The sequence below is a fragment of the Tasmannia lanceolata genome, unplaced genomic scaffold, assembly GCF_043159265.1.
Source record: "Tasmannia lanceolata isolate RefF3 unplaced genomic scaffold, GAP_Taslan_0.1 ptg000008l, whole genome shotgun sequence".
In the NCBI taxonomy this organism is placed as follows: Eukaryota; Viridiplantae; Streptophyta; class Magnoliopsida; order Canellales; family Winteraceae; genus Tasmannia; species Tasmannia lanceolata.
In genome coordinates, this window is record NW_027518685.1 from 24,373,456 (window position 1) to 24,655,000 (window position 281,545).

General features: G+C 39.2%; 20 protein-coding genes, 2 non-coding genes and 2 pseudogenes across 39 annotated transcripts; 13 read left to right on the forward strand and 11 right to left on the reverse strand.

The window, feature by feature from the left end:
* The first annotated feature begins 4,113 nt into the window (after positions 1–4,113).
* LOC143884920 (lon protease homolog 2, peroxisomal-like) lies at positions 4,114–22,492 on the forward strand. The gene is made up of 17 exons (XM_077388779.1): positions 4,114–4,356; positions 5,391–5,497; positions 5,593–5,701; positions 6,077–6,246; positions 7,675–7,766; positions 8,241–8,420; positions 8,567–8,650; positions 9,641–9,768; positions 10,109–10,310; positions 10,415–10,621; positions 11,649–11,779; positions 14,259–14,472; positions 19,920–20,222; positions 20,358–20,552; positions 21,035–21,280; positions 21,548–21,649; positions 22,003–22,492. The coding sequence occupies exons 1-17, from the start codon at positions 4,250–4,252 to the stop codon at positions 22,084–22,086; spliced, it is 2,661 nt and encodes an 886-aa protein (XP_077244894.1). The 5' UTR covers positions 4,114–4,249; the 3' UTR covers positions 22,087–22,492.
* Positions 22,493–23,631: 1,139 nt separating this feature from the next.
* Positions 23,632–33,240, reverse strand: FSD2 (Fe superoxide dismutase 2). 5 transcript variants are annotated; one of them, XM_077388781.1, is made up of 9 exons: positions 33,081–33,240; positions 30,240–30,314; positions 29,888–30,076; positions 29,118–29,289; positions 28,877–28,995; positions 24,417–24,443; positions 24,271–24,294; positions 23,933–24,178; positions 23,632–23,775 (listed from the first exon to the last, which is right to left on the reverse strand). In XM_077388781.1, exons 1-8 carry the CDS (start codon positions 33,132–33,134, stop codon positions 23,969–23,971), a joined length of 870 nt encoding a protein of 289 aa, XP_077244896.1. In that variant the 5' UTR covers positions 33,135–33,240; the 3' UTR covers positions 23,632–23,775; positions 23,933–23,968. The 5 variants fall into 5 exon arrangements, with proteins under 5 accessions (XP_077244896.1, XP_077244895.1, XP_077244897.1 ...); XM_077388780.1 differs by having other exon boundaries at positions 23,632–24,178; XM_077388782.1 differs by lacking the exon at positions 24,271–24,294 and having other exon boundaries at positions 23,632–24,178.
* Positions 33,241–33,581: 341 nt separating this feature from the next.
* Positions 33,582–33,654, forward strand: TRNAA-AGC (transfer RNA alanine (anticodon AGC)). Its single transcript has one exon. It is a non-coding gene; the product is annotated as a tRNA-Ala (tRNA).
* Positions 33,655–34,244: 590 nt separating this feature from the next.
* On the forward strand, positions 34,245–36,729 carry LOC143883466 (DEAD-box ATP-dependent RNA helicase 42-like; annotated as a pseudogene).
* Positions 36,730–43,267: 6,538 nt separating this feature from the next.
* LOC143884923 (regulator of nonsense transcripts 1 homolog) lies at positions 43,268–76,994 on the reverse strand. The gene is made up of 29 exons (XM_077388785.1): positions 76,288–76,994; positions 72,402–72,653; positions 72,116–72,286; positions 71,888–71,938; positions 71,580–71,672; positions 71,343–71,438; positions 71,042–71,092; positions 70,830–70,948; positions 69,560–69,668; positions 67,708–67,830; positions 67,493–67,564; positions 65,956–66,027; positions 65,212–65,278; positions 64,020–64,162; positions 63,853–63,924; positions 63,600–63,728; positions 58,270–58,425; positions 57,809–57,922; positions 57,597–57,695; positions 57,435–57,512; positions 56,658–56,792; positions 56,105–56,179; positions 54,268–54,385; positions 51,434–51,810; positions 51,289–51,351; positions 51,133–51,204; positions 44,431–44,562; positions 44,200–44,319; positions 43,268–44,120 (listed from the first exon to the last, which is right to left on the reverse strand). Exons 1-29 carry the CDS (start codon positions 76,771–76,773, stop codon positions 43,998–44,000), a joined length of 3,768 nt encoding a protein of 1,255 aa, XP_077244900.1. The 5' UTR covers positions 76,774–76,994; the 3' UTR covers positions 43,268–43,997.
* Positions 76,995–78,015: 1,021 nt separating this feature from the next.
* On the forward strand, positions 78,016–78,453 carry LOC143882824 (putative invertase inhibitor). The gene has a single exon (XM_077386228.1). The coding sequence runs from the start codon at positions 78,016–78,018 to the stop codon at positions 78,451–78,453; it is 438 nt and encodes a 145-aa protein (XP_077242343.1).
* A 4,430-nt stretch (positions 78,454–82,883) lies between these two features.
* LOC143884924 (putative invertase inhibitor) lies at positions 82,884–84,274 on the forward strand. The gene is made up of 2 exons (XM_077388786.1): positions 82,884–83,637; positions 84,006–84,274. Exons 1-2 carry the CDS (start codon positions 83,230–83,232, stop codon positions 84,147–84,149), a joined length of 552 nt encoding a protein of 183 aa, XP_077244901.1. The 5' UTR covers positions 82,884–83,229; the 3' UTR covers positions 84,150–84,274.
* Positions 84,275–85,494: 1,220 nt separating this feature from the next.
* LOC143884925 (vesicle transport protein GOT1-like) lies at positions 85,495–96,208 on the reverse strand. Of its 2 annotated transcripts, XM_077388788.1 has the most exons (8): positions 96,042–96,207; positions 95,827–95,893; positions 93,638–93,718; positions 86,772–86,863; positions 86,583–86,663; positions 86,400–86,497; positions 86,239–86,320; positions 85,495–85,796 (listed from the first exon to the last, which is right to left on the reverse strand). In XM_077388788.1, exons 3-8 carry the CDS (start codon positions 93,666–93,668, stop codon positions 85,758–85,760), a joined length of 423 nt encoding a protein of 140 aa, XP_077244903.1. In that variant the 5' UTR covers positions 93,669–93,718; positions 95,827–95,893; positions 96,042–96,207; the 3' UTR covers positions 85,495–85,757. The 2 variants fall into 2 exon arrangements, with proteins under 2 accessions (XP_077244903.1, XP_077244904.1); XM_077388789.1 differs by lacking the exon at positions 95,827–95,893 and having other exon boundaries at positions 96,042–96,208.
* LOC143885630 (U1 spliceosomal RNA) lies at positions 87,172–87,337 on the reverse strand. Its single transcript, XR_013253517.1, has one exon. It is a non-coding gene; the product is annotated as a U1 spliceosomal RNA (small nuclear RNA).
* Positions 96,209–97,323: 1,115 nt separating the features above from the next.
* LOC143884926 (ras-related protein RABH1b) lies at positions 97,324–106,917 on the forward strand. The gene is made up of 6 exons (XM_077388790.1): positions 97,324–97,554; positions 101,433–101,503; positions 102,804–102,892; positions 103,754–103,865; positions 105,457–105,547; positions 106,233–106,917. Exons 1-6 carry the CDS (start codon positions 97,438–97,440, stop codon positions 106,377–106,379), a joined length of 627 nt encoding a protein of 208 aa, XP_077244905.1. The 5' UTR covers positions 97,324–97,437; the 3' UTR covers positions 106,380–106,917.
* Positions 106,918–107,941: 1,024 nt separating this feature from the next.
* LOC143883467 (putative purine permease 11) lies at positions 107,942–111,344 on the forward strand. The gene is made up of 2 exons (XM_077386817.1): positions 107,942–108,190; positions 109,719–111,344. The coding sequence occupies exons 1-2, from the start codon at positions 108,154–108,156 to the stop codon at positions 110,825–110,827; spliced, it is 1,146 nt and encodes a 381-aa protein (XP_077242932.1). The 5' UTR covers positions 107,942–108,153; the 3' UTR covers positions 110,828–111,344.
* A 2,421-nt stretch (positions 111,345–113,765) lies between these two features.
* LOC143882825 (putative purine permease 11 pseudogene) lies at positions 113,766–115,832 on the forward strand (annotated as a pseudogene).
* A 4,251-nt stretch (positions 115,833–120,083) lies between these two features.
* On the reverse strand, positions 120,084–127,257 carry LOC143884927 (uncharacterized). The gene is made up of 6 exons (XM_077388791.1): positions 127,088–127,257; positions 126,424–126,770; positions 125,610–125,749; positions 121,409–121,558; positions 121,238–121,297; positions 120,084–120,665 (listed from the first exon to the last, which is right to left on the reverse strand). Exons 2-6 carry the CDS (start codon positions 126,590–126,592, stop codon positions 120,489–120,491), a joined length of 696 nt encoding a protein of 231 aa, XP_077244906.1. The 5' UTR covers positions 126,593–126,770; positions 127,088–127,257; the 3' UTR covers positions 120,084–120,488.
* A 6,411-nt stretch (positions 127,258–133,668) lies between these two features.
* LOC143882826 (uncharacterized) lies at positions 133,669–159,171 on the reverse strand. The gene is made up of 2 exons (XM_077386230.1): positions 159,082–159,171; positions 133,669–134,523 (listed from the first exon to the last, which is right to left on the reverse strand). Exons 1-2 carry the CDS (start codon positions 159,169–159,171, stop codon positions 133,669–133,671), a joined length of 945 nt encoding a protein of 314 aa, XP_077242345.1.
* A 28,452-nt stretch (positions 159,172–187,623) lies between these two features.
* On the reverse strand, positions 187,624–196,114 carry LOC143883468 (Haloacid dehalogenase-like hydrolase (HAD) superfamily protein). Of its 2 annotated transcripts, none has more exons than XM_077386819.1 (5): positions 195,886–196,114; positions 188,742–188,859; positions 188,472–188,626; positions 188,118–188,379; positions 187,624–188,021 (listed from the first exon to the last, which is right to left on the reverse strand). In XM_077386819.1, the coding sequence occupies exons 1-5, from the start codon at positions 195,909–195,911 to the stop codon at positions 187,830–187,832; spliced, it is 753 nt and encodes a 250-aa protein (XP_077242934.1). In that variant the 5' UTR covers positions 195,912–196,114; the 3' UTR covers positions 187,624–187,829. The 2 variants fall into 2 exon arrangements, with proteins under 2 accessions (XP_077242934.1, XP_077242935.1); XM_077386820.1 differs by having other exon boundaries at positions 188,742–188,853; positions 195,886–196,111.
* Positions 196,115–204,445: 8,331 nt separating this feature from the next.
* Positions 204,446–207,065, reverse strand: LOC143883469 (uncharacterized). Of its 2 annotated transcripts, none has more exons than XM_077386821.1 (5): positions 206,634–207,065; positions 205,949–206,485; positions 205,588–205,664; positions 205,146–205,202; positions 204,446–204,758 (listed from the first exon to the last, which is right to left on the reverse strand). In XM_077386821.1, exons 2-4 carry the CDS (start codon positions 206,444–206,446, stop codon positions 205,199–205,201), a joined length of 579 nt encoding a protein of 192 aa, XP_077242936.1. In that variant the 5' UTR covers positions 206,447–206,485; positions 206,634–207,065; the 3' UTR covers positions 204,446–204,758; positions 205,146–205,198. The 2 variants fall into 2 exon arrangements, with proteins under 2 accessions (XP_077242936.1, XP_077242937.1); XM_077386822.1 differs by having other exon boundaries at positions 205,945–206,485.
* A 1,060-nt stretch (positions 207,066–208,125) lies between these two features.
* LOC143882827 (uncharacterized protein At2g29880-like) lies at positions 208,126–208,739 on the forward strand. Its single transcript, XM_077386231.1, has 2 exons — positions 208,126–208,209; positions 208,296–208,739. The coding sequence occupies exons 1-2, from the start codon at positions 208,126–208,128 to the stop codon at positions 208,737–208,739; spliced, it is 528 nt and encodes a 175-aa protein (XP_077242346.1).
* Positions 208,740–211,863: 3,124 nt separating this feature from the next.
* LOC143883470 (expansin-like B1) lies at positions 211,864–214,467 on the forward strand. The gene is made up of 5 exons (XM_077386823.1): positions 211,864–212,071; positions 212,247–212,353; positions 212,495–212,676; positions 213,490–213,622; positions 214,109–214,467. The coding sequence occupies exons 1-5, from the start codon at positions 211,927–211,929 to the stop codon at positions 214,313–214,315; spliced, it is 774 nt and encodes a 257-aa protein (XP_077242938.1). The 5' UTR covers positions 211,864–211,926; the 3' UTR covers positions 214,316–214,467.
* A 4,890-nt stretch (positions 214,468–219,357) lies between these two features.
* LOC143883471 (expansin-like B1) lies at positions 219,358–222,980 on the forward strand. The gene is made up of 5 exons (XM_077386824.1): positions 219,358–219,880; positions 219,970–220,076; positions 220,204–220,385; positions 221,525–221,657; positions 222,618–222,980. The coding sequence occupies exons 1-5, from the start codon at positions 219,736–219,738 to the stop codon at positions 222,822–222,824; spliced, it is 774 nt and encodes a 257-aa protein (XP_077242939.1). The 5' UTR covers positions 219,358–219,735; the 3' UTR covers positions 222,825–222,980.
* A 2,754-nt stretch (positions 222,981–225,734) lies between these two features.
* On the forward strand, positions 225,735–245,484 carry PDE318 (P-loop containing nucleoside triphosphate hydrolases superfamily protein). 8 transcript variants are annotated; one of them, XM_077388795.1, is made up of 17 exons: positions 225,762–225,908; positions 226,365–226,554; positions 226,634–226,925; positions 227,113–227,349; positions 227,750–227,883; positions 234,796–234,916; positions 235,041–235,105; positions 235,231–235,344; positions 235,736–235,810; positions 236,405–236,443; positions 236,621–236,692; positions 238,122–238,235; positions 241,309–241,380; positions 241,525–241,561; positions 242,392–242,504; positions 244,171–244,362; positions 244,934–245,484. In XM_077388795.1, exons 6-17 carry the CDS (start codon positions 234,847–234,849, stop codon positions 245,009–245,011), a joined length of 1,041 nt encoding a protein of 346 aa, XP_077244910.1. In that variant the 5' UTR covers positions 225,762–225,908; positions 226,365–226,554; positions 226,634–226,925; positions 227,113–227,349; positions 227,750–227,883; positions 234,796–234,846; the 3' UTR covers positions 245,012–245,484. The 8 variants fall into 8 exon arrangements, with proteins under 8 accessions (XP_077244907.1, XP_077244911.1, XP_077244910.1 ...); XM_077388797.1 differs by having other exon boundaries at positions 227,113–227,228; XM_077388793.1 differs by having other exon boundaries at positions 227,113–227,883.
* Positions 245,485–245,848: 364 nt separating this feature from the next.
* Positions 245,849–249,531, reverse strand: LOC143884930 (pentatricopeptide (PPR) repeat-containing protein). Its single transcript, XM_077388800.1, has one exon. The coding sequence runs from the start codon at positions 249,080–249,082 to the stop codon at positions 246,854–246,856; it is 2,229 nt and encodes a 742-aa protein (XP_077244915.1). The 5' UTR covers positions 249,083–249,531; the 3' UTR covers positions 245,849–246,853.
* A 937-nt stretch (positions 249,532–250,468) lies between these two features.
* Positions 250,469–259,316, forward strand: LOC143884931 (UMP-CMP kinase 3-like). Of its 4 annotated transcripts, none has more exons than XM_077388805.1 (10): positions 250,469–250,490; positions 251,796–251,860; positions 252,597–252,674; positions 253,127–253,181; positions 256,158–256,275; positions 256,648–256,804; positions 256,987–257,067; positions 257,170–257,277; positions 257,477–257,548; positions 259,064–259,316. In XM_077388805.1, exons 3-10 carry the CDS (start codon positions 252,630–252,632, stop codon positions 259,079–259,081), a joined length of 654 nt encoding a protein of 217 aa, XP_077244920.1. In that variant the 5' UTR covers positions 250,469–250,490; positions 251,796–251,860; positions 252,597–252,629; the 3' UTR covers positions 259,082–259,316. The 4 variants fall into 4 exon arrangements, with proteins under 4 accessions (XP_077244920.1, XP_077244919.1, XP_077244918.1 ...); XM_077388804.1 differs by having other exon boundaries at positions 250,470–250,490; positions 251,793–251,860; XM_077388803.1 differs by lacking the exon at positions 250,469–250,490 and adding an exon at positions 250,525–250,612.
* Positions 259,317–260,501: 1,185 nt separating this feature from the next.
* On the reverse strand, positions 260,502–263,581 carry LOC143883472 (Ribosomal L18p/L5e family protein). The gene is made up of 2 exons (XM_077386825.1): positions 263,283–263,581; positions 260,502–261,052 (listed from the first exon to the last, which is right to left on the reverse strand). The coding sequence occupies exons 1-2, from the start codon at positions 263,442–263,444 to the stop codon at positions 260,657–260,659; spliced, it is 558 nt and encodes a 185-aa protein (XP_077242940.1). The 5' UTR covers positions 263,445–263,581; the 3' UTR covers positions 260,502–260,656.
* A 1,565-nt stretch (positions 263,582–265,146) lies between these two features.
* LOC143884932 (eukaryotic translation initiation factor 3 subunit B-like) lies at positions 265,147–277,563 on the reverse strand. Its single transcript, XM_077388806.1, has 11 exons — positions 277,349–277,563; positions 276,578–276,818; positions 276,009–276,155; positions 272,003–272,131; positions 268,048–268,176; positions 267,874–267,957; positions 267,662–267,786; positions 267,371–267,566; positions 266,755–267,287; positions 266,571–266,679; positions 265,147–265,680 (listed from the first exon to the last, which is right to left on the reverse strand). The coding sequence occupies exons 1-11, from the start codon at positions 277,468–277,470 to the stop codon at positions 265,336–265,338; spliced, it is 2,160 nt and encodes a 719-aa protein (XP_077244921.1). The 5' UTR covers positions 277,471–277,563; the 3' UTR covers positions 265,147–265,335.
* Between the last annotated feature and the right edge of the window lie 3,982 nt (positions 277,564–281,545).

A 281,545-nucleotide genomic window follows, 5' to 3' on the forward strand; every position in this document is an offset into this window, starting at 1 on the left:
ACATTTGAAGGATGATGTTTCTTGGGACTATGTCGAGGGGAGGAAGACATTGTTATCGGTTTCCCGCCGAATTAAATTTGATGAATTTCAAAGTGCAATCTAAAGAATAATTGGTATAACAGAAAGGAATGTTTTACTATCGATCAAATGTCGATACGTTGTTGATCCATATATAATCACTTTAATCAACATTAATGATGATGGTGTTCTTCAAACAATGTTGAGGATTTTTGACAGAGACATGTTCAATTCTGTGATGATATACATAACGAAAACCATAAGTGAGAACGGTATTAATTCATTGAATTCGTCAATGCTTCCCCCAAATAATATTTGTATTAGTAGAACCTCTATTAATCCTAACATTCCATCTACTTCGATTCCGCTCCAAGAACGTGCACGCGAACGGAAAAATATCAAACTTCGCTCGCATTTTAAAGTGGACTTGCAAAAAGACTACGCAAGTGAAGAGATCCTTGATACTAGTATAGGAGGTGGTCCAGTAGAACCCAGCAGAAGGTATTTTTGATATTTGGTAATATTTTAAGACTTCCATAGTTCAAATTATGAATTAATTATATGGATTGAGGCTGATTATATATTTTCGAACTATACAGGTCTCGATTTGACTTAAATGAAACATTGGCAAGTGGTTTGCATGCTAACCATGTTACCGGAGGTATAGATGAGTTACAAAATATTGGAGATCAACGCAGCATAAGGTATTTTTGTTCTTTGGTAATCTTTCAAGACTTCCATAGTTCAAATTATGAATTAATCATATGAATTGAGGCTAATTATATATTTCCTAACTATACAGGTCTCGATTTGACTTAAATGAAACATTGGCAAGTGGTTTGCATGCTAACCATGTTACCGGAGGTATATATGAGTTACAAAATATTGGAGATCATGAAGTGGACGTCAATAATGTTTTTTGAAAATGATTTATGTGTAAGGGGTTTAGATTATGAAGAAGAAAGAAATGATGATAATGATGATGATGATGATGATGATGATGAGGAGGAGGAGGAGGAGGAGAAAGTAGAGGACGAGGATGATCATCATGAAAACATCGTTGTTAGTCCAACCAGTCCAACCACTCAGCCTATCAACGGAGGCTTTCCTATCAGAGGGGTACTCCTATCAGAAGTCGTACTCAATTGGTTCTGAGTGACGGTAGTGGGCCAATGGAAGTATATGGTATGTTTGTTGGAGCCCAAGAGATAGAAACTGATACATTAAAATTTGACCAGTTAACAGTTGGGGCAATATTTTATGACTTTAGACACTTCAAGAAGGTTGTTTGAGAATATGTTATTCGATAGAGATTCATCTTTAAGAAGGCAAAGTCATCACGCACAAAGTATTCCGTTCGATGCAAGGAAGATGGTTGTAAATGATGTATAACGGGTGTGAATCATATGACTTTTGTGGTAGTGAAGTCGTTTGTTGCGGACCATACGTGTACAACTAACATAAGGGGCAATGATCACCCTCTCGTTACAGCAGCTTGGGTAGCTAAGACATGTTTACATTTATTTGCTCACCTAGAGGACGCCCGTCCGTAAAGTCCCTTGAAACTACAGATTCCGCCGATTTGATAACTCGAACGTGTAGTTGTCGTGCCTTCCAAATATATGGACCTTCGTGCGGACATGCAATCGCGGCCATTAACATCATAGAATTCGACCCGTACGATTACTGCGATGAATGTTTTGATACAGAGAGGTATCGGGATACATCCTCTGAGGTTTTACACGCAACACTAGATCGGACACAGTAGCATGAAAGTTCCAAACCGTTGATGACAATATTTTCACCGCTTGCGAAGCGACCGCCTGGAAGGCCACGTACGAGAAGAACGGATCGCGAGCTGAAAGGTGGATTACATTATAAGTGCACCCGATGCCGGCAACTTTGTCACAATAGAAGAAGTTACAAATAACCTCCAGTCGTCGGACCGAACCTCGACGAAACTGCTACTGGACCTTCTACACCAATACTCACGAGCTCGGGCGTACATTGTCAAGCTCCCTTCTTTGCGTAAGGAAGTGGGTTTTTTTGAGGAGAAGTTGTATATGATTTTTTTTATGTACTCATATACTCTTATGATTTTTTTTGTTATTTTGTAAATAGTGGCTGTATTCAGATACACTTATAATTTTTTTAGAGTAGAAGTCACCCTATTTTTGAAACAGTAACGGATCGATTGCTGAGTTATTATAGTGGGTTCCACAGTTTGGCATAAGTCGGCCTGATATGGTCAAGTAATAATAGAGGTCCCCTCCATCCCTGATAATTTCTAAATTTTCATATGTGATACTCCCATTTCATCTCTTGGTCGCCCCATTTTCATACGTGATACTCCCATTTTCCTTGACCTGGTAACCCCTTCCAGGCCCAACAGACATGAACCGAAAATATTCCGAGTATGATAACCTCATTTCATCTCTTGGTCACCCAATTTTCATATGTGATATCCCCATTTTCCTTGACATGGTAACCCCTTACAGGCCCAACAGATAAGAACTAAAAATTTTCAGGTGTGATACTCCAATTTCATCTCTTGGTCACCCTATTTTCATATGTGATACTCCCATTTTCCTTGACCTGGTAACCGCTTCCAGGCCCAATAGATATGAACTGAAAATTTTCTAGGTGTGATAACCCATATCTCTTGGTCATCCCATTTTCATATGTGATACCCCTATTTTTCTTGACCTGGTAATCCCTTTCAGGCCCAACAGACATGAACCAAACATTTTTCAGGAGTGATAACTCCATTTTATCTATTGGTCACCCCATTTTCATATGTGATACCCCCATTTTCCTTGACCTGGTTACCCCTTCCACGTAAAAGAGGGTTGTAAGCCTGTAATGTTTTTAAAATAAACAGAACTGCTTGAGGGGTATTTAGGCAAAAAAAACATGTCAGAAAAAGTAAAATGGACCCATTTCACAAATTTGGAATGTGGGGTACCGTTTCACTATTTCCACTATTTTTGGACTCTTTTGACCAAATTTCCATTCTTAGAAGATATTTCCTAGAACTTAATAAGGAATAGCTAGAAAGCCAATTTTATATCAAAGGGTCAAGATTGTTCCTTTCTCTTGCCTGTGGACATGACATCCCATATGATCTCATGGTAGTCTATGAGATCAACACTCTAGATCAAATTCACATGTGTTATATGTCCAATGACTATAGGATGATGAGACTGGCACCATCTTCACGAATGTAACTAGTAGTGCTACTCATGCCCTATCACATAAAGACCCAACTCTCTCCCCATGCCCTAACCCATAAAGATCGCACAAAATCCAAAAAATAATAAAAAATAGAAATCTAACATTATGAAGAACCGAAGAAGGGTTGGGTTGAGAATGAGATTCTTCTAACACAGTTAATGAAAAATTAAGTAAAGAAGACAGTGCTTGCAACCTTACTAGAAGTTATATATTTTTTGCACCCATGCTAATGTATGGATGTAAAACAATGGCCCCACCCCCATCAAAACACGAGGTGTAAGTTGGCACCCCAACCAATGTTTGACTTGTGGGAAGACTTTGGGACCCACCCCATCAAAATATGGCAGGCTCTACCTGATGCATGAGTTTGATTGAAGTTGGCGGGACCCACGCTATCAAAAGACAGTGCAAAATGGTGGGCCCCACCCTATATAAGGATTTGGACGGATATGGTGGGCCACTCATGAATGTAAAACGTTGAAGTTGGGTAAAGATGGTGGGGCCTTTCTATATCAAAACGTGAGGTGTAAAACAGAGAAGATTTTATCTCATCTTCAATAGAACCATACAAGAGAAGGAATATAACCATGCTTAAGGGGTGTCAAAACTAAAAGCTGATGTAATAAACAGAAGGCACGTGGCATTCGTGACTCAAATCTCTGACGATCATCTGACCAGTCATATCTATCCATGTGGCATTAACTACTCCGGGCCCACATCCAGCCGACATGGCAAGATTAACTCAACAACCCCCACAATCGGACGGTCGAGAAAGCGCACGAGAAAAAAAAAAAAAACTTCTAGAAAGTGAGAAGGAAAAGGGCAAAAAAGAAAGAAAGAAGTCGCGTATATTTCTGACCCGTTAAAATTATAATATCCAGAACAGGGCAAATGATGTGAGCAGCTGAAATTCCGCTTTATAACTTTTCCTTTACAGTGAAAATCAAATCCCTCTTCCTTTGTTTCTCTTGTAAAAAAAATTCGAGAGATTTCAGATATGGCTGAGACTTTGGATTTGCCGAGTCGATTGGCGATTCTTCCTTTTAGGAACAAAGTTCTTTTGCCCGGAGCTATTATTCGGATTCGGTGCACTTCTCCGAGCAGGTTTAATTTTTTTCCTTCTTCTTCTTGTGTTTGGGATTTTGTTTTCTGATTATTTTTTCAGCTGGTAGGGTTTCTAGAACCCTAGAAAAAGGTTGAATTTTCAGATTCTGTTTTTTTTTTTTTTTTTTTTTCTGTTTGTTTTGTTTTGTTTTGTTTTTCGTTTGGATGTCTGTTTGTACGGATTAGTTTTGATGAGTAAACCCTAGTTTTTTCTGAGTTTTTTTTTATTTGATTGGGGTTATTCTTCTGGAATTTCTGCAATTTTGTTGGAATATCAGTAAAGCTATGTTGAATTTTGTCGTCATGTGAAAATCGGATTCGGTGCACTTCTCTGAGCAGGTATACTTTTTTTTTTGGGGTGTGTTTAGGAATTCGTTTTTTTTATTTTCTTTTCAGCTGGTAGGGTTTCTAGAACCCTAGAAAAAGCTTGAATTTTCAGGTTCTAGTTTTTTTTTTTTCAGCTTGTTTTGTTCGTTTTCTTGGTTGTTTTTCGTTTGAATCTTGTATGTCTGTTTGTACGGAATGATTTTGATGAGTAAACCCTAGGTTTTTCTGAGTTTTTTTATTTGACTGGTGTGATTCTTCTGGAATTCCTGCAATTTTGTTGGAAAATCAGTAAAGCGATGTTGAATTTTGTGATGATGTGAAAATTGTTCTGTCTTTAATTAATCCTTCCGAGGTTGTGGAAATTGGTGCACTTTTTGAACGGTAAAATGAGCTAAAAATCTTCGGATCTTTTTATTGTTTTCATTCGCTCTCCTTTAATTGTTTGAATTGTGGTTGAATTGCATTCTGTCCTACGGGCCAATTGCATAGAATCTCTCTCTCTTTTCTTCCTCCCCTCTCCTTTAATTTTTTGAATTTTAGATGAATTACATTCCATGCTATCGGCGAATTGGGTAAACTCTCTCTATCCTTATATCTCCTTTAATTGTTTGAATTTTTGTTGAATTACATTCTATACTATCGCGTATTGGGTATACTCTCTCTCTCTCTCTCTCTCTAATTATTGTTTAAAATTGAAATACATGTAGTGTGAAATTGGTAGAGCAAGAGCTCTGGCAGAGGGAAGAGAAAGGATTGATTGGTGTCCTTCCTGTTCGTGATGCCGAGACGTCTGTCTGTCCAGTATTATCTCCAGGTGATCTGAGTATGATTCTTATTAAATGTTTCTGATTAGATTTTAATTGACTATTGAATGCATGATCAAATGAAATGAATTATCTATTTCTGAAGGTGTGGCAAATGATTCTGGGGAGCAAAGTTCAAAAATTCCATTTTCTGCTTCCGATTCTCACAAGCAGGATACCAAGAATCAACCAGAACTAATTCATTGGCATACCAGGTCCATTTCATTTCTGTGATCTCTCAATGTTTTTTCTTTCACTTTTCTTATATTGGGAACAACTGAACAAACATTTAAGAAAACAGAAAGATAAGGGAGATACAAGTGTAGGAATTGGTTTGTAGTCGAAGTCCTTGAGATCATCCCAAAACTAACCAGAAAATGGTGAGAGGGAGAGAACATTTATGAGGCTATTTGTAGATTTGTTTCTAGAACACAATAGAAATTCGGTTGTGGAACTGGAAAGCAGACAGATGCTAGTGATATATTTGTAGGCTATGACAAACATGGTCGTTAAATTGCCCCTTAATAGTTTTTTTAACCCTGAAAGGAATGCGGCCCGGGTAATTGATTGCATTTGGTTCTCAATTTCAGGGGGGTTGCTGCTAGGGCTTTACATCTCTCAAGAGGTGTGGAGAAACCAAGTGGTAGGGTCACATACACGGTTGTCCTTGAAGGATTGTGCAGGTTCAGTGTTCAGGAACTTAGTGCAAGAGGAACATATTACACTGCACGTATCTCACGTCTTGACATGACGAAGACTGGTAAGTTGTTTTCTACAACTTATCACTTTTTAATTGTTTCAATTGTTTTCATAGCCATCTCTAGAAGTTATGTTGGCTTGAAAATCTGATATTCTCCAATTTGAATTTTTTTCATTCTTTAAAGTTTTGAGGACTCCCAATATTGTTTGTTTTATTGTTCCATTTTACAGTGGTCTGTGATTTGTTTTTGCACGTGAAGGGAAAGTTGCTATAAAATAATATTTAAATCTTCATGGAGGTCTTCCAACACTTAGATTCTTGTCCTTGTTTATACAATGTAATGGTCTAGTTCCACTGTAATTCACTAATATAGCGATAAAGGTTGTTTGTTTGTGCGCGCGCGCGCACACACACACACTAGATTCGGCCCTCCTCCTTTTCTCCTCCTTATCTGTTTTCTCCTGATTCTTTGTTACCCTCACCTCCAAACCCTTTTGGCTTAGAAAATGGTAACCTCCAACCCACTTCTCCTTCCTGAATCTTATCAACAAAATGTACAAATAGGATACCAGTAAAAAAAATGTACAAATAGGATTTGATTTTATGCAGGGATGAAGTAGAATGGGAAAAGGAAGAGCAAGAGGCGATGCAAAGATGAGAGAGGCAGAGTGGGAATAAATGATCTATGCATGGCGGAAAACCTAAAGGAAGTTGCCTGCATTGAGTGCTTTATATCTGACTTGGGATTCCGAGAGTGGGTACTGAGTCAGTAGACAAAAAATACCTTGATGGTGACGTATGTCCTTCAATCTTGATCTTCTCGATCTCACTTCTTAAGGCTCTGTACCAGGACAAATCTCTCTTGAATTTTGTAGATCATAATGATAGTGAAAAGGTAGAAGAGACAATTCATGGAGTCAAAATTCAGAATTTCCCATTCAATAATAATAATAATAATAAAATACAGGTTACAACTGATATTTGTATGGGTGCCCTATCATGAATTTTGACCAGTTCTAACATGCAAATGCACCGAAATAAGAACCGCATACATGTACTGCTAAAACTTGAACAGAGATGCAAAGGGGTTTATATTCTGCTTCATGTAGTGTGTATTACTTTATTTTGTCATAAAACCATGAAGACCCCCTAGCACACCAAAAATTGAAATAGGTGGATCAACACAAATTTAGGGTTTCATGCTGGAAAGAATGTGTGTAAGTCCACCCATTGAGTACCTTCAAATCTCTGTGCTCCAATCTAGTGCCTGATGTATGCAAGTAAATTATTAGATTTGAGTTGTCCCAACTTGTTCAGTTTAAAAGTTGGTGAACTATTTTGGATAAGTATCTAATCATGTGGAAAATATTTTCAGCTATCCATCCTAAATTTCTAGTTATACTTTCAGTGACTTGGAGGACTTTGAGATCTTGCATTACCTTCAACTGTCAAAATGCTGAGCTACTTTCTCATTTTTTGTTTAATTAGAGATGGAGCAAGCAGAACAAGACCCGGATATTATAGCATTGTCTCGCCAGTTTAAAGCTACTTCCATGGAGCTGATCTCTGTTCTTGAGCAGGTAAAGGATTTGATTTTGAGATATATTTATGAATACCGTAATATTTTTTTTTTCTTTCCTTTGAAAGGCCAATTAAGTGAAAAAATGATTTAACTACCATTATGGTATAATGAAAACTTAATGCAGTAAAAGAAGACACTAATAGAGTAGCACTATGTGCTGGCTGTATTGATGTATCATATTGTGTTGGCTCTGCAACTTGTTCATGTTGTTGGAATGAGCTCGTATTGCTTCTACTCATTCCTCAACTTAGCTTCCATTTTTTTGGTGTTTGTTTTACTGACTGTCTATTGTCTAGCTATGTTACTCCTTTATGATGCCTGCTCATTATAAAGTGCGATCTATAAGATTGTTTTATGCATGTTTTATCGGATCATTTACGATTGTTTTATGCATGTTTTATCGGATCATTTACATTTTCATTTTTCATCTGTCCGATGCATCTCACTTTGAATTTTCCATTTCTGGTGACAGAAACAGAAAACAGTTGGTAGGACGAAAGTCCTTCTTGAGACGGTTCCTGTGCACAGATTGGCTGATATATTTGTTGCTAGCTTTGAAATAAGCTTTGAGGAACAGCTGGCAATGTTAGATTCAGTTGATTTAAAAGTAAGGCTTTCGAAAGCTACCGAGTTAGTTGACCGGCATTTGCAGGTAAAAATTGTATAAAAGTCAACTGTCCATAGTAGTTTAGTCTCATTTTGTAATTTCAATGCAATCATCTCACTCCTTTTGTGTTCTGGATTCTTTGTTATTATAGATAGATAGGCCATGTGCTTAATGTAAATTTTCTGTAACAGTCCATTCGTGTAGCAGAAAAGATAACTCAAAAGGTTGAGGGGCAGTTATCAAAATCTCAGAAAGAATTTCTTCTGCGTCAACAGGTTTGTTTCCTCACACAGCTTACTGGGTATACCTTTTTCTCTGTGGCCATATATGTAATTAGGCAAAGGATTGAGCAGATATTGTTGGTTGCAGCCTTGTTAGCCTGGCAGCTATGAAATAAAATTCACAAATGTTGTTTCTTTTTTAACAATTAAAAACTCTATTGAAAGAGCCATTCAAAAAATGAAAAAAGAAAAAAAAACTCTATAAAGTAAAAGGATACATAACTTACAAAAGGGGTAGAACTTTTCCAACAGCTAACCCAGCTTCACATCACCATCTCTGGCTAGAGTCGGCTATCCAATTTGCCTCTCTTAAAATGTGCTAAGAAGACAATGAAAACTTCTACTCAACTATCGATTCTCGGAAATAATATGGGTGATTCAGGCTTGGGCTATATGATTTAGCTCAATCACTGGCATTTGAGGAAGTAAATCAAAATGAGATCCATAGCCTCGTCAGGAGTCCTCATACCATCTTTAGTACTAATCAAGCAAAAGAAGACTGTCATCACTTTTCTTCTCTCATTTCTAACAAATCCCTCACTCACATACACCCACACTGGTGGACCCAGATTACCAGAAGAGATACCACTGAAATTGAACTTCGAAGAGTCGGACAGCAAGGAAACCCGTCTCTGCATATATTGCATATATTTATAGAGCTCTATCCATTCTGGCTTCTTATGCATGACATTGATTAATGTCTCTAACTGAAGTTACTTCAAACATAACTTAAATAAACATATATGTTTCAGCGGAATGTGTAATTGATACTGAGATATATTTTCAGGAGGATATACTTGTATTATCCGGCTTCTCATGCATGATATTGATTTTTGAATGTTGTCTTCCACTTGTCCATCTTATCTTCATTGTGAGAAACATCTATTGAAAAACATATGTATACGCTGCCAGTATGTTTGGTTTTTATTTTACCTGAATTTGGGATCTTGTATGAAACTTTCGTTTATTCACATGACGTTTCAGATGAGAGCTATAAAAGAGGAGCTTGGTGACAATGATGATGATGAGGATGATGTGGTTGCCTTGGAAAGAAAGATGCAAAGTGCAGGAATGCCTCCAAATATCTGGAAGCACGCACAGAGAGAATTACGGTATGCTAGGTTACTAGCTCAGAAGAAACTATTACCTACAGGTTGTAGGTAATAGTTTGTAGTTTGAAAATGATATACAGGTTGTAGTTTGAAAAGTGGAGGACAAGGACAAAAATGAACATAACAACAAGAATCTTATTATTATATGCAAAAACTGGGGATTCTTGGTACAAAAAATGTGGTTGGTTGTTACATGTTTGCTGTGTTGAATTGGTGAATTGATTCAGTTACTAATGAGAACTTAAGTTTCAACATCAATTCATCAAGAAACTATGTAAAATTCATAATTTCAAACTTCTGAAGTTTCTCATAGTTCCTTACACGAAGTCTTTATCCTTAGGCGACTGAGAAAAATGCAACCACAGCAACCAGGATATAGTAGTTCTCGTGTATACCTGGAACTTCTTGCAGATCTCCCTTGGCAGAAGGCCAGTGAAGAACGTGAGCTGGATCTGAGGGCTGCTAAGGAGCGTCTTGACGCTGATCACTATGGTTTAGTTAAAGTTAAACAGCGGATTATTGAATATTTAGCTGTTCGCAAGGTTGACTGTCTATCCTACTCTTATATATCCATTTAACCCACCGTTTGGTACGGCTGAACCTTGCACTAATGCATTGCTGCTTAATTCATTCTATTGATGTGCAGCTTAAACCAGATGCCAGAGGTCCGGTGCTGTGCTTCGTCGGCCCACCAGGTGTTGGAAAGACATCTTTGGCATCATCTATTGCTGCCGCCTTGGACAGAAAGTTTGTACGGATTTCTCTTGGTGGTGTCAAGGATGAGGCTGATATTAGAGGGCATCGAAGAACATACATCGGAAGCATGCCAGGACGTCTTATTGAAGGGTTAAAGGTTTGTATTGGATTTGTACATATACACTTCTACTGATTTTATGTTACCCTGGTAAATAGTTTATGTAAATATTCCTCAATTTTGTTACAGATTCGACTTCATTATTATGGTGTATTTTTTTATATTACCTACATTTCCCCTCTAGATAATAGTCATTTCTTTAGCTCATCGCCTGCCATCCAGTAAAGGGTTTTTCTCAGCTTTAAATTGTGCATTGGTAACTGGTAGTACATTTCCCCTCTAGCAGTATTCTGCTCTAGCTACTGTTATATATTTTCTTCTGCATCAGAAATCAGCTTCAACTTTTCAACTGATTTATTTTGTTAGTTGTTGATTCTTTTATGACACCATAATGTCTTTTCTGCCGAAGTATTTATTCACTGTTTTAGTATAAAATAATAAATAACGTCTTCTCCAACAGCTTAAGCTTTTGGAGTAACTGGTTGTTTCACAGTGGTCAACCCAAAAGTGGGGCCACATGTGCCACGTGTAGACCAAAAGTGGCCCTTCCCCGATGCTTCCCTTCGGCGCTTCCCGCTTCCGACCATTCCGGGAGCCTTCGCTTCCCACTTCGCACTTCGCTTCCCGCTCTGATAACCTTAATTCACATTCCCCATCCCGATCATTCGCCTTACAGTGTTGACCCTTGATATTTAATAACTCCTTTGTAGCCTTTTACATACCTTTCCATTTTCAGGAGTTACACCCTTAATTTCACTAGCAATTTCTTTTCTTAGCAGGCCCCATATGAAAGAAACCATAACAGTGTGTGCCAATTCTTTTGCATAGAACATACATAAGGGACTGATATCTGCACAACCATGTTTTGATGATGGGACGATTCACCTTGTTTACACTTCTCTAATGGGATGTTGAGAACTTTTTGTGAATTGTAATAGCTTTTGACCACAGGTTAAAAAAGTGCAACACAAGGTGATTCTTCCTATTATCAAAACATGGTCGCGTGGGGCCCGTGTTTTCCTTTTGGAGAAGACTAAGTTGTACCTTTTCCTGTTTCTAATTGCAGAGAGTTGCTGTGTGCAATCCAGTTATGCTTCTAGATGAGGTTGACAAGACTGGTTCAGATGTTCGTGGAGATCCAGCTTCTGCACTACTGGAGGTTCTAGACCCAGAGCAGAACAAAGCATTCAATGATCAGTATCCAATTTTCTTGTTAATGCATTGTGTAAAAAATTTGTGGAAACTTGTTTATATTGTCACCTCTGCTTTTCTGACTGCAAAGGGGCTGTTGTACTTCACATGGGAAGGATTCAACGGATTTGATTGCCACGTACACTGCAGTTGGCTGTCCCATGTGATGAAAAGGGGCGCATTTATCATTTCCCTAATTAGAGTGTGGCATTTAATAGTTTTTCTTACTGGCGGCTTATACTACATCTTCTGTTTAGTTACACTTTCCCAAAGTTGTTAACCAGCTTCTCTTTGGAATAAATTCAATAACTAATTAACCATTCCCACTGACAAGATCATATGAAAATAATTAACCATTCCCACTGACAAGATCATATGAAAGCTGGGTTATTTAAGTATTGGTTTCTTCTTAAACATGTTGCAATTATTATTGAATGCTATTTTGGCAGTGTTTAAGAACTCATTCTCAAGTGAGTCAAAGGAGTTTTTCACTCCATAGGGCCTAAAAGAGTTGACTCAAGGCGAGTCAAGGATTCCATGGATTTTTTTAAACAGTGTATTTGGCTACTATTTTATGGTCAATAATGTGCTTAATGCCTGAAGCAATCGACCTATGCAAGATGAGCTTTTGATAATTGTAAATTTTTTTTCGTAAATTTTGGTTGAGCCTGTCATTGACTACCTGGTTTTTCATAACTTGTGGAAGGTTATGACATGCAAAAATTTCAGTTTTTGTGGCACTTGTATAAAGTTCTATTTGCTTTGCTCAGAACACTCCTCATCCAGCTAAACATTAAATAATCCCACATTTGGTCTTAATATTTCTCTTGTTTTGCTTTTCTACATCTACCTATTGCTAACATAACCCATCTCAATTCTGTCCTCCTTTCCCTTATTTTCTACATCTTTCTTAACTCTTGAGTCTCTAAAAAAAAGCCCTCTGTTTTTTCTATTCGTTTCTCCACTTTGACATTTTTAGGTAATTTCAATGAGTCAGCCAAATTTCAATGAGAGAGAGAGAGAGAGAGAGAGAGAGAGAGAGAGAGAGAGAGAGAGAGGTTCTTGGCACACCTATTATTCATGCATAAACTTATCTTTTGTGCATTTTAGCATGAGAGATGATTTGTTTTGTTCAGAATTTGTACGATGTCATTTTACTTAATTTCTGGTTTTCCATTTGAAAGAAGTTGCGCCAGTCCTTGATCTGGCTTGATGTTTTGGACTGTAACAAATTCTAGATGATTAGCCAACACATGAAGCATTCTTACTGCCGACTCACAGATGGACGATGACTGTTTTCCTATTACACTCTAGAGGTCCACTTTTTCTCTATCCTTGTCATTACTCAAGGTTTTGAATTTTTTGTCATGTTCGGAATTTTTTTAAGACCATAGCTGCTTTTCATAAGAGGGCGAGCCTTGGCGCAACGGTAAGGTTGCTCCATTGTGACCTGGTAGTCATGGGTTTGAGTCACGGAAACAGCCTCTCTGCAAAGCAGGAGTAAGGCTGCGTACATCTAGCCCTCTCCAAAACCCGCAATGGCGGGAGCCTCGTGCACTGGGCCGCTCTTTTAGCTGCTTTTCATGATCAGAGTATGATTTGGCCTACACTTTGAATTTATTGCCGACACACATGTCGTGTCGTGTTCAACAAGACACCCGTGTCCACACGTGTTGACACTCCTTTAGACACTTTTAAGTGTACCGCTAGAAGTGCCAGTGACTTTATATGTATGTAAATGTATGAATGTGACACTATTTCTAGATTTTAAGGGTTGCCACATTAGAAACCTCATATCCGTGTCGAAACTCGGCACACGAATCCGTGTCCATAAATCATGATTATATATTTATATGTACTTTCTATTTTAGGCGTGTCCCCGTTTCTAAATTTTGGGAGTTTGTTGTGTCTGACACTTCGTGTTCGTGTCGACATGCGACACTCGTGTCCGTGTCCACAAAACATATGATCAGACACTTCCTGTGGTACAGTTTTATAGCTGTTGGGTGTAATACATTCCTTTAGTGTACTTAAATGGATATTGGTTGGGATGCTTAACCTATGTCTGTGTGCTTAATAATATTTTTTCATCCTGGCTTCACTCTCAATTGATTTTGAATTGAAAATCTCCAACAAAATGCCTATCATTCAGGTTTGTATTTTCAATCCGGATGCTACTTATTCATACTTCATATCTGTGGGTTAAGGCCGGTGAAGTAAATCTGCATCTCTTGATAGTTTAATACCGTATCTAGCTCAAGCATCCAAGCTAGTTCCTAAATTCTATATGATTATTTGTCAGAACTATATTTCATAACTTTTGTTTTCATGATAATGGGATGGTATGGCGATAATTCACAATGTTGATGAGAGAAGCAACCTTGGAAAACTATTATCTTATAACAATCTTGTTATTGGACTTTTTTCTTGAATGGCATTATTGGACTTGTAACATCATGTGGATTCCTTAATTAAAGATAACTAGCTATTTGAATGTTCCATTCGACCTTTCAAAGGTGATTTTTGTCGCAACTGCAAACAAGATCCAACCTATTCCTCCACCACTTTTGGATCGAATGGAAGTTATTGAGCTGCCTGGATATACGCCTGAAGAAAAGCTAAAAATAGCCATGCGACATTTAATACCGCGAGTTTTGGACCAACATGGGTTGACCTCTGAGTTCCTTCAAATTCCGGAGGTAGTGGACTTATCTTGCACTATTCTTCTCTTAATTAACTTTATTTTTCTGTTTATGATTTTCTAGATATATGCTAGCATAGCCTACTTGGCAAAATATTGCTTCAGTTCCAATACCTTGATTTTATGCTCTGGCAATGCTTGTTATCAACTTTCTATTTAAATCTGGTGGACAAGGATCCATTTTGTCTCTGTAAAATTAGGAGAAGATTTCACTAATTCTTGGATGATTTACAATAGAGCTCAAGGTGTGCTTATATTGAGCACATACATGATAAACACAGAAAGAGATCAAGTAGACTATGGAAAGAGATAATGATGGAATATTCTAATCTAATCTACTTACTAATTAAATCTAGCTGCCTATTCTAGTGGGTTGCCTCATTAACCAACTTGCCTAATCTCCCACAAGAAGATCTAACGGTGAGATCTACACCTAATCCAACAGTGGATCTCGCATATTCTAACATGCCCCCTTCAAACGTATATGGATTGAAAATCGATATACGTTTGATTACAATAAAAATCCCCAAAAAGAAATAGAAAAATTTGTAAATTTTGATTCACACAGCCACGATTGATGTACATTTGATGTATGTTGCCGATATTGCCGAAGATGATTGTCGCATGTTGTTGAAAAATGTGCCACATGAAAGATGAGCCGCGAAGAGCTTCAATGAAGTGGATTTGACTCAAGCATGAATGAGCGAGTCATATTTAGGCCGATTTTTAATACCGAACCTTTTGGAAATGGGTCACTATGGACCGATGCCGGAATGGGCAAGAAAAGAGTCACTATGTACCGATGCCGGAATGGGCAAGAAATGGGTCCCTATCGACCAATGTCGGAATGGGCAAGAAATAGGCCAAGATGGACCAATGCCAGAATGGGCAACAAAGATGAGGAAAAAAAACACAAAGAGATGGGCATCAATTAGCGGCAAAAACAATGAAGCAAATATCGGCAAAAAAAATGGACAGGGCATTAAAAAGAGGGTGGGGCTAGATCTAAGAAAACATGGGTAGAAATTCAACTAGGAATTATAAAGGAAGAGACGGAGGCTAGACTTATGGTTTGACAAAGTGGAGCTATTAAGAGAGAGCGGAAGAAGGCGAAGAGATTTGGGCCGGGCGGACGGCTACATCGGCCGTCCGCCGGAGGAAGACAATACTCTCTGTTGTGCTCAGGATAGACGATCGTTATGCTCTGATACCATGTAAAATTACCAACTTCTCCAATAGCTTAAGCTGTTGGAGAAAGGCGTTATTTATCTTTTATACTTTAACACTACCCCACACTTGTGGCCCACTTGGCAAACACGTGGCATATGTGGTCCCACTTTGGGCCGACCATCGCATATGGATTTTTGCTACCCGGGAGGTTTGAACTCGAGGCCTTTGGCTTTGATACCATGTAAAATTAGGAGAAGATTTCACTAATTCTTGGATGATTTACAATAGAGCTCAAGGTGTGCTTATATTGAGCACATACATGATAAACATAGAAAGAGATCAAGCAGGACTATGGAAAGAGATAATGATGGAATATTCTAATCTAATCTACATACTAATTAAATCTAGCTGCCTATTCTAGTGGGTTGCCTCATTAACCAACTTGCCTAATCTCCCACAAGAAGATCTAACGGTGAGATCTACACCTAATCCAACAGTGGGTCTCACATATTCTAACAGTCTCTTTGAACATTTTATGTAGTTTTCTACACATCAAACAATGGTTCCTTCCTACACTTCTTCAGTGATCTAGTCAACATGTATTAAATGATTCCTGTCTTGTTGGTGCCAAGTGATGGGAATGAAAATGGAGCAAATCCCGTTTAACATATCATGGTTGGGAGTTAGAGCTTAGAGACATCTAGGAAGAATTCATCCTATCAAGACAGCTGCGAATATTGTCATATTGTCAGGCTAAAGATTGATGCAAACACAACATATTGTCATTTTTTTCCTGGGTGTTAATTGCAACCATTTAAAATTGTAAGAAACATAAACAGCTATATATAAGATAGACAGAGTGTTTAGGCAATTTTGCAAAAACCCATTTCGCAGCCCCTCTTTTTCACAGGAAAAATGCTATCTCTCTCTCTCTCTCTATATATATATATATATATATATATATATATATAGAGAGAGAGAGAGAGAGAGAGAGAGAGAGAGAGAGAGAGAAAACGGTTCCTACACATATGTGTAGAGAGTTCTCTACACACTAGCTTAAAATACAGTGGGGGCCCACATTGATTGGGTGATCCAAGCCATCCATTTTAAAGGCCCTCACATAGATAGGGTGTCTACAAAAAATCAGATCCATACGATCATCCCAACTCTACGATTTGTGGAGGTAAAATGGATGTCTTTAAACCTTCACAAATTAGTCCATTTTTTGCCTCCACAATTCGAATGGTTAGGATGATCCTATGGATCTGATTTTTTGTGGACACCCTATCTATGTAAGGGCCTTAAAAATTAATGGTTTGGATCACCCAAATAATGTGGCCCCCACTGTATTTTAAGCTAGTGTGTAGCTAACTTATCTACACATATGTGTAGGAACCGTATTCTCATATATATATATATATATATATATATATATATATATATATATATATACACACACACACACACACACACACACACACTCACACACACATACATTTTAACATATATATATATATATATAATTATATATAATTATATATAAAATTATATTTGCAGTCCCCTCTTCGGCCATTCCACCCCCATTTTTGTCTCATCGCTCTAAGACTAGCCAATGTGCGCACCCCCCCCACCCCCCCACCCCCCCCCCCCCCAAAAAAAAAAAAAGAAAAGAAAAAAAAACAACAACACACACCACACCACCACATGGGCGCGCTTGCACTCACTCTTTCTCTCAAGCTTGCTCTGTTTGATGGTCGTTGATGTGTTCCTTGGGCACTCCGAGGTGAAAAAATCATAGAACGAGGCAATGAAGAGGAGTTAGGGAGACAAGCTATTGCAAAGAAATAGTAGTGGAGAAGGGTTCAAGAAAAGAGATTCAGGAAAAGGTGGTTAGAGTTTTAACTGATGTATGCACTATGATAGCCGGTTTTAGAGAAATAAGAGTATAAGACACAGAGAAGGGGTGTATGGCTAAATGGGGGTGGAAATATCAATTCGTATGTAATCATCTGAGTGGCTGCTCTCATGCAACACCAGCCGCGAAATGCCTTGATGTGAAAGTCCCTAGCAAATCCTTATATATATATATATATATATATATATGGGGTTGATGTTTCTAGTCCGTCCGCCAAGAACTCAGTGTGGGCCCACAGTTTTTGTGTGATCCGAAGCATTCATTTAATAGGCCCTGACATGGATAGGGTGTGCCCAAAAAATCAGCTCCATAGGATCATCCCAACCCTACGATTTGTGGAGGTTAAAATGGATGGGTATAAAACTTCACTAATTTGCCCAATTTTTAGCTCCACAAATCGAAGGGTTAAGATGGTCCTATGGAACTGATTTTTTGGGCACACCCTATCTATGTCAGGGCCTATCAAATGAATGCTTTGGATCATCCAAACATTGTGGGCCCACTGTGTTTTGGGTCGGCGGACTAGAGAAGGTTCTCTAGTCGGCCGACTAGAGACACTTTTCTCTCTCTCTCTCTCTCTCTCTCTCTCTCTATATATATATATATATATATATATATATATATATATATATATATATATATAGCAGGATGGGGGTTTCACTGTTCACGCTGACGTGGACAGTCCCCCCATCCTGCATTAGATCTATGTGGCACTTAATGCAAACAACCCTTTTCGCAAGACATGATTCGTATCTTGGTATTACTTCACGTCATTTCCAAAACGCAAACACTGAAGCCGTATCTTTGTAGGACTTCTATCGTTTCCGGAACGCAAACAAACTAAAGTCGTATTCCCTCCCAACCCTAATCAATAAAAACCAATTCATTGTCTTCTCACCTTCTTCCTCCACCACCGTTAACATCAAAATCGTTACCCACTCTCTCTCTCTCTCATGTCTTCTATGTTATTTTATCGAGTTCTCTGAACCCGGCGATAGCAAGCGAGAAAATCAAAGATGACGGAGGATTTTGGTTCATGGGTTAGATGTGTCAGATTTTCTTACCCGACGCCCGTGGAAGATGGTAGAAGATCATCCAGCACCATCCCTATCTCCTAAAGAAGCCCGTGAATGCAGATGCTAACAATTCTGTAGTGGAAACCATGGGACTTACTACAGAGGTGAAGTCTTGAGAACGAAAATTAATAATTTCGGAAACGGTTGGAGATGCTAGAGTCAAAGACGTGTGCAGCGGAGGAGATGTGGGTTCTCTTGCTGGAGTGGAGATGCCAAGTGTTGGTGGTCGACTATGGCTGCGAAAGGGCTACTGAGGATGCGTCCAGAAGTCTTTCCGAGGGGAAGCAAGTGATAAGTTTCTTCCGATCGGTTGAATTCCAGCTATCAAGTTTTTTGAGAAACAAAGCCCTGTTAAGAAATCTCTCAAATTTCATGGCGATGAGGACTTCTCCTTTCCCCAAACATGTTTTTTTATGTTATACCCATTACCTTATAAGACTTCTGACTTTCGTTGCGTGTCAACAGTAACACTAGAGCAAAATTTCGGTTGTTGTTTGCATGTTAGAAGTAACACCCATGAAAAAAAGAGGCTACTGTTCAAATCAAAAGTAACACTAATCCTGTCTTTTATTATTTAAATAGTTGTCAAAAGGGGATTACAGTTCCCAAATCTCTCACATGCCGATTAAAACAGAAGAGATATCGGTGGCCAAAAGATATTTAGGGCAATAATAAATTCGCACCCCTGTAGGATAATTCGCACCCCTTAAAGGAGGGTTGTATGTTGCAGACTTTGACACTTTTTAACGTCAATTCACATTAAAGGGGTGCAAATTATCCTAGAGGGGGTGCGAATTTATCGTTGCCTGGTATTTATAGGGAAATGATAAATGCGCTCCTTTTCATCACGAGGGACACCCAACGATTGAAGATGGGCTGATGTACTTCATGTCGATAGGATTCAAACCATGGTGTTAATGCAGCTTTTTATTAGTCATTTATATTTTTTTTATTGCCATGTGCATCCACGGCAATAAAAAATGAAATGTCTAAGAAATAGAAAATGTGCACATTACTGTATCTTGAGTTTCATGAAATGTCTATGCACCTAGTGTTTTCATTAACCCATGGAACTCCTACTCTAGCAATGTAATCGCTAATATGTTTTTTCATATAGGTCTTTGCTTTCACTTTTCTTAGTTTGTTTGCTACTTTTGTTTTGGATTTCCCGTTGGCTTGCTGGAGATTGCTTTACTAACTACACTGCCCAATTTATGTTTATAATATTTTCATGACATGTGATCCTCAAATTTTTTTTCTTGACGATGGCTGTCGTTATGGTAGGCTATGGTGAAACTTGTGATTCAGAGATATACTAGAGAAGCTGGTGTACGAAATTTGGAAAGAAACTTAGCAGCCCTGGCTCGTGCATCTGCAGTCAAAGTTGCTGAGCAAGAATATTCAGTTCCACTCACCAAAGATGTGCACCCAATGGCAGAATCCCTGCTAGATACCAGACTTGCTGATGGTGGTGAAGTTGAAATGGAAGTTATTCCAATGGGAGTTAACAGTCATGAAATATCAACTTCTTTCAGGAGTTCCTCGGCCTTGGTCGTAGATGAAGCTATGCTGGAAAAGGTTCTAGGGGTAAGTCACGTTGGCCTTGTTAGTCATGAGACCCCTTTCATGAATTTCTATCTTTATTCCTTTGAGTCATGTCCATTTTTTTCATTTTTAATAGGCTGAACTAGTCTGATTGTACACTTTTGATATGGAATGCAGCCGCCTAGGTTTGATGATGGTGAAACTGCAGAACGAGTATCAAGTCCTGGGGTAGCAATTGGGCTTGTGTGGACATCCTTTGGTGGAGAGGTTCAGTTTGTCGAAGCTACAGAAATGGTTGGAAAAGGTGATTTGCATCTTACGGGGCAACTTGGTGATGTTATTAAAGAATCGGCACAGATAGCACTGACATGGGTAATGTTCTCTCTTCATACTTTCTTAGGTCATGAATCATAGGTGCCAACCTATGTGGGTTTAGAACTTTAGATGGCAGACGTGTTCCCGATGCATCATATCTTTCCAGGACAAACATCATATACATAGTGGCTAGAGTGGGCAGCAAGTGTGAGAAGCGATGCGGGAAGCATACTCTTAATTAAGAGGAAACATGTAGGAAGCATCTGGGAAGTGCGCTTCCCCTAAATTTGGGAAGTGAGAAGAACTGAGCTTCCCATCCAACTAGGAAGTTAAACTTGCATGCTAATTCATGACCAAACGATATATATTCCAGTTAAGAGGTTGACATAAACGTCACTTCTAGAAGAATTGACTAGACATCTGGAGAAATCAAGTTTACCTTTTGAGATTCTTTAGCCGGGATTTGTAGTTATGCACTGAAAGTTATTCATTCAAATATGTCATGATCATCTCACTTTAAATATTCTCTAATTTGTCAGGTAAGAGCAAGATCAGCAGATCTCAAGTTGTTGACCTCTGGGGAAATCAATTTGTTGGAGGGTCGGGATATTCACATACATTTTCCTGCAGGTGCTGTACCTAAGGACGGACCATCAGCAGGAGTAACTCTAGTAACATCATTAGTTTCTCTATTTAGTCAACGAAAAGTTCGAGGAGATACGGCAATGACTGGAGAAATGACATTGAGAGGACTAGTTTTACCTGTTGGTGGTGTCAAGGACAAGGTTTGTCTCTCATTTCTTATATTTCTATGGGTAAACTTTTGAAAACATAATTGTGCTAAAGCAGCTCATTTTTCTTCCTCACTTTATCCTTCCATATAAAAAACACTTCTAATGTACACAATTATATATTATGCTCAAAACAATTTTATCATCAACCATCAAGCATCTGGCCTTCCAGCATAGCAGACTGCTTATGCCATCTTATGATTTTGTTTTAATGTAAATTGGAGGATGGAATTTTTTAGTGTTATGTATTTGAATCTGCAGATACTAGCAGCACATCGTTATGGTATCAAAAGAGTCATCCTTCCTGAGAGGAACTTAAAAGACTTAGTTGAAGTGCCATCAGCTGTACTTGCTGGCATGGAGGTATGTAGTATATTTTGAATAGGTATGAAATGCACACATACATGTATGTATACATACATATATACATGCGTACATATTCACAGGTGGGCGTATTCTGGGTCGAGCTTGGAAATGTTTCATCGGTTGAGTGCACTTTTACCTGTTGAGGTTGAGTGCACTTTTACCTGTTGAGCTCTCTGTGTTTGGGAATATGTTGTGAATGGACAAAATGCTGTTCTATTTACTCACATGCATGCCATTTCACTGTTAGGATGACCTAGTATCAAATGCAATTATCTTCCGACGATGTCTAGATTGTTTGAACTTTGAATTCCAGAAACCTTCTCACTTTCCCAATGTACTTAAAAAAACAGGTATTGCTTGCTAAGAGAATGGAAGACGTTTTGGAACAAGCTTTCGAAGGAGGATGCCCGTGGAGACAGCAATCGAGGTTGTAATGGAAATTCATGTTTAATTCCAATATGAGCAGTGGTGATGGAACAATCATTCTGTTATCAGCATCACCTCCATTGAAGCCTTTCAGTGTATATAAGGTGATCAGTTTCTGGTCGGCAACCATTTTTTATTATCCAAGGCTCAAATTCGTTTCACTGGAAAATCCATGGAAACAACTAATGAGGAGCTCTAATCCAGCCAGAAAGAATGTCATCCTTGGTCATCCCTGTCTTCAATTAATCTTTTCTCAATAATATTGGTATGTATGAGATTTGTGTACATGCCCTGTGTAATATAAACAGGAATCAGTGGCTTTCTCAGTCTATTAAAGCAACTAAATAGGTGTAATATTTATTAGAGCATTTTGATCCTTGTACCTACATCAGTAAGCTTGTATGCTTTTTATCTTGTGTTTTTCTTTCAATCGTCTTTTACAGGTCAACTGCCAGTAAGGGCAAAAACCTGTACTGTGCTATCAGTTGCCATTCATGCATTTCAGAGTAATCTCTCTTAATTTTTTATTTTTTTTCCCACGCGCTTTTGTCTGGGCAGGTGGGCGGATCACCCGTTGGAATTCAACAGAGTATCAAGTGTCAGATACCATTTGAGAGAGAGAGAGAGAGAGAGTTGAATCCAACAGAGAGTATCGAGTGTCAGATTCGGCAAACCTCAAAAAAAATAAAAATTTGTTAAATATTTTAATCAATTTTTTATTTTTTAATATTTATACATATGAAAATGGTTATAACAACAAATAATATATTAAAACTTTTAATAGTTTAAGTAAATATAATGTTTTATTTTCACATAAAAAGCTTATTATTAGGATGGATAAAACTCAAAATGTGGGTATTCATAAAGTTGTGATAGTAGCATGGTTTGAAATTTCGGTTTCGCACAGACAAAAACGAGAAATCAAATAACAAATAAATAAAGACGGATGAGCCAACTTGATATTTTGGCTTCGGTAAAGACAAGAAATGTTGATTTTTTGGGCCGAAATTTTGGCCAAAATTACAGTAAGTTGGGCTGAAATGTGGGAAAGGAATAAAAAATTAATATTTTTTTCGAATTTCTCCGAAATCAACGTTTCGGTTTCGGTCTTAACCGAAATTTCGGATTTCAGACGAAATTTAAAACCATGGAGAGTAGTATTCAACAATTAGAAAAAATAAAAGCACGATCAACAAGGCACTTTCCTAAGAAATCCCCGCCTTAGGCATTTGCAGGCCTTGATCGCGTAGCAAGGATCATACATTTGCCACGGGATTGACATTTTTTTCCAGCCTTGTGGTCACCCACCAGACAAATACGGCAAAACCAACGGTGTAGATTATCAAATAATGGGTCCCGCAATAATATGGTAATGGGACAGAATGTTGCTCCATTTCACTGAGGCCAAGCATTGTATGAAATTACTCTTTTTTCTAATATTTCCTTGAATTAATGAGTTGTACACTCAACATTCTAAACCATACTGAATTCTCTGCTTGCTTAAATAGTCACATTTCATCTGTCACCGAAATTCTTTCTACCAAAAAGAGCTCTTGCCATTAAAAAGTTTCAGATCAACCTTACCACTCTGAATGAAAGCAATACACAGTTCATTTATACTGACCTCAGATGCCTCTGAGGTCATAAAATTACTAGTTTTACAGGGTCATATGGTAATGTTACAAGATACACATCGCCTGCACAAAGATCTCATGGTTAGCACCTGCAGATACAGTTTCCCCAAATCTCACATTCTAAAACCCAGAAACTTGGATTGGATTAGGAGGGTAAACAAAACTTGAACGAAAATGGCAAAAATGGTAGAGAACTCTCCGTCGACCCCATTGCACTAACCTCGATTTACACTCTATTATGTGATCAGATAGACCCTCACTCAACCTCCGACTCATCAATATCGCTATCCAAGTACATCTCCACTGCTTTATCGTCTCCCGTTTCTTCCTCATCTTCCTTTCTTTTCATCTCATCTTCTCTTGCCCTCTCAGCTGCTCGAGCCCTTGCCATTTCGAGTCTAGAGCTAACTACTTCCCATGAGACAAGGTTATCCATGAAGGTTGACACGTAATCAGCTCTCTGGTTCTGCATGAAAGAAGAACAATTCGTTAAATGTCGATGACTTTTTGTAAGGAAGCTAACTACCTGTGTGTCATACGGCAATCAGTGAAACTCACCTCGTAGTCAAGGTAGTATGCATGCTGTGTAGCCAAATGAAATTTAAGACTGACATTAGTTATCAATTGGTAACCATTGCTGCAATATTTTCTGTAAATTTCATAAAATGAAGAATGCTTGACTGGTCAGAGAGAAGAATAAATACCTCCCAAACGTCCAAAGTGAGAAGTGGCTGCAACAGTTCAACAATTGTAGATGAGCTTTCTCTGAATGATATGATATAAGCAAGTAAATAAGTCCATATGAACATAAGAGCGAAGAAAAAAAAAATCTTTTTTTTCCTTCACAACAGACCCATGACATCTATTAATCATATAAGCATCATTCACGGAGTTCAATGGAAGTTCGAAATATCTATCTATTGTAAAATATTGATGTGGATGGGGGGAAGAATGGGATTGTAATGGTCCTAGTTCGGGGTGCGGATCAAGGATTTGGAAATCTGTTTGTAGCTCTCGTTCTCTCTTTCTACTGTTTGTGCGATTTAAGGTTGGAACGGGAGATCTTGTCAGATTTTGGGTTGATCTGTGGGCTGGGGATAGATTACTTAAGGGTGCTTACACGGACCTCTTCCGGCTTGCGGTTGACCCTCATGCGCGTATTTGCAACTACTTAATTAGGGACGAAGGCACCAGAATCCAATTCTGGGACATCCGCCTCCAGCGTGAATTGAAAGACGATGAGATTGGAAGCTTGGAATCTCTTCCTAACATGTTATTTGACAGGTATTTATCCGTGTCTTTTCCCGACGAATGGATTTGGTCTCCTGATTCTCAAGGGGGTTTCTTTGTTCGTTCCTTTTTCCGTCAATTGAATGGGTCTGCTGAACTGGCTTCTCCCCAATCCCGTATTTGGTGTAAAATTCCCACGCCCCTAATTTCGGTCTTTGCCTGGACGGTGGGTCATATGTGTCTAAACACTTGTGATCGACTCGAACGTCGGGGAATGTATCTTGCTAGCTGGTGCGTGATGTGCCATTCCAGCGAGGAATCCTTGAACCATCTATTTGTCACTTGTTCGTTTGCGCACCGGATTTGGATGGCCATGTTTAAGGCGTTCGGTTTTGATTGGGTACTGCAGGACAACATCTCTAAGATTTTATTAAACTGGAAAGGCGCCTTTGACGGGTGTTTGGGCCAATCTATGTGGAGGGCTTTTCCTTTCTCAGTTATATGGCACCTATGGGCTGAACACAATCATCGTATTTTTCAGAATAAGAGCAAATCTCCGATGCATTTACTCCTGAATATCTGCATCTCATTAATTTCTTGGTGCCGCACTAAAGCAGGTATCCCATACTCTATGGAGATGACTTTGCGCCATTGGGGTACGGTCGCATCCGAAAGAAGGAAGGCCAATTGTATCTTACCTAGATGGGAGCCTCCTCCCGAGGGTTGGTATAAACTGAATTTGGATGGCAGTTCGTTCGGGAACCCGGGAAGAGCAGGTATTGGAGGGATTATCAGAAATTCCTATGGAAACTCGGTCATGTCATATTCTGGTCTGTGTGGCCTTTGCGATGCAAACGAAGCGGAGGCTCGGCCTCTGTTGTTTGGCCTGAAATGGCTTATCCAAAATTATGTGGGGCCTATTATTATCGAAGGTGACTCCAGCAATGCGGTTGCATGGGCTACTGGGCGCTCATCAGGTCCGTGGCATCTGCAGAGTGTTCTTGATGAGAGCCGTGACCTCATAAGGGAGTTCAATCCTCGATTCGAGGATAGGCGGAGATCGGCTAATGACTTGGCAGATTCTTTAGCCAAGGAGGGTGTTAATCTCCCTGCAGCTCGGGCCCTTTCTTCTTTTATAGGGGTGTAATTTTCTTTTTTTGGGGACCTCTTGTCCCCTGTTTGTACATATCTTCTTATTAATAAATTTTGGTTACCTTTCAAAACAAAAACAAACAAAAAATCATCATGCAATGCATATTGGCTGGATCAACACACTTTTCAATACTGTAATTAGGAAAAGATATAGGAAAGACCACTATATTTTACAAGCTCATACCATGGAAGAAAGGTTATCTCTTATTTTTGGGTTGGAGAAGGAAACAAAATACAACACCTTTTACCAATCCGCATCGGCCATCTTATATATGTACTGTGAATAACACTAGAGAACGGTTTGCTCCGAATGAAGCAAATGAAAGATAAAAGGAATGTGGAAAAGCAGAACGAGCAGCCCCGGCATGGACTAAGCTTCGAGGTGCATTTTCAAAAGGAAGGACGAGGAATGACCAGTTTTCAAAAGAGAAAAAAATAGAAAAAAAGAGAACAGTGGAAGGTTGGAAGCACTTAGGAATGGTTTGGACAAAAAAAGATTTGGAAAAATTATATTTTCTAGCAATTGTGAATATCGTATGTTGGATTTTCAACAGCAATTTTAAGTCCAAACGGTCAAAAGTTAAATGAACAAAATGGGATTGAACATAGAAGGATGGACATTATGGAGTCGTGAGATTGATAGCACACCTTGGAAAGAATCATTTTGACGGACGTTCAGTTTTTAAAATTAGACAAATGGGAACACCTAAGAAGGATTAGGATTAAAATATAATTAGAAAATGTATTGAAAATTTACAGTTTCTAGTGATATAAAGCATATAATGTTGGCTTTTCAATAATATTTATCTCCACATGGAAATTACAAATGCGCAAAATAATCAATGGAAGGGAGGGCACAATGACAGCACTGTAGCACAGTCTGGGAGAGAACTTGCAGTTCCATAGAAGAGGCAAGAGCAAAATAAGTAGCAACTATGGTAGGAGAGATTATGGTTGCAAAGGTTCTAGTAATCTACACAGCAGAAACTTACAAATGAACAAAATGATTGACAGAAGTGTGCATTTTCAATCATGAAATATGAAGGATGGAATCATGATATCAGTAAGCACACTCTGGGAGCGAGATTGGAGATCGAAGTAGAAAGCAAGAGAGAAAAAAGTAGTGAGGTCATGGAGCCCTAGCAAGTAGAAAAAATACTCCGCAGGGTATGGCAAGATTCAACATGGGTATTGAGTGGAAAACTTGCCATACCTCGAAAAACAGGATGCATAAATTTGCAATATACTTTAATTAATTTTAATATGAAATATTGCTGTTAGGGTGCATATAACGCTAAACCTATGGCTATAGTAAATGTAAATTCAAGTTATGATTGATTTAGAGGAGTAATGAAAAATGATCCAAAGTGTGGCACCAGAATACAATGGAGTGAACTAGCAACATACTAACGAGGGATGGATCAACTTCACCTCACCCATGATTCAATTCAAATGCAAACCCATCCTACACTTTTGTAATGATCCTATTCCTAAACCAAATAGGAAAATAATAACATATTAGATGTCATTTATTCGGTCAGAAAGGTGGTGTTAACTATTAAGGAACACTTGTTCTGAATTTGTGCAGGATAGTGATGCAGCCTAGGATGGAATCTATATCAAGAGTCATTCAATAGCTCTAGATACGGAAAAAAAAAAAAAAAAAACTAAACTCAAGTCTGTAAACAAACCAGAAGATAAAAACTGCCAAAGAAAAATTGATATAAAATGGCGTAGCCGGAAACGCAAAGCACGAGTCGAGGTTGATCAACCTTCATTCTTTAGTAAGTAACGATAAGTCATGTTGTTGGTCCAAACCCAAGATTTAATGTCACTTGAATGGTCAGTTCCCACACCACCCAAATACGTTTCTTGAAACATCTACTCATATGGGAAGAAAATCAGGAGATTATGATTAATCATGAATATCTGTTGATCCAGATGAGACAACTCAGTCAACTGACCAGTTCAACCCTGTTACAATATGCATTAGCTTAAACTCTTGAGCTACCCATTGTGTATGATGTTTCAACAGCATAGTCCGTAGTCTGCACTAGTCTTAGACAGGAATTCTGTTGTCTAAAGAAAGGAAACTGATCAGTTATAAGTATCTAAGTTTAAAGCCTGTTCAGTCATTTGGGGACTTGATTCAAAATGAAGCTAGTTTTCAAAGCCCAATAACCCAGAACTGAGATTCACATGAGGCCCTAACTTCTCAGTTCAAACACCCTTGGCAAGCTGCGACTGAAAGGTAACTATTTACTAAATGAACTCAGTAAAATATACCTGTTCATATGTATACGTTACAAACTTCTGCAGCAATTTCACCCATATAATTACAGAAAGCCTGTACTTTTGAAACAGTCTCTATGATAACTATTTTCCACATTTCTGTGTGTTTGTAAGAGGCATATGTTGTGATGTTTCACTATTAATTGTTGCAACACCACGCTTCCCATGTTCAGGGCTAATAAACAGAATTCATAAAGAAGTTCTAATCAAGCCTCAACTAGGATTAAAGTTGTTTTTTTAAGCAACCTAGGATAAAAGAAATTGAACAACAAATTGATTGTGCAATCCAAGGTCATGAATATGATCCCATTTAAAAAAAAAGGTCATGAATATGATAAACAGTGAACGACAGGACAAACATGCAACAGCACACATAGAATGAATGTGAAGCTTATGAAATATATACGAGTGAAAGATGAGCAAATATTCCATTTTATTCATAAGATGTGTATCCAGAATTGAAGAAGAATGTGGAGAACGATATACTCACCGAGTAATCCCAAACCAGGGGATTCACTGCATTGGGGCTCCTCACCACTACCAATTTGTTGTCCTTTTCTGATGGGCGAGGATTCACAGCATTTCCCACATCAAGTCTATTTGCCTTAACTGGAGTAAAGCAAAACAAAATTAAGTCTGTTTCTACTGTGGAAATTGAAGTTTAACAAATGGGACACATGAAAAGAGCCCGTCACTAAGAAGAAACTTTAGAAGACAATGACTTCACTCACACACAAGCCAAGTCCAACCAGAACCAAACTGTGTAGTTGCAGTTAACTTGAACTCTCTCAAGAATGCCTCATACGAACCAAAATCTCTATCAATCAATTGTAGAAGATCACCAGATGGCCTTCCTCCTCCGCCTGGTTTCATGGACTGCCAGAAAAAATCATGATTCCAGATCTGCAAATGACCAAAAGATGAAAGTTATCCACTTGCAATATGGAGTAAACAAGGAATACCAACTAAAGAAGCATTGCAGGAATCTAATTATGGATCAATTCAGACCATTGAATGGTCTGATACATCCCAAATCAACCTAATCAATTGATTCAGCAGATGTTTGGCAGACTTACTAATTTATCCAAACCCCAACAATTTGATTATTTTTGGAAGGCAAACATAGCAATGTGAAATGCAGAGCATACCTATGGCCATCATCACTTTCTCTGGAAGAACCCATGTAAACCAAATGATCTTAATGGGCATCTTTAGATTCTAGGACCAGGGGGCATAAATTTATTCAATAAATGTAATACGGATATGTTGAAAAACTTCATAGAAATTGAAAATGCCCATAAAGCCATGCCTATAATTTTCCTTTTTCCTTATATTCTTGATTTTGTCCATGTAGGAGTTCTCCAGGAAACTCCACTAGGATTAATGACTCGTCCAAGTGAAAATTCTAGACAAGACTTACTTAAAAGTTCCTTTTCCAAAAAAAAAAAAAAGACTTATTTAAAAGTTTATGTAGGAAAGAAAATTGTTAGGCCCATTCTACCTGTGCAGCGTTGTTGAAAGCTGGAAGAGTATCCCCCTTGTTGTATGAAGTGATTATAATATCTTCTATTTCCATTCCATCCAACTCAGTTCCTACTATCTGCCTGTTTAGATTCTCCACATAACCTCTGTGGTGCTTTCCCCAATGATATTCTAGTGTTTGACGGCTCATATGTGGCTCCAAAGAATTCTGTGTTTGATGGCACACTGAGATTTTAGAGGAACTAAGAAAAATAAATCACCCATTAATTCAGGAATTCGATAGACATAGTACATATGTTACCCACGAATTTTGCAATTATAGGCTCATCAAGCATTTTGCAATTATAGGCTCATCAAGCATAAGATCTTACCAACGGGTATGGAGGTGGCTTCAACTCAAACTGTGCAGTAATAAAACTGTGACGTTTCCTCTGCGAACATTTCCTCTGCAACATAAATAATCGAATGGAGTAAATACTTAAAAAAACCAAGAAAGAGGAATGAACTGTATACTCAACTCAACTCAACAAAGCCTTTTTCCCAAACTAGTTGGGGTTGGCTAAATGAATCCTTTGGAAAAATTTCATTAAGAAGGTAAAAGGAATCTATGCGACTCTAATCCTAGCTCCAGTTGGGTTCGTCTATGTGGATCATTTTCTTCCATTCTATCCTATCCAAGGTCATGCTCTCTGTTATGTTCCTAGCTATCAAGTCTTTCCTCACTGTTTCTACCCAAGTTGTTTTCAGTCTGCCCCTACCTCTTTTTACTCCATCAACTTGGCACGAGTCGCCTCTTCTCACTGGAGCATCCAAAGGCCTACGTTGGATATGTCTAAACCACCTTTTTACGAATGTCTCCATTTGTAATTCTATCTAACCTTGTGTGGCCGCACATCCATCTAAGCATTCACATCTCCTCTACACTCATCTTATGCACATGCTGCTTCTTGGTGGCCCAACATTCTGAGTCATACAGCATGGCTAAGGGTGCAACTCGGTCGGGTCGGGTTCGGGTTGGCCTCAACCTGAACCCGACCTGACTCGAGTTCCAACCCGACCCGACCCCACCCAACCCGAGATTTTAAGCTTATAAAATATAAAAAATATTAAAAATGTCGGGTTGTCCAAGCCCTCAACCCAAACCCGACCCGAACTCAACCCGGGTTGAGAAAACTCAACCCGACCTCGACCCCGACCCGAACTCAACCCAACCCGACTCTTTCCCAGGTTGAACCCGACGGGTTCGGGTTGAGCCCGCCCAAGTTGCACCCCTAAGCATGGCTGGCCTCACAGCTGTCTTATGAAATGGAAGGAACTGTATCATTCGAAAAAAATGAAGTCACCTAAATATGAAAATGGGCAACCAGCTTCAGATTACACATTACAAACCAGTTCACACAAGGATTAAGACTCGGAAACCAGATACATATGACACTCTAAAAGTCGATATGTATCAACCCGTATCATCTGAAACAAGCATTGGGTTTGACAATCAATCCATCTATTGAAAGAACAATCAAATCATTAAACAAAACATACTCATTTTTTTTTGTATAGTCTGACTGAGAAGCTTGTGCACATCAGGCACTAGGAGTCAGTATCGAACAATATTAAATACTTGGGTTCCTACTTCTTAGTAAAGAGGATAAAACTTCCCCTTCGGCCCTGTTTGGATTGCAAGAAAAACATTTCTGACGGATTTCTTTTTCTTGGAAATTTATTTCTTCCCATAATTTATGGGGAAAGGATATGATTATAGTTAATTTAGAGGAATATCATCATAAATTAAAGGTCCCTCCAAATTAAAATTGAATAGGATTGTTTCAAGTTATCCTTTTTTCGTGGGTAAGGAAGTAGTAAATTAAAGGTCCCTCCAAATTAAAATTGAATAGGGTTGGTTCAAGTTATCATTTTTTCGTGGGTAAGAAAGTACTAAGGGGCTGTTTGGATACGAGGATTTTAGAATCCGAGATTTCTTCAAAATTGTAGCTAAGAGACAAGAGAAGAAGCGGACCAGCCGTCGTTTTTGACTTCTCACCCTTCTTCCCGTCAGCAAGAGAGTAGCATATCCTCCTATATTTTTGGGTTTTAGAAATCTTAGGATGCAAGAGAGTTTTAAAACCTGAATTTCTCACTTAAAATCCAAGAAACACTGTCAAGACAGCATACAACAGCTTGATCATGAACCCTCTTTTACACTCTTTTCAAACTAAAAACCTGGATTCTAAAATCCGTGTATCTAAACGGCCCCTAAGTTTTAAAAATATGTTTAACTTTTCCAGAAAATTTCTGCAATCCAAACAGAGCCTTAGTTCAGAGTTCAAACAGGAAACATTTCACAACAAGGTTTGGCTACCACATCTCGTCCTCCAGATACGAGGTACTATCGGCACAAGTATCCTAAACAAAAATAAATAAATAAATAAATAAATAAGAGAACCCATGAGGTGCACTCTGAAAACTCATATAAATAGGAAGCAAAATCAGTGCAGGAGCAGAAGTGAAGAGAGAGGGAAAAAAAGGAAGGCCATTTAGTCCCTGTTTGGATTGCAGGAATTGTCGGGAAAAGTTCGGAAAGAAAATTATTTCTAAAATTTCGTACTTTTTTACACACAAAAAAGATAACTTGAACCAGTTTTATTCAATTTTTAGTTATGAGGGACCTTTAATTTATGATGGTATCCCTCTAAATTAATCAAAATCATATCATTTCCCTCCAAATTATGGCAAGAAAAAAAATTCCCAAGAATTTTTTTTTCAGTCAAATGTTTTTCTTGCAATCCAAACAGGGCCTTAGGGTCTGACAATTCCATGAATTGAAAGATTCTGAAGTGGGAATGGCAGCTAAAGAGTAAAGATACATGAAACTGTAGTCTAAAAATATCAACTCCTTTTGGGGATTCTTTACTGTAGTCTACACAAATTACTCTTTTGGGGGATTCTATGTTTTAGTTCAAGTAGAAAGCGTAGACGGATTCATCATCAACAAAAAAATGTCTTCTCTAATGCTTCATCTATATATGGCTAGTTCTGGTAGTTCTTGGGCATTATGATTGCTTGGTTCTCTGATGGGTATTGTGTTAATGGAGCAAAAATTGGGTTTTGGGTATTGGGTTTTGAGTAATCAAAGAAGTGAAGTTGATTCTAGCTCTAATCATCTTCTTATTGTGAAAAAAAAAAAAATGGAATTCAATACAGAGAGAGAAACAGACCTCAGATTTTCTCCATTGCAGGCAAGGTGAAAAGGCAGCAGCTATTGCATGCATCTTTTTTCTTTACTGTTTTGCTTGTGCAGACTGCAGAGAGAGTGAGAGAGAGAGAGAGTGTGTGTGTGTGTGTGTGTGAGAAAAAGAGCTAAAAATCATTGTTTTTATCTTTTCTTGGCAAAACCCTACAAAATAACACGTGACACGAGCGGGCTCAATGGCCATGAGATCACCTTGATCGGATGATCTAACCGTCAATCCTGCAGGAAATGTTTGCCAATTTTGAGGATAAATGGAGATTGTTTCACCCCTGCCACAACCAAGGGCATCCTTGTGAAATCAGCTTTTCACTTTTTTGTGAAGGGTTGGGATTTAAAATTGTGTTTTTAGTAAGACTAATCTCAACCCTTCAAAATATAGGTGTAATGTTGATTTTTCGGTGATTAGGTACAGCCATGAATGGATTTAAATTCCAAATTTAAATCTTTGCTATGGCTCAACATCAAAGGGGATGTAGCTCAGATGGTAGAGCGCTCGCTTAGCATGCGAGAGGTACGGGGATCGATACCCCGCATCTCCATTTATAAAAAAATTTAATTTTTTTTCATAGGCAAATGATATTTCCACCCCATTCTGTTCTCCTTTCCTGAAAAGTCGGAAATACAATCACTTTTTAATGAAAAAACAAGCAAAAGACTTCCATTATGATCCATTTTATAGAGAGTGTGAGCCGGTTTAGTCCATTATTTTTTTCAAAAAGGATTTAATAGGGATTGGGTAATATAATGAAGGGTATAATGGGTAATTTAAATTAACATTAAATTAGTTTAAGGAAAGAGAGATTTACGGGAGAGCGGTTTGTAAGTTGTAACAATCCAAATGGGTCGCTCGGGAATGAGAAAACCAAGAGGAAATAGGAAAGGCAATGCAGAGACTTACCGGAGAGAGATTTGTAAGAATCCAAATTGGTCGGGGATAAGAAAGCAAGAGGAAATAGGATAGCAGGCAATGCCGATTCTTAATAAAAAGGAAGTGAGTAAAATTTGATCTGTGAGGCAATCAATCTCCACTTCTCGATCGGTTCTCCTACAAAAAATAAGCCAGGCTTTCCTTTTGTTTTTGTTTTCTTAGCTTTTCTGTGAATTGTTGTTGGGATGGATGAAGGGAAGCAGAAATGTAGGAGAGATGATGTAGAGAAGAAGGAGGATTCAAAGAGAAACGATGATGGTGAGAGGGAGAGGGGCAAGAAGAGGAATGAAGAAGTTGAGGAGGAAAAAGGAGGAACATGAGAGGGAAAAATTGGGTGAAGCGAATGCTGAGGAACCCAAGAATTGGACCTTAGAAAAAGAATCAGACGATGAAGATGGAGATGCCATGGTGATAGATTCTGAGAACGGGACTGCTATACCGACTACACATAATGAAAATGTTGAGGACGAAATTGACGCCTTAGATGCTTTTTGAACTCCATGGTATTGCCTAAACTTGAAAAACTCAATAGCACACACACTTCTTCCGTGTCTGTAATTCAAAAGTTACAACCCGAGAAGAAGGATACAAAAGATAGATATAGTAATGGTGCTCAACCCAGAAAGGGTACCAAGGCAATGATGGAAGAATAATTCCTGGTGAGGATTCTGGTTCGGATTATGATGAAACTCCACTTGAAGATGAAGACGATGATGAATTCATGAAAAGGGTGAAGAAATCTGAAGCTGAAAAGCTGTCAATCGTTGATCATTTGAAAATCCAGTACCCTCCATTCCGGAAAGATTTCTATATTCAAGGGAAGGAGATCACAAGGATGACATCTGAGGAGGTAGCCGCTTGTAGGAAACAACTTGAACTAAAGTTACATGGGAAGGATTTTCCTAAGCCTGTTAAAACATGGAATCAAACTGGATTGCCGACTAAGATTTTGGATACTATAAAAAAGCTTAATTATGAAAGGCCAATGCCTATTCAAACTCAAGCACTGCCGATAATTATGAGTGGTCGAGACTGCATAGGTATAGCTAAAACAGGCTCGGGTAAAACTTTAGCTTTTGTATTGCCAATGTTGAGGCATATCAAAGACCAGCCTCCGGTGGTGGCTGGAGATGGGCCTATTGGACTTATAATGGCTCCTACAAGAGAGCTTGTCCAGCAGATTCATAGTGATATCAGGAAGTTTTCCAAGGTTATGGGTATAAGCTGCGTGCCCGTGTATGGAGGCTCTGGTGTTGCCCAACAGATTAGTCATTTGAAGAGAGGCACTGAGATTGTTGTATGTACGCCCGGTAGGATGATAGACATATTATGTACCAATGGTGGGAAGATTAAATATCTTCGTAGAGTTACTTACTTGGTAATGGATGAAGCTGATCGAATGTTTGACATGGGTTTTGAACCTCAGATCACTAGGATAGTTCAAAATACTCGACCGGATCGACAGATTGTACTATTCTCTGCCACTTTTCCTCGTCAAGTTGAGATACTAGCTCGTAAGGTGTTGAACAAGCCTGTGGAAATCCAGGTTGGGGGAAGGAGGGTTGCGAACAAGGATATTATGCAGTTGGTTGAGGTGAGACAAGAAAGCGAAAGGTTTTTGAGGCTGTCAGACCTCCTCGGAGAGTGGTGAGAAAGGAAAGATGCTGATTTTTGTTCACTCACAAGAGAAATGTGATTCTTTGTTCAAGGACTTACTCGCGCATGGCTACCCTTGCCTTTCGCTTCATGGGGCTAAGGATCAGACAGACCGTTAATCGACCATCTCCGATTTCAAGAGCAATGTCTGCAATCTGTTAGTTGCAACAAGCGTGGCTGCAAGAGGATTAGATGTGAAGGAGCTCGAACTGGTGGTGAATTACAATGTCCCAAACCATTATGAAGACTATGTTCACCGAGTCGGGCGTACTGGTCGAGCTGGCCGAAAGGCTGCGCAATCACATTCATCTCAGAGGAAAATGCAAGATATGCACCAGATCTCGTAAAAGCCTTAGAACTTTCTGAGCAAGTTGTTCCTGAAGATCTGAAAGCACTTGCCGATGGGTTCATGGCAAAGGTTCATCAGGGATCTGAGCATGCCCATGGGACTGGTTATGGTGGGAGTGGTTTTAAGTTCAACGAAGAAGAAGAAGCTAGGAAAGCTGCAAAGAAAGTTCAGGTGAGAGAATATGGTTTTGAGGAAGATAAGTCCGATTCAGATTCTGAAGATGATGGAGTTCGAAAGGCGAGAGGGGATCTGTCACAGAGCAGTGCATTATTGCTCGTGGCCAGTCTACCCAATGATGCCGCAGCTAGGGCCTTAGCCGCTAAAATGAATTTTCAGCATAATCTAGCAAAGATACAAGCTAATGCCATGACGGAACATTACGAAGCAGAATTGGAGATCAATGATTTCCCCCAGAAAGCTTGTTGGAAGGTAACACACAAGGAGACTTTGGGTCCGATTTCGGAATGGACAGGAGCTGCTATTACTACTAGGGGGCAGTATTATCCGCCAACTAAAATCCCAGGTCCAGGAGAACACAAGCTTTACCTGTTTATCGAAGGTCCCTCTGAGTCTTCTGTTAAGAAGGCAAAAGCCGAGGTGAAACGAGTGCTGGAAGACTACTCAGCCCCATCATCGTCACTTCCGGGTGGGACTCAGCCAGGCAAGTACTCTGTTATGTAAGAATCTTGATCATGATGTTATAGTGTTTTGTTTCTTCAAAATACTAATAGAGGAGGTTAGTTCCGTAGGGAGTTGAAAGGGGTTTTCTTTTGTTTGGGAGGAAGTGCGAGGTTAGTGAAGAGAGTAGGATGCAGAATGGTGCGACCCTGAATATTTCCTTTTATTCACGTACTTTTTAGCTTCCCAGGCTCAGGAGTATGCTCCTGGCCAGGCATTATCATTGCTGTGTAATGCAAGATGGGACGTCTAGTCCCAATTTATCTTCAACAGTATTAATGAAATTTTTTGTCAACTTTCTAAAAAAAAATGTTAGTTTTGGCCGCTACTGGTTGTCTATTGCTTTCCTTTTTTTGTAAGTCATTGATTGAATCAGCTGATGGTTAGATTTTAGTAATGCGTAAATGGGTTTGAATCCATTTTAAAATTTGTTTTGCTAAGCACCTTATGAAACTGCTCGTTTTAATTGTCTTGTCAGCTTGGTTGCTGTTTTGTTCAGCAGCTGGTTTGAATGCTTTGGTTCAGAAAGCAATACATAAAATAGTTTCTTTTGGGGCGCTTTATGGAGGCTTGCTGATTTATAATCCAACTCACTGCCTATTCTTTTCAGACATAAACCATTGTTTATTTCTTGAAAAAACGGATTGCTCTCAATGTAAAATTGCAGTTGCTTCAATTTATGGTTACAGGGCCAGTGTTACTAGGCCTCACAGTTACAATCAAGAAGAAGAGAAAAAAAAAACGGGCTATGCTATTTTCACCCCCCTGCAGTACACATTCACCCCGCTTTTAATATGATTTGACGCTGTTCACAGGAGGCGAATGGCGAACTTGGAGGCTGACGAATTGGCTAAACAGGGTGTAACTCTGGAATCGATGAGCATCATTGTCTCGGGATCTGTAACGGGTGATGGGTAGATTACATTCTGTATTTAGATATCGTATGTACTGGGTTGTTTGCCCTTCTTGTCCCCTCTTAATTCTGATTTGGATTAATAAAGTTACCTTTCGAAAAAAAAGTTGCCCACTGTTCACGTTATAAGGGGGGGCGAATGTGTGCTGCATTTATGGGCCTTGTGAGATCCAAGCGATGATGGGAAAACAGTTGAAAAGACTCCATTTAACTACCACAAATGGCTTGTGTTTCTCCATTATCTCCAATTCTCTTGATTTGATTGATTTACTAATGGATACAAGCAGTTATTATTTTTGTCAGATTTATCGTTAGATTTGCATAGATTCTAGTGCCGTAAGGAGTTTGGAGTTTGTTTTGTTGTTTTCTTTGATTTTCATGGGTTGATTGGCTTAGTTATAAGATATGAACAGTGTGTAAAATTTACACAACTCTTACCCCCTTTGATTTTATTTTGTTTATCCTTTCTTGCCCGGAGGGGAAAATCCTAACCTCTGCTCTTGTACTCTTCTCTGGACCTTTAATTGCTGGAGATGTCAGTCAACAGGGTGGCAATCACGGTGGATCTCGTTTATCTATGTGCCTGTTCCATTCAGAAACTTTTATCTTTCTCATTTGTTTCCTCTTCTTCTTCTTTTTCAATTAGAAGCTTGTATGCATTATGAGAAGGAGAAGAGGGACAAATGTTGTGAAGGGAAGAATGGCATGTGCGTTATGATTTTTAATAATTTCCTTCTTATTGGGGTTGATTTTTCATTTTTTTTTTTTTTTGCTTAGATCTTTTCTTATACTTAGATTTGTTCATCGTATAGTGTTTGATTTTTTGAAATTTTGGTTGGTATACAATTGCCTGGGGCAACTTTAATGTGTTGTGTGGCCTTGCAAGCTATTGTCGTAATGTCCATTCGTGTATTTTTTAAGTTTTGCCATGAAATGTTATTATTATTAGTAATGCTCTTGGAGGTTTTTATAGGTTTCTTTTGTTGTAATATTTTAGCTTGATTTCACTATAAAAATTTGTTTTAGAATTGTACATAAATCGCATTAATATGTTCTACAATGCGTTAGTGACACTAAATCTGTTGATCTGATTTGTGGATTTTTTGTTAAAATTAGTCAATGCATTAGTGACACAAAATCTGTTGATCCTAGTTGTGGCTGCAATTATATGTTCCCTTGTTTCATTGTCTGTAAATATTTTTCTCATGGTTTTAAATTAGCTTTCAAATTTCCTCAGGTTTCTCCCACGGAAGGATGCAGAGAGCTCTAGCAATGCGAAGGCAAAGCAGAAAAATCCAAAAATTTCCAAAATTTCCTCCTAGGTCAGTTAATTTCTTTTACCCATCCTCTTTTGACCTTTTTTCTAAACTGTTGCTAGTGAGGACACATTATTCATCAAAGGAAAAAAATAAACAAGCTTTATATCATTACAAAATCATCGCGCACAGGTTTCTTTATTTCTTTAATGGTATTGTATAGGAGTTCTTACTATCACTAAAACCTAAAAATACACATATATGAGTCTCTGGCCTATGGTTTAAAGGATCAAGGATAGAGTTTAAAAGACTTCTCGCCTCAAATCTATTTTATTTATCTAGATGAGGTAGGATGTCAATGTGCATACCTATGTCTAAATGAATATTAATTGCAAGGGATTTTTTTATTTGATGGCCTACTTTACTCCTTTGTTTTATTCTGAACTCTAATTTTAAAATTAAATTTATAAACTCGATAGTAGCCATGCATCTTGACAAGTTGTTCTCAAATTCTTTACCAAATATTTATCTCCTTGGTTATGTGCTTGACACCAACATAAACTAATAGACCATAGGAAACAAAATAACAAGAGAAGGTGAATTATCCATAGCATAGCAGTTCAACATGATATCGGTGGAAATAGTTCAGTTTTTATCGTTTTAATTTTTAAGAAGATTGCAATTATGATAGTTTAGTAGAGGATTCTATCTTCTTAACTTTACATGTAAAAAAATAGTCCACTACGAATTTCTTGCGTTAGGATTCTATCTTCTTTATTTTTATTTTTGGAATTACATGACCATGACCCCCAAGTGTGAAACACATATCATTGCTTCATCCATTTGTTTTGTTTTTGTTAATTAGCTTTCAATATCTTTTGATTTCCACTAACTAATACTCTTACCGTATTGTGAAGTGTCATTGTTTCATCCTTTAGGTTTCCTTCTTTGAGAAGTACACAATTTCATAACATTAATAACATCAAGATCGAGCATCTTGATCCAATGGTGGCTGGTAATACAATGGATGATGATAGTAATCCGACGGGGTGATGATCAAAAGAAGCCGAGATTTCTATGCTCGGATGTCATTATTGAGATTTTGACGTGGGTTTTGTTAGAATCTCTTCGGTGATGCAGATGGGTGTGCAAAGGATGGAGAAGACTCGCATATGATTCCAATTTCATCTCCTACCGTGGTCAGAGAACTCAAATCGTTTCTGGATTTTTCATTCAAGAAAGATGGCAATCTGCATATGGTACAAATTTCATCTCAATTGATCACTCACCCACAATTCCCGAGCCCTCTCTCGATTTCCTACCAGAAAATGTTAAGATCGAAGCTTCATCATCCCATGGGTTAGTATTCTGTAGTAATGACCGACATTATTATGTGTGCAAGCCCACAACACAACAATGGATAAAAATTCCGACTCCAGGGGCTCGAGCCTGTGAAGCGAGATTCGTAATGTTTGTTCAGTCTTCCAATCCTTTGAGTTATAAGATAGTTCAATTTTCATATATGCATTACCAGATTTTCAATTCGTTGAATTGGGTATGGAAGCCATGGGTGGACATAATATTTCCTCCATCAGTGGACATAACTTTATCTTGGATATTTCAGGCTCCTGGTGTTTTGATCAATGAGACATTTCATTGGCTTACCGACAGTAATTTTATTTTTGCTTTTGATATTAATTGTGAGACATATAGGATGATTCCATTGCTACAACATCAACCTAAATTTAACGAGGATTATCGTGTTCGCAAACTACTTGCGGATTGCGGAGGAACTCTTTCATTACTTTACATCACACGTCATTGGATGGAGCTATGGGTGATGAGCAAATACTCTGGGTCAATATGTAGGAAGAGACACAGAGTGACCTTAGATGCCTTGAAAGTGAGGTACCAAGTTTTTTGCTGACAAGTGAGGAGGAAACACAGCTTGCACTAATGAATAGCTTCTGCAAGGTTATCTGGTATGAATCTTGGCTTTCTTTTTAACTTGGGGAAAAATGGAGACATAGTTTGTCCACAAATCTGCCCATTTCCCCTCCACTGTTGGATGGGTTAGGATGATCCTATGGACCTGATTTTTTGTGGACACCCTTTGTAGGTAAGGGCTTTTCAAATGAATGGTTTGGATCACCCAAAAAATGTAAGCAGCTTATCTACTTGACCGAGTACACTCTCTTTTCCCATCAAATAATGTAATTTTCGTCCTAAATGTGAGCTGCCTACTGTATGTAGTTTTTAGCAGATTATTAGATGTCAGAATTGAGTGATATTAATCGGAGTTGGGACTCACTATGCATATCCAGGAAATGCTTATACAAGGATTTTTATCCCGGTAAAGAGCAGCCCCTAATGAAGTGACAATTTCAAACCAAACTAGGAAGGAAGAGTGAAGCAAAGCACAATGGCTGTAGTTTCCATGTTCTGATTTTCTGATCATTACCATGGATGAGCCATGGTGAGCCTTACAACTCATCTGTACAAACCCATTATCATCCTAACCATTCAGTTGGTGGAATGTGAAAAACGTAAAATCGTGTGTATGTCTGTGTGTGTGAGAGAGAGAGAGAGGGGGGTGGGTTTCTCTTTGTTTGGGTTTTTTCTTCATGACTGGGGTTTGGATTAGTTCGGAAGCCAAATCTATTGCGGTTTGAAGCGTCTTAAAGAAGATGAAGAGGAGATTACAACAGTGCTATTCTAAGGAGAAAACATCATAGTTTTGGCAAACGTTTTCATCTCTAACCTCAAGGTTTTCTACCCAGGAATGAACGGACCTCATTGCCACGTACAATGCAGCCGGGTCCCAAGCGATGAAAAGGGGCGCATTTATCATTTCCCTTTTTTAATGGTAAAAAAAAAAAAGATTATTTGTTACGCCCTTTCCGTTCACATTTTGAGCCCCATGTGAGACATTGATGTGATCGAGTCCATTGGTATGACCACACCACAAATAAAGTAAAACGAAATCGGAAAGCAAGAACAATAATAAGAAGCAATCCCAAGCCGATCCACAACACCAGATTTACATGGAAAACCCTTCAGTGTGAAGGGAAAAAACTACGGGACAAATCCGAGAGTAATCCACTAAATTTAATGAGATTACACTTTCTTTTTCCTTCTCAAGTTCTTTGCCCAAAAACTTGAGGTTTCACAAATATAAAGAAATTTGCCCAAAAACTTAAGGTGCTTTGGAAAAGAAATTTTGCAATCATTTTTCAGTTGTTTGAGACTTCTACAAATGTTTTTTCGTTTTTCTATCAAAAGATGTGTGAAATTTCTTTTCCAAAGCAAAACCCAATTAAAAAATAGAGGGGTGTTTTCGTGAGGAAACACAGGGCTGGTTGGGGAAAGAAGTTTCAAACATTTATAAAATTTCATTAGGGTTGTTAAAATTTCTATAATTCCAGGAAAGATCCTAAATGGAGGGTTTTATTAACTTTGAATTTCCATTCAAATTCAAATTTAAATTTGTGGGCTTAAGTAGATCTTTCTAATTTTAAAAGAAATGATGTAGGGAGGCTCATAGAAACATGGAAGCCAAGATATGCTTGCTTTCTTTGTTGGTAACCCTTGTTCCCCCAATTTTTATTAGCATCTGAATTAGCAACCCTTTGATTTACATCTTAATTAGAATAATTTTTATTTTCTAAATCCTCTTTCTTTTTGTAAATTTTATTATCCAAATTCTCTTTAACCGTTCAATTGCACCCATTTGATAAAATAACTAAGAATTGATAAAATCACTCAGGATCTTAATATATTCCTTCTTCAAACTTAAGTTGGAAACATCTAACATGCTCTCTTCTTTACAAGATTTTCTTCTTCAACAGATCAAATCCGAACCCAGTCTAGGATTCAATTAAGTGCAAGAATTACCTTAGCCAAATCTGAACCCAGCTAAACCTCCTAACTCGAAAGAGAGTGAAAGCCCCAAAAACAAAAGAGTCTACCCTTCCATAAATCCTAAAAACTTGGCGTTCTTCCTGCCATAGTTTTATGTGTTCAACAAGCAAGACAATATAGTTTGTATGAATGGAAGGTGTTTGATGATATGCTGAGAAAATCACTACACAATCAAGAGGGTTTACATCCCAAACCAAATGGAGATCCTATCCACAAGATCAAGGCACAAAGACCTTTTCCATCACTCTTGATCAAGCGGTTAGGATCAACTGATGAATAGGATCAACCGCGAAGAGCCAAACATGAGATGGCCGACAAGACTAGATTTCCAGACTGAAGCATCATCTCAGTGTGCACGCGGAGGTAGGCCCATATGCTGCCACAGAGTGGTCGTCCTCAATGAAAATGAAATAGCCAGTGTTGAAAAATATCTATCCAAGTTCATTCTACAAGTTGAAATGCTTTCAACATGCATATATTTGCATTACAGTAAAAAGATTCTATAATTGTAATGTAACCCAAGTAGAACGAAAATGAAGGGAAAGCAAAACAATGTCATGTAAAGTTCAAATCATATATATGTATATATATGCAGCAAGGAAAGCTCTATTTGGAGCAGGAACAGTAACTGCCCCAATATCATCTATTCATTCCAACACATTCATAAGCGAGTCAAATCAATAGCAGATCATTCATAAGGGAGCGCCGCTGTACAAATCCTTCACCCGTAGATGTGGTTTGGTTGTGAGGCAGCTCTGGCTCCGGCTTTTGTCAAGTAGAAACACACCGTTCCCACGTATATATCTATAGATATAACAGCAAACGTAGGTCTGTCGTCTTTTTACGTGTGCCACTAACAGAGCCAGACCCTTCAATTTATGTACAGAATGCTCCCTTTTCCAAATGGCTTCTCTCAGCAACAACAGAAAACCTCATGATGCAGATAACCGGGGTTGGGATTATCCTTTCTCCACCCTGGTTGTTGCCATCCGTGAAAACACTCATTGATATATGCCGTCTCCAATCATCTAATATCCACCCTTTAACATTATAGCGAGAAGCAAATGAATTCAAAACGGCGATCTCATCTGCACGACATTGCAGAATGGCACACGTGTGACTACAACCAAGTTGGTGGATGCATAGAAGTATAACCCATCACGGTCACGGCCCATATTGGCTCAGCCGCTGTAGTGTGGTCTCTGGTTTTGGGAACTTTGTCCCTGTTGCTGAGGAGCATGCATATTCAGTGGCTGAGTGTTATACTGTGTGAAGGGCTGGGAGTAAAGGGGATTCATCAAGCCCTGTAGAAGTATAAGAAACTTAGGCTCAAATGTTTCCAAAGTAGAAAGCTAAATAAAAACAGATGTTAATACATTATACCTGTGATTGAAGGGGACCGGGTCCAGCCACACCAAAGTGGCTCTGTGAAGAGTCATCTTGCGACGGGTCACTGAATCCAACTTGAGTAAACAGACCTTGTGGTCCATGAGGCATGTAATCCTAAGTAAAAGTAATAAAAAAAAAAAAACAGCAAATGGATATGAAAAAGCACAGGTAGAAATTGAAGCAAGAACGGCATGGAAAACAGATAAGTTTACAGTTTGAACAGACCTGAGATATAAAATCATTTCCAGTACCCAAATGGGAATATCCACCCTGAGAATTTTGGTTTAGGAAGCTCCCTGGGAACCCAGCTGGTGTTCCTGGTGTGACATAATCAACACCATATCCACCCTGAGAAGCCTGCAGAACAAAGCAACAAGTTCATATTACCTCTTGCACAAGTAAATTTTTTTTTTTTTAAAGTGACACAATTCATTAATATTCAGATAGCAATCGGGACCAGCAGTCCCAGCCTGCAATACAAAATATTAAGGTGAATTGGCACGGGCATACCCGAGACCAATTCAAAGGTAACCAAAAACCAAAATTTACAGTAGAATCTAAGCATTCCTTTCCTCTATTCAGATTGCCTTCTTTACATCTTTCCTAGCAACCATTTGAAACTCTCACCTATACCTTGTTGAAATTGCAAATAACCGTGGTTTTCCTAAACAACAACCTCTTGAACCTTCAAGCTGAGTGATTCATTGGAAACTACCAAAAACTGCCTCCTGAAGCTCTAAAACTCCAGAACTGAAGAAAACTCCCGGAAGGAATAGCACTCTGCTAAAATAACCAGACAGGAAACCTAAGCGAAAGAACGAATCTCTCAAGCTAAGGCTATGGAAAAAGTAATTTATGGATAACAACAAGCAATTCGCAGTGCTATTTAAACGATAGGTATCCTGGGAGATTGTAAAAGGGATTCATCCTTCAGGGACATACAACCCCTAATTATAAAGCTCCAATAAGACCACCAGATTAAAAACAAGACTAAACTACCACCTAGAAGCACTAGACTGAAGGATAGTCTATTTTCTTACCAACGTCTATTTTCCTTTCTTCATTTCTCTATCTATTCTTTTCTGTTTTCTTATTTTCCTTTTTCCTCTCTTTCTCTCTTTCCTCTACTTTTATCCTTTTTCTTCTTCCCTTCTCTTCCCTCTTCCCTCTTCCCTCTCTCTCTCTCTCTCTCTCTCTCTCTCTCTCTCTCTCTCTCTCTCTCTCTCTCGGCTGGAAGGCCTTTCATACAGGGTTGCTACCCTCGGCCCCCTTATCACCATCATCCTTTCCAACCTCTCTTCGCTCTTTCAGGTCCATAATAGCCATAGATCGAAACAAATTTTTAATGGCTTCCAGATCATCGTCAAAACCTATTCCGAAGACATCCCCTATGGCCAACAACTCATCCATTTCCTCAAGGGGAACAGCTTTACTTTCTTCTGATTCCAGAAAACCTCATCAACCTTGAGTCCGCCTCCTGTCTTTCCACATCCACACCCATCTGAACTCGTACCTCCATGCTAACTTCCCGATCTAGGGAATCCCTTGACTCCTGAGAAACATCAACTGGGTTACCCATCAATTTTTTCAAACGCTCGATCTCTGCTGCCTTAACCTCCTCCCAACACGGACAGCAGGCCCTTCGCTCCTCTTCTAGCGCTTCCTTAAAGAAAGGAAGTTTATAGATTCTGACAAAAGCCTCCTTCGGATCAGACTTGCCCGAGACCTTTAGGAGGCAGTCCTTGTTAGCCAGGGCATCGCGTTTGAAATGTCTCCATTGTCTTTTCTAAACTCCCATGGTAACTTCCTTAGGCGCAGGACATTCTTTGGCCGCCATTGCTTCATCATATTCCAAATCCCGAAGGAATTGTAAATCATCCACCTCGAACGCAACTGCCTTCCTCTTCTTAGATGAAGAACTAGATTCAGGCGACATGGAAGATGAGAGGGCTTTGAAGGGTTTATCAAAATCTTTAAGGAGACTAAGCTTAGAAGCTAAGTTAGATTTCTTTGGTTCCTCTTTTCTCCGAAAACCCAAAAGGCTTCTTTTAAATACAGAAAGACCTCCTTTTGTAGCTAATAAATCATTCTTGGGGCACACACCCCGCCCCTTCTGACCAGCTTTTTCTTTCTGGAATAGAGAGCCCTTGGAGGAGGGATTAACACGAAACATGTTGATGTGACCATTGATATCATTCAGGGCTTTTGAACTTCCTTTATTCTTTTTGCTTCTAAAAAAGTGGTTTTTAATCTTTACCGCCTTTTCAACTGACAGTGGTTGAAGATTGCGACAGTCTGAAATATCTTTCCTAGAGGTTTTTCCAGCAAAAATACTAGATTTAGCTTTTAATGACTTCTGACACGGTCCTTTCCCAGGACTGACTGATCTCCCTTTCAATGATGGGGCTAAACTTTTAAGTGTATCTGCCGGTTTCACCATTCCCGAAGTAGAAAATAATTCAAATTCTGGGACAGATTTGTCCAACGGCTCTTTTAACTTGGAAAAGACAAGTTTACCCCTCGAAACTGCCGAAAGAGGCCCTACGGCAGACTGTTCAACCACCGGTGATGGATCAACCGGTACAGCTACAACTGGGACCAAAGGGGCAGAATCCCCCACTGTCAAAAGATCTTTAAAGGCCATTAAAGACTCATCCACCATCTTAACTCCAACTGGGAAAACCATGGAGTCTACCAACATATTTATAAAAGACAGTAAACAATTCCACAGCGAAGTTAAGACCTTAACAGAGGCAAATTCCAAGCAGTGATCATGAGAACCTGACATTTGTGTTTCCAAGACTTGTCCAAAATGCTGACACAGCATCTCCACCGTGGAAAGAGACCAGGCATGAAGTGGGATATTAAAGAACCTGGGTCTCATTGTTCTTGTACCAGTATTTAAGACAGGGGACCACGGTTGAAGGGAAACGAAGTATCCACCCAAAGCATCACCTCCCCGCCGAAGGATGGAGGTGGCCTGACTCTGAGACTCAAAGCAAAAAAGCACCATTGAGGGGCTAATGCAGAACGGTTTGCTGAGAAGCGGCAGGGCCCATTTTCTTTTTGCCCAGGTCCAAACCTCTTTCAACAGGGATCTGTTTCTCAAAGTACCTATCAAGCAACTTTTTAGGGTCTTCTTCCTAACATTGATCAGTTCGCTTGGGATGGTAAACACGGGGTTTTTTTCATCCAATCTAGGTGTAACAATCTCTTTGGGGGCCACCTTAGGTATCCATGACTAAACGACCTCTGCCTTTTTGTTATACTTTGACCCCAAGCATTTTTTCTACAGGTATGTCGTGTGCCATAGTTGTTGTAGCTACACTTCGTAGACCTCCAATTGCTTACACTCTGATTTGGAGCAATCCGCCTACCTCGAGCGGATCCATTTCTGAAGTCAAATCTTCTTGTCATCATATCCAGGTCTTCCCGGCTCCCTATCGATCGAGGAAAAGATCTGTGGCGGGGGGGGGGGGGGGGGGGGGGTGCCATGGTGGTCTCTCTCTACTCCCCCCTTGACTTATCACTATCAAGGATCTCCGACAACAGCTGTTAAAAACTCTAGTCGTGTAGAAAGTTTCCTGAGCTAAGTATCCACTTTCTATCAAATCTAGGAAGGTTGGAGCCACCCAGTCAAGGCTGGAACCACAGACACTGATTTGTGAAGGTATCCAGGCCCGACGGAGGATTTGTATCCTGACGGTTAAAAACTCTTGGCCAGACATATTCTCAGATCATTTCATACCAACAAGCATTATTCCAACCCGCCTTCCAAGTTTTACTCATTAGGCGTCCATAAAGTTTCTGAAGAAACTCAAGTTTATTGGACAGACAAGTACCCTGACAAATAGCCAAGTGGTTCAGATGAATGCTTCAGATGGGTTGTTTGATCCCCTCCCACCGAATTCCGGCCAAGTATTTCGAAAACCATCAATTGATCGACTCTCCCTGTCCAAACTCGACGTCTCCGACTTCTCTGAGCTCATGAGAGACAATACTAAAAAAATGCACCACTCTAGGAGCTTGATGTATTGCATTTCCGGAGGCCGAAACGGAATTCCAGTCGCCTATTAGATCCAAAACCCATGAAGAACCACTTTGAAACCATGGAACCTGCGCATAGAGGAAGCTTTGATGAGGCAGAGACTGATCAAAGGACGAATATCAACTGCTGGAATTCGAAGAGACGTGCCCTCCAGGGAGGAACTGAAATTGTAGCTCTTTACACGACGTGCATTCGAGGAATTCAGAAGACATTCGAGAACTGTAGAAGACTAGAAGCATTAGATTTCTTTTAGGAAGTTTGAAAGTTCATTACAAGGAGAGAGATGTTTCAATGCATCTGGAATTTAGGGAGGAGCTGTGGAGGATTATGGGTGGGAGGAAAGTAGTCCCTCCAAGGCTATTCATAGAGGGAAGATATATCGGTAATTCCGCAAGTAAAATTAAACAAAGGGTATCTAATGCATGGGGTTTTTTCAGAATAAGTTGGGTGTGAAGATCAAATGGACTGAACATTCAAATTTATTGTTAAGAAAAAAGAGAGAAGTTATGATCCCAACCTAGAACCAATCAAAAGAACACATGGGAGATGATTCCAACAAGTAATAGATGCCTAGTCTGCCCATAACTTAAGCAACAAGCATTGTGGACCAAATTGCAGGAGAACTACAATGTACACTGAAGCGTGCCAACTTATGAACTCAGGCATTTTCTAGCTGAAAGACGAGAAAACAGTCCAACAGAAGTATCTTGTTGTGTGCCAAAAACCGTCCAATGCTGAAGTGTGCCAATTTTATCTTTCTTTCTTGCATCCTGTTGGGTTAGAGGCAAGGTTCTATGTGCTCCTCTTGTAACTATTTTTCTTATTAATAAAATTTAAGGTGCCCTGGGTTCCTAGATAAATTCCGGGTTAAAAAAAACCGTCCAACAGGAGTTTATCTCCTCCTGTGTTTGCTGTTCCTAAGGTGGGTCGTGGTCTAGAGATCACGTGCCTTGAATGATGCTCTACTTTGAAAATGGTTTTGGAGGTTTAGAGAGGAATGGTGCCGCCTTGGAGATTGTTGATTGAGAAGAAGTATATCTAGCTTTGGGGGTTGGCCTTCACTGTTTACAGATTTCGGAGCACGTGGTTTGGAAATATATTAGGAGCTCTTTAGCTTGGTCCCGTAAGGGGGTTCACTTCAGAGTTGGTTCTGGAGAGGATGATCTTTGATGTGTGGCAAATCTCCTGAGAGTCAATAATCCCACTTTATTCAGAGTGGCTTCTATTAGCTGGACCAGCATTAGAGGTTCTTTTGATAGTCATAGATGGTCAGATGGTCTGGCAAGTGCAGTTCCACAGACTTCTCTTTGATAGAAATATAGACTTGGTAGCTGATATTATGATTATGCTTGGATTAGGTCTCTGGATGGAAAGTTTTTGGTTCCCCTTTCCGCAGCTATAATTGTTTGGAGCTTGCCTGCCCCACATCGAGTGAGTGATTTTGTTAGGATGGCTGCTTGGATAAGATATTGACAGCCAATCATCACCATTCATGTCATCAAATTATCATCAATTATTACACTTTGTGCCGTGTTGCGGGAGAGACAGTGGATCAATTATTCTTGCATTGTGGCTTTGCTGGAGAGATTTGGACCTTTATCTTGGGTCTCTTGGGAGTTAGCTAGGTCCTCTCATCCCACATTGCTAACCTTTTCGAGGGTTGGTCCTTCGCCCCTTGGTCCTCCAGAGGCCGCATTCTATGAAGTCTTTGTTAGCTTCTCTTCAGTTGACCTGGAATGAGAGGAATAATAGTTTCCAAGGCACTTTCGGGGAGAGTGCAGTTTGTGTAGCGGCAGATCCTATCTACCATCATTCAATGGGCGATTGTTCTCCTGCACTTTCGAGATATTTCAGAGTCCACTATTCAATGGCATTGGGATGAGATCAGGACGAGCAGTATAACGGTGGGTAGGCCTTCTGCTAGGTAGTCTCCACCATCTTCCAGGGTGCCTCAAGCTGAACTTTGATGGCTATAGTTTAGAAAGCCCGAATCTTGCCAGTATTGGTGCCTTCTCAGGAATGAGGAGAATGAGGTTATGTGGGAATATCCAGATCCAATTGGTTAGAATGATTCCAATGAGGTGAAAGTTCATGCTTTACTAAGTGGAATTTGTCTTGATTCTCTTATTGTGGAGGGTGATTCACACAACGTCGTTCGTTGGGTGAGCGATGAGGGTTAGCTATCCCTGATGCTTTGTGGATGAAAATGAGGCAGGAGTGGTTTTGCCGATTAGGTCCATTCATTCGAGATAACATTTCTCTTCTGCATGTCCATGGAGTTTGTCTGCTGTGCAGATGTCCTGTATTCTGGCATTATACAGAACCCTGACAGACTAATGTGTACGATGCACACACAGGTATATCATTAAATTTCTTCATGTAATGGGCATTGATATATAAGCCACATCTTAGGGTTACGTGATGGGAGATTTCCTTGTGTTTTCTTGGCTAAGAAGAGTTTGTAACCCTAAGACTGAAATAGTGAAAACTCTTCTCCCGTCGTCATAGACGGTAGGCACACTGTCGAACCACATAAATCTTCTGTGATTGTGTTTCTTTGGTTTCTTGACGTTTGCTACAAATCGTGTTCGATCCTTATTCGAGAAGGTATTTCCCGGTTTCTAGACTGTCAATTTGTTTGAGTAATATATCTGGAAATGCCCCCGGATTCCTTATTGAAATGCAAACAGTAATTTATAAAATGTAATAAGATTAATTTCGTGAGTTCGTGTAAGAAGAAAAAATTAATGGTGATGTCGTAGAGCTCACGTGAAAGATTTTCTCTAACAAGGAATAAACTGGTATGTTATAACACATTAAAGTTGTTCTGAGTGGCCAAACAAATACAAAAGACAACTGCAAGTGATGCAACTGTGTACCTGCGTGGAGAAATCTGCAACATTATATGCGACATGTGACCCCTGACTTTTGAAGTCATCACCCAGAAAATCCTAATAAATCATGGAAAAATAAATTGTCAAGCAAAGAATTCGAGAAGGCACAATGAAAAGTGAACGATTTGGAATCAGAAATACCTGAGACATGCCCCCGATGGAAAACCCCTCCCGGAAAGTCTGGCTTAGCCCTTGAACCGGCATCTATAAAATATGACAAGAGGATAGTTTTAGAACACTATGATATAAATATGGCATGAGTTTAGAAAATAGGACGGAAGTGAACCTGAGTCATGAGTCCAGTCTGAGATAATGGGCCCCCCACATTGGGTTGACTGTTTGGATTGTCCAAAGCATGAAAATTAAAAGCGGACCCCAGACTACCTAGAGCTTGCTGGGAACCTTGCGGATGTGAGAGGTGACCTCCAATAGGACCACCAGCATTACCACGGCCCGCCCCAAAACCCCTATTTCCAGCTTGAGGAACCTGAGAAATGGCTCCAATGGGTCCGTGAACAGCTCCACGGGTTGGAATTGCATACGGTTGAGAATGTGGACCACCAGGAAAAGGTGGAAGAGGGATCCGTGGCACAGGATATCCTGCAGGATGCACACCGGGCTTATGGGTACCATTGGGTGGCCCAAATGGCATATAGGAATGACCTGGATTTGAGAGCACAGACAAAGAAAAAAAAACATTGATATTACCGTTTGACACAAGAAAACAATGTTAAAGGATTTTTGGATTTACGTGGTTGAAACCTTAATAGCATTGAATATCGCAGCCAACACAACGCTAGTCATTTAGGCCGTGTTTCAATTGAAGGAATTTTCTGAATATCACGCTTTTCCATTGTTTTATTGCACATGAAAAAGGTAACTTGAACCACCACAATTCAAGTTTTATTGACAGGGACCTCTAATTTATAAGGAAAACACTTTGAACACGGGATTCCGTGTGGGAAATAAAAATGGGAGTTATGTGACGGTTGATTTGACCTTTTCAACATGTATTTATTGCTTTTTGGGGATTTGAGCTCCCTTATTTTGTCATTTATTGGACGTGGCTCGAAGAATGATGCCTGTTTTTATTCACAAAACGAATTCTCGTTTTCCTAGCAGTGCTCAATTTATAATGATATCCATCTAAATTGTTGAAACTTGAAAATATGTCAAAAGAAAATTTTCCCTCCTGAAATGTTTTTTCTGCAATTTAGACAGCCTTAGAAGCTTATATATATATATATATATATATATATATATAACGGAAAAGTGACCGTACTCGGTCGAGCAGATAAGCTTATCTACTCGGTCAAGCTAAAAACAGTGGGGGCCCACATTGTTTGGCTGATCCAAACCATTCATTTGAAAGGCACTTGCCTACATAGGGTGCCCACAAAAAATCAGATCCATAGGATCATCCTAACCCATCCAAATGTGGAGGGAAAATAGACGGACACAGTTTATCCACAAATCTGCCCATTTTTCCCTCCACTGTTGGATGGGTTAGGATGATCCTATGGGGCTGATTTTTTGTGGACACCCTATCTAGGTAAGGACCTTTCAAATGAATGGTTTGGATCACCCAAAAAATATGGGCCCCCACTGATTTTAGCCGACCAAGTAGATACGCTTATCTACTCAACCAAGTACGCCCACTTTTCCTATATATATATATATATATATATATGAGCAAAGGGTTCCTGCTAACGTTAGCAGCTAGCTTAGCTGCTAACGTTAGCGTAAAACAAGGGTGGGCCACATTGTTGGGCTGATCCTAAGCATTCATTTGAAAGGCCCCATCATGGATGGGGTGTGTACCAAAAATCAGCTTCATTGGATCATCATAGGATGTCCATTTGTGGTGGTGAAAATGGACAGATACTGTTTGTCCATTAATCTGCCCATTTTTTCACCCCACAAATGGACACCCTAAGATGATCTAATGGAGCTGATTTTTTGTGGACACCCTATCCATGAAAGGGCCTTCAAATGAATGCTTTGGATCCCCCCAACAATGTGGGTCCACCTTGTTTTACGCTAACGTTAGCAGGTTAGCTTACCTGCTAACGTTAGCAAGAACCCTCTCTCTCTCTCTCTCTCTATATATATATATATATATATATATATATATATATATATATATATATATATATATATATATATGAGGAAAAGGATTGTACGCTCGAGTGTACCAAGCTTATGGTACGCTCAAGTGCCCAATCACATGTGGGCCCACTTTGTTAGGATGATCCAAAGCATTCATTTGAAAGGCCCTTACATAGATGGGGTGTGTACCAAAAATCAGCTCCATAGGATCATCCTAACCCATCCATTTGTGGAGGTCAAAATGGACAGACACTGTTTGTCCACAAATCTGCCCACTTTTGCCCTCCACTTTTGGAGGGGTTAGGATGATTCAATGGAGCTGATTTTTGGTACACACCCTATCTATGATAGGGCCTTGCAAATGAATGCTTTGGATCACCACAAAAAATGTGGGACCCATGTGATTGGGCACTCGAGCGTACCATAAGCTTGGTACGCTCGAGCGTACAATCCTTTTCCTCTATATATATATATATATAGGGAAAAGTGTTGCTACTCGGTCTTGTAGCTAAGCTTATCTACTCGGTCGGATTAAATACAGTGGGGGCCCACATTGTTTGGGTGATCCAAACCATTCATTTGAAAGCCCCTTACCTAGATAGGGTGTCCACAAAAAATCAGATCCATAGGATCATCCTAACCCATCCAACAGTGGAGGGGAAAATGGGCAGATTTGTGGAAAAACTGTCAGTCCATTTTTTTCCCATTTTTCCTCCACTGTTGGATGGGTTAGGATGATCCTATGGATCTGATTTTTTGTGGACACCCTATCTAGGTAAAGGGCTTTCAAATGAATGGTTTGGATCACCCAAACAATGTGGGCCCCCACTGTATTTAACCCGACTGAGTAGATAAGCTTAGCTACAAGACCGAGTAGCAACACTTTTCCGACACACACACACACACTGGTCAATTCTTTTTTCTTTTTTTTTTGAGAGGTTATGCTGGTCAAATCTTTGTGGCTAAAGACATGCAATTTAAAGCTGAATGGGCTATGGCATAATGGTATACCTTTAGTGCGGCTGCTCCTTTTATCAGCAGTTGGGCTTGATGAACCAACAGACCCAAAGTTATCATTAGGCACAATACCTGGCCCGCCTCCGAACAAAAGCCTACGGTCGTTGTAGATCTGTTTCAAGAGTGCATCCTCAAAATAAGGTTCTGAAATATCTTCAATCAATAGCATACTTCATTATTTCAAACCATATACATTCTGGAGACACCATGAGGTCTTGAGAAATACATTTTGGAAGCAAAATTGACATTTAATATGTCCTTAAAGTATCTTTATCTCAAAATTCTCTTAGGGCCCATTTGGATACCTCATATTTTGTATTTGGATTTGGAATTGAGTTTTGAACACAAATTGAATAGATCAGCCAGCTCATGTTGAGGGAGACAGAGAAGGAAGGGGGTACTTCCTAGTGGAGGGGAGAGGTTGAGGAGCAAAGAGGGTTAAGGAAAAATTCAGGGTCAGGATAAAGGTGGGTCTACTGACCCTAGCAATTAAAAGTTATCCCCTTTGTAAATAGCTTTTTGGTTAGGTTTTTTGTGTTTTGTCTTGTTGCTCTTTAGCCGTGTCCGTCTTTCGGGGAAAATTTCTTGGTGGGGTAATGAAAAGCCAGTTTGAAGGATTTTGGGATTGGAAAGTTCTGGTTAGGATGGATTTTGGTTGGAAGGAGTGACTGTCTTCTGCTACTGAATGTGGCAAGTGTATAGAGTGACTGTCTTCTGCTACTTAATGTGGCAAGTGTATAGAGTGAGAGGATTTAGGAGGGTTGATTTTCTTATCGAGTTTCGGAGCAATGGTGTTGAGTGGTAATATTCAGTACTTTGGAATTCTGGGATTTAGATATTGTTTTAATTTGGTGTTCATAAACCCAGATGATGTGCTCTAAAGTGTTCCAGGTGGGGAAATCAATCGAAATAGACCCTCAATGGCTTGAGAGACCTTGGTCTTTCGCTTGGTGAGGCACATTAGCCTGGTTGCTTTTTTTTCTTCTGATGTGATGAAGGTTAGTAGTTTTAAATCAAGGAGTGTGAATGTTTGGGGTGAGAAGCTGATGGTTAGTTCTTCATATTTGTAATAGAAGAGGTTAGATCAGTAGGGAGTTGAAAAAGTTTTTTTGGAAGGCAGTGCCAGTTAGTGAAGAGGGCGCGAGGCTAAATGGTGGAACCTGAAGATTTCTATTTTACTTGCTTTTACCTTCCTGGCTCTGGAGTATGCTCCGGGCCAGGTAATACCGATACTATGTAATGTTTGATGGGACCTCTATGTAATGTTTGATGGGACCTCTGGTCCGTATGTATTTTTCATAGAATCAATGAAAATTTCTGTCATCTTTCAAAAAAAAAAAAAGAGTGAAGGAAGCTGCCAGATCTGTGGATTTCCAATTACTTATTTCCACAGCATATTTGGAAATCTGATTTTTTTCACTGTCAGTCGCTGATTTGGAAATCCAAGGATTTGATCCGGATCCAAATCACAATGCAACAAGGGCTGCAAATGTGAGAAATCCAAATCAATATCTTCTCGGCATCCAAACGGGCCCTTATATAATTTAGATGTCTATTAGCATGTGGATGTTCTTTTCATATTTGGGTGTGAGTGTCCACAAAATATGTGTTCCTCACATGTTTCTCATATGCTTTCCAAATGTTTCCTGATACATTTGATAAACGATTCCCATTTCCCAGTTGCTATCTCATTGCTCATTCAACCTCATGTTTCTCACTCACTTTCCCATCTTGTTTACTGCGCTGTTCTATATTTCAAACCACTCAATCCATCACATAAAATGAACAGTAGAACAAGCAAATAACACAGGGATGAAAATCATTCTCGTACCTTCTTTGGCTTTTGAAATTGAACCATACTTTGCTTCAAATTATTCAGGGGTCCTTCAACCAAGCACTCGTGCTCCTAAGGAGAAAATTTTGACAGGGATCAAATAGATAACTTCGTAGAAATTGGTAAGTAATGCCTGAGCCAAAAATTTTAAGATTGGTCCAAGCAAGCATCTTAAGCATATACTACCAAGAAAACGGGTGGCTAAAAAATAAAAAGACAACCATTCAAAAAAAAAAAAAAAAAACAGTTCACATTTAGCAGGAAAATGTCCACAAACTGGAGGACTAAGATTGTGTCATGTTATAACATTTTTTAGGCATGGCATCATCCATATTGAGCTGAGCAGATAAACAGTTCGAAGCATCAAATCGGTTGGCCAGCCTGTACTCTGGAACAATACACCCAGAAACCAATACAATGTATAATTTATTATCACCCATACTCCCACATTAGTGCTAGAATTATGTGAATAATTTGTTCTATTGATTTTTTTTAGCATGTCGTGTGATCTAGCAGTAACAAGAGTAGGAATATGAGGAACATAAGATACCTTGTAGTGTGTTAGTAAGCCGTTCCATAATGGCTGTTTGCTTAAGACCTTAGGATTCCCCAAGATAACAATACCATAACGAGCACGGGTAAGTGCGACATTCAACCTACGTGGATCATTAAGGAATCCAATGCCCTGCAAAAATAGTTGCACAGATCAAACACCATAAAGTCAAGTTGCCAAGAGACCATAAAGCTAAGAGAAGCAAAAATACAAAATGTCAGACAAAAATTATGACGCATTGGACAAGGTATTTATTTTTTATTTTTGAAAGGTGTTTTAGTATTTATTTTGGTAATAATTATTAAAACACACTATGAACACCCACGGTAATAGTACACTTAGGCTGCCTAGTTAACTTTTCTTTTTTTTAAAGAAAAGATAAGCTGCCTAATTAACTTCACTCTGGTCTTTATGCTAGTGGGTAAGTTATCAAAGGAATTGATTCCAGAACCGAAAATCAAATCTAAAGATAGCCATGCTGGATTCAACTATTATAAGGAACAATATAATTCACAGAACCATTTCTCATTTGAAAACAAAAGCTTCTTTGCAACATACTCTTTAGAAAATTAAGCATCTGCAAAACCATCTACATGATTAAATTTTATAAGTAGATTCTTTGTTCTCCAAATTAATTCTTTACAATAATTAACTGAAACTAGGGCATCATGAACATAAAACCACACATATCTAGGAGACTATATCTTGAAGAAATAAGTTTAACCAAAGGAATCTTTAAAAACAAAAAGTTTATCCATCGGACAGAAAATCCACCTGATGCTCATTGCTCCTTACGCAAGACAAAATAATGTAATCTTTCTCTCTTCCCTGGAAGGAATCAACACTTGCAACCTGTAGATACAGACAAGAATGTTAGGTAGCAATCCAACTAAGAAATGACAACTACGTGTAATTTATGTCAAGCGTGACAATAACCTCGATTTCCTTATAGAGTTGCTGCCTGAGGGCCCCATTTCTTGACATATAATTTACAATATATGCCCGCTGCCCTTCATATGGGGTTATAACTCCAATCTGTACTTCAAAAGTGAAGTTGAATATAGAAAGGATCAAGAAATAATTAGAATACATCGTGGGTATTTATTCAGTAAGGCCAACAAGAACCATAGCTGGTTAGAAAATCAAACCTGACTAGGAATGACACCACTCCGCAAAAATGTAGTTACAATTTTTTCAACATTTGCAGCCTCAGTCCTGTTTAGATATGATGTTCCACTTGCACTTATCTCCTCTTGCCCCATCTAGGAAAAGACAATGCATAGCAACAAAATCATTTGCAAATTCGGTAGACGTACGTGGATTAAATGGGTAAAGAAAGTCACATAAGATCAAGGTTTCAAATTTCAGATTTCGGTTCGGACCGACAGCGAAAGTACATTGATTCGGTGTCGGTCCAGATTTCGGCTGGAATTTCGGCCAAATTCGAAAAAGAAAAAAAACATTTAACAAAATTTCCACCATTTTCAGGAAAATTCGGCTGAAATTAACGAAAAAACCGTTTTTCTTTTTACATAATTTCGGTTTTGGTTGTGGTTGAAACCGACATTTCAATCCTTGCATAAGATACGATATAAAGTGTTCAAAATACCTGGACGTAAAAGAACATTGGACGATTTGGCACAGGCCAGGGAAAATCAATCCCAGATGATTGTCGTTCATTGATGGTTACTCCATTCTGAAGTGTGCCCTCATAAAAGCTATTAGAAGGAAATTCTGACAGGGAAGGATGCATGCGATATTGAACCTGCAATCTCAAATGTAAGAACAGAAATAAATATGTTACACTCCAACAATTAACAGTAAACAATTAATTGTTAGCAATAAAATCGAAATGACAAAGGGGAAAAGCAAACTATGGCATATTGCTTTCATAAAAAACAGATCAGTTAAAGGATTGAACTTGCATAAAACATAGTCTTCAACAGGCGCAAGTTCTGGACTGAGGCCACATGGTCTGAGAGATAAATATCTATTAAGAACAAGAGATCCGAAGTGCATATACGACATAGAAATTTTTTCTCTCTTTCATTTTTTTTTCTGAAAAGATAACTGGATTAATAAAGAAAAAAAATCAAAAACAACAATGATGGGTAGATGTTGCCCTGTATACAGAGATTCTCTGCATAGACCAAATTTAGACAACCCTTCAGCCAACTCATTGGCATATAGACACATAATGAAAAGAAAAATCAGAGTTCCTACATTCCTCACGGACTAGGTGATGGAACTTCACCAGCCTCAAGGGACCGTGCTAACCATTTTTGCCATTAGATGTCACTAGATGAGTCCCCATCCACAATCATACAGCCATTCAACTGCCTATGAAATATGCAAATTCCTGTGTGGAGAGACCGGTTTTCTGCCTCATTAGAATCTACCATATCTTTGTTGAATGTCATATCGTAGTAATATGCCACCATATAATGTTTATTATGCATCACCATATAGAAATGAGAATAGTGAGCCAAACCAACCAACTTCAAACATTCATACAGTTAAGAGATCGACTTGCAAGACAGTCTCGTCTTGATGAACAAAAACAACCATGATCCAATGAACATATGGCATATGTGCTTGATAATCAGGACGGTTGATCTCGTGGACCATCATAAGGCGACCCAATGGGTTAGGTCTGATGCCGAATGGAGAACTCATTGGCAAGATCAAGGCATGCAAAAATCAATGGCTTAAATACATCTTTAGGGCTTCTTTCTCATCATGCTTGATCAAAGGTCTAGAATCAGCTGATGACGGTGGGATCGAGGCCGGACTTGTGATGGCCTACAATATTTGTGGACACGATCTCCGAAGATGTGTCAACGGGTCGGTGCCGTACATGGTTGTTATCCTTAACGAAAATGATGCTTGCCTTAAAAACATATTTCATAGATTTTTTTTTTGAAATGGTAGAATGATTTCATTAGATAAGGGAGCGGGCCAAGGAGGACCACTCCCGAAAATACAAGAGACAATAAAAATAAAGATACAAAAAAACTCTCAAGGAAGGAGGAAGTCAAACCACTCCAATGTCATACGACTAACCCCAACCCCTAGCCAAAGAATCAGCCTCCCCATTGGCAGATCTCCGCACATGATTGAAAACAATAGCAGAGCCCGAGATTAGATCATCTATTTCATCAAAGATAGACGAAAATCTCCAAGGAGGCAACACCACCCTCTTCAACCATCGAATTACATTGAGTGAATCACCCTCCACAATAATGTGATCCACGCTCTCTCTATCAAGTCTTTTAATACCATGATATGCCGCCTTTACCTCGGCCTCCGAGGCATCACATACCCCAAGAGGGCCAGAATAAGGCCACACAACTTCGCTACAATCATCTCGACATAACCCGCCTACCCCGAATGGGCCCGGATTCCCAAAACTCGACCGATCGAAGTTAATTTTGAACATCCCAATAGGAGGAGCCACCCACTGCTGAGCAATCTGAGACCTAGCCTCCCTACTAAAGCAAACTTCTCTCCACCCCTCTCATAAGTCAAAGGCCAAAACGAATCGGAATGCCGGAAGACATCTTGCCCATGATATAGAGAGGGCAATAATTTTCATATATAGCCAGTACGGAGATTTAGCAACCCCCTCAAAAACTCTAGAATTTCTCTCTTTCCAAATCACCCACCATGTTGCAAGCAAACAAATTTTCCACAACAATTTTCCTTTCTTTCTCCACGGCACAAACTCCCATTGATGCATCAAATCCGGAATAGATAAAGGAAAAACCCAAGATATGCCAAACCTCAGAAATATATAGCTCCATATCTGACGAGAAAATGAACAATGCATGAAGAGATGACCCACAGATTCACGATCATCCAAGCATAGGGGGCAATGGTCCACAAGCAACATACCTCGCTTCCTAAGGAAGTTAATCGTTTGAATCCGATCGCCACAAACCGCTCATCCGAAGATACAACTCTAGATGGACAATGAAATTTCCATACCCTGGCTGAGATAGAGGATCTTAGTTATTAATTCCGTCCCATTCCGGCCGGAACGGAGAGGAATTCCGGTTCCGGACCGGATTCCGGAACGGAATGGGTATATTTTCCGTTCCGGTCCGGATTCCGGTCGTTCTGGCCGGAATTCCGGGCGGAATGCCCTGTTCCGGCCGGAACGGTCTGAAAAGGCGGAAAATTTTCAAAAAAATTCAAAAAAAATCTAAAAAATTACTAAAATGCCATTAAGGCCATTAGGGAGTGTATTTTACAGATTTGCCCTCGTTTTATGACTGTTTTATAGTTGTTGGGAGGGCATTTTTCATCTTTTTCGAGAAAAAAATTGAAAAACAAAATCCAAAAAAGTACAAAAATTCATCTATGGCTGTTGGGGAGTGTATTTTACACATTTGCCCTCATTTTGTGACCGTTTTATAGTTGTTAGGAGGGCATTTTTCGTCTTTTGCAAAAAAAATTGACAGGGCTCGGAAGATTACGAGGTTTATCTACAACCACGCAGCTCTATTGAACTTGATGAGACAGAAATTCACGGGTGGGAGGGGCTTGTGTCGTCCTGCGTGGACTAGATTTGCTACCAATTTCATTAATATACAAAGTCTGGTGCTTCATAGGAAAGTCCTACAATAGATGTTCGTGTCTGATGAGTATGCTGCTAGTAGGTATATTCGACATGGATTGAGTAAAGAGACCATGAGTACAGTGTTGGATAAACAATTTTGGGACAACTGCAAACATATTCTAAGCATCAGCGAGCCATTGGTGAGGGTGCTGCGTTTGGTAGACTGGCAAGACAAACCGGCAATGGGTTACATATATGAGGCCATGGATAGGGCCAAAAAAAACATCAAGGCTAGGCTAAAGAACAAGAAGTCAGATTATGCTCCCATCTGGAGGATTATTGACCAAAGATGGGACAAACAGCTTCACAATCCCCTCCATGCAGCCGGATACTTTCTTAACTCTGCTCTCTTTTTCAGTCCTACTTTCTCCAAGCATCATGAAGTCACCCGAGGTTTGATTGAATGTATTAATCGACTAGTACCTGATGAAGTTATGCAGGACACCATCACCAGTCCGATTGAGAACTATCGGGAGTCCACGGGCATGTTTGCAATGAAGATGGCAATCCGCAACCGAGGCAGATAGGGACCAGGTATTTTGGTTTATTCATTTAATTAAGTATATTTTATTTAAAATTTCCACAAGTAAATGCTTAACTATTATTGTTTACTTTACAGTTGCATGGTGGAACCAGTTTGGAAATTATATCCCGAACTTATAGAGTTTCGCCGTCAGAATTCTCAACCAAACCTGTAGTGCTACTGGATGTGAACGGAACTGGAGCACTTTCGAGCACATCCACTCGGCAAAAAGAAACAGGTTGGAGCACCAGAGGTTGAATGACTTGGTATTTGTCCATTACAACCTCAAGTTTCGAGAAAGGTATGCTACTTAATTGAATTGGAATTAATTTTCTCATATTTCATCACGTGCCTTTAAATTTTAAGTATTACTTACTAATTTATGTTGGACATTCTTTTCAGGGACTTAAACAGAAGATCTACCACTAGCGACCCACCGAGTATAGATCACCTAGATGTTATGATGGATTGGGTTGCGAAAGATGAAGATGTCATTCTGACGCCAGACGACATTACATGAGATAATATTGAAGCGCCTTCTAGAGTTGATGCGGCCGACGACGACGACAATGACGCAAACCTTGAGGACACTCCTCCAAGAGGTGGTGGTGACGGCGATGATGAGGGTTACCAGTCGGTTGAGTATGATGATCCTCAACCAGATTCACCACCATTTTGATTTAGATTTAGAGATGATATGAGATGTGGCTGGCACTATGTATTTGGCTTTGTTCTTCTATGTTCTACTTTTTTATGTCTTAGTTGTATTAAACTTTGGTTTTTAAGTAATAAAGATGCTTTTAGTTCATTTAAGTGTTTCTTATATTTTTCTAACAATTTCTAATTTTTTTGAATTTTTTTCATATTTTTAACTATTTTTTCGACCGGAATGGAAAGTTTCGACCGTAACGCCGAACGAAACGGCCGAAACACCGGAACGGCGTTCCGGTAGCCAAAATGGAACGGCGACCGGAACGGAATTTATAACTAAGTAGAGGATACATTGCAAGGCATCGAGAATAAATAAAAAGATTTGACAGTGAAGAAACCAGAAGATTCCGTAGTCCATACTCTTTTATCCAAACCGGTCCTCTTAATATAGTACTAGGGGTGTAAACGAGCCGAGCCGAGCTCGGCCAGGCTTGGCTCGGCTCGTTAAGCCCAAAAGCTCGGCTCGAGCTCGGCTCGGCTAGGCTCGCGAGCCTTATCGAGCTCGAATTATATTAATTTCACACCCCTCATCTTCCCTGGACAGCCCTATCTAGTGTTTTTTTACTACTCTTTTTACACTACGGGGGGTGGTCCAAGTAACAAATGGGGTTCCAAAAAAGAAGTGACATAGTTTGCCTCCCCCTTTCACTCCCTAGACAACCCTTTTAGTGTATATATTAATATATAATATATATATTTAAATATATTAAATTCTTAACGAGCCGAGCCGAGCCTAGCCTAACTCGAGCTCGGCTCGTTAAGCTTAATGTACCTGGCTAGCCGACTCGGCTCGTTAAGGATTCGAGCCGAGCTCGAGCGAGCTTCCGAGCCCGAGCCAAAATTGACACCCTTATATAGTACCCATCTAGAAGCTTAAGAAATTGGGATACCGACTCTAACTCCCTATCAAAGAAATTCCTCCTGAAGATTGGAGACCAAACTAAACTACCCCCATCGAGGACAAAACAATCACAAACAAAAGCCTCTTTATCGGAAGCTACACTATATAGATCCGGGAACAACACCATAAGAGGATCATAGATTAATGCAGCGAAAGTAAAAATAAAACTAGTAAAAGTATCACCTGTAACCTAAATGGCTTCACACCAAGGAGCACAAGGCGCTCAAAAAGAGACTGGGCTAGACCAGCACGGGCTGCTTTCTTGCACATGATGACTGGACCAAGCTGGCAATGGTCCCCAACAAGAACAACCTAATTCAAAAAAATGTATAACATTACCATTCAAAAAAATGTATAAAATTATTTTGACTACAAGGTACTAGCAGCTGCAATGAAGAGCATATATATATATATATATATATATATTACCAATTACCTGTTTGACCCCAAGAACCAAAGGAATAAGGCACTCTGGCTCTGTTGCTTGAGTAGATTCATCAATAAGAACCTGAAAATAGAAAGAACAGATGCTCAAATTTGCATGGGAAGATAAATTTGACCATATTAAATAAAAAGGTACCCGGATTAGAAGTGTCTATTGACCTGGCGAAATCTAAAGTTTGCCAATCGAGGATCTCCAGCACCAACACATGTGCAACAAATGACATCAGCACTCTGAGAAATCTCCCTCTCGGTTGCCCGCTTCAATGCTTTGTACTTCTTTTCATCACTGCTTGACAGTTCTCCTGTAAAAGCGCACAAAATTATATTACAACAAATTCAACTGTTTTTTTTTTTTGAATGATGAATAGTATTAATATAAGAGTTCAAAGACTGAGAAGGTCTGAACATATGTATACAAGAAGAATCTCAAGAAAAACAAAAAAGGAAAAAATCAAGGTGGTAGATAATCAAACTGCTCCAGATTTTCCTTGAATGCCCCATCTTTAGCTAGCTTATCAGCCACACCATTTGCAGATCGTTTCACATGATAAGCATTTAAATGTCTTACTCCTGATATATCATGGATTTCATCAAAGAAAGCCACAAATCTCGAACGTATTGAGTGTGTCCCATTAAGCCAGCTATCACGTTCTTTGAATCTCCTTCTATCTCAACTTTTTCCAATCCAACATTGGTTAGAAGCTTAATACCATGGTGGATGGCCCGCACTTCCGCCTCGTTTGAATCGGATACTCCTATAGGACCCGAGTAGGCCCAAATGACATTCCTTTGATCATCTCTTAATACATCCCCAATTCCTGAAGGGCCCGGATTTCCCATGCTAGATCCATCAAAGCTAAGTTTCAAAACACCTTGAGTAGGTGGTTCCCAAATTTGGTCCACTTTGGGATCTTCCCTAACTCCATTGCAAATCACTTGCCAACCATACCATAAGCCAAAAGCAGACACAAATGCAAAGCTAGGAATGGCTCTCACCCACAAAATAGTGATTGCTATTATTTTATTGAATAGGAACAGGGGTCTCTTTGAAAAGCCTTTAAAGACCCTTGCATTTCTTTCCTTCCATAGAACCCATATTGTTGCGGGGAACGATACCTTCCATAGGATTTCAAATATGTTACAAAAATAGTTCAAAGAATGTTTGGAGCTGAGCTACATGAGAACACTTATTCACAAATAACAGGAGCTCATAGCTTCTAACGCAGGTGTAAGAATACCAGCTTCGCTAATTCGGAGAAGTGAGAAATAAATAAATTATACTGCATAAAGTGAATGTTACGTTATAAACACGAATGTCAATACTAGCAGTTCTAAAAGAGCCAAACCACACCTTGCTCATCTTTCAGTTGTTGGAGCTTATGAAGTTCACTCTTATCAGATGTATCAAGATGTCGGACCTGCAACAAATCATTGAGAAAGAACAACATCAGCAATAAACTTCCATTCAAAAAAAAATCAGCAATAAACTCCTCAATGATGCATCAAATAGCATCTATAATTCTTATATGTGTGTGTGTGTGTGCGCGCGCGTGCGAGGGAAGGGTTCCTGCTACCGTTAGTAGCTAAGCTTAGCTGCTAACGTTAGCTTAAACATGGTCGGGCCCACATTGTTGGGGGATCCAAAGCATTCATTTGGAAGGCCCTTCCATGGATAGCATGTGTACCAAAAATCAGATCAATAGGATCATCCTAACCCAATCAAAGGTGGAGGGGAAAATGGACAGACACTGTGTGTCCATGTTTTTGCCCATTTTTTCCCTCCACAAATGGCAGGGTTAGGATGATCCTATAGGGCGGATTTTTGGTACACACCCTATCCATGGAAGGGCCTTCCAAATGAATGCTTTGGACCCCCCAAAAATGTGGGGCCACATGTGTTTGTGAGCTCCTGCTCAGATAAGCTTATCTGAGCTGCTCTCTCTCTCTCTCTCTCTCTCTCTCTCTCTCTCTCTCTCTCTCTCTCTCTATATATATATATATATATATATATATATATATATATATATATATATATTGAATGGTATCTATAATCATTATACAAGAGCTATGTCATAATACCAACCAATTAACACACCTGATAGTGCAATGTTAAATGCTCAACAGGAGAGCTTACAGCTTCCCTTGATTTGGCACAGAGCCTGACAACCTGAGAAAGGCACAAAACGATAAAGCAAAATAAAAGAAGAATTCACAAACACATCTAGTTTCAAAAGCAAATAGATATGATAACTATGTAACAGATTAACTGAAAAAATGATATAATGGAATACCATCAAAGAACATATTTCAACTAAAAGTGGAAACGCAAATAAAGGACTCCTTTTTAAATCAATAAAAGGTTTCCAGACAGTTCACATCGTGGGAATTTTGCTCATCTATGTTCTCTCTTCTACTTTTTCTACACCTACTTCTAATATAACTTTTTTCAAATATAACTTTCATTGAATTAAAATTAAAAATAGGATGCTTTCGTGGGTGAGTGTTTGTTCCAAAACTTCAAAATCAAGCAACACGTTTAAATAAATTACTGCTGAATTTCAATCTGAATAAAAGAATAAAAACCATAATCCACCCAAAAGTAAGTGAAAATATAACCCCAGCGCCACAACATTCTACAAAATTTCCTCATTTATGTAAAAATTCTGCCCTTATGATAACACAAAATTCACCCTTATAGGAACATACATAATCAAATATAACAACTCATATAACAAACCTTTAACCATTTAATTCATGATGTTTTCAGGAAAATTTGTGATTCCACAGAATCTATCCTGCGGATTTCAATATACCAAATTTGGAGGGCGAAGAATGGTAGGGTGTACTTGCATGGGTGTAAGGGGAGATGTTTCGTCTAAGATATGCACACACAATCAAGGAGATTTTGGACATTTGTTAAGTCATTTCGAGTTGTATTACCCATGTAGAGTGTGAAAACAAATCGAGTGCTGATAATTTATAAGATGAGGGAAGTCTAGGTCTCTATCTTCTTAGTTTCTCAATCCCTATTTGTTGGTGGTTTTGCATTGTATATTGTGCATCCCTCACATTCCTTTTAATAAAATTTTGTTACTTTACACTCTTTTTTAATAAAATTTTGTAAGTGATAAATTGTGATTTCGTAATTGGTAATTAGTAATTACTGTCTAGGACCTTCATTTTTTATTTAACCATAGAAAACACAAATATGCCCATGGGAATCAACATCATCTTTATTCTGAACCTAGTTTCCGATGCACACTTAATATCAGGAAGATCAAGAAGTGTTTTGCTAAATTCATAAATTAGAACTGAAGTTTGATTTGCCAAAGATAAAGAATGTTACTTGATTAATTATCACCGTCCTAAAGCCCCATAATAATAGAAGAAAAAAGAACAAAAAGGAAAGAAGAAACAAGAAATGAAAATCAAAGCAAGAATCCGGTGATTCTAAATCGTTCAAATTCAAAGAGATAACCCCAAATTTCAAGTCCAAGTAACTAATTCAGAATAATAGTAAAATGATGCCTTAAGATTTAAACAATGAAATAGCCGGTATGGAGTCTTCCATGCTTGAAAAGTCATAGCTTCAAAAAAAGATGCCAAGATATCACTTGCTTAAATGTCAATACCTTTAACCCAGTTGAGCTTATCTTCTCAGCAAGTTGGTCAACCGCAACATTACTTGGAGCACAAACCAGAACCTGAGCATATAATGGAATGCCAAGAATGATAAACATAAACTGTGGAGCTCGGAGAGGTTCAACCTTTGGTTGCCTATCAGAGAAAAGTGTTGCAAAATCCAACACAAATAAAAAAATAGAGGCATACAAACACATTTATTTACCTGTCCTTGCCCTTGTTTGGCCATATGGTATACAATGGCTGCCGAAGTGACAGTCTTTCCTGTACCAGGAGGGCCCTGTATTAAACTGATTGGCTTCTGCAGAACGCTCTTTACAGCAAAAACCTGTCCATAGATGAAAGAGAACCGAGGTTTCTCATAATCAAAATTTCTTAAATAAGGCATCTAAGATACAAATTCAACACTGAATTTCATACTTATTCATCAGGATAAAATAGTAGTAAAATTATAAGAATTCTATCAGATGCATCATTTCCAAGTCAAAATATCAAATTCCACCTAAAAAACAAGAACCTCAGTTGACCATGAAAGCATTATATGTAACCATGGTTTGAAATTTCGGTTTCGGCATATATTTCGGACCTAGCCGAAACCGAAATTTCAGCAGAAATCCCGAAATTTCAGTCGAAATTCGGTAAAGACGCTCGAAATGTCGGTTTTTTGGGCCGGAATTACTGAAGTAATTTCGGCTGAAACTCTGTAAAGGAATTTTTTTTTAATAATTTTTTTATTTTTATTTTGAAATTTTGACGAAATTACCGTAAGTTTCGGTAATTTCAGATTTCGGTCGTTTGGGTTTGGGTGTTGGCCAAAATCCAAAATTTCAGATTTCGGTCGAAATTTAAAACCATGCATGTGACTGAAAAGCAGGCATAGAAGAGGCTTTTTTTTCTCAAAAAAAAAAAAGAGAGAAGAAAACAAATTATAAAGGTTATCAAGACGGGAAAAGGGGTACAAATGGGAACAAGATGGTCCCAAAGATAAACAAAAAATGAAAAGGGAAATAGCCAAAAACCACTACAGAAGACACAACTCAAACGAATGGTCAAAAGTCAAAACCTCCCCACCCATCCTTTCTCTAGCTAAGAAATACACCTCTATCGTTGCAGTTAGAGGGATATGATTAAAAATTTAATATGTGGATTAATGCCCCTTGACAAGTCAGGAGTTTATAATATACAATTAGATATCTTCCAAGGATTGGGGAAAAGCTTCGACACCCATGCAATTAAATTGGAGGAGTCGGCTTCAACTCAAAGGAATCCCAACAACTTTCATTTGAAGGTGCGAAGACAGCAAGGTGGACATGGGTTTTCGCTTAATTGAAGTTTTCCAATCTCTATTAAGTCGCTTGGATTTCTCAATCAGGGCAACTTAGTTTTTGCGGATGTTAGTTGTGGTGTTCTTAGGAAGACCAATTGGGAAGTTGTCAAGTCTTATTTCGAACCCATTGGCATGGATGTTCCACCACGAGCTAAGCTTAACAGAGTTATAGGCTATGTCACAAATATCTCCGATATTTCAAAATATAGCGTTTTTATCGCGAGATTTTTATAAAACGACAAAATCCCGAACTAATCCCTAGACTTTAAAAATATAGCGATATTTTCATTTTTATCATAAACTATCCCAATAATATCGCGATATTATCCCGATATTTTTACGATAATTTTATTTTATATTTTTTTCTTAAAATTAATATTTTTTATATTTTTTAAATAATTTTATTTTTACTGTTTATTTTCCGATATAAACCCGAAAACATTAATAAAAAATAAAAAATCCAGAGATTTCCCTTGCCGAGAAATTCCCGGGAACGATATTTGTGACATAGATTATAGGAAGGAGCCTTCCATCTAGCAATATTATCCGTCAAAGGAGAGCTTGGAGAAATATCATTCTTTTCGTGAGAGTCTTTGACTATGGACCAGCTCAGTTGAGGAGCCTCCTTTCTCTTCTTTTTTTATCAAATAAAGCTTCACCGTTAAAATATTAAAAGATATGCATCTTAATAGTATCCTAGTCTACCAACTGATCACAGAGATGAACATACTTGAGACGCATTAAGTTCTGGAAGGCCCGGGGCACCAAAGCGGCGAGGTAACGAATTACGGACCACCTGAACCTCAACTTCATGGCCCAACAAGTGATGATAGATATACCTGCATGAGAGAGACATCTTTAATGGGCATGCAGGTCAAGATGTTCAGTTCCCAAGTACATGGAATTTCACCACCAATTAAATTTAGGACCCCATGAAGTTTCAAATATTGAGACGTAGAATTGAATAAAATTCAAACATTTTCTTAAAGAAAATGCTTAGCAAAAATTCAAGCTTAGCAATTACACAAAAATATAATCAGTAAAAGATTGATGGGATAAATTTCCGAACATTAGGTAATGAAATACTAAAAGATACAATTAGGAAAACAAGCAAGAACAGAATTCAGCAACAGGGGTAGCAAGCATCTCATGAGACACGGAAGGTTACATAGTGAAAGAGGATAGCATTCGATTTGTTTAATAAAACAAAAACAAAAAACAAATTAAATGAAGTTCAGCAACCAGATTCAATTCGAAATCTCAGATTGAGAAAAGTTCAGGGCCCTGATATCTTGTTTTTGTGGAACCATGCTTCCTATTTTGATTAGGACACATGTATTGTTAACCATGTCAAATGGCCTGTCGATGCAAAATAAATGACAGGTTGGTTGAAAAACAATCTCACATCGTCATTTGGGGTGGAGTGTGGCATATATCATGCTCTTCTTCCCACAGGAGCTACCATAAGGTTGTGACGAAATCATTTTATAAGAAATGACTAGTTGTAAAGAGCTTAAAGTTCTACAAAGCAAGTTTAAACCCCCAAATGTGGAGTGTGAAGCTTTACAAAAAGTAAAAAGAAAAACAAGAAGTGCAACACAATTATGAAGATGGCCAACATCAGGCAACTCTCCCAAGTCCCAACCAAGGAAACTAGCAAAAAATTCAAAAATAAAACTACATTTTTTAATGGTAATTAAGAAAAGGGCAAAAATAGAACTTCTTATCCATGATAATGTTGATTCTGCCCATATAACTGGTTTCAAGTAAAACAACCTCCTAAGGTCATGTAGCATATGTTCCAAGGTCTTCCATAACTATGGCCTTTGCATCTCACATTTGAGAAAAGAGCCTCCTTGAAACAGAACGGGCACAATTGAACCATAAACTAGATAGAAACTACTCTTCAGGATTAATCCCTTTTTTTTTTAATGGTTCTTCAGGATTATTCCTATATTTGATTTTCCTGCAAGGAAAGATCAGAAGAATAAGCTACCCACCCACTAACACTTGTTTCATCCGCGGCAAAAGTCTTCATTGCACCCTGCATTCGATCAAAGCTTGTACTTTTCCAGACAAAATCAACACTGAAACCATGGTTCACATCAACAGGAACTCCCTGTAAAACATAAGCATTAAGTATCCACAAATAAAATTTACCAACACTAAAATCACCTGTGATAGCTAATGTCGGAAAAAAAAAAGACTCTACCTGACTAGCACGGAGCTCAAGTGCAACCTCCTCCTGGGCGGTTAGCTTGATCTGAATCCAGAAGGTAAATGCAAAGTGAATACTCATACGAAATACCATGTGTGAATGCTTCAGGAAAAGAGAACTAATCTTCGTATAGTAATTAGAAAATAACCACATAATATATTTTGCATAGGAATATCCATTAGATGTAAAAAAAACAAAGATCTTTAACAACCATATAATATATTTTGCTCATGATTATCCATTAATTGAAAAAAAAACGAAGCATACAATATTTCCTCAAATGAACAAAGTATACCACATGTCCCACAGACTGCCATGAAGGGTGAGCCGCATCCCCTGAATATTGAAGCCGCAATTCATCACCCGGAACTAGTCGTAGCTCATTATCCTCCTACAACATCATAAAATGGCTTTCAATATTAATAAAGAAAAGGTCAAAGGTAAAACCTATAATATGAACAATGTAAATACATCAATAATGAATATCTACATAATAAGAAAAAGGGTCCATTTAACGTAAGTACATGAGCACCTTTGGAAAGACAAAGTACGCGATACGCTTCTTGTTCAAACCAATGTCCCATCGTACCGTCAAATTGTCTTTGCTTTGTGACTCTTTCATCATCTAGAACAAAAATTAAGTATAGTATTAAGTGAAATGGTAGATTAATTGATGGAAAGCTAAAGCTCATGTATCTTAAGTTTAAGAAGGATCATGAAAAGGGTACATAAGAAAGATCAGCAAACAAGTAACCTCAACACAAGATGTTCAACTTTAAATTTGAAATATATGAACAAGAAGCAAAACAAAAAAGAGAGTAAAAAGAGATATCTACGCACTTTATCATAGTCGGCCTCGACCTTAATGAGCGGTGCAAATATATTTTGATACTGCAAAACAGAAGGAAAATTAACAAACCCTATTCAAAGAGCCAATAAGCGAGGAACACTTCCACCATAGATTCGGGTAAAATTGAAAAGAGCCAGATAAAGCATAGTAACAACAATTACTGTGAAATTTGGTTTTGATCCTCCAAAATAATAGCTTCCTACAATAAACTCAAATACCTGATATGCATCTTCGTACTTCAAGGCCACAGGTTGAGGCTCATCATCCACTCCAGGCTTCTCAAGATCTTCTAGAGAAGCATCAGGGTTGATCTTCCATAGCTCCTCCACCTTATTTATCTGCTGAGCACTAATTTGGCGTGCCCTCAATTGCTCCTGTTCAGATGGGAACTGAAAAGCAACAGCAACAAATTAGCAAATTAAGGAGAAATCCATTTTAAATTGCAGGGAATATGAAACAAAACACAAGATGAACAAAACGAAGACATAGAAAAATGAAAAATACCTTGACAAGCCACTGCAAAAAACACCTGTCATCAATAAGAGGACACCACTGGCTCAGGTCCCAATTCATGTCCTTCAATGCGTTGACACTCAAACAAGGCTCCCGACACAATAGAACTACAACACTCTCTATCTTGGCAGAAATGAACCCAAGAAGGAATACGTTTCGGCAACCGCAATTATAGCATTCAAGGATTGTTTCTCCCAAGGGGCTATCTTTATGAAGGCAAACTTCCTTATGTTTTGCTCGAACCTATGAAAAACATTTGGTGAGAAAAAAGGAATAATGAAAACTAGTTGGTGACATGTTCTATAAGCAAAACTCAAACTACAATTTATTTCCATTTTCTACTGCAGATAAATGAAAACAATTTTGTCTCCATCACATGAGTAAGTCTGGTGCAAACCTAGGGTTCACGGATTCTTGGGAGAACTTTAGGAGCGTATTGAGTCTAACCTTTCAATTAAAACTAATATTACCAATCTAAATCAGATTGGACATTCAGAAATTAAATCAAGTCATAGCTAGGGTTTTCACATGCAAGTTGGCCTTAAAGATAAGTCACCAACAAGATTAATTCAACCCAAACAAAACATAAAAAATAGTTCGAATCCAATGAAATCAGATTATAAAATAGCAAACACAATGTACCTACAATCTGAAAATAAAATGGAATGATAAAATGCTAGTGCCCGACAATCACCAATCTAGGGTAGAAAGTCTCAATGTAAATCTGGGTGAATGGGCAGCTGATCCAAGGGATATAGACAGGCCGCCCCTGATGGAGCACGCATCAGCCTCAAATCTCGCAGTATAGGAAGCCAAGAGGAGCTGGAGAGGTCACAGAAGTCACGGCCTGTCCAAGGACTCAATCCTACTAATGGTACTGATCAATGATGCAACATCGTACTCGAATCTACCAACAGATCAATGCATCTGCATTGAATCACATCACATCCCGACTAGGGCCAACAGCACCTCTAACCGATAGGTAAAGCCGTAGGACCAAATAATGGAACTATAGTATATGAGAAATGAGACCTCTGGCAAGTTGTCTCAAACTGGTACCCACTCAAAATCAAGGAAGCAGGATTCGTACCCAGAGTTGGGGATTCGCGAATCCCCGAATCGCGAATCCGAATCGTGATTCGATTCGAATCCCCGATTCTGGGGAACCCCGATTCCCAATTTTGGGAACCCCGATTCCCAATTATGGGAACCCCGATTCCCAATTTTGGGAAACCCCGATTCCCACTTTATAGGAACCCTGATTCCCAGGCGATTCCCTGCGAATCCCCAGCGAATCCCAACTCCCCACGACTCTTAGCGATTCCCCGGCAAATCCCCGACGAATCCCCAACGAATCCCCAACGAATCCCCGGCGAATCCCCGTCGACTCTCTGGCAAACCCACGATTCCCGCTTCCCACCATCCCAGGAGCCTTCGATTCCCGCTTTCGAATCCCGAATCGAATCCCGCTTTCGATTCCCGCCTTGGCAACCTTGCTCAAAATAAGGCTAGTCTCTAACCGAGGAGTTTAGTATCTAAGTTCATCATCACTAAAGATGTCGACACATCATCTAACAGGTCTAGGAGCATCCCTTATAAGAATTAACTTAATTTTGTTGTCTTCTTAAACGAAGGAAAGTGTTCTTTTCACCATCATGCGTGGCCTTATGATCGAATTGTCAAAGACGTACCAGTAGAATATGGCACACCTCTAATGGCACAGCATCGCACCAAACTGAGTCTTGATTAACATTTCCAATAGAAAAGTTTACAAGACATCAGGTGTTAATTGAGACCTTGACCGTGCCTTTGATCCAAGTGATGTCATATGGGCAAGTTAGTGTCTCGGTCTTCAATTGCAACCACTCTACCATTATGATCATGGTCGAGACCAGGTTCTCAGTACTTCCACTAACAATAATAATAGTGCAAATCTTCCCACCTGCTAATGGTGTGAAAAATATTGTTTCTCAACCATTCATCTGTGCTTGGAGTCTGAGGGGAAAATATATCACGACGAATAACATAAATGGCTCCTACATGGTCCCCACATCAGGTGAGCGACAAATATACTAGAAGCAAGTGTTGGCAATTTTTTACTTCGGCGGGAATGTAAGATGATTTGGAAGGCTCTCTTTTGTCATCACTTCTCCAACATAGAGCAAGATATGGTTGCCTCATTTAATTAGAATTCAAGTAGGACTTCTTTGTAATTCAAGTAGAATGGTGAGTGGGGCCTTCTCAGTACCAAGCTTTTAAATTTCGGTTTCGGTGTCGGTTTCGGTCGTTCGGCCGAAATCATGTAAAAATATGATTATAATTTCGTTTTTTTTTTTTAAATCGACCGAAATGTCTAAAATTTCGGTGTAAATTCCAGAGATTTTAGTGGAAATTTTGGCCATTTCGGTGAATATTTCATAAATTTAAGTGGGAATTATAACATTTTGGTGGGTTTTTTTTAAATTTCGGTGGAAATTTTGTAAAAAAGGCTAAAAATGAAATTTAACCGAAATTTTGGTGAAATTTCGCCGAAATCTTGTAAAGAAACGACTTCTATAAATTTTGTTTCGGTCGCGGCCGAAACCGAAATATTTCGGACGAAACGAAACATTTCGGACGAAATTTAAAACCATGCTTAGTGCCTAGTAGAGCTTAATGGTTGAGGGAGATTCCCTTTAGGATCTAGTTGGTTGCCTCCCCTCAGTAATGAAAGTGAAAAATGACATATTTGCATTAATAATGAAACAAAATTCCATGTAAAATCCATGAGAAAGAAATTCCAGGGAAAAATATTGAAAAGGGTGGAATTAAAGAAAAAAAGATACAAAATCCGTTTTCACTTTCCTTTCCACCGAGGGGAGGCAACCAAATGGATCTTTAATGTTTTTTTTTTTTTCCGAAGTGGTGGATCCTTAATGTTATTCGTTGGGCGAAGGGCAAATAATAGAAAAGGCCTTCCATGGCATCTGAGTACAATTTTAAGTAGCTTTTGGATATGATGGAAAACCGTGCCATCATTTTCCAATGTGCTCTTCATATTGCCAACAATGAGGTGGATTCATTGGCTCAAAATGGGGAGGAAAGGGATGAGTTTTCCGTGTTTGATCATCCCCTGGAGGATTCCTTGTATTTTTTATTTTATTTTTTGTGGCTTCTGTTGGTGCTCTTGGCCATTTCATTAAAGGTGTATCTTCTGCTCCTTGATAAAATTTCAAGTTCTCTTTTTGAATGACACGCGAGGAGATGGGAGATGCTTCCGAATTTGGGGAATTTGGAGAAACGTGCTTCCCAGTGGTGTTTCCGGTAACTTCGCTTAAACTCATAAGTTAACAAAAAACGAAAACACAAAAACAAAAAAAGAGTGTCCCAAGCAGCATGTGCTAATCACTAGTTGTCATCTCTTTCCCTTCCCACCCTGTTTACAAGTTCTCATCTTAGACCAAGACATTTCTAAACATTTTTTCTTTCTTTTTCTGAGCACTAATAAAATCAAAAGATGCACTAATAACCAAATTACCAATCCAGAAAACTCACCAGAACACAAAACAGAGACCATATAAGATGCACTAATAACCTACGGGAATTAATATCAGTACAACCATTTTTTGATATTTTGCACTAACCCATCATGTCTTTTACTATTTAAAAAGCTGTCAAAGGTAATTACAGTTCCCAAAAATCTATCCTAAGCCAATTAAGAATAGAAAACAAAAGCTGAGTTTACGCAATTATTAAAACATGGTTGTGCTGATATCATTTCCCTAACATATTTACCAAGCAAGAAAAGTTAACAACAGAAACCATACAATGAATCCAAAATAAAAAAATAAAAAAAATGCAAAGAGAATTAGGGTTAGGGTTAGGGTTATTTGATTACCAGGTGATTGACGATATGAGACCCAGACGTGCTCCCCCGCGAATTACAAAACCATTTCCGACACGAAGGCACATTGCACCGGACTACGCAAGCTGGCTTCTGAACCCCACAATATCGGCAAGCGTGCTCTGTAAATTCCCCCTTCCCATACTCAAAATTCTCATCTTCTCCAGTCTCTTCGAAATTAAGACTCCCCATACCAGATGCTAAACCATCCACCCCCTGGTTGATACCACCACCCCCGCGGGATTTAGTGCCGGGGCTGGATTCCGGCGGAAGATCGGAACTCCGGCCAGTGGCGTCGGGCACGGGATCGGGAGGTGGAGACCAGACGGATGATCTGATTGGCTGTGAGAGTTCACGTAACTCAGGGTAGTCGTAATCATCGTTCTGAGTGTTGAATTCGAGGAAGGTGTAGGCATCTCCGCCTGTGTCGGGCTGAGATGCTGTCTCGTAGAGGTTGCGGACGGTACTCTGTGAGGCCATGGGATTGGAACCCTAGTAGGCCTTGAAGTATTTTTAGGGTTAGAATTAGGGTTAGGGTTTTTCTCTGTTTCGATTGTTGCTGAAGGGTTAGGGTTAGAAGAGGGGTGTTTTGATTAGGGAAAGAGATGGGATGGAGGGAGCGCGTGAGAAACGAAGGTATTTGTTTGTGTTTTTTATCACTGTGTGACAATGTGTATTTGTTGTTCGACTTCGGACTCACGATTAGGCTACTATGGAGCTCCGATGGATAATTATATCTATCTTAGGAACCCTGTTTGGATTGAAAGGAAAACATTTTCTTAGAAAAATTTCCAAGGAAATGATGATGAGAAATTACATCTGCCCTTGATATTTGATCCAACAGCAGGTTGATTTAGAGGGATATTATCATAGATTGAAGTTCCCTATAAGTAAAAATTGAATAGGACCTGGCTCGAGTTTTCTCTTTTCATTTCTTATTAAAAACAGAGTAGGGAATTTTAGAAATATTTTCCTTTCTAGACTTCTCTAGAAAATTCCTCTAATCCCAAAAGTGGGTAATGTAACAAGTAACAAGTATAGAGGAATTCTTCACTAGCATGCACCCACTGTGAGTATTGCGTGATTTTCACGCCATATGAGATCTAAAACAAGATCCAAAAATGTAAGGCTTATCAACGGTTCCCTTTAGTCAAAAGGGAGGTCCACTCGAGCATGGTGGGTGCAGCTCGTTGTATTACAATGAGGTGGTGCTCTAGTTCAACATTAATGAAGAACTTTTTATCCATAGTTAGAAGGTTAAAAAATTCAAATTTATGTTGAAAAGCAAGGGTTTTTTCTTACTTTTTTTCGGCTCAAGAGGATATTATTATGAGGGATTTGCTAGGCAATTTCGCATAAAGCCATTTCACGGCTCACCTTTTCAAGAGAGAAGAGCCACCCCACCTCACATGAATCAAAATTAGTAAGACAAAATCTTCTACGAGGTGGGTCGCTCTTCTCTGTTGAAAAGGTGAGCCGCAAAATGGCTTTATGCAAAATTGGCTTGTAAGTCCCTTTCTGCACTATAACAGCTTCATAATGACTACCTTATAAAAACCCTATTCAAAATAAAAGCTAAACCAACTAGATAGAAAGAAAAAAAAAAAAATGAGGCCTTTCATCCCTATTCTTTTCTCTCTCGTCTTCTTCTTTCTCTATGGCCAAACTTTCTCATGTGTTGAAGCACCAGGCGTCCAATTCATCCAAGAAACATGCAAGAAAATGGCGCAAATTGACCCCCAACTAGGCTATGACTTCTGTGTGACTTCCCTCGAGACGGACTCAAGGAGCTACACAACAGACCTTCAAGGACTAGGGGTCATCTCAGTAGAATTAGCCATAACAAGGGCTTCAATCACAATTTCATACATAAAAGATCTAATGAAGAACACAACATCCGATCCCTTCATCAAGGAACGCTTACGCTCGTGTCTCGATCAATACTCGAATGCAATCCCAACACTAGAAAACTCCAGCATGGCGTTTAAGTCCAAGCGTTATGAAGATGTGAACATATGGGTGAGTGCAGCCATGGACGGGGCTACGACTTGCGAAGACGGGTTCAATGAGGAGGAAGGTCATGTGTCTCCATTGACAAAGGAGAATGGGGAGTTGTTCCAATTGGGGGCCATCGCTCTCGCTGTAACTCATCTTCTTTGATGATTCTTGCTGTTATTCATGTGATGTGTCTCTCTTTCTTGTTTCATTTCTTTGCATGGGTTTCTTCCTTCTTTTCTTTCCCTTGTTGTCATGTTGCTTGTTTCTAGTAAGTGAATAAGATGTATATGCTTTTGTTTGTTTGATATTTCGTTTTCTGTTCTTGCCTCTTTTTACCTTCTTTGAGCACCATTCCCCTACTCATGCTGGTTTTTTGTTATGTTTTGTTGTATTATTATGGGTGAAAGTACTTCTTTTCTGTTTTCACCGTTAAAGCTAGAAAATTAAACGACATTCGATCTACAATGGGGCCATACACAAGATCAGGGATGCCATGATATCGTTCTATATATGGAAGCGGGTGGGCTTTCCGTATGGAAAGGAATGACCTTTCCAACGCATGTTATGCAGCAGTACATACATGGCCCCACTGACTTGTTTTTTATGGGAGCATCAAGTAGTAGAACTGGCGATTAAGGGCATCTTCTGATAATTTATATATTACTTACATATACTTTAATATGTTAATGGTTTTGAAGTTACATTTAATTATTCGCAAATACTAATTGTAATACTTATATTTATGATAATCGCTTTTTATGCGGCCACAATGTTCCATTTGCCAACATGATTAACTTAAAATAATTTTGTTTGCCAATAAGGACCAAATTTGGTGGCGCACGAAGAAACCCTAAGATCACCCAATGAGTGTTGACTGGACATCTAGGGCTAAAGCACTATTTTGGTGCGAGTCATGAGAGTGGTACCAAATCAATGCAAACTCTAAAGACTAGATATGATCACAAATTAAGAAATAAAATAATCCACATGTTCGTGGAAGTTTTTGCTCCCATTGGACCATTTGTATCCATATGCATCATGATCTTGATTCATGAATATTCTCTTAGTTCGAGAAATAAGAGGATCATACCATTTCTTAGCATGAGGGAAGGAACTCAAGACTTTCATATTAAGATAATAGACTTTGGAACATTTACTTGAGCAAAACATATTGAATCCTAAATCCCCCTAATTGTTGGTAATGACGTTGTAATGTGGCCTATAGAATAAAGTAAGCCATTCGTAGCTAGAAGCAAGAGAAAAAATGATTTATTAGCAGAGTGGTCCTATGAGCGATATAAGATATAGGCTCTTTTCTTATTATTGATATAATCTAAATCTGCTTTATAGAGAAATTGAAGAATTTCTTGGGAATCCTACATGATCAATTTGTTATTTTCTCTGTAGAATATGGTCAAAATTTAATTTCGTTTTGAATTCTAATAAAAGGTCAACTAGATATCAAAAGCCGTTGAACCTTTTCTTTTGTATGAATCAATATTATTATATTCTCTCAATAAAATTCCCGAATCAGATAAACTGTTGATGGATTGGTGTGTACTTATCCATGTGGTAATGCACTCTTCTAATAGTATATAAATGGTCCAATGGGAGCAATAACTTTTCGAAACATTTGGAACATTTCATCTGTTAGATTTAAAATATGGTCATATTTAGTCTAATATGGTTCCCTATGAATTCCAAATTTCTTTCTAGTTTTAGATTTCTTGACAACAATTCCCCTTGACCTACTTTGATTTCCTATTTAAAAGCTTCCATCATTAATGGGTGGTTTACTGAACAAAAATATGTTGAATTTCAAATAAATAATGCAATCTGTATATTATCGAACAATTTGAAATGGGATTGAAATAAATAACAGGAATGACAGATGCAAGGGCCGCCGGAGAAGGGCCCTTGAATAGATCCACATCATTTTTAAAATCGGTCGAGAAACTGAATTCGGTTGCACTTAATGACATAGATCTATTGAAGGGCCTTTCTTTAGCCCTTGCGTAAAGAGGGCCCTTGCATCTATCATTCCTCAATAAATAATATTGTAAAAGTCCACTTTTTCTTATATTGTCTATTGCATATATTACAAGTAAAATACTGTAATTAAAATTTAAAAAATCGATCACCTATCGAGTTGAGTCACGGTGATGCACCCAGCCCCACTATCTTTTAAGATATAAAAGCTCACGCTCTGACAAATTAGAGATGCAAGTGGATGGATGACTGTTGCCACAAGCTAAAATAACTTCAACCATTGGAAGTGTGCACTCATGAAAACCAGTGTCCCCACGAACATGTCTAATGTGCCATGACAACTTGAAATAAGAGAACTTTGAAAAAAAAATAAAATCAAAAAACTTATCAGGGGTGCAACTTGGGTCGATTTTGGGAATTTAGGTTGAGCTCTTACCCGACCCGAAGTTGCACCCCTATAACTTATACGTTTGAAAAAAGAAGAAAATATCTTCTTAATAGTGAAACTTGTAAATTTTAACAAAGATAAGCATCCACCAAAGACTCACGGCGTCGCCCTGTGATGGCCCATCTAATCAAGGGTCCCGATCACCAAGCACATGAGCCGGTTGTGATCGGATCACAACCATTTTCGTTCATCAAGACGAGATCATCTGCTAGTCAATTTCATAACTGGTATTCGCAAACGAACATATTTAAACTTCAAAATTATTTGTAAATAATTTTTATAGGTATCCAAAGACCTTAAAGGCTTCTATCTTGTAACCATTAATCTCTTTTTAATTTTTCCTACTTCCTTACTTCCCCATGCCACCCTTGATGTGTAAAAAGAGAAGTTAAAACTTAAAACTTAAAAATACAACGGAGGGGAGTGGCCCGCGGAAGAAAAGGGGGCGAATATATCTCTTCCATAAATATGAGAGTGCAAAAGGTGTGACCCCTTCCGTTAAGACTGACGTGAAGAAAGAAGAGAACGGAGGGAAACTGATTACGTGCAAAAGAGGAGATCTCCGCCGTTTATTCAAACTTGTAAGTTTATTATTTCTTAAAAAAGAGAAACACGGGGTAGCATTTTCAAAAGGAAACCGTTAGACTGTTAGAGGGGTGTTGCGTGATAGAAGAGATCCCCACCTTTTTTTCCAACTTCTGTCTTTAATTTCCAAACGGAGTTCCGTTTTGAAAGTGTTTTTCCATCAGTTAATAGTCCCCACATGGCTAATTTCAATATTTCATTGTTATGAGAATCCTTATACTGAGAAGCGTATTAGAAGCATGATGCGGGCTCACACGCATAAGATCTTCATGACCTGTTCCGTCCATTTTAGTGGGTTGTGAATTACTCCATTGAGTTACTTCCACTAGAAGTGGGCCCCACAAATGAACAGTCCGGATCATGCTGACACCATGAAGCTTGAAGCTTGTCTTAGGGCTACTGACGATAAGAGTTTCTCTTGGTATGACTCCCCGTCTTTCTATATGGAAACTCAAAAAATATCTATTTTTTTTAACTAAATCATCTATTTTTGGTAATTAATCCGTAAAAGGACTTCTTGGCTCTGTTCACTTGCGTTCCCTGAAAAGCAAATTCCTGGAAAACAGCCTCTTTTTTCCTTGACATGACCTTGATAAGACTGTTCACTTGCTTTCCAGTGAAAATAGAATTACACATGTGGAATTTCTGCAATAAGTCAAAAAATGACACGGAAAAGCTCATTTTCCCCACCTTTAGGGATTTTATTTCCTACCAAAAACACACGGATTTCGTTTCCCTGGGAAACTAGTGCAAAAAGAAGGGCAAGCAGTTTCCCTGTAAACCTTTTCCTTTAAAGAATAAGATGTATCCCTTTATTGTGAAAGGGTATATTTGGAACGGGTGTAAACAAAGAGACGTTTGAGAGAAGGGTCAGCGTGATGAGGAGTTGCATCCCTTCCCTCAAACGTCTATAAGAGAAGCCTACGGTCCCTGCTTGTACATAACTAATATTTTCCATTCTCTGTGAATCCACATCTAAGAGAAGAGGAAAACAGTCTCCATCACTGTCTGTTGTGAAACAAGGGGATATACCGGACTGGAACCATTTCAAGAGACAACGAGACAATATCCATGGCTTCAGATATGTTTTTTTACTATTTCAATTTCAATCCATATGGTTAACTGTGATTTTCTCAAAGTTGGACCGCCAAAGATCCGTTGCCCGTGTTCATTTTATGATGAACACTTACAATTGGCACTACCATGTCTTAATAATTGCTCAAACTCCACTTGTCTTTTACTTTTTAAGGTAGTATGTCAAATGTACCACCTTGATATTTGATCCAACAGCAGCCTCTTAAAAAAGGTGAGCTGCGGTTGGATCAAATATCAAGGGTGGTACCACTTTTAGGGTATTTGACACTCAGGCACAATATAAAAACTCTTATATCCAAGGCGGGACCAAAAAATTAATGGTTTAGATCTTCGAAATAAGTGGGCCCCACAATACTTTTATGTGCATATCTCAGTATCTCGCTGAGATATATGAAATACACCCAGGTATCAAATAAAATCTGGTGTATCGAAAGGTTATTTTTCTTTTAAATTCTAAGGATTAGCCGTTGAACTAAATAAGCAAGATTTTAATTTCCTCTCACGATTCATCTGGCGTATCTGAAGGTTTTCTTTATTTGAAATTCTCTGAGGATTAGCCTTTGAACTATAAAGGCAAGATTTTTAATTTCCTCTCACGATTCATCTGGTGTATCTGAAGGTTTTCTTTATTTGAAATTCTCTGAGGATTAGCCTTTGAACTATAAAGGCAAGATTTTTAATTTCCTCTCAACATTCAATGCATGCTTCTACATAGCTTTCTATCACGACCCATTCCTCCAACACTATAAATAAATCCATCTAGAGAGGGGAAAAAACACACGAAACACAGACAATTTTAGAGAAAAAAAGAAGAAGAAAAAATGAGGAATCTCATTTCCATGTTCTTTTTCCCTCTCCTCTTTCTCTTCATTTGCCATCAAACCTTCTTCTTTTCACAAGCCTCTGCACATTTGATCCAAGACACATGCAAGAAATCTGCCCAAGGAGACCCCCATATTAACTATGATTTTTGTGTGAGCTCTTTCCAAAAAGACCCACGAAGCTCTACTGCAGATCTTCAAGGATTAGGGGTAATTTCGGTAGAGTTGGCCATAGCCAATGCCACAAGCACACTCTCATATATAAAAGAGCTTTTCAAGAATGCATCTGATCCGTTCATCAAAGAAAGATTAAGTTCGTGTTCAGATGAGTACTCGGATGCGGTCCCTACTCTGCAAGACGCTGGTGTGGACATGAAATCGAAGAGATACGACGATGCAAATATAAAGGTAATTGTGAAACTACCACTTACTCCAAAAGTTTAATCTATTGGAGATCGCGTTATTTAATCTTTTATATTTAACACTCCCCCTCACTGGCCATTACATATGGATTTTTAATAGTAAGGAATTTTTGAACTTAAACTACCAATTACTCCAAAAGCTTGAGCTGTTGGAGATGCTTTGTTTAATCTTTGAGGGTTGCTAGGAAAACGGGATCCCGTGCACAAAACAAAAAAAGGTCAGGCGTATATCCCAACAAATGTTAAAAAAAAAGTTAAAATAGCCAAATCGGTCGGCCATATTTACCACTTCTTTATTTTCATCACGGGATCCCATTTGATAAGTGTTTTCCTTAATCTTTTATACTTTAATAGGTCTCCGCAGGCATGGCTTACGCGGATTCGTGCGAGGAGGGGTTCAAGGAGGAGGATGGTCATGCGTCTCCATTGACTAAGGAGAATAATGATCTCGACGAATTGGGTGCTATTGCTCTTTCCCTTACTGTTCTTCTTAAGTGATTAGGCTTTTGTTTCCTTTTGGTTGTTTAATAAGGTGGACTTTGGAAGGACCGTTATTGGTTTTATGATGTGAACTTCAAAAGTTATGGGCAAATATCAATGATATTTGGGTCTCTTTTCCAGTATTTCGGCTTTCTCTTGTTGGTATTTTCTCTAATCCAAACATTGTACGATCAGAAATTATTTTGGATTGCCACAAAATCGTATGGAACGACCGAGATCCGAATGGAGTATGTCAATGTAAAAAATAAAAATAATAATAACCTTCAAAATTTTGTTTATTTATAAAGAGCATATTTGTTAAAGTATAAAAGGTTTTGTTAACGAGTGCCGCCAGGGCAATCGTTCAGGTGCATTGAAGATGTAAATTTACAACAAATGGTGCATTGAAAATGTAGATTTACACTTTCGATGCACCTTAACCAGTGCGGGCACTCGTTAACAAAACTGAAGATTTAATAACACCTTCGACAACTAAGCTTTTGGAGTAATTGGTTATTTCACATGGTATGAGAGCCAAAGGTTCTGAGTTCAAACCTCCCCGATAGTAAAAATCTACATGCAATGGCCAAACCCAAAAGAGGGGCTACATGTGCCACGTGTAAGGCCAACCCTAAAAAAGAGGGGCCACACGCGAGAGGGAGTGTTAATGTATAAAAGATTTAATAATACCTCCTCCAATAGCTTAATAATTGGTTGCATGTTTTAATAGTGAAATAACCTCGTTTGAAGTTTTTGAAGTGTTTTTGGATATTATTTGCCCCAAATCGTCTAGAATTGAGTGAGTAATTACAAAATATACATCCATTCTTCTACCTGAATTGTTATCTAGAATTAGTTTGTTTTTGTTCCATCCAAGTATATGTGTTTGTTGTCGTTTGAATTAACATAAGCCTTCGGGTCCAATGAGATTTTCCTTCAAAATGTCAACTTTAGAAAAGAACGCGGGTAACCATACTATCTGCTGACACAGTACATAACTCAACCTTGGTGACTGTTTTGTATGAAGTTTCTTGTAATAAGTTTTCCCTGAAAAATGAGTTTTCCCAGGCCATGTCGGGTAACCATGAATTTTTTTGCATGATAAATTAGTTTCTCAAGTGGTGAGAAAGGGGCAGGACACGAATGAGCATTGTGAGAAGTGACTAAAAAACAAGGAAAATAAATCAATATTATTTTGGGTGGAGTTTTTTGTTTCCAAAATTTTTCAGGCTTTTCCTACCCTCTCTCCTCACTCAGTCCCTCTCGCGTCTATCCATCTCCCACCCTCCTTCACCATTGGGTAATCTAATATTCCAGGAAAAAAAATTCACGATAGCCACACATGCCATTGACAATGGCGATATACAAGGAGATAAAAGAAATTGCAGAACTGAAATTGTCACGACAAGGAATCCAAGGGGTTGTCAAGATAATCCCATATACATTTTCAGCATGACACGCGAAAAACGCTGAATTATACACATGAGGGCATTCAACAATCACAGAGACATTTTCAACTGCGACACAAACAAACACGATCAAGAGTGTTCAAATTTTGGTCAGAGACTATCTTAGAGCAGATTTGTCCCCGTGTTGGTTCGCTGTGTCCACATTGCCTTGGAATTGTCACACTGGTACTCGTCTACTTCTGTTGCGGTTGAAGAACTGCACAACATAATAACCAAATCTCAACCATCATGGAGAGATGAGAGAGTGTGTGTTTTAAATATGATTTGGGCCCTGTTTGTGATCAGTTTTGGACTCACAATCCGTTCTCAAAATCCAAAACTGTTAAAAAGTATAAAAGATTTAATAACATATTCTCCAACTGCTTAAGCTTTTGGAGTAATTGGTTGCTTCACATGGTATCGGAGCAAAGGTCATGAGTTCAAACGTCCTTGATAGTCAAAATCCACATGCAATGGCCAAACCCAAAAGAGGAGCCACATGTGCCATGCGTAGGCCAACCCTAAAAAGAGGGGCCATACGTGAGGGAGAGTGTTAAAGTATAAAAGATTTAATAACACCTCCTCCAACGGCTTAAGCTTTTGGAGTAATTGGTTGGTTCACAAAAACAAACACAGCCTTAGTTGTCAAGTTTCCTTACCGAAGTCACAAACGGTTGCTGGAACACCCAACCAAGAATTGGTATCCTCTGGAGAAACACTGACAGAGTCGGCCAAAAGCCACTGTATGATGATAAACCACGCAAGTAAGTATATGCAACATCAATAGAAGGCTCAAAAGAATGAAAGAAATTTATCTGACCTGAAAAGAACAATGAACCCATATGCCTCCAAGATCATGCCCATGATAGGCCATCCCACAAGGACCAGAAAGAAACCAGCACCAAATGAAATTGTACCCTATCCAATCATCAAAAGTGCACTGATGAGACGAGAGAGAATAATGAGAGAATATGCAAAAGAAGACTCAATAAAATGACCATACCTTATAGTTCTGGGGCTTCATGAAGAATAGCATAGTTGATTTCAATCCAATAGTTAACATCACCCCTGATAAGAAGAGGATCTGATAAGTAACACACACATAAGCCAATCGTTAACACCAGCAAAGAGAGAGTAAAGAAAAGGAAAAGGAACAGAAAGCAGTAAGTATGAAATAGAAATGATAACTTACATTTCCCATTGCAAGAAGGCCCTCGTCAAAGAAGAAAATAATTCCCAAAAATGAGAAAAATACACCAAAGCCCGTCAATCCCAGGCCAATCTCTGTTTTATTTTATATAGATCTAAAGGTTAGAGAAAAAAAAAATATTGGAGATAATGATGATGATGATGAAAAGATTGAAGAAAAAAAGTAGGCAGCAACTAATCCATATAGAAATGGATGTGTTTATGGTGACAGCACTAGAAGTATCATTGGAAGCAAGAAATATACACGAAAAGAGTAAAGCATAGGAAAATAATAACACTAATACTAATAATAGTAATAACTAATTACAATAATAAAGTGTGTAAAAGCATGCATGGAGAAAAGGATTCTGCAAACTTTGATAAGATATTGATTAGAGATATGGTCGGGGCCGTGCGTGCGCGTACCCCCTATTCCATAAATTATGACGCGCACTCTCCTACTTGAGTGAGGAGATGCTATGCTAGCCCTCCCCTCCCAAGTGCAACGGAGACCGCTAACATAGGCCATGGGCCTTCTTGATCGCCCAAAGACTCCGTCCAGGTAAGTATTAGCTTCATTCAAAATCACAGAAGCCTACACTTTTTAAGCATGCATTGTGGAATGCAGCAAAATCAAATATTCCTTATCAGCCAGGGGCATCCGTTAATGTTAGCCAGCCCAACTCCAACAACAGTATCAGTATACAGTTTAACAGTTCAACAGGAGGGTGGTATAGAAATGCGCTCTCCGTCATAATCTGAAAGATTATTAGTTTAATAGTTAAACTTTTTTGTTGGAAAATGCACAACTTTCTCAAGTGGAAAGGTGTAGTTTGAGCTCCAAATCAGGAGCTTTCTCCATTGAATCCTTTTTTTTTAAAGCTAGCAGAAATATTATTGAATATCTCAGTCCAAATAAAGAGAGGGGACAAGGTGTCCCAGCATCTACAGTATATTACCCCAACTCATTCGGCCCATCAAAGAATACCTGCACAGTGCCCACTATACTTATCTAACTGATCCCTATGGCTTCTCTATCAGCCCCTTCATTGGGCAGCTTATCCGCACTGTTTTTGCTGACCGCCGCATGTGCAAGAATTCCATGTGTAGTGATAAGTGCAGGTCACGGAAATCTGAAATTATGTTGGCTAAATCCCATGGGCCCGGCGCTCTATTGCTAGCCCATGTTATGACGTTAGATAAGTCACCTTTGATAACTAGTTCGGTGTGCCTCCCTTTGACAAACCATTTTAAGCCCGTAAAAAGGCCCTCGCTTCTGCTTCATAAGATCTGCATTCCCGGGGTGGGCTAGAGAAGGAAAAAAGTGTGCGCCCCATACTATCTCGAAATACTCCACCGATTCCGGCTCAGCCCGGATTACCCTTTGAACTGCTATCAAAATAGAACTTTATCCACCCAATTGGTGGAGGGTGCCACTTAATAGCTGCCTTGGTGATTTTCTCTCCCAAATGATTGCCCTCCACTCTCAAAAAATGTCTCCCATCTTCTCTCTCCCAAACGACCACCCTCCACTCTCTAAAGATGTCTCCCATCTTCTCTCTCCCAAATGATCGCCCTCCACTCTCTTAAGATGTCTCCCATCGTATGTGCCACTAAGGTGAATCCATTCCTGCCCCAATAAACAAGGTCTACTTTAATTTCTGTTATAATCCTTGCGAGGCTTTTCTCTTTTTCTTCGAAGATCGGTCGTTTAATTCTCTCCAAATGTGTCATTTCAGGGCATATAGAACAGCCCTCTAAAGTATTCATCCTACGGTTCCAAACGGGCCGACATTCCAATGTAGAATAGTTTTCTTTACAGATCTACAGATGACCCAAGACATACCAAAGCTTCTGGTGATAGGCTTCCCTAACTTGAAGGAGAATGCGCAGTGCAGCAACACATGATCCAACGTTTTTTCCTTTTCTTTGCATAAGATAGGGCTGGCAACGGGGCGGGTCGGGGCCGGATGTTGAGGTCCCCTAACCCTTCCCCTCTGCGGGGAATTTTCCCCCTCCCCTTCCCCTTCCCCTTTGCGGGGATGGTGGGGAATCCCCCTCCCCTCCCCGCGGGGAATATCTGATCCCCTTCCCCTTCCCCTCCCCGCATCCTTCGGGGACAAAATCCCCTCCCCCGCCCCGCCCCGCATCCTTCGGAAACAAAGGAAATTCTCCTGAAAGACTGTTATTGTTAAGCCTCCTGATGTTTCAACTTTCAAATCAAATATCCAATGTCAGAATCAGGCCAAGAACACAATTGCAAATACAAAATCATCTATGTTTTTACTTGTCAATTCAGAGAAAGAAGTCAAAGAACTTGAAATAATTCAATGGTTCAAAAAATTGATATATTTTTCTTTATGGGTTTCTGTTCAAGAACTAAAAGAATCGAACTTCAGAAGCACTTTTCTCTTCATCAAAAAGGTACTTACAAGTATTCAAGGCTTTTCAGGTGGCTTAAAGAAGAGGGAATTTCGCCGGTGAAGAAATTGTTAGACAGATCAAGTGTATGAAGTCTTGAAGGGTTAGGATGATCCGATGGAGCTAGTTTTTTGGGCACACCCTATCGATGTCAGGACCTATCAAATGAACGCTTTGGATCATCCAAATAATGTGGGCCCATACCCGAATCCAAACACTACCAAAAAATCATCCAAATAATGTGGGCCCACATTGTTTGGATGATCCAAAGCGTTCATTTGATGGGCCCTGACATAGATAGGGTGTGCCCAAAAAATCAGCTCCATCGGATCATCCTAACCCTTCAATCTTTGGACGAACCTTCAGCAGTTCAGCTGAGGGGGCCTACCTTAAACAAATTGAAACTACAGGGGTGTATTTGTCACATTTTAAACTATAGGGGTGGAAGTGGATGTGTCAGAAACTAGAGGGGGTGTAAATGTAATTATCCCTATTATTTTAGTGTCCATTTGATATTCTATGTGTTGTGTCTCTCAGTCTCTGTGAAGGCCGTTCAATACCATAGTCATACCATCTAATTACTGATTTACTGGGGAGTGGGGAAATGACACATCTCAATCTAATTACTGGGGAAATGATAGAACCATCTAATTTGGGATGATTTTTGGCCGTTCAATACCATACCAAATTAGGGACTAGCAAATGAACAATCCAGATCATCCGAAGCGAGTCATGTTCTGGGTTGTTGTTTTTTGTGATCTAATGTAGTAATGTGGTACGTGGCACACACGCAAGGTGATCCGAGCTGTTGGTATGGTTTGGCAATTGGCACTTTGGGCCTTTGGCCACCGCCTGCTAGATTTGAGATTAGCTGATCCACAACTAGGGGGCGAAAAATCATCTCCCACAAATAAATTGTACATTTTTATTGTGGGTCTAGGATCGTTCAGATCAGTTTTAAGCCGTTTCTTTCGTGGGAAGGAATTAAGGAAACCCTAACTCCCTAAGTCCCTAACCAAAATAAAAATGCAATTTATTATTTTATTTTCGCCACCGATATTGGGCCTGTTGGCACTACGATTTTTTGATAATTGCATACACTCAGCGTCTCAGCTTGTCTTTATTATTTCAACATCTGTGAAAAGGTTATTATAGTTCCCAAAATGCTCTCAGAAGCTAATTAAAAGGAAAAGACAAGCTAAGTTTATGTTTGGGGGAATCTTGTAGCCGATCCACAGAGTTTCTAGTAGTTTTCCTTAAAAAAAAAAACTTAAAAATTTACAAAAAAAAAATGGCATTGATTATTTGATTAACGGGGCGGGGCGGGGCGGGGACAACTCCACAATTTTTATATTCCCATTCCCCTCTCAAATCGGGGAATCCCCTCCCCAAACGGGACGGGGCGGGGCGGATCCCCGCTTTTTCGGGTGAAATTGCCAGCCCTACACCTATTAGCTAATGAAAAATTTCTCTTCTTGAGTCGCTCGAACGTGTTGATCCTTTTGCATGCCACCGTCAAAGCAAAGGCCACGATCCGAGGGGGAGCCGTGGCTTGCCATATTCATGATGTTTTAGACAAGCACCCATCCTCCATAGCCAAATGCTAAAAAAGGAGCAAACGGAAAATGATCCGGTGGCGTTAGATGTCCAAACTCTTTGGTCATGAGATAGAGGGAAATGTTGGTCATGGGATAGAGGGAAACAACACTGGGATTCTAAGACATGTTGCAGTTTGGGCCAGTTAGGTTTAAGAGAGAAAAGAGATTAAGAAAAGAGGAGAGATACATGAGAGAGAGAGAGAGAGAGAGAGAGAGAGAGAGAGAGAGAGAAGAGATGAAACTGCAATAGGAGTAATCATGTTCATTCAGAACAGTATAGATACAGACGTGGACATTACAGCTACATGACAGTATCAATCATTCCTCAAGGAGACATTATCGCTACATAAAAATTTGAATACTTCCCACACCACACCAAGAGTTCACCCCTTTCAAGTTGCAATATTCCCCTTCTTTTTTCTGAGTGTGTTTGTTATTATTACATATGATACTCGGACATTTCTTTCGGCGGTTTCCAAGATCATCATATAGTTGGGGAAGGGGGTCAGAAGTAGAGAGAGAGTATCAGCGTCATCTCCTTGGCATCAGCGTGTGCCTACACATACTACACAGTTGTACTGAGGTATCTTACCAGCTGCACTTCGGTGATGGAGGTTTGAATGTATTCCCTTCAGTCAGAGCTACTGAACAGCTGGCGAACACCTGTTCAATTGTTGTTCCCTATGTTGGTGATGTGAGATGCGTGTGTGTGAGTGGGTTGGGTGTTGTGTGTTGTGTGTGTGTGTGTGTGTGGAAGAGGGAGGGGGGGCTTTTCACACTCCTAGAATCGGTATTTGCACCCAGCTTAGATAAAAGTTTTTTACCATGTCCTCAGGCCAAGCAGTATACATGGAACCGCCCGTGGGAAAGGCAAGTGCACAGTAGGGCCCAAATCCATATTTCGGTGGGCCAACGGGAGGTCGTAGTTCCTAGTCATGGAACCTTGGATTCTGGTTCTGGTGTCGTTGACAGGCTGAGGTCTGTTAGGACTCAGGAGGCCCCCTGCCCCCTGCGCCCCCCCCCCCCCCCCCCCCCCCCCCCCCCACACACACACACACAGCAGTGTGTTTCCAGAGTTCAGCAGTGTGTTTCCAGAGTTCAATCCTGTGTTCTTGCGAGGGCACATACCACCATTACAGGTTCACGTGCGAGATTTGGACGTTTGTGTTTAATCTTTGTGGGGTTAATTGGGGTCTTCCAGGTCATATGACCAATTTATTTGCGGCATGGAAATTTGCCCCCTGGCTGTCTAGATTTAGATTACTCTGGAAGCACACTCTTGTTTCTATAATCTGGTAGGTCTGGAAGGAAAGGTATAGAAGAGTCTTCAAAGGAGTATCTAGTCGCAGGAACAATATCCAAAGGTAATTTCTTGCAACAGTATTCCATTGGGCAAGTGCCTCACTTCGTTAACATCCGATGACTTCCTTCTAGAGGCCTTAGGATGGGATCCGAGGAATGATAGGCAGGAGCGCCCTTGCCCTAGGTGGGATTCCCTTCGAGATAACTAAAGTTGAAACTTCGACGGCTCTAGCATTGAGAATCCAGGCCGGACTGGAGTTAGGGGTCTCCTGACGACCTTGGAGAGAGACTAGGTGGGAATTCTCGAGGCCCATCAACGAGCAAGATTCCAAGGACTAGGAAGTGCATGCCCTTTATTTTGGCACACATCTTGTGGATCGGTCTTTGCTCGACCACCTCAACATGGAGGATGACTGCCTCAATGTTGTTAGATGGTTGAAAGTGGGATCCAACTTCCCATGTAGATTTGAAGACACGATTGAGGATATCTGTGACTTGATCAAGGTCAGGAGACATTGAGGTCAGAGATTTGTGGTAATCCCCCAATAGCGATGCAGACATGCTTTCCCAATCCTAAGTTGTCAAAGATGAGATACCGACTTTTGACTTCTTCCCTCCCTGATCTTCCTGGTCCTTTTTTTTCTTTTCTTTTTCTTGTAGCTCTTGCACCATTTTGTTTTATTGAGATTTTCTCGGTCTCCTTGTTTTGTTTTAAATTTTTAATACAATCACCATTTAAAAGAAAACAATGTTTGTTACCAACTTAAGATTCACAATGGAAGGCTTGAAGGTTAAATGCTTAATATATATGTTTTCAAATGCAAATTTACTGAACAACCTAGAAGAAATCTTGACTGATAATTAAAAAAAAAAAACAATAGAAGTAACAATAGAAGTTTCTACAAGAACATCTTCCTCTATGATCAACCAATGTTGCGTAGTCGAGAATGCTAGGTATCACCAAACACTGAGAAGTAGCCTTAAATATTGAATTGTGAACGTAAATAAAATAACAAAAGTATTGAGTGTATCCATTCAGTTATTTCTAGACAAGAATACCAGCCTTAAAAATGTAGTAGTAAAGTGTGATCGTAGATTAACAAATCAGAAGTAGCCCAGAAAAAATCATAGAGAAGACATCCGAAGTATTACAAAGTTCCATAAAATTTATCTTAAAATTGAAATAAGAGCTGATATGCAACAACGTATGCCCAAATCCTCAAAAGACCAAAGAAGATACAATAAAATTACCAACACAGCATGTACTAACTACTAAGGTCTCTCTATGTGTTACTATTACATACAAGATTTGAATAAAAAATATTGATCCCGGTCAAGAGCATGTTTCATATAAAATAGTTAACTAATATTTAGGAAACAAAAAAAGATTTTACCATCTCATAGCCTAATCAGAAGAAAAAAAAATATATAAATGTGACTGAACTGATAACTTCAAGAGTCAATTAAATTTCAGCAGTGTCATTATGCCATTTATAAAATATTAATCATTGGGACAGAAAGCAAGAACAAATTAGGCAAGAAAGCATACTTTTCCTGTCGTTCATCTCTAAAGAAACCATTTTGTTGATTTTTAGACAGAGCTGGCAACGTCACACGTGAATATTCTTAGCTGCAGAAGAAGAACCAAAGTCAAAATTACGATTCACAATGGGTCAAAAATCACAAAATAAGGAGCATCAATTTAGACATTATTTGTATGAGCGACTGTGTGTACTTTTTTTTTGATGGGTTGACTGTGTGTACTTGAAAGATAAACAGTAACATAAAGAGAAAATTGGCAACAGTAAAAAACAAATGCAGTTGAAAAATCAAGATATTACAACCACAATTCGGAAGGCTTGGCCGCTTGGGGGTATTGAAGAGTTTCTAAATTCTTACTTAACTAAAAAAGGGGTATTGGAGGCAATGCTAAAAAAGTAGGAAGCCTGGTACCTTAGCAGAAATGTCAAGACTTGAGGCAAAATGCCAAGAAATGATGTAAGAAACATATATGAAATGCTAAAAAGGGTATTCACCAAAAGAGGTTTATTTTAAAAGTAACAAAAGCTTTATTAAAAAGAACAAAGCAGGAAGGAGGAGCCTAAACTAACTGGTCAAAGGCTACAAAAAAATGCGCAAATTCACCAAACAAGGGAATTCAGACCAAAGTATTCAATATTGTCTTCTAGTTTTAGCATATTCACCAAAAAAGGGAACTCAAACCAAAGGACTCAATATTTTATTTGGTGACTTATACATTTAATTTTTTTAAAGTATAACGAAACTTTTGTTAATGAACCAAAGCGATAAAAAAACTAGATCACTATCTTCCTCCGAGAGAGGAGGAAGAGAGGAAAAAAACTAAAAAACAGGCAGCTAAGGATGTCCAAGTAATTGGCTGCAGTCCACAGCTGGGAGAGTCATGCTAATGATGAGACCTTTTTGCTTTGCCCTCTCCACAGACCTTCCTAGCACCTCGGCAGCCAATATGAAGAGGTTACGGAACTTTGTAATTACTTAACCGGCTGGGGTAGTGCCGGTTCTCCCTTGTTTGTTCCCCTATTAGTAAGCAGAGTGGGGATCATCTTGTAGCAGTTCATCTCTAGCTAAAGAATCTGCCACCGGATTGGTATCCCTCAAGACATGCCCAACCTCCAAACTGGAAGATAAATTCCAAATTTTCATCAAGGAAGCTCACCAATCACCACAGACCCAGGCTCAGATCTGCCCCACGTAGTAATATAAAGAACTAACATCAAAGTTGAGATTGATGAAACCCTATGGAGGCTATGACCATCTAGGCCCTTTTCGAACATTTGTACACTGTCTCATGCACATAAGGTGATCAGTTCAAGGGGCATGTTTTTTTTTAAAGGGAAAATAGCAGCCAATTTATTAAAAGCAAAGCAAGATAACAACAATGAGAAAGCACTACGATAACAAAAACGAAATAAGGAGGAAGCAAGTCATAAAGAGCCAATTCATCCTTTGAGACACCATCTCTGGCTAGCCTGTCCGCTACCAAGTTAGCGGAGCGCTGAACATGAACAGACTCTATTGAATAAGACGTCACCCAATCAAACATCTCGTCAAACCACCTAACGAAGAGTCCATTTAACCATCCGGTGACATTCCAAGAGTCCCCTTCTACGATCACATATTCCAAGGATATGTGGTCTCTTGCCAATAATTTCAACCCTTGGTACGCCGCTCTAACCTCCGCTTCCAAAGCGTCCCCCCACCCCTATAGGACCCGCAAAAGCCGATATTTTTGTAAAATCAACAAAAATATATGCTATGTTTGAAACAATTATATAGGGTTTTGCATCCAATACAAAAATTGAAACAATTATATGCTAAGTTTGAAAAAAATGACAAAGAAAGCAAATCGGTAGGATAAACCAATCAATAAGAAAAAAGATGAGAAAAATCAGAATATCAATGAAAAGGCAATAGAAAAGAAAAAAGAAAAAAAGTTTCAAGATTCCCAAGACCAGACATGGCATTAGTTATCTCGATGAACACTATGAAAAAAGAAAGATTAAAGAAACATGATCTCCGTCAAGAGATAAATAATTGAATAATAAAAAAGAAAAGAAACGTACGGATAGCAAGATCCAACATCGCACAAGTGAGACCCCCTTTTAAATAGCTAATCAGTTAAGTCTAGGGTTTAGGGTTTCGAATCGGAACAAAAACAAAAATAAGAATATTAAAAAGAAACATCTAAATGACTACCTTTAGAACTGAAAATTGGTGGGTAAGAGACTCGATCTGAAGATTGAGACGATTGATCTATCACGAACTGCAAGACGCGAAACACAATCCAATACATGTGAATAAAATATGAAAGGAATTAAGTAATTACGAGTTTCTCTTCGAGAATTTTGAGTTCTTCCCTAAAATAATGAAAACAAAATCAGATTTAGAGAGAGAGAGAGAGAGATTTTAACCTGTTTCAAAGAAAATAAATGCAATTGTGTTGGATATCTCGGAGTTTTCAGAGCAAGAAAAAAAAGTAGAGAGAGAGAGAGAGAGAGAGAGAGAGCGAGAGAGAGTGAGAGAGGGTTTGGGAAATGAAATGATGAAGAAATGGGAAAAACTTCTGTTTGCAGCACGAAATTATTATGATGTTAAAAACTTTCTGATTTCTTAGAAGGTAAATGATTGTTTCGCCCCCTGTGTAGGATTATACCTCCCACTGCTAAAGTGATTTGACGTCAAAAAAACGTTAGTCTGCCCATAATTAACGTCACAGTGGGGTGAATAATCCTACAGTGGGGCGAAAAAATCAAATCCCTAAATCTTGTAGCCTTTTATTTTGCTTTTTAGATAGGAGATTTTATAGGGTGCCTGGACCTTTTAATTGTAGATAAGGGACCTTTTACTTATTTTAAGCTTTGCTTCATGAGAAGTGTGGTGTGTCCCCCGTTATTGGAAGATCCAAACCGTTCATCATCTCCATACTATGATAATAACCCTCTCTGATCTGTGGAGGTTTATAATGGATCACATTGTATTAGAAACTTCTACGTATCGGAGGGTTAGGATCATCCTATGGAGATAACTTTTTGGTGCACTGCCTATTTAAGTCTGGTCACAACAAATGAATGGTTTGGATCTACCAACAATTTGGGGCCCATTTCATTGACTGTGACTACTCATCACAAACCCTGAGTGATAAATAATAACTGAAAAAAGATTAAAAACAAACTAGTATTATGCCCCCTTGTTATGCACGGGATAGGCTGGGCGTAAAATGGTAGGCCCCACCCCATCAAATTATGAGGTGTAAAATGGTGGGCCCGCAGAAGGCATATAAAGGAGTTTGCTAGGGACCGGAGAAGGCATTTTGCGAGCCTAAGCAGCCACGGAGGCTAACTTTTCAGCAGATTTTGTCTTATTCATTTAATTCATCCATGTGGCTGCTCTCTAATGCAACAGCCAGTTCGCAAAAAAACTTTTCTGATACTCCCTAGCAAATCTCCTCTATAAAATCTCGCGGTCAGCCTACTTTCTTCTACTCGTTTTCCAAGGGCTATAATTTTTACACGGCATTTGCTAGAAGGTATTTTGCAGGCCGGCCGTTTCGTGACAAGCAGCCACCTCAGATGAATAAGATGTGGCTCCTCTGTCATGCAACTGCTAGCCCACGAAATGACATGCGCGGTTGTCCCTAGCACCCATATTTAGCCTTTTCTCATTGGGCGTTATTAATTAAGCTGAGAACGGAGAATAAGAAGACCAACAAAAGAGTGCCGATATCTTCTGCCTGCTCCAAAACATATCTTCTGATCATCAGTTTCTTCACTTTCTTCCTTCATCTTAAAGTTCTTCGCGATCTCTTTAATGGCTACCGTTTCTCCTCTCGCCAAATACAAACTGGTTTTCTTGGGCGATCAGTCCGTAGGAAAAACAAGCATCATCACTCGATTCATGTACGATAAATTCGACACCACCTATCAGGTAAAAAACTGAAATTAACGAATCATTTCTCCTTCTTCGTTAGGTTTTTTTTTTTTTTTTAATCGTATCGTTTTCTTCGAATTTGGGGTCAAGATCGGATTATAATCATCTTATCTTAATAGATCTATAGTTTAGGTTTACAATACTCCATTTTCGTTGCATAGGCCGGAATTTTAGGTTTAGACTGCTTATAAATTCGACACCATCTATCTTGTAAATGAAATGAACGAATCATTTCTCGTTCTTCGTTAGGGTTTTTGATCGCTTTCTTCGAATTTGGGGTCAAGATCGGATTAGAATCATCTTATCCTAATAGATCTAGGGTTTAGGTTTACTGTACTCCATTTTCGTTGAATATGCCGCAATTTTAGGTTTATGATGCTTATAAATTCGACATCACCTATCTTGTAAATGAAATGAACGAATCATTTTTCGTTCTTCGTTAGGGTTTTTGATTGCTTTCTTTAAATTTGGGGTCAAGATCGGATTAGAATCATCTTATCGTAATAGATCTAGAGTTTAGGTTCACAATACTCCATTTTCGTTGAATAGGCCGCAATTTTAGGTTTAGAATGCTTATAAATTCGACACCATCTATCTTGTAAATGAAATGAACGAATCATTTCTCGTTCTTCGTTAGGGTTTTTGATCACTTTCTTTGAATTTGGGGTCAAGATCGGATTAGAATCATCTTATCCTAATAGATCTATAGTTTAGTTTTACAATAGTTCATTTTCGTTGAGTAGGCCACAATTTTAGGTCTATAATACTTCATTTTCGTTGAATAAGCCAAGTATCATCAATCGATTCATGTACGATAAATTTGACACCACATATCAGGTAAATGAAATTAACGAAATATTTCGCCGTTAGGGTTTTTGATCAATTTCTTCAAATTTGGGGACAAGATCGGATTAGAATAATCTTATCCCAATAGATCTGTAGTTTAGGCTTATGATACTTCATTTTCTTTGAATAAGCCACAATTTATGCTGTTTCAGATCGGATAAGAATAATCTGATCATAATAGATCTATAGTTTAGGTCTATAATACTTCTTTTTTCTTTGAATAAGGCACAATTGACGCCATTTCAGATCGGATTAGAATAATCTTATCCCAATAGATCTATAGTTTAGGTTTATAATAGTTCATTTTCTTTGAATAAACCATAATTTATGTTTTTTTTTTAATTTTTTTTTGCATTTGTCGTCTATTATGGATGAGACTTAGGGTTTGTAGAACAGTTGATTTTGATTCTTTTGTGCTTAGTTTTCATGACGAGTCTGTTTGCTAATGAAATGAAATGAACAAAACATTTATCGTTTGTCGTTAGGGGTTAGGGAATTCGATCACTTTCTTCAAATTTGGGGACAAGTTTGGATTAGAATTGCAGGGATTTTAACCGGGTAGAAGTCACCCCTAAAAGCTAGCCATTAGAGGGAGGGTGCCCATTCTCTTATAACCCATCCACATTCAACCGATTTTTCCGATGTGGGATGATTTGCTTTTGCGTGGAACCCCAACAAGAATAATTTTATCCTAATAGATCTATAGTTTAGGTTTACAATAGTTCATTTTCGTTGAATAAGCCACAATTTATGCTGTTTTTTGCATTTGCCGTCTATTTTGGATGAGACTTAGGATTTCTAGAATGGTTGATTTCAATTCATTTGTCCTTTGTTTTCGTGGCGAGTCTTTTGGTTATTTATGTCTGGTCTGGATCTTTAATTTCGGGTAAGGTTAAATTTCCAGTTGATTGTGATCTGAAACCTGGTTCTTAGGAATTTCAGAAAAATCCTGGTTTGCTTCCTCATGATTGCATTTGAATTCTTACACTAGTGTGATTCTGGTGGCTAGATCTCATTCAGATGGAAATATATGGCTTCTATAATTTATGCTGCGACATTCGCTCCATGGCCTGCTTATGGGTGTTTTTAATGTTTAATTAGAAGAATATCATAAATTTTAAGTAGAACTGCCTTTTTATGTCTTCTACTGTATTTCTAGTGTTCCCTGAGATCCATGATAGAAGCAGCCAAAGTAACTTGAATGGAGATCTTATGAAGATCCCAAGGGAACAAAGCTTTCTTAATTTTGAATTTGAATAGAGATCTTACGATGATCCCAAGGGAACAAAAACCAAGCATTCTTAGTTTATCTCTGGTCAAATGCTGTTAACATCGGTATAAGAATGTGGATAATTTAAATCCCCAGCATAATCTTTGACGAAGTAGTTATTATTGTTTATATTTAAATGTCTTAATGGACTGTTTGAAGGGAGGGTCAAGTTTGTCCAGGGAAAAAGCAATTGCTTATAAGAAGCCATAGAAATACAATGGGGATTCGAAAAAGTGTTTGTGGATCCTCATGTTCTCTGTTATTCATATCCGAGGTTACTCATTGGGGAGTAGAATGTTTTTGCGTCAAATCTGCTGGTTGTGGTTCAGGATTGATGGCGAATGCATGGTGTTACATAGAGGACATAGTTACTCCTTGTTTCATTGGTGTTTCAGTTATTTGGTCGGCTAGTGACTACTTACTACCAACTGTTGCGACTGCTTTGTGTGCATAGCTTATTGATTTCTCTCTTCATGATTGGGGTTCTTCTTCACTAGGGATGATCAGCTTAGCTCTAATGTAGTGGCTGCTTTCTATTGCTTATTGGACCAGGGCATTGATGACATGCCGGTTAGCAAAATATCAGTGTATGAGCTGACATTTTGGCATGTTGTGAATTGAAAAATAATATCATCAATACAGTCCTTTAGCATAAATTAGTTGCACCTACAAGTGTAGCATGGATATATTGGGGGCACTTCTGTACTTATGATTTTGAAGCCCCCAAACTCTCTAATAACATAAGTGGATATTGAATTAAGGATATGGTAGAGGGCCTGCTTGATTTCATGAAGTATTCACATTGAGGAGGACCACAGGGTTTTAATTTTGTTTAACATGACAAAAAGGTCCATGACCTTAGATGGATTAGCATTTTTTGTTTCATATACCACATTGTGGCTTTTTAATGAGGGAATACGATCAAATGAATTACCCGAGATGGTGGCCTTCGTTGGCAAGTTTTGGTGGTCTTCCCCGAGGGATTTTTTGCATCCTTGAGGGAGGGTACATCGGGGTTACCGAGATCTTCCCCAAGGGATTTTGTTTCCATCCTCGAGGGCACACTAAAGTCAAACTAACTTCTGAATGATGTATCTTTGTTTACTATCATCACCGACGTAATTGATATGTTTCAATCCATAATACAACTTTTACAACAAATTATTATTTATCAACATATGTTCCATGATACCACATGCAGACCCCAAGTAGTTTGGGACAAAGGCTTAGTTGAGTTGAGTTGAGTTGGTGTTACATTATACCACATGTGAGTATTTTGACCTCTCCAACCTTGCTTTGCGTTAGTAAAGAGACATCCTCATATTTTAAAATTTTATCAATGAGTAATTCAGTGTTTTGTTTATTTATTTATTATATATCTACATATTTGAAATTCTCATCAATGGGTAATCCAGTGTTTTGTTTATTTATTTATGATGCTTATGTTGCAATGATAATACCATGGTCCATTTCCAATTGGAAAATCTTGAGCAGTAGATCTCCTTGAGGGCAGTACATGTGGATTTTTTTAATCATTGTATACGCCTCTTAAATTAGGAGTCAAGTTTGTACGGATCTGGATTGGTTGTTTGTAAAAGTGTTCTCTATGTGGTTTATATTTTCATACTTTGTCATGGATACTGTTATGCAAGTGCAAATACAATTTGCAATGTTTGCTTTTAAGCTACATCTAGTTTCCCGTATGCAATAGTTCTTTTACCTTTTTGCCTAAGCTTATACATTTGAATTTGATTGACAGGCTACAATTGGCATTGATTTTCTATCCAAAACAATGTACCTTGAAGATCGAACAGTTCGTTTGCAGCTCTGGTAGGATTCACAACTTTGTGATGTATCTCATCTATCCATATAAATTAAGCATTTGATATTTCATTAGCCTTGTGTCATTTCCCTGTCCATTATGAGGTTCCTATACCTGTAGGATGTTGATAAATAAGTCAATAAATGTAACTGTTCTTTTCTCGAAACATGTCGCCGTCTTTGTAATATAACTTATATTGTTTATAATATGGCTACATGCCTACATAGTTCAAAATATCATATATCTTAGTGTATTGTCTAGTGACCAAACCGATATGTATCAGGTGTATCAGTCAATACGTAACATGTCTATCTTTCCAAAAAAAAAAAAAAAAATCTTTCTTTTTTGTTTTATTTGTCACTTGGTCTGGCAAATAGGCCGATAAGTGTGGTTTCCATTGCACAAATTATTTTCTTTACTTTCATTGTGGCATATTTTCTTTAGCAAATGTGTTTGGTCGCACAAATTATTAGGGCAGAGGGCAAGTTTTGTCTATCTGAAGTAACAATTCATAAGGTGACATAAGCTGGTGAAGAATGAAAAATGAAATTAGAAATCGAGGAGTGCCTTCTTATGGGGAGACTATTGTGAGCTTTGCTTCTGTTTTAGTTGTATAACTGTTTAATATGGTGGAAATGCAGAACTAGTACATCTGGTCAACGTAAATGTATATTCATGAAATGTGATGGAAATCCCAAACTAAGATGTTCCCAACAATTTTTCGGGTGGTGGGGTGGGTGTCTGGGGAGAATATCCCAAGTCCCAAATTGAAACTTCTTGTAATGACAGATGCTCTTTGACTGGCTATCAACAGGGTGTTGGGTTCCCTGGTGTAAGATGCCTGGCAATCTCCAACTTGGATTGAATCCCATATGTCTCATAACTTGCAATTCTTTATGGCAGATTTCCCCTAGAGTACCTGTTTGAAATTGTAAGGGGAATCCATTCCACCTTATGATAAAAGCTTTCTTTTTGTAAATATGGAAGGCTGTGACGATGGTTTTTCCCATATATCAGCAGAGTTACCATAAACTTTTGTGTGTGTGTGTGTGTGTGTGTGTGTGGTTGGCGGGGGGGGTACGCATGTTTGACTTTTCCTTTGATATTGTTATGATAACTGATGAGACCTACCATTCAAAAAAAAAAAAAAAAACTGATGAGACCTAAGCCACGATTTGCCCATAGTTAGATACTGAAGATTCAGCATTATAGCACAACTGTCTCGGGACTTGAGAAACAACATCCATTGGTGTTTTGTATTTCTCTTTATGAAGATATGTTACTATTATTTTTTCTGTTTATTACCAGGGATACAGCTGGACAGGAGAGATTCAGGAGCCTCATTCCAAGCTACATCAGGGACTCCTCTGTTGCAGTCATTGTATATGATGTTGCAAGTATGCCACTTTCTATTTTTATTGTTAGGATGTTTCCTATGCCATTTGCTTATTTATTTTTATGGGGTATTCATCCATGTTTAGAATTTGCATCTTTACTATTCTAAAACTTCTTGTCCAAAAAGACTGAGAGGATTAAAACATTTCTATTATGTTACTTGTACCCCATTGGCCTGTACATGCTTCAGCCCTTTTCCTGGCAAGGATCTTTTGTTGCAGTGTGTACCGAGCCCTTGAATAAACACTCCAATGCTCTTGCATTTATTACTGCCCCAGATGCAGGCAGTGATACTACCTGCTATGCAGGGGCGGAGCCAGGAATTTACACTTGTGAGTGTGGGGGTGGGGGCTTACTAACTTTCTGTAATAATTTCTGCAACGTATATTACCGGCGTTTAAAAACGCCAGTAAATATAACACCAGCGTATATTCCTTTTAGTTGGGTAAAACCCTTTTTTGTTGTAGTGATAAAAGGGATTTTGAAAGTCATTGGTGGTGGTGGTGTGTGTGTGTGTGTGTTTGGGGGGGATGGGGTGACGCTATGTGTCTCTCCGCCCCTGCTGCTATGGTCACATCACTTATAATAGCTTTTGCAAGGTAACAGTTGCATGCCATAATTCATGCTTACAATCCAGTTTTGGTCCTTGTTCTATAACTTTTCACCTTGAGTATTTCTAAATTATTATTATTATATTATATATCCTATACTTTCTAAAAAAAAATTATTATTATATATCCTATACGTTTTCACTCCAGGCTTCCTAAATTTTGTATGTAATTTAATTTTCACTTTGTGGTTGCATTTCATTCTTTTAAGCCTGAGGAATTTGCTGATTACCTTGGCCTCTTTGTGTGGTGTAGGCCGGCAGTCTTTCCTAAACACATCGAAGTGGATTGAGGAAGTCCGCACTGAGCGAGGTAGTGATGTCATCATTGTCCTTGTTGGGAACAAAACGGACCTTGTGGACAAAAGGTAATTATTGACTGTCTGGATGTCTCACCGGTTCTGTAGAAGAATCTATAAGCACTGTCCAAGATGAACTTTGATGATGAATATATATTAGCCATGGCAAGCTACAATTGAACCAAGGCTGAGAGCACTAGAATTTCAGCATCTTGTACGCACACATTCAAATTAGACTGTCATTTACCCAGTATTCTGTTTTTTGACCTTTCCCCCTTCCCATGGTTTGAGTTATCTAGCATGGTTTGAGTTATCTAGAAACCGACACAAAAAGTAAATGGTTGTTGGTAATTTCTGTAGATACTAAAGATTTTGTGAGCACAAAAAGGAAATATCTAGTATATGGTGTGGATTGATAGTAGTCAGACAGGCGTTACGTTATTAAGCCACTCTCTCTTTTTTTTGAATAGAAAATCGTGTAAGATAATGTTAAGATCAACGTTGTTTCTGTTATTGGAGCATTCTTAATGATCACCTGCCTCTTCTCATCTGTTTGTTGAAGAAAACATGTCGCCTCTTTCTTATATTATGGTGATCCAGTTTACAGTGTATACTGTAAAATTGTTGCAATTATTTTTCAAAGCCCTTTGTTCATGTGACTCGATAATAGTAGTAAGTCACAATAAGGTCAAAGATCTGTTCAGTGGACTTTTATGTTCCTTGTTTCTTTATGTGCTTCTAAGATCGGTAGGACTTTTGAGTCTAATAAGGATTGTTATGTGCACTAGTAAGTCACAATAAGGTCAAAGATCTGTTCAGTGGACTTTTATGTTCCTTGTTTCTTTATGTGCTTCTAAGATCGGTAGGACTTTTGAGTCTAATAAGGATTGTTATGTGCACTACTCTGACGGCCTCATCAACATGATTGGTGTTGGTCCTTATTAAGTTCTTACAAGTTATAACGTAGTGATGGGTGCCTGAGGTTGGCTACACTGACTGACATTGTGCCATACCTATCTTGATCACACCACAACCACTGACGTGGTCCCAAATTATTTACTTAATCATTGTTATATACTTTTTTTTGTGAACGACAATCATTGTTATATTGTTTCATTGGTATGTTTTCCACTTATGTTGGTTGCATGGATTTATTGGCACCATTATCCTTAAAGTCTCCTCTATTTTGTACTTCATGTATTTTTGTAATTGGATTTGAACTGCAACTTATGCACAAACATTACATGGTTATATTGGTATGTCTTCCGTAGATTTTCGCTGTATGGATTTATTAACACAAGTACCTTTTTTTATTAGAATTTGAAATTCGCAACTTGTACACAAACATGAGGAGTTAGATATATATGGAAAACCTGACCAGAGAACACACCCATGCAGTTATGTGATAATATTAAAAATGTTGTATAAAAATTAGTTCCTAAAAGCACCATATGGATGAAATGTATACAGCTGAACGGAAACGTAAATAGTACATAGATAAGGGGGGATTGTATTGCCAAACATAAATTTTGGCACTTTCTTGCTATGATATCCAATTACTTGTGGATGTCATGTCCAACACGATATGATATTGACACTTGCACACAGTAACAAATTTTTTTTCTTTTACACCATTGTGCTCACATTAATGATGAAACAGGCAAGTGTCTATAGAGGAAGGGGAGGCCAAAGCCCGCGATTTCGGCGTCATGTTTATCGAGACGAGTGCCAAAGCTGGTTTCAATATAAAGGTGCACCTCTTGCTTGAATAGTTCTCCCTTTCACATATTCTAGTAATTTCGTAAATTCCTTGGAGTTAGTTTTTATATCATTTCCGGAAATGGTTAAATTTTATTAAGAAGCATTGAATTTACAAAAGGGGCAGCACATGCATCTCTGCTAGCTCCTCCTTTGGCTAGAGAGTCTTGCACCACATTTTCATCACACAAAACATGATAAAAATTAGTAACAATGGCGGTGATTATCTCAAAGATCTCACTCTGAATATTTGCAAGCCTCCATGGACCATCATTCCTGACAGACCACTGTTTCGCATTCAGAGAATCACATTTGACAGACAAACTCTTCCCCCCCCCACTCAGGCCCTGTTTGTTTTTTATTTTGAGAACTGATTATGAGAATTTTGAGTCCAATAACCAGTGTTGGACTCGCAATCAGTTCTCAAAATCCAAAACAGACAGGGAAGGCTATCCCCTTGGTTTCTCGTCAAATAAGGAGCAAATCTCCGTGGGAAGGCTAGGAACCCCTTAAGCCATCTTATTATGTTGAAGGATTTGGCGATCTTGGTTTTCTTTCTCTTTATTTGAACCATCTTGTATTTAAAATCTGAATAAGAAAGTTTTTTTTTTTTTTTTAATCTGAGCAAAGAAATATTATGTATTTTCAAGCGGAAATCTAAATAAGTGTCTTTTCCAGGCTTTGTTCCGAAAGATAGCTGCTGCTCTTCCGGGAATGGAGACACTATCATCAACAAAGCAAGAGGACATGGTGGAGGTGAATCTAAAGGCCAACAGTGCAAGTTCATCACAGTCGCAGCAACAAGGAGGGGGATGTTCTTGTTAGCGCCCGATTTGATTTCTCATTCCTTTCTTCTTTTCCTCTACAGCGCATGATTTGCTTGGCTCTTCTGTATAGGACATGTTTGGCAACCATGAAAAAAAAATCATGGAATATTTCTTTACCCAATGTGAGAGAAAGGTAGAGAGAGGGCTGATAGGAGGGAGATTTGAGAGGGTCAGGAGGGGAGCATGCCATGGGGTTGGTAAACAAAGAAAAAAAAGTTCCCCTGTTTTAAATAGGAGTTTTGTTTTCCATGTTTTCCAACCTTATCCCATGTTCTCCTCACTCACGACCCCTTAAATCCTCCTCTTTCCCGCCCCTGTGTTTCTCTCTTACTCTAGGTAAACAAATATTCTATGATTTTTTTTTCATGGTTGCCAAACATACACCATTTGCCATGAGAAGTTTAAAGAAAACTTTGGTTAAAACTTATTTGATATTTACAACTTTGTGGAAGCTATGGGGGGACTGAAATTTTTGTACTAAGATGCTTAGGAGCTTTATAAATTCTTTAGCAATTTGAGATACAAGTGATTTTTCAGGTTTGGAAATTGCCACAGGCAAATGCAGAGTTCTTGGAACACTGAGAAATATATAGATCTAGCAGATCAATCAATCTTAAACTGTATTCAATTGATCTATCTGGCCTGATCAATGGCCCATATTGTCTTGCTGCGAAGAAATCTATTCCTCACTGGTGATGGTAGCAAGCCTCAATTTCCAGTGTTTGAAAGTTCCAACCAAAACTATTGGGCACCTTCCCTCTAATTGATGTAATCATTGGGACCGCAAGGGCAAGCCCGTGGGACCCACCAATGGGAGCTCACCAACTCACTCATTCTATCCTCAAATTTCCCTAATTTTATGCCGTTAGTATAACATCTCAAAACGACCAAAAATTGAAGAGATTTTTTTTACGAGAGTGAGCTCAGAGTAACAATAAAAAAAAAATAACACGATTTCTTGCCCAAAAACATTGTTTCTGTATCCAATGGAAATTTCAACTTTTTTTTACTAAAAACGGGGAGGAGAAATACTAGTAAAACATTTATAGATTAATGATTTAGGGAAATGTTATCAGCGCTACTCTATTTTGATGATTGCAGTCCTCACTTTATTAAAAGTACGTACGGTATGGCCCGCACCATAGGATGATCCAAACTGTCCATTAGATTGGCCACAGCCTAAATAGATTGTGCCCTAAAAATCATTTCCATAGGTTGATCCTAACCCTCCGATCTGTAGAGGGACTTGATTGTTAGAGGGATGATCCTAACCCTCTATAGATCGGAGGGTTGAGGGTTAGGATCAACCTATGGAAATGATTTTTGAGGCACAATCTATTTAGGCTATGGCCCATCTAATGGACAGTTTGGATCATCCTATGGTGCGGGCCATACCGGACTTTTAATAAAGTGAGGGTTAGTGCTGATAACATTTTCCATGATTTATTTCGAAAAGTAACAGTGTAACACCCCACCCCCTTAAAAAACCAAGCAGAAGACTTTTCAACGAAGACTCGACAATCTCTCAACAACCCTTCACGCCATGAGCAATGTCTCAACCGAGCTGCTGTTGGATCAAATATCAAGGGTGGTACTTCCATCTTACATTTATACTCACATTCATCACATAATTTCTCGTTTCAACAAACCCCCTCACTAGGCGTACCACCTTTCCGTGTTTATACGCACGCACATTCATCATATAAATTTCTCGTTTCAACAAACCCCCCCCCCCCCCTCTCTCTCTCTCTCTCTCTCTCTCTCTCTCTCAAATGGACGAGGTTGAAGAAGGGCATCTCCACATCAAAGGTCAGTACCCACCCTCACCTAATCATTAGATAGAAAAAAAAAAACTAGGTTTTGATCCAAATTATTCTCACTTGATTGTTGTTTTTTGAAGAAGCATGGAAGAAAGTAATGAAAGCCCATTTAATTCATTCCCTCAACCATGGAAAAGATAGCTTAATTTATATGTCCTTCTAAAACCCTAATTTCTTTCCCTGATTTCTGTCATGATGACATCAGCAAAGTTGCAAAACAACAACCTAAATATGTCTTTATTCTCTTTTGCTAAAAGTATAGCCCTGTAAGGCCATTCCCAATTTTCCGGCCATCCCCTTGGCCGGATTGATGAACTAAGAAAGTGTTCTACGTCTTGCTATCTCATGAAGAACAACCCCAGAGGCTTCAGTATCATGTTGTTTTGTTTAGTAATTCCATTAGATACATTTACAGGAGAGTTCCCATGAAATGTAGTGTTTGGGCCCACCCACATGATGTCTGGAAGACCCGAAGATTCATCCATCGCTCTCTCTTTTCTCAACTCCCCATTCACTGACCACTTAACGGTTAGAATTTTCGGATAAAAGTGATTTTCTGGCCATAGCATCTCCACAGCAGTGCTTGTTTGATGAACTGTTTGGGCCATTCTAATATTTTTCTTTGAAAGATGACATATATATTCATACTAAACATTACTATTGGGCCATTCTAATATTGTGTGGGTTGGCCCAGATTCCATCCATTCGAAACTCTTAAGATAACTACATCCACAGTATACTTATTTCAATTACTATATTATTTTAGTTTTGTGCCCTGATCTTCTTCCTGTAAATCTTTATGTCCATTGAATATGCCCACATTACGCAGAAAATCAGCAGCTCCTTTATTCTTATAAGACAAGTTTTAATCGTTCCAAGAGGAACAGGACAGTCACCCTTGTCTTGTATCTCGCGGAAAAAAAAAAAAAAAACTGATTTTTCACACCAACATAAGCCTACCTATGTGATGACAATAAGCTGTTTGTGTTTTATAATCTCCCGTGAAAAAACAAGGCACAAATAAAACAGCAAACTCTTCAAAATATTGTATCTGGATGGTCCTGCCCGATCAGTATCTAATGGGGGACCATCCAAGATGACATGAAGAATCAAGGAATTAAGATGAGTCATGGATAATTAAATTTACTCATGGATAATCTTAAATTCTATATTGATTAATCATATTTTCGTGGTCGAATCATAGGAGTCACATGATGTCCAGATCTACAGCACGTCTGTTACTATCATTTTTTATTCCTGGACGTCGAAAACTTGATAGTTTGTCACCCTCGTTCCAGTGTTTAGATAACCCCATACAAGTGATCCATCCTAGCTAAGTAACTCTCTTGGTTCATTACTTTTATGAATTGGGATGTTTAGATATCAATATGTGTAAGATTTCATCTTTTTCTTGCAATGCTTCTGGCCATATACCTTCTTGTTTACGGTAGTAGGGCCCTCATCATCTAACCACAAATACACTAATCCTCTTTACTCTATGTTATTGCCATTGCTAGATGCCCAAGAACCAAGCTCACCCAAAGATGCAAACCAACCGTCACCTGCTAGACTGAAACACTGGAAATGGTGGTTCTTGGTGATCGTCAACATCGTCTTTCTTCTCGTTGGCCAATCCGTAGCCACTCTACTTGGGAGATTCTACTATGACGAAGGCGGAAATAGCAAATGGATGGCAACACTTGTCCAAACTGCAGCATTTCCAATCCTCCTCCTTCCCCTCTTCGCCTTTCGTTCCCCAACCATAACTACCATAACAACCCCTCAAACCACCATAACTGCCATAACCACCCCATCATCTCTAGCCACCGTCATATTTGTCTATGTCTCCCTCGGTTTACTTGTCGGAGCCGACAACCTAATGTATTCATATGGCCTTTTATACCTCCCTGTCTCTACATATTCTCTCATATGCGCAAGCCAATTGGCCTTTAATGTTCTCCTCTCCTACTTTCTCAATTCTCAAAAGTTCACCCCATTCATAATCAACTCTGTAGTCCTGCTCACCTTCTCCACAATCCTCCTCGCAGTCCGTGGAGAGTCATCAGGTCCTACGGGAATGTCCGTGGGAAAGTACATGGCTGGATTCCTATGCACTCTTGGGGCATCTGCTACTTACTCCCTAATTCTTTCGCTTATGCAACTTTCCTTCCAAAGGATTCTAAAGAAGGAGACCTTTTCAGTGGTCTTGGAAATGCAAATCTACACCTCGGTGATTGCCACTTGTGTTTGTGTGGTGGGTCTTTTCGCCAGCGGGGAATGGAGGGGTTTGGGGGATGAGATGGAGGGGTTTGTGAAGGGAAAGGTGTCTTATGTGATGACTTTGGTATGGACAGCTGTGGCTTGGCAGATTGCTGCAGTGGGAGTTGTGGGGCTGATTTTTGCGGTGTCATCTCTCTTTTCTAATGTGATTAGCACCTTGGCTTTGCCTATTGTTCCAGTTCTTGCTGTGATTTTTTTCCATGATAAGATGGATGGGGTGAAGATAGTTTCTATGTTGTTGGCTATTTGGGGGTTTGTTTCATACATTTATCAGCATTATCTTGATGATTACAAGTCCAATATGACAAGAAGTGATGTCAATGAAGTCTGTAATGCTACTGCTTGAGAGAGGTTGAGTAATGAACTTTGTAAGAAGATTGGTTTTGGGTTTAGGTTTTGCAATTTTGGATTTCAATGGGTAAAAAGATACACAAGCATTTGCGCCTGAACATAACCATTTTCCTACTTCTTCTTCCTTTTTAATTCATATTAGTACTACAGGGGTTTTTAGAGAGGAGAGGTCATTTGGGTGTTTGGAGTTATGGTTGGAGGAAAGAAGCCAATCAACAACTTGTACAGATTAGTGATCTGAAGAAACACTCAGATGAGAGGAGGGATGTTTGGAAGCTGAAATAAGACAGTTCAAATGGTTGGGATTTCAACCACGGATGTTTGGAAGCAGAAATAAGAGAGAGAGAGAGAGAGGTTTTTTGAATTACTTCTGAAAAATGGTATTTTAGTGTTTTTTACCTTGAGAACTTGGGGTGTGTGTCTAGACAACTTAATAGTTTGTCCGACGATTTTGTCAATGCCACAGCTTTTTTTTAAGTATTTCGTGATGATACCAGCTCACTTGTCTTTTTTGCTCGTGTGTTACAAGATGAGGATACAAGCTAACTATTTTATTCATAAACTGTAAGCTTATTATTAAGCGAAATTATATGATGAATGGGAGCATATAAACCTGTACTCATCATCAAGCAGTTGTTGGATCAAATATCAAAGGTGGTACTTCCGTCGTACCACATATACGTGTTTATACGCCCATTCATGATGTTTTTTTTTTTTTTTAAATCTCAGCTTTCTTTTTTCCTCCCCCTCCAGAAGGAAACTGCGAAATTATATGACGAAAGGCCGTGTAAACACATAAAGGTCGCACGACAGTAGTACCACCCTTGATATTTGATCCAACAGCAGCACCTCAAAAGGTGAGCTCATATTGGATCAGATATCAAGGAAGGAATGATGGGTACGTGTTTATACAGCCCTTCATGTATAATTTCTCAAGAAAACATGAGTTTTCTTAGAATACAAAATCAACTCACTTTTAATGTGAGTGAGACATGTACATATAGAGCTTACATTACAGAGAAAACAGAAGCTGACCTATCTTGAAATGGTCGTTTTCCTCAGTATAAACAAAAAACAAGAGAGATTGAAGAGCCGTATCGAATCTCCCACTCATCCATTTGACTAACTTATACATATGAATATTATCGAATCTCCCACTCCATGGACGAGGTTCAACAACACCAGCTCAACGTTACTGGAAAGTTATGTCTTCAAGGATACAGTTATTGGGTTTTGAAGCTCTTTATTTTTCACATGTTGGTTTCCCCAAGAAAATAAAGAATGTGCACAAATTCATCTTTTTATTCACCCCCATTTAGATAACAAGAGAAAGGAAAACCAATGAACCAAGTAACATATGTATAGGGAAAAAAAACAAACAAACTTTGGCATGTCTGGCAACCTTGAAAAAAAATTCCATGTAATATTTGTGGGGCCAGTTATGATAGATGGGCTGGTGGGGGAGAGAGTTGATAGATGGGTGTGAGGGGAGCTTGAAGAGGCCCTAAAAACAGGAAAAAAAAAACATGATTTTAAGTAGAGTAGTTTTTAGGACTTCCCATATTATATCCACTCCTACCCTCTCAAATCTCTCACTCTACTGTCCTCTCCACCTCTTTAACAATTGGGCCTACTAATATTCCATGGATTAAATTTTCATGGATGCCAAACATGCTCTTAAAGTGAATCAGTGATTAAGAAGGCGCGTTTCTATTGGCTCAGTCGATAGGGTGGGTATGAGGGGAGCATGAAAAGCCACTAAAAACAGGGAAAAAGACAAAAATTTTAAGGAGAGTATTTTTTTTCCACAGTTTTTTAGGATTTCCGATACTCTCCACTCTTAAAACTCTCAAATCTCTCACCCTGCTTCCTCTCCACCATTCTCTCACAATTGGGCCCACTAATATTCCATGGATTAAATTTTCATGGTTGCCAAACATGCCCTTGAAATGAGCTAATGATTAAGTGGTTGAGCTTTCCATTGACTCAGAGTTTGATTGACTGGATAGGATCATATGTACTCAGGTGAATCAGTGAAGGACCCAAGTGATTTTAGGCATTGGTTCAAACAATCAAACATAAAAAGTACAGAAAAAGGCCTCCAAAGACTTGTAGATGACATTATGTGAAAATTATTCTAATCAAACATTTACAACCCATTTGATCTCAGACCTTGAATGGGAACCCTTGTTTATTTTTTCTAACATTCCATTTGCAAGCCTTTGATTTGACAATGGGAGGGTGTGATTTCCTGGTCATCTCCACAACAAGTCCTACCAACAACATCATGTGAGTAGGCATAGATCAAGCTTCTCATAGAATCATTACCCAAAAAACAAAGATCAAAGGATGTAAATAACAATTACCTTTGAAGCTTGAACCAATGCTTAAAAACTCTGGCTTCCACCAGAAGTTGCCAGAGGGCAAAAGGTAGTCAACAAGGGTGAGTTAATGATTGATGCAGTCAATTTTTCATTGACTAGGGCAAGTCAAAAGAGTTTTAATTGACTCCAAAAAGAACTCGGCCAAGGTATAACCGATTTGACACGGGCTAGTCAATGATCTAATCTAGTTTTTAAACAACGATTTGGATTGCACCCACAAATACACACTAACCCATACAGTGAAACAACCAATAACTACAAAAAACTTAAGCTGATAGGGTTGGTGTTATTTAATCATTTATACTTCAACACTCCCCTCACATGTGGCCCCTCTTTTTTGGCCCTACATATGGCACATGTGCCCCTCTTTTGGGTTGTCGTGAATTTTTAATATCAAGGAGTTGTTGGGTTTCGAACCCAAGGGCCTGCCATGGGGCAATAGCTCGGATACCATGTGAAACAACCAAGTACTCCAATCTCCAAAAGCTTAAGCTGTTAAAGTTGGTGTTATTCAATCATTTATATTTCAACACATATTATTACAAACAAATGACACTAATCTTCCCAATTTTATTCTTTCCAGTTGGAGAATCCAAAGATCCAAACTCATGGACAGATGCAACTAGCATCAACCAACCCCCTCCCCAGAGAATTAGACATTTGCAATGGTGGATCTTGGTGGCCATCAGCTTCGTGTTCGTGCTCTCTGGCCAATCCATAGGCACTCTCCTAGGCAGATTTTACTATGAAAAAGGAGTGAATAGCAAATGGATGGCAGCAGTTGTTCAAACAGCAGGTTTTCCAATACTTTTACCACTCCTATTCTTCTTCCACTCCTCCCCCATCAAGCCTTTGATCCCCACCACAACAACTAAATTCACAACCATTCCTAGAGTCACCACTCTCGCTGTTGTCTAAGTCTCCATTGGAATACTTGTTGCCATTGAAAACATGTTGTATTTGTTGACTTTTTATGTGAAAAAAAGGTCTTTTTGTAATTCAAACTTACAATGGGGTGTTTTTAGTCATTTTGTATATGCTTTTGGGCTTCCTTCCAAAAAGACTATAGTCATGAGAAAACTTTAGTCCTAGATGGGAAGTGTGAGAGAATGAGAGTGGCCATATATATACTTTCACTCTCTTAACCTTGTGAATGAGCAAGAGGTCATGGGGATCCTACGCGCACGGATCGCCCACTTGGGTCCGGTGGGCTTTTGATCTAACACACACGCACGCCGCCCGGCCGCGCGCGTGGACCTAAGGCTTTTCTTTTTCTTTATTTATTTTTCCTTTTAACGGTCAAGAATTTATTTATTTTTGTTTTAACTCTTTTTTTACCGTTTGAGATTCCTTAATCGTGGTTTAGTGACAGTTTGGAAAACGTCTCTCACGCACTAAATGAGTGCGACGTTTCACCCTAACGTGTCGATTACCTTTCTATATAAATCGGTTTTAGAGAAAAACAGAAAGATATCCTTCACGGATTCTTCTTCTGCTCTTTCTCTTCTCTGGCTTTCTCTCTGGTTTTCTGATCAAGGCTTTTGGCAAATATAAGCGAGTTCTTAGGCATCCGGGCTGTGTGAGTGCACACCCCTGGAGCGAGAGTTGTTGTATCCTGGAGGCATACGCCGAGACGTCCATCTGCACCGTTGATTCGTCATAGTGGGGGCGAAATTTGCCTTAAGGACAGTGAAGATTCTTCGTGCCTCAACTCGATAAGTGATCTAACGATTTCTTTTTTCCTTTACAGATTATTATTGCAGAAAATAGTATTATTGATCTCTGTCTTCAACTTGTGAGATTAATTTGTTATAAGGTATTCTCGAATCCTAAATTACAGATTTGCACATCAATTTTCTAACATTATTCTTATGGTCTCTTATGCCTCCCAGTCTCTACCTATACACTCATCTGTGCAACCCAATTGGCCTTTAACGCGCTCTTCTCCTTTTTCCTTAATTCGCAAAAAAATCACTCCTCTCATACTCTTCTATTGTCCTCATCACCATCTCCGCCGCTCTCCTTGGGGTCCATGCTGATTCTACAGACTCAAAGAGAGTCTCCACCGGAAAGTACGTTGCTGGTTTCTTATGCACCCTCGCTGGATCGGCCTTGTACTCCTTAGTACTCTCTGTAACACAATTTTTCTTTGAGAAGGTGATGAAGAAGGAGACCTTTTATGCGATCTTCGAAATGCAAATTTACCCGGAAACCATTGCAACTGGTGCTTTGGCTGTGGGTCTTTTTGCGAGTGGAGAATGGAAGGAATTGAAGGGAGAGATGGAGGGGTTTGGGAAGGGGAGTGTGTCTTATGTAATGACTTTGGGTTGGACTGCTGTGGCTTGGCAGGTCTTCTTATTTGGTTGTTTGGCATTGATTTTTCAGGTTTCTTCTCTATTTGCCAATGTGATTAGCAAGTTGGGCTTGCCTTTTGCTCCTGTTCTTGCTGCGATCTTTTTCCATGAAAAGATGGATGGGGTGAAGATTGTTGCTATGTTGTTGGCTTTGTGGGGGTTTATGTCTTATATCTATCAGCATTATCTTGATGATTATAAGTCTAAGATAACAAGAAGAGATGTTGTCAATGAAGTGTCCAATGACTACTTGACAGGGTAGTTGATGAACTTTTTAGTAAAGTGGTGTTGATTTCTGTAGAAAATGAATACAATCTTTTGTTGGTAAGCTTGGGCTTTGACAGGCGGAAAAAGAAGAAGAAGGAGGATTGCAATATTTTTTGGTATGCTTGGGGTTTAACAGGCAAAAAATAAAAAATAAAAAAAAATACTGACTTTCGTTGGTAAACTTGGGGTTTGACGGGCAGGCCACTACATGTTCATTGATAAAGAAAGGTAATAGTTTAAAATCATGGGTCTTTGCATACACACGAAAGAGAGGGAGGGTTTGGATATATATTTTTGAAAAAATGATATTTTAGTCTTTCTACCCTTGAAACTATTTTTAAGCTTTGCCAGTTAGTGGTTTTGCCAAAGTTCTATGGCAACTTGATAAAATCAAACTTTTTTATTAAATTGTGATTTGTCTTGGCATATATCAGCCCCACGAGAACTTTAAGAAAATCAACTTGATATGTTTTTCAATTCGACTGAGACATGTATATATAGCTTACATAAAGAGAAAACAGAAGCTGAGCTATCTTGAAAGTTGGTTTTACATAGAAAACAAAAGAGATTGAAGATCCGTATCGAATCTCCCACCCATCCATTTAGCGGACTTATATATGAATATATGATGATGGTTTCTCCTAAGCTCTCACTTTCTCTTCTTCCGTCTCCATGGGCGAGGCTCAACAACTCCAGCTCCACATTACAGGTAAGTTATGTCTTTCCATCATTGAAACGAAGGTGTGAAGTGTAAAACAAGGATACGATCATTGGGTTTTGAAGCTCTTTATTTTTCTCATGTTAGTTTCCCTAAGAAACCAAAGAATGTGCCTAAAACCATTTCCCATTCATCCCATTTAGATAACAAGAGGAAGGAAACCCAATGAACCAAGTAACATAAGACTAGCCTTTGCCAAACAAAGGTTTGAAATGTAAAGAAGGATACAGTAACAGTTGGGGCTCTAACAATTAATGCTTCATAAATTTATAATCTCTTATGACTTATTGCTTAGCACGGTTCGAGAGAGCAAGAATGTACAAAGAAGAAAAATAATAGAACATAAAAGCCAAGAGAGAATTAGGGGGAAAGAAAATAAAAAAGCTCGAAATCCTCCTTATGAGCCCCAACCCTAGCAAGCATATTCGCTGCCCCATTAGCCGATCTTTTGATATGGCGGAAGGAAACACTCACAAAACCGATAATATCTTTAATCTCATTGAAGACGGCTGCAAATCTCCAAGGAAGTAGATGGAATCTGGATAACCAACGAAAGACATTCAAGGAGTCTCCTTCAACCACCATTTTATTAAGATCCTCTCCCACAAGAAACTTAATCCCTTTATGGACGGCACACACCTCCACCTCATTAGAATCAGCTATGCCAATAGGGCCTGCGCCAAAAGCCCACCTAAAAACACCTTCATCATCCCTAAGGACACCCTCAATACTAGCTGGACTGGATTTCCGAGGCTGGAACCATCAAAGTTAAGTTTTAAAAAACCACTAGAAGGAGGCTCCTGATCATGAACAATCGAGGGGCTCCTCTCTAAGCTAAAACAAACCCCGTGCCACCCATGCCATAAGTCATTGGCAGAGACAAACTGAAAGCTAGGAAGAGATTTGGCCCAAAAGACAGTCAAAGCTAATACCTTAGAAAATAAATAAGAAGCACTCTTAGCACTTTCCTTAAAGATCCTATCGTTTCTCTCTTTCCACATCACCCTATTAACCGCAAGGAAGGAAATATTCCACAAAATCTTTCCTTTACTACGCCAGGGACTAATTGCCAACAATCTAAAACATCAATGAGATCCTTTGGGGAGACCCAAGAGATACTGAATCTAGCCAAGAAGTAGCTCCAAATCTCCCAAGCCATCTTGTAATGGATAAACAAATGATTCACCGATTTCCCCATCTTGGATACACAAGGCACAATGATCTACGATCCACTGATAATTTATACTCACTTATTTCTAATATGTAATACAAAAATCTAGTTATATGAGGTAGTATCTTCTTAGGAAACGTTTTTCAAAGTATATACATGTGAACATTGATGATATTCAAAGTGCATATTGTAAGTAATTACTATATGTATGTAGGAGGTTACCAATTGCAGTAGCTATGGAGCAGTGGCAGTGATACCAATGAAAGATGCAAGACAAATAGGTATAAAACTTGGTGCACTAGAAACACGTGCAGAGCAAAGAAAAAGAGTTGGATGAAGGATGTGTAGCGTGGTTAGGGGTGAAGGCTGTGGTGGAGCCAGGATTTGTACATAAATGGGGCAAGCTTATACATCAAACGGCAGGCTTCAGATTTTAAAGGGGGCCGGGCCCAATTGAGTTGGGCCTATTAAGGAGTTTGGCCCAACTCAACAGGGGCAACTGCCCCCATATGCTACATGCAGCTCTGCCCCTGGGTAAAGGGCAAGAGTGATGGACAACACATATCGGTAATTAATATTTTCTGATACCTTATACAAAATAGAACTACCACCAATATTAATTAGGGAAGTGATATATCCACCACCTTTTTACTTGGGACAGCAAGCTCCAGTGTATCTACGACTGCAGAGGGGCTGATGTACTTCACCTGGGAAGGAATCAACGGGCCTGATTGCCACGTACACTGGAACTGGCCGTCCCATGTAAAGAAAAGGGGTGGATTTATCATTTCCCTATTAATTATTAGAACCCCAACTGTATTGTGTTTTGAAGTAAACTCAGGCTTCCACCTATCAACAAGGGCGATTCAATAATTGACGAAGTCAAATTTTCAATAACTAGGGCAAGTCAGAGTTTTAATTGATTTAGAAGAGTAAAACTCGAATTCGAACAAGAACTCAACCAAGGTAAAACTGACTTGACTCGGGCTAGTCAATGATCAACTCCAGCCTTAAAACAAAGATTTGGATTGTACCCAAAAATGCACACTAATCCATGTTATTACAAACAAATGACAGTAATCCTAAAAATATTATTCTTTCTACTTTGTAGACGCCAAAGATCCAGACTCATCAAAAGATGCAACTAGTATCAACCAACCCCCACTCAAAGACTGAGAAACTTGAACTGGTGGCTCTTGGTGGCCATCAGTGTCGTGTTCCTTCTCTCCGGCCAATTTTTAATGAAGTGTGGATTTTCATTAGAAAAGGAATACAATCTTTTGTTGGTGAGCTTGGGGTTTGATAGGCTAAAAATTAAAAAGAAAAAGGTAATACAATCTTTTGTTGGTAAGCTTGGGGGTTGATAGGAAAACCACTACATGTTCATTAATAAAGAAAGGAAAGCTTTGATAGTAATTACAGATGTATCATATTTTCTTGTCCACACACATAGTAGTTCAGAACCTCTCTCTCTCTCTCTCTCTCTCTCTCTCTCCATTATATATGTATGAATGTGTCTGTATGTGTATGTATAATCAGAGAGAGAGAGAGAGAGAGACATAAACCATTGAGAAAAACTGGGTTTGAACTTTTTTTAAACACCTTAATTGGTTTGACAAGGAACCCAAGAAGCTCCTTCATCCCCTACAGCCATTAAATGAAGAGGAAGATGAAAAAAAATCAACGGTAAACATGTCTGAGGAAATTCTAAAAACAAACCCAATCAGGACTACCACCATAAACAAGAGTATTTTTTCTTGAAGGCTGTAAGCTTACCATCTTGGTCTTTGGATCTTCCCTTTGTTTTCTTCGACCAATTAAATTCTCACTGCCATTCAAAAGAGAAAAAAACATCTATTCATGAGATACCAGACTGGATAAGTAAAGATCCATGAAAGGATATGCGGGCCCCATATGAGTGACAGACCATCCATGGTATACCCCAGCAAATGACTAGATCAGATCACTGAACAAATGCCACCCGTTTAGTGGTAATGGATATGAATTGGGAGTTTGGGAACTACCTTCACTGGTCTTTTGGGTGTGTGTGGGTGGGTGGGTGGGGGGAAGGGGGTTGTTGAAGTTTGAAGTTTGAACTATAAGCTATCATTAGTGCATAAATCTGCCTCACCTAACCCCACAAAAATGAAGTGGCCCCTTTCATGTCTGTCATTGGCAACATATCAGAATTTGAAAAAACTTGAGTGATAAACAGTAGAGTCATTTTCATCTTTCAAAAAAAAAAAAAAAAAAAAAACAGTAGTCATTTAGGTGTTCACAAAAATTTCACTGTTACCAGACATGATAAGAAACCTCACCAGGCAACAGATCACAAACTGATAGAAGAAACTTTAAAATCATGATGAATTATTAATTTCTTATGCAAGAGAATCTCTGCCACAATCTATAATACCATTACATGGCTGAAAAAGTTAATACTATCCAGGACCATAGCTTTACTATTAGTGGTCTTACCACTACACCAACAAATGCTTGGGCAGTGGAAGCAAAATTTGACTTTGTCGAGATGGAGTGGCTTTGAGGTCCCACACAGAACATTCATCATTTAATCTTTAAAAAGACTTCAAAAATACAGATGTACGTGGAGGGCCATGGATAGAAATTCTAATGCGGGATGGTAATTGACAATGTAAGTGTGATTAGTGAAAGGAGACGACACGAAGAAGCTGATAAGACTGAAAAACGTGTCAGCAACTCAGTGGACGAGAGAGAGTTACACCTGTCACCAAGAGCAAAGCCAACTACATGAGACAACCAACATAGTGAGCTCTAGTATATTTCCTTTGTAGTTGCGGCCATTGCACGAAGAACTGATCAGCCAGGTGTGACTTGTATAACAGCAGGCCACTGAGAGAGAGTTTCCTCACTCTTGCAATACTCTCAACATAAAAAATGGAGGACCATCGAATACCGACTACCTGCAGTTTAAGCCAGGTAAAGGTTCAGTGATGAATTTCTAGCTCACATCATAAGACAAATAGAATTTAGCATTGGAACCAATCAAGGATAGAAACAAACTAAAGATTTAAATATCCATCCCTTATTTTATTTTTTTCAATGATAGCCATCCCTTATTTCTATATGGACAAAAATTAGACCCTAAAATTTTCCAAAGAGGGCCTCAACTCAAATGAATTACAAGCAGGGCCTCAAGACTTGGATGAAACATTTTTTCACTGTTAACGTAAAAAATAAATACAAGAATAAAGGATCCTTTGAATTTTGCGATTAGCTATCCAAATGAACTGGAATAAAATCCCAACTTCCAGTAATCATTCAGAAAGTACCACTTAGAAGGAAGATAAGTCATTGATTGGCAAAATGTAGCTGAATATCTATATCTAGCACAAACAGTGGTACTTGGCGGTTTTATTAATATGGAGAATGGCATGTTTCATTCAGAAAGAATAATGCCATCCTATCCAATTGAGAAAAGGCACAGAATGTGAAATGAATCCCAAAGAACAAAATTACCATAATAAATACTAACCTTAAAAAGGAATGCAGCTACACCAAGCGGAATACAAGTGCCGGGGCCATTGCAGACAATCTGACAAAAATTGAAAACGGCCCAAATTATCTTAAGTGAAAAATGTAGTAGCTTCAATCCCAATCGACATAATAGGACAATGCAGCAAGAGTTAAAAGATAACAACAATACCACTTCAGGTCTGATTTTAAATGTTAGCCAAAGGGCATGGACCATAGCAATTAGAGTTGTTCCAACAGAAGTTAAATAAGATTGGCCCACTTCCCGGCTTCGATAAATCTTCATGAAATAAGCAGCCTTTATCATCTTCTCTGAACCTGCCTGCATCAAAAATTGATTTCTGAAGATATGCTGGAAAACCAGAGATAATGCAAATGTAAGTCTATTACATCCGAAAGTAAAGTAACAAGACACATTGATAAGTAACCATGCCAGAGATATCTTCTTCAGAAGGATTTCCCGGTTCCAATTGAGAACTAACAAAATGAAGCAGAGGATCATGGGAAGAAACTAGTTTCTTGTATCAGGAAGTGTTGCAAGAATCTGTAGGTATAAGCAATGTAATGGTGTATATTTTATTTACTATTCATTTGGATTAGAGATGGTCTAATTTGTAGCTTTCAAGACTGCTGTTTACATGAAGGCACAGTAAAAAGGTGTTTAATAATAGTTGGGACCTACATGATATTAGAACCTAGCACAGGCAGTGTATGTCCTATAATGCAGGTAGTGATGGTTGAGACTTGAGACAAAGACACATGAGTTGAATGGAATTTTTTAGCTATTGTACAAGTTGAAAAGTGAGGCTTGTTTTGTAATGCATACTGAGAGGTCTATTCATTAACCAAAGTTGAAGGAGAATAATGATTTTGTATTCTTCCCTACTCCATAGTGATATTCAGTTTACTTATTCATGCATGAATGTGTGTTGCTTATACCAGTGCAACGAATGAGACTACATAAATAAAGCAAAGAGGCAATTCAAAAGGGACTGAATTCAGCCCTCAATCAAAAGTGGTCAAAGGTCTACATCAAAACACATAGGATTATACCATAGGCAACCCGACCGACTTACTTTTGCTCAAGAATTTATGTTCCAGTTTCGGTATGCTTTACTGTGGTGATGGAAATGGAAACATGTTGGTTTCGGATGGAAATTTCAATAAAAATCTTGTAAAATTACGGAAATATATGACAACCAAAGCAAATGACAGACCTTTAAGATATAACTTCGGGAGCTGCTAGCATAAGCACGAATACACACTAAAAATCATCACATAAGCATAAAAAAAACTGCCTCTAATAGTTTAATAACATCAAACACCTAGTGACATGTATTGTCGTGCATGTCTGGCAATTTAGTAGATACCTCATTCAACAGATATGATGCAGGACAATACCTAAACGAGGAAAAATCATACACTCCTAATGGGATAATGGGTTCTAAGAAAGTTTAGGGCTAACTCTTAAGAGGCTAAAGACACCTACTGGTTAACTAGGGTTGATTTAAGGTAGAATTAATTGGCGAACAGCAGCAATATTGAGGCTTAAATTTGCATTAAATAATGAGAAAGAACACAATTAGTATGAAATAAACCTTAAACAAATTAGTCGATAGTTAAAGGGTCCTTTGGTAACTAGTTAAGGGCAAAATTAGGCTAAATCGGGGTTTTAAACTTGCGACCAAGTAGAATAATAAAAACAGTACCAAAACCTATGAATTAAACCTTATTTTGATGAGAAATCAGCAATAATCCAATGAAAAAAAACAGTAATAAATTTTCGCAGCAACAAAACGGGGTCAAATCGGTCCAATTTAGGCCAAAAGGGTATTTTGGTAATTTGGACAGATCTGAAAATTCTGGGTAAACTATTGTGGGTTGAAAGATAATAGGTTTAAATGATGAAAGAAATCAGATTTTCAGGTTTAGGAGGCTGCTACGTTGGCCAATTACGCTTTCAATCTCCAAAAGCAAGTTTTGAGGCTTGAAAGGAGTGAAAATTTGATTGGCCTCGAAAGAAGTTGTAAAACTATGAATTTTGATTGCTATGGCTAAGGTTTAATCCCAAAATAAGTCCTTCAAAGTTTCAAGATGAGATCTTAAACGATGTAGGAGATATTTGGATTTTGGGTTTTTGTATTGTAGGGTTCAAGAACACACAAAAATTGAAGAACTAATAACTTACTTGTTTATGGCTGATTTGAGAGGAGAATAGAAGTGAGAAGATGAGAAGGGATTGAGAAGAATGGCTCGAAGCCACCAAGAAGAGAGAAGAGAAGAAGTTCGAAGCTTCAATAGCTTCTTTTGCAAAAACTTTAATTCCTTATTCAATAGTCAAAAGTCCATTACGATGCTTACATAACATATATTTATAAGCAAAAAAACCCTAAAAACTAACTTAACACCCAAGCAACTAATCATAGCCGTCCATCTAAAATAACATAAATAAAACGTTGACTAAAACTTACCTAAAATAGTAAATCCCGTAATAGACCCTTACCATATTCTGAAACTGCCTATAACTTAGCCAAATCAAGTCCAAATCGCGTAATCTTGGGCTCTTTAGATAGGTAATCGAAAAACCTTTCTAAAAATACCAAAATCAGCCCAAAAGAACAAGATTTGATGCCCTAAAAAAATACTGCAAATAACATGACGAAAATAGAAAGTAAATAATAAAAAAACAACTAAAAGAAAAACATCAACATGGAGTGGACGCCATGTAGCATGTGTGAACGTCCATCTCTCATGCAAAAATCAGTCATTCTCCTTCCCACGATTCTTTCTTCGCTTGTAAACTTTAAATCCTCCTCCGTTGATGTCTCCATCATTTCTCCCCGGCTTGGAAGAATTCGCCTCCGGTGAATTAAATTGATTAGGTACCGCTCCCATAAGTCTGGATGGAGCTCCTGAAGCTCATCGGTTGTGATCCAGGAATCATCGATATGTGGTCCTCCTCGCCATCGAACTAGGAACTTTCTGACTCCGCCTGTGTGAGTGGAGACAATCTTCTCATCCAATATGTCTTCTAGTACCTCTTTTCTTTTGTCAAATCTGGGTAATGGTGGGGCAGAAGATGGTAGCACTGGGATGGGCGGTGATGAAACATATTTGGAATTTTCAACAGCAGAAAAGAGTTCATGGTATGGTGCAAGGTCTTCAACATTAAATGTACTACTAATTCCCATGTCAGATGGAAGATCTAAAAACATAAGCATTAGCACTAATCTTTTTAATTATTTTAAAAGGTCCCGCGCCATGAGCATGTAGTTTGCTAACTACGCGCTTACCATAGCGTTCTGGCCTAATCCTTACCATTACCACGTCACCTTCTTGGAATTCCTGTAACCTTCGATGTACATCTGCATAATCCTTACCATTACCACGTCACCTTCTTGGAATTCCTGTAACCTTCGATGTACATCTGCATAAGATTTATATGTTTCATTGCTAATTATAATCTTTCTTCCTATTTCTGCATGTAAGTCTCGAATGTGCTGCGCAAAAGACTCGGCAGACTCAGAAACTCTAGAACTGGCAATAGCTACAGCAGGAATAAGGTCAACTGGTTTCCTAGGGGAATAGTAGCTTGTGATAATCTGAAAAGGGGAAAGACCTGTACTATGGTTCACAGAACTATTATAGGCAAACTCAGCTTGAGGTAGAACTCTATCCCAACTAGAAAGGTTGTCACCAACAAGACACCAACTAGAAAGGTTGTCACCAACCTCAAATAATGACAGACCTTTAAGATATAACATCGGGAGGTGCTAGAATAAGCACGAATACACACTAAAATCATCGCATAAACAAAAAAAAAACTACCTCTAATAGTCTAATAACATCAAACACCTAGTGACATGTATTGCCGTGCATGTCTGACAATTTAGTAGATACCTCATTCAACATATAATTCATATAAATATTTATGCATTATAAATATACCATATTTCATATACAATTCATATAAATATAATTATATAACACATATTGATATAGTATACCAGTACACCACTATTACACTTGAAGTTATGGTTTTGCTATGTATTTTGGTTTTAGTATGTGATTCGGGTTGGATGGAAATAGAAATATTTTGGTCGTTTCGTATCAGTTTTGGTGAAAATTTAAAAGTACACTTTTGGTACAGGGTAATCTATATGATATAGACTATCATTTATATGTTAGGGGAGGAAAAAGCTTACATTACAAATAGACAAGAAGTAACTAGCTTCATAATTCTCAGAAACGCTAGAAAAATACCAAAATTAGCACGAAAAATGTAATGCTTTTCTCCACAGATTCAAAAAACACCTAAGCATAGCATACAAAATAAAAAATAAAATAGAAATCAAGAAGGAAATGAAATGTACCTGACAAATCAAGTGTTCCTCTAACATCTGAGCTTTTTGAAGACTCATATTATCAGTTGCAGCAGCAACATAAAATCTTGGCGTAAATCGGTCCTTTTGAAGCACGGCTATAAGATTAAGCATCTCAGCTGTGTGACCCCCTGCTTGATCAGAAAGGATGGTGATGATTGTGAAACAACCAATTGCTCCAAAAGCTTAAGCTGTTAGAGTTGGTGTTATTTAATCATTTATACTTCAACATTCCCCCTCACGTGTAGCCCCTCTTTTTTTGGGTTGCCCGTACACGGGTGGAGAAGTAGAGGATACAGGGGAAAAAGAGAAGTAGAATGAGAAGAGGAGAAGAATTGAAGGAGAAGATAATAGAAGAAAGAAGAGTGAAGGCAAGAAATTAGAGAGGAGAAATAGAAGAATAAGAGGAGGAGGAGGAGAAGAGGAAAGGGAAGAAGAAGGGGAGAAGAAGATTGGCATAGGGGAGAAATCAATTTTCTCAATTCATTAATTCATCATCCAAATCTGAAAACCCTAATACATGGGGCCTACATATAGGCAATTAAAATAATCTGGAAATAGAATAACATGGAAAATAAAATCCCTAAAATCTAAATATGGAAATAAAAATCCTTGAAACTGCATGACATGGAAATAAAAATCCTAAAAGTTCTAATGGGCAAATATGCCACTTATTGGGCTTCGAATACGCATCAATAGTGGCACATGTGGCCCCTTCTTTGGGTTGGCTGTACACTTGGATTTTTAATATCAAGGAGTTGTTGGGTTTTGATGCAACTACAATGATGATGATGGAAGAGCATACCTGATCCCAATATAATGAGAGTTCTAAATGGTCGTGCAGATGAAGTGTGAAGAGGCTTCCCACTATGATATAACACATAAGCAACACGAATCATGAGACCAATGAACACACTTGTTAAAATGATGGGAAGCATCAATACAGGGTAGCAATTTTCATTGCCCTTCTCCATGGCGACGAGGAATAGTTTCAAACAGCGATCTTTGCTAATTTGGAGTTCAAATCTATATTTCTTCCACTAACAATAATTTGCAGATTCTTCACCTAAATCATCTGAAATGGTTTCAAATATCTATCTTTGCTAATTTTGATTTCAATAATTAGCAGGTTCTTCACCTCTTAAAAAAAATCTGCACATGTAATACCCACACAAGAGTACAAAAATATAAATCAACACTGGGGGAAAATTTCACTAAAACTCCAAAATTATGAAGGAAACTTGATAAATAATTTTTACCTAAGTGCCAAAAAAATCGAATTGCAATTTCGTTCGTTGATTGATTCATTGTTCTTGGAGATAGAAATTCTTTAAATCAAATCCATTTATAAATCGGCATTGACACACCGAGAAATCGGATTCTTAGATTTTCTAGGGTTTGAATAGTTTCAAATATTCATTTATTTATAAATATTTAGAGAGAAAGAGAAAGGGACGATTGTTGCATACCTTTCCGGAGAATTTACACGGTTGCCGGAATCAGTACCGGAAAATCCCCTCAGAAACTCGTCTTCTGCTATGGGTTGAGAAGCAGCACGTTAAAAGAAAATCTGACGGGGTAGGTTAGTAGCGGGCTCCTCCCGGCGCACGTTAGTAAACGTCGTATCTAATGAAGGTTGGAGGAATCTTCGAATCTCAGCTTCCAAATTTGTGCCCCATAAATGGTCGAAAGACAAGCATATCCCTTCGGCTCTCAACATATCCGAGAGTTAGGATCACTGGATGGAGGAGACTTAAGACCCTTAGTAGTGTAATAGCAAGTGGTGTGGAAATATCAATTCCTTTTGGTTGCCGGACTTTTTTTATTCTTGGGATTTTTGGGCTCTGTTCACTTGCCTTCTTGAGAAAGGAAATGAGAAGAAAGTAAGCCAAATTTTCCCGTGATTGGACATGATTTGACATTTTCCGTTGTTCACTTGTTTTCTCCGGAAAGCATAATTACACAGGTGGAAAATATAAATAATGATAAATAATGACGTGGAAAACCAACTTTCTTGCACTTTCCCTCTAAATTTTCTCACCAAAAGAGTGAGAAAATCATTTTCATGAGAAAACCACTTTGCCTGCATACTTTTTTTTCCTTTCTCGGCCAAGTGAACAACGGAATTTTCTCACAAAAGGTATTTTCTCACAGATTCTTTTCCTTTCTTTTCTAGTTTTCCACGTCAGATTCTTTTCTTTTCTTTTCTTTTCCTGTAGCTAGAAAACAAGTGAACAGAGCCTTGTGGAATTTCCGCAGGAAACCCACGTTTGGTTGGTGGGACCAAAATAATCCTAAGAACCAAAATAACCTCGCACGAAACCCTAGGAAGGAAAAAAATACTCCCGGGTACCAAAATAAAAACAGGAACCAAAAATAAGTTTGCAGAAGAATTTTTTTTCTTCTCAACAGTTCAAGCAACCAAACAAATCCGATCAACCAAACATGGGATTTTTATTTTACCGGAATACTTCCAGGGCCTAGGAAGTTTTTTATTCCACAAAAATCCCAAGAATCAAAAAAATTCAGGCAACCAAACGGAGCTGATCAATATTTCCACGCACCCTGCTATTAGAAGGGCTGGAGGAACTTCCTTTGGCTCCAGATTGGTTTGGACTTTGGAGGAAGTTCCTCGAGACCCCTTGCTAATAGTGTAATAGCAAGGGGTGTGGCAATATCAATTCCTTTATAAAATAAAAAGTAGGCATGGATTTGATATTTCCACACTCCCTGCTATTATAGGGACCGAGGAACTTCCTCCAAACCGGAACTTCCTCCAAACCGTTTGGAGCCAAGTTATGTTCACAACCATGGGCCCACTTGTACTAGCAATTTGCAAGGAAAAATGTGTGACAGTTCCTAATGTACCCTTCGCGGCTGGCTTTTGCCGCCCGTAATGGCATTCGTCATGATGACATTTGTTCAGAAATTTAAGCCTTGGCAAGGGTATTTTAGACATCTTAATCCATCGTTTTTATGCAGATGACAATGTTCGTGTCAATTACTCCCCCCTCTTTCCTTTCAAATATCAGTACCTGAGGAAATGATATATTCGCCCCTTTTGGTACTTAGGACAGCCTCCTCCAGTGTAAAAGGGTGGTCATAAACTCATAATAACTCATAAATACACTTACGGTGGCTGTCCCAAGTACAAGAGGGCTAATATAAAAGTTTATAATCAATCGCAGGCGCCAATGAAATGAACGTTTTCTACGAAGCACTACCTTGTCTTACTACCTAGCACTATCATCCACTAACATGTACACGTGTACAGTGATCAGAACCATCTGATTACTGGCTACAAGTGGACGGTTAAGATACAGTCCGTGTTCTACGGCCGATATTGGGCCCATCATATTGGAACAATTAGACATTCCATCACATGTGATTGCCAAATGTACAGCGTAGATTTGGTGGAAGATATAGAAAACAACCTTAAGACCAATGTTTGGCAACCATGATTTTTTTTGGGAATTGCTAGCGTCCATCGCAAAAGGCATTTCGTGGCTGGTCTATCGCATGTCAGATCACCCACCTCATGAATGGAGACAAAAGCTGTTGTCTGCATTCACGAGGTGGCTGGTTTGACATAGAATAGACCAGCTGTGAAATGCCTTCCATGATGGACCCTAGCAAGTCCCATTTTTAATCATGGAATATTAGTTTGCGAAGTGGTGAGGGAGACGTAGGAGGGGTAGGGGGAGGTGGAGAGGGTGAGAAGTGGCTGAAAAATAAGGAGAAGATAATCCCCTCTTGCTCATCTCCCACAATTGGATAAACTAATATTAAGAGGAAAAACTTTTCATGGTTGTCAAAACTGTCCTACCAGGATTTGCTAGTGACAATCACAGAAGGCATTTCACGGACAGGCTGTTGCATGAGAGAGCCACCACATAGGATGAATTAAATGAGAAATTATATGGTGTAAGGCCTTACAGCAATAAGGCCTTTGTACGGTAGAAGTACCACCTTAACATTTGATCCAACAGCAGCTCCTCAAAAAGTGAACTACTGTTGGATCAAATATCAAGGGCGGTACCCCTACCGTATTGTTGTAAGGCCTTACACCATATAAAATCTCGGATTAAATAAATGAAACAAAAAGTGAGCCCCTATGAATGCTCTCTCATGCAACAACCTGTCCTCTTGCAAAATGCTTTCTGGGATGGTCCCTAGCAGATCCCTTTTATTAAAAGAGTAAAAGATATATTTGTTCCCTTTCTCTTCCCCGGGCCACCACCCCAGTAGTACACCAGGGGTTGCCTTGTGGAAGAAAACAGGGTGAATACATCACCACCCTAAAATAACACAAATAAACATTTTGAAGGGCCACGCTTGGGGCTCTAATGTCGTCGATGTCACCTTTATTGAATGATCCTTAGGCCTTTGATCCATGAAGCCTTACTTGGGTTCCACCGAAAAAAGCTAAACCGCTGAGTTTTTGTTGTTCATTATCATACTCATGGGATGCGTGGGGATGAGACCAAGATCATACGGATCACCTAACATTGTTAGACGAGATCAACGGCCTCAATTTAACATACATGTCCCCATGTCTCCCCCTCAAAATTTTAGCAGCTTATCATGCTCCAATCACTCTCCCCTTCTCAAAATTTTCCCTCTCTCACAGGCCCTATAAAAATTTCATGAAATATTTTTTCCCTACTGCAAACGTTGGGTGACACATAAATCATCGTAAAAACACGAAAGTTCCCCTCCTGACCTCGTCTCCATGTGCACTCCACTTGAGAGACACTGGCACTAAAGCACAAAAGCTTTCAGGCTTCTACTGTTTCTCAAAGAGACCCTACAATAGTTGACCTACTCCAAAAATGGCCTTTCCTTTTTATGTATTCTTGTACATGGAATTCCTCTATTACAATTATGTAGAGCTTTGAATAACCCAACAACCTCCAACCTTCCACTAGAAAAGTCTTCTCTTCCCACTCATTTCATTTCAAGGAACCTCCACCACTTGTTTCTTTCTCTGCCACTCATCTGTCCCGTAGAATAATATTTCTCATTTCTTCATACCACACGTTTTACAATCATTTACAAACCTCTCCCTCTCTCTCTCTAACATGAACTGTTGGTGGGCCCAACAATTAATTTGATTAAATCTTTGAACAAGGTGGGCCCGACTATATTTTCCAAAATGAACTGTATGGCCCACACCATAGGATGATCCAAACTGTACATTTGATGGGCAACAATGTAAATAGGTTGCGCCCTAAAATATCATTTCCATATAGGATGATCCTAGCCCTCTCGTCTAAAGAGAAACTTCATATTACGGAAACCTCTATAGATTGGAGGGTTGCAATCATCATGTGGAAATGATTTTTGGGGTACAGCCTATTTACATTGTGGCCCATCAAATGAATGGTTTGGATCATCCTACGGTGTGGATCGTACAATACATTTCAAAAAAATACTTTAATGGGCCTAATAAAAATGGCATTTCCCTGGAAATCATTCGTCACTATATTGGAATAACATATACAGAAGTGCAGGTATTCTTTTAAAAATAAAATTTCTCTTTAGATGGCTAGGATCATCCGAATAGTTTGGATGTGATCCTAGTCCGTACCATTCATTTTTGAAAAACTAGGGTGGGCCTACTTGCTCAAAGATTTAAACAAATTAATTGTTGGGACCACCAACAGGAGAGGGAGGGAGGAAGTGTGAAACCAGTTTATAGTTGTGTCGTACTGGTGGTTGTGGCTTTAACCGGTAGAAGGGGATTTATTTCAGAAAGGGAGGAATTTATCACTGTCCAATTTGGCCCTGGTTGTTTTGGATTTAGAGAATCTCTTTCACCCCAAAACCGATTATTGAACTCAAAATTAAGGTTCTCTTTGTTTACAATTATGACAACCAATTGTAAGTCCAAAATTAATCATTTTAGTTCTCATAATCGTAAACGAACTGGGCTAAAACGTTCCCGGTGATAATACAAGAAAACTACGAACAATCATACGGACGATAGGGCAAAGGATAACAAATTTTGAATTCCAACTTAAAAACTTTTAGCTCTAATACATATTTTTCACCTTTCATATATATTCAGGCCATATTGGCTTTGTTCGTTTAAGATTATGACAACCAATTGTGAGTGCTACACCAATTATTGGACTCAAATTTAAACATAATTTTGATTCCAATAATTGGTTTGGTACTCACAATCGGTTATCATAATCTTAAACGAACAGGGCCTAAGATTATGTCAACCGATTGCGAATCCAAAAACAAAAACCAATTTTGAGTCCAATAATTTGTGTTGGACTCGCAATTGGTTGTCATAATCTAAAATGAACAGGGCCTTTGAATTTTGATAATCGATTGCGAATCAAAATCCAACTCTTGCAGAATTGCATGCATGTTTGGCAATTGTAGGATACAATTTGGAGACAAATAAATTCCACGTCTCGGTAAAGGCCAGTTCGGTTTGGAATTTGAGTCCAAAACTGATTATTGGATTCAAAATTAAATGGAGATTTGTGTTCATAATCGATTTTTGGTTCCAACTAAAGAAGAGGTTTTTAAAATCTCGGCCAGTCATGAGAAAGTGAATGGGTTGATTTTGGGCAACGCACTCAGTGGCCATAGAGGTGAAAAATCCACCAAGGTTATTTAACACCTTAAAAATTCTTTCTTGCTAGCGGTATAAGCAAGCCAAGCTCGGGAACTATGAAAAATTCTTATAAATGTAAGTTTCTTGATAGCTATAGAATTTATTATTCACGCAACTTTCTACATAGCTATTAAATTTTGTACGATTGTAATTTGCTAGGCATTTCGCGGACAGGCTGTTGCATGAGAGAGCAGCCACATCAGATGAATTAAATGAATAAGACAAAATCTGTCAAAAAGCTAGCCTATGATAATAAGACAAAAATATGTTGAAATGTGAGCCTACGTGACTGCTCTCTCACGCAACAGCCGGTCCGCAAAATGACTTCTGCGATGGTCCCTAGCAAATCCCAAACTTATTTATTATAGCTATTAAATTACATTACAATTTAGAACTCGACTTTGTTTTCCTCATAAAAGCACGCATAGTAAAGTGAAATAGAAATAGAGGAATTCTGCATAAAAAAGGATGGTGGAAGTAGTAGAAATGTGAGTGGCATTACCAGTTTCCTAATTCTAATATCTCTTACGCCTAGGGGTTGCAAAATTGGCCGAACCGGACCGAAACCAAGCCGAAACAGAACCAAAAATTCGGTTTCAGTTTGGCCGATTCAAATTTCGGTTTGGTTCGGTTTGAGGATCAAATCGAACCGAAACCGAATATTTCCAATGATTATGAGTAAGGGGTGGCAACATTGGCGGAACCGAAATTCGGTTTGGTTTTTATTCAAATTTTGGTTCGTGGTCAAACCGAACCGAAACCGAACCATTGCCACCCCTACTTACACCCCACTCAAGTCCTTTTCTGTTTTGACTTCTGATAGTGTTAATTTAGAAAAAGAGCAAAAAAAAATGAAGAAGGGTATTTTGGTATGAATTGGTTGCTTTCGGATCTGAGAGTCAGTTCAGCAAAGGGGCAACGAGAATTGACATATCATAGGATAAGAAAGTACATAGTTTATAGATTTCGAACCTAACCTAATAATTTCATAAAGACGGAAATACCCTCGCCTCTTGTAAATGAGGGTACAACGATCATTTACAACAAGTGACAACTATTTTACTAAATTGCCCTCAACATCGACCGTTATAAATACTGTTTTTCTTAGCTAAGAATGAGATGAACAAGGGTAATTGAGTCATTGTGCATTAACCCTTCGTCCTTGTCAGAACTGTCTGAAATTTAAACCATAAAACATTCCTCCATGTGTACAACAGTAAAATCAATCCTTTTTTTTTTTCTTTCTTTGTTTCGAAGATTGCAACATCGATTTGTGCATTTCATTGATTAATCTCATAAATTTCCCACCTTTTGATCTATCTATAATTCTATACAGACATTCAAATCAGACAGAGGAATCTGGATCTAGTAAAAAAGGAAACGAAGGGGAGGGCAAAAACGTCAATTTATAAAAAATCAGGGGTACCTTCCGAAATCCGAGAGCTTTCTCGATCTGTTTGGCCGGAGGGAACACGCCGACGATAAATGGTGCCGATTCGCGCTCCGAATCTCGCCGGAAAATCCGAAATCTTGCCGTTTATTTCCGTTAGGGTTTGCCCTAACCAAAGGACTCAAACAGAAAGCCATATTGGAAACATTATGAGCGTGTTGACTCGGCACTCGTCGTCTCGCCGGAGTTTGTTTTCGCCGTCCGATAGAAGATTCCGACGAATATCCGCTCCCGATTGGAGATTCGTTTCCTTCTTCTTTCTTTCCTTTCCTACTCGCCGGAGACATTCCTCGATCTCTCGTCCGATCCGATTTCCGGCCGTCGGGAACCTCATCGTCCATAGAGAAAAGCCGCGATTTCTTTTTCCGGCGACTTGGAAAGAGATTTGAGAACCAGGAAGAGGAGGAAACCCTACGATCTGGAGAATCTCTCACGGATTCTTCAGATCTGGATCCGAAGAGCGATGAGAACAACGAGAACCGATTAGTTTTCTTCTCTCTGGAAAAAGTCGGACCGATCTGTGGAGTACTGTAGAACAACTGTGGCCGGAGACACGTGTCTCCGGTGGATCTACGGCTGACGTAAGGAGAAACCGAGCGAGGGAAAACGAGCGGTGGTGGATCAGATTTCCGGCGATCCTCGGCAGCTTGAGCTTCTTTGGCTTGAAAGGCGATCAGAGCCAAAAGACGCTCTGAGAGACAAAAAGGACAGACTCCGACTCCGCCTTCCTCGCGTGGATGCTGCTTACACCTCATTCTCTTCATATGATTTTTCTCTCCTTTGTCATTCTCTTGTGTTTTCGCTTCGGAGATCTTGAAGAACTAATACAAAAAAAAAAACAGGAAAAAAGGCCTTAAACTGAGAAATTAGAGCTCGATTTTCTCTAAATCCTCCGTCTTTTTCTTCTTTCTCCGTCAGAGATCAGAAAGAACGGCACAAATAAAGCCCGAAACTGAGAAATTAGAGCTCGGTTTTCTCTTAATCCTCCGCGATTTTCTTCTTTCTGCGTCAGAGATCAGAAAGAACGGAAACAAATAAGGCGTGAAACAGGAAAAAATTAGGCTTGAAACTGAAAATTTTGAGCTCGATTTTCTCTCAATCTTTACAAATAAGGCCTGAAACAGGAAAAAATTGGTCTGAAACTGAGAAATTAGCGCTCGATTTGCTCTTAATCCACCGCCATTTTCTTCTTTCTGCGTCAGAGATAAGAAAGAACGGAAACAAAAAAAAGAAAGAAAATTAGGGGAAGAAAATAGCTCTGAAACTAAGAAATTAGGGCTCGAACGTCTCTCAATTTCTTCGCAACTTCGAGAGAGAGAAGTTTTTTTTTTTCTTCTGCACCTGTCTATCTCTATTTGAGATGCTATTCATTTATATTGGATTTTTATTTAAAAGAAACGATATATTCGCCCCTTTTCTCTCTCCGACCACCCTCTAAACTCATAATTCATAAATGGAGGACTGACAAAGCACTGCCAAATGATTAAATATATTAGGGAGGACTGGCCCAGGGAAGAAAAGGGGGTGAGTATTTCACTTCCATTTTATTTAATTTAATTTAATGGTGTTTACTGGTCAAAGCACTGCCCGATAATTTATTTTAAAAACGCGGTTCGTAAACGGGCCTCTGACAAGCATCTATTAAATTTTGACGGAAAATCCCTTGACTAAAAGACCCTGCAAATTTACGTTATCGCCTCGAGGTTCGGGACCATGGAACAGGGGTTTTTTGGTCAATTGACTTGGGGTGTGACAAGGCTTGCAAATTACCAAAATACAGAAGCATGTTTGAACTTTGAAGCTGTGGTTGAGAGGATTTTGGTAATTTTACATGTTCTACTATTGGCAAGTTTGTAATTCGGTTTTTTTTATTTGGGGAAAAATACACTTAGACCCCCTGTGGTTTCGACACATTCAACTTAACCCCCGATGCTTAAAAAGTTACAAGTAGACCCCTTGTGGTTTCAATTTGTATAAGGTAGGCCTCCCCAGTTGACAGTTCGTCAACAGATTGAAGGGTTAGGATGAACCGATGGAGCTGATTCTTTGGGCACCCCCATCTATGTCAGGGCCCATCAAATGAACACTTTAGATCATCCAAACAATGTGGGCCCATACCCGAATCCAAACATTACCGAAAACACAGTGGGTCTAAGTGTATTTTTCCCTTTTTTTTTCAATTAGGGTGATGATAAATTTGCACCCCCTGTGGGATATTCGCAGCCTTTAACGGTTTTTAATAGGGTTGCAACTTGAGCCGGGTTTTACCCGACCCACATCGACCCAAAAATAGCTTGGGTTGGGTTCAGGTTTCATAGGTTTCGGGTCGAGCCGGGTTTGAAGGGGCCCGACCCGACCCGAGTTACATAAGTTATAGTATGTACATTTTTTTCTATTGTTAGTTAAAAGTTAAAAGTGAAAACCCACGCACCCACTGTTATTGTATGTGAGTGTAATTTCTGCTTCTATGAGTTGAGTTGATTCAAGTGTTTGATTCAGCATTGTTTGATTCAAGTATAATGTGAGTGTAATTACATCACTGTTTGATTCAAGTGTAATGTGAGTGTAATTTTTGCTTCTATGAGTTCAGTTGCCTTGCCAAACAAGAATTTTCTTTAAAAAATTGCGTCAACGTGAAAAAACCCGACTCGACCCGAGATTTATCATGGGTAGGGCCGGGTTTGGGAATAGTGGGTTTTCCGAAAAAAAACCCGACCCGAGATATTTCTCGGGTATGGTTGGGTTATCCAAAACCCGACCCGAGTTGCAGCCCTACTTTTTAACATCAATTCACATTAATGTGGTTTGAATTATCGTACAGGGGTGCGAGGTGCGAATTTATCATTTCCCTTTTGTTGTCGTGAAGAGACCGCCAAATTTGCCCTTTTTTCTCGGAAACTGGAGTCTAGTCAAATGTTCATAGCGGTAGTTCAAAGTCTAAACTCAGTCTCACGGGAGCGCTCAAATTAGACGTGAAAGATAAGACAGACTGAACATCTGAACCAATGGCATTTATGATTTGAGATCAGGACCGTTGATCTGATGGACCATCATAGTATGATAAGTGGGTCCGATGCTGAAATGGAGATCTCATTCACAAGATTAAGGCCCCAAAAATAAAGAAAGGCCATGTTGCTCGATCAAAGGTGTTGAATTCTTCGATGAGAGGCTAATAGTAGGGCAAAAGATTTGTGACGGCTAATAGTAGGGAAAAGATACATTCGTACGCTTTCTTCCTAGGGCCACTCCCTTGTTGTCGTGTCAAAAATTATTTTAAACTGCTTCGCTTTGCAAAATATATCTATAAATGGGGAATGCTTAGTGCAATTGGTCCCACCTTTGGTTAACCGCAAAACCCTCTTTTTTCATAGGTCTTGAGTTGACGCGAAATCCGGGTTAATCATCCAATTGTAACATCAAATAATGTGAACATAGCTCGTTAAAAACAATAGAGAGCTGCTAGGAAGACGGGAACCTATTTTACTTAAAACGAGAATAAGGGCTTGAGATGGTGACAAATGCGCAACAAGACACAAAAACAACTGTGGGTGAAGATTTAATCAACGCAGACAAGATAAAAACTAAGGGGCCGTCTGGATACTCGGATTTTAGAATCTTGGGTTCCCATAAAATCCTGAATGGGAGACGAGAGAAATGGAGACCGTCCGTTTCGCTTCTCTTTAGAATCTTGGATTTTAGATAAGAAATCTAGGTTTTAGAAATCTATCATCCATCCTAAGATTTCTAAAACCTGGAAACGTAGGATGATCTCCTACTCTCTCGATGATGGAAAGAAGGGTGAGAAATCAGAAAACGACGGTTGGTCTGCTTCTTCTCTTGTCTCCCATCTATAATTTTTGAAGAAATCCAAGATTCTAAAATCCGCATATCCAAACGGCCTTTCAGAGACTGCAAAACCCCAACTGACCCAGGCTCTTTCTTGTCTTTTTGTACGCGCCTGCCTATCACTTGTGCCCCTTTTTTTTGACAAAACGGATTCCCATTTTGCTATCAAATTATTTTACAAAGTCATTATAAAAAAGAGTTTAAAATAGGATTAAAAAACATTAATGACAAATAGAAGTGGGTTTTAAACAACATGATGTTAAAACAATTTTCCAATGGGCGGCGTACAATTTTGAATTGTAACCAGGCATTTGAATAAGCAAATGCTATCCACTAGCTCTATGCCCAGCCAATACAGCATCAGAGGAGAGTCCATGGTCGGCTTAGCACTAAGAAACCGATCTAAGACCTAAGTAGATTTTGGAACGCTTTCCAATGCACGGCATACAAATTTTTTTAATTGAAAATTTAATATAATTTAATGTATAGTAATATAGTAGGGTATTTTTGTTATTTTTTTTCAATACAAGGTTCAACCCCATCTTACCTAGGGGTGGCAACTGTTCGGTTTCGGTTCGGTTTGACCCCCAAACCGAAATTTGAATTCTTTTGGTTCTACCGAACCGAAACCGAACCGAAAATTCAAATTTCGGTTCGGTTTCGGTTTGGTTTGAAATTTGAATCGGTCTGAAACCAAACCGAAACCGAATTTTCGGTTCGGTTCCAGTTCGGTATCGGTTCGATTGCCATCCCTAATCTTACCCCGGTCTCTTTCGTTTTTTTTTTGTACGCGCCTACGTAACACATGTGCCCCTTTGTTTGACAAAAATGGATTCCCATTTTGCTAGCATATTATTTGCAAAATGGGGGTAAAAAAAGTTTAAATATGATTAAAAAAACATTAATAACAAACATAAAATTGCCTGTCAATATGAGTCATTGGCTTCTAAAATATATAGTAGCATTCCATGATATATCCGTTACTCAACACTTTTAAACTAACTAAATTATACATTAAAAAAAATTATATGTTCACATGATCAGAAGGATGTCAACGTCGGTATAATAAAAATTAAACTATTATTAGTAGAAACTAACTCTGATATAAAATGTCAACTTTCGTATATAATTAATTTTGGAATTGGAATCAGAATTAGAATCGGCATCGCATTCTGGTTGAGTCGGACTAAGAATACCACGTCTTAGGTGAAAAACAGATGTGCCATAAATTTTCTCATCTATTCTCCCTCGGATTTGATTCTGCCCTATATTTCATTCTTTAATTTGAACCAAACACAGAAATAGTATGGCAATTCCGATTCCTATCCCAAGGGCGCCTATGAAAAAGATTAGTGCAACGGTCCACTTTGAACAGGCTAAAGTCACCGCGGACAGGGGCGTGTACTCCTAGCAGCTTTCTTTGAGCATAATAAGGCTGAAGGGAAGGATTTTTAATTGGAATGAGCCCCAAGAACGATGCTCGTGTTAACCACACACGTTATCTTTACAATGACCCCCAGTCATCACTCTGCACCACAATATTCGCATAAAATGCTCCTCAAGGAGAACTAGTCGAGTAGTCGCCAAAGGGTGATTTAAAATTAGGGGTTCAACTCGGGTCGGGTGTCGGGTTGAGCCCAACCCGACCCGACCTAAGGAACCCAATTTTCCAACCCGAACTCGACCCGACCCGACTTCAACCCAAGTTTTTAAGCTTAAAAAGATAAAAAGTTATAAAAAATGTCGGGTTTCACTCTAGTCGGGTTGTAAAAACCCTCAAACCTAACCCGACCCGGGTTGGTAAAAGTCAACCCGAAGCCGAAACCGGGTTGCCGAAACCCAAGCTCAACCCAACCAGACCCGATCTGTTATTGGGTTGAACCCGACCCGAGTTGTAGCCCTAGTGATTTTGTTTTGGTAGGCTGAAGGATGACTTTTGGCACCAAAAACGAGAGATTTTATATAGTGTGTGGCCCATGTAGTTCAATATTTTTTCAAAAAAATAGTGTAAGACCCGCTTCATAAGATGATCCGAATCATTCATTTGTTGGGCTACAAGCCTACAACGCACAGGATGACATTATGGAAACTTCTAGATCGGAGGGTTAGGATTATCCTATGGAAATGATTTTCGGGCCGCAACTTATTTACTTTGTGGACTAAGAAATGATTAATTTGGATCATCCTATGAAGTGGGATGTACAGAGATAATAATACGTTAAAAAATATGAGAAATTACATGTGGCCGACCGTCAAAGTAACAAGGGCCAGGTGGCAAACCATCTAGCCCTTGATTTTTGATCCTGTCAAAACACCTTTTTTGAGTGTTTTGACGGGATAAAAAATCTAGCCCTTGTGAATCTCACGGTCGGGCATCATATAAAAACTCAAAAAATATATATATAACGGACTATACAACCATACACCATGTAAAATCTCCCATAAGATTTTATATGATGCATGTGTAAAACTAAAATTAAGTGATTGAATTGATAAGCAAACAATTCAAGAAATTAAACATAAGTAGAGATCGTGCATATGTACCTCTGTTCACGGCTTTTGACCCTTTAGCAAATATGATTTCTCGATCCTGGGATGATTTCCCAGGATTTCGATCCACTGCAAAATGAAGAATGATGTCGGGTGGTCTTCTGCTCTCTCAACGCTTCCCTATGTATATACCATTGGGGAGAAATAACAAACTTATGTGTGATAACAGGGACTCATCCCATATTTATAATAATTAATAACTCAAAGGAAAACCCTAATGTCCACCATTAAGGATTCTTGTTACTCAAATAAGCCCACATACCATATTTGACCTACATTGAACCCACACATGAACTACTAACCTATTACCATATACCCTTTCCAATGTGAACACACGTAGTTAAGGTGTTCTCAGGTCAAAACCTTCTATTGATCACTAACCATCAATGAGTCTATATGAATTATGATAAAAAATTCTCTATGATCCAGTTTTAACAAAAGCCAAAACATGTGCTATGCAAGTCCATTAAAAGCCTTACAGCAGGTGTGAAGTCCAGTATTTTTCAAAATGTATAACTGGGCTCACTTCATAGGATGTTCCTAACCCTACAATATCATTGGTTAGCCCACAATGTAAATAGGTTGTATCCCATAGATCATCCTATGACGATGATCCTAGTTAGCCCTCCGATCTATAGAGGTTTCTATAATATGCAGTCCCTATGTAGATCTAGGAATGGGGGTTATCAACCCTCTAAATGGGGTTGTCAAACTCTCAAAAGGGGTTATCAACCCCCTTTTGAGAGTTTGAAAAAAAATGCCACCACTCTTGAGGTGAAACTAAGCAACTTGTAATTTTCCTTTCATTTTTCTTGGCATCAACTTTCTTTTTAATATATTATCAACCGTCACGTACTTTCAATTTGTTGTATGTGGGCTCTAGATAAGTATTTGGTTAGGGACAGTACTAAAGTAAAGTACTAAGCTTGGAATCAATCTTGGAATCTCTTGAAAGTCAGACTCAGTCTTCATTATAAATACTAGTAAGACAGGCAGCGTACACGCAAGATGCAACAGATAGAGAGAGATGTCAAAGGGTTATATAGGTTCAGTTTGTTTTGGATTTTGAGTCTAAATCTAATTAAACTGAATTGGAATTTTTTTCAGGAAAAAGTCGATCATATTTTGAATAGAGTTCTTTATTTTGTGACTTTTAGCCCCTTCTGTTTCCTGATTTTCCCTCATCTCCACTTGAAGACACGGATTTATCATGAAAACAAACTCATGGTTACTTTGAAAAGAAATTTCGTGGAATGTTTATTTACCTAGTGTAAGTGTAAGTGTAAGCAACAAGAAAGGGTCCGAGGTGGGATAGAAATGGAGATTTGAGGGGACGGTGAGTGAGGAGAGCATGAGATGGCGTAGGAAAAAGGGGAAAATAAAATTAGTATTTTATACAGGGGATCTTTTTCTTGTTTACCAAACCCAATCACATGCTCTTCACACTCAGAGCCTTCTCAAACCTCTCTCTAACCTCTCTCTCACCAGCTCTCTCTACCCTTCTCTCACCTGGGTCTACCTAATATAAACCAAAACCTTTTTTTTTTTTGCACCTTAAAATGTGGAAGTGGGCTTCCCTTTAATTATTGATGGATATGCTAATAATTAATAGAGCCTGGTTTCGATTAGACTTACTACTCCACGGTACAAATGGTGTCACGATCAAAATACCAAAATTGTCAGTTTTGTGGGCATTACCATGGTTTAAAATTTCGGTTTCGGTAACCGTTTTGGACCCCACCGAAAACCAAAATTTCGGCGAAATCCGAAACTTGGTTCAAAATTCCGGATCGAAATTAAGAAATTTCGGACTGAAATTTAGAAATTTTGTAACACTTTTTATTATTATTAAAAAGGGCATATAATCGAAATTACCGAAATTTGCTAAAATGGCAAAATAATGAATTTCGGCATATTTCGGTTTCGGTCCCTACCGAAATTCGGATTTCGGTCGAAATTTAAAACAACGAGCATTACTATAGACGGACCATGGCCAAAAACATTATCAAGTGAATGGTTTAAAAACTAAAATTGGAAGGCCAAATTGATTGAACGGTTAGGATTGTCATTTTATAGTAATGTTTGGACTTTGGTCGTTAGACAATGGAACCCATGTTACCAACTTTTTTTGGGGGTTTGCAAAAGAAATCTTCTACTTTGCTTTATTTACAAAAGACAGTCTTCTTGATTGACAATTTATAAATAGAGTCTTTACATTTGTGTGAATTTTGCAAATCCAGTCATACAATCAATGTGTGACCAAAATAACCATGATAGATTTTTGAAAATTTGACAGAGGGGGGACAAATAAAAGAAATAATATCAGAGGGGTCAAGTGTATGCTAAAAATGACAGAAGGGGGTCAAATTTTGGTTTTCAAAATTTTCAATGACGAGAATGCCCTTGTGGCAGAAATATGTGATATGACTTTTAAGAATAAAAAAGCATTTCAGTTTCCCTCTCTTTCTCTTCCCTCTTCTCTCCTCCCGTATGTGTTTTTTTTTTTGCCGTCCTCTTCTCCGGCGATCTCTACGGGTCTGTTTGGTTCGTGAATCTCGGCGGGAAGGGGAAGGGGAAGTGAAAGGGGATTTGTGCAGAATGGCAATGAAAGGACCTTATGGGGGTGGGGTTTTGAAGTAACGTTTGGTTGTAAGGATGCTTACTAGGATTTTGTTGGAACTAAATTCCCAAATGCCATTTGGTTACAAGAATTTAGCGGAAGATATGCGACAAAGCAGTGCGTGGAGCCTCATCCGTCGTTTGAGAAGGCCATTCCTGTTGAAATTCTAATATAGAAACTCGGTTTTGGGGGTTTGCCATTCGGTTCTCATTGGAGAGCCACGTGGGCCGACCGTATCCCGACATTGTTGTGGGTGTTTTGACCATCGGGTTTGAAAAACACAACCAAACAACGTGCCGGCATCTAAAATTCCCACGAAATTCTAATGAGATGCCTGATTTTTGACAACCAAACAAAGCCGTAGGCAATCTCTCCGGCGATCTCGACGAAGGTGAAGCACGTATGAAACCTGGAAAACAGTAAACCCTACCTGGTCTCAGTTTATTTTTCATGATTTGTCTTCGGTGTGAGTACGAAGTAGAGATGTAGTTTGTAGTCAGTTGACAAATTTGTATTCTCACCTGTCATAGTAGAGATGTAGATGTAGTTTGTAGTCACACCTCTCATACTAAAAGCTTTTGAACTACATTTATGCTTTTGAACTTTCCATGAATAAAAGCTTTCTTAACATCCATTTATTTTGAGCAACAAATTCTTGAAACTAACAAATAAAGATTAACATTAAAGAAATTGATGCTTTAACAATAGGAGTTGAGTGTATATTTAGAGAAAAAATAAACCATTTGTGGCAAACACACCATTCTTACAGTTGGGGTACATGTTTCCAGATGGCATTCTTATACAATCACATATCTTTCTCCGTTGCCTTCACCCCCTTGTTATCTTTCATATTATTTTCTTTACTATCTGAAAGAAATAATTTGCAAAGATTTTATTTAAGAGAAATGTGGCAGTGTGATATGATAATGCGCAAAGGGTGGTTGTGCTCCATAAGATATTGCTATTATTAGTAATTCAAAACTCATGCTATCCCATTTAGCTTTGGTGTTAAATGTGAAAGTGCTTGCGAAAAGAAGACAGACATGAGTTTGAAGAGTGTAGGGATTGAATTTTTGAGGGCCCATAATCCCTTCTCTAATACCATGCATAGCTTCCCTCTGTTGCCCTTGAGAAGCCCCCCTTAGGTACTAATAACCCCTTCTTTGTAGCTGAAAACCCATGCCTTTGAACTTGAGGACCTTCTTCTGGATTTGATGGACCCTCCGAGGGTACTTCTCCTACCCCATTTGAGGGCCCATAATCCCTTCTCTAATACCATGCATAGCTCCTCTCTGTTGGCCTTGAGAAGCCCCTCTTAGGTACTAGTAACCCCTTTTTTGTAGCTGAAAATCCATGACTTTGAACTTCAGGACCATCTTCTGGATTTGATTGACCCTCCAAGGGTACTTCTTCTACCCCATTTGAGGGCCCATAATCCCTTCTCTAATACCATCCATAGGTCCCCTCTGTTGCCCTTGAGAAGCCCCCCTTACGTACTAATAACCCCTTTTTGTAGCTGAAAACACATTCCTTTGAACTTCAGGACCTTCTTCTGGATTTGATGGACCCTCCAAGGGTACTTCTCCTACCCCATTTGAGGGCCCATAATCCCTTCTCTAATACCATGCATAACTCCTCTATATTGCCCTTGAGAAGCCCCCCTTACGTACTAATAACCCATTTTTTCTAGCTGAAAACCCATGCCTTTGAACTTCAGGATCTTCTTCTGCAATTGATGGACCCTCCAAGGGTACTTCTCCTACCCCATTTGAGGGCCCATAATCCCTTTTCTAATACTATGCATAGCTCTCCTCTATTGCCCTTGAGAAGCCTCCCTTTGGTACTAATAACCCCTTGTTTGTAACTGAAAACCCATGCCTTTGAACTTCAGGACCTTCTTCTGGATTTGATGGACCCTCCAAGGGTACTTCTCCTACCCCATTTGAGGGCCCATAATCCCTTCTCTAATACCATGCATAGCTCCCCTCTGTTTCCCTTGAGAAGCCTCCCTTAGGTACTAATAACCCCTTTTTGTAGCTGAAAAACCCATGCCTTTGAACTTCAGGACCTTCTTCTGGATTTGATGGACCCTCCGATGGTACTTCTTTTACCCCATTTGAGGGCCCATAATCCCTTCTCTAATACCATGCATAGCTCCCCACTGTTGCCCTTGAGAAGCCTTCCTTAAGTACTAATAACCCCTTTTTGTAGCTTAAAACCCATGCCTTTGAACTTGAGGACCTTCTTCTGGATTTGATGGACCCTCCGAGGGTACTTCTCCTACCCCATTTGAGGGCCCATAATTCCTTCTCTAATACCATGCATAGCTCCCCTCTGTTGCCCTTGAGAAGCCTCCCTTAGGTACTAATAACCCCTTTTTGTAGCTGAAAACCCATGCCTTTGAACTTGAGGACCTTCTTCTGGATTTGATGGACCCTCCGAGGGTACTTCTTCTACCCCATTTGAGGGCCCATAATCCCTTCTCTAATACCATCCATAGCTCCCCTCTATTACCCTTGAGAAGCCCCCCTTACGTACTAATAACCCCTTTTTTGTAGCTGAAAACCCATGCCTTTGAACTTGAGGACCTTCTTCTGGATTTGATGGACCCTCCGATGGTACTTCTCCTACCCCATTTGAGGGCCCATAATCCCTTCTCTAATACCATGCATAGCTCCTCTCTGTTGGCCTTGAGAAGCCCCTCTTAGGTACTAGTAACCCTTTTTTTGTAGCTGAAAATCCATGACTTTGAACTTCAGGACCATCTTCTGGATTTGATGGACCCTCCAAGGGTACTTCTTCTACCCCATTTGAGGGCCCATAAACCCTTCTCTAATACCATGCATAGCTCCCCTCTATTGCCCATGAGAAGCCCCCCTTAGGTACTAATAACCCCTTTTTTGTAGCTGAAAACCCATGACTTTCAACTTCAGGACTTTCTTCTAGATTTGATGGACCCTCCAAGGGTACTTCTTCTACCCCATTTGAGTGCCCATAATCCCTTCTCTAATATCATGCATAGCTCCCCTCGGTTGCCCTTGAGAAGCCACCTTAGGTACTAGTAACCCCTTTTTTGTAGCTGAAAACCCATGACTTTTAACTTCAGGACCATCTTCTGGATTTGATAGACCCTCCAAGGGTACTTCTTTTACCCCATTTGAGGGCCCATAATCCCTTATCTAATACCATCCATAGGTCCCCTCTGTTGCCCTTGAGAAGCCCCCCTTACGTACTGTAACCTCTTTTTTGTAGCTGAAAACACATGCCTTTGAACTTCAGGACCTTCTTCTGGATTTGATGGACCCTCCAAGGGTACTTCTCCTATCCCATTTGAGGGCCCATAATCCCTTCTCTAATACCATGCATAGCTCCCCTCTATTGCCCTTGAGAAGCCCCCCTTACGTACTAATAACCCCTTTTTTCTAGCTGAAAACCCATGCCTTTGAATTTCAGGATCTTCTTCTGCATTTGATGGACCCTCCAAGGGTACTTCTCCTACCTCATTTGATGGCCCATAATCCCTTTTCTAATACTATGCATAGCTCCCCTCTATTGCCCTTAAGAAGCCTCCCTTAGGTACTAATAACCCCTTGTTTGTAGCGGAAAACCCATGCCTTTGAACTTCAGGACCTTCTTCTGGATTTGATGGACCCTCCAAGGGTACTTCTCCTACCCCATTTGAGGGCCCATAATCCCTTCTATAATACCATGCATAGCTCCCCTCTGTTGCCCTTGAGAAGCCTCCCTTAGGTACTAATAACCCCTTTTTTGTAGCTGAAAACCCATGCCTTTGAACTTCAGGACCTTCTTCTGGATTTGATGGACCCTCCGAGGATACTTCTTGGACCCCATTTGAGGGCCCATAATCCCTTCTCTAATACCATGCATAGCTCCCCACTGTTGCCCTTGAGAAGCCTCCCTTAGGTACTAATAACCCCTTTTTGTAGCTGAAAACCCATGCCTTTGAACTTGAGGACCTTCTTCTGGATTTGATGGACCCTCCGAGGGTACTTCTCCTACCCCATTTGAGGGCCCATAATCCCTTCTCTAATACCATGCATAGCTCCCCTCTGTTGCCCTTGAGAAGCCTCCCTTAGGTACTAATAACCCCTTTTTGTAGCTGAAAGCCCATGCCTTTGAACTTGAGGACCTTCTTCTGGATTTGATGGACCCTCCGAGGGTACTTCTTCTACCCCATTTGAGGGCCCATAATCCCTTCTCTAATACCATGCATAGCTCCCCTCTGTTGCCCTTGAGAAGCCTCCCATAGGTACTAATAACCCCTTTTTGTAGCTGAAAAACCCATGCCTTTGAACTTCAGGACCTTCTTCTGGATTTGATGGACCCTCCGATGGTACTTCTTTTACACCATTTGAGGGCCCATAATTCCTTCTCTAATACCATGCATAGCTCCCCACTGTTGCCCTTGAGAAGCCTTCCTTAAGTACTAATAACCCCTTTTTGTAGCTGAAAACCCATGCCTTTGAACTTGAGGACCTTCTTCTGGATTTGATGGACCCTCCGAGGGTACTTCTCTTACCCCATTTGAGGGCCCATAATTCCTTCTCTAATACCATGCATAGCTCCCCTCTGTTGCCCTTGAGAAGCCTCCCTTAGGTACTAATAACCCCTTTTTGTAGCTGAAAACCCATGCCTTTGAACTTGAGGACCTTCTTCTGGATTTGATGGACCCTCCGAGGGTACTTCTTCTACCCCATTTGAGGGCCCATAATCCCTTCTCTAATACCATCCATAGCTCCCCTCTATTATCCTTGAGAAGCCCCCCTTACGTACTAATAACCCCTTTTTTGTAGCTGAAAACCCATACCTTTGAACTTGAGGACCTTCTTCTGGATTTGATGGACCCTCCAAGGGTACTTCTCCTACCCCATTTGAGGGCCCATAATCCCTTCTCTAATACCATGCATAGCTCCCCTCTGTTGGCCTTGAGAAGCCCCTCTTAGGTACTAGTAACCCCTTTTTTGTAGCTGAAAATCCATGACTTTGAACTTCAGGACCATCTTCTGGATTTGATGGACCCTCTAAGGGTACTTCTTCTACCCCATTTGAGGGCCCATAAACCCTTCTCTAATACTATGCATAGCTCCCCTCTATTGCCCTTGAGAAGCCCCCCTTAGGTACTAATAACCCCTTTTTTGTAGCTGAAAACCCATGACTTTCAACTTCAGGACTTTCTTCTAGATTTGATGGACCCTCTAAGGGTACTTCTTCTACCTCATTTGAGTGCCCATAATCCCTTCTCTAATATCATGCATAGCTCCCCTCGGTTGCCCTTGAGAAGCCACCTTAGGTACTAGTAACCCCTTTTTTGTAGCTGAAAACCCGTGACTTTTAACTTCAGGACCATCTTCTGGATTTGATAGACCCTCCAAGGGTACTTCTTCTACCCCATTTGAGGGCCCATAATCCCTTATCTAATACCATCCATAGGTCCCCTCTGTTGCCCTTGAGAAGCCCCCCTTACGTACTGATAACCTCTTTTTTGTAGCTGAAAACACATGCCTTTGAACTTCAGGACCTTCTTCTGGATTTGATGGACCCTCAAAGGGTACTTCTCCTATCCCATTTGAGGGCCCATAATCCCTTCTCTAATACCATGCATAGCTCCCCTCTATTGCCCTTGAGAAGCCCCCCTTACGTACTAATAACCCCTTTTTTCTAGCTGAAAACCCATGCCTTTGAACTTCAGGATCTTCTTCTGCATTTGATGGACCCTCCAAGGGTACTTCTCCTACCTCATTTGATGGCCTATAATCCCTTTTCTAATACTATGCATAGCTCCCCTCTATTGACCTTAAGAAGCCTCCCTTAGGTACTAATAACCCCTTGTTTGTAGCTGAAAACCCATGCCTTTGAACTTCAGTACCTTCTTCTGGATTTGATGGACCCTCCAAGGGTACTTCTCCTACCCCATTTGAGGGCCCATAATCCCTTCTCTAATACCATGCATAGCTCCCCTCTGTTGCCCTTGAGAAGCCTCCCTTAGGTACTAATAACCCCTTTTTTGTAGCTGAAAACCCATGCCTTTGAACTTCAGGACCTTCTTCTGGATTTGATGGACCCTCCGAGGGTACTTCTTGTACCCCATTTGAGGGCCCATAATCCCTTCTCTAATACCATGCATACCTCCCCACTGTTGCCCTTGAGAAGCCTCCCTTAGGTACTAATAACCCCTTTTTGTAGCTGAAAACCCATGCCTTTGAACTTGAGGACCTTCTTCTGGATTTGATGGACCCTCCGAGGGTACTTCTCATACCCCATTTGAGGGCCCATAATCCCTTCTCTAATACCATGCATAGCTCCCCTCTGTTGCCCTTGAGAAGCCTCCCTTAGGTACTAATAACCCCTTTTTGTAGCTAAAAGCCCATGCCTTTGAACTTGAGGACCTTCTTCTGGATTTGATGGACCCTCCGAGGGTACTTCTTCTACCCCATTTGAGGGCCCATAATCCCTTCTCTAATACCATGCATAGCTCCCCTCTGTTGCCCTTGAGAAGCCTTCATTAGGTACTAATAACCCCTTTTTGTAGCTGAAAACCCATGCCTTTGAACTTTAGGACCTTCTTCTGGATTTGATGGACCCTCCGAGGGTACTTCTTCTACCCCATTTGAGGGCCCATAATCCCTTCTCTAATACCATCCATAGCTCCCCTCTATTACCCTTGAGAAGCCCCCCTTACGTACTAATAACCCCTTTTTTGTAGCTGAAAACCCATGCCTTTGAACTTGATGACCTTCTTCTGGATTTGATGGACCCTCCGAGGGTACTTCTCCTACCCCATTTGAGGGCCCATAATCCATTCTCTAATACCATGCATAGCTCCCCTCTGTTGGCCTTGAGAAGCCCCTCTTAGGTACTAGTAACCCCTTTTTGTAGCTGAAAATCCATGACTTTGAACTTCAGGACCATATTCTGGATTTGATGGACCCTCCAAGGGTACTTCTCCTACCCAATTTGAGGGCCCATAATCCCTTCTCTAATACCATGCATAGCTCCCCTCTGTTGCCCTTGAGAAGCCTCCCTTAGGTACTAATAACCCCTTTTTGTAGCTGAAAACCCATGCCTTTGAACTTGAGGACCTTCTTCTGGATTTGATGGACCCTCCGAGGGTACTTCTTCTACCCCATTTGAGGGCCCATAATCCCTTCTCTAATACCATCCATAGCTCCCCTCTATTGGCCTTGAGAAGCCCCCCTTACGTACTAATAACCCCTTTTTTGTAGCTGAAAACCCATGCCTTTGAACTTGAGGACCTTCTTCTGGATTTGATGGACCCTACGAGGGTACTTCTTCTACCCCATTTGAGGGCCCATAATCCCTTCTCTAATACCATTCATAGCTCCCCTCTATTGCCCTTGAGAAGCCCCCCTTACGTACTAATAATCCCTTTTTTGTAGCTGAAAACCCATGCCTTTGAACTTGAGGACCTTCTTCTGGATTTGATGGACCCTCCGAGGGTACTTCTTCTACCCCATTTGAGGACCCATAATCCCTTCTCTAATACCATCCATAGCTCCCCTCTATTGCCCTTGAGAAGCCCCCCTTACGTACTAATAACCCCTTTTTTGTAGCTGAAAACCCATGCCTTTGAACTTGAGGACCTTCTTCTGGATTTGATGGACTCTCCGAGGGTACTTCTTCTACCCCATTTGAGGGCCCATAATCCCTTCTGCTGTAATTTAATTTAGAAAATATTATATCCTTGCCGGATGTAACATGTTAAACTAATTTCTCGTAGATTTCGTCTTTAAACTAGATTTCGTACTGTGATCTGTATACTTGAAATGCAATGTTCACTTATGTTAAATTATTTCCATGCTTCAGTCTGGTATTAAATGTACTGAGAAAAAATATGTTATCATCTTCTTCTCATGTTTAAGTCTTAACCATATCATATTGTAGACACCCCATTTTGACAAGGCCCTAAACCCGCATATTCGAATAAAATCCCGAGGTCAGACGGAAAATGAATGAAATTAATCCGAGCAAAAGAGAATGTGGGGCCCGCTTGTGTGGGACCCGTTTGTGTGGGACCCGCCTGTGTGGGACCCGCTTTTGTGGGGCCCGCTTTTGTGGGGCCCGTTTGTGTGGGACCTGCTGATGTGTGGCCCGCTGATGTGGGACCCGCTTGCGTGGGGCCCGCTTGTGTGGGGCCCGCTGTTGTGGGACCCGCTTATGTGGTCAAAGAGAGAATAAGGACGGTCATCATTTTCTTCGTTTTTAAAGTGGGCGTAATGAGTGGTTTTGGTTTTCGCATGGCATCCAATGCCATTTGAAAATTATTTTTTATTTTTTATTTATTTATTATTTTGCAAAAAAATGGGAAATGGGGGGGGGACAAGAGGGGGACAAAAAAAAACCCATCATCCTCTCTCATGATGAGTCATGAGAACCTCCCCAGTCTTCTTCTCTCTCGGAGAGAGAAAAGACCAGAGGAGAGAAAAATCCAGGGGAGGGAACTGGAGAAGAAAAAAACCAGAAAAAAAAGAACAGAGAAAAATGAGGGGAGAACGAAGGAAAAAACCAAAAAAAAAAAAAGGAAATCGACAGTGGAGAAAAAGGAGGCAGAAGAAAAAAAAAAAGAAGAAAAAACCAGAGAGAGGGACCAGCAGGAGAAGAACGAAGAAAAAAAGAAAAAAAAAAGAAAATCGGTAGAGAGAGAGATCCGGCCAGTCATCTTCTCCGGCGAATTCCTTGCCGGAATCCGATCGCACATCTCTCATTACCAGTCACCTTCTTCATCTCCATCTACGCCACAAGCGTCTCAGATCCGGTGGTTTTATATTGATCCGGCGGATCTCCGGCAAATTTCTCCCTTCTTCGGTCAGTATCATCGGATTCCGTCGATTTTTACTACCTCCTGCAATGATTCCATCTCCGGCCAAGATCCGAGGTCTGCAAATCTGAAAGGAGAGAGGATCAAGCTGCTGATTTCAAATCTTTCCGAGCTTTGATCATTTTTTTTAAACTCGATTAGCAGTCCATGTAAGTAGTTTCTCTTGAATGTTTGTTTTTGTTCTTGAGTTTTATTTGGAGGCTTGAGTTGCTTGTGATTGTAGACACCCCGCTGATGTGGGACCCGCTGATGTGTGGGACCCGCTGATGTGTGGGGCCCGCTGCTGTGTGGGGCCCGCTGTGTGTGGGGCCCGCTGCTGTGTGGGACCCGCTGATGTGTGGGGCCCGCTGGTGTGTGGGGCCCGCTGATGTGTGGGGCCCGCTGCTGTGTGGGGCCTGCTGATGTGTGGGGCCCGCTGATCTGTGGGTAGACATCCCGCTGATCTGTGGGGCCCGCTGATGTGGGACCCGCTGATGTGTGGGACCCGCTGATGTGTGGGCCCGCTGATGTGTGGGCCCGCTGCTGTGTGGGACCCGCTGATGTGTGGGGCCCGCTGGTGTGTGGCCCGCTGGTGTGGGGCCCGCTGGTGTGTGGGGCCCGCTTATGTGTGGGGCCCGCTGATGTGTGGGCCTGCTGTTGTGTGGGGCCTGCTGATGTGTGGGGCCCGCTGTGTGTGGGGCCCGCTGATGTGTGGGGCCCGCTGATGTGTGGGGCCCGCTGTGTGTGGGACCCGCTGTGTGTGGGACCCGCTGGTGTGGGACCCGCTGGTGTGGGACCCGCATGACGTGTGGGGCCCGCTGTGTGTGGGACCCGTTTATGTGGGGCCCGCTGATGTGGGGCACGTTTGTGTGGTTTTCTTCTTTTTTTTTAGAGTCTGTCATAGAGAGTTTAGGATTCCGTCCTTCCATCTTTCAGAGTCAGTCTTCAGCATAGGAGTCAGTCCTTCAGTCTTTCAGGGGTCTGTCATATCATCATAGGGGTTAGGATTCTGTCCATCCCCTCATCCAATCACGTGATTTTATTCACTCCTGCAAGGTATAGGATGCTGTCCAACCCTTGCAGAGTTGTTATTCTGTTCATCCCCCCCGCAAAGCATAGGATGCTGTCTAACCTTTGCGGGATATCAGGAGTCTGTCCTCCCCTTGTGATGATAGGATTTTGTCCTCTTGTGTCGAAAAATTCAAAAACATCTGAAAAATCAAAAATCTCAAAAATCTCGAGTCAGTAGAGTGTAGTTAGGAAAATCTGGTCCGAACTACGGATGGCTTGATCCCTAGCTGAGGGGTACGTAGGCAGCTCAGGCGTGCTGCTGGCACCCTGAGTTCAGTCACCATTTTTACACCCTTTCACCATTTTCAGTCACCATTTTTGTAAATATTTCTCACAACTTTCACCATTTTTCATAACTTCAAAACCTCCCAAAAATACAAAAAACTTCAAAACCTTTTCAAAAAGATCTTCCCCTAGAGTTAGGAGTCTGTCCTAGATATTTAGGGTGTTTTAGAGTTAGGAGTCGGTCTTGATTTGTATTGATGTGGTGTGTCCTGTCGTGTGAGTGTCCCTAGAGTTAGGAGGCCTCGAGTCGATCGGTCAGACACTTAGTCGAACCAATGGCTAGACTAGGAAGCATATAGTCAGCCCATGGTTTTCTTTATGTTGCACAGCCTAGATACACATAGGATGTAGGGCCTACCTGCATTAGCTTAAGGCTAAACAACCTGCATTAGTTAGGACATATAGAGAGTCGTAAAAATCACAATCCACTTGAATTTAAGCAATCGCACAAAAAGCTTTAAAAACTAGTCGAGTCTAGTTGATCGAGTCTAGGATAGCGGTCCTAGAGGTTTAGGCATTGTAGTTTAGCATAGGACACCGAACTACGTTGGCTCTGATTCTTCCCGAGGCCGGGATACGTAGTGCAGCTAGGATGGATGGCCATCCTGGTCCGAGTCAAGTCCTGCATTAGAATTTTAGGATTTGTCTTGTTGAGTCGTGTGTTGTGTGTTTTGCTGTGTTTTCTTATTTTTATGTACAGATCCTATACCTTTAGCTGTAACATGCATGTGCTTGTCCACCAGAACTTAGACACCAATTAGGCATGGCACTCATAACCTAGCTATTCTTAGGCGACATATCTTTCATTTCTTTTGTGTGTGCTTCTTATTCATCTCCGAGACATGCATGATTAGCTAGACGTTATCTCGGAGATATTCGTTCCCATTTCGCATGATTTTCGCCCAAAACTCTTCAAAATTAATAATAAATGGCATAAGAGACCAGGTGCTAGCACTTGGGCGAATTGGGGGCGCCTAATCCCTTCCCCATTCGTCATCAGGCACGAACCCTATTTTATATCTCTGGTTATCCGTTGCAACAGAGCACAGCATGGGATCCAGGGCCCACTTCCTTGGATGGCGACTCTTCTTTGTTTAAGATACGCCTCGAATCTGGGCTAGTCCCCGAATCGAGAGGTATCTCACTTTACATCGCCGCTCATGCTGTGAGGGGCACTCTTTCGAGAGTTCCTTGGTGGGGCTCTCCTTCACGTGGACGATCTAGAGAGACTCGCGCGGGGGCCCGTCCTCCCCTCACGCCCGTCCCGGATCGCGGGTCCACAGGCTGGCGACTCTGCTGGGGAGTTCTTGAAATATTGCCTAACTCTATATAAATGCCATTTTTGCTAACTTCAGAGAAATTTGAGCTAAAATCATTTTAAATGGGAATTCTATCGTTAGAATCCAGGGGCACCAGATAGGTGCGTAATTAAAACAAGGGATTCACACACTGCACATCATATGTTATCATATTGTTTATTCTTTACTTATTTCATTGTTTTTCATTATTATTGGCTCCACGGGATAGATTGAATGCGTGCCCGACTGGGATGTCATTACACCCTGATGGTACTGTTGAATCTATTTCCAAGCTATGCGCCGGTGCTGCAGCCGTAAACACTGGGCGTACTTGTGTTTACAGCAGCCGATGAGCAATGAAGCATACTATGTATAACATTGGGCGTACTTTTGTTATACATATTAAGTATGTTTCATACGCATAGTACCCATTAGATTGAGTCCGGAGCCCTATTTTGTTTTATATATTATGTATATACGTACTGACTTAGTGAAACCCAACTAGGAAGTACCTGTGTTTATATAAGTATATTGCATTCATATAAGGGTCGAACATGTGTTGCTCACGCATGTGAAGCCTAGAGTTAGGAGCCTTGTCCCATTTGTAGACTAGGGTAGCTCACTTTATGTGGCTACAGCAGTCCTAGTACACTCACGAGTCTGTCGTGAGTCGAGACTTTCTCGACTCCGCTAGATCAGGTTAGGGCTGGTGCCCCTGGTTAGGGTGTATATATATATATATGTGTGTGTATAGTATATTATTCTTAGATTAGGGCTTATCCTTCCGAATAAGGTTTCTCTATCTAGTTCAGTCGTACCATTCTTTCAGACCCGGTCGATGACTCTTGCTCTTGCTTGGTCATCATCCAGATCGCGGTCTACCCTGTCATCTTTATCATATGATTATTCCTATATCTCGGATTTATATCTGTTTTTGTCGGCTGTCTGATCAGGGCCGACTTTCTACTGAGGTTTTCTGGTCTATTATCACCGATCAGAGTTTGTTCACTATTTCTTTTTTGGATCAGGCTGATGATTATTGTTCACCACCTTTTATAGCCTGGGTTCATTTCTTGATTCTTCGTTATCCATTCTTCTTGCTAGCTGTTAGACCAGGGCCTGTCTATCAATGAAGTTTTCTGGTTTATCCCTTAGCCACATTGTTTCATTCCCCAGCCTTCGGACCTGGTCAGTAATTTTCCTCTATCATTATTCTGACCATGGTCTGCCTTTTGTCTCTTGAGTGTATAATTGTGTCGTTCCTTTGTACATAACTTATTTGCTGAGTCGATTTCTAGTTACCTTCTTGTACCTACACCATTTGTTGAGCTGATTGTCTAGATTAGGACCCATTTTCAGTGGGTATTCCTGGTCTAATTCATCCTATCTACATTCTCTTGATTTGGTTGGTGGCATTTCCTTTGCCTTTGTTGAAACCATTATCTGTCTTCTCGTCATCGGATTGTACATATCTCTTGTTTGTATATGATTCTGCCGGTTGATTAGATTAGGACCCATTTCTAGTGGGGGATTCCTGGTTTAATCATTTGTATTCACATTCCTTCAGATTCACTTGACGGGTGGTCCGTACTTGTCACTCTCATGGCCACAGTCTACTTGCTGCCCTTTTGATTGTATATCTATTCTGTTGTTATGTCTTAGATCTGGTCGATGGCTTGTCTGATGTCTCTATATCTTTTGGTCCCAAATCCAACCCATGACCAAGCGTCGTCATTCATGGTCAGTCCTTCATGTGATTACATCTTCGTGGTGGCCATATTCTGCTTGCTGATTGTGTGCTTATCTTGCCATCATTATTTGAGTGCAAGTATCCTTGCTGAGAGTCCCACAGTACTGAGTTTCTATTCATTTACCCTTATGTTGAGTTGTGAGGATCACCTTATATAGCCGTTATGCTGCCGGATTTTATATAAACACCTTGAGCGTGATCGCTATCTTTTCAGAGTTATCGATAAGCCATGACTTTACTCTACCACGATCCTTTTAGGGACGTCATGCTGCCGGATTTTACTCAACTCATTTTCAGTATGATCGCTATCCTTTAGGATTATTGATAAGTCATGTGCTTACCCTACCATGATCCTTCTTACAGTTCTGCTGTTAGTTTTATTCAAGGGAGAGATGTGTTTGTATTATCTCTTGTTTCAACTTGTGTATAACATTTCTATAAGATTGCCTCATACTAAAGTCAGTGTCTGTCAATTCCATGACATGAGTCTGACCTAATTGACCTCATCCATTTGTTGAACCAGTCTCCTTTCATTTCACCTAATCAAGTCAACAGGACATATATCTGGGTTGAACCCCAAGTCATTGACATCATGGAAGAAGGTGTACTACTCATATTTTCAGTGCCAGTTCATCTGTATCGAAAAAAAAAAAATGTCATGTGTTGTTAAGGTTTGTCTTTCATTAAGTTTGTACCAACTTTCTTCTCTTAGAGTTGGTAAGTCTTACTATGTTAATGTCAAAAAAAAAAAAAAAAGTGTGTCATGTTTGTCAGTCGTGTTCATTCATAGTCTGTTGTTTCCATCCTTTGTCAAGTTCAATGTAAAGCCCATTGAGGCGTGTCGAAAAAAAAAAAGAGTTACTGATGTACTTAAGAGTCTTCAAGTCAATAAAGTTGTTGGTTTCTAAATCTTTGATGTTTTATGATTGACTCTTTAGATCTAATGTTTAAATAACTAAAGACACCCTCTTGGATGAGATTGCAGATGAAATTCCCCTCGAGATCTGAAAAAGTCAAACGAGAGGAAGAGCGTCTAGCATAACCACTTGAAGAAGAAATCGAAGCTATCGATAGTGGTATCGAAATCCGAAACTCAAGAAAGATGGAGTGACAAAACTTTATCTCCCGAGGAGAGCAAAGAATTGATAAACCTGTTTAGGGGGGTTTAAGGTAGTCTTGCTTGATCCTATAAGGATAAACCAGGGGAATGCCCTGTCGTTGCTCAGAGCAAGATTTCATTGGCTTTAGACATCCAGTTGAAAAGTGAAGATTTTAAAAAGCGAAACATCAGACATCTTTTGGAGCTGATCAAATATTGAGAGAAGAGTTTCTGGCAAAGAAGTATGATAAATTTGAGTCCTAAAAAAAAAAAAAAAAAAAAGAAAAAGAAAGAAAGACAAGGGGTTGTGAAACCTTAAGCATAAATTCAAGATCTTCGAGATGGGAGTGGAGCGCAGTAATTGAAGTTTTGCCAGAAAACCGCCAGACTCCTTGAAAAAAAATAAAAAAATAAAAAATTTTCAAAGGCTTTGAACCTTAAGCAAAAGAGCTTGTACATCAAATACATCAGGAGGCCATCATTGGACGTTTGAGCCTTAATAGCCAAAATCCTAACGTTTTAAAATCCTTTTGAGAACCCTTTGGGCCAACGATTTAAAGCTAATACTTCTTTTCAAACACATTATAAACCCGGGGCATTTATGCACCCGAACTACGTCGGACCTGATCCCCAACTCTTCAGGGGTACGTAGGCAACTTGATTTATTCAGGTTCGGTCAAACCTTGGGATAAAAATCCTTTTTTAAAATTTTGAAGCTAAATGCTAAACCATTCTTTGAAAAACCCCAAGGCGAACTACGCGGGCCTGATCCTCCATTTTTGGGGTACGTAGGTAGTCTGGCTAGACCAGATTCGGTCCAAATCGTTTGAACTTCAAATATCCCCCTTTTTTTATCCCAAGCCTTCCTAGAAAGTCCTTCTGGTAAAACAAGCAAAGGTTCAAGGCAAATGAAAGCAAAAACAGAAAAAAGAATGAAAGTCTGAAGACCCACTAGGTTGAAAACCCGAAAGGGCGGCCTAGAGAAAGGTGAAAGTTGTTTTCTTGCTAAGTCAATAACCAAAGAAGTTAGCTAATGCAAAGGTAAGGATAGCGGTCTGCTGGATTGAAAATCTGAAGAGGTAATCTAGTCAGAGGCAAAGAATTCCCATGAAGAGAGAATGGATGAGATATCGAAGGAGTTCTTCAGTTATGCAGAATTTTCAAAGTTTGAGTTGTGACTTCTTTTGGAGAGAGAAATCAAGGAGACAGAGAATCATTCTCAAACAGGGCAGGATCCCAGAATCCGAGTAGTGTCGGCAAGACTTGTTTTGATACTTTTCTAAATTAGGGGCATTGAAACTGAGCAATCCGAAGGTGGTATAACCATGACGGAGATCCCGATGGAGGAAATTAGAACTTCTTGACATGGTTTTTCGAGATTACTCTAAGAGTGGCTAGCCTTAACATGAAAAAATAGCACATTTGATCTAAGGGTGAATCAGAATGTAGTCGAGTCTCTTGAATACTCTACACCTTCTTTGATGGAGTCCTTGGGAGTCTGTCCTTCATTTATATTTGTTTTCTTTCAAGGTCTAAGTTGTATGGCACTGGAAGGAAGGGGTGTATACCTTCCAAAATGAAAGATCCTGGTTTAGGTATCCTACTCTGACAGACTGAATATGTCAAGTTTCATGCAGTTGGTGTCGGAAAGAGCGAACCTCAAATAGTGGTCAATGAAAGGAGAAGTCTTTGAGCTTAGCCATTTTCCCATCTTTACTCCCAAGAAAGAACCTATGCAAATCCAAAAATTTCCTTATCTATCCTTGTTCTACTTTTCTTGAGACTCTTGTCATGGAAGTACAATACACTAGGGGCATCTTTTATGACTTGCGTCATAAAAGATATCAAGCATCAAAGGCAATCAGTGCCAATGTTTACAACAAGTTGAAGTAAGAGAGATGCGAGCACGTCTTGAGCCAAATCTCCGAGCTCTTCAAATGAGCCATCTTTCTTAAAAGAGTCAATTCCCAAAGAAAATCAATTTCCCCACCGGAGTTTAGAATTTGCTCCCGCAACCTTCAAACCTCAGCAGAATGCTTTTCACTTGTTAAAGAAGGGTAAACACCTGAAAGCCCCGTCAAGTACTTAAGTCCAATTCTCAGCAAGGAACTCATACTCCCAATTTCCTCGGCAAGAGGCAATCAGTCTAAAAAAAAAAAAAATCATCATTCGAAATCAATCAATTCTCAGCAATATCATTGTCCTTCCAAGGCTCTTTGTGGTTTGTCAGGCAGGCACATCATGGACCCTTGCTCCCTGAATGGCTCTTCGTGATCTGTCCTTTAGGATATATCATGGACCCGCTCTCCATGCTCATTTCATTCATCTCCATTACTTGTTATTCTTGTTGGGCTCTTCGTGGCTTATTGTCATGGACCCCAAATTTCATTCTAGGCTCTTCGTGGCTTATTGCCATGGACCTTAGATTCATTGCGTGGCTCTTCACGGTTTGTTGTCGTGGACCCTCGATTACTTCTTGGCTCTTCATGGTCTACCATTCAGGTATACTACGGACCCATGCTCCCCGATTGGCTCTTCGTGATATGTCCTTCCAGAAATATCATGGACCCACTATTCATAGTCATTCCATTCATATCTTTTACATGTCATTTGTTTCTGCATGTTGGGCTCTTCATGGCTTATTGTCATGGACCCCAAATTCAATGTTTGGCTCTTCACGGAGTATTGCCGTGGACCCTTGATTCCTTTCTGCTGGGCTCTTCATGGTTTCTTGCCATGGACCTTAGATTCATTGCGTGGCTCTTCACGGTTTGTTGCCATGGACCCTCGATTACTTCTTGGCTCTTCATGGTCTACCATTCAGGTATACTACGGACCCATGCTCCCCGATTGGCTCTTCGTGATATGTCCTTCCAGAAATATCATGGACCCACTATTCATAGTCATTCCATTCATATCTTTTACATATCATTTGTTTCTGCATGTTGGGCTCTTCATGGCTTATTGTCATGGACCCCAAATTCAATGTTTGGCTCTTCACGGAGTATTGCCGTGGACCCTAAATTCCTTTCTGCTGGGCTCTTCATGGTTTCTTGCCATGGACCCTAGATTCATTGCGTGGCTCTTCACGGCTGGTCACCGTGGACCCTCGATTACTTCTTGGCTCTTCATAGCTTATGGCTATGAACCCTTGATTCTCAGTTTTTCTAATCCATTAATCACTCAATATCTTTCTTGCAAGGTTCTTCGTGGCTTATTACCACGGACCCCGGATTATGGCTTGGCTCTTCGCGGTTTGTTGCCGTGGACCCTCGATTTCTAGTTTCCTAAAAATAAAAATATATAAATAAATTTCGTTCCGCGAGGCTCTTCGTGGCTTACTACCATGGACCCTCGATTCCCGTTTGCTTGGCTCTTCACGGTTCACCACCGTGGACCCTCGTTTTCTGCAAGGCTCTTCATGGCTTATTACCATGGACCCCTGATCAAAATTTTCATTCAACTGTTGTTCTTCCTTGTCTAATTTGGTGAAAAGCTGGACAACAACTCTCTCTAGTTATTTTGTTGTCAAGTCATGGTCCGTCGTTCCACAGTGTGCCGTCACCCAAGTGCGGAGTCAGGAATACCTGTGTGACCGATGTGTTACTCGAGTGTGACCGATGTGTTACTCGAGTTATTTCTCTGGTGGGAGGCTATCTCACCAATATGTTTTGAATGCTGAGTTATGTGTCCAACATTTCACCAAATTAATATTAAGTCATGTTGAATGTGAAATTTTAAAACGAAAGTCTCTCTGAGAGCATCTTTGAGAGCATCAAGCCAATAATCAAAATCCTTTTCATTCAAAACCCCTGAGGCATCCCTTCCCTCCAATTCGAGTGAGACCCCTGAGACATCTGTTCCCTCCACGAGTTCAATCTTTGTAAAATAAATTTTGGGCCAGTCAAAATGTGTTGTCTGTTCAGCTTTGACATTCGCGCGACAAGCACACTCTGCCAAAGAGGGGCATCTGTAGACACCCCATTTTGACAAGGCCCTAAACCCGCATATTCGAATAAAATCCCGAGGTCAGACGGAAAATGAATGAAATTAATCCGAGCAAAAGAGAATGTGGGGCCCGCTTGTGTGGGACCCGTTTGTGTGGGACCCGCCTGTGTGGGACCCGCTTTTGTGGGGCCCGCTTTTGTGGGGCCCGTTTGTGTGGGACCTGCTGATGTGGGGCCCGCTGATGTGGGACCCGCTTGCGTGGGGCCCGCTTGTGTGGGGCCCGCTGTTGTGGGACCCGCTTATGTGGTCAAAGAGAGAATAAGGACGGTCATCATTTTCTTCGTTTTTAAAGTGGGCGTAATGAGTGGTTTTGGTTTTCGCATGGCATCCAATGCCATTTGAAAATTATTTTTTATTTTTTTTTTATTTATTATTTTGCAAAAAAATGGGAAATGGGGGGGGGGACAAGAGGGGGACAAAAAAAAACCCATCATCCTCTCTCATGATGAGTCATGAGAACCTCCCCAGTCTTCTTCTCTCTCGGAGAGAGAAAAGACCAGAGGAGAGAAAAATCCAGGGGAGGGAACTGGAGAAGAAAAAAACCAGAAAAAAAAGAACAGAGAAAAATGAGGGGAGAACGAAGGAAAAAACCAAAAAAAAAAAAAGGAAATCGACAGTGGAGAAAAAGGAGGCAGAAGAAAAAAAAAAAAAAGAAAAAAACCAGAGAGAGGGACCAGCAGGAGAAGAACGAAGAAAAAAAGAAAAAAAAAAGAAAATCGGTAGAGAGAGAGATCCGGCCAGTCATCTTCTCCGGCGAATTCCTTGCCGGAATCCGATCGCACATCTCTCATTACCAGTCACCTTCTTCATCTCCATCTACGCCACAAGCGTCTCAGATCCGGTGGTTTTATATTGATCCGGCGGATCTCCGGCAAATTTCTCCCTTCTTCGGTCAGTATCATCGGATTCCGTCGATTTTTACTACCTCCTGCAATGATTCCATCTCCGGCCAAGATCCGAGGTCTGCAAATCTGAAAGGAGAGAGGATCAAGCTGCTGATTTCAAATCTTTCCGAGCTTTGATCATTTTTTTTAAACTCGATTAGCAGTCCATGTAAGTAGTTTCTCTTGAATGTTTGTTTTTGTTCTTGAGTTTTATTTGGAGGCTTGAGTTGCTTGTGATTGTAGACACCCCGCTGATGTGGGACCCGCTGATGTGTGGGACCCGCTGATGTGTGGGGCCCGCTGCTGTGTGGGGCCCGCTGTGTGTGGGGCCCGCTGCTGTGTGGGGCCCGCTGGTGTGGGGCCCGCTGATGTGTGGGGCCCGCTGATGTGTGGGGCCCGCTGATGTGTGGGGCCTGCTGCTGTGTGGGGCCTGCTGATGTGTGGGGCCCGCTGTTTGTGGGTAGACACCCCGCTGATCTGTGGGTAGACACCCCGCTGATGTGGGACCCGCTGATGTGTGGGACCCGCTGATGTGTGGGGCCCGCTGATGTGTGGGGCCAGCTGCTGTGTGGGGCCCGCTGCTGTGTGGGGCCCGCTGCTGTGTGGGACCCGCTGATGTGTGGGGCCCGCTGGTGTGGGGCCCGCTGGTGTGTGGGGCCCGCTGATGTGTGGGGCCCGCTGATGTGTGGGGCCTGCTGTTGTGTGGGGCCCGCTGTGTGTGGGGCCCGCTGATGTGTGGGGCCCGCTGATGTGTGGGGCCCGCTGTGTGTGGGGCCCGCTGTGTGTGGGACCCGCTGGTGTGGGACCCGCATGACGTGTGGGGCCCGCTGTGTGTGGGACCCGTTTATGTGGGGCCCGCTGATGTGGGGCCCGTTTGTGTGGTTTTCTTCTTTTTTTTTAGAGTCTGTCATAGAGAGTTTAGGATTCCGTCCTTCCATCTTTCAGAGTCAGTCTTCAGCATAGGAGTCAGTCCTTCAGTCTTTCAGGGGTCTGTCATATCATCATAGGGGTTAGGATTCTGTCCATCCCCTCATCCAATCACGTGATTTTATTCACTCCTGCAAGGTATAGGATGCTGTCCAACCCTTGCAGAGTTGTTATTCTGTTCATCCCCCCCGCAAAGCATAGGATGCTGTCCAACCTTTGCGGGATATCAGGAGTCTGTCCTCCCCTTGTGATGATAGGATTTTGTCCTCTTGTGTCGAAAAATTCAAAAACATCTGAAAAATCAAAAATCTCAAAAATCTCGAGTCAGTAGAGTGTAGTTAGGAAAATCTGGTCCGAACTACGGATGGCTTGATCCCTAGCTGAGGGGTACGTAGGCAGCTCAGGCGTGCTGCTGGCACCCTGAGTTCAGTCACCATTTTTACACCCTTTCACCATTTTCAGTCACCATTTTTGTAAATATTTCTCACAACTTTCACCATTTTTCATAACTTCAAAACCTCCCAAAAATACAAAAAACTTCAAAACCTTTTCAAAAAGATCTTCCCCTAGAGTTAGGAGTCTGTCCTAGATATTTAGGGTGTTTTAGAGTTAGGAGTCGGTCTTGATTTGTATTGATGTGGTGTGTCCTGTCGTGTGAGTGTCCCTAGAGTTAGGAGGCCTCGAGTCGATCGGTCAGACACTTAGTCGAACCAATGGCTAGACTAGGAAGCATATAGTCAGCCCATGGTTTTCTTTATGTTGCACAGCCTAGATACACATAGGATGTAGGGCCCACCTGCATTAGCTTAAGGCTAAACAACCTGCATTAGTTAGGACATATAGAGAGTCGTAAAAATCACAATCCACTTGAATTTAAGCAATCGCACAAAAAGCTTTAAAAACTAGTCGAGTCTAGTTGATCGAGTCTAGGATAGCGGTCCTAGAGGTTTAGGCATTGTAGTTTAGCATAGGACACCGAACTACGTTGGCTCTGATTCTTCCCGAGGCCGGGATACGTAGTGCAGCTAGGATGGATGGCCATCCTGGTCCGAGTCAAGTCCTGCATTAGAATTTTAGGATTTGTCTTGTTGAGTCGTGTGTTGTGTGTTTTGCTGTGTTTTCTTATTTTTATGTACAGATCCTATACCTTTAGCTGTAACATGCATGTGCTTGTCCACCAGAACTTAGACACCAATTAGGCATGGCACTCATAACCTAGCTATTCTTAGGCGACATATCTTTCATTTCTTTTGTGTGTGCTTCTTATTCATCTCCGAGACATGCATGATTAGCTAGACGTTATCTCGGAGATATTCGTTCCCATTTCGCATGATTTTCGCCCAAAACTCTTCAAAATTAATAATAAATGGCATAAGAGACCAGGTGCTAGCACTTGGGCGAATTGGGGGCGCCTAATCCCTTCCCCATTCGTCATCAGGCACGAACCCTATTTTATATCTCTGGTTATCCGTTGCAACAGAGCACAGCATGGGATCCAGGGCCCACTTCCTTGGATGGCGACTCTTCTTTGTTTAAGATACGCCTCGAATCTGGGCTAGTCCCCGAATCGAGAGGTATCTCACTTTACATCGCCGCTCATGCTGTGAGGGGCACTCTTTCGAGAGTTCCTTGGTGGGGCTCTCCTTCACGTGGACGATCTAGAGAGACTCGCGCGGGGGCCCGTCCTCCACGCCGCCCGTCTCGGATCGGGGTCCACACATATACTCCTTTTGCAGGCAAGTTTTCAATCAGGAAGGTCATATTTTCTTCTTTCAACGTGTGCCTCCGAAGGTTTTGCTTATGTCGGCCTCTACTTATTCGCCTTGAGAAGCCCCCTTTACGTACTGGTTCTTATCATATCTTGTCTGCCATTTGCAGGTCTTCGTAAACTGGCACGCACAATGCTTTCTCTACTGTTACACTATGATGGCATACTGAAGGATGAAGTTAATTGGGAATATGTTGGTGGGAGTAAGAAATTGTTATTGGTAAGTCCCCGAATGAATCTTAAAGAATTGGAGGCTCTAATCCACAGTCGAATTGGGAGTATTGGAGGACGGGTGTCACTATCAATCAGATGTCGATATGTTGTTGATCCATATATAAGCACTCTAATCGACGTCGATAGCGATGAAATCTTCCAATTGTTGGTTAAGGTGCTTGAGAAAGATAATTTCAACTCTGTGATGCTATACATAACAAAAATTGACAATGGCCTAAATTCATCTTATTCTTCAATTCTGCCCACAAACAATGTCATACCTTCTACTTCCTTTTCACCTCGAAATCCCTCTCATAACCTGCCCATACGTTTGACTTCTGTACCACCGATTTTCTCTCAAAATCCCTCTCATAATGCATGCATACCTCCTACTTCCGTTCCACCGATTCCACACCTAAGATATCCATCGGAACGAGTAACTGTCACTCCCAACTCTCGTTTTGAAGTAGACTTAGAAAGAGAATATGAAACAGAATTGGGTAATACAAGCATAGGAGGTGACTCGGCACAATTTAGTTCAAGGTATGTCTTGTACAATTTTATTTATATTGAAGTACTCAATCTACTATCTTAATTTTATATTGTTGAACTGTGTAGGGTACGAGTTGACCTAAATGAAAACTTCTCGGACGATATGTATGAGAACTCTACCTCCGAAGATATCATTGTCCCCGGGAATGATGCAGATGTGCCGTTGGAGCATATTAACGTTTTGGAGGATGATTTTCATGTCTTCGGTTGTGATTTCGAAGAATTTAGAACTGAAGATGACAATGATGATGATCCTGCAGAGGACGATGATGAGGCTGAGGTTCAGGATGAGGAGGGTGATGAGGCCGCCCATGATCCTGAAAATTATAATGGAAATGAAAATCAGAACGAAGATTCTGGTGAAAATCTTAGGCCAACAGAAGTGGCTCCCCCTACCGCCAATGGTTGGCCATTTCTACCTGCTGGCACAAGTCGGCCGCTGGAAGTAGACGACATGTATGTTGGGGCTGATGAGGTAGATGCAGATAATCTTCAGTTCGATGAGTTAACTGTTGGGGCTATGTATCCAAATATGAAGCAGTTCAAGAAGGCCGTTAAGGAGTATGCAATTCGGCAGCGATTCATGTTCAAGAAGTCACGGTCAACTCCCAAGAAGTATGCCGTTGTATGCAAGGAACCAGGTTGCAAGTGGCGTATATCAGGCATTAGCCGTATGACTTATGTGTTAGTGAAGAAGTTTGTGAGCGACCATACGTGTACATCTCACTTAAAGGGCAATGATAATCATCTAGCTACATCCCCATGGGTTGCCGAGACATGCTTACCCCTATTTGACCGTCCAGAAGATGTGGGGACAAGGATCATAAGACAGTACATCAAGTCGCACTGGGGTATAACCATGACCTACCGTAGAGCACACCTTGCGATGAACATCATCCTTGAAATAAAGTGTGGAAATGTGGAGGACTCGTACCGCTTGCTCCCTGCACTGATAGTTGAGATGATGAGAACAAACCCGGGCACCTACATGCGTGTTTTTCGAGCGAGAGATCTACGTCCAGGGGGAGATGATAAATTTGCTCGCTTATTCTGGGCATTTGGTCCCAGCATACGTTCTTTCCAACAAACACTCAGATCGATAGTTTTGGTCGATGGGACGCATCTACGTGGAAAGTATCTTGGAATCTTACTGATCGCAGTTGGGGTAGACGGGAACAACGGATTAGTTCCATTAGCTTTTGGTGTTGTCGAGACTGAGAACGAAGATAGCTGGTGCTGGTTCCTCTATTTGGTGAAGCGGCACGTATTGCCTGAGGGGATAGGCGCATTGACCCTGTGCTCCGATCGACAAAAGGGGTTGATGCAAGCAGTGCCTAAAGTAATGCCTATTGCAAACCATAGCTACTGCATGCGTCACCTCGCCGCCAATCTGTACACCGACTTCAAAGACCCTTTACTTAAGAAATTGTTCTGGAGAGCTGCTAGGGCTTTGAGAGAGAGTGTTTTCATAGACACAATGGAAAAAATTAAGGCGAGGAATGAAAATGCACACAACTGGATAGCCGCTATTCCGAAGGAAAACTGGGCTAGTTTCTACTTCAAGGGGGAAAGATATGATGTGTTGACCACCAATAGATCGGAGTGTTACAATGCAGTGCTAAAGGATGCCAGAAAATTGCCGATTGCAGCTGCGGTGGAGCTGACTCGTTTTAAGAGCTCCGTATACATACAGAAACGTCAAGCGATGGGCCTTCATTGGGAAACAAAGTGCACGCATTATGCAGAAAAACATTTGGGACTGGCCAGGGAACAGGGTCGCGGATATACTGCTTATCGAGTAGGTGTGCACGAATTTGAAGTAAGGTCCCGTGATCATCATGATGTCGTAAACTTGCTGCAACAAACCTGTACATGTCGTGAGTTCCAAACGCTTGGGCTTCCGTGCGGACATGCCATGGCAGCCATTGCCATCACAGATTTTGATGAGTACGATTATTGCCATAAATGGTTTCGTATAGAGATGTATCGGGAAACGTACTGTGAGGTGCTTCACCCTACAGTAGATCGCACTCAATGGGAACTGCCTCCAGAACCTCTGCAGACTGTATTACCTCCAATAGCGAAAAGACCACCTGGACGGCCGCGAACGAGAAGATCTGACCGCGAATTGCAGAGTGGAGTGCATCGCAAATGTACGATTTGTGGAAAACTAGGCCACAACAAAAGGACTTACAGAGAACCTCCCATGGAGAGACAACTCCCTGATGAATCTGCCATTGTACCCTCTGCCCCCGTTTTCAATAGGTACATGATACGTAATATATTGAGGTCAATAAGTAGTATAGAACATCCCCGATTCCATACTTATTCGGTGTGGTGGTGGTGTTGTAGGTCGGGTGTACCTTGTGCAGCTCCTTTTTTCACGTAATTATTCCGCGGAGAATGCATTGGAGGCTCCAGTTGGATGAAGGAGGAGAAGTGGATTAATTGAAAGTGTGCACAGTAATTAGTTGCTGTATATAATAATTTTTTGAGGGAAACCCTTTTTTAGTATACTGTAATTAGTGGTGTGCATAGTTGAAGGCTGGCAAGTTTTCTGAGGAAAACCCAATTTTCTGAAGGTGGAATACTCTATTTTTTGTTATACTGTAATTAGTGGTGTGCATAGTTGAAGGGTGCCCAGTTTTATGAGGGAAACCCAATTTTTTGAAGGTGGAATACTGTATTCTTTGTTATACTGTAATTAATGGTATACTGTAATTACTGGTATACTGTAATTTTTTGAGGGAAACCCTGTTTTCTTAAGGTGGAATGGGTTGTCATAGTTAAGGCTGCCCAGTTTCCTGAAGCTCGAATGAGTTCTACCTTGCAAGCATTGTTAAAATAAGCTTTTCCCTGCTGGTAAGAAAATTCAAGAACTGGAAAATTAAATTGGTTGTATATATATATATATATATGCATATTATTGACCTTTTTGTTCATTTTGCAAAAAGTTTGTCATTTTGCAAAAAAGTTTGCAAAAAGCTTTTCCCTGCTGGTAAGAAATGACCAAAAAAAGTTTGTCATTTTGCAACCTATATTTATTGACCTTTTTGTTCGTTTGAAGGGCATTGATGTCCCAAAAAAATGGAACATAGAGCTTTACTCCCCCTTAATATATGCATATTATTATAACTTGGGAGCTCAAATATTCTCCCCCTTTTGTCATCACAAAAAAAGGTGGAACAAAAGGAAAGAGAGTAGGTGTGAGCCAATGAAAGTGCATACAACCACTCAAAGGACATAGCATCCACGACACATCATAACAGTGACAGAATTATATAAAACGGAATACATCCCAAAAAGATCCAACTGACTATTCAAGCAACTACCTAAATATGATCCATACAACCAACTGATAATCCAAACACTATAGAAACATATAGATAAGGCTAATATAAAAAGAAATCTGAACAAGACAGGATCCATCATCAGAGAACTAGAGCCATCTACTGCTCCGAAGGAGGCGGTGGGTGATGAGAAGAACTGCTCGGCGCCTGGCCCCACTGACCACTGGAGATGTAGCGATAATAGGCGGCCCACTGGTCATCAAAGTGGGAAGTCATGGTGTGGAAGCGAGTCAAAATCGCAGAGTCGACATGGGTAGACAACTGCTGAAACTGAGAGGCCATGAATCACTCAATGGCCTCCTGCATGTGAGCCAAATCCTGGCGAGTGCAGAATTGAGATGTATCTTCTGAAGGCTGAGGTGCCGGTGCAGGCTGGTCCTCGGCTTCGTAGCCTCCTCCATCGTGAACATCGATGTCAATCGCTGCTTCATTAAGAGCCATGCGGTTAAAGGTCGGAACATCAAACGGGGCAGTAGGAGTCATGGTCATCTCTCCATCCAAGGTGATGCCAAAGTGCCGGAAGACACGGGTGAGAATCATGCCATATGGCAAGGAAGATCGGTAGCGTTCAGGGGTCTGAAACATGAAGCGAAACATGATATATGGCAGACAAAGCTGGCGGCCCTCTAGGATGCTGTAGATAATATATGCCTCTAAGGGTCTTAGGGCTTCACGCATCCCACCACGAGGTATGAAGATGTGGTACATGAAGTTATGGAGCACGCGCGCAACCGGGATGAAGTCGGCAGATTGTACGGGCATATTAGGGTGGTAGCGCCGTGTTATCCGACCATAGACAGTGTCATGATCAATATTATCAAGTTCATGCGTCCCATCGTCCGGCCAAAAATAGTGTAATAGGCCCTCATGGCTAATCCCAAATACTGTGGCAAAAGTCTGATAGGTGAGTTTGATGACAGTTTTCTTGACCTTAGATTCGATTTTGAAGAAGGAAGGGGAAATGGTGAGATTGGCATAGAAGAGACGCACCAATCGAGGGTAAACGGGTTCGTTAATGTGAAGGATGGGTGTCCAATGAAGAGCATCAAATTTGGCCTTTAAATCAAAAATTTCAAGGACAGGGGGATGAATGTACCTACCGGTCAGGACGCGCTTAGTGCTGACGTCGTCCCAGAGTTTGTTGGCCTTATCCCCAGTGAAATAGGACTTGGGCACAACCTCGGCAGCCACAGCCTTCGCCTTCGCCTTCTTCCGTGAAGGCCCTTCTTCCATGGGAAGTACTTCAGGAACGTATTCGGAGTCTTGAACTTGGGAGGAGCCTCCGATGTTGAGATTTTTGGTCCTAGGAGGCATGGTGAGGGGAAATGTGGGTGGAGAGAAAAGGAATATGTAAAACAAATGAGGAATACCCCAAAAATGGAGGCAAACAGGAGACTTAAAGAAGGAAAGAAAGAAAAAATGAAAAATGGGTGAAATGGTAGGGTTTTAGGAAGAAGAGAGGGATTTGGAAGGGAGATGAGGCTTTTGTAGGATGATGTAGGGAGAAAACGACAGAGAAAACGAAAAATGGAGTTAGGGTTTGAAGGGAAGTGGAAGGAAGAGGGAAAGAGGAGAAGAATAGTTAAAAAAACGAACCTGGACGGTTATAACGTTGCTGGCCGGATCTCGGAGCTCCGACACATATTGTCGGAGTTCCGAGAATAGAGGAATTTCGTTCAATTCTACTGGACTCATTGTCGGAGTTCCGAGAAATGGGCTCGGAATTCCGACTTCCTTACGGTTCGAATCTTGGAGTTCTGGGATATTGATTCGGAGTTCCGAGAAGAGACGGAATACATTTATTCCTACTGGACCGAATCTCGGAGTTCCAAGATTTTTTCTCGGAGCTCCGAGGTTAGCTGGGTGAAATCTCGGAGTTCCGAAAATTTGTGTCGGAACTCTGACAAATTTTCCAGGTTCCTTCTGCCAATATTCTCGGAGATCCGAGACATATTGTCGGAGTTCCGAGATGGGACGGATGGAAATTATTCCTACTGGACCGAATCTCGGAGATCCGAGATTTTTGGTCGGAGCTCCGACGTTTGGTGGGTGAAATCTCGGAGTTCCGAAAATTTTGGTCGGAACTCCGACAATATGTCCAGGTTCCATCTGCCAATATTCTCGGAGATCCGAGACAAATTGTCGGAGCTCCGAGAATGTCAAAATTTTTTTTTTCACAAGAGCACATACGAAGTACAAAACATGATCTAAATGCATGAATTGTCTTTTGCCATAGAACCGATTTAAATTGTGGCCCATGAAATGGACGTTATGGATCTTCCTATGCTGTGGGGTGGACAATCCATTTGGAGAGAAGGGGGTGGTTGTTGTCATAAATGGTGTTAAATTTATGAACAAGTTTGCGGAAGATTTATTTTCTTCCCAACAGTTAAACCAACCAAACAAAACTGGAAATATTTTTTCAGGAGGGATAACTTATTTTCCCACCAATCTCGCAGAGAGATTTTTCTTCCTCAAAAGTACGAACAACGTGCAATTTGGGGCTCTATCAGACAATGTCCTAACATTTTCACCTACAATAAAAATATAAATACCCGGAAAATCAGAAAAAATAGGGCTCCCACTGCCAACTATGACGATGAAAATAAATTAAAACTACAGAAAATAACCACAATTCAATACAAATAAATCAATTTCTATCCAATACAAATATAAATTCCCCCAAAACTTTATGAAGAAAAATTTGATAAATTTCAAAGTCCTTTACCATATTTCGCAATGAACCCAATGCCACAACGACCATCAGTTGACAGAACTTGATTTTTAATTACAAATACATAGTTGTCAGTATGCTGAGATACAAACAAACCCTCCCTCTGTGTCTCTACACCCTGCTTTCTGTCCTACACATATGCGCCCAACAATTACAAATAAATTTAGCCCATTTTACCCCATTTTGCTTACAAATAGACAGAAAACTTCACTGGAAAGACCATCAATGTCCACCATGTTTACAACATCCATCAGAACTTGAAGAGATGTTCTTCATTTTTCAGTCATATATCCCCCTTAAGGAAATCGTCACAGTCCCCAAACTCTCCGCGCAAGAATCTTTTGCACAGCTGCAGCTGATAAGCGGGAATGTCAGACTTGCTGAAAGTAAATGGATCATTTGCATACAGATGGTCGATCGCTTTAAGCACGAACAAACCACAGTCGAACCTGCATAACAACGGTTGTATTGAGCGAATCAAGATCATAGCCTAGAAAAATAAACATTTAAATATACTAATATACTGACCCATTGGCCTGTTGTGGGAAATTTTCCATCTGCGCATATTGAAAGTGGTCTATATCACAGCCCCTTTCCTTTAAGTACTCCTTCAACAATGCAACCTGCAAGTGGTTAACATTGACAGGTTTAGGAAACATAAGTGTTATACGTATAGATTTATAAGTAGGAAAACATTAAAGATGCTAACCCACTTACGGTCAATCCTGCTCTTTCCTGGAACTCCATTCCTTTACAAGAATTGCATTCGTGGAAGATTTTGTTGACCATATCGACAATGAGGAGAACCCAATGGTTGTCTTCACATAATGGTAATAGTACCATTTTTACTGCTTCGAGGTGGTGGTTTATAAGTCTACTGTGCACAGCGTCCTTCGCTGTCTTCCACTTTTCTACCCTCAGCTCCTCAGTGACTTCGGTCCCTACTGCAGTGAGAGTTCCCTATAAAAAAAAGAATTCAATGGGATACTACAGATAAAATCTTATGTAAACCTCAATGTGGGATGATAGAAATTACACTTACATGTACCACCGATGGAAGGAAGACAATTCCCCCCATTGTAGGATCTGCTAACCCATCGTCGTTGGAGGACTGCACGTGCTTCCCATATATATCGACAATCTTCAAGGAAGAGAAGTAAATGTCAGATGTACATTATTACCTAAAGTAATGTAGAAATTAATGATAAAAAATGACACTTACAGTGCCAGTCAGGTATTGTCTGACATTCCAAAGCTGTTGTAGGTCTTCAGCTATTAGGTGTACATCATCCGTTTCCATGAGGATATCACTGCAAAATTGTATTAAATTGTTAGTTAATAATTTTCAATTCTGATCAACTTAAATCATGGTATAATATAATTCACATCTACTTGCCTTTTTTCATGCTTTAGAAGTCTCTCTATCAAAGCTGTTCTCCTTCCCTTACGCATCTTCCCGTCATCCCCTTTCTTCTTGGGCGGTGGTTTAGGTATGTTGGGGTCCTCCCCTTGTTTCTTCCCTTCCTTCTGCCTCCTCTTTCGGGTCTTCCCTGAATAGTATGGGCTTTTTCTGGCTCTCCCAGGTTTCCTACTCATTCCATCCATCTTCACACCCCTCACAATGCTCCCTAATTCGGAATCCACAATCTCATCCCTTAGACCACTCACTTTCATCTCAACTTCAGTAGATGGTGCCTCTTCCTTGGTCACCTCCATTTCGAACAATCGTTGTAAAGGGTTAAGGATCACCCCGTCTGTGGTGCCGAATATTTCTTCATGTGACTTGGGGTTCTGAGCCGATACATCTATTAGGGTGGCGGCTGCATCCATGTCACATCCAAGGTCAGCTAAATCCGTCCAATCCTCGCACAGCTGCGAAGATAATCGTGCACCTTGAGATGCATTTTCGCCCTTCCTCTCCTCCTCAACCCCCTCCACCTCAACCCCCTCCATTCTTCCCCCAGTCCCTTCATTTGTTCTCCGCATACACTCCCATCCTTTTTTCAAATCCTCCTCTTTCTTTCTGACATCTTCCTCTCTTTTTCCAACATCTTCCTCTCTTTTTCTTATTTCTTCCCATGCTGCTCTAATCATCTGCCACTGTCTATCAACTACATCTCTCTCTCTCTCGCCAAAATTTTTATATGCTTCGACTCATCTTCACTACTTCCTTTCTCCATTTCACTTTCTACTCCCAAAACTATCCCCTCGGATTCCAACTGTTCCTTATCGGCTTCCATTGTCTCCTCAACATCCTAATGTTTAAACATGACAGTCAATGATCAAATTTAAAAAAATCAAAAAGTAAAATAAAATAACGTAGGCAACATAGTCCTGCTCGACTGCATTACCTCATCCTCTAAGTACTGTGACTTCTCTAACAGAGATACTTTCAATGTCACCACCACCTGAATTTTTGGAAAACATAGTCAGTTATCAAGATACTAGTATTGATATATACGTTAACAAATTTTTCATATCTCACCTCCGATTTCTTTATCTGCTTCTGCTCCACTAATCGATATGTCTTTGATTCGTTTGCTTTCCAGTCCCATTTAAGGACACGTGGACGAGCAGTTGGATTGGTGGGAATCCAAAATGTGGTATGCTCGTATAACCATACCTGCATACATACGAAACACCATGTTAATCAAACTATAAACAGCACAGTTAGAATATTAAATGTCATGAGTCCAAATTACCTGAATTACCAACGAGCAGCTACCAAGGTACCTGCCACCCTTGCTGACTCTGTCTAGGTAATCTACGAGCCAGTCATACACTGCCATCGCCCAGTTATAGTTGCCAATGTTTCCTATGTCGTCGATGTAGGGCCAGAAGAGCTCGTCAGCTCGATGTGCGCTTTTTGTGAAAAGGACAGAGGCAAAAAGATGTAGGAGAACATATTTCACTGTCTTCTCTATCGAAACTTTATTGCGTTCTCTAACTAATGCTGTAATTTCATTCTCAATAACCGATGCCTTGACGTTGGCCTCTGGAAATGGCCAGCCAGGCACTTTAGGTTGCGGTTTTGTCCTGTCGAATGACAGAACCCTCACCACGTCCATTCGCTCTCCACTAAGTGGCAGTCCTAATGCCAATGCCACATCTCTTGGAAGGAAGGGGACATTAATACTCCCTAACGTGAACGTGTTAGTGCCGGGAGTCCACTTATCGTGGATAGCTCTTATGAGAGGCTTGTGCATGATAATGTCCTCCATGCCAAACAGATGTCGGAAATGAGTCTTTTCTATGGCATGAAAATGGACTGGCTTGAACTTTATCCTGTCCATTGCCGATTTGAAAGAAGCTGGAGAACATCGTGCTGGGACGTATGGAGCCTGCAAAACAAATTACATCGCCAAAATATATGTGGTAAATGAATTAACTTACTATGATTGATACAATTAACAACATACACACTTACATCTGTTCCTCTCTTCTTCACAGCTGCAGTTTTCGTCTCCTCCCCTTCTAAACTCCTTTCTGTCCTTGTTGGAGGCTTTGTTACTTTCACTCTATCACTTTTTCGCATCACCATCTTTCAAGGCTTTGAATGGCTCCTGACCGGATAAAAACTGTATAACAATGAACAACCAAATCAAAATCACCGAGATCAATTCATAACCCAAAAACTCAGTTATATTGACAATCATTAAAATTCTCGTCCTCATCATCTCTAAAATAAATTACCAAGAAAATCAATAAAATCCACCCCATAGCATAAACTCATATTCCCAATCAGTACTATTATGAAGAAAAGATAGCAAGCAAACCAACAATTATTACAATTCTCATACTTACCTGAAAATATGTATCATGTCTGTAACCTCTAAGGTCTGGCTTCTTAGATATGAAGCAAAGCAAACAAGAAACAAAAGAGCTAACCAATAAGTGCAACGATCAGTGTTCTATATGAATTTTCTGAAAGCACAACAACAAGGACAAACCCCCAAAACAGATTAGGAGGTCTGTTAAAATTCTCATCCACATGGGCATCAGGCGAGTATTAGCTCACATGCATTTAAAAAAAAACTCATAACATCAGACCTTTTGAGAAACAAAGCAGATAAGCACTAGCTATTGGAATTCAATGACCACCATTGGACCAATAATTTAACAAATGAAATCGAAGATAAAACAAGTGAACCATGACTGCTTCAACAATGAACATGGGTCTCCACATGGTATTAAAGAAGGCCCATCAACTATAAATTGTGCCCTCTACATGGTATTGAAGAAGGTATTTTTGAAAACCCATTTCTCCACTCCACAAATTGTAAAAATAAAAGCCTAGCATAAACAAATAGCAGACGACCATTTGCATTTATTTTACTTCGTAAGTGGAAATGCGGTAACTGATATGTACATGAAATGAAATCGCATTTCTCTATTCCAAAAATTAACGTAAAAAATAAAACCTAGCATAAATGCGGAAGAAGGTCCTGAAGTTCAAAGGCATGGGTTTTCAGCTACAAAAAGGGGTTATTAGTACCTAAGGGATGCTTCTCAAGGGCAATAGAGGAGAGCTATGCATGGTATTAGAGAAGGGATTATGGGCCCTCAAATGGGGTAGAAGAAGTACCCTCGGAGGGTCCATCAAATCCAGAATAGGGTCCTCAAGTTCAAAGGCATGGGTTTTCAGCTACAAAAAAGGGGTTATTAGTACGTAAGGGGGGCTTCTCAAGGGCAATAGAGGGGAGCTATGGATGGTATTAGAGAAGGGATTATTGGCCCTCAAATGGGGTAGAAGAAGTACCCTCGGAGGGTCCATCAAATCCAGAAGAAGGTCCTCAAGTTCAAAGGCATGGGTTTTCAGCTACAAAAAAGGGGTTATTAGCACGTAAGGGGGGCTTCTCAAGGGCAATAGAGGGGAGCTATGGATGGTATTAGAGAAGGGATTATGAGCCCTCAAATGGGGTAGAAGAAGTACCCTCGGATGGTCCATCAAATCCAGAAGAAGGTCCTGAAGTTCAAAGGCATGGGTTTTCAGCTACAAAAAAGGGGTTATTAGTACCTAAGGGAGGCTTCTCAAGGGCAACAGAGGGGAGCTATGCATGGTATTAGAGAAGGGATTATGGGCCCTCAAATGGGGTAGGAGAAGTACCCTTGGAGGGTCCATCAAATCCAGAAGAAGGTCCTGAAGTTCAAAGGCATGGGTTTTCAGCTACAAACAAGGGGTTATTAGTACCTAAGGGAGGCTTCTCAAGGGCAATAGAGGGGAGCTATGCATAGTATTAGAAAAGAGATTGTGGGCCCTCAAATGGGGTAGGAGAAGTACCCTTGGAGGGTCTATCAAATGCAGAAGAAGATCCTGAAGTTCAAAGGCATGGGTTTTCAGCTAGAAAAAATGGGTTATTAGTACGTAAGGGGGGCTTCTCAAGGGCAATAGAGGGGAGCTATGGATGGTATTAGAGAAGGGATTATGGGCCCTCAAATGGGGTAGGAGAAGTACCCTTGGAGGGTCCATCAAATCCAGAAGAAGGTCCTCAAGGTCAAAGGCATGGGTTTTCAGCTACAAAAAGGGGTTATTAGTACGTAAGGGGGGCTTCTCAAGGGCAACAGATGGGACTTATGGATGGTATTAGAGAAGGGATTATGGGCCCTCAAATGGGGTAGAAGAAGTACCCTTGGATGGTGCATCAAATCCAGAAGATGGTCCTGAAGTTCAAAGTCATGGGTTTTCAGCTACAAAAAAGGGGTTACTAGTACCTAAGTGGGGCTTCTCAAGGGCAACCGAGGGGAGCTATGCATGGTATTAGAGAAGGGATTATGGGCACTCAAATGGGGTAGAAGAAGTACCCTTGGAGGGTCCATCAAATCCAGAAGAAGGTCCTGAAGTTCAAAGGCATGTGTTTTCAGCTACAAAAAAGGGGTTATTAGTACGTAAGGGGGGCTTCTCAAGGGCAACAGAGGGGACCTATGGATGGTATTAGAGAAGGGATTATGGGCCCTCAAATGGGGTAGAAGAAGTACCCTTGGAGGGTCAATCAAATCCAGAAGATGGTCCTGAAGTTCAAAGTCATGGGTTTTCAGCTACAAAAAAGGGGTTACTAGTACCTAAGAGGGGCTTCTCAAGGCCAATAGAGGGGACCTATGGATGGTATTAGAGAAGGAATTATGGGCCCTCAAATGGGGTAGGAGAAGTACCCTTGGAGGGTGCAGCAAATCCAAAGATGGTGCAGCAAATCCAAAGATGGTGCTCAAGTTGAAAGGCATGGGTTTTCAGCTACAAAGAAGGGGTTATTAGTACCTAAGGGGGGCTTCTCAAGGGCAACCGAGGGGAGCTATGCATGGTATTAGAGAAGGGATTATGGGCACTCAAATGGGGTAGAAGAAGTACCCTTGGAGGGTCCATCAAATCCAGAAGAAAGTCCTGAAGTTGAAAGTAATGGGTTTTCAGCTACAAAAAGGGGTTATTAGTACCTAAGGGGGGCTTCTCAAGGGCAATAGAGGGGAGCTATGCATGATATTAGAGAAGGGATTATGGGCCCTCAAATAGGGTAGAAGAAGTACCCTTGGAGGGTCCATCAAATCCAGAAGATGGTCGTCAAGTTGAAAGTCATGGGTTTTCAGCTACAAAAAAGGGGTTATTAGTACCTAAGGGGGGCTTCTCAAGGGCAATAGAGGGGAGCTATGCATGGTATTAGAGAAGGGATTATGGGCCCTCAAATGGGGTAGGAGAAGTACCCTTTGAGGGTCCATCAAATCCTAGAAGAAGTCGCCATAGAGGGGCCATCAACTGCCCAACATGGTCCCCAAGTTCACAGAAAAGGGTTTCCAGCTATCTAGGTGGGGTTACTAGTGCCAAAAGAGGGTTTTCAAGGCCAATATAGGGGGCTCTACATGGTTTTCAAGAAGGTGTTTTTGAAATCCCATTTCTCCACTCCACAAATTGTAAAATTAAAAGCCTAGCATTAACAAATGTAAATGAAACGAAATCGCATTTCTCCATTCCACAAATTAACGTCAAAATTAAACCCTAGCATCAACAAATACCGTAGCATGTAACTCTATTTTACTCTATAGGTGGATACGCATATATGAAATGAAATCCCATCTTTCCATTTCACAAATTAATGTACATAATAAAACCCTAGAATAAATAAACAACAGAACGTTTCTCCATTTCATAAATTAATGTCAAACATAAAACCCTAGCAGCAATAAACAACATTTACAAGCATTTACAACTATTTTACTCTGTAGGAGGAAATGCAGTAACTGACATGTATATGAACTGAAAAAAAATTAAAAACATATTGCATGATTCCCCCCCCCCCTTTTGCATCTCTCTCAACCTCATTTTCCTTTTAAAAAGTAAATAAAAATGAGATTGAATAAAGTAAGGGAAGAAAACGACGTACCAGGTAGGGTTTCCTTCAAATGCGAGGTTTGATACGTGCTTCCCCTTGGTCGAGATCGCCGTCGAGATCGCCGGAGTGATTGCCGTAGAGATCGCCGGAGGAGAGGACGAAAAACAGATGGTCGAGATCGCCGACGAGAGGAGAGAAGAGGGAAAACTTAAAAGCTTTTTTTATTTCTCTACGTCATTTCACTCGGTTTCTGCCAGAGGGGCATTCTCGTCATCCGAAATTTTCAAAACCAAATTTTGACCCCCTTCGGTCATTTTCAGCAAACACTTGACCCCTCTGATATTATGCTTTTTATTTGTTCCCCTTATGTCAAATTTCCTAGATTTTTTTTACTCCTAACAACTCCGAAACGACCTTACATGTGTGAAAAGACTAAAGTTACCTTGTAAAAAGACCAAAATGCCGGTGATGTTCAAGGGTGTAGGAATATCATTTCTATTTATACTAGCATTCTTTGCCCATTTTATGCATGGGTGTAAAAACATGGACCCCACCCTATACATGAGCTCGTGGAGATTGTGGTACCCACCCTATTAAAATGAGGTAAAATGGTGGGGTCTCTTTCAATGCATGGGTTTGAGTCGAGATGGTGGGACCCACTCTACCAGTACATAAAAACTGAGCATCAATGCATCATGGGTATTTTGGTCTTTTTACTAGGTAAATTTTGTCTTTTCTCATGAAAAGACATTTTGGTGTTTTTATGCCATGGGTATTTTGGTATGGCATGACCCAATTTGTGACTCTATTTGTAAATTGTGAAAGCAGAAGACTGTTTTGGCACATAAAGCAAAGTTGAAGACTCCTTTTACAAAACCCACCTTGTTTTCTCTTTCTCTTTTCCTAGTTTTTTGCATTTGGAAGGACCACCATACATTCTGAACAAAATATATTTTATGATCGTAACATATAATTATATCATCACTTCCTTTATTTAGTTTTCTTCATTGTTTCTGTTGCAAACATGCATAGTAAATTCATTTGTGGGAAGTGGACTGTATTTGGAGTGGAACCAAAAAAAAACATAATATAATTATTGAGGAATGATAGATACAAAGGCCCTCGTATAAAGAGCTAAAGAAGGGCCCTTCGATAGATCCACTCCATTAATTGCAACCGAATTCAGTTTCTCAACCGGCTTTAATAATGGCGTGGATCTATTCAAGGGCCCTTCTCCGGCCCTTGCATCTATCATTCCTCTATAATTATTATGAATAAAAAAATTAAAATTGTATTAGCCTCAGCGGAGGTCTTTATCCTAGATCGAATGGAGTTGATTTTGGCACTATTGATGAGTTGGACTGTGTCTATTTGGAAAGACCACCTACAGGGGAGAGATTAGAGTTGGAATTTTTGCCCTGAGCTGGGATCTGGCCCCGGGTCCGGATGGATTCTGTATTTTCTTTTTCTTTTTTCTGTTCAACAATTGACGATAAAAAGCTACATGATGGTTCACAATCAATGACAAACAATACACCTCATTGACTGTTATAATTGAGTGATTAATTCGCTTTTTTTTGTGCCATTCAAAGCAAGAAATATCAAATGAATGGTTCAGATCAATCTAAGGTGGGACCCACTGAGTGGTAGTGTAGGCACCTCATTATATTACAAGGAGGCGCCCTGTCGAAGCATTACTCTTACTTTCCATATGGTCGATGGTTGGTCCAACTAAGAAACCAAAACTTAGGTCTTTTTCATTTGCCCACAAAGGCCCAATTCGTTTAAGATTATGACTCCTGAGTGTGAGTGCCAAACCGATTATTGGATACGAAATTACATTTAAATTTGAGTCCAATAAGTGGTTTAGCACTCACAATCTGTTGTCGCAATCTTAATTAACAGGGCCTAAATTAGGAGATAGCTTCTCCCATAAGCTCGTCGGCTTGCGTAGACCATGCTGGGGATAGTGAAATCTCAGGACTTAGTTGAGCTATGATTTCAATATCCTCGACTATCCCTTCTCTCTCACCACCAAAAATAAAACCCCTATCCTCAACTATCTAAGTTTGAATTGCAAGAAAAACATTTATGATGGAAAATTGTTTCTTGGGAAAAATTTTATTTCTACGATTTTTAGGGAAAAGACATAACTATGGTTAATTTTTTAGGGATAATATCATAAATTGAAGGTCACTCTAAGTAGGAAATTTTAGAAATATTTTTCCATTTCTAACTTTTCTAGAAAATTCTTGCAATCCAAACATGGCCTAAATGAAGCAAATATGCCGGCCTCTCGACCGCTCCACGTCTCTCTTTTCCTAACTCATCATCTCCGTCTTGGTCTTCTCCTTGTACCTCGATTTGGAACGACTTTTTTTTTTTTAAACCAGGAAAGTTAGCAGACCCGGGGCAGACCGGTAAATGTATATAAAAGATGTGACCATTCAAGAGGTTTGCTAGGGACCATACAAGAGGAGGGGAAACCTCTTAGCCAACAAAATAGCAAGCCAAAGCCCTAGATTAAAGACATCATACAGAGGTTAGAAGGAAAAGAGAGTGCCCCGAGCTGATCTGATCTTGCTTCTGACATTGAGGAGGCCAAGGGCGTCACCTCTTGCCAGGTGAGGCAATGAGGCCCAACAGCGATAGAACAAGTTTGATCTTGATGTGAGAAGAGGTTGGCTCTCCTTCCAGAGATACTAGATTGCCCATGGGAATCAGATAGTGTTAACTTACTAACTCCTCCAGAAGCTTAAGCCGTTGGAGAAAGGCATTATTTATCTTTTATATTTTAACACTCCCCCGCACATGTGGCCCACTTGGCAAACACGTGGCACATGTGGTCCCACTTTAGGCCGACCATCGCATGTGGATTTTTGCTATCCGGGAGGTTTGAACTCGAGACCTTTGGCTCTGATACCATGTTAACTTACCAACTTCTCCAGAAGCTTAAGCTTTTGGAGAAGTTGGTAAGTTAACAGATAGCAAGGTTCTAATAGATTTGAAACGACTTATCCAGGGATTACATTCTATTCTGAATAGCCCCAATAGCAATTCCCTAGAGTAACTATGGGAAAAGAATGGGTCCCATATCTTAAAATTGTACGGATCTTCTTTATGTAATGGGTGACTTAAAGATGCATATAATCAAATCAAAGCGAAATGTCCCCTTGGCTTAGACGTTAGGGTGCGGGAAGTTAAAGAGAAGACTCGTCTCCCTTTGAATTCAAAGGATGCATTGTGCAACAGGTTAGTAAAGTCTTCATTTTTGAGTTGGCAATGTACTTCAAATAGGCTAGGGTACCTTATGGACCTCAATTGCACACCTCATTGTTTCCTGATTTTTTGCCTTGTTCAAATATTTCGTTGCCCTACTTCGACTATCGAAGTTCATTAATTCGCCTCAAGTTCAACATGGTCATCTTGTGGGCTCCATTGTTGATAATCCACTCCTAAACATGTGAGTCATTGACTATTCCATCCCTTTTGCAGACAACTAATTGGTTGGTTAGGATTGTCTGATTAACAAGATTTATGGACTCTGTACCCTTGATAATTAGAAAAAAGTACCGAAGAGAAAAACCAACAATGAGAATGTGCAAAGCGTGCCGTGCCAACCGGTTTCCTGTTTGGTTGCGTGGCAGATTTAGAGAGTGGTGGAATAAGTAGTCAACAGGGAGGAGACAAGCATTAGATTTGCCTGGAACTTACCTTTGAGTAGTCGGGGGTGTCATTACCAATAAGAGAGAGAGAAAGAGAGAGAGAGAGAGATCATCATTCCCAAGAAATCCAAGCAAAATTCTACCTTTTTGTAGATTTTGGGTTGGATATGTAGGAACGGGAATTGTTAGCCACATCATCACACATGCAATTATTAGCCAGGAGACATCCAAAAAGTCTCTTGGGATGTCAATGCTATATCGGCAACCGAACAAAGGGTTTTGCTAATGTGGCACCCAAATGCCAAGCAAAACCCCTAAGCCATTCTAGTATTGAGTGGTTTGACAAATCAAGCTTTTGTCAAGCTGAGTCGACTCAGACGAGATACGAGTCACTCCAGCTTTCATTGATGGTGAGGTGCATCCAAGCTGTCCCACATGTCTTATCTCCTTCTAAATGCTACAGCTAGCTTTCAGAAAACATTGGCAGTTATAGTCTCAAGGAGTCAAGGGTGGAAGGAACATGTAATGACCCACAGAGCAACCTACCTCATTGATGATTCACCGATCCATAAATACCGTTGATCGCATGGAACTTGTGAACTCATTTGAACCAATGAAAATTCTTCGTCTCCCTGATGTAAATAACACGGGAAGTGATCTGATTAGGACATCATTTATAGGGTCTCAACATGGATTAATGCAGGGTAGACTATGACGACTAAGTGGAAAGTAGTGGAGACACTTGACCAAAGATGGTAGAGACACTTGGCCTTCTTGACTATAGAACTTCATGAGGGATTTAAGGTAGGGTGCAACACCGGGTCGGGTTCAACCCGAATTTGGGTTGGGTCGGGTTAAGCTTTTCGCAAATCGGGTTGGGTTAGGGTTGGGAAAAATCAACCCGAATTGGAAATTGGGTTGGGTCGGATTGGGGTGTCGGGTAACCCGACTCGACCCAAGTCGAATTGGAAATTTCAAATTCCCATTTAGTAGTGATGTTAATTCTAACATATACATATGATCCTAGGTTATATTAATATTACTGTATTCCATCTGAAGAAGTTCTGTATGTGTTTTTCTTTTTCAACATTGAAATAGTCTCCACAGTCCACAATGGATGGTTTGGATAATCCTATGGTGCGGGCCATACCGTACTTTAATAAAGTGAGGAGTGTGACCATCAAAATATAGTAGTGTGGATAACATTTTCCTTCGTTAATTGTTAGTCCATGTTTGTTTTGGATTTTGAGAACCGATTGTGAGTTAAAAATTGATTATTGGTGACTCACTATTGGTTCTCAAAATCCAAAACAACTCGGCTTGAGTTGAGGTGGTCAACTGTTGGTACCATATCAAATCGACCCAACCCGACCCGAATTGGAAATCGGGTTGGGTCGGGTTGAACCCGGTCGGATTGAACCCATCCGGGTTGGAAATCGGGCTGGGCTGGGCTGGCCTCAACCCGACCCGAGATGCACCCCTAATTTAAGGCTCCAAGAAAGACACCCAAATGATCAAAGCAAACTCTAGAAACCTCAATTTATTGTTCACGTGAGATGATGAAGACTTTCTAAGAGAGATGTCCTTGTCTTTGTCAATATTCTTGTGGGGATAAATGGGTAATTGCGTGCATCCGTAGGGATTAGTCCCGGCCTAAATGGAGTAGGGTTACCCTATATCATCATAAAAAAATAAAAAAATCTTGTACCCTCCACGTTTATCTCCGAAAATTACTAGCGACCTAGAGAGGCCAATGCTTCAGTGAGACTGAATTGTAATATGGTGAGGCACAGCCACTAATACAAAGTGGCCCAAACTTTTGTTGACCCTGACCGCCAATCGATGCCTTGAATGGCTCAAGAAAATAATTAACCGGACAGACCTTAATTCTGATAATGTGTTGGTTGTAAAGATTCACTTACTCAACTCAACTCAACTCAACAAAGCCTTTGTCCCAAACTAGTAAAGATTCACTTATACAAGATAATTCAAGATAAACTTATCCAAGCAGGATAGTCAATTCCAGGAACAACTTATTCAAGGATTTCTGTCTTGGTAACCAACAAAGGCTTTGCCAATCAAGCAATAATTATTATTAAACATCCAAGTAAGTTTGTTTTTTTTTTTTGTGTGTTGATTGTGGGCCATTCCCTATTTTGTAATTTTTATCGAATAGTTACAAATATGTAGACGAACCCAACTAGTGTCAGGATTAGACTTAGTCAATGTAAGCCAGGTAGATTCTTTCATCTTCTTCCTAAAATTTTTCTAAAGGATTCATTAGCCGACCCCAACTAGTTTGGGACAAAGGCTTAGTTGAGTTGAGTTACAAACATCTTATTAGCATTTGAAATGATAAATGCCCCTTCTACATCTTCCTTACCTATTAGAAATTCAAGGATACACATTTATCATCACAATTTAATTCTCGTTTAAATAGATTCTATTTTTGGAAAAAAAAATCTGTTTAAGACTAGCATAATTTTTGAAAGGACACGGATCATATACACCATGGACACTACCACGTATGGTGAATAGTGTCCGTGAATATTGCTGGTAGAGGTGCAGCTTGGGTCGATTTTTAGGAATTTGGGTTGACCTCTTACCGTAAAATCAAATTGTGTTTGCGTTAATTTTTATTTTGCTAAAAACACTTCCAAATTCCACCCCCCATTGTCATTTTTATTTTCTTTTTCATGTGTCACATTAAAGAATCTCGTCTTCTTCTTTTTTTCCACAAAACGGATTCCCATATTACTAGCAACCCTCCTCTTTTTTTTTCAAAAAGCTCAACCGAACCGTACCCAAATTACGTAAAAATGGATGTAAAATTTGTTTTATGTACGTCCATTTTTACGTCGAAAGAAACGGAGCCTAAATATGTCTTCAAGCTGTTGGTTTTGTTGGGACCCAGGTAGAACTCGCCTTTAAAAGATAGCCATTAAGGGGAGGGTGCCCAAGTCCTTATTAAGCCCATCCACATCTATTACTTTCCCAATGCGTGGAAACCCAACAGGTTTTTGGACGCTTTTAATAAAACTATTTCATGTGAAAGCTCCTATGGAGCTGTAGTACTAGATGGGTGACCTTTGAGAAATTGATCTTTGTATGCCTATTTTATATTTTAGAAAACTATTAAAACAAGCTCAAAGTCAAGGTATTTTAGGAGTTGGAACTGTAGCTCAATTGTTGAGGTTTTGTTTCTAAACCTAGATTTCGCGGGTTAGATCTTCGTTTATCTACCAAAAAAAATGTCAAGGTAATTCTAAATGGGATTTCCTTTCAAAAAAGGGACGAAATCCTATGCTTTGAATCCCCACGAAATGTGATATGACAAGAGCTAGGTAAGATTCATCTTTTCTAACTTCTATGGTGAGAATAAGAACACTAACATGTTGGCAAAATCTAGAGCTATTTAAGGTGTACCACCCTTGATACTTAATTAAATTCTGGGTTTAAAAAAACGCCACGGAATGCAAAACCACCATGAAAATGACCAAATCGTTTGTCAATTCCACTTTCGTCTTTATTTTCCAAATGAAATCCCATTTTGAAAATGTTTTCCTAGAAAATAAGAAGTGAATTCTTAATTAAGATGAAGTCAGATAAAAACGATAAAAATTTAGCTTCCAAACAAGATTTCAACTCTTCTAAGAAGCTTCTGGTAACTATAGCTTTCTCAATGCCTTTTTAAACTTCTTCATGTTGTATTTTACCTATTGTTTACTATCCTTTTAAGCATATGAAATTGACTGACTTGTCAATTATCCTGCTATCTTTTATGTTTGTTTTTACAACGTAAAACAAATTTTACGTCCATTTTTACGTCGAAAGAAACGGAGCCTACAAATGGGAGTAAAACAAGTTTTTTTTACTCCCATTTGTAAATGGAAAAAAAAAAAGCGCGAACATAGCCTTAGGGCATGTTTGGCAACAACGAAAAATTATTCTGGGAAATATTCGTTGGACCAATTGTGAGATATGAGCTGAAATATTTTTTTCATGGTTGCCCATCTATCACAACTAGCCCCTCACTAATATTCCATGAAATATTTTTTTCATGGTTGCCAAACATAAATCGGCATGGAAATGAATTGGTGAGCCCGTTTGATGGTTAAAATTGTGATTTTTACAGCTCTTGGGCCATCCTACAAAAAAGTGGGTATGTACTTCGATATGATTTACTGTATGGAATTGTGTAACATGATCTCAATCTGAACATCTCGTCTTCATTTGTATAGATAGATCTTATATACATATAACATAAAGACATTATAAGGAAAATAGGCAGCATGCTTTGATCTAACCCCATTCTCAACATTTCCACTCCCCTAAGTTTGTCTTTTCCTGCAAAATGACTTCATCTTCAGGAAAAGACTAACAGAAGATGGTACATAGGCTGTTAATTTTAAGAAATGACAAAAATTAGTGGAAATATCATTTCCCCTCAATCTATATTAACATATCATTAATACATGTTTGTGGAATTTTACTCAACATTTACGATTTTACTGCAGAGAGGTCTTAAGCTTCATGAATTCTAGGATGTTAAGGCCCTGGTTGGGTGGCAAAAAATTGGTGGAAAGTTCGGAAAGGAAAAATATTTCTAAAGGCTTGACTTAACTAATAGGGCTCGCTGCTTGCTTTCTCGCTTCCGATAGGCGAAGGGAGAACCAACCCTATTCAAATTTGATTTAGAGGGACTTACAATTCAAATTTTATTTAGAGGGGCTTACAATTTATTATAATATCAGTCCAAATTAACCATAATCATATCATTTCCCTCTAAATTGTGGAAATAAAAAAATTTCCATCAGAAATGTTTTTCTTAACAGGGAATGAAATCTTTGGACTGGGAATGTCATACCCCTTCTGTCCATCAAATCAGCAGCTGGACCATAGTTCCAATGATTTCAACAATTTTTAGTGGAGAAGTCTTTTGAACAGCAGTTTGCAGTTCTCTATTTGTTGTGTCATCTTAATCTGCTTCTGTTCATCTAGTAAGCTATGTTTAAGGAACCAAAACCCAAACCAAGGTGGGTGCGTGGGTGTGTTTCGAGAATACATAAACATGTATCTAATTCTTCATTTTATCTCATATTAATTGCATTTTTTTCTGTTTACATAATCAAATGGCTTCCAAGTGATATGTTTGCAAGAAAAGATGTGGTTTTATTTAAGAAACAATAACACTGATTTTGAGTTTACCACAAGAAGTATCATTTCCTTGTACAAGTATGGTATCCCCATATGACAAAGAATTGGAAAACACTAAAGCAAGAATTCAGCGACATCTATCCCATCACTTTGACCTGCTAACAAAATTTCTAAAAGTAGTATAATGGGAATATCATCTCAAGGAGTAACCATAGTACCTGCTGCCAAACTATCAAGCTCTTCCAATGCTGTCCACAATTTCGGATCATCGTAATCCTTAATAAGGAAATTGGCTCCTGCTTCCATCAATAAATGCCCAGGGTTTCTTGTCGGCAGACCAACAACCGGCATTCCAGCGGCCACTCCGGCCTTTATACCCGATACAGAATCCTAATCAAACAAAACAACAAACAATCAATGAATAGGTATGAGAACATTGGCAACCTACCCCTCTTTTAACTACATTGTTCTTGAAGGAAGGCTAACCTCGAATACAATTGTGTGTTCAGGGGATGCCTTGATTGTTTCGAGAGCCTTCAAGTAAGGATCGGGAAATGGTTTTGCCCTGTTGCATTCTCCTCCGACTACAAGAAGCTCGAAAAAGTTGGTCAGACCCAGAATCGAGATCATAAGCTCAGCATTTTCTCTTGGAGCATTAGTCACTGCAGCTCGTTTAAAACCATGATCCTCGATCCATTTGCATAATTTATGTAGACCATTTACGGGTTTCAATTGTTCTGATGCCAACCTGTATATCAAATATCATAAATGACCTCCGAAGAGGAAAGAAAGAAGCAAAAAGGAAATAATTGGAATACCATGTAAGCATATCTAGATTACCTCCGGAACATAGCCTCCTTATCATCCATGAATTTTAGGCTCTTTTGGAGATCCTGGTTGGGAAAGAGGATTTTACAAATATCATCATTGTGCTTGCCACCAATATTCTCAACAAAGAACTCCTCTGTGATGGGAACACCACCATTGAAACCAACCTGCAAAACATGCCCTCATACCAAGTTGTCATTCATCTTAAATTACGTAAAAATTGGCCTCAGAATTTCAAACATTCATATATAGTGAACAAAACCAGCATTGAAGAACCCATACCTCTTGAAGCAGTTCACGGAATGCGATGTAATGAAGAGGATCTGAATCACATAGTGTTCCATCAATATCAAATAGAATTGCTTCAAGAGGAGCAAGTTGAGATAAAGAACACCTGTTACTTCAACAAGATGAGGCCAAGCATAAGGAGAATTATCCTGAGGGATGCCAAAATGTACTTGAAGAGATTGATCTAGAATCTTAGGATTAGCTGAAAAGGTGCAAATCCATCACATGCTTCCAGACAGGAGCACGAAGCAATTCCGTGATTAACTTCCATACAATGCAACACAAATTAATGAAAAACCATGATAACAACTGAACAAGTATCAATTTTTATTTATTTAAAGGCTCAACCTCCCATATGGCAGATTTTAATGCATTCTTTTAGACTATGATTTGTGGACACAGACACAAGTGTCACGTGCCGACATGGTGTCGGACACGAAAAACCCAAAAAATTTAGAAACGGGGACACGGCTAAGAGAGAAAGTATACATAATCATGATTTGTGGACATGAATTTGTGTGTCGAGTTTCGACACAGATACAAGGTGTCTGACGTGGCAACTCCTAAAAATCTAGAAATGGTGACACGCCTGTACACGTACGTGCATATAAAATTACTGATTATTATTATTATTATTAGTTGCAACAATATAAATACGTATTCATTTAACAAACTAATACATCTTAGGATTAATCAACTATAATAAAAAACAAACATGAGATAGTCAAATAACAAAGCATTCATCAATTTAATCTAGTTCTCTTCCATCTCCAATATGGAGCGAGAAAGGGAGACGGGAGACCAATAGGATACAATGAATATAATATTTGAATAAGAGTTTGTTTAGGGTGTTAGGTTTAGGGAGGAGATATAACATCAAATATTAGTTAAAGAGCTAAAAGAAGAGTTTATAGTAAAAGAAGAGTTAAAAATAAAAGAGGTAAACATAATATTCGATAATAAAGCAGAATGTCAAACTTGACACGGTACAAAAGTATGTTGATATGTCCACATTAAGTCCGACACTTCTAGCAGAACATTTAAAAGTATCGAAAGGAGTGTCGACACATGTGGACACGCATCACAACATGACACATGTGTAAGCAATAAATTCAAAGAAATGGCTAAATCATAGGTTTTGGCATCCTGAGGCATTTAAGCATTAGCAAAGAATGCCAGTACGTTGACAAAAAGCATTTGATCTTCCAAAGATGATGTTTTTTTATTCACCAGATCATGGAAATATCTGTGGAATTTGGTGGCTGATCCAAATGAAAACGGATCCCAATTCACAGTTCCAACTTCCAGCATTAATAGTTTGCTAGATGTATGAGAAAGTTTGTTTCCGTATTGCGAAATTAAAAATTTGCCATCTAAAATTTACAGAATTCTGATTCAAGCCTATGGATTTTGCCTTCTAATTGATTGTAGTGTATCAGAAGAAAACTGAAAATGTAAAAAGCTGAAGGGACCCGTCAGTAGAGCTCACCCTTTAAAAGCTAGCCGTTAAGGCAAGGGTGCCCAAGTCTTTCTAAGCACTTCCACATCCATTCACTTTTCCGATGTGAGATCATTGTTTTTGTGTGGAACCCCAACAATCTCCCCCTCCACGCGGAAGCAACATGGACAATCTCGTCCCTCCACGCAGGAGCAACGTGGGAACTATGAGATCTTCCCCGAGGGATTTTCTCCGTACTCGAGGGTACACCGAGGTTTCCGAGATCTTCCCCGAAGGATTTTTTTTTCCATCCTTGAGGGCACACAGGAGTTACCACACCCCAGCTCTAATACAAATTGAACTCACCCATAAAAGCAAGACGTTAAGGGTAGGGTGCCCAAGTCCTTATAAGCCCTTCCACATCCATTCACTTTTGTGAGATCTTTGCTTTTGCGTAATAGCATAAATTACTCAATGGACAATTCCGCATCATAATCCATTATTAAATGAACTCTTTCTTCTTCTTTTGCGTGCATGTGTGGGTGCATACAAGTTGACAAGATGAGAACTGTTTTTCTAGCTCAAATCCCAGATTCTGGTTATCCAACAACAAAATGCCTTCGTCATGCAGGTAACCAAACTTTTTAAACTAAGCTCCACACGTAATATAGTAACCAATTACCATTTCCCAGAGTCATATTTTACGTAAGATGATAATTGATTTGGAGAGATTCACACAATTTAGTAACAATTCAAATGTCTCTAAGACTCCCCCTCAAGTTGGAGCGTGCAAGTTTTGGACGCCCAACTTGCCAATAATGGATCGAAAAGTGTCACGGCCCAAAGGTTTAGTAAAGACGTCTGGAAGTTGTGAATGAGAGGATATGTAGCTTGGACTGATTAGACCGCGTTGAATCTTTTCACGAACGAGGTGACAATCCAATTCAATGTGCTTGGTTCGCTCATGAAATACCGGATTGGCAGCAATATGGAGGGCTGCTTGATTGTCGCAATGAAGGGTCATTGGTTGAGGATGATGTATAACAAGGTCACGAAGAAGAAACTTCAACCATTGTAGTTCACAAGAGACCATAGCCATGGCTCTATACTCGGCCTCCACAGAAGAACTAGACACAGTGTGTTGTTTCTTGGATTTCCAAGAGATTGGTGAGTGACCAAGGAGGATGCAATAACCCGTGGTAGATCGCCTAGTCATCGGACACCTTCCCCAATCAGAATCACAGTAGGCAGTCAAATGTAATGAACTAGAAGATGATAGCATGATGCCTTGGCCAGGTGTGCCCTTTAAATATCGTAACAAATGGAATGCAGCATCCATGTGTGGCTTCCTTGGTTGTGACATGAATTGGCTAAGTAGCTGGACAGGAAAGACTATCGGGCCGTGTTATGGTCAAGTAGATCAATCGACCAACCAAACGACGATAAGAGGAGGGATTATCAAGTAAAGGACCTGTACTGTTATCTAACTTGAGGTGTTGTTCCATCGGAAAATCAACGGGACGTGTGCCAAGAAGACCTATATCATCGAGTATCTCCAGTAAATATTTTCTTTGAGTGAGATAGATTCCCTTAGGAGATCGTGCCACCTCGATGCCAAGAAAATATTTCAAAGTCCCCAAGTCTTTGATATGGAATTTGCTATGTAAATAAGATCTAACGGCATCAATGGAGGTATTATCATTCCCAGTGATGATGATATCATCAACATAGACGAGAATGAAGATAGAGGATTGTTTGTTGATGCGAGTGAAAAGCGAGTAATCGGCCCTGGATTGCTGAAAACCAACATCTATAAGAGCTTGAGAAAATTTGGCAAACCAATTTCTGGAAGCCTGTTTAAGCCCATATAACGACTTAGTCAACTTGCAAACTTGATTCTCCCCCTTTCGTGTAAAACCAGGTGGTATTTTCATGTACACTTCTTCGGCAAGGTCACCATGCAGGAATGCATTGTTGACATCAAGTTGTTGTAAAGACCAACCTCTAATGGAAGCAATGGTAAGAAGGCAGCGAACAGTTACGAGCTTTGCAACGGGTGCAAAAGTCTCATGATAGTCGAGGCCTTCCATTTGAGTGTAGCCCTTGGCGACCAAGCGGGCTTTGTAGCGTTCAATGCTTCCATCTGCGCGATATTTGATCTTGAAGATCCATTTGCACCCTATGGGGTGTTTGCCAGGAGGTAGGGAAGTGATGATCCACGTCTTATTTTCTTCTAGTGCTTGAATTTCCTTTTCCACTGCGGCTTTCTGGAAATGGGCGAGTCTTTAGGCCGGTTTTGAATACCGAACCTTCTGGAAATGGGCCACAATGGACCAAAGCCTCGATGGGTAAAAGGGTGCCTCGATGGGACAGACACAGGGTCGGTAAGTACCGATCCTCATGGAAATAAAAACTCTTTCAGGCACGCATTGCAAAAGAAATGAAACACCTCAACTGAAAAGGGTGAGGGGTCAATATTTCAGGCACGCACCTTAAGAAAGGTACCTCTACTGAAATAAGATGAAAAGAAAAAGAGAGAAAACATGTTCCTTATTGATATCGGGTCACAAATAGAATTATGAAAGTAATTCAAAGAGAGTAGAAAGTTTCTAACTGACAAGCTGCTGTTGCACAATAAGTTTTCAATTCAAAGATGACCTTGGGATTGTAGTCCATTTGTTATAAACACACCTATTTGAATTTTGTGATGCCCATTATATTATTCCTAAGACATGTCCACTGTTAACCCTAATAATAAAAATTATACATACTATTGAGAGTGAGAATTATGAAAGTTATCCCTATCACTCTTTTTGTTTCAGAAACAACTTTGAGAATTGAATGGAAGCCCGGGTGTTGTTGAGCACCATCATATTGGAGTTGCTTGGTTCTTTACCATGAAGAAGAAGTGCTTTTAAAGATGGTAGACTACCCAGTACTTTGACCTGAAATAGTTCCCTGAGAAGTTGACGCAATTCCTAGAATGATAGGAAAAAAAAAAAAGGTAAGCCAGAGGTGAATGTAACAAGCATTTCAAGTTCATCCTGGAATCCAATAAGGGTGAGAAAAGTAACTGGCAACTTGTCGGACATAATTTGAACTAATCATGACAATTTGTCATTGAAAGGATCACAGAGTTCCATGCAAGACATTTAACATGATTTTCAAGTCAACAATAATGACCTGGTCAGTCTTCACACAACTTATTATGGTTCCAAACAGAAGACTATGACTTGAAATAAAAGGGATTCAATGAAGGTTGAATGGATCCACATTTCTTCTATTTGATCAGTCTTGCATCATTTGATACAAGAAGACACGGAAGGTGACCAAGGGATCATGGATAACTAATGTACAAACAGATGAGTGACACATATGGAAACCCAAATTCATAAATGCTGCAAGAAAATTAGCTTTATTTTCTATTTCTTACTTACGATCAATTTGGATCCTCCTACTGGAAAAGAGTGCTAAGTGGGCGATTTTGGAAATCCCTTTACTGGTGGTTATTAGTATTGGTTTTTGGCATCTTCAGCAAAATCTCTCTAGGGGTGAAGAAACCCTCCAAGAGGGTAGCCGGTTTTCCTGCAGTGTTCCTTGCGACGTGAAATCCAGCTAGGAGGCCATTCCTTTCCAATCGGCTTTGGTAGCCAAATGCTCTTACGGAAGACCATCTTTGTTTATTGTTAAGGAATCCATTAAGATGAAGTTTCATCCCAAAGAGGATCCAGTGGTTATGATCAACGACACCTTCTCCGGTTCAGAAACGAAAGGGACCTCTTATAGGTCTGGCTAGTTGATAACTTTAAATTCAAGGATTCCTCTTTTGTTTTTCAGGTGGTCTCCAAAATTCCGCAGAGGATATGAATCTCCAAGTGCCCCCATCATCATCTCTCTCCCAGGTCTTCCTCTCTTTTACTTCAATGAGGATTATTCATCTCGGTACGGGGGTCTCCTTGGGAGGGTTCTAAAAATCAATGCTCCAACTATCCAAGGCACCAGAACATAATCTCGAGGTTGGTTTAAGCTCCAAGCTCCATGAAAAGGTGTAGCAGAGCACCCCCAGAGAAAGTGGGGCTGAGAGTCATCACCGACTCTCCACGGCGTTGGAGGGGCCAGCCCGGCGCGGTGCAGGCTGGTGCGGGTCGACACATAGACAATTGGAAGTTTCTAAATTTGTTAGAGTTTTATTAAATTAAGTTTCTAATATGAGTTTAGTGGTTAGGGGTTTTTATAAGTTTCTAATTTGGTTTTGGAAAGTAGAATTAGAAAAGGAGTTTGTTAAAGCTAGAAAGGAAGAGATGTACTTGAGTTACAATTACTTTCTAATTTAGGTGTTTTGGGTCTTGGGAGAAAACCGTACGTGGTTGTTTAGAATAGGATAGTATGTTTTAAAAACGTCTAGATATGGTTAGCTTATCTTCTATATCTAGACGTTGAGTTTTATTTTCTAAGTTTGTCTCCTCCCTTGTGTGATTTGTGTTCTTTGGGTTTTGCTTCTTTGTGCTTTTGCTTTTGATCTTTGTTTTTTACAAGTGGTATCAGAGCTTTGTGATTTGATCTTGGTTTCAACAAGAGGAACCTGACAAAGGGTGATATACGAGAGGCTCTATAAGTACCACAGAAGATGCTACAAATTAGACCGCCAAGTTGACAATTGTAAGACAAATGGTTCGACCCTTCGGACAGCTGTTGCCGAAGCTATCTCAGTCTAGGAGAAGCATGGAAGGAAATCTCAAGGTCCTAGGATAATGGAGTAGGAAAAGGCTGGTGTGGAAGGACATCTAACCATTTGCGCTCTGGCTCCAACCCCAAGGCCTGAGTCAAAGTTGCATTTCCCAAGGGTCTGGAGAAGTCCCTCGAACCACAAATAGAGAATGGGATCAATGTAGTTGCCTCAGCTGCCTCTAAAGTCTGCCCTGCTGCTCCTTTGGAGGTTATTGGTTCTAAAATTGATGAGGAAGAAATACAGTTAGAATTGATGGCTGACAAAATCTATGATGGGATTGCTTTAAATTAAGCCCTTCAGAAGGAGATAGTTAGGCCTCTAGAGAACGTTGCCTTATGCAACAGCCTGCTTGTTGGTTTCACCACCATGCTCTTGGTCTCTTCAGCAGAATGTACAGAATATGTTCCCTCTGCCTCAAATGTAGATGTTTCTAAGCTTTTGGTTTCTGTAGTACAGGTTTCAATATCTAATGATCCTATCATACACCATCATATGGCTATATTAGAAAGCTGAGTATTTGAAAATTAAAATTCATAACAAATAGGCCTCAGATAAAAATTCAAAGGAAAAAGTGTTATAGATCACCCATCAAATCCCCACATCAAAAGTAAGTCAAATTAGATGTGCTAACAAATAAATCAATCCTCATATCAAAATAAGTCAAATTAAATGGGCTAAAAAATAGATTAAACACCCATAAGATGGGGTTAAAATCGGACAGCAGCTAACTAATCAATCTGAAAAACAAAATTCACCATACACAACCAAAAAAAAAAAAAACCACCATCAAATAGCGGAAGGGAAAAGAATTGTAGCAAAGGAAACAGAAAGAATGCAGAAAAGATGAAGCAAATTCATCATTTTCTCTATTAATAAAAAGGACACAAAGAAATGCACACAAAATACCCATCAAATAGTAGAAGGGGCCACAGAGAAAATTGAAAGAATGAAAGGGAAGTTATAAAAAATACCTTTCGGTTTCATGGGAATTCAACATCTTTCGAAGAGTAGTAACAAACCCACAGAGATTTATTTATTTTTTGTGTGCAAATCTTTCTTATATAGAGATGAGTTTTGTTGAGGAAAATGAGGAAGAGGCGGTGACGGAAACAAATACAAAGAGGAGAAAAGAAAGGAGCGTAAGTTTTAGGAGAAGGAACGGAGATTCGTGGAATATCTCCCACCAATGAGGAATTTTGAACGGTGGAGCTTTCTTGGTTTTGTCTCTTCCCACTTTCCAACCAACCATTTTCTTGCTTTATTATTTTTCTCGCTTCTTTTTTTGCACGTGGTTTCGAACTTTCCATGAATTTTCCTTTCTCCAAAACAGCTTTATTTTGTCCGAAATACTCTTATTCTAGTTGCAAATTTGTTCCGTCCAAAATATTCTTATTCTTGTTGCAAATTTATCCTAGGATAGTGAAGAAGTAGTTTTTTTTTTTTTCTAGGAAATGTTATCAGCACTACCGTATTATGATCCAAACCGTCCATTAGATGAGCCACAGCCCCAAAAATCATCTCCATAGGTTGATCCTAACCCTCCGATCTATGGAGGGTTAGGATCTACCCGCAAAGATTCAGTCCCTCAATAGATCGGAGGGTTATGATCAACCTATGAAAATGATTTTTGGGGCACAACCTATTTAAGCTGTGGCCCATCTAATGGACGGTTTGGATCATCCTATGGTGCGGGACATACCTTACTTTTTAATTAAGTGAGGAGTTCAATCATCAAAATATAGTAGTGCTGATAACAATTCCCTTTTTTAATGGTGTAAGCCCTTATATATAGTCCCTTATTTTTCAAAAAGTACTGTACCGACCACATCATAGGATGATCCAAACCGTCCATAAGATGGAACATAACATAAATAGGTCGTTCCACAAAAATCATTACCATAGGATGATCGCAACCCTCCGATCTATAGAGGAACTGCATATTATGGAAACCTCTGTAGATCAGAGGGCTAGGATTATCCTATGGAAATGATTTTTGGGGAAAATGTGGTGTACCATTATTGTGGACGGTTTGGATCAACCTATGACGTGGTCGGACACCATATAAAAGATCGGGCACCAGTGTATACTATACGTGCCAGATCGGGCACCATATAAAACTCTGATTTATTGATCAACAATGACACTCCTTTCTCACCTTAGTCAATTCTTAATTGGGGCATTTGGACAGTCGGAATCAGGCAATGGAATCAGCATCAGCATATAATTCCACCTGATTCCCGTGTTTGATTCAAAAAATTAACAAATAAGAGAGTCCGATCGACAACATATTAGAATTAAATGGGAACAATGCCGGGATCTGCTTCCTGTCCCAAGAGGTGTATCTCGATTCCGCATCCCAATTCCGCCCCTGTTGAAATGAAAATTTTCTTTTAATAATTTTCCATTACGTTTGTAAGGGAGTCATAATCAAGGTTTTAAATTTCGGCCGAATCAGTCAAATTTCGATTGAAATTTCGGCAAAATTATTGATAAAATATTAATTTTTTATTCCTTTACAGAATTTCAACCGATATTGCCAAAATTTCAGTAATTTCGGCCAAAATTTCAGTTTCGGCGAGGACCGAAACTACCCCCGAAACCGAAATATAAAACCTTGGTCAGAATAAGATGCCAATTTGGATTCCGGCAATCCAAATGCATCCAAGGTGTTTTACAATTATTACAACTCCCAAATAAGGGATGTTTACCATGGGATAGCAAGAAGCATGGATTTGTTCACGACAACCTTTATTCTATGATAAAATATTACCCTAACAAAATTGGAGAAAGAACCGACAACCTTTATTCTATGATACTTTCTAAGACTTTCCTAGAATTATCAAATCAGGATAGCGAAGTTCAAAATGGCTTCCCCTATCGAGGTTCCGTTTCAGAGGCAAACTTTGAATACTGATTGTGGATGGCCTATTTAGGGTAATGATATATTCGCCCCCTTGTCTTCCCTGGCCCAGCCCCTCTAGTGTATTTTACGAGTTACGACCACTGTTTTACACTACAAGAGGGTGGCCGGGAGAAGAAAAAGGGGCGAATATATCATTTCCACTCCTTTAAACTTGCACAGTAGAAAGCTTTATTAACTTTCTTTATTTGTATGGTTTATGTAATTTATTAGAGGACAATGCTAGCAGCAGACGCGCCCCAATTACACATACCCGTCTCAATTACACGCCCCAATTACACTCCACATGCCTGCGTGTGGGAGGTGGTGCATAGCTAGCATTAGCTATTTATAATGATCCCTTAAAATGGTCAGCAAAATCATTGTAAACCTTACAAAAGCTAAAGAAACCCACCAAGAAAGAACAGATTAAAAAAGATGCATCAACAACAAACAGAGCTGTAAAAAACCATTTCTTCCTGATGAAAAATCAAATGTGTTTGTGCAAAAAGAGTACCTGTACTAAATTTTCAAACCCAAATCTTATTGGGTTATACGTTGATTGCCTTGAAATACATCATTGACTACATAAATCACCATTTTTACAATTACTAGACAATCACAAGCACCGTGAAACACCCAATTACTCCAAAAGCTTAAGCTGCTAGAGTTGGTGTTATTTAATCATTTATACTTCAACACTCTCCCTCACGTTGTCCATCTTTGTTTTTGGGTTAGCCATAGACGCAACACATGTGGCCCTTCTTTCGGGTTGGCCATACACGTGGATTTTTAATTAATATCAAGGAATTATTAAGCTTTGAACTCAAGACATGCGTGAGGGAATTGCTTTGATACCATGTGAAACAACCAATTACTCCAAAAGCTTAAGCTGTTAGAGTTCGTGTGATTTAATCATTTATACTTCAACCAGCACAGAAAAAGAAATAAAACCAAATAGGAAAGAAGTGTAGCAAATAAAATTGGAAGAACAAAAAAACATGATAATCATAAAATCCACCACATGTCTTGGAAATGGTTCCTTAGCCTCGAAAAATCTTGGGTAACTAGAACATGGAATAACATTACGAAGCATTTCATTGAACAATTCACTAATGATACGGGTACCGATGTCACATGTAGAGACATAGAGACTACTCGGAAAGACCTGCAACAATCCTTCATTGCATTTATTAATCGATGGAGAAAGAAGGCATCTCAAATGATTGACCAGCTATCGGAAGAAGAGCAAGTACAGATAGTCCTAAAGAACCTCATGCTGCAGTTTTTGCAGCACATGTCCGTTCAGTACTATCTCAATTTCAAATCTCTCATTCGCGCGGAAAACCTGGTAGAGGATGTCATCATTATGTAGTATAAAAGCTTGTAAGGTGTTGGCGCGCAATCCTACAGTGAAGTCCAAGGACTGGTTTTATTCCACAATTCATTTGATGCCGAGAGCTAAAGATGGGCTTCAAGTGCTGTCACTTTTATTTTTGACATTTTTATTGAGGCCTAATTTTCAGGCATCAAATCTTATCTATCTGGCTTGATTTTGATATCATTAGAAAGGTTTTTCGATTACGAGCTTAAAATTATGTGATTGGAAGTCATGGGCATTTTACGGATTTGGCGTCATACCTATTACATGATTAATTTCTATTTTAGGTTATTTTAGTCATGTTTTCTTTTATTTGTATTGCTTTAGATAGACGGCTACGATTAGTTGCTTAGGTCATAAGTTAGCTTTTATGATTTCTTTTACTTATAAATAGATGTTATGAAAGCATTGTGATGACGCCCAAAATCTGACTACACGAACTTGCTTCGTAGAACCTGTGATCCTGCGCTCACAGAAAAAGCGTCAGCGGGTCCGGAGTTGTGGCTCCGGACGGCCACTTCGACACTCAAGTCAGAGACGGGCAATCACAGACAATGGACGGGGAATAGGAGAGGGCTAAGTCAAGTTACCAGACCAAAGAAGAAGAGAGGGAGAGTTGGATCCCTTTGGTTGAGTGCGTATAGGGGTGGAGATCTACGATCTTGGAGATATCAATCATGCCTTTGATTTCGCCCACGTGAAGCGTGATGGCGGGAGAATAAGATCGTTGAGACATCAATCATACCCTAGATTTAACCCACGTGGAGCTTGATAGCTGGCGAATAAACACGTGGAGATGTGATTTCCGATGATTCTGGGCGAAGATCGTGGATAGTGATTTAGGCGGGATGTTTTGAATTCGAAAGCCGCGCCTTACGTGTACCGACCATCCAGATTTCCCGTTTGGGGGCGAGATCTCCGCGATTATGTTTGATTCCCTTGGTAGCTCGGTAGCGCTCAAGAGACAAGTATCAAGGAGGTTCAATAAATGTTCGTTATCGAGTGTTGCTACGAGGACTGTGTTGAACCAGCTGAGTAATGGAGAAGGGGTTTGAGGTTCGGTACCGGATCTACCGATTTTACCCCTAACACATTGTGATGGACTTCTTTTGAATTATTGAATTAAAATTAGACTTTAGGCTTTTAGGTTCTTTGAGAACTTCTGAGTATTTCCTAGTTTCGCTCTTAGACATTCGACCGACTGGAATGAAGTAAATCTCATCCCCTTCGACGGTGATCGAAGGAACCTTCGGGTTTTCGGACTGCATCACACATCCTACTTATTCCCCTACTCTCCAAGTCTATGCCGCGCACCCAAACACAAATTACCACTATTCTCTGAGGTAATTCCAGGCAAATCCAATGCTTTTCTTCTCCTTGTCGACTACTTATTCCACTACTATCTGAGTGTGCCACGCATCCAGATAGACTCATAGTGGCAATGAATTTTTCAGGAAAAAAGAAAAAAAATAAAATAGACAAGGGTATAGAATATAATGATATGGTAACCAAGTTGGGCAAACAAATAGCCTCTTAGCAATATTGTTCCTTCTTTTTTGACTTTTTTATCCTTATTGAAATGGCAAAACTACCCCCCGTATGCAATGTGCTATGTGGGGATTTGTTCGGTTCCTCTCTGGCCTCGGTATCAGCACTCATGTAGAATATGTATTTTCCCTTCTTAACCAGTCATTTGACCGATGCTAACAAAGTTATTGTTCTCCAATGTGGGCCCATTATACAAGTGGTGGGCTGTATGACAATCAGGGCCATTGATATGGTAACCACGATGAGACGTTACAGGATCCTATGGTCTATGTCAAAATCAAGGTCTCGTTCGTCAATCAATCAATGAGTAAAAGGCTAGATATCAAGATTTGGTGGATGAGGCGGTTAGGAAGACAGACTTGTGTGAAGGAGTTCCTAACAACAATTTAATTTATGAGCAGATGAAACTAGAAGAGAAACCGAAACCTGAGAATGAGAACTACGTAATCTCAAGTGTCATGGTCACGAATGAGCTGTTGACAACAGGTACTAGTTACAATAAGAAAACTAACTCACATGTCTTCGTAGTTCACTTGCTGTCTTTTTTTAATTCATTTTTTTGTTCTATATTCAATTGGAGCAATACAAAAAAGAAGAAGAAAGCATTAGACATTCAAACAAGGGATTTGCTAGGGAATCTTGAAGAAAGGCAAGGACAAGCTCACGGGCTTGTTTTTTCAGCAAATTTCGTCTTATTCATTCAATACATCTAGGTGGCTGTTCTCTCGTCCAAAAGTCAGCAGCAAAATGCCTTTCCGGGAAATTCACTAGCAAATATATATATATATATATATATATATAAGAACATTTCCTACACACTTGTGTAGGTAAGTTACCTACACACTAGCTTAAAATACAGCGGGGGCCCACATTGTTTGGGTGATCCAAACAATTCATTTGAATGATCCTCACATAGATAGGGTGTCCACAAAGGATCATCCTAACCATTCAAACTATGGAGGCAAAAAATGGACTAATTTGTAAAGGTTTATACACGTCCATTTTACCTCCACAAATCGTAGAGTTGGGGTGATCCTATGGATCTGATTTTTTGTGGACACCCTATCTATGTGAGGACCATTCAAATGAATTGTTTGGATCACCCAAACAATGTGGGCCCCCACTGTATTTTAAGCTAGTGTGTAGGTAACTTACCTACACAAGTGTGTAGGAAATGTTCTCTCTCTCTCTCTCTCTCTCTCTCTCTCTCTCTCTCTCTCTCTCTCTCTCTATATATATATATATATATATATATATATATATATATATATATATATATGAGAATAGTTTTTCTAGTCGGCCCCCTAGCAAAGGAATTCTACTCCTCCCTATTAATAATCGTTGGATCGTGGCCAATCTAATCTCAGCCGTCGAAAGTAAAAACCCATTTCACGAAAGAAAAGCAACGAACGAACCCTCTCTCTCTCTCTCTCTCTCTCGTTCTGTGTGAGAAGAAACATGGGTTTTTTATCTAAACTGAAGCCACGATTCTCCCCTCTCTCTCTCTCTGTGAGAAGAAACATGGGTTTTTGATCAAAACCCATTTGAAGCCACGATTGCAAAAACCCCTAAAAATATGGGTTTTTGAGAAACCAACAAAACCCACTCTCTCTCTCTCTCTCTCTCTCTCTCTCTCTCTGAAGAAACATGGGTTTTTGATCAAAACCCATTTGAAGCCACGATTCTCCAACGAAAGCGACGATTCTCCCAGTGAGGGTTTCTTCAACGGGTTTTAAAACCCAACGACGAAGGAGGAGAACATCCATTTTTGCGCCTCTGAAAAGACCATCCCGACCGCTCCTTCGTCCCTCTCTGCCGGATTTTTCTCATTTCTAAGGTATGATTTTTTTCGTCTCTTCGCCTCTCTGTTTTTTTTTTTTTTTGCATTCAATGCCTGAATCGGGTGATTTTAGGGGTTTGGAAGGCCATTTTTATTTCTTTTTCAGCCATTTAGGCGGCTAATTTTTTATTGAATGAAATGCAGAGCAAAGGAATTGAGGAAAATGTAGTGATAATCAATACAATGATCGATGGTTATTGCAAGAAAGGATTGTTAGATGAAAAGGGTGTCTCTCCCAATACTGTGACCTACACTACATTGATTGACATACATTGTAAGGATGGCTACTTAGTCGAAGCAAGGAGGTTATTGTGTGAGATGGAGAATAAGGGTGTGAAGCCTAGTACTGTTACTTACAATGCAATTATAGATGGATATAGCAAGAAGGGTACTATGAAGGAAGCTCACAAGCTTACGGATGAAATGGAGGGGAAGGGAATGGCGATCGATGTGTATACATTTACTTCCCTTATGCATGGGCATTGTGTATATGGGAAGTTAGACAGTGCATTTGAATTGTTTGCTGAAATGCTCAAGAGAGGAGTAGTTCCAAATATCATTACATATACTGCGTTGATCTCGGGCTTGTCTAGAGAAGGGAGATCAGATGAGGCGTTTAGATTGTATGATGAGTTGATAGAGGCGGGCTTGACGCCGGATGACTCTGTATATTCGTCACTTGTGGGTAGTCTTCATTCGTCGAAACCTTGTTAAGAATGATTATATCCTGGTTTTTCATACCATATTGTCCATCAATGGACACCGTTATGTTTCACATTATATGGATCAATAAAAATTTGACGTGTTTTTCAATATGTTTACTTACCAACTTCTCCAAAAGCTTAAGTTGTTGGAGAAAGGCATTATTTATCTTTTATACTTTAACACTCCCCCACACGTGTAGCCCACACTGGCAAACACGTGGCACATGTGGTCTCACTTTGGGTCGACCATTGCACGTGTTTTTTTGCTATCTGGGAGGTTTGAACTCGAGACCTCTGGCTCTGATACCATGTTAACTTACCAACTTCTCCAAAAGCTTAAGCTGTTGGAGAAATGCGTTATTTGTCTTTTATACGTTAACAATATTGATCGATCCCCGGCAACGGTGATATAATTTTTAATAAATAATAAAAAAAAGCCATCCCTGCCTCATGTCTACTAACCAGAAGCTACACCAATCTAAATTTACAGCCAAGCGTGCAACTTGGCCCTGTTTGGTTTGCATGGAAAAAAAATTTCTGTTGAAATTTTTTTTCCATGGGGGGAATTTTTTTCCTACATTTTGGAGGCAAATGATATGGTTATTGTTAATTTAGAAGGATAATCATAGGTTCCCTTTTTGCTTCATTTGAGATTAGCAAAAAGGGAACCTTCTGTAGAAGCAGAAATCGTCATTTGTTAGAACTCTTTCATATTGGCACTCACATTAAGGCTTCTTAGAGCACCATTCTCCTAATAGAAGTAAAGGTGTCAATAACAAATCAAGGGATTAAGAATATCATCGTTTTAGGTTAGGTACAAGTTACTCCAGTAGAATGAGGATTGGTGGTTGAGGTTTGCTCGTCTCTTATTATCTTTCCATTTCACGTCTACAAACCAGGAGACAAGGATCATCAAACCGGTACCAGCATAAGATGTTCCTGGGATTGGGTATCTTACCAAGATAAGATTACTTTTGAAATTGTCATGCATTTGTTCATCAATTTTCTTATGATAATATTTTATCCAAGAACAAAGGTCGGCCTAAACAGAGGACACCAAGTCTATCCATGGATAAAATAAACCCTTGCTTGGGATCCTCAGGTCTTTTACCAAATTTCAACAACGTTGATTTATGCTACTCGCACGTTTCTCATGGGCTACAAGAAAAAAATGATTTATAAATTAACTAAGCCCAACAAAGTGTCTAATACATAAAGGTTTATCTGAGCAGTTTATCTGAGCTAATACATACAACCTTTTTATAAAAATTATGTAGGAAGCGGAACATAGGCTCTGGGAATTGAGAGAAGGTGTTCAGTTGTCTTTAGGCTTCCTCAATAGTTGCTGCCACCACCATGTAGTATCCCTTCAAAAGGTGTCATTGAGAATGGTGGAAAGCAAAAGCTCCTGTACAAAGTGGCACCTTTGAGCCTTCTCCTTCTGCTCCTTTTCAGATAGAGATGGTCCGGCACTGGAAACAGATAAAGTGTATGGGTCAGATCCAAACATAAATGCCAAGAATAAGTGATAAGCAACAGGAATTGAAAAATAAGCCATGATGTAATGTGGGCCCCATTTGAAGGCCCCATTTGATGCATGTGCAATTTTTGGTCTCTTGGACAATAGGTTTTCTGCATAATTTTTGCTGTCAATATATTCAAAATGTGCTCCTAATTTTTCCGCAAATTCAGCCAATTAAATGCCTCCATTGTTTCCCCAAAGTAACAAGGTATAAGGTAAGATTATGGCCTCGGCAAATAAGCTTCACCCATGTGAGTGCAAATGAACTGAAAGGACTAACAATACATAATGGCATGCACTCAGAGCACTCATTTCATGTGTAATGAGTTAAACTTACAGGAACAAAACCAGAGTTGATTGCCTCAGTCACCTGAGAAATATCAGCAGAAGCTATCTGTGAAAATACACAGTATTAGTTCCTAGGTTCAGTTATTACTACACAGAATCAATTGTAAGATGTAAACATAACACTCCCCTTTGAACATATTCACACAGGGTAAAGATTGAATGAAAGGTAACACAAATGGGTTGGAAGATACAACAAGAAATGTAAAATTATTTACGGCCAGAAGACCAATACAGTTATATAATAAGAAAATTTCCAAATAAGCTTGACCCATGTGAAATAAAGGGAGCATCTTGAAACTGTAACAGCAAATAAACTATACAATGAACGACAAGGAAACACAAACGTTATACAGCAAACAAATTATACAATGAAGACATATGTAACAAATAAATTATACAATAAAGGCATACGTAAGTCAAGTAGAACATACTCTGGTTGGAAGGAAACTTGTGTGTTACCATCAGCAGGTGAAACATTCCACCTCCACTTCCCTTGATATTGCCACTCCTACCCGTACAAGGAAGATGCAAGAGATCATTAAGACATGTTGCATTGCTCAGATAAAAGTCGACATAAATTGTTAGCTGATTGAGCTGATTGAGATCATTAAGACATGTTCCAACAACTTAAGCTTTTGGAGAAGTTGGTAAGTAAACATATTGAAAAACACGTCAAATTTTTATTGATCCATATAATGTGAAACATAACAGTGTCCATTGATGGACAATATGGTATGAAAAACCAGGATATAATCATTCTTAACAAGGTTTCGACGAATGAAGACTACCCACAAGTGACGAATATACAGAGTCATCCGGCGTCAAGCCCGCCTCTATCAACTCATCATACAATCTAAACGCCTCATCTGATCTCCCTTCTCTAGACAAGCCCGAGATCAACGCAGTATATGTAATGATATTTGGAACTACTCCTCTCTTGAGCATTTCAGCAAACAATTCAAATGCACTGTCTAACTTCCCATATACACAATGCCCATGCATAAGGGAAGTAAATGTATACACATCGATCGCCATTCCCTTCCCCTCCATTTCATCCGTAAGCTTGTGAGCTTCCTTCATAGTACCCTTCTTGCTATATCCATCTATAATTGCATTGTAAGTAACAGTACTAGGCTTCACACCCTTATTCTCCATCTCACACAATAACCTCCTTGCTTCGACTAAGTAGCCATCCTTACAATGTATGTCAATCAATGTAGTGTAGGTCACAGTATTGGGAGAGACACCCTTTTCATCTAAAAATCCTTTCTTGCAATAACCATCGATCATTGTATTGATTATCACTACATTTTCCTCAATTCCTTTGCTCTGCATTTCATTCAATAAAAAATTAGCTGCCTAAATGGCTGAAAAAGAAATAAAAATGGCCTTCCAAACCCCTAAAATCACCCGATTCAGGCATTGAATGCAAAAAAAAAAAAAAAAAAGAGAGGCGAAGAGACGAAAAAAACCATACCTTAGAAATGAGAAAAATCCGGCAGAGAGGGACGAAGGAGCGGTCGGGATGGTCTTTTCAGAGGCGCAAAAATGGATGTTCTCCTCCTTCATCGTTGGGTTTTGAAACCCGTTGAAGAAACCCTCGCTGGGAGAATCGTGGCTTTCGTTGGAGAATCGTGGCTTCAAATGGGTTTTGATCAAAAAACCATGTTTCTTCACACACACACACACACAGAGAGAGAGAGAGAGAGAGAGAGAGAGAGAGAGAGGGTTTTGTTGGTTTCTCAAAAACCCATATTTTTAGGGGTTTTTGCAATCGTGGCTTCAAATGGGTTTTTGATCAAAAACCCATGTTTCTTCTCACAGAGAGAGAGAGAGAGAGAGAGAGAGAGAGAGGGGAGAATCATGGCTTCGGTTTAGATCAAAAACCCATGTTTTTTCTCACACAGAACACAGAGAGAGAGAGAGAGAGAGAGAGAGAGAGAGAGAGAGAGAGGGGTGGAGAGAGGGGGGTGGAGAGAGGGTTCGTTCGTTGCTTTTCTTTCGTGAAATGGGTCTTTACTTTCGACGGCTAAGATTAGATTGGCCACGATCCAACGATTATTAATAGGGAGGAGTAGAATTCCTTTGCTAGGGGGCCGACTAGAAAAACTATTCTCATATATATATATATATATATATATATATATATATATATATATATATATATACACACACACACTCACTCTACTCTATAGCAGAAGAGAAAATGTTGGAATTTTTTCATTTATTTCTAAATTTTGTGAATTTAACACCTCACCCCCAAATAGATAAATACCTCTTATGCCCTCAAATTCCAACGAGTCTAAGTGAAAAAATACCTCCTATGCCCTCAAATTCCCACGAGCTCACGTCTTCTTCTTCTTTCTATTCTACGAAGAATTTAGTTGTCTTTGTTTCCACCGTGAGAGATAGAAGACTACATCAACCTCCATTCCCATCTTATCAACGTCTCTCTCTCTTACCTTGAGAGATAGAAGACTACATCAACCTCCATTCTCATCTCTCTCTCTCTCTCTCTCTCTCTCTCTCTCTCTCTCTCTCTCAACACATAAATTAGGGGTTTTCATCATTTTCATTAGGGTTTTTCATCATCTTTTTCAGTTTTTCTTCATCATCTTCCTCAGTTGTTTGCTACCTATATGCAAATGATACTAAAAAAAGCACTTAGAAGTTAGAAGTGCCTGACTCTTGACTTAAGCCCAACCATATCATGTCAACACGATCCAAGTCCTTCACACGACCATCTCGACTTTCACATGACATAAATAGAAAGGCAAATGATACGCTCGACCCTTTTTTCACTTTGGACACCCCCCCGCCTCCCCTCTAGTGGGTCTTTTTCCAAGAATCAAATCACGACTAAAGTCTTGCCAATGTTGAATTCAAAACTTCGATGTAACAAAACATATGACCACATTAGGAGTAAGCTCAGAGTATGGAAAAGAACTTACAAACCGATTGCAAAGTTAATGGCGTCCAATTCAGGATTTGGTTGGGATCCATTTAGTAAAAAAATTACGGTCCCAGAGGAAGTTTGGGATGGCTATATTGCGGTAAGAAAATAATTTATTTTATAGTTGTTGTATTTTTTTTACTGGAAATTGTAACTAAGAACAAATTTTGTCTTTCTTTGATGTAGGCCCACCCAGAGGCTGCCATCTACAGAATAAAGACAATTGAAGAGTTTGAGGACTTGAAGACAATCATTGGCCAAGGATTTGTTGTTGGTTCATACGCTGCACAGGTTTCAGAGGCTGGCATAAATATAGGTAATGAGTTGGATGATGATATAGGCAATGGGGGAGATGCCTTTGTTGATGATGCACCTTCACATGTGCCGCCTAGCCATTCTACCTCATCCTCAATGCAGCAAAAGCGTAGACCTGAGGGGGTCACTTCATCTCGTCAGAGGGCACGACTTGGTACAGACCTCAATGAAGGGCTTGTAGAATCATTTACTGAGCTAGTTAGAGAAATGAAAGACCTTCATCCCAACAATGCCAACCACGCCAATTGGCTAAAGGCACTGAATGAGATTCCAAACCTAGAGTGCGACCTTCGTTATGGGCCCCTGAGTTCTTGAATACCCCAGAATTCAAAGAGCAATTTGTAGATATGGATGTGGAGGCTCGCAGGGATTTTTTGTTCTGGAAGTGCGAAAATAGAAGCTAGTAATTGGGAGCATGAGGAAAAAGTAGCTTATTTAGACTGACATCCTTTTGTGGTTTTGCGGGGATGAAAGTTACTAATTTAGATTGATATCTTTTTGTGGTATTGTGGGGATGAAAATTGGTTATCTAGACTGATTTCTTTTTGTGGTTTTGTGATATTGTGGGGATGGAAGTTACTTATTTAGATTGACATCTTTTTGTGGTTTTGCGGGGATGAAAGTTACTAATTTAGACTGATATCTTTTTGCGGTTTGTGGAGATGAAAGCTACTTATTGGATATTTTGGATTTATAAGACAGTTTATTTGCTTCTTCTTTTTTTAATATTATTATGTGGTAAAAGATGCTTTGGATTGTATGGATTGATAGTGTGATTTTTCTTAATTTTGTTATATGTTAAATGTAGTAAAAGATACTTATTTTTTTGTTGAGTTGAGTTGAGTTAAATGTGGTAAAAGATACTTATTTTTTTGTCTATCGGATATTGTTCTTCAATTTATTCATGCAGACGAATTATGTGCAACTGCGTTGTAATCGTTATTTCTAAGTAAATGTGCCACCAACTATTTCAATGAAAATTTTCTAACCATTCAATCATAAATCTTGGAGAAATGCTTACCTAAATGGGTGGTTCAGATCCGACCTTGGAATGATCCAGCTATCCATTTGATAAGTTTTGCTTTGGATCTCTTGTGGCCTCCATTGGAGATCCAGAGCAAGCCCTATTAAGTGGGCGGTTTAGATCGACGATATAGTTGGCCAGATTTTGGGGCTATAGGAGATCCAAACCAAGCCCTATCAAGTGGACGGCTCATATCAATCTAACAAATAACTTATTACTGGCCTAGACAGGTGAGCCTATGTCCCTGTCCAAAGTGAAATGACTACTTTGGCCTTGCACTTTGTAGGACCCACTAATGCATAATATTACTTAGATATTTTAGTAGGGCCCACAAATCCATGGGATCATAGTAAAAATAGATTATTAAAACTCAAGGACTTCAAATTCATGTATTGTTGATGACTAACGGGTGATTTCAATGTGTGCATGACTCTAAAAAGTCCCTGCTGGAGTCCCCAAAGTCCAAAGTGTCCGCACATTAAAGTCCAAGTCCCCAAAGAGTCATAGACAATATGGAGAAGTCCGCACATTAATGTCCACACGTTAAAATCCCACACGACTAAACCCCCCTTGCTGTCTTTTTTTAATTCATTTTTTTGTTATATATTCAATTGGAGCATTACAAAAAGAAGAAGAAAGCAATAGACATTCAAACAAGGGATTTGCTAGGGAATCTTGAAGAAAGGCTAGGCCAAGCTCACATGCTTGTTTTTTTAGCAAATTTCGTCTTATTCATTCAATGCATCTAGGTGGCTGTTCTCTCATGCAAAAGTCAGCAGCAAAATGCCTTTCTGGGAAATTCACTAGCAAATATATATATATATATATATATATATATATATATATATATATATATATATATATATATAGCTGAAGAGAAAATGTTGGAATTTTTTCATTTATTTCTAAATTCAGTGAATTTAACACCTCACCCCCAAATAGATAAATACCTCTTATGCCCTCAAATTCCAACGAGTCTAAGTGAAAAAATACCTCCTATGCCCTCAAATTCCCACGAGCTCACGTCTTCTTCTTCTTTCTATTCTACAAAGAATTTAGTGGTTTTTGTTTCCACCGTGAGAGATAGAAGACTACATCAACCTCCATTCCCATCTTATCAACGTCTCTCTCTCTTACCTTGAGAGATAGAAGACTATATCAACCTCCATTCTCATTGCCTGAGAGTGCCTGAGACTCTTGACTTAAGCCCAACCATATCATGTCAACACGATCCAAGTCCTTCACACGACCATCTCGACTTTCACATGACATAAATAGAAAGGCAAATGATATGCTCGATCCTTTTTTCACTTTGGACAGCCCCCCCTCTAGTGTAAAACCGTAGTCATAAATACACTAGAGAGGGCTGTCCCAAGCAAAGAATTGGGGGAATACCTCAAAATCACTTTTGTTCAAATATCTCAAGCGGCAAACTAGCCATTTGAAACTAATCAGGATGTCATTGGCCAGACCAGAGACCACCCAAGGTCTACGTGGCATAAAAAGTAACTATATATCTTCTTCTTTGCTGTTTCCTGTATGGGGGTGTTGCATTAATATTTGTTTAGTTAAAACCGAAGTAGGTGAAGAAATAATATATTGACCCCTTTAATTCCCTGGGCCACCAACCCCTTCTTGTATAAAAAGAGCAGTCATCACTCATCATTACACCAGGAGAGAGGGGACGAATATAACAACACTTCACAATCCTAAATAAGAAACCGTTTTCAATTAATGCATGTGAAATGCACAAAAAAAGAAGACTTAAGGCACATTTGACAGAGATGTGGATTTTTACTACGACTAAGAGACTAAGAGAGAGAGAGAGAGCTAGAAAATATTCTTTCTTCCTTGAGACGGACATAAGCCGTTGGGTAAAATATTCTTGGGAGGTGATACATTCGCCCCCTTTTCTTCCTTGGGCAGGCCCCATCTAGTTTATTTATGACTACCCTTTTACACTACAAGGGAACAAGGGGTGGCCCAAGGAAGAAAAAGGGGCGAATATATTATTTCCCACATTCTTTCGCCTTCCTTGAAGGAGCCCAGTTTGGTCGCCCTGCACCATTCCCCACGTTAGGCAGATGCAACTCTCTCTCTCTCTCTCTCTCTCTCTCTCTCGTGTGTGTGTGCAAAATAATGATTATGCCTAAAACATGTTGCCTGTGTGTGAAAGAAATTAGAATAGAATGAGAAAATGTGGTAAGAAAGAAATTGCGAGTCTAAGAAGGTTGCGGTCAAACCTTTGTACTTGAATAACAACAGCAAAAACAATAACATTCCATGCATCAAATCTCTAACGGAATTTCAAAAGTCTTTATCTTTTACCATTGGGGGGAAGAAGTTTGGCTCTCATTTCACTATAAATACTCCCAACTAGTATCTTTTCCTCCATCACCACCTTCTATTCTTTGCTCTCATTCATCTCTTTTCTAACCACTTTCTGTTCTTTGCACTCATTCTTATCTTTTCTCTTCCATGGCACTCTCTCTTCAATTCCTTCTCTTTCTCCTCGTCTCTATACTTTTAACTCAAACTCCGGCAAGAGCTGCAACATGTAGCGACTGTTTCATTCAATCACGAGCGGCTTACTACCCAAATTCCGATGAGGCTGGCACAGACAGTGAGTTAACTTTGATAAATTGATTATAATTACTTTAAGACACATTCTGCACTCTGGACGGATCACCATGGCTTGAAACTGGCCAATTTGTACAAACCAAAAAACCCTAGACACTAAACCCTAACGGTCTCTTATTGTGTAAATTAGACCAACATTATGTCTGATTGAATTTCAGCTGGGGCATGTGGGTTCGGCGCATTTGGTGCAAAAGTCAACGGTGGGGATGTATCCGCGGCATCCGATCTCTATAGGGATGGTATAGGATGTGGCGCATGTTATCAGGTGATGATCGATCAACTGTTACAATTCGCAAAAATCATGGGGATGATTTGATCCAACGACCAAGATCGCCTCATCTGGTTTAGTGCATATTAGATTTTGCTAAGTCTAAAATTAATTTGCCTTGATTGATTTGATTTACAGGTGAGATGCACCAACAGTAACTACTGCTCGGACAAAGGGGTGACTGTGGTCATCACCGATCATGGCTCGAGCGATAATACCGACTTTATTCTCAGTCGCCGTGCCTTTTCCAAATTGGCTCAGACCACTGATTTAGCTCCATCTTTACTAAACCTCGGCGTGGTGGGCATCGAGTACAGACGGTAGGTATTGGACTAGATCATCACCATATATGTATATATTGATAATTAATATGGTAGACGTGAGAAAGTCTTCCAAAAAAGTACTATGAGCCCACTTCATAGGATGATCCGCACCGCTCATTTGTTGAGCCACAACATGGATAGGTTGTACCCTAATTTGTCTTCATAGGAAGGTCATATTCCTCCGATCTGTGGAGGATCAGAGGGTTAGGATCTCCTATGGAAATGATTTTTGGGCTACTACAATTTACGTTGTGTCCCAACAATGGTTTGGATCATCCTACATGAAGAAGGCCCACAATACTTTTTGATAAATACTGAACTTGACGCGCACACAACATATAAAAGTTCGGTCTATATAATAATACACCCGTCACCCGAGTCTAGGCAAATAGGCAATCACATCATGTAGTGTATACACCTCTCAAACGCATATTACAATAAGTTAGTCTTACCCTAATGATGATTGTTCTAAGATACAGATTACCCGGCACCTAATACAAGAAGTTTAATATAATACTAACAAAAACTTTGATGAGTCAACTCGAAACTTGAACGAGTTGAACCAACTCGATAGCAAAACGAGTCAACTCGTCACTTGTATTTGATCCGACTATGCCTCTTTAAGATACAAATATACATATTGTCTATAGAGATTATATGCATGTTAATGGTCCCTGCACTCTGGCAACTTGATCGAGTTAACTTGACTCGGCCCACTTTCAAATTGAGTCAGAGTTCTCGAGTTTTTAAACTACGTACAAGTTAAAGCAAAATGGCCCACTTTACTGACATATGGCAATGCAATTCCAGTGTCTCTTGCAGCTTCCCAAGTAAGAACATCATGTTCAAGATCGATGAGGCCAGCAATTATCCTAACTACTTGGCCTTTGTGATATGGTATCAGCAAGGGAAGAGGGACGTGATTGCAGTGCAGCTGTGTGAGGTATATGTCATTCTAACCTTATTTCTGGTGTAGAGGGAAGATGGTGGGGGTAATAGGGGAATCTTGTATGGCGGCGCTTGGATTACCGGAATCAGGAATCGAAATCTGTATCAAAATCCAATTCCTATTCTTGTTACCTTGGAAACGGAATGAAGAATATTAATTCGAAAAATTTTCAACAAAATTTTCATTCTGATCGACCACGGGGGGAGCTAAAATACCACCTGTTGGGGGTGAGAAACAGATTCCAGCATCTTTTCCCCATTTAATTCCACCTGGGTGTCATTTCCACCCCTTCATTCCGTTCATTTATCGAACCAAATGCTGGAATTGGAATAGGATACTGATTCGAGCTCCGATTCCAGAAATCCAAACGCAACCTATAAGTAAAATTGCAAAGTGATGGATTATTTGAAAGGTAATATCTTGCTGGACAAAATTGAACCTAATTTGTGAAATGACAAAATTGCCCTTGGATCGGTGCAGACCCAAAATCAGGCGTGCAAGCTGTTGGATCGCAGCCATGGAGCTGTATGGGCAGTGGTCATGCCACCCAGTGGGCCCTTGTCTATAAGGATGCTACTGAGTGGCGGCGAAGATGGAGACGAAACGTGGGTGGTGCCCACGAATGACATACCGCAGGATTGGAAGGCTGGAGATGTCTACGACTCGGGAATACAATTGGATTCGTAGACAAATTCGTCTATGCCGCAGTTCATTTATTATATTTGACATTAAAATTGTGATTGTTATTCTTCCTATTGTTCTTCTTTGGTGTGTATGTTAAGCAATGATCATGTGTAATGTTCTCTTAAGTAAATTATGTTAAAGATTTGTTATTTCTATTGATCACGAGTACCACAATATTTGTATAATATAATTCCTTTCAAAAAAGCAATGTGTATGCTGGCAATGTCAACAATGTCTTCATGTGTGGAGGGTGGTCTGCGTAAGCCCTGTGTGAAGATTGAAATGGATGCCGGCAATGCTTATGTGTTGCCCCCGATATAAAAGTATTGGGGAGGAGGAGAAGTAGTCGAGGAAATAATTTTTAGCAATAAAGAAGAAAGACAATAAAAAGAATATTGTCTTGTATGGAGATAAGAGAGGAAGTTTGTATAAGAGACTCCTTTTGTCTCTTTTTTGTAGAGAGATGGGGGAGATTTGTTTTGTTTTTTTCTTAATCTTGTGGTGTAGAGAAAGAATTAGTACAAGTGTTTGTAGAAAAGAGAGAAAATGGTGTGTGAGTCCTTGGGAGGAGAGACGTTTTGTCTCTTTGTAGAAAAGAATAGAGGAGAGGGAAAGGAGACGTTTGGAATTAGTGCAACAAAAGGAATAAAATTATTTTTTTGTAAGATTGATTTTGGGTGGAGAGTGAAAGTTACTAAAATATGGACATTTTTTAGTATGTTTGGTGTGTCTGGCTAAAAAGAAAAATTTTGGATATAAAATATTGATAGAATATGTGGTTGTGTGAGGTGGAAAGAGAGAGTCTAGAAATAATATTTTAGGAAGGGTTGCTAAGCTCCATCGCAAAAGGCTTTTCACGGCTGGCACGTCAGACCAGCCACCTCGTGAATGGAGACAAAAGTTGTTGTCTTTATTAACGAGGTGGCTGGTCTGATGTGCGACAGACCAGCCGGAAAAACCCTTTTGCAATGGACGCTAGCAATTCCCTTTTAGGAATGATGCTTTTTGTTAGTGTTGTATATCAACATATTGGAGGCTTAGGATTACCTATGGTGACAGTATTATTACATTGGGGCCTAAAACAATGAACGGTTTGGAGATTTAAATAATTTGGTTAAAAATTTGAATAATTTCGTTAAAAATAATTTTCGCTTGGGGCATGTATTTTTTTAAAAACTACTTTGTTCAAATATCAAGATCTATCCCATTGTTGCTAAGGCCTCAACCTCAAGGTTCAGAGAGACAGAGAGAGGGGGGTGTAATTCTGTAAATAGCTGTTGAAACAACTAATTACTCCAAAAGCTTAAGCTATTAGAGTAGGTGTTAATTAATCATTTATACTTCAACAACCACAGGAAAAGGGAAAAAAACAAATAGGAAAGAAGTGTAGCCAATAAAATTGGAATAACGAAGTAAAAGATAAATATAAGATCCACCATTTTTTCCATTGGTGGAAAAAAAAATAGAAGCACACAAGAAAGCCATAAGATCGAAGAGGGAAGAAAATGAAGCAGTAAAAACAGAAAGAATGAAAATAAGGAAGTCAGAAAATTACTTTAGGACTTCCAGGGAGCTCAAGGAAATTGAGAATTTGGGAAGAGCAGTAACAATTCTACCAAGATTTCTTCTGCAAAATTTTATTTTATGGATATAAGTTTTGTGTAGAAGATGGGGGAAGAGATGGTGATGGGAAAGGGAGACGAAAGAAGGCATTTTGTTTTGAGTTTTCTGTAGAAGATCGTGTTACGAACCCAATTCGGATCACAACGTAGTTTATCATCTTAGAGGGAAGATCGGCCCCTTGAAGCACTTCGAGAGAAGGGTTGGTCCTCCGAAGAACCAAAGTGTGCTTTACATTCAAAAGATATTCTTCATTATTCATTCAAGTTGTTTAAGCACATAGAGTTTGTGAACATCAACAATAATCTCGAAGTTCCTAACCCATCAAACTCTACATGCTCCTAAATAAAAGGCAAAAGACTTATCAACCCCAACAAAGCAAGACCGTTATCCAACTCCAACGTCTATCTCTAACTAGGGTAGACTAGAGAATCCCAAATTATCTACAGTTCATGTGACACATTACCACATCAAGATTATCTCTAACTTATGAATCTTATCCGACACATCTACCCAAATTCACGAAAAATCCCGGCAGCTGTCAGGATTTAGTACGGATTTGGGATGCCATTTTTTGTCTGGTTGCCAATTTTGCATTGAACTCTACGGAGACTCCTTGGGATGTTGCCTTGGGGTTTCCCTCATAACTTTCACGCCAAATTGTACAGAAAAAAAAATTGAATTTTGCTTAAAAAAACTTTAGAATGGTGCTTTTTCTCTCTTCTCTTTCTTTTCTCTCTTTAAACTGGTAATGACACCCCCTACTTATTCCCGTTGAGTCTATGCCACACAACCAAACACTAAAAACAACTATTCTTCCAAGTAATTCCAGGCACTATCTGAGTCTATGCCATGTATCCAAATAGGCTCATATATCGATGGAAAAAAAAATAGACGAGAGTGTAGAAAAAATAATGATATGGCAACGGAGTTGGGGACTAAGAGAACAAATAGCATCTCTGCAATCTTGTTCCTTCTTTTTTGACCTTTTTATCAGCAAAACTACCCCTCGCATGCCATGTGCCATGTGGGGATTTGTTCTGTTCCACTCTCGGTTTCATATCAGCACGAAAAAATATTTTCTCTTCTCAACCAGTCATTTGACCGAGGCTAACAAAGTTATTGTACGTTGTCCAATGTGGGCCTACGTGGTGGGCTGTATGACAATCAGGGCCATTGATATGGTAACTACGATCAGATGTTACAGGTTCCTATGGCCTATGTCAAAATCAAGGTCCCGTTCGTCAATCAATCAATGAGCAAAAGTCTAGATGTCAAGATTTGGTGGATGACGCCAGTTAGGAAGACAGACTTGTGTGAGGGATTCCTAGCAACTGTTTATATTAGGCTACATCTATAAATTTCCTCCCAAAGGTTCAAGAGTTGAGGAAAAGCCAAAGAATAAGGAGGTATAGCTAGAAGATGATAGACCTCCTAGATCACAGTAAACATGGCTCCACCCTAGTATGGGGCGCTGCTCTAGGGTTCACGTGTTTTTTTTCTTTTTTCTTGGTTGTTTTGAGTTTGTCGTCAAGGGTATCATACCCCTAGTTGTTCTTCCCTTTTCTTTAGACATTGTCCTAAGGATTGGGCAGTGATCTTGTCCGTCCTATTGTTTCATCTTTCTTTCTTTAATATACTGGTAGGGGTCGGCCTAACCCCAGCTTACCCATAAATCAAACATCTATAAAATTACATTAATAAATGCTTTTCATGACAATAATATTCTTTTTTGATAAGGATCTTCCCATTAATTAGTACACACATTAAAATGATGTGTTCGGCAATCATATATTCTCCTCCTCCCACTGGAAGAGCAGATGGAACTAGCAGAGAAACTTGAGAATGAGAACTACCCGAATCAAATCCACATGTCTTCGAAAAATCAGGCGAAATCTCATTCTCTCGCACCATTATTGCGAGGATCGAGAGAAATTAGCGGAAATGGGTCTAGTTTCTGAACATGATTATTCTAGAGTTTTTATAACTCTCCTCAAGGAAAAAAAATGAGAGAAGCGCGGTGGAGAATGGTTGCCAAACACACGCTAAATTATAAGACCCTACTTGCTTTATTTAAGCTATATCAACTTAATCCTTTCTATGTTTAAACTTCTTATTAAAATTTACATTTCTAGAATGGATTTTCTGTAGAATGAGTACTCTCTAAAAGAGATTTTTATCAATACTCTCCCCAAGTGTTATTGTCATGAATGAGCTTGGTAATTGACATGTACTCATTACAATAAGAAAATTAACATGCGTAGTTCACATGCTTTCCCTTTTTTTTGTTCTATATTCAATTGGAGTACTTAAAAAAAAAAAAAAAACACGCATAAGAGGTTAGTGGTGTGGTATTTTAAATCCCCTCGGAACTTCCTAGACTGTGGGTCACTCTAGGAATGTCTAGGACTTCTCGAGCAGGGACTCTCTTAGGCTTGGGTTTTAGGTTCTGCAGTTCTGATAGTCGTGAAGTAATGAGAGACTGTAAAGTCACAAAAAGTTTTTACATTCTAATTTTTCACTATTACTACCATAAATGGGTCTAGTGTAAAAGAGGGAAGTCATAAATGCACTAGAGGGTACTATACCAAGTGAAAAAAAAGGGGCGAAATTAGCCATTTGAAACTACTCGTGATGCTATTGGCAAGATCACCCAAGCCCTACGTGGCAAACTATATGTCTTCTTCTTTGCTGTTTCCTTCCTGTATTTCATTAATACTTGTTTAGTTAAAACCGCAGTCGGTAAGGAAATAATATATTCGTCCCATTTCTTCCCTGGGCCATCCCCTGCTAGGGTAGAGACTAAATAGAGATAGTCATAATTACACATTTACACCCGGAGAAGAAAAGGGTGCGAATATATCACTTACCAAATCTTAAACAAGAAACCGTTTTCGATTATTCCCTGTGAAATGCATCAAAACAGAAGACTTAATTAAGCAGATTTCATTCCACTCGTCAACTTGTTCGGCAAGAGGAAAGATCATACACTCAACAGAGACGTGATGTGATTCTTCCAATGGTGTGATTCAAAAGCATGATGTGATTTGTACTAAACTAAGATAGAGAGAGAGAGAGTTAATATTCTTTCGTCTTCCTTGGGACGACATAACTACATAAGGAGCCCAGTTGGGTGGTCGTCCACCATTCCCCTCGTTGAAGAGAAAATATTCTTGGGAAGTGATCTAATCCCCACATTTTCTTCAGTGGGCCAGCCCCCCCTACTTTATTTATCACTACCACAAGTGGGTGGTCCAAGGGCAAAGGGGAGAATATATCATTTCACATATTCTCTCTTCTTCCTTGAAGGAGCCCAGTTTGGTCACTCTGCACCATTCCCCGTGTTAGTTAGATGAAACTCTCTCTCTCTCTCTCTCTCTCTCTCTCTCTCTCTCTCTCTCTCTCTCTCTCTCTCTCTCTCTCTCTCTCTCTCTCTCTCTCTCTCTCTCTCTCTCTCTCTGTATATATGTATAAAATATGTTGCCTAGGTGTGAAAGAAATTATGATAGGATGAGAAAAATTGTAAGAAAGAAACTGCAAGTCTAACAAGGTTGCGGTCAAGCCTTTGTATTTGAATAACTTAGGTCGCAACAATAACATTCCATGCACCAAAATCTGTAACGGAATGTCAAAAGTCTTTATCTTTTACCATTGGGGATTAAGTTTGGCTCTCATTTCACTATAAATACTCCCAACTAGTATGTTCTCCTCCATCACCACCTTCTAGTCTTAACTTGCTCTCATTCTTCTCTTTTCTCACCACTTTCTGTTCTTTGCATTCACTCTCCTTTTTTCTCTTCCATATGGCACTCTCTCTTCAATTCCTTCTCTTTCTCCTTGTTTCTATACTTCTAATGCAAGCTCCAGCTAGAGCCGCAACATGTAGCGACTGTTTCATTCAATCACGAGCGGCTTACTACCCGAATTCCGACGAGGCTGGCACAGATAGTGAGTTAACATTGATAAATTAGTTATACTTTGTTTTTCAAAACCCTAAATCCTAAACCCTAAACCATCATTCTTTGATTGAATTGCAGCTGGGGCATGTGGGTTCGGAGCGTTCGGAGCAAAAGTCAACGGTGGGGATGTATCAGCGACATCTGATCTCTACAGGGACGGTGTAGGATGCGGCGCATGTTATCAGGTGATGATCAAGAGATACAATTCGCAAAAATGTGGGGATGATTCAATCCAACAGCCAAGATCGCTTAGCTGTGATTTAGTCCATATCTATACTGTAATTAATTTGTCTTGATTAATTTTATTTACAGGTGAGATGCACCAACAGTAACTACTGCTCCGACAAAGGGGTGACCGTGGTCATCACCGATCATGGCTCGAGCGATAATACCGACTTTATTCTCAGCCGCCGTGCCTTTTCCAAGATGGCTCAGACCACGGATTTAGCTCCATCTTTATTAAACCTTGGGGTCGTGGGCATCGAGTACAGACGGTAGGTGCTGGACTAGATTATTATCATACATATATACATACACATATATGTTTAGTATATAGGACTGGCAATTTCACCTCTGAAACCGGGGATCCGCCCCGCCCCGCCCGAATGGGGCGGGAATGCGGCGGGGGCGGGGACTTAAAAAATTCCCCGAAGCGGGGATGGGGATGCGGATGCGGATGGAGATGGACCCACCCCGCCCCGTTTCACTATGCAAGCCATTATCAATATCCTCTTATTTTAATATTTTTTAGTGTTTTTCAAGTTAACAGTAAATATTTTTTTTATGCTAGTGATATTGGCACTACCATATTTTGATAAGTGCACAAATACGGCATGTCTTTTTCTTTTTTTGGGATGTTAAAAAGCTTTTTTGAGGTGAGGATTTTGTGTGAGGCGGGGATGGGGATTAGGTATTCCCAGCGGGGCAGGGACGGGAATTCCCCGCCATCCCCGAAGCAGGGACGGGGACGGGGAATGCAACATCGGGGCCCCGCCCCGTTGCCAGTCCTATGAGTATATGCGTCTATATGAGATTTAATATGATGCGCTCGCGAGAAGTCCAATAGTTTCCAAAAAGAACAGTTGGACCAACAAATGAACAGTTTGGATCGTGAAGTGGGCCTCACCGTACTTTTTAAAAATTACCGGACTCCATACGCACACAGAATGTAAAATTCCGGTCTATATAATAGCCAATCAATACATGTTGTGTAGAGCCCTCAGACCTAGTCTTACCGTAATTATGATATTGTGCTATCGATATCGTGCAAGAGAGTTATTCAACCTCATAATGATGATATTCAAAAACTCAGATGAAGCAATTTGAAAATCGAACGAGTTCATCAGACTCATTAGCAAAATGAGTTGACTCGTCCGTAACCCGGTGGGATAGTAAAGCACAATCATCACTAGGATTTGATCCCACTATATATGTCTCTTAAGATTAAAATATATATAACCATATATTTAACGACTATACGCATGTTAAGAGTCCCATGCACTGATGCACTCTGGTAACTTGGTCGAGTTAACTCGACTCGCCCATTTTCAAATTGAGCCGAGTTCTCAAGTTTTTAAACTACAAGTCAAAGAAAAATGGCGCACTTTACTGACATGTGGCAATGCAATTCCAGTGTTTCTTGCAGCTTCCCAAGTAAGAACATCATGTTCAAGATCGATGAGGCCAGCAATTATCCTAACTACTTGGCCTTTGTGATATGGTATCAGCAAGGGAAGAGGGACGTGATTGCCGTGCAACTGTGTGAGGTATATGTCATTTTAACCTTATTTCTGGTTTTCAACCGAGTTGACTCGGACGATTCCTGTGTTATATATGCAAAATAAAGAAAATGATATGGTGACCGAAACTACAACCTATGGATAGCCCAACAATGAGAAGGTGCCATGTATTCAAAAAAAGTTTACTCTTTTTGCAGATTTTCCTATTCCTAAGGCTTGGCCTACATCACTTTTGTTCGGGGAGAAAACCATTTGTTCGGTCCCCTTTTCGGTCGTAGTCTCAGTATCCCTAGCATTAATCATGTAATGATATGTGAAAAAAGGGGGTGGGATTATAGGAGACTCTTTTATGGCTGCACTCAGATTATCGGAATCAGGAATCGATATCCAAATCTGATTCCTATTCTTATCACCTTGGAAGCAGAATGAAAATTTTAATTCCAAAAAATTTCAATAAAAAATTTATTCTAACCGACCGCGGTGGAACCAAAATACCACCTATTGGGGTGGAAACAGATTCCAAGATGTTTTTCCCATTTAATTCCACCCTGGCGTCATTTCCACCTCTTGTCTTTACCATGAGTCATTTTCCTTGGCTAACAATAAATAAAATGTCGTTTTGCCCATATCCGCGGGTTCTTCAATTCTGTTTCTCCCTTTCATTTGGGAGAGGGGGGAATATCATTTCCCTAAGTAAAATTGCCAAGTTATGGATTGTTTGAAGAGAAATGATAGATGCAAGGGAGCCCTTGCAAAAAAGAGCGGCAGAAGGACTCTTCATTGGATCCACGTCATTTTCCGTTACCTTTTGAAATCGGTTGAAAAAGAAAAACCAGTTACATTTGATGATGTGGATCCAATCATGAGCCCTTTTGCCGCTCTTTATGCAAGGGCTCCCTTGTATCTATCATTCCTCTTATTTGAATCTTGTTGGACAAAATTAACCCTAATTTGTTAAATGACAAAATTGCCCTTCGATCGGTGCAGACCCAAAATCAGGTGTGCAAGCTGTTGGATCGCAGTCATGGAGCGGTATGGGCATTGGTGATGCCACCAAGTGGGCCCCTGTCCATAAGGATGCTACTAAGCGGCGGCGAAGATGGAGACGAAACGTGGGAGGTTCCCACCAATGACATACCGCAGGATTGGAAGGCCGGAGATGTCTACGACTCGGGAATACAATTGGATTCGTAGACAAATTCGTCCATGCTGCCGTTCATTTATTATATATATTTGACGTAAAAATTGTGATTGTTATTCTTCATAATGTTGTTCTTTGTTGTGTTTGTTAAGCAATAATCATGTATTGTTCTCTTAAGTAAATTATGTTAAAGATTTGTTATTTCTATTGATCATGAGTACCACAATGCTTAAATAATATAATTTCTTTAAAAAAAGTGCTGGCAGTGTCTATACACAACAAAATTAAAATTCTTCTTCTTCTTCTTCGACCGTTAACCTAGTGGGCTTGTATGTTGGTCCCATGTCAAAATGATATCTTGACAGTAAGGCCAGGGCGTGTTAAAATCAATAATTGAGCTACGTGTGGGCATGTTTGTCTAGCCCATCGCTCGTTCGCCTCAAGTCCATTGTATAACGATAAACTCGATCTATTATGCCTCATGGTTCTGCCAAGATAAGCTAATCCATTGATTTTTGTAAGTGTTAATTAAGATGAGATGTCCATTCAACTCTTGACTGTACATAAGATCAACAGTCTTGATTATACACATGAGTCCCAATGTTGATTATTAGGATTGATCCGATGATAATCATTCATAGATGATCATGGACATAGATGGTTGATGCTGCTCAATCCTGCGCTTAGGCGTGAACGGTTTGGATCCGTGGTCCAACCTCTTGTTGGGTCCATAGGGTGGCTCAACCTGTGACCTATGTCTTCAAACAAAAGGTTAGGGACCACCGAAAGTCGGAAGTCCGGAGGAACCCTCCGATGCTCAAGTCAAACCGTGGCACAAGGAAAAATGAGAACTAAATAAGGCTGAGGCGAAAATGTTGTTAGTGTTCTCAACGGATATACCCACCTGAGCGGGCTGTCTTACCCTTAAGGAGGAACGCCAAATGTCTGTTCCTTGAGTCCTTCCGAGAGAGAGAGAGAGAGAGAGAGAGAGAGAGAGAGAGAGAGAGAGAGAGAGAGAGAGAGAGAGAGAGAGAGAGAGAGAGAGAGAGAGAGAGAGAGAGAGAGAGTGAGTCTGAGTCCTCTTCTTTGAGTGGGGTTTCCCCTTTTTGTAGGCGGGAGTATCAGTATCCTGGGCGTGATGTGGCGGTGACGTGGACCGCATATATCGCTAGAGATGTCGTCATGGTAGTGCATGTGCGTACAATCTTGGGAGATGATTTGACGGGATAGGAGATTCGACAATAACAGATTGGCGGCTAACTGAAGCAGGCCTTGGTATGACGGAAGCGGGATTTGGAGCAGATTCTGACAGTGACAGCTCATGATAGTGACAGGATGTCAGGGAGCTTCCTTGTGGGAGATGCTGAGTAACTGGGAAGACCACTCGGGAGAGGGGGTCGGGATGATGCCACTCGGGGTCGTCCATGGGTATGTTCGGGCGGCTTTGGCACGTCAGGGGCGCCATGTGTAACCGTCACAATGATTTTTGCCTTTTTCACGCCCAACAATGATCATCGACATAGTTGGATTCTTTGGTTTACACTGAGTTAAGGCAAAAATGGATTTGCTGTTTTAAACACTTTCCCATCGAACACTAACTTTTGATCTTTAAAAATAAGAACCTCGGTGTCAATGCAAGTGACATGTGAAATTGTAAAAGAGGGATTTGGATGTCGCAACCTTTGTTATAAGGCTATACATTCTTTGTGTTGGTGATGTTCTCTTTTTAAAATTGTGAAGTGTATTTTTTGGAAGTTAATTTTGTTTAGTTTAGCTTTATTTTATTTTATTTTTGATAGATGTAGCGGGGGCAAATATGTAATTTTGTATCTAGGGTTATTTTGGTCATTGTACCTAATTTGCACTTGTGTGAGTCACACGTGTTTGCTCCATCTTTTCCTCAGTCTTTCCAACATTCTCAATTCCCTCTAATTTAAATTCAAACTCTACTTGAAGACTCTAAACCCACCGCCACTTCTTGAAGCAATTAAGTCTCCACTTTTCCATACCCACTAAAACTTCCCTGGTCCATCAACTCTTTTTTTCTTTTTCGAGTGACCAAGACAATCTCTATTTATGTCTATTTCCTAGGATGTTTTTTTATTTTAAACTAGGAAGACCTCCATTGATCTATTTGTTAGATTTTTACATAGAATTTCTTAGCTAGGATCTCCATTGAAGCTCCATTGTGTGCAAGCTTGTGATTTGAAGCGAAGTGCAAACTTGCCCCATTTTCTCTATGTGTTGAAACTTTCTTTTTATTGTTCTTATCATGTGTTGTTCTTGTTCTTCCATCATATATATTGAAGTACATTGTATGTGATTGTTCTTCTATTTCAGCTGTGGATATATTGAAGTACATTGTATGTGATTGTTCTTCTATTTCAGCTGTGGATATTGGGCTAGTGGAAACCTTGGTTTTTGGCATTTGAGAAGCGGATTTTCCGGTATTGTAAAATCCATCTTTTCTCTACATGGGGATACAAATAGTTGGATAAGTTATTTTTGGGATTTGCTACTCCATGGGCTGTTGTAGATGTGAATGGAGGAAAGCAAGTCTATCCAAGAATAACATAAACCCCGCTTGCTTGTGACTGACAAAAACAGGATAAGTGGAAACACAGCATATGGAGACGCATTATTTTGAATCTTTGAAAAAGAAAATGACATTTACACCCTCTTTCTGAGTATTTCCACCACTCTTTTTCTTCACATTTTCTTGAAAATGAGGTTAAAAAAGGGATTGAAATGCAATGCTTGTCTGAAAAAGAAGAACAAAAGTAAGTGGAATTGCTGGAAAAGGGGTGGACATATCATTTCCCTATTAAGCAGGCATAACAATTTCCCTTGATTAAAATACATTAGTGCAGCTAGTGCTTATAACATATCCCTTGATTAAAAGTCGATTAGAAGAGTATAATGGGCGGAGTGCTAATATAAAAACAAGGGTCTGTTAGTACCATTATCAAAACAAGGAAGTGTGATAACATTTGCCAATCTCTCTACGTTTAAGCTCCAGAAGGGTTCAGAGAGAGAGAGAGAGAGAGAGAGAGAGATGAGCGGGACCTTCAATCTGTTGCAACTATGGCAGATTCCTTCCACAAAACTGCTCCTAAGAAGCCCTAAGCTTTCCAAAGGTTCTTCTTTGTCTTCAATGCTATCTCACATTTCTTTTTTTTTTAATCTCCTACCTAGGTTTTTCATAGTAGGTTCAAATACCCCCTTTTTTTTTCTTTTTTTTTTACATTTTGGTTTTGTATATACCTGTTATTGCACAGATACCTGATGATTGTTTGAAACTATTTATCAAATTTCTTAGCTTTTAGTCATTCACATATGATTTTTACTTAATTTGAGGACTCTGGGAGAGTAATCATGTTTTATAATTAAATTTTGGTTTTTACTTAATCTGGGGACTCTAGTCGAGTAAGCCTGTTTGGTTAGTCTTGATCAAAGCCCTATATTCTCTGTCTCTTATCAAAATCTTATTGTTTAATTTTGAGTCCAATAATCAGTTTTGGACTCACAATTAGTTCTCAATATCCAAAATAAAACAGGGTTTTAGTCAAGTTTGATTCTTTGTCCACGTGCAGCCACAAATGAGAATCTAAAGCATCTAATTGTGCTCCTTCTCGTGCTGTGGGTGTGGTGGGTGATCGACCAAAGACCGTTACTGGGTTCGAAACTTATTCAACTCCAGGGAGAAGTAAGCACTGCCTCTTCAAATGAGCTAGTGTGCTAAGAACAAGTTCCTTCAAATCAGCTAGTGTATCTTACATTCTGGTGTGTTAAAAATGAGTTTCTTCAAATAAGCTAGTGTATCTTACATTTTGATGTGCTAAAGATGAGTTTCTATGTACAGATGCATCCCTCTTTCTCCTGTCCTCGAGGGGTTGTCATTTTGAGAGAGAACCCAGAGTACCAAGATGAGCGATAAGTGTTTTTTTTATTTTTTGGTGGAAAACAAATAGCTGCGGTTCGTGTACAGCGCCCGTTACTCCCTTAAACCAAATTCATGCAATATATTGTTGAGTCTTACTTGGATAGAAATGGCAAAGAGCAGCTCTTGTACATCAGACTGCCCAGCATTTGACAAACTCACACCATTCATTTCAAATGGGATTCATCCTGTGGGCTCATGAGCAATCTAACTTGTAGGATTTCCTTTTCCTTTTTTGCTTCCCATTCTTTGTAGGTTTCCCGATAATAAGATCCGTGAGAACTTTTAACTCGTAGAATTTCTTTTTTCACTTAGGTTTTCCGATAATAAGACATGTGAGAACTTTTTTTTTTAAATTAGAACTTTCACACATCTTACAATTTCTCCACGTGAATCCACAGGAACTCATTATCAGTACACCAAAATGTAAGACACAAGCAATGCTTACTTCTCCGTAGCCAGCTCAGCCCGTTCACTGCCAGCAAGCAAAACTGGAGTTGAATAAGTTTGGAATCCAGTAATAGTCCATAGCCTGACCGACGAGAACCGGAACAATTAGAGGCTTTAGATTCTCATTCACAGTCAATAGCATTCATGGCTGCACGGGGACAAAGAATCAAACTTGACTTAGGCCCTGTGTATTTTCTTCTTTTTGATATAGTTTGCTTCACTAAGGCCCTTTTCGGATTCAGGAATTTTCTGCCAAAGTTTGAAAAGAAAAAACATTTCTAAATTTTCTTGCTCCTTTAGTCTTTTTAGCGCCAAAAAAAGATTACTCGAACCAACCCTTTTCAATTATTATTTAGAGGGGCCTTCAATTTGTAATGATAGCCCTCTAAATTAACCATAATTATATAATTTCTCTCTAAATTGTGAAAAGGAAAAAAAAATCAATTACAAATTTTCCATCAGAAATGATTTTCTTGCAATCCAAACAGGGCCTAAAAGAACAAAATAATTCACAAGTTGTTTCCCGCAAAGCAAATACACAAATATGAAGTGTTCTAACTCTTGCTGGTGGTGTGGTTTGTGATGCAGATCCGTTTTCAGTACTGGAAGCACAAATAAGTTCTTCTGTGTGTTTTCGTAGGAGAATTCAGGCGGGTAGATATGAAGTCGTTAGCAAAAGCTATATTCCCACATCTCATAATGAAAAAGAAATTAAGACAACGGTATTCTTTTGTCCCTTGTTGTTTTAGATTTTGATCTTTTATTGGCTTACCAAAATAATTCCTTCTTATATGTCAGTTTCTTAGATGGTTGATTGATCTTTTAGTAAACTATGAATGCTGTAAGAAATCCATGTTTAATGGACTTCACTTAAATTTTTTTCGTTCTATAGTTTGTCATGGAGTCCAAGCATGCCTCTGCCATCTATTTCTAAACCTCCATTTGCATATGTTATCATGACTAACACACTTCAGATGTTGGGTTCTCACTTCATTAGGTATCCTTTCCCTTCTTTTTGGAAAATATTTTGAGCAATCCAATGGATTATCAAATGCTTACTTTATGTTCCCAATTGTTTGTTGACCTTGTAGTGGGCATTTTCATTGGCTCATAGTTACTGAAGTGTAGAATTGGCCCATGAGCTACCAGCCCTCAATAAAACATTTTGTCCATTGAATTGGAAACTTCAGTTAGAGTCTATCCATTGATTTGAGCAGTTGAAAGTCCTTCATGCATGAACCTCTCAATCCTTAACCATCTTAACTGAAGTCTAAACTCCAAAGCTGTCATTATTAAATCCATTGGTATCACATGGTGAGGTACCGGGCATAGTGGAACTAGTTAAAGATTGCTAATTATCTCTTCACTACAATGATTTCTTGAAGAAATGACTCAAATGAGGTTTCTTCAATGAAATGCATGTCATGGTAATTTGATTTATGTGGACCGAGATGAAAATCACACAACATTCTTTTTTATGGCATTGTATCCGACAAACTAATACTCTTTGAGTTCCGGAATCATTTTGCAAAAGATGAGAAGCATAACGAGGAGAGTTCATCAAAGTGTTTTCTGACATTTCACTAGGAACAATTCTCCATCACTTCAGATCAAATGATTATTTTAGCTAACCTTTTGAGTTGTACATTACTCAAAGTCTGTAGTTTTACACTTCATAAAGTTACCCAATGTGTAATGACTAAATCATCCCCAAGTTATAAGAGAATAAAGCATCCTCAAGTTACATGATATTGAAGTAGTAAGGAGAGAAACAGGTGCCAAGCATGTCCAGATGGTCCTGTTTGCAAAGTCGAAAAAATTACCTTGAAATAGAAAGTAATCCATGGGGCCACATTAGCACAGTCATGTTCTTCTGGTGTTATGATTTACCTGTTCAGTGAATTTAACTATTAAAAAAATATATCATTAGGAATAATTATTATATATACTTTAAAAAAAAAACAAAGGAATGATATATATATATATATATATATATATATATATATATATATATATGAGAGGAAAGTGTTCCTAAGATATAGCTTAGATAAGCTATAGCTCAAAAACACATGTGGCCCCTTATTTTTTGGGGATCCAAAGCATTCATTTGGAAGGCTCTTCCATGGATAGAGTGTGTACCAAAAATCAACCCTACAGGATCATCCTAACCCTGCAATATTGAGGGGAAAAATGGGCAGAAACATGGACACACACTGTCTGTCCATTTTCCACTCCACCTTTGAGTGGGTTAGGATGATCCTATAGGGCTGATTTTTGGTACACACCCTATCCATGGAAGGGCCTTCCAAATGAATGCTTTGGATCCCCCAAAAAATGTGGGGCCACATGTGTTTTTTAGCTATAGCTTAGATAAGCTATAGCTTAGGAACACTTCCCTTCCTCTCTCTCTCTCTCTCTCTATATATATATATATATATATCATTTGTTGGTATGGAGTGCCATAGAAAAGATCTCCAATCCATTTGCAGTATTAAGATATATATATATATATATATATATATATATATATATATATATATATATATATATATCATTTGTTGGTATGGAGTGCCATAGAAAAGATCTCCAATCCATTTGCAGTATTAAGGAGGCTATAGGGCACAGTAGAAAAGATCTTCGATTGGCTAATATTGATGCGGATCGCCTAGCTTGGGCTGGGGTGGGCAGAGAGGCACTGAAGATTTTTTATTTCCTTCCCTTGAGTTTACTTGTTGTCTATTTTATTTTATTTTTTGAATTGTATACTTGTTGTCTATTGTTTTATTTCTTTTCTTCATTTCTGTTTTTTTTTTTTTTCGTTCCGACCTTATCGGTCTTGTTTTCCTTTCTTTCTCTCTTTTTAATAAAGATTTCTTCAACCTTTCAAAAGAAAAAAAAATAAAGATTTCTTCGCCGTTCAAAAAAAAAGGGAAAATGATAAAAAAAAATAAAATGGGACTTTTAACTGAAAATCTGAAAAAAGGGTTGTGTTTGCTACATTCTGAGAAAGGGGTGAAACACATCCCAAGGCATGTTTTAAGACAAGAATGCCCTTTACTTGCTTTTCCCTCCACCTTTTTGAGAAATGGATCCCAATGCATTTCACAAACCCTATTCACCTTTTTAGCTTCAGCTTTCCCACGCCAAGTGTTGAAAGTCCATTTCCTTTGGTAAAACTCCATTGTACAGGCCCCCTGTAGAATGAATTCAGCCCATATTTTTTAAAATGGACTATACAGCCCATACCATAGGATGATCGAAACCGCCCAACTAATGGGCCACAACGTAAATAGGTTGTGCCCCAAAAATCATTTCCATAGGATGATTCTAACCATCCGATCTAAAGAGGGACTCAGATTATGGAAATTTCTATAGATTGGACGGTTGGGATCATCTATGGAAATAATTTTTGGGGCAAAACCTATTTATGTTGTGGCCCATCAATTGGGCGGTTTGGATCATCCTATGGTGTGGGCTGTACAGTCCATTTTGAAAAATACGGGGTGAATTTATCACTGCCCTTCTAGAAATTGTGTTCAATTACATAAATACACTTGGCTTTTGACTAGGTGGTAGGGAAGACCTATTGTTTCTTCATGAGAAAGAGTTTTTATATGGTGTAAACCCATATACTCCAGCATTTTTCAAAAAGTATTGTACGGGTCACACCATAGGATGATCCAAACCGTCCATTAGATGGGTCACAATGCAAATAGGTTGTGCCCAAAAAATCATTTCCATAGGGTGTTCCTAGCCCTCCAATCCATAGAGGAAATTCAGATTATGGAAACCTCTGTAGATTGAAGGGCGAGGATCAGCCTATGGAAAACATACTCAAAACTTCAAACAACATTTCATGTTCTATATTTTCGTTTGGATAAAAATTGTCTATCCTCTCGGGTTTCTTTCCACTTTCTCATCCCTAACTCTAAGCGCTAACTATGTACAATATAAGTAGGACTTATGACACTTTGATGGATCCCACTCGACTCAAAATAGCTTGTGACCCGGACTCAGAAACTAAGATCCGAAAAGCACTCCAAAAAGGATAGTGGATCTAATGAAATACTATTAGAATGTATGAACCACTATTTATACCTTGGAACCACTATTTATACCTTAGAACCACTACATAGTGGTAAATAGTGATTCCGAGGTATAAATAGTGGTTCTGAGTGTTTAAACCACTATGTATACACTCATTCTCACTTTTTATAGTGATTTTGACTGTAATTGTGGTTCCCAGGAATCTTGAAACCACAATTAGTGCTTGAAAGGATTTAATTGTTGTTCCTTTAATTTAAATGTGGTTCTGAGTGTTTAAACCATTGTTTATAAATTCATGACAACTTTGAGACCCAATGAAATACTATTAGAATGTACTATTAGAATGTATGAACTAATATTTATACCTCGAAACCACTACATAGTGGTGAATAGTGGTTACTAGGTATAATTAGTTGTTCTGAGTGTTTAAATTCGTATAAATACAATCATTCTCACTTTTTATAGTGGTTTTGACTGTATAACTTTTTTATTCTCACAATTTATACTCTATGAACAAGTATTAGGCCTTCTAAACTATGAACCATGGTTGCCGGAAACGTTCAAGCAAAGCGGGAAACGCGTTTCCGAAACGGTTCTAAAAATTTCGGGAAACATCACGGAAACGTTCCGAAAACGCCCGTGAAACGTCCCAGAAACGCAATCACGAGAAAACCAAAGAAAAGTTGCAAAAATGGTAAGGGATTATTGAAGAAAACAAAAAAAAGGATAAGATTCGTACCTGAATCTCTACTCCGGCCATCGTCTTCTTCTTCTTCTTCATTAGAAATGTTCCAACTTGAAAACCTGCATGCTGTTTCCTTCCCAAGACAAACTAGCGGCAAGATTCCCTTCCCAAGAGCTTCTTCTCTTTCCAACATTGAAAAGGGGTGGTATTTAATCTCTTAATTGTAGTTGGAATTAGGGTTTTAGTTGTGTAAGTGTAATTTACCAAAAAGCTCCCTCTGGTGTTTTGGTAAATAAAATAAGACCCTGTTTTGTAATTAAACATGCCCTCACTACAAAGCTTTTATTAAAATATCTTATGACCGACTTTACCATGTGAACAGCCACCTCACATAATTTATGTGAATAAGACAAAATATGTTGTGTGTCTGGTCTCTCGTGCATAATTCTTGTGTGAAATGATATATATATATATAGGCCCGCTTTTTATTTGGGACAGCCACCTCCAGTGTAAAGAGTAGTTATAAATAGACTAAAATGGGTTGTCCCCAGAAAAAATCATCTCCCTAAGACAAAATCTGTTGTGTGGCTGCTCTCTCGTGCAAAATTCTTTTGGGAAATGATAAATAGGCCCCCTTTTTATTTGGGACAGCCACCTCCTGTGTAAAAGTGTAGTCATAAATACATTAAAAGGGGCTGTCCCCAATAAAAAAGGGGCAAATTTTAAAAACAAAAATTTCTTAAAAAATTTCGAACGTGACTTGTGCATTAGAACATCCACCTTAGATAAATTAAATGAATAAGACAAAATCTGCTGTGTGGCTCTTCACGTTTCTCGTTTCCCCTTTAATTTTTTTCGCGCGTTTCACGTTTCCGTTTCCCGTATCCGTTTCCCGACCTGGTAACTATGCTATGAACCACCATAAGATCTGAGTGTTTAGACAAATATTTAAACTACTGTTCATAAATTCATGGCAACTTTGACACCCAATGAAATACTATTATAATGTGTGAACCAATATTTATACCTTGGAACCACTACATAGTGGTAAATAGTGGTTCCTAGGTATAATTACTGGTTACGAGTATTTAAACCCCTATTTATACATTGATTCTCACTTTTTATAGTGGTTTTGACTGCATAACCTTTTATTCTCACTATTTATACTCTCGGAACCACTATATAGTGGTTCAAAGGTCTACATAGTGGTTAGGACGGTATAAATAGATTATCTAAGTGTTTAAATAGTGGTTCTGATCTTCTACATTCAGAACCTTATTGTATTTCCACATTCAGAACCACTATTCATACCATTGGAACCACTACTTAGTGGTTGAGAGGACTAAATATTGGTTCCCACATATCAATAGTGGTTCCGAGAGCTAAATATTGCTTCTACACATTTAAATAGTGGTTCTGATTGTATAGACATGAGTTTCATCCGGTTTTACTCTAAACAGAAACATAGAGGGCACTAGAGAGATAGAGAAATCGAGATAGAGAGATGATGACAATACACCATAACATTGTAAAGAGGATGATGACAATAACAAATGCTTAACAAAACCTTAACAAATCCCTAACAAATAAAAATGATGATGACAATACACCATAGCATTGTAAAGAACATGTAAAACCTAAGCAAATGTATGACAATGGACCTACTAGAGAACCTTAGGTTTCATAGCCAAAGAAAATAAAGAGAGCCAATAAAATCTACATGTTCTCAAGGGGAGTTTCACTGGTATTCAATGGAATTTTAATAGAGTTTTACAAAAGGCAATGGAGTTTCATCAGTTGGTGTGGGGAAGAAGAAGGTAAAAAGGTGAAAAGGGTTGGTGAAATGCATTGGGATTCGTTTCTTACCTTGTTGGAGGGAAAAGCAAGCAAAGGGCATTCTTGTCTTAAAACATGCCTTGGGATGCGTTTCACCCCTTTTTGAGAATTTAGCCAACACAACCCTTTTTCAGATTTTCAGTTAAAAGTCCCATTTTTTTTATCATTTTCCCAAAAAAAAAAGAAGAAGCCAGGCATCATGTGCTGCATTGAGGCACTAAAGAGAACAAGGAATAACACCAATACATGGCAATTCAAAACCTTTAAATAGTACGATATCCCACTCTTCATATGCTAATAACTTCCATTCTAAAATACTTATGTGAAACGAACTATTAGTCCAAATTCCAAAAGCTTAAGCTTTTGGAGATGGTGTTATTTAATCATTTATCAACACTCCCCCTCACGTGTGGCCCCTCCTTTTGGGGTTGGCCTACACATGGCACATGTGGCCCCTCTTTTGGGTTGGCCATTAGATGTGGATTTTTAACATGAAGGAGTTTTGAACCCGGGACCTTTGCTCTGATACCATGTGACTCGACCAATTACTTCAAAAGCTTTAGCTTTTGGAGATGGTGTTATTTAATCATTTATAAACAACTTCAATATGCCAGATTTTATGTAATTGTAACTATTTAAAGCATTTCCTTGGGTGTCAAACCATCAAAGTAATGATTTTCGAGATTCAGATATTAAATTGTTATTTCTGCTTGTGGCACTCATTTGGTTCAAGTGTGATCCTGCTTTTAAACTTTTTCTACAACCAAAAACTCTGTCACTTGTTGAATGGTAGTCCCAGCATATTATGGCTGAAGACTTGGGCAATGACTTTATCCAGTTGTTAATTGTCTTGGTCGGTGGGAAAATCCAACTGCCCAAAGTAGAGGCTTGCCAGAGCCAAAATGAAATAATCTTAAATTTTATCAACAGGTATTTCTACTTATTTGACGTGCCCACCGTCGCTCACTTGTTTCATTTTTTTGTTAAATGAATTGATACTTGTTAAATGAACTGATTCCTGGACATGAAATTTTGAAGTATCATTTAGAATGTTTTCCATTTCAAGGACAAAGGTTTGGGAAAACTTGAGACAGTTGGTGCATTTCAAAAGCTACCAATGGTGTGGCCTTCAACTGATATACTTTATTCAGCATTGAGGAAATCAAAGAGAGTCTCTCCTACAAAGGGTAAGAAATCATGGTTTTATGTTCTATTTCAATTTTCACCCAATCAGTCCTAGATGCATGTTGATTAACTTGTGCACTAATCTGTCAATCCATGTGAGGTGTGATATTTTCTCTTGAACCATAGGTATTGCTAACATTGCTAAGCGAGAGAGAAACAAAGGTGCCAGGCAACTTGATGCGTTAATGAAAGTAAGTTGTTGGTTTTATTTTTCCGTATTTCAGATGTGTGTACATGAATATTAATTTTTTTTAAAACTTTAATCTAGCGAACTGCTTAGTAAGTTGCATCTTGGGTTTGCACGTCTTGTTTTCAGGAATTAGCTGTTCCACTAAGAGGGTACATGGAGAACTTCCCCGACAAACGGAATTTACATCCTTATGAACGCTCTCTTATTGAGTTGACCCTTGGGGAAGGAAATTATGAAAAGGTACACTACACGTGTTATCATCTCATGAGGGTCTTAGAGTTATCACTGATATCAATATTGCTTATTTTCCATGTACTGTGTAGTCCTTGAGTGACTTTGGTGCATTTGTTGTGTCATTGTACAAATAACTGTGAGTTTGATGTCATTTACTGCTGTAATGAGAATTATGTCCATGTTTTAAAGAGTTTATGCATTTAATGTCTTTCATCCTTTGATATTTGTGTATGCATACTTTTGAAGCTACTGCATGGCATGGTATGTTGATTTGACTCATTCATTTCCTCTGCTTGTGCATTACTTATATATATGGGCCTTTGAGTTTCTTCACATTAACTAAGTGTTATGACATTCTTATGTTATAATTCTTATTATTTTCATATGGGTACAATAGGTATTAGGACGGGTGGATGCTCTTCGGAAGAAGGTCGTATCTGTTGGAAAGCAACATGCTTCTCTCTGCGCTAAGGTTGGGATAATGTTAACTATGAGCTGACTACTGTTGCATCACTTCTATGTCACAAATATCTTCGTTATTTTCAAAATATAGTGTTTTTATTGCAACATTTTGATAAAACGACAAAATCCTGAAATAATTCCGATATTTTAAAAATATAGCGATATTTTCATTTTTATTATAAAATGTCGCGATAATATCACGATATTTTTATTTTATATTTTTTCTTAAATTTATATATTTATATATATTTTAAATATTTTTATTTTTATTTTTTTCCCGATACAAAACCTGAAAAAAAATTTAAAAAATTAATATATCCTGAGATTTTCCCTTGCCGAGAAATTTCCAAGAACTGTATTTGTTGCGTACTCTGCGTCTAATACGACGTGCATGTCTGTAACTAAGTTATATTTATGCTGGATAATTAGTTCCTTTTTTACTGTTGGAGGAAATATTCTTAAGAGTTAAGTTAGCTACTCTGATGTTTCGATATCTTTTCCATTTAAATTGCTCATACACGATGGTGTAACTGATGAATATATTATTCCATTATCCAATAAAAGAAAGCATCTCTTACAGAGGTTGCCTGTTTACGTTTGACAGTCCTTATCAAAGCGTGAAGCAGAGGAACAGTTGAGTGAGGTCAGTCTTTATTTGCTAGTGAATATGTCATTTATGCATCTATCTTTGTAAATTCCATTCCTTGGTTTAATGTATCCTCTTCTTGTTTATATGTTTTAATTGGCTCTTCTGTTTCTTCTTTCCTTCAAATGTTTGTGGCCTTCAAATCCAAGCTTTTAGCATTTTTTTTATCTGTAGGGCGTAAAGAAGCTCGAAGAAATTTTTCAAGATCAAGGAAATGCTATTGATGATCTGTTAAACGTTGCTAAGGTATTCAGCCTTCTAAAAACATGCACCCTGTATTCCTATGTCTGACATTCTATTTGGATGCTCTGAGTTATTTTCAAATGCATTCAGTTGATACGAAGGCTTTGTTGAGTTGAGTTGAGTTATGCAGTTGATACGAACAGAGAAAAAACTAATCTGCCACCCCAGGTTATTTGTCTTTTGCTAAAGTTCAAAGGCTAAGGGGGTAGAATATTATTTCCCCTATTATATAATGCTTCCCTCAATGATGACATTAACATGACCACAGTTGGGTTCAAAGGCCAGAGCTTCAATTATGGTTTGTGTGTGATTCACTCATGTGAAACTCCCAGTTTACTCCAAAAGCTTAAGCTGTTGGAGAAAGGCATTATTAATCTTTTATACTTTAACACTCCCCCTCACGTGTGGCTCTTTTTTAGGGTCGGCCTACACGTGGCACATGTGGCCCCTATTTTGGGTTTGGCCATTGCCTATGGAATTTGCTATCAAGGAGGTTTGAACCCAGGCATTTGCTCTGATACTATGTGAAACTACCAGTTTACTCCAAAAGCTTAAGCTGTTGGAGAAAGGCGTTATTAATCTTTTATACTTTAACAACTCAAATACGTATAAAACCAAAAAAGGCACGAGAATCTCTATCGTGACACGTGCGCATAAAACAAAAAAGGGAGGCACATATCTCGAGGAATGCAAAAGCTAGTTAAAATTGCCAAATCAATCGGCCATATTTGCCCCTTTTTTATTTGCAAAATGGGATCCCGTTTTAGAAGAGTTTTCCTTATAGTTTTATACTGTATCAATTCTCTTATTTCATCAGCATGCATGGTTGTTTTTCGCTATAGCTGAATGTATTGTTTGCTTGTGCCTCCAGTTTTTATGTACGAAGTTTTTATCTGCAGTTTCACGATGAAATGAAAATTTTCTTGGGAATGAATTGTTAAGTCCAATGGTATCTTGTTAAGTCCAATTGTAGCAGTTCACTTATTTCTAAGTTTTGCTTGCCTTTCGAGATATTTACAAGCTTGATGGGTACTATTTGCATGAATTTGTGTGCTTTATAAGTAGCACTTGCTGTATAATTTCAATTTTTCTGGTCGTGTATGAGTGTTAAATTGTTAATCAATGTGCAACTGCTACATGAATATGCATGTACACTTTCTTTATATTTAATGGAGTGCCTGTAGGACTCATTCGGTTCTTGGATTTCTTTGGCTGCTTGTTTGCATCCAATTTGTTAAATAATTTCTTAGTTCTGATTGCACTTATTTCAAGTCTGCATTTTTTTTTTTCTTTTATGTTTCTTGGACTTTATGAGCATGATTTTGTACCTTTGAGATTATAGCACTGAAATTGATATTTGAGCCCAGCATCTTGTACTAGAATTGGTATTTTCTGAAGGACCAATCTTACAAATTTTAATGTGTACTGACAGACATTGCGTGCGATGCCAGTAGTCGATCCAGAAACGCCCACTCTCTGTCTTGTAGGAGCACCAAATGTCGGGAAATCATCACTAGTCCGTATAGTCTCAACAGGGAAGCCTGAGGTATACTCTTTCAATGTTGTCAAAATCTAAAATCATATATAATCATCTGTTGGGGTGGATTGAATCTTGTTGTTACTCTTGGAGAAGTAACAGGAAATCGTAAGAGGATAGTTAAGTATTTGGAGAAACTTAGAAACTAAAATACAACTGTATCATTGTATTCTTTCATTATTCATCAATTATTTTGTCATTTAAGTAGAATTTATGATTTTTATTAAAAAAGTAGAATTTGTTCTTCAATTTCCTAAAACTGAAGCAGATTTGCAGGAAAAAATGACATGAAGTATTTATGATACTTGAAGATGTGGATCGATCATGATACATTTGAAGGTTCAATGTCATAGGGATTTTCAGTGCATCACTCATGAAGTAATTAAGGATTCGTTGTTGTAGTGTCACTGCCTCATGGTCAACAAATGAGGCCAACCCACTATCTCCATCTGAAACAGGTCAGTAGAAAGAGGAAATGGTAATAGGATGGATTGAAAGAAATAGAAAGTCAAACCAATATAATGGAAAAGGTAATAGGATGGATTGGAAGAAATAGAATGTCAAACTAATATAATTTTAAAAAAAGTGGGAATGATATTTCATTCCACCCCTTTGATTGATCTTTACATAATGTTCTATTTTTTGGAATTGACAATTATACCCTTTTCTCATGATGTGTGTTTTCTATCTCATCAATCGAGAAATGAAAAACCATGAATAGGATGGACATTAGATCTTGTAGCTGAGCCTCAATCTCCCTCCCCTTGTTTCTCAGATAGGTTACACTATTGATACCAGACCCGTTCTCCCTGTGATGGATTCTGGTGTTGCGACTTTTGATAGAAGAGAGGGCCAGCGTTAAGAACAGATTTTATTTACATCCATCACAGACCACAGCCCCACGAGACCCAGAGCCCTATCTGTAGCTGCTTTCTGCGATGATGTCCCCCCAGGCGTCAGGTTCTTTTTTGTGATCGATTTGATAAAGTTGGTTTATGGATTTTTTACAGATCTTTTTCTAGCAGTACAACTGATGTCTTTATCATCTCTAGTCTGTATCCTACTTTGCATGTATATCATGGAGATCAACATGAGTTGAAAGAGGTTTGAGACTCTAGCTCCATGTCCTCCCTTGTTTAATGTGACATGGATTTTATGAGTAACTAATAGAGGAATCTCTCTGCTTGAACTGATACTGCACATTTGTTCCCTTTAAATTCTAATGTCCATCCAGCAAAGGCGACAACCCTTGCTAGAGTCCAACTCACTTGGGGAGGATGTACAAACCTCTCTCTTGCTTGTTTCTTCGGGTGTCCATGGCTCTCTCTTCAAACCCACTTTACTGCAACCTAGAGTTGTCTTACTGCTAGTGCTTGATGCGTACACCAATGCATCTGTAGATGATGGATTTCCTCTTCCTTTGTCTCTTCGGTGTTTCATTTTCTGTCTCTGTTTCTCGATGTGTGAGCAAACAAACTGTACACTATAAGAAGTAGATATTTGCCATTTTAAAAGGGAAAACTTTTAACTCTATGTAAGAAAGATTGAAAGGGTGGAATGCATAAAGTGGGGGGTAGGTGATGGAGGCTAGGGAAGAGAGAATAAAGAAAGAGGAAAAAAGAAGAAGAAGAAGAAGAAAAAGTGAAAGAGGAGGAGGAGTAGCAGAAGCAACCTCACATAGTTTTTTCTTTTCAAAAAAAAAAAGAGTAGAAGAAGAAGAATAGGGGAAGAAGAGACGACAAAGAATAGAGGAGAAAGAGGAGGAAGAAGAATAAATCCGAGGGAGAAATTCTCAATCAATCAATTAATCATCCAAACTCCAAATCCCTAATACATGAGGCTTATTTATAGGCAATTGAAATAAGATTCCATAGAAAATAAAAGGCCTAACAACTAAAAACATGGGAATAGAATCTAAATAACATAAAAATAAATTCCTAAACTAAATAACATGGAAATAAATCCTAATGGGCAAATATGCCTCTTATTGGGCCTACAATCCGCATCAGTAGGAATATCATTTCTCATCATAAGTAGGAGGAATGATGATATCATTTGCTAAGGCCCTGTTCATTTAAGATTATGACAACCGATTGTGAGTGCCAAACTGATTATTGGACTCAAATTTAAATTTAATTTTGAGTCCAATAATCGGTTTGGCACTCATAATTGGTTGTCATAATCTTAAACGAACATGGCCTAAAACGGCGAAGGATTATTCTTATCAGGTTTGTCAGGTAGGGATCTCATTGCTTGCCCCTATCAAGGGAGAGCACATGGTAATCCTTCACCCATTTGGTGAATGATGTTACCATTCCTCTTGTAAGTTGACCGGAGAGTACTTCCGTGTGAAAAACCTGAAACAAAGTTAGAATTTTGTTCGTAATAAAATCAATCCTCATGAGACCTTTGGCATCGTAAAATGCAATGATCCTTTTAACATTTCGTTTAGAAGCTTGAATTTTTAGAGGTTCCATTCCTTTAAGTAAGCTTGCGAATAATTTGAAATCATTATGAGTCACCTTCATCCTGGAGTGGTGCAAAAAATAAAAGAAGTCATTAAAGGCTATTGACCTCCCAAAATTGTCATTTGAAGGGAATTAGAAAAATATATAAGAAAATAAATAATAAGCACTTGTACTTAGGTTTCAGGAAAAATGTTTAGTTGGATTATATTTCAGGCAAATTGTAAGATTCAATCATTTAATTAGTGAGATGCAGTTTTCACTAAATTATCAAACGATTTGGTGTTATAGATTCCTTTGCTAAGAAGGGTGTATTTACATCTTTTATATATGTCTTGCACTCTCTGCCCCATGATTAGCTTTGGTATTTTCTGTTATTTCTTTTAATAAAGTTTTCGCCTATCGTTTGCAAAAAGAAGGAAAAAAAACAGAAATGAAGTTAATACAGTGATTGCACAATGTTCTGTCCGCTCATTTCTAGCCAGTAACTCGAAATAATGAGCATGCTGTTAAACTAAAATCATCCATTTTGATCTGATTTGTATGGTACATGATTTTGACATTGTTCTCTGTTTCATTGTTACATAGCCCTTACATACAGGATTTTTTTTACTCAGGTTTGCAACTACCCTTTCACAACTAGAGGAATTCTGATGGGTCACATTGCTGTAAACTACGACCGTTTCCAGGTCAATCATTTTATGTTATATTGTTTTTCTTTTGTTGTCCGTTTGTGCGGGTGTGTCTGGGGAGTGGCGGGTTAAGGTGTGAGAGGTGAGGGGAAGAGAGAAGAATTTTAAAGTGTATCTTGAATCCACAGAAATTGATTGCAGGTGACTGACACTCCTGGCCTTTTGAAGAGACGTGATGGTAAGTCACCTCCAGCTGTATTTGACTTCACTGATTAGGATAGAATGTTTTTGAGACTGCATAGATGCTTAATGTTTTCCATGTTTGCAATGTCTATTACATACTTAGGCTTCGTTTAATTTCTAACATAGTTTTAAAGTTCGGCTCGTGCCAAGTTGATGGAGTAAAAAGAGGTAGGGGCAGACCGAAAACAACTTGGGTAGAAACAATGAGGAAAGACTTAAGGGCTAGGAACATAACAGAGAACATGACCTTGGATAGGTTACAATGGAAGAAAATGATCCATGTAGACGAACCCAACTAGTGTCAGGATTAGACTTAGTCAATTTGAGTCGGGTATATCCTTTCACCTTCTTCATGAAAATTTTCTAAAAGATTCATTTGGGACAAAGGCTTAGTTGAGTTGAGTTGAGTTTTAAAGTTTGGCCGAACTCCGAAGTTTCGGCTGAAATATTTCTGTTTCGGTCCAAATCGAAACCGAAATCAAATTGAATCAGATTTTTACATGATTTCCAAGCCAAAATTTTGTTTTTCGCCCTTACTTACAAAATTTCTACCGAAATGTTAAAGACTTCCACCAAAATTTTATACATTTCGGTGGAAATTTTTTTTAAAAAAAAAAAAACCAATAATTGTCAAATTTTTACATGATTTCGGCCGAAATTCCCACCGTAACTGAAATATAACCGAAATATTTTGGTTTCAGTGTTAGCCGAAACCGACATTTAAAACCTTGATTTCTAATGCTGGCTTTTTTCATCTGTGCTAAGAGTTATCCCCACTCTCATACTGTCACAACATTTCTCATATTATGCCTGTCTAATCTTAAGATGACAGGAATAACTTGGAGAAGTTAACACTTGCCGTCCTCTCACATTTGCCGACTGCCGTACTATATGTTCACGATTTGTCGGGAGAATGTGGAACCTCGCCTTCCGATCAGGTACAATGTGTTTTCCTCCATTATTTGCCATGTTTTGGTGTGATTTAATCAGTGCCGATGCACTACAGTTTGAAATATTTTCAGTGATTTTATTATCAAGCATGCACTTGGACCATCAAAATCTATATGCAAGGTAAATCTGGGCAACTTAGCAAACCAACAAAGGTAAATGACCAGTTGTATGGGAAATCCCAGAAAATAACGATTTTAAAAAACCAGTCCTCATGGCTGGACAGGCTATTTTGTCTAAGGTTGCACGTAGGATACTTGAGTTTTTGCTCTCAAGGAACCCTTGGGCCTTCTTCACTAGTATTTTTTTTAGAATGGCAATGATATTTCATCAAGGGAGAAAGAATATAAAAAGGCAGGAAAACTGCCCGAAAATTACATACTGGGCAGAGATTGCCCCTTCATGAGCTTTGGCCGACTAACACCAACTTTTTGCCAATGAATCGGCCATCTTGTTGACCTCTCTTCCAGTGTGAGAAAAAACACAATTGGCTTCCCTATCAATATTTACAATTCCGTTAATAAGGCATGGCAGAGCTGCTGCTCGTGAGAATTGTACTACTGTACTTAGTTTCATTTTCGCATATTCGCCATAGTGGGGGTGTTTTGAGACAATCGTCAGTTCACGTAGAACAATCTCTGTCCCTGCTGTAATCTCTTTCTGTTTCCAATAAAACTCTATTTTCTGTTTCAGAAAAAAATAATTAATACACTTTTAATTTATTTTTGTAGTTTTGTTTCAGTCCGAGTTCTATTCTTTTTTTTTAACGGTAGCAAATTTCATTCCAAAAAAGATGACCAAGGAAGTCATCCCCAAAAATACAAGAGATCACAACTACAATCAGAAAACAATTAAAAAGAACAAAGAAAGACGGATATCCTGTTGGCAAAAAATCGAACAACTCCAAGCTTATCTCCTCCACACCTTCCCTAGCGAGGTGATTTGCGACACTACTAGTAAATCTGCGATCGTGCAAGAAAATGATCAACGAGCCTTCTATTTTATCCTGGATCTCATCAAAGAGATGGGCAAATCTCCATAGGGGGACAAGAGAACCTCTAAGCCACCCGATGGTATTTAGAGAGTCGCCCTCTACCATTACCCTATTCAGATCCTCCCTCGCCAGGCTTTTTATCCCCTGATGAACTGCTTGAACCTCCACTTCACTAGCATCCGCAATCCCAACGGGCCGAAAATAAATGTCCACACGACTTCCCCCCTGAATTTCTGAGAACTCATATACCCGCAGGTCCTGGGCTACCCAGACTGAAACCATTGAAATTTAATTTCAACAAATCCCGAGTTGCGGGTTGCCATTTCTAAACAATCGTGTCCCGCCTTTCAACAGTCCGAGTAATATTCTTCAATTAGAAATCAGCAGAAATCCTCCATATGTACAGCTTATGTGCACGCATACAAAAGACACGCACACATGTTTTATTTAAACAAGTATTCATGTTTTATTTAAATAAGTATTCGTGCACAAATTTCATTGGGATTTCTGAAGGGTGCTCACTGAAAGGCTACAAGCAGCTCACCCTTCTTTTCGAATTTACCCATGTTCTTGTGTTGATCTTGAAAAGGATTTGCTCTCCTCATTGCTCGAGGCTCTATGGAAACTATTTTGTTACTGATTTACTGCAATCAATTGTGCAGTTTGTTACGTACAAACAGATCAAGGAGAGGTTTAGAGATCATCTATGGCTTGATGTTGTCTCCAAATGTGATCTACTGCAATACTCACCTAAGATCATCATAGAAGATGGAGATGAGGTGGCGATTTACAAGAAAGTTGGACCTGATGGAGCCATCCATGTTTCAGTGAAGAGCGAAGCTGGGCTTAATCAGGTTAGCATGACCACATTTCCCTACAAATGAATTTCTTCATTGGTGTAATCATCATCTTCTTCGATCCTAGAAAGTTAGTTACAAACTACATTAATGTGTAGCATAAATTAGGGGTGCAAATTGGGTCGGGCCCAACCCGAACTCAATGGGTTTAACCCGATTTTGGCTCCGGTTGAGTTGGCCTCCACTTGGGTTGGGAAAAGCAGCCCGATTTAATTTTGGGTTGGGTTAGGATTGAACCCTTGGGCAACTCGACCTGACCTGAACCCGATATGGTCCTCCTAATTTTATCGTGATTTTGTTGAGACCCAAACCTGGACCAAATATCCGTTTCTTTTTTATTTTTTTCTATTTTTGCCCTAGACCAACCCGAGCCCTACTCGACTTGATTTGGAAAATCGGTTTAGATGGGTTGGGTTAGGGTTGACATTTCTCAACCCGAGGTTCATGCTCGGTCAGGTTAGGGTTGAGTTAATGCTACCTCGAGTTGGGTTAGGGTTGGCCCCAACCCGGTTGAGTTGCACCCCTAAGCATAATGCTAGAAATAAATCTACTTGCATGTTTTTTGCAGCTGAAGGAGAGAGTACATGAACTGCTAGTCTCCCAGATGGCAAGAATCAAAAGCCAAAAGATCAACCAAGAGAGCTAGCAATTTGTTGGGACACCCCCACCAAATCCAGCATGCTGCTCCTGCTTTGGATCTCACAATCTCAAGGTCCTCTTGGACCTAAACAGTCTTCCTTTCCTTCCAGCTACTTTTGGGGATGCTAAGGACACTCTCCTTGTATGAATGGTACCTGGGCTCCTTACTGTTTTTGGGCATGCCATCTGCCAATGCAATGCATGGAGCCAATGGGAATGCAGTTTATCTTCCTGCCTTTTGCAGGTGGTCCTCTCTTTTTTTTCTTCATGGGGTGCTTCCATATCTGCTCAATGAGAATTAAGGTTCGCCTAACCTGAATATTAGTTGTTGAATTTGATTGAATTATCTATTAGAACATATGGAGATCTTTTGTTATTTGATTTCCTGAAACAAGCACATGAAATGTTGAAAGGGTATTTATTATTGTTAAATATTCTGATTATTTTTATCAATTTTGAAATAATGGAGCTATTGCTTAATTCCCAATTTTTGTAAGAAATGTTAATGCTTAGAAGTTCAAACTTTATTGTTTTTTTTTCTTTTAGGGCATGTTTGGCAATCATGAAAAATTATTCCATGGAATATTCAGGGCTCTAATTGTTAGAGAGGAGCTGAGAAGGAGAGGCTTGAGAGGCCAGGGGTGGTCCGGTGGGGAGAGCATGGGAAATCTCAAGAAAACAATGAAAAAAAAAAGCTACTTCAAATTGAGTTTTTTACCCCTGTTTTTAAGGGGCTTTTCATGCTCCCTTCAGTTAAGCTTTCCTTATAAAATAAGAAGGGATTTGTGAGGGTAGCATTGACATTTCTCACAAAATTCTCAGCATGAAGACCGATGCATAAAACAGTTTACTTTTTTTTTTTTGGGCGGGGGGTGGGGTAGAAGATGCTTCCGTGCCTATATTAAAACATTGCAGTGCTGATATCATTTCCTTCTTTGTTTCTTTGTTTGTGTTTTTTTTTTTTTTTTGGAATGGTTTCTTTGTTTGTTTGTTTAAAGCATTCCTTTTGTAGGCTACCAATTAGATAGCCGTGTTTTTACACAAGGATCCACCCCTGCTACTGCCCAGAGGGGTTTTTACTTCTAAGACGGAAGAGAAACTGTACTAAAAAATTACAAGGGAGGCAGAGATTGTCCTATAAACAGAACCTCAGATCTCGCTTAATGGTGAACCACCCTTTATGCTCACTCCCATCAAACTTAGCAAGGCGGAACAAGGTCTTGTCTATACTCTTGTGGCTAAGTTTTCATCAGGAAGACCCTCTCTCAAATCGATCCGGGATTGCAAGCGAAGCCGCTACATCACTCACTAGCTGATCTAGGAATGGAAAAAAAGGTAAGGTCTTTCCTCAACTCAATCCTAGTAAATGAAAGGCACTAATCTCCACGGACCTAGGCATTGTTTATTTTCCCAAGAAATCACATTTGAACAATCCTCCTCAAGTCTTAGACTATCCCCAAATTACTCTCCAAAAATCTGTTCCTAAGTTAGATGAGTGCAAACTTCAGCTTCATTTGAATCCGTCTTCCCAATCAGACCAAGGAGGAAAGCACATTCTCCTCCGTGGAGTTTGAAAAAATGCCACCCATTCCGGCTTGGCCCGGATTGCCACAAGAGTACCCATCAAAGTTGAGCTTTAAAAGGTTTGACAAGTGGGTTTTCTCTCTCCCTCCTTTTGCATTGCGATTGTTTCACTCTACAATCACACCCCAGTTTCTCCCAATCTCTTGCAAAGGAATAGCTTTTGAGAGCATCGGTTACCAATGCCCAACTAACAATAAGGTCCTTCACCTCCAACAAAAGTCTAGCCATTGACCTCTCAACATTTCAAAAACTTCTACAATTTCTCTCATTCCCCAACCATCAATGCCATTATCTCATCACTTTGTGGATGTGACCTATCCCCTGACAAGAAAACATGCACTCTCCCATTCAACAAAACCCAACTGCAACCAGGAAACTTCCTCACGCCCTTCAGCCCCATTTCCTTTCTCAACATTTTCTCTTCCCTGTGCTGATCAGAAGCTGCATACATATTACATAGCAAAACATGTGCTGGCGTGTTCAATGGATCAATCATAAGAACACGTTGTGCCACGCGTTTACCTATAGCCACATTTGTATCACCAAGGCTACATACACCAAGCAATGCCCCCCAAATAGCAAGCCCTGGTTCAAATGGCAGTGTTTGAATAAATTCCTCTGCTTCAGCAACCTTCCCAGCGCGACCAAGAAGATCAATCATACATATATAGTGTTCTTCGTTATGTCGAATTGAGTGGTCTCGGGTCATGGAATTGAACAACTCCCACCCTCTATCAATCATCCCAGCATGGCTGCAAGCAAATAGAATTCCCAAGAATGTAACCGAATTAGGTTTAGTGCCCGAATTTAGCATTGTTTCAAAGAGCTTCAGCGCCTTGTCGGCAAGTCCATGATGAGAGAAGCCAACAATCATCGAATTCCAAGAAATGACATCTCGGGTTTTCATCTCAGAGAAAATATGATGGGCATCATCTATCTCCCCGCATTTTGCGTACATGGAAACGAGAGAATTATCCAGAATTGTATCAAATTTGACTTTGGTCTTTGACAATAGACCATGGATTTGCTTCCCTAGATCAAGATAAGCCATTGCCCCAACAGCGCCAAAGAGGGTGGAATATGTGGACTCCAGTGGTCCAATGCCTGCAAATCGCATTTTGGAGAACATATCAATCGCCTCCGTAAAGAGTTCATTATGGACGAGCCCCGATATCATTGCAGTCCACGAGATGGGGTCTCTTCGAGGCATCAGATCAAACAGAAGGAATGCCTCTTCCACATTGCCCGCATTAAGATACCCATTTATAATTGAAGTCCATGAGACCCCATCTCGAATGGGAACTGTATCGAACAGATGGCGAGCTTGTTCCAACTGTCCGCTACGAACATAGCCATTGATCATACAATTCAAAGACGCTACTTCGTAGTTCTTCAAGTTCTTATTAAAGAGGTACTCAGCAGTGTCCATAATCCCAAACCGGGCATACATGTGAATCAAGCTCTTCAATAATTTTCTATCTCCATCATCCCAGCCCAATCCATTTAAGATCAATTGGGCATGTAACTGCTTACCCAGATAAGAAAAATCCAGGCCAGAACAAGCATAAAACAGAGAAATGAATGTTTCCTCATTTGGCTTTACCTCCTCAGTCTCTTCCATTTCAAGGAAAAGCAATAGTGCCTCTTCGTAGAACCCGTTCCACACAAACCCACCAATCATCGCAGTCCAAGAAACAACGTTTCTAACGGGCATTTTCACAAACAGTTTATAAGCTTCTTCCACATCACCAACTCTACAGTAACCCGCAACCAAACTTGTCCAAGTAACCACATTAGAATCACCAAACATGGCATTAAACAGTACCCTTGCCTCATCCATCCTTGAATTTTCCGCATAACCCGAAATCATCACATTCCATGAAACCTGATTTCTCACAGGCATTTTATCAAACAGTTTTCTCGCTTCCTCCAAATCACCATTCCTTACCAAACCCACAATCATAGAGTTCCACGAGACCACATTCCTCTCTGGCATTACATCAAACAGTCTCTTTGCGTCATCGATCCTTCCCGCACGTGCGAACCCACATAATGTAGAGGTCCAAGACACTACATTTCGTTCAGGCATTTCGTCGAACAATTGTTGGGCTTCATAAATCCTCCCGGATGCCGCGTAAGCCGTGATCATGGCATTCCAGGTGACCACATTCCGCTCGGGCATGAGATGGAAGAGCAGCTCAGCCTCGTCCACAAAACCTTCTCGGGCGTATTTTGAGAGCATCGAAGTCCACCGTACAATTCGACTGCCACCTTGGTGTGGCATTTCGTCGAGCAAGAGGCGTGCTTCTCGTAGTTCTCTATGTGAGAGGTACCGTAAGAGGAGTTGAGAATCATCCCCGTCGGATTGGTTGCGATGGACGGTGGGGATCGAGAGTTGGGTTTTGAAGGTGTCAACATGGAAGGGACGGAGACGCTGATGGAATCTCGACGAACGGATAATGTTATTGAGATGAGCGAAATTCAAGAAGGGCATTGACGGTGTTCGGCCGTAACACGAATAAAGAAAAATAAAAGGTAGAATAGAGAAGAGGATGGTTGATTCAACACAACCAGGACCTCCTAACGGCTCGGTTCGAGATGAGCCATTACACTACGAGAAACATAGGCTCTATTTAACTGTAAATACTAAATTCTCTTCTTCTGTATTGATAATAAACATGCCATTTAACCCGTACAGGTGTGGCTCTTTGGCTTAAAGTCTTGGGTATGGTCCCCATAGACGAGAATTCGAATCCCCTAGGCTTACCCGATGCGCGTGGTTTACGGGTGATTGCTTGCATCCGGAGGGATTTAGTCTCACTCTACAAAGTGGGGTCGGGACACCCTACGTCATCACACAAAAAAAAAAAACACATGCCATTTAAATACATAACCTTCACCCACACGTTTTAGAGATACGTAGAAAATACCAATACTAAAAATATAACTAGAAATGAGAGAGAAATCACAAACTAACAATCACAAATCTAAAAGCAACCACAACTAAAGTAAATCAACTTAAAAAGCCTAAAAAATAGGGATTTATTTGTGGGATGTGAGACAGGATGCGGTGGAGGCGGCTTGCATCCTTCCCATCCGTCGCCCGGGCGTATGTTAGCAAGAGGCACGAACTTCAAAGGCACCGTTTGTACGTAGAAACTCTTAGGTCCCTAGTTTAAACACTTTGAAAAATAAAAAGGGGACGGAAATGATCGTTGATTTGACTCATTTCAATGTGTATTTGAGCTCTCTATGGAAATGATATCTGCCCCAAGGTGTTTCGATAAACGAAATCCCTTTAAACACTACACGACAAAGAAGTGGAGCGCTTGTTTATCAAAATCCCTTTAATTATGGCACGACAGAGAAGTGGAGCGCTTTGTTTATGGAAACACCTGGGCGCGGATATCATTTCCACTGTCTTTTAGCTTACGTGGCTCCGATGCTTAATCCCCAGAACGGAATTCTTTCCAAGCAGTGCTCTTATATTGTGTAGTAAGCCTAAAAGGTATCCCAAGGCATACACACAATAAGATGATCCAAACCGTCTATTTGATGGGCAACAACGTAAATAGGTTGGGATATTCAGGGCACAACCTATTTAAATTATTACCCATCAAATGAACGGCTTGGATCATCCTACAGTGGACTATAAAATCTTCTTCTCCGTCTCACGTGGTGTGCAGGATGCCGTTAGGACTAAGAAAGGTCAGACAAAATGAAAGCCTTCAGAATTCTGTGAGGCCCCCACTTCTTTCTTTCATTTGACTCCACCCATTTATTCACACGTGTCTCATTTTCTATTTTCTCCTCCACCTTTTTCGTCGGCGTTTTTTCATTGGTTGCCGAGCGGGGTGCGTGTAATGTAACATGGAGTGCCATTACTAAAAAAGAGAAGTGTGGTAATAATTTCTTTCCCTCTTCTCTACCTTATAAATTCATAGGCAAGTCTAGATCATTTCAGAGTTTTTTTTTTTTATTTCTTTCGCCCTCATTAGATTTCTCTTGTTGCCTTCTTTTACCGGTGAGCACTGTAACTTCTTTCTGTTTTTCAGATTGTAAAGTTTCCAAATTGGCAGATTTTGAATTCTACATTTTACAGCTTCATAGATGAAGTGTTCTTCCCTCTGTTTTTAGTTCGTCGGTTAGGGTTTTGGTTCTAGATTTATAGATCTATTTGTTCGGTTTGTGTTTTTGGTTAGGTTTTTCGTTATTGATAAGTACATATCAGTTAGATTTGTAGATCTAAGCTTTTGGATTAGGAAACATTCCACGCAGATCTTCACTGCTGGTTTTAGGTTTTCTTAGGATACACTTTCGAAGGTCTCCGTCTATAGAAACCCTAGATCTGGATCCAGATCTGCAGTTTTACCGGTCTGTTTCTCTTCAGATCTAGAAAATGTGGTTAATCTCTTCAATTCTTCTAAGATTTTAATATTCTACTCCGAGAAATTGCGAAAAGCTTGAGAGAGATCTGAAAAATTTTGCTTGCAAAGGGATCGATTTCGCAGATCTGTTCTCTCTGCCGAGTATTAACCTCATTTTTCCAACTATAGGGTAGTGTGTATTTATAGACAGTATAAAGATCTTCATAATTGTTAGATTGAGGGGTTGCTTTGATCGGCTGATGATGAGAAAACATAGGTTTGGCTCAATTGAGCTATTCAATTTGCACTCATCTTCAACCTTTATAGAATTCTTTTCCTACTAATACTGATTTTCAAAAACAATGATTAGTACCAGTACGTACCCACAAAATTAAGATCCATGACCTTCGCCCAAAGACTGTCATTTCACAATCCAAACGCAAGTCCTGCCACCTTTATGCTTCTGGAAATTGAAGATTTTGAATTTGTCTTTGGGTGGGAGATTAAAGAGCCAAACAGAAACCGTTATTCTACCGGAAATAACTGTCACAGTCCTTTGGGGTCTTAGCCTAAAACTTTTATTCGGTGTGTAGTGAAGCAGATAAAAATGGGGTGGTGAGTATGGGGGAAAGGGGGCGAATTTATCATTCCCTTTTTTTATCATTAAGTTGTATTATGGCTTTTGGTTGTCATTTTCAATGACATAGACGTGTTGTATATTATTCGAAAAAATTGACCTGTTATTGGTTTTTTATTTCCTTTATTTTTTGGCGGGGTTTGGATCATAGGTCTCCTTTTTGTGTAATTTAATTTTGCATTTTTATGTGGGCTCTGCAGCAGGTTCCAGCTGCTCTCTATACGTGGTTGATTGTAACTCAAGCACCTGATACCGATTGTCATTTCTGGTTAGTTCCAATGTTTTTTATTGTTGTTGTTTTGTTTCATTTTTCAGATGTGTTTGTTTGATGGATTGGTATTGTAGTCTCTGTTTTACTCTTTTTATTTTTCCTTTTCTGTTCAGATTCTTTTGTTTCTTTTTAATATTTTTTTAGTCCGATCTATCCCCGGCTCCCCACTCTCTCTCTCTCTCTCTCTCTCTCTCTCTCTCTCTCTCTCTCTCTCTCTCTCAACACACACACCAGTAGTAATAATAATAATAATAAATCCTCGTTAGGTTTTTCAGTTCCTTTTATTTCTTTAATTATTTCTTTTTGGGCTTGGGATTCATAAATTATACAGTAGTCATTTTGTTCTTGTTCGGTCCAATTTCTCTATTGTTTTGCAATGCCTTACAAGTTACAATGGATTGTTCTGTTATCACTTACCAGGATCATCAATCTTATTATTCATTTCTAGCAACAAAATGCTGGTTTCTTTTTTTCTAACAAGAGAAAAAGAACCAGCAATTTGTTGCCAGAAAGAACAAAATGCTGGTTCGTTTCAATATTAGAAGTTTGCCGATTGTGTAATAATATGTACTTTTAGATTCAATTTTTTTAATTTTTCGTATTCATGACATTCACTTGAGAGAAATTGCTATTGCCCGTGGTCTTATTGCATCTTTAAGTCAAAGCCAAATTATTTTTTGGATCATCAAATATGTGTGGATTCACTCATATCATCTTTTTCATTTCTGTTCAGATAATACATTTGGGAACCATATAGTTGGCACACATGGGCACTGTGGTAGATGCTGCACCGTCATTGGTTTCTGACAAGGTATCTTCTAGTGTTTGTTCCCTTCATGTGCTCTGTTAATTGTTCTTTATTGTCTAGTTTGCAGTTGCAGTTGCAGTTGCTTACTTTATTTTCTGTATCTTTTCATTGCTTTTGAGAATTTTGGTTCAGGGATAGATCTTTCCTTAATCCCGATGTAATTTAATTTTAGAATTATATTGCTAATATGTCCTATTTCATTTTTTTTATGGATACCATCTTTTGCTTTTTCCTCTCACCTAAATCACTTTCTCGGTGAGACATCTTCCTCTGTATTTTTGACCTCACAATAATCTTGAAATTGGTATAAAGGGTTTTCTGAATTTAACTGCATTGAATTTAGTAGCTCTTGCATTGAGATAACTCTAACAAGAATCATTTACCATTCCTGCATTAATATTTTGTGCATCAAAGATCTGACCCTGGAGTTTGCTATATGATAACTTTGACTGCAGGAAACAAATGCAAGTTTGTCGCATGATAAGAAAGTCACTGTTGTGTTTGTTTTAGGTAAGAATTTAATATTTCTATATTGGCACTGGTGATTTATTCCTTAACTAATTGTATCTAGTATTTTTTTTATACGAATTTCTGGGTAACTATTTTCACTTCAATTTTTTACAGTGAGTTGATAATATCTTTGATGGCTCTTATGGTAGATAATATTCTAAGTCACATTTCCAAACCTTCATGTTTATATTTTGGCTCTCATTAGTACAATGAGGAAACATCAGACTCGTCATCTTAAGAATGTTTTATGCGATCAGACTTTTTGTTTCAGCAGAACACTTTAAGAGCTTCTTTCATGTTGCAACAGATATAAGTTACTGAATTTCATGCATTACTGAGACCTAGTTACATATGTTGTTTTGGTCATACACTCTTATTATAATCGAGAGATGATATTTGTTTATGTTGTGGTGCAACAAAAAAAAATAACAATAACAAATTTTGAATTTAAATTCAAACCAAAAAAAAAAAAAACAAGCACATACCTCGATAAAAGGCAAGAAGAGCAAGATTGTCTCAAAGAGAAGAAAACAAGGAAAAGGCAAAACCACTTGCATAAACTTTAATTTTTGCTATAGTTACAACTTACAAAATCAGTCCAAAGACCCCTTATTTATATAGACCGTATTTATGACTCTGAAACCTTCCCAAATTAAGGTCCTAATCCTAGATGCTTCTAACTTTAAGACACTTCTAAACTGCTAAAACAATCATGAAGAAGCTGAACAAAAATTGTAAGTATACAAAAAAAAAAATAACCCTAATGGTTTCTAAAAACATAACTTTCTCTCTTAAGCTGTTTCTCATTATAAATCATCCTTAATTCAACCTTCCTCCTTTAACTTCAGTCTGCTCAGTTCACATTAGAAACTCTACAAGTTTCAATCAACCACTTCTTATCACAAAATATGGACTTTCTAAAACCCAACAAAAATATACCCAAATTTGTAAAAAAAAAAAAAAAAAATCTTTCTTCAAAGCTCATCCTTTCCAAATCTTTGGTTAAAGGCAAATCCCTCTCAATTGGAGAAAATTCGATTATGGCAAATTGATACTCCACCAGATGATGGTCTTCAAGTTTTGAAGAAATATATTCCTCGGATCTCTTCCATCGAATGAGGTATTTTGAGTAGAGATCCACATCGTTCTTCACAAATCCTCCATACATATATATCAGAAATTCTTGTTCGTGTATTTTCCAAAAGAGCACATTTTTTTATGGAAGTTCATAAGATCTTAGTGAACATGAGTTTAATAGCATCATCTTCTTCGAGAAATTTGTTAGAACTCTTTGATTATTGCGACACTAAATTATTGAAATTGAATGTAATCTACAAAATTAATAATGAGACTCTATAATCGGTATAGTCTTCATCATTTTTTCATGGATTCATCAATGTCTTAATCATAAATTCACTCATCGAAAGTTCTTGTTTTCCTTTTTGTTCGTCGCGATGTTCATCAAAATCAAACTCTTCATAAAACCTGAAATCATACGCATCCTCTTCCCGATACTCATTGCAGTCTGGGTCATGAATTTCTTTTGATAATTCTTCATAAGTTTTTTCATCCTTGGAAGCATATTGGATGAAGTCAAGCCTCTATTCTTTGTCCAAGCCTTTGTCCTCCATTTTAGCTTGTTGGGTCTAGTTCCCCAAAACTCCTCCATGTTGATTGGCACCAAATCGAATCTCGCTTCTACCTCTTGGTTGGGTTGGAGCTTGACTTCTACCTTGGACGCCTTCCAATTTATTGGTGGAATTCCCTAAAGATTTTTCGACCATTGTTAGCATGGCCCCAACCACCAATCCTTGTTGCAAGAGATGAATCTCATGCATAACTTGATCCACCTACCTCGTCAAAGCATCTGCTTGTGTTTTTAAGTTATTAACAATTTCAAAACACTGATATTCCCTTGACTTCCACCAAAATATTCATGACTGTGATTCCTTACAATCATGTTACCCAAATTTTCATGACTAAAATAGGAGACGTTATTTGTTCGAGAATGCAAAGTTTTCAGGTTGAATAGTCGCCAAGAGAAAATTGTGTAGGGATGGACCACGGTAAAGGAAGTAAAGCATTCATCTTATCACATTAAGCAAGTCTCCCTCATTCATATTATAACATGAAGCAAAGCATTCATCTTACCACGGTAAAGAAACTCTTCAATCGGGTTTTTGGTTGCCTTCCACTATTAGATTGTCCAGATCCCTAGAATCCACCAAACGAATTCCATTTAGAAGAGCTTGCGCTTTCATCTCATTCGAATCCTTAATCCCAATTGCTCTTGAAAAGGCACACTTAGTAACACATTTCTCATCTCTAAAGTGACCCCCTACACTAGTTACGCTTGGGTTCCCAATGCCGGATCCATCAAAGTTAACTTAAATTGCCTAGTAGCAAGGGGAGATCACTTAGGGGAAGGAGGACTAGCGATCACCCTACTGGTACAAACTCCATTCCATCATCGTCCCATTAACACTATTATGGTCTTGTAATATGTTGTATGTAGTCTATATAAGGCAGTACATCTCCTCTCCTTAAGCATTTCACACATCTCTCTCTCTCTCTCTCTCTCTCTGCTTTTTCTTCCCATCATCTTCATTGCATCATCACTGATTAATTCATGCAACAATTATGTTTCTTGTGAATTTGCATACTAATTTGCACTTACTTATCTAAATAAGTTACTCTAAGAAAAAGAAATGAGAATTGGTGAAATAGCCAATAAGTATATATTTACCCTCAAATCCTTTGATAATTCAGACTAAAAAGACCACTTCCGGCTCCCTTTTTTTGACTTTTTAAACGCTTCCAACCCTTGATTTTGTAGTTTTGTTTTTGCGACTGTTCTCACATTGGTTTTCTCCTTATGGTTGTTAATCAGTGTCCGCCATTTATGGTCTGTTCCTTCTAATGGATTTTTTTCCCTTTCTGAGTTGATTGCATGCATGTGAATAAATATTTTTACAGGTGGTCCAGGCAGTGGCAAGGGCACTCAGTGTGCAAATATCGTTAAACACTTTGGCTACACCCATCTCAGTGCTGGTGATCTTCTTCGTGCAGAAATCAAATCTGGTTCTGAAAATGGGTAACTTTGTGTGCTTTTCTTATCTAAGGATGCCATTGGTGTTAGTTCCATTTATTGCAGATAAAATTTTCTTCTCCATTGGAATTGGAAACAATATTTTCTATTTTAATCTTCTGGTTATTTTGGACTGCAATCATTTTAACTGGTTAAATCATTGAAATTGGAATAATTGTAAGTTTTATATGAATGATTTGGTATGGATACTTGAATTGTATTTACTATTTGATGTTTTGCTTGTATGAAATTTTTGGAATACTGGGATTTGATTCTACTTTTCACGTTGACAAAATATGTCCTATTCTAGTTAATGTAATAACTCATTCTATATTGCAACTTTACGTAGCTAATTTCCATCTCTCTTACCTGCTCCAGTACCATGATCCAGAACATGATAAAGGAGGGGAAGATTGTCCCTTCCGAGGTAACGGTTAAGCTTCTTCAACGAGCAATGGATGAAAGTGGAAATGACAAATTTCTTATTGACGGATTCCCTCGAAATGAAGAAAACCGTGCTGCATTTGAGAAAGTTGTAAGGCTGCAATATTCATAGCCAAATTACTAGTTGGATGGATTCCCTATGTTCTATGGAGCTCCTGATTGCCCTTTCCATTTTGAAAATTTTGTGATTGTGGTGTGAACTGCTTTCCTAGTCCATATTCTTCCATGGATGCTGTGAGTTTAAAATTACCCATTTTTTCTGTTTTGTTGCAGACAGGAATTGTGCCAGAATTCATACTGTTTTTTGATTGTTCAGAAGAAGAAATGGAAAAGCGTCTTTTGAGCAGGAACCAGGTTGAGAAGATGCATATTTTTGTTTTTGGAATCTCTAGTTAAAAAAACATCTTTGGTGTCAAACATCTTGTTTTTATTCATATTTTTTTCTGGGTCATGAAGGGGAGAGATGATGATAACATTGAAACAATACGGAAGCGATTTAAAGTTTTTGTGGAATCCAGTTTACCTGTAATTGAGTATTACAACTCAAAGGGGAAGGTTAGAAAGGTAATTTATTTAACTTATGCTTGGATGTGGGCATGTATGTGTGTGTGTGTGTGTGTGTGTGTGTGTGTGTGTTGTGTGTGCATGTGTGCACGCCCGTGCATGTGTCCGAGTGTGTATATGTGTCCAAAAAATGTGTGGTTAAATTTACTCAAGTGTTTAATAACTGAAGAAAATAACCAACTGCCTTACTTTTACTCAGATTGATGCTGGAAGACCAGTTGATGAAGTTTTCGAGGCTGTCAAATGTGTTTTGTCCCCTGCTAGTGAAAAAGTAAGGAACCTCTTTGGCAGTTAACTATTTTTAATTAGTACTCATGAATTTATGCATGCAGAAGAGAAAGTAGGCACATACGTTTGCATGTTTTAGATATCTAGACTTTTGAGTATCAGGACCAGGTACATATGTCAAGTGGTAGATATATGCTGTATAGTGGTCTGTTAGAGGATAGCCTTCAAGCAAGTAAGGTCTGTTAGAGATTAGTGATTTTATTTGTATTTGTCATATTTTCCCTCTCTGTGTGATTTCCCCATAAGTTAGGTTTAGTCAAATGATCCATAAAAGATGGGGTTTCCCACATCGGGAAATACTCACGATTTCTCTCCATCTCACTCTCAAAACTTCTCCTCTCTCTTATCCTTCTTTCTTGTATTTTTCTTATTCCAAGTTTAAGCTCTCCTTGCGGTGAAGGTGTTTATTTAGATATGTGGTTGACTATCTAGAGACCTTTGCTCCTCTTGCCAAGTTGAAATCTGTGCAAGTATTATCTATTGTTACAATTTTGATGTAGAATCAATGAATTGTTAGCCTTTTTCTTCTTCACTTTTCCCTTTTGTTTTTATTCTTCTTATTTATCGCATTCTTCTTCTTTTTTCTCTTTTTCTCCATAATTTCCATGATTATTTTTGAAAAAACTGTTTCAATTCTGCGCCACATCTCGATGCTCACTCTTCAACCTTTTTTTGATAATCCTCTCTATGCCATTTCTGTAATGTCCACTCAACATTACAGAAAACACAGTTACAATAAGAGTAAGATTGGGATAATCCTCTCTATGCCACCCTCCGCTTCACTTAGGTTTGGCCTTTTAAAACAATTACTAGACCAATTTTAGGCTACTGATGTCCACACGACCATGTTTTGATAATGAGACGAACTCATCTTATTTTACATTCTCTGATTGGCTGCTGAGATCCTTTTGGGAATTGTAATAGCCTTGATAGGTGGTTAACATGTAAAACAAGGGAGCCCGTCCCATTATCAAAACATGGTCGCGTGGACATCAGTGATCTTATTTTATTGGAAACGAAAATTTACGATGATGTTAAGTGGTGACTGGTGAGGCTTTTGTATGTTTAATTTGGGCTGCCCTTTATACTCCATGAACTTTTCCCTTACATGAATCAAATGCCTATGTTTTGTTGTAAGCTTTTCAAATGCTCAAATTACCCATTCCTTTCTGCATTCAATGGTTGAAAGGCCACAACCCATATGCCATATTCTTAGTTCTTATTGTATCAACCAATATCCCCTTGTATTTCTGCACAACCCCACTTGCTTCTTTGTAGGATTCCTAACTACCAGATTAGAGCTACTACTATAAACTCTATATAACAGAAATAGATTATTACCCTTTTAAATTTTCAGTTATTTTAATAAAGAAAACCATAATCACCAGTCTCTTTTTTTTTATATGTATCCTGAGCTACTGCTATAATCCCTTGCCAAGCATTGACTATATCTGCTAATGAGACTTCCCCTAATGGTATTAAGGTTTTGTTTTTTCAGGTAGCAAATGTATTCTGAAATATGCATAGAAGCTTTTTGGCATGAGTGAACTATGGAGGAAAGCAGTGGTCCTTAGTTCTAAGCCTCCTCCCTATTATTTGTGTCACTGTATGGTTCTTAAATAAATCCCATCTTTGGAGATGGGTTCTATTTTTCTTTCCCAAATAGAAGATTGATCTTCCTTGTGCGTTTGTAACTTTATAATATTCATAACAGTTCTATAGTTAAAAAATAATTTGATTTTTCACCAGTTTATCCCACTGTCACCATTGTGCTCTGTATTGCAATCAGGATTTTCAGTGAGCATTTTAAGTATAAACACCCTTGTTCGTATGGGGTTCACAGGCTGCTGGGATTGCAACACGGGTGAGATTGGGTTGAGTTTTTTTTTTCCCTGAAAAACTGAAATCGACTCAATCGTAATTGCAAACCCAATTTTTCCAGTATAGGCATTGATACTAATCTGTCACAGATGTTATTAAAAATTTACAACCTAGGTCTTAAATTTTGGTTTCGACATGAATTTCAGTCCTAACGAAACTGAAGTTTCGGCCAAATTTTGGTAGAAAGGCGTGAAATGTTGGTTTTTTGGGCTGAAATTTTGGTAATTTTGGCCGAAATTCTGTGTGAACAAATAAAAATAATAATATTTTAACTAAAATTTGGTACATTTCGGTTTCGGTCCGAAATTCCAGATTTCGGTCGAAATTCAAAACCCTGATTACAATGTGGAAATTCAAATCCTTGATTACAATTATTCATTGATACTAATGTGGCATTCTTTGTATTACCCCTCGCTAATTAGGTTGTCTCATGTCAGTCAAAATAGTGTAAAATAAAGAGTGTCGTTCTCAAAATAAGAAAAGAAGGGAATACAGGCACCATTCCCCTATTTCGTTTTCCTTGAATAATAAGGGATACACCTCAAAACTACTTGAATATAAGTTATTAATATGAATATAGTCTTAATTAGCAAATTATTAGAAAAGCGTGTTTAGTGTCCGAGTGTAAAGGTGTCCAAGAGTTTCCGAACGGGCGCGGCAAGGGTGGTTTGGGAGCTAGGGTTGTCTATGAACTTTACATAACCTTTGCCGGTTAGAGATACTATATCCCTTTGGATCAGCCACACAAAATGTTTTGGGCTCTAGTGACTTATTCTTAGTTAAATCACTATTTAGATTTTTTTTGGTATCATAAGATGCCCTAATGTTGCAAGAGGAATGCTGATATCAATTTGCCCCAAGTATCCTTCTAGAGGGCTCACTGTACACCTGATATATGCTCCTGATTGGATCAATAAAGAAAGACATACAACTGCAAGAACTTCTCAGAAAAAAATCATTCTGCCCTTGTTTCTGTTTGTTTTTTTTTTTCTACTTCCAGAGGCCAAGAAGAGAACCCAAGACCTCAACATTGAGGCTCTTACACCCAAAAGCAATGCAATGCAAAAATGAATCAAGTCATATAAATAGGGAGGAATGTTTAGAGGATTTAATACATGATTTTCATTTCTCCAATTAGCAAGCTCTTTAGTCAAGTGTATGAACCCAGGACTGATATGTATACATACTACCATACCAAGTAGAGTTCAGTTCAGACAAAAATGATGCCATTCTCTTTTATAGTATCAAGAACAATGCCAAGCTTACCTTCAATTCTCTCATCTTTCTTGGGATCAAATGACATGGCAAACACATCGGCTTCCATTGACCTTTCCGCGATTAATCTTCCAATGACCCGACAAGCGTCGTTATCCGTAAGGGATGGCAAAGTGTTCCTCAGATCCTTGGCATTTGTGCTTGCTACAGAGATCACTTTGCTTGTTCCCCTATGAACCACCTTTGCATGAATAAATCTCTTTGAGAAGAAAACATTTAATAAGAAGGGCCTCATATACATGTCGGTCCGCTGTTTCCATGATTTTCTGTTGGGTTTGTTTGCAAGCTCACCTCGGGACCTGCGTGTCCAAGCAGCTTGAACTACTCCGGCCTACAACAGAAGCACCAACTTCACATATCAGCAACTGGCAGAACATTTTTTTAGTTTTCTTTTTTTCTCTTTTTGAACAGATAAAAGAAACTTATGATCGTTTCTGCGATATAACTTCCATGTATTTTTATATCTATGGTTCTGTGCTTTTAGTATAATTATTCATAAAGCTCATTTAGCTTTGGAAAAAAAGAGAGGGATGCAACTGGCAGAACATTCAAAACTACAAAAGATATTGATAAGAAAATAATTATATAAAAAAATATGCGAAAATGTATAGGACTCACTAAGTATTAAACCTAAGTATGAAGAAGATAGGATTGATTCCTTTCTATTTTGCCATAAGAAACAAACAGAGGATATTGCAATCTGATATTCTTTTCATTTTCTATAAGATCCACCACCCCCTAGCTTGTGTACAACTTTTCCCTTGTCAATGGGGAACTCCTAGCAAGGCCAACATGGCAATGCATGCAGCGCAACAGAAAAGGAATGTTCTTCCAAGGCTCGATAGTAGCCTAACATCATGCAGCTTCACTAAGAAGAGTGAAAATTGACAAGCACTCTGAAGTTTCTGCAATTATGTGTTTTTTTTTTTTTTGAATGGTAGTTTCTGCAATTATGTTATTAATAGATAAATGCTTCAGGTCAGAATGACAGCAGCTTCAAGATTGCAGGAGGCTTCTAAAATCAAATAACTATGTTGAGGTGTGTCAGAGAAGCCCTTCATGAGACATAAGCAGGTTATCATAGATAAACAAAATTGATAATATACAAGAAAAAACCATATTGTGGGTTCAATATCTGAGGTACAATGAAGCTTGTGGCATTCACGGGTCTCGGAGAAGTAGAACTTCCTTAACTTCAAGAACAGAGAACAGTGGATAATGATCACTAAAATGTCATGACAAATTACTTGAGCCTACGAAAGCATGATCAAAAGGCTGCTTCAAGAATCACAATCAGCAGAGCATCAACTAACATGAAATCTTGATTGCAACAAGAGGATTTCATTATCACAGCTGGAAAAAAAAAAAAACTTGGCTATTTACAAAATTTTCTTGACGCTTGGAAAAGAAAGCTAAGATGCGAATCTAGGATAAAGACTTGCATAAATTTATGAGATTAAGGGTAAATAATGATACCCCACACCATTTAGTTGAAACAACATAGGCCTCTGATGTCCATATGTATGAGAAGAACAGACAAGCATAAATAGTAATTAAAAAAACGAACTAATGAATAACAATATAACAGATTAAGAAACACAAATGTAGGTAACAACAATAAACACAATGATTTCAGAGAGAAGAATTGGGAAATCTGGGTAGACGAACAGGAACCTCCAACCATGGTACAAATATTTGGTATGAATTACCTAGACAATAGTGTTAACTTAAACAAGCAGCTTAAATCCATAAAGTCATTAGAAGATGCATAGAGCCAGCAAATGCTTAACATGAACATATGTTTAGTAATTAGACATTCAACACTTTTGCATGTTTAATTCCTCATGTAAATGTTACGGTCCTAAGTGGGGGCCTGCCTAGGTATGGGAATGCATGGGACCCAGCCTGGTATGGGACAGGTTTAAAAGGCCTTGCCTAACACGTTCCATCAGCTCTGGAGCTTTTGGCGTACGGGTAAGGTACCTAACAGTAGATGAATGTGAATAATGGTCTGCAAGCATCTTCCAAGAGGTCTAAAGTGGGGTGAATGTAAATACTCTGAATATGATCATATTCACCTTTGAATATCATTATCAAAGAAGCCAAGAGGTTGGGATTTCTGACCTAAGCTACGAATCCACTTCAGAATGGTAACTTCCCAATTTGTCTAGGGTTTCAACAGAAATGCAGTACTCATACTTTTAAGTTGTAACACAAGTAATGGTAAAAGCCAAGTTTAGGGTTTCAACTGCAATGCAGTACTCATACTCCTAAGTAAACTAGATACTTAAAAATCGTATAACAGAACCAAGTTAGGTTATCAACCAATTTGCATAATTAAACAGTCTAGAACCCGAATCATGGTTTGGTTTACTCTAATTCTGATCACAAAAAACCGATTTCAAGTAAACCAATTCGATAAAGTATTCTTTCACTCCTTTATTGCAAGACAAAGAGATTTTCACCCAAAAAAAAATGAAATCTAGTAGAAGTATTTATGGAAAGATGAAATGAAATGAAAAATAATGAAATTTTATAGGTAGGAAAGTGAAAGTACTGACCCTGTTGGGTATTTGAAGAGATGGGGTTGTAATGAAATCGATGGAAATTTTAGGGTTGGGAAAAGAAGAAATCCACGAAAGAGAAGAGGGTTTCTCAAAGCGCTTTCCACAGAAATCCGACGAGAAAATGAAAGGTGACGTAGCACAGGAAATTGATGCCATTTTCTTTTCCAGACAATTGAACAAGCAAAACGAGAATTTGGGTAGAGGATTTCAGAGGGAAAAAGGGAAAGCCCAAACCTCAAAATACTCGTACCAAATCCAAAATCCTACAGATTTTATTTCATGTGTGGAATTCTAAACTAGGGTTTTTAAGCCCGTATGGTCCAGTATTTTTTTTTTTTTAAATGTACTGTGGGCTCACACAATAGGATGGTCCAATCCAAACATTTGATGGGGCCACATGGTAAAATACAATGTGCCCGAAAAATCATTTTCATTAGATGATCCCAACCCTTCGATCTATAGAGGTTTCCATAATATGCAGTTCAACTATTGATCGTAAGGCTGGGATCATCCTATAGATATTATTTTTTTAGGCACAACCTATTTATGTTATGGGCTATGGCCCATCAGATGGACGGGTTGGATCATCCTATAATGTGGACCGTACAGTACTTCTAGAAAAATAAGGGACTATGAGGGCTTACACTGTATAAAATCTTGTCTTTTCTTCTTTGGATGTAAAATGGACTCAAAATTTTACTAATTTTTTAGTGCTAATTTGGGCTTAAATTTTATGCCCGGTTTTACATCCAAAGAAACAGAAAACAAGGGAAATGTTATCAGCACTGCTGTATTTTGATGATCGCACTCTTCACTTTATTAAAAGTACGGTATGGCCAGCACCATAAGATGATCCAAACCGTCCATTAGATGGGCCACACCCTAAATGGGCTGTGCCCCAAAAATTATTTCCATAGGTTGATCCTAACCCTCCGATCTATAGAGTGTTAGGATCGTCCTATGGTGCGGGCCATACCGTACTTTTAATAAAATGAGGAGTGGGATCATCAAAATACAGTAGTGCTGATAACATTTCCCAAAAACAATCATCCCATAGATTGACCCATTGCCACGTGGACCGATATTGTTGGCAGCCATAAATCAGGCTTATTTCTCTTGGTCCCACTGTAATCGGATGATTCTAGACCATTGATCACGATCTTGAAAATGAGATCTGTGATCAGCATCTAATATGGACCCAATTGGGCTAACCCTGGGATGGCATCAAATGAATGGATTTTAGTTTGAGGTTGTATTCAGGAACTATTGTTAAAAGGGCTTCCTTAGCAACCCTTCCAAAGGCTCTTCAAGCTACTTTGACATCCATGGATGAAAACCCAAATCCCTTAGAAGCATAATAAAACCCTGTCTGTCTCCTTGTGTGCTTCTAAAAAATGAGTTTTTTTTTTTTTTTGAATGACCTAACACACCCTAAACTACTTTCCCTAGCTTTATTTCTTTGGATGTAAAATGGGCCTAAAACAAAGTTTAGGCTCATTTTCTATTGCGAAAACCGCAGTAATTTTTGTTTTACGACTATTTTACATTCAATTAGAACATGTAAAATGGGCCTAAAACAAAGTTAAGGCTCATTTTCTATTTCGAAAACCGGCGTAATTTTTGTTTTACGCCTATTTTACATGCAATTAGAACAAACAACTTTCACTATGGCCATTTCAACTCATTGAATTTCATCCGGAGATTTTAGTAATTTTATGCTTTTTACTCTTAGTTATGCAATTTTTCAGCAGAAAATTACCTGGTATAAAATAAAACTTGAGTTGCTACCCTTATGGTGAAGGATAAGCTTGGATTTGGAAATCTCTTTATTTTCATTTCTATGTTTAAAAGAGAGTAATGCCGCCATTAGAACATGCTAGCAGAGTTATCATTTAAAAATAGAAGAACCCATGAAGAATAATAACAAAATGTCTGAGAAAAATAGTCTGCACTGTGAAAATAGGGATTGAAACAAATATCCCAGCTGGATAAGTTACAAGTAGGACATTTCAATCAAAAATTCAAAATAAAGGATGTCTACTCCTCTTTACTCCTGATCAAACTCATAAGAGACTATCTCTTCTGTAACATCTAACACCTCCTCCACTTCCACTTCTTTGGCCTCATATTCTTCTTCTTCATCACTCACTTCACCATCCCTCAATGTTTGCCTGTATGCTTTCTCTTCCTCATGCAATTGCTTCCAGTGCTTCACCCATCTCTCCCATTCTTCCAGCAACTGCTTCCTTTTCTCGCGATCCTGTTCGCTCAGAAGCATTGACACATCCTGATCCTCGGCCTCATACTTTTTACTATATTTCTTCAAGTTCTTTGCAATCTCTTCCTCCTTCTCTGGAGTCAAGAATGATAGTGGCCTTGGACGCCACAAGAACTGTTTGATTAACATTCACAAAAGACGAAAGAAGACCTTAGTACAATTGCATACATTGCTTCAATCAAGGTTTTGAATTTCAGTTTCAATCTCAGAAATCACCAAAACAAATTGAAATATATGCAAATGATAGAATTTAAAGATGAAATCTCAATAAACGCTAGAAATAAGCACAAATATACTTTAAAACCATAAAATATTGAACACCAAGTGACATGCACCGTCGAGCATGTCTGATAATTTAGTACATGTAATTCATATAAAAACTTATACATAATACATGCACCACATTTCGCATGCAATTCATATAAATATAATTGTGTAATACATGATCATATAATATACCACAATAGCACTTACAATTTTGGTTTATGCATTTCGGTTGTTTCGGTTTCAGTTTTGGTTTTGGTGGGGATGGAAACGAAAACATTTCGGTCATTTAGGGGCTGTTTGGATATGTTGATTTTTGAATCCGGGTTTCAGTTTGAAAGCAGTGTAAAATTCTGGATTTTACAATCCATTATCCTGGATTTTAAGTAAGAAATCCAGGTTTTAGAAATCTCTCCCCCCCATCATGAGATTTCTAAAACCTGGAAACACAGGACTGATGTAGGACCGGGGAAGAGAAATAGAAGAAAGAGGAGAAAAGGAGGAGAAGAGGAGAAAGCCTACAATCTGCATCAGGGACGATCTACTCTCTTGCTCGACGGAAAGAAAGGCAAGAAATCAGAAAACAACGGATGGTCTCCTTCTTTCGTCTCCCATACAGGAGATTTTGAGGAAATCCAAGATTCTAAAATCCGCGTATTCAAACGGCCCCTTAGTGTCGATTTTGGTGGAAATTTAAAACCATGGCTTCAATAGCTTTCCACGAAAGACTGTTTATTTACCTGATAGAAATGATCCCTTGGAATCCTGTAAAGTAGCTTGCCATTGAAGGACCAGATGTTAAATCCATTCTCCATCTCATGAACTGAAGTAACCGAGGTTGCAACATACCTACAAAGATCAAAGACATTGCTCTTCATGTTCTTCTAAAGAACCCATCAGCCTAAATAAATGGGAAACACATACCTTCCAGTCGGATCCCATTCAATATCAGTTGCCATGAAATGCTCGCCAGTGGCCATAGTCTCGAGCTCATCAACATTGTAAAACTCCAACTGACCATTAAAACCCTTCAACCCTGCAAGAATAATGAAACGACCCGCAGGAGACCAATAAAGAGCATTAGCTTGCTTCCCTTTGAGAGTTGTCAGCTTTGAGACTCGACCCGTGTGGTGGGTGGTTTTCATTGAGTAGAAACTTATGTCGGGCCTTGGGCTATCTCCGTGGATAACTGCAAACCTGTGACCCTTGGGCTCCCAAGCGAAGGCAACAATCTTGTCATTCTTGTTCTCGAGCTCCAATACCTCGATCGGGATATCTCGTTCTTTAATGCGGAAAAGCTCAAAGCCAGTGTAAGTGCTTTTCTTTGTCTTCGTGTATCTATCAACCTTAACGGCAAGGTACTCCCCGTTACTTTGCCAATACATTTTGCAGTCGCTAACACTGAAGAGGTTTTTCTGTCTCAGTTCCTCTTTGCCAGGAATTTGAACAAGGCTTACCTGTGAAGAAACATAGTCAACATAATGAATAGCGACAAAAAACATTCCGACATTTCCCATTTGCTTGAAAAGCGCCCACTTACCCTAGCGGGTTGATTTCCGCCACCAAGCTCTGGAACAAAGAGTGCAAGTATCGGATCGGCTGGCGACCAACTGAAGTCTAACACATTTTCCACCCTTAGAGACTTCTTGTCAATAAGACTGAAAGTCTCAGTTTCATAAACAGAGATCACATTTTTCCCAATTCTTGCAAAATAACTGTCCTTTCCACCGCCCCATCTGAAAAAAAATACATATATGCATGCATCCATCAGAAGATGTAGAAGTAGAACTACAAACACACGTAAACAGAGTTATAGAGTAAATAAAATTACCTAAATACAGGCCAGGACACACCAGAAACGCCCCCAGTTCCACCAGTTGCAAATTCATCCGCATTTCCTTTAAAATCTCGCATTACTTTCCCAGTTCTTGCATCGAAAATATTCAGAACCACCCTCTGAAAACATAAGTAGATGCTCATAAGAAAAACGGCTCAGATCGGCAGATCAAAATAAGACTCAACTCAAACAGAAAGATTGCTTACATGCGTGTCACGAGGATTGCTTGGTTCATGACTGCTATATGTAACCAAGTATTTCTCCCCAGGTGAGAAATCGATAAGTTTAACCTGTTATTAACCCAAAGCAGCTATATATTATAATAGGGGGAAAAAGCCAAACAGATTAATCAAAATATAAAACTAAGAGCAGAAAATAACCTGGGGATGAGCATAGCGCATGAGGCGGTTGAAAGTGGCCGCACCTCCCCAAACTGCAGCACCCTGCCTATGAACTGTAGCTAAGTATGTCCCAAGTGGAGACCACTGCACAAAACTCTCAGTCCAGAACTGCCAAATAAAAAAACAAGATTTAATAACTCATGATACAAAAATAACAGAGCTACTACATGTAGATACGCCCATCATATAGAGCTGCTGAACAGGCCTCCCGGTTGCACCACATCAACACATTAATAACTGTTTTTGTGGCAACATTAGAGTGAAGGTTTAAGTCAACAACAGAACAAGCATTTTTTTTTAATATCAGCTACCGAAAAATAAACAGCTAAGCAGAGTCATGAAAGTAAGCACTGGACTCGACAGCAAAATGAAAACTACAAAGATAAACAAAACAAATGACACGTGATTAAGCAAGTAGTTTTTAAATTAAAATAAATAAACAACATAATTATTGCATGGATGGAGGAGGGCTCCATATATTACAGACCTCTCTATAACCCGTATGTGTAAGAGCATTCGACCAGTAACTGATCACCTCTGCTTTCAATTTAACTTCAACCGACAGTAGGTTGCTGAGAGAATCTAGGCTATCACAGAAAAATGGAATAAGTATATAAACTTTTAGGGTAGTATTTTTTTTTGGAATGATAAGAGATTTTATCATTTAAAAAAATGAGGGAAGCCAACTCACAACCGAGGTGGTCAAAACAAAGGTGCAACGACCAAAGAAAAGATACGGAGCATAAGTGTATCAGAAACCTCAACGAGGGAGGAAATCAAAGATCAATGAATCTCTATCAGCTGCCGATCTAGACAATGTCGATCTAGCCAATCTGTCAGCGTCGCTATTAGCGGAACAACGCACATGATGAAAAGATATGGGGTGCCCTGCTACTCGTTCCTGAATCTCGTCAAACCAGTGGGTAAATCTCCGTGGATGGAAGTGACTCCCAACCTATGTCACAAATGTCGTTCTCGGGAATCTCTCGGCAAGGGAAAATCTCGAGATATATTAATTTTTATTAAATTTTTCAGGTTTATATCGGGAAATAAACGGTAAAATAAAATTATTGAAAAATATATAAAAATATTAAATTTAAGAAAAAATATCGTAAAAATATCGGATATTTATAATAAAACCGAAAATATCGCTACATTTTTTTAATTTCGGGATTAGTTCGGGATTTTGTCATTTTATCAAATCTCGCGATAAAAACACTATATTTTGAAAGTATCCGGAAATATTTGTGACATAGCTCCCAACGAGCCAACGGATGACATTGAGGGAATCTTCCTCGACTATCAAGTTGCTCAGGTCTCGCTTGTCTATTATCCTTATACCTGTAGAACCACCCTTACCTCCGCTCAATTCGGCCTGAAAGATCCCATTTAGTGGAACGCGGGCCCTGGATTGCCCATACTTTACCGAGGGATGGAGTAATAGCTAGGTTGCTTCTTGCACAAATCTCTCTCCACCCATACCATATAAATCAAAGGAGGAACCTAAAGCTGAGAAGAATCCTTGCACATGAAATGGTTAACATGATTGCACTTCTTTGAAGACCAATCCTTTGAAGACCTGTGCATTTCTTTCCTTCTATAGAACCCGCCAACAATACCACATTACAAAGCATTTTCCCCTTCTGCCGCCAAGGAGAAAAGTACTAGCACTCTAAGAGGTGGATAAGGCAAGTTAGAAAGACCCATATCAAACCGAATCTACTATGGTTTTGACTCCACACTTCGCTGCCTAGATTCCACACTTTGACTAGAGGCGAGGTTACATAGCTAGGAACGATCTAATGGCAAAATGATTTGAATGTGAATACCCCGGAGGAGTTCCAAATATAAACCCTTTTATCCGTACCATATTTTTAATGTAGAGGGATTCCTATATTCCCCGAAGCGAAGCTACTTCATCAAAATCTCTGTCAAAGGAGTTGTGCCCATGGTTTTAAATTTCGGCCGAAACGTTTCGTTTCGGCCAAAATATTTCGGTTTCGGTGGAAAACGAAACAAAATTCATAGTGAGTCGGAAAAGTACCAAACTTCCCCGAAACGTTTCGGAAATTTCCGAAATTTCGGTGAAATTTTTACAAGATTTCGTCCGAAATTTCGTACCGAAACCGAGATTTAAAACCTTGGTTGTGCCTGAAATTCACCTTCCATGAGATTCTACCCTCCACCCACTCAAAGCAATCCTTGACAAAGGCATATTCATTAGAGGCTACCCTGAAAAGGTTAGGAAATTACTCCATTAATGTAGTTTCTACTCACAAATTATCATTTGATCCGGTCACCCGCATGGACTCTAAATCGAATCCCGGAAAGCTATATATGTCGTCTGATAACCAATGGTGGAGACACCATACTTGTTTCATGTTTTCAATGACTCTGACCAATAACTGATTTCTCTCCTCTCCAATGATTTAATCGAAACGAGCGTGGTTTGCTTAGTGTAGTACATAAAAGAGAGAGAGAAAAAAAGAATCACATTAAGTAACCTAGCACAAATGGAAGCTCTGCTCAACAAAATAAAGGATATCTCTAGATGCCTGGATCATTGCAGCCCACAGCGCAACAATAGCCATGAAAATTAATCGTATTCCCAATCTGGTCCAACGAGATCCCACAAATCAAGAAGAAATGCAGGACATAGAGAATGAATTTTACATAAACTCTCAAGGAAAAGGAAAAGCCAGGGAGAAATTTATTTTCTCTCTCAGTTTTATTTACCCAACCAATTCTGAGTTCTTTGGGCTGGGACAAACTCAGGAAGGTAAAGGAAAAAACAGAAGACAAGAAAAAATATGCATTAATTTGAGTGTCTTTTGAAGAATAAAAGACAAATAGACAAAGGGTAACAACTTCAGTCTTCATCTTGTCTAATGCATATGGGCAACAGTGATGAGTTGTTAAGTCGACAGAAGAGGCCATTCAGAAAAGCAACCAAATTGAACCTATAAATGGCACTGGGATGCTACTTACGAAAGTTTTAGTCAGACAAGATACATCCAAAAACAGAAGCCATATCTATGATCCAGAATATTGAACCTACATATTGGTAAGAGAATAGAAAGCAAACGAAAAGTGAAATGAGCACCTTTTTTGCAAGGGAATGAAGCATACGCTTCACTTACCAAATGATAACATTCCATCTAGATACATGCCAGTTTCAATTTGTTCAAAATTACAATGTCCATACCTAAAGATTGGGTTGGCAGATAACTGTCTAAATGGTTAACATAAAGCAAAATGAAATCATATAATATTCAAGATATTAATGGACAAAGAAGAACAGCCATGATCTAAAGTAGAACGTCAGGATCTAACCCTAATAATCCAGAGAGTCTATCAATAAGCTGATATTCTTCAAAGGATGGCTAGTGTACGGTGTACCCAATTGTTGTAAATACTCACATATATGGGATAATGATGTGGCACAACAATCACAACTATCATTTACATAATTCCTTTGTGGGAATCGATTTGGAAACCAAAGGCAGCTTACATGCATTATTCACTGGATCATATTTGAATCACCTGCTATTATATACACTTTAAAGAAATAATTAAGAACAATTCCAGCAGTGCAATTAAGAAATGTACGATGGTGATCATATCTCTGCAGCAGGAACATGTAGTACCTAACTAATACACTTCCAATGGGATAACTAATTGTACTCCCCACAGTGGAATTGACAATTGCACATACACAATCATTTTGATAGGAAGTCAGGAGCAAGTCAAGTCAGAAACTCTCACTCATAAGTCGAATTTACCTTAATCATACCTATTTCACTCGCCTAGCTATGATCTCGCTATCGTCAACTCCTATGCGTGAGTTAGTGGATACCATATCATAAAAAAGAGAACTAGAATCCAACTTTGCACTACTTGCGGAAAAAAAAAATTGAAATTGAAATTCACTTACAGCACGACGGTAAACCAGTTCAGGCTTCAACTGCCTGGGGTCATTCCACAAAACTTCGGTATCAGAACTTGCACGAATGACAAACTGGTCTCTAGCTTTTTCATCAGTCAGCCACTGTTGTAAATTTTCCTGTAACCATACACAAATAAGCACAACAATAATAAGCATGCAGGAAGCATGATTAATATTTATTCAATAACAGCCATGTTAAACTCAGAAGAATCACTAGTGTGCAATACACCCAAATTTCCAGATAAATCATTTCAAGTATCATTGACCTTTTCTCAAATAGGGCCGTGGAAGTTAGCGGACATTATTTCAGAAATTAAGGATCTAGTTTTAAAAATAGGCCTGATTTCCATCAAATGAAGATGTCAGCAAATGAACAAGTAGACGATTGGCTAAAGGAGTGGAAAACGAAGTGGTGGAGATTGTAAATCAGCTCTAGATGACGTAAAGGTGGACTTTTAATGATTAACATTTATTCAATAACAGCCATGTTAAACTCAGAAGAATCACTAGTGTGCAATACACCCAAATTTCCAGATAAATCATTTCTAGTATCATTGACCTTTTCTCAAATAGGACCGTGGAAGTTAGCAGACATTATTTCAGAAATTAAGGATCTAGTTTTAAAAATAGGCCTGATTTCCATCAAATGAAGATGTCAGCAAATGAACAGGTAGACAATTGGCTAAAGGAGTGGAAAACGAAGTGGTGGAGACTGTAAAATCAGCTCTAGATGACGTAAATGTGGACTTTTGATGGTTAGGGATGGGCTGTTTGGGCGTTCCTACTGGAAACACTCTTTGGGATGTCTTGTCCCTGTTGTGTGTATGTTGTTGTATCTTTTTCTTAACAAAAAAGTTACCTTTCAAAAAAAATATCATTTAGTTTTTCTCAAATAATGATCACCATGTCCTCTTCACTTAAGTCGGGCAAGCAAGCATACGTAATCACAATTGAGAATTTGAAACAGAGATTCTTGTATTATGGAGAGACAATAAATCTCATTGCGTTACAGATGACAGGTAATATTTCAGATTCAATTAGGTTTTTTCACATGATAATTAAAATGGTATGACTAAAATGAAGTGAAATAGAAAATTTGCCAAGAAAGTCAACTGAAAAGAACAAACAAAATCCGAAAGGAAAAGGAAAAATGTCTCTACAACAAGCTCCTAGTCCCCTCCGTAGTCAAATAGGCCACTTCAGAATTGGATTCTAAAAGAATATACCGAAAGGAAACATTTTAGTTGATTAGCAGAATCAAAATTTTCTTCCACCAGATTAGCAATGGGATGAAGCAAACCAATTGTTTTCAAAACCCAATTTATAAAATTCACTTTCTACAAAGAAGGGACCCTCTTAAGACATTTACCCCCCCCCCCCCCCGGCCACATTTGATCCCCAATTCCTAACTGCCCCAAAAATGCCAGTGTGACCTCCCCCAAGTGGCCTGAATGATACCTCCCACACCGATCAGACATGTGTTGCCAATACATGCATCATCAAAATTTATTTTGAGGCAGCTCCAGTGGTGCTGCCAATCATTCACCAAATGATATGCCTTGATCTTCCACAGTGGCGCTTGCTTGTCCACCAAATGATATGCCTCAAAATCTGCCCTTAACAATACATAAGAACCCCTCCCTCCTTCCCTCTATGAAAATAAGCAAGCTTAACCTCCACAAAGGAATGGATTCCTCTTAGCCAAATATTGGCCGAACATCACAAGCAAGCTTAACCGTGTTACACACAACTCCAACTTCTGCCTCAGGCGCATCACCATTGGGATCTGCATATGCCAAAACAATTCTTCCATAACGCTGTCCCTGGACTCCCTGCAAGAGACTTTTACTACTTCACCCACTTGAGAGGAAGACCGACCAACCTCGGGAGGTCTGATTGTGGGAAGTAACACTCGTATATCATAATGTATAAGTGATAATTGAGATACACCGTAAGTTATGAGAATTGATTGAGCCGTACACTTGTACATGTTTTATACACTTGTGTCAGTGAATATAAGTCATTTAAGTAGTTTCCTTTATGCCAATATTGATTATGCGTAATGAGAGATTCTGTCATTTGGATTGTGACTAATACAAAGGGGAGGAGACATGTCATGAGGTGGCCTTGAACTCCTACTTCTCCAAAATAGTTTGTGGGCTTGAGTTGCCCTAATCTCTTCCTTTCTGCTGCTTCTCTTCCTTCTTCAACTCGAGGCTTTTTTACATGTGCAAGACAAGATGTGGTTTCCAAGTCCTCAGCAAAAGCAAAGTATTGATCTACGCATCCAATGAGGTCATGTCGCTCCGTGGTCTTCTTAGGAATGATAGAGGTGAAGTGGTTTGGGCTTTTTCCGGTCCAATCTGTATAAGCGATTCTTCTGAAGCGGAAGTAAAAGCGGCTTTTTCCGGAATATTACATTTAGATAATCTCATCCTGGACAAGGTGATAGTAGAAGGGGACTCGGCAAATGTGGTAAAGTGGCTTTCAGGTTCTGCTCCGCCGCCGTGGAGATTCCTCAGTATTATGGATGATATCTCTGATTATGTTTCTGATTTGGCTACAGTTTTCTTACATATTCGGAGATCGGCAAATGGCGAATCTGATTCCCTTGTCAAATCTAGGGTGAGCAGGGCTAGTTTAGAGTGGTTTGATTATCTCCCTCCGTAAATTGTATTTTCTTTTTCCTTTTCTTTGTATTTTGTGAACCTTCTCGATTCCTTCCTTCAATATATTAATATTCAAAAAATAATGAGGTCGTGTCGCTCCGTAGTCCTAAACAGAAGCAGAATATTGTTCTCTGTCTGAATATTGATCTCTGTCTACACCATCCAATGAAGTGGTGTTGCTTCGTTGGCTTTCAACATTGATATCTTTCTTTCTTTGAGTGCACCACTTTATGACAATAAGAGTATTATTCAGATTGCCACGATATTAGATTAATGCTTCAGAATTTTCTATAAAATCAATCATTCAGATAGTACCCAAAGATTTGCAAGTCCAACCAGATTTGCAAATCATTCAGATAGTTGAGTGATCACTTCAGTGAATTTCCTTGTACTCATTGGTAATTTGCTGAGGTTTATACTTGGCCCAAGGTTGTGAGCTTCTAAGAACCAATTATAACCTTTCTTTTGGTTATGACATGCCAACCTAAGTCCGTGTTCAATCTAGAGTTTGTTGTTGTTTCTAGTAAACGGTGGATTCTGCTACTCAGCCAGTGGTTCTCCGGGTATTTTTTTCTCTTTTGGAAGGATTATATTATTTTATGAAACTTAATTTGTTCTCTTAAAGGAGTTTACTTCCAACCTATGATTTAGCCGACACTCTGAACGACATTCTACTTTTGTTTAGGACTACGAAGCAATGAAGTTGAAGCGACAAGAAGCTAAAATATGAATGAAAGTTCAGCAAGAAACAAATAAACAACAATTATAAGCCTAGCAATGCATACAACCAAGCATACATACGTACCATGTAAGGTTTTACTTAGTACATAGTTGATTCTGAAAATAAATTGCTAACACAACATTTCCTTGAACCATGTAGGCTTTGAGAACAGAGAGAAACCAAATATTAGAATGCTCCAAGAAGAATTGGACAGTGGGCTATTTGTGTAAAAGACGGAATATACCAAGCTCCTCATACTAAAGATACATCCCATGAGCACAACAATCAATTACACCTCTAGGTTTCTTAAAGTGACTACTATACATTGAACGATGAGCATGTACTGCCACAAAAATGTGTTTTCCAGCTCATGCACCATTTATTTTGCATAAAATATAGAATTTTCATGGACTTTATTATAATAAAAAAAAGGGAAGGGGGGGGGGGGGGGGGAAAGAAAAAAAATTCCCTGCAATCAATGGATATATATATATATATATATATATATATATATATATATATATATATATATATATATATATATATATATATATATATATATATATATATATATATAGAGAGAGAGAGAGAGAGAGAGAGTTACCCCAGGTGTGTATGGCTTAATTTCAGCAGGTTTCCATTCATCTGGAACTTTCATGTACTTGTCAAAGTCATCAAACAAGTTAACGGCAAAAATATGAGCCTTATCCAACTTGTACCCATTGGTTTTCTCCCTTGCAAGCTCTGCTTCCTATAACAGAAAACAGCACATCAATAGATAGTCCACTCACCCCAAACGTACTTGTAAACAATAAAACAATACTTTATTAAAAATAAATAAATCAAAACCAGAGCCTAATTACAAGTTCGCAAATACAATCCTTCTTTATCTTTAGTTAAACATATAAAAGTAGAGAAGAGACACATGTGTTTTTATACAATTGGACGCTTGAGGAAAACAAAACGATTGAAATAATAAAGTAGATGTTTAGGTAACAGATTATATGTCCATAAACCTCCAAAATTTTCAAAAGAAAAATGTATCACAACTTTTCAATCCCTGAAATTGAGAAGCATAAATCTATATAGAAAAAATATAAAGGCATATTCAAAATACTCCAAAAAGTATAAACTAGATCAATTTATCAAGGCCTACGATGCTTTCAAAATTACCTGAGGGGTATTGTATTCGATGAAGCAGTATCCTAGGGTTTTCTGGCTCTCCGGATTTACAGGCATCCATAGCCCATCCTCTTTGATTACGCCAATCTGACTATAAATCTTGCGAATAACACCTTCGAGTTTTTCAAATTTCTCTGGAGGAACAACAGGTAGATTATCGACGACTATGATGTTTCCAAATCCACCCTCGAACTCCAGATTATCCTCCTGGAGGAGATCCTTATCGTCATCTCTGCAAGATAAATAAAAATAGAAAAGATCAAAATCTGAGAGAACTGAAGAACTAGGGTTTACAGAAAAAATATAATTTAGTTAGGGTTAGGGTTTGAATCTGATAGAACTGAAAAACTAGGGTTTACGGAAGAAAAAAGAGAATTTAGTTAGGGTAAGGGTTTGAATCTGAGAGAACTGAAAAACTGGGATTTACGGAAGGAAAAAAAAAACAAGAATTTAGTTAGGGTTAGGGTTAGGGTCAGGGTTTGAATCTGAGAGAACTGAAAAAGTAGGTTTTATGGGTGAAAGAAGAGAATTTAGTTAGGGTTAGGATTTGAATCTGAGAGAACTGAAAAACTAGTGTTTAAGGAAGAAAAAAGAGGATTTAGTTAGGGTTAGGATTTGAATCTGATAGAACTGAAAAACAAGGTTTTAAAAAAGAGAATTTAGTTAAGGATATGGTTTGAATCTTAAAGAACTGAAAACCAGGGTTTACGGAAGAAAAATTAGGAATTAGTTAGGGTTAGGGTTAGGGTTAGGGTTTTAGACATTTTGCTGTCGAAATCATCGCCTGGAGGAAGCTCGATGGCGTCCCAATCGACTCGAGATAAATCGATCCCGAGTCCAGCAGCAGTAGCTTCGATTTCCGCCATTGACATCACGTCCGCCATTGTTTAGTTGATGGAAACACTCAACAAAAACACTCCTACTGGTATTTTTACAGGAAATCGTGGTTAGATGCAAAACGAAACAGAAAACCCTAGGGCGTTAGGGTATTTATAGGTAGAAAAATGCTTTCCCAATTCCGATTTGCGTGTTTTGGAAATTTTTCATTGGAAAATTGTTTCCCTAGGAAGCGGTTTTCCAGTGTTTGGTTAACACTAATGCTCTGTTTGGTTACCTTCTTTCTTAGAAAAATACCAGGGAATGTAATTCTACTGATTTGCTTAAGGCTGTTTAGTTTGGAATTTAGCTAAAACTAGTTGCAGACCCATGCGATGCACGGGACGGCAAAAAACTGCTTTATAACTTATTTATAGGAAAAAAAAACAAAGAGGATACATTCATAAGGAAGATATATTTGTAAATATAGAGATTAGAAATCAATATTACACAGTTGAGTGGAAGATAACACCCAAATTAGGAAGAAATTAACAATTAAAAATAAATATAAATACAAAAAAAAAAAAAAAAAAAACAGCCAAAACTTTAAGCCCAAAATATAGAAAGAAATCAAAAACATAAAAAAAAAAGCCCAAGATAGGAACAAATTAACAATAAAAATAAAGCCAAAATAAAATGAATAAAAATACATCCGAATCTTAAAGCCCAAAATAGAAAGAAATTTAAAAAATAAAAATAAAGCCCAAATAGGGAGAAATTACCAATATGAATATAAATTCAAAATAAAATACAACACTAAATTTACAAAAAAAAATAGCATGATACCTTTATTCACCTTATTCCCAAACAAATCACACACCAATATTTTCAAGGGGTTTGAAAATGAGAAGAAGAAAACAACATCCATTGACACCATTTTTTTTATCTTTGAGACATATCCTTTTTGTTCATACATGTTATTTTTGAAAGAAAATGTCATTACACAAATTTCCATTACCTTATTTTTTGTTTTTTCTCAATTATTAATTAAAATGCTTTTTGGTGGGTTCTGTTAATTACATTGCTAATCCACAAAGCATTGATTTTTTATAACCACAAAGAAAAATTGATATCTATCAAAAAAATGAAGGCCACCAAGTGGATATAGAATTCATTATCTCCATTATGTAATAATAATAGATATGCTTAGAAATAGCAGAGCAGGCAATGCAATGGATTCCAAAACTCTAATTTCTCAATGTTGGACGTTTTTCAAAACATTTCTCTCTCCCTTACTAATAGGGTGTTTATGGCGTGAGAGGGGCCCTCTCACGTAAGGCGCGCCTGACTTACCATACTAAGAAGGGCGTGAGAGAGGCCCTCCATTAGTAAGGGCCAAGTTCTTGATCCAATGTGGAGACAATGTATGTTCGTTATACCCTTCATGACTCGTTTAGGGATAACCAATTCATGGGGTGGTTGGAGTCTCACAGGAGGAACTATAACGAATCCGGGTATTTGGAGTGACGAAGGTGTGGTTGAGGCACATATTGTGTTTTCTGGCTTGTGCTTCTTAGCAGCTATCTGGCATTGGGTGTATTGGGACCTAGAAGACTCTGGTTTCTCCATTGCAACCGCATATGATTCCTGCTCAGTACAATTTACTCCATTTGAGTAAGAATAGATATAGACCAATTGGATTATGGTTCTATTACATGGCATAATAGAAGAGGAACAAAAATGAGAATATAATTAGACTAAGCAAATATGAGAATATATGAGAACTAAGACTTAGTAATAAACAAATTGAGCTTTAAAACAAAGGCATGCCTTGCAGCTGTAAAGGAGGGGGGCTTACTATCAAATTCCTTAAGATCTAGGAAAAGATAAGCGAGTCAGAACTTGAAATATGGGAATTTTTTTCTTATATGTTGCCTGACCGATGATTCTGTTGCTCATTAGTTTCAACTACTTTAGGCCTTGTTTTCATAAGGACCTGTCAATCAAAAGAGTGCATTCCTAAGTATATGGGAAATCAACAGTAGAGATTAAAACATGGAGCAAATAGTGTACATAAAAGTTAAACTCTGGAAGCATGTACTCTCATTAATTAGAAAAAAAAAAACTTCTCTAATTTGTAATTTCTTGTTTGCAACTCTTGCTTTTGATTCCAGATCATAGTCATAGATCTCCTTACAAAGAACATTTTTTCTCAACAACATGTTAATAGATGATCAAACACAGAGAAGCATTGTTCATAAAAGTTAACCTTTCGAAGCATGGTATTCCTATTGATTACAATTGAAATCTTCAATTCACTTTTCGAAGCATTGTATTCTCAATGATTAGAATCAAAATCTTCTCCTCTAATTTGGAATTCTTGTCTTCCAACTTTCTATCTTTTGAATCCAAATTATATACAGAGACCCTGTTTCTCTGCAACCTGATAATAGAAGCAACTCTGGTCAAACAATAAAAAACATCATTCATTAAAAATAAAAAGACCATGAGTGCAAAATTTTGACCTCAGGCCATATTTTGTGCGGCTAAATTCTAAATAGCCATTACAACAACTTGACATCGAAGAAGCATAAAAAAGTTTTAAGTTAGACATAGTTGCAAATGAGACAGTAAGCCCACTTTTGAAGCAATTAACTATATCATTTCTAAAACCATTATTGCCATTATTGCCATTAGGGGAAGCAAATGAGTGCGTTAGAGAAGATGAAACACTCATTTGGATAATTGAATACCAGTATAACACCGTTTAAGAAAGAGAAAAACGCTCATTCTAGTAAAGTATAAAACGAAATTTTTTAGGTGACTATTAGTAGAACAAACGTTTTAGAGATGAAACGTGAGCATGGATGCCTTTTCCGAGAGACGGTCCACGATTTAGACTATACTGGAAGAGATGTCACGCTTGACTTTTCAAAGACATAAAAGCGAGATTTATGCGCTCTATTAAGGAAAAGACGTGCCAAAGTTTGGCGTTAGAAGTTTCCTAGATTTAAAGGAGAACATATGCCGAATTTCCGTGTAAATTGGAAACTATTTGTCTTAGGCTATGCTAATATACGGTGTAGAGAAGGAGTGCTATACACAGATGATGCGTGTATAGCTACCACATTCAGCTACGGCTAGAATTGACTTTTCCCTAACTAATTAAGATCCCCACTAATTACGTTTTCAACTTTTTAGGAAACTAAATAGGATTTTCACAAATTAATTACTAATTTAATTTTTCACATTCACCTAATTAATAGTCACCATGCCAATTACTAAAACAATCGTCCCCTTTCATATCGGTTTTCCTCCTACCATTAAATTTATTACTAAAAATTACTCTCTTAAATTCCAAACTTTAATTTTACCAAAAATTTAGCCCCAATAAGAGTCTCTATTAAAATCGAATTTATATTGTAATACCGGGTAAAAATAACATTTATTATGCATACAAACTATTCACATGTTACTATTCCTCTCATTTTTTCCTATAAATAGAGCAGCCAGGAAGAGAAAAGAAAGAAAGATAAAGAAAAGGGAGGAGAAGAGGGATAAGAAGGAAAAGGCTAGGAGAATCACTTCTCCTTGATCGTTGTCATCTTCAAGGTCAAGAATCTTCAAATTCTCACTTCTCAGGTTTAATAAGGCAGGTGATAGCTAGACTCGACTGCTGTCTTTTCTCAATGAAAGTGATAGGGATATGATTATATGTTGTTTTATTCAGATATTTCTTATCCGTTTTACTTCAAATATTCATTGTTTACATTTGAAAAATATCAAATCATATTTGTTTCAAAATGATGAAATATGTTTCATTCTGGAAAATGAAATAAAATGTTGGATTTCATATGCACGAAAAGTTTGAATGAAAATGAGAAATGAAAGAAATGAAAGAGGTAAATGTGCGATAGTCTCTCTCGTGTAACGTGTTTGTACCTCTGAGCCGTCGACTTACCCAAAAGCGGAAGCGGGCTAGGTCCAAAGCGGACAATACGAGGGTGAGGCGGATCGTTACAGGAAACTTCAAAAATAGAAACAACTGTAAACTATTGGGCTTTAAATGGTTTGTTTTATTATCTAGTTAAATTATTTCTATAAAATAATCCTATTAGTATTAGTTTTAAATTCACATTATGC

What these genes read in the sequence shown, in the direction of transcription:
- LOC143884924 (XM_077388786.1), top strand. Translation starts at nt 83,230, where the DNA reads ATGAGGAATCTCATTTCCATGTTCTTTTTCCCTCTCCTCTTTCTCTTC. An exon ending in ACGACGATGCAAATATAAAG is followed by an intron (nt 83,638 to 84,005) that starts GTAATTGTGAAA and finishes ATACTTTAATAG; the next exon opens with GTCTCCGCAGGCATGGCTTA.
- LOC143883470 (XM_077386823.1), top strand. Translation starts at nt 211,927, where the DNA reads ATGGCACTCTCTCTTCAATTCCTTCTCTTTCTCCTCGTCTCTATACTT. An exon ending in GTGGGCATCGAGTACAGACG is followed by an intron (nt 212,677 to 213,489) that starts GTAGGTATTGGA and finishes ATGCAATTCCAG; the next exon opens with TGTCTCTTGCAGCTTCCCAA. An exon ending in TTGCAGTGCAGCTGTGTGAG is followed by an intron (nt 213,623 to 214,108) that starts GTATATGTCATT and finishes GGATCGGTGCAG; the next exon opens with ACCCAAAATCAGGCGTGCAA.
- FSD2 (XM_077388781.1), bottom strand. Translation starts at nt 33,134, where the DNA reads ATGCATGCAATAGCTGCTGCCTTTTCACCTTGCCTGCAATGGAGAAAA. An exon ending in AGCCACCTCCATACCCGTTG is followed by an intron (nt 30,077 to 30,239) that starts GTAAGATCTTAT and finishes CATCAAACACAG; the next exon opens with AATTCTTTGGAGCCACATAT. An exon ending in TCACTTTGGACGTTTGGGAG is followed by an intron (nt 24,295 to 24,416) that starts GTATTTATTCTT and finishes TTGGCTACACAG; the next exon opens with CATGCATACTACCTTGACTA.
- LOC143884923 (XM_077388785.1), bottom strand. Translation starts at nt 76,773, where the DNA reads ATGGCCTCACAGAGTACCGTCCGCAACCTCTACGAGACAGCATCTCAG. An exon ending in GATGAAACAAGTGTTAGTGG is followed by an intron (nt 69,669 to 70,829) that starts GTGGGTAGCTTA and finishes TCTCTCATGCAG; the next exon opens with GTATATCTATCATCACTTGT. An exon ending in CAATGTTCTTTTACGTCCAG is followed by an intron (nt 57,923 to 58,269) that starts GTATTTTGAACA and finishes GTCTTTTCCTAG; the next exon opens with ATGGGGCAAGAGGAGATAAG.
- LOC143882824 (XM_077386228.1), top strand. Translation starts at nt 78,016, where the DNA reads ATGGCGCAAATTGACCCCCAACTAGGCTATGACTTCTGTGTGACTTCC.
- LOC143884920 (XM_077388779.1), top strand. Translation starts at nt 4,250, where the DNA reads ATGGCTGAGACTTTGGATTTGCCGAGTCGATTGGCGATTCTTCCTTTT. An exon ending in AGTTCCTTCAAATTCCGGAG is followed by an intron (nt 14,473 to 19,919) that starts GTAGTGGACTTA and finishes TCGTTATGGTAG; the next exon opens with GCTATGGTGAAACTTGTGAT. An exon ending in CTGTACTTGCTGGCATGGAG is followed by an intron (nt 21,650 to 22,002) that starts GTATGTAGTATA and finishes TTAAAAAAACAG; the next exon opens with GTATTGCTTGCTAAGAGAAT.
- LOC143882826 (XM_077386230.1), bottom strand. Translation starts at nt 159,171, where the DNA reads ATGAGTTCCTTGCTGAGAATTGGACTTAAGTACTTGACGGGGCTTTCA. An exon ending in GTGAAAAGCATTCTGCTGAG is followed by an intron (nt 134,524 to 159,081) that starts GTTTGAAGGTTG and finishes TTTTTGTATTAG; the next exon opens with TTCTTCAAGATCTCCGAAGC.
- LOC143884930 (XM_077388800.1), bottom strand. Translation starts at nt 249,082, where the DNA reads ATGCCCTTCTTGAATTTCGCTCATCTCAATAACATTATCCGTTCGTCG.
- LOC143883472 (XM_077386825.1), bottom strand. Translation starts at nt 263,444, where the DNA reads ATGGCATCAATTTCCTGTGCTACGTCACCTTTCATTTTCTCGTCGGAT. An exon ending in CTCTTCAAATACCCAACAGG is followed by an intron (nt 261,053 to 263,282) that starts GTCAGTACTTTC and finishes CTTCTGTTGTAG; the next exon opens with GCCGGAGTAGTTCAAGCTGC.
- LOC143882827 (XM_077386231.1), top strand. Translation starts at nt 208,126, where the DNA reads ATGGCGTCCAATTCAGGATTTGGTTGGGATCCATTTAGTAAAAAAATT. An exon ending in TTTGGGATGGCTATATTGCG is followed by an intron (nt 208,210 to 208,295) that starts GTAAGAAAATAA and finishes TCTTTGATGTAG; the next exon opens with GCCCACCCAGAGGCTGCCAT.
- LOC143883468 (XM_077386819.1), bottom strand. Translation starts at nt 195,911, where the DNA reads ATGTTGAATTCCCATGAAACCGAAAG. An exon ending in AAGGAGGCTATGTTCCGGAG is followed by an intron (nt 188,380 to 188,471) that starts GTAATCTAGATA and finishes TTTGATATACAG; the next exon opens with GTTGGCATCAGAACAATTGA. An exon ending in AACACACAATTGTATTCGAG is followed by an intron (nt 188,022 to 188,117) that starts GTTAGCCTTCCT and finishes TTGTTTGATTAG; the next exon opens with GATTCTGTATCGGGTATAAA.
- LOC143884927 (XM_077388791.1), bottom strand. Translation starts at nt 126,592, where the DNA reads ATGGAGAAGGGCAATGAAAATTGCTACCCTGTATTGATGCTTCCCATC. An exon ending in TCTCATTATATTGGGATCAG is followed by an intron (nt 125,750 to 126,423) that starts GTATGCTCTTCC and finishes CTGATCAAGCAG; the next exon opens with GGGGTCACACAGCTGAGATG. An exon ending in TTAAAATCAGACCTGAAGTG is followed by an intron (nt 121,298 to 121,408) that starts GTATTGTTGTTA and finishes AATTTTTGTCAG; the next exon opens with ATTGTCTGCAATGGCCCCGG.
- LOC143883469 (XM_077386821.1), bottom strand. Translation starts at nt 206,446, where the DNA reads ATGATCGATGGTTATTGCAAGAAAGGATTTTTAGATGAAAAGGGTGTC. An exon ending in ACTCTGTATATTCGTCACTT is followed by an intron (nt 205,665 to 205,948) that starts GTGGGTAGTCTT and finishes TTGTACGGGTAG; the next exon opens with GAGTGGCAATATCAAGGGAA.
- PDE318 (XM_077388792.1), top strand. Translation starts at nt 225,827, where the DNA reads ATGAGCGGGACCTTCAATCTGTTGCAACTATGGCAGATTCCTTCCACA. An exon ending in GGGAAGGAAATTATGAAAAG is followed by an intron (nt 235,345 to 235,735) that starts GTACACTACACG and finishes TGGGTACAATAG; the next exon opens with GTATTAGGACGGGTGGATGC. An exon ending in GCGAAGCTGGGCTTAATCAG is followed by an intron (nt 244,363 to 244,933) that starts GTTAGCATGACC and finishes TGTTTTTTGCAG; the next exon opens with CTGAAGGAGAGAGTACATGA.
- LOC143883467 (XM_077386817.1), top strand. Translation starts at nt 108,154, where the DNA reads ATGGACGAGGTTGAAGAAGGGCATCTCCACATCAAAG. An exon ending in AGGGCATCTCCACATCAAAG is followed by an intron (nt 108,191 to 109,718) that starts GTCAGTACCCAC and finishes TGCCATTGCTAG; the next exon opens with ATGCCCAAGAACCAAGCTCA.
- LOC143884926 (XM_077388790.1), top strand. Translation starts at nt 97,438, where the DNA reads ATGGCTACCGTTTCTCCTCTCGCCAAATACAAACTGGTTTTCTTGGGC. An exon ending in CATTGTATATGATGTTGCAA is followed by an intron (nt 102,893 to 103,753) that starts GTATGCCACTTT and finishes TGTGTGGTGTAG; the next exon opens with GCCGGCAGTCTTTCCTAAAC. An exon ending in AAGCTGGTTTCAATATAAAG is followed by an intron (nt 105,548 to 106,232) that starts GTGCACCTCTTG and finishes TGTCTTTTCCAG; the next exon opens with GCTTTGTTCCGAAAGATAGC.
- LOC143884925 (XM_077388789.1), bottom strand. Translation starts at nt 93,668, where the DNA reads ATGGTTTCTTTAGAGATGAACGACAGGAAAA. An exon ending in AGAGATGAACGACAGGAAAA is followed by an intron (nt 86,864 to 93,637) that starts GTATGCTTTCTT and finishes AAAATAAAACAG; the next exon opens with AGATTGGCCTGGGATTGACG. An exon ending in TGAAGCCCCAGAACTATAAG is followed by an intron (nt 86,498 to 86,582) that starts GTATGGTCATTT and finishes ATGATTGGATAG; the next exon opens with GGTACAATTTCATTTGGTGC.
- LOC143884931 (XM_077388805.1), top strand. Translation starts at nt 252,630, where the DNA reads ATGGGCACTGTGGTAGATGCTGCACCGTCATTGGTTTCTGACAAG. An exon ending in CGTCATTGGTTTCTGACAAG is followed by an intron (nt 252,675 to 253,126) that starts GTATCTTCTAGT and finishes CTTTGACTGCAG; the next exon opens with GAAACAAATGCAAGTTTGTC. An exon ending in GTGCTGCATTTGAGAAAGTT is followed by an intron (nt 256,805 to 256,986) that starts GTAAGGCTGCAA and finishes GTTTTGTTGCAG; the next exon opens with ACAGGAATTGTGCCAGAATT.
- LOC143883471 (XM_077386824.1), top strand. Translation starts at nt 219,736, where the DNA reads ATGGCACTCTCTCTTCAATTCCTTCTCTTTCTCCTTGTTTCTATACTT. An exon ending in CGACGAGGCTGGCACAGATA is followed by an intron (nt 219,881 to 219,969) that starts GTGAGTTAACAT and finishes ATTGAATTGCAG; the next exon opens with CTGGGGCATGTGGGTTCGGA. An exon ending in GTGGGCATCGAGTACAGACG is followed by an intron (nt 220,386 to 221,524) that starts GTAGGTGCTGGA and finishes ATGCAATTCCAG; the next exon opens with TGTTTCTTGCAGCTTCCCAA.
- LOC143884932 (XM_077388806.1), bottom strand. Translation starts at nt 277,470, where the DNA reads ATGGCGGACGTGATGTCAATGGCGGAAATCGAAGCTACTGCTGCTGGA. An exon ending in TTAAGCCATACACACCTGGG is followed by an intron (nt 272,132 to 276,008) that starts GTAACTCTCTCT and finishes GTATGGTTACAG; the next exon opens with GAAAATTTACAACAGTGGCT. An exon ending in GTGTCCTGGCCTGTATTTAG is followed by an intron (nt 267,567 to 267,661) that starts GTAATTTTATTT and finishes ATTTTTTTTCAG; the next exon opens with ATGGGGCGGTGGAAAGGACA.